We start from the raw sequence: 288,358 nt of genomic DNA, 5'->3' as shown, positions 1-288,358 counted from the left end.
ATACCAATCCATGCATCAAGATTTAATGCAGTGGATTCAATGAAGCAGTGTGAAATGCATCCAGAGTGAATGCAGTGGATACCTTGCAGTGTGGCCCAATGGATCCCGATTGAATGCAGTGGATTCCATGAAGCATGATTGAATGCACTGGATCCGATGCAGCGTTGTGAAATGCATCCCGAGTGAACGCAGTGGATTGCATGCAGCGTGGGGCAATGTATCCAGGTTGGATGCAGTGGAATCCATGCAGCATGCTGCAATGGATACTGAGTGAATGCTGTGTATTCCATGCAGTGTGGCCCAACGGATCCCGATTGAATGCAGGGGATTCCATGAAGCATGATTGAATGCAGTGGATTCTATGCAGAGTGGTGCATTGTATCTCGATTTAATGCAGTGGCCTCCATGCAGCATGGCCCAATGGATCCTGATTGAATGCACTGGATTCCATGCGGAATGATTGAATGCAGTCGATTCCATGCTGCGTTGTGAAATGCATCACGCGTGAATGCAGTGGATTGCATGCAGCCTGGGGCAGTGTATCCAGGTTGGATGCAGTGGAATCCATGCAGCATGCGGCAATGGATACCGATTGAATGCATTGGATTCCCTGCAGCATTGTGTAATTTATACCAATTGGAAGAAGTGGATTCCATGCATCAAGAATCAATGCTGTGGATTCAATGCAGCGTTGTGAAATGGATCCCGAGTGAATGCAGTGGATTCAATGCAGTGTGGCCCAATGGATCCCGATTGAATGGAGTGGATTCCATGAAGCATGATTGAATGTAGTGGATTCAATGCAGAGTGGTGCATTGTATCTAGATTGAATGAAGTGGATTCCATGCAGCTTGGTGTAATTGATATCGATTGAATGCATGGATTCCATGCAGTGTGATTGAATGCACTGTATTCTATGCAGCATTGCGAAATTCATCCAGAGTGAATGCAGTGGATTACATGCAGCTTGGCCAAATGGATCCCGATGGAATGCAGTGGATTCATTGCAGCGTAGCACAATGGATCCAGATTGAATGCACTGGATTGCATGCAGCAGGGGGTAATGTATCCAGGTTGCATGCAGTGGAATCCATGCAGCATGCTGCAATGGATACCAGGTTGCATGCAGTGGAATCCATGCAGCATTGTGTAATTGATAACAATTTAAGGCCGTGGATTCCATGCATCAAGATTCAATGCAGTGGTTTCCATCCAGCGTTGTGAAATGGATCCCGAGTGAATGCAGTGGAGTCCATGCAGTGTGGCCCAATGGATCCCGATTGAATGGAGTGGATTCCATGCAGTGTGATTGAATGCAGTGGATTCTATGCAGAGTGGTGCAATGTATCTCGATTGAATGAAGTGGATTCCATGCAGCTTGGTGTAATTGATACCGATTGAATGCAGTGGATTCCATGCAGTGTGATTGAATGCACTGGACTCCATGCAGCAGTGTGAAATGCATCCGGAGTGAATGCAGTGGATTGCATGCAGCTTGGCACAATGGATCCTGATTGAATGCAGTGGATTCCATGCAGTGTAGCCCAATGGATCCCGATTGAATGCAGTGGCTTCCATGCAGCATGGCGCAATGGATCCTGATTGAATGCAGTGGATTCCATGCAGCATGGCCCAATTGGTCTTGATTGATGCACTGAATTACATGCGGAATGATTGAATGCACTGGATTCCATGCAGCGTTGTGAAATACATAAAGAGAGAATGCAGTGGATTGCATGCAGCGTTGTGAAATACATCCAGATTGAATGCAGTGGATTGCATGCAGCGTGGGGCAATGTATCCAGGTTGCATGCAGTGGAATCCATGCAGCATGCTGCAACAGATACCGATTGAATGCAGTGGATTCCCTGCAGAATTGTGTAATTGATACCAATTGAGCAGTGGATTCCATGCATCAAGATTCAATGCAGTGGATTCAATGCAGCATTGTGAAATGGATCCCGATTGAATGTTGTGGATTCCATGCAGCGTGATTGAATGCAGTGGATTCTAATCAGAGTGGTGCAATGTATCTCCATTGAATGAAGCGGATTCCATGCAGCTTGGTGTAATTGATACCAATTGAATGCAGGGGATTCCATGCATCAAGATTCAATGCAGTGGATTCAATGAAGCAGTGTGAAATGCATCCAGAGTGAATGCAGTGGATTCCTTGCAGTGTGGCCCAATGGATCCCGATTGAATGCAGTGGATTCCATGCAGCATGATTGAATGCACTGGATCCGATGCAGCGTTGTGAAATGCATCCCGAGTGAATGAAGTGGAATCCATGCAGCGTGATTGAATGCAGTTGATTCCATGCAGTGTGGCGAATGTATCCCAATTGAATGCCGTATATTCCATGCAGCATTGTGCAATGGATCCCGATGGAATGCAGAGGATTCACGCAATGTGGCCCAAAGGTACCTGATTGAATGCAGGGGATCCCATGCAGCATTATTGAATGCAGTGGATTCTATGCAGAGTGGTGCAATGTATCTCGATTATTGAAATGTATTCGATGCCGCTTGATGTAATTGATACCGATTCAATGCAATGGATTCCATGCAGTGTGACTGAATGCACTGGATTCCATGCAGCAGTGTGAAATGCATCCAGAGTGAATACAGTGGATTGCATGCAGCTTGGCCCAATGGATCCTGTTTTAATGCTGTGGATTCCATGTGGCATGATTGAATGCACTGGATTCCATGCAGCGTTGTGAAATGCATCCCGAGTGAACGCAGTGGATTGCATGCAGCGTGGGGCAATGTATCCAGGTTGGATGCAGTGGAATCCATGCAGCATGCTGCAATGGATACTGAGTGAATGCCGTGTATTCCATGCAGTGTGGCCCAACGGATCCCGATTGAATGCAGTGAATTCCATGAAGCACGATTGAATGCAGTGGATTCTATGCAGAGTGCTGTAGTATATCTCAGTTGAATGAGGTGGATTCCATGCAGCTTGATGTAATTGATACCGATTGAATGCAATGGATTCCATGCAGTGTGATTGAATGCACTGGATTCCATGCAGCAGTGTGAAATGCATCCGGAGTGAATGCAGTGGATTGCATGCAGCTTGGCCCAATGGATCCAGATTGAATGCAGTGGATTCCATGCAGCGTAGTGCAATGTATCCCAATTGAATGCAGTTGCTTCCATGGAGCATGGCCCAATGGATCCTGATTGAATGCAGTGGATTCCATGCAGCATGGCCCAATTGGTCTTGATTGATGCACTGAATTACATGCGGAATGATTGAATGCACTGGATTCCATGCAGCGTTGTGAAATACATCCAGAGTGAATGCAGTGGATTGCATGCAGCGTGGGGCAATGTATCCCGGTTGCATGCAGTGCAATCCATGCAGCATGTGGCAATGGATACCGATTGAATGCAGTGGATTCCCTGCAGAATTGTGTAATTGATACCAATTGAGCAGTGGATTCCATGCATCAAGATTCAATGCAGTGGATTCCATGCAGCGTTGTGAAATGGATCCCGAGTGAATGCAGTGGATTCCATGCAGTGTGGCCCAATGGATCCCGATTGAATGCAGTGGATTCCATGCAGCATGATTGAATGCAGTTGATTCCATGCAGTGTGGCGAATGTATCCCAATTGAATGCCGTATATTCCATGCAGCATTGTGCAATGGATCCCGATGGAATGCGGAGGATTCACGCAATGTGGCCCAAAGGTACCTGATTGAATGCAGGGGATCCCATGCAGCATTATTGAATGCAGTGGATTCTATGCAGAGTGGTGCAATGTATCTCGATTATTGAAATGTATGCGATGCCGCTTGATGTAATTGATACCGATTCAATGCAATGGATTCCATGCAGTGTGATTGAAGGCACTGGATTCCATGCAGCAGTGTGAAATGCATCCGGAGTGAATGCAGTGGATTACATGCAGCTTGGCCCAATGGATCCAGATTGAATGCAGTGGATTCCATGCAGCGTAGTGCAATGTATCCCGATTGAATGCAGTTGCTTCCATGCAGCATGGCGCAATGGATCCTGATTGAATGCAGTGGATTCCATGCAGCATGGCCCAATTGGTCTTGATTGATGCACTGAATTACATGCGGAATGATTGAATGCACTGGATTCCATGCAGCGTTGTGAAATACATCCAGAGTGAATGCAGTGGATTGCATGCAGCGTGGGGCAATGTATCCAGGTTGCATGCAGTGGAATCCATGCAGCATGTGGCAATGGATACCGATTGAATGCAGTGGATTCCCTGCAGAATTGTGTAATTGATACCAATTGAGCAGTGGATTCCATGCATCAAGATTTAATGCAGTGGAGTCCATGCAGCGTTGTGAAATGGATCCCGAGTGAATGCAGTGGATTCCATGCAGTGTGGCCCAATGGATCCCGATTGAATGCAGTGGATTCTATGCAGCGTGATTGAATGCAGTGGATTCTGTGCAGAGTGGTGCAATGTATCTCCATTGAATGAAGCGGTTTCCATGCAGCTTGGTGTAATTGATACCAATCCATGCATCAAGATTTAATGCAGTGGATTCAATGAAGCAGTGTGAAATGCATCCAGAGTGAATGCAGTGGATACCTTGCAGTGTGGCCCAATGGATCCCGATTGAATGCAGTGGATTCCATGAAGCATGATTGAATGCACTGGATCCGATGCAGCGTTGTGAAATGCATCCCGAGTGAACGCAGTGGATTGCATGCAGCGTGGGGCAATGTATCCAGGTTGGATGCAGTGGAATCCATGCAGCATGCTGCAATGGATACTGAGTGAATGCTGTGTATTCCATGCAGTGTGGCCCAACGGATCCCGATTGAATGCAGGGGATTCCATGAAGCATGATTGAATGCAGTGGATTCTATGCAGAGTGGTGCATTGTATCTCGATTTAATGCAGTGGCCTCCATGCAGCATGGCCCAATGGATCCTGATTGAATGCACTGGATTCCATGCGGAATGATTGAATGCAGTCGATTCCATGCTGCGTTGTGAAATGCATCACGCGTGAATGCAGTGGATTGCATGCAGCCTGGGGCAGTGTATCCAGGTTGGATGCAGTGGAATCCATGCAGCATGCGGCAATGGATACCGATTGAATGCATTGGATTCCCTGCAGCATTGTGTAATTTATACCAATTGGAAGAAGTGGATTCCATGCATCAAGAATCAATGCTGTGGATTCAATGCAGCGTTGTGAAATGGATCCCGAGTGAATGCAGTGGATTCAATGCAGTGTGGCCCAATGGATCCCGATTGAATGGAGTGGATTCCATGAAGCATGATTGAATGTAGTGGATTCAATGCAGAGTGGTGCATTGTATCTAGATTGAATGAAGTGGATTCCATGCAGCTTGGTGTAATTGATATCGATTGAATGCATGGATTCCATGCAGTGTGATTGAATGCACTGTATTCTATGCAGCATTGCGAAATTCATCCAGAGTGAATGCAGTGGATTACATGCAGCTTGGCCAAATGGATCCCGATGGAATGCAGTGGATTCATTGCAGCGTAGCACAATGGATCCAGATTGAATGCACTGGATTGCATGCAGCAGGGGGTAATGTATCCAGGTTGCATGCAGTGGAATCCATGCAGCATGCTGCAATGGATACCAGGTTGCATGCAGTGGAATCCATGCAGCATTGTGTAATTGATAACAATTTAAGGCCGTGGATTCCATGCATCAAGATTCAATGCAGTGGTTTCCATCCAGCGTTGTGAAATGGATCCCGAGTGAATGCAGTGGAGTCCATGCAGTGTGGCCCAATGGATCCCGATTGAATGGAGTGGATTCCATGCAGTGTGATTGAATGCAGTGGATTCTATGCAGAGTGGTGCAATGTATCTCGATTGAATGAAGTGGATTCCATGCAGCTTGGTGTAATTGATACCGATTGAATGCAGTGGATTCCATGCAGTGTGATTGAATGCACTGGACTCCATGCAGCAGTGTGAAATGCATCCGGAGTGAATGCAGTGGATTGCATGCAGCTTGGCACAATGGATCCTGATTGAATGCAGTGGATTCCATGCAGTGTAGCCCAATGGATCCCGATTGAATGCAGTGGCTTCCATGCAGCATGGCGCAATGGATCCTGATTGAATGCAGTGGATTCCATGCAGCATGGCCCAATTGGTCTTGATTGATGCACTGAATTACATGCGGAATGATTGAATGCACTGGATTCCATGCAGCGTTGTGAAATACATAAAGAGAGAATGCAGTGGATTGCATGCAGCGTTGTGAAATACATCCAGATTGAATGCAGTGGATTGCATGCAGCGTGGGGCAATGTATCCAGGTTGCATGCAGTGGAATCCATGCAGCATGCTGCAACAGATACCGATTGAATGCAGTGGATTCCCTGCAGAATTGTGTAATTGATACCAATTGAGCAGTGGATTCCATGCATCAAGATTCAATGCAGTGGATTCAATGCAGCATTGTGAAATGGATCCCGATTGAATGTTGTGGATTCCATGCAGCGTGATTGAATGCAGTGGATTCTAATCAGAGTGGTGCAATGTATCTCCATTGAATGAAGCGGATTCCATGCAGCTTGGTGTAATTGATACCAATTGAATGCAGGGGATTCCATGCATCAAGATTCAATGCAGTGGATTCAATGAAGCAGTGTGAAATGCATCCAGAGTGAATGCAGTGGATTCCTTGCAGTGTGGCCCAATGGATCCCGATTGAATGCAGTGGATTCCATGCAGCATGATTGAATGCACTGGATCCGATGCAGCGTTGTGAAATGCATCCCGAGTGAATGAAGTGGAATCCATGCAGCGTGATTGAATGCAGTTGATTCCATGCAGTGTGGCGAATGTATCCCAATTGAATGCCGTATATTCCATGCAGCATTGTGCAATGGATCCCGATGGAATGCAGAGGATTCACGCAATGTGGCCCAAAGGTACCTGATTGAATGCAGGGGATCCCATGCAGCATTATTGAATGCAGTGGATTCTATGCAGAGTGGTGCAATGTATCTCGATTATTGAAATGTATTCGATGCCGCTTGATGTAATTGATACCGATTCAATGCAATGGATTCCATGCAGTGTGACTGAATGCACTGGATTCCATGCAGCAGTGTGAAATGCATCCAGAGTGAATACAGTGGATTGCATGCAGCTTGGCCCAATGGATCCTGTTTTAATGCTGTGGATTCCATGTGGCATGATTGAATGCACTGGATTCCATGCAGCGTTGTGAAATGCATCCCGAGTGAACGCAGTGGATTGCATGCAGCGTGGGGCAATGTATCCAGGTTGGATGCAGTGGAATCCATGCAGCATGCTGCAATGGATACTGAGTGAATGCCGTGTATTCCATGCAGTGTGGCCCAACGGATCCCGATTGAATGCAGTGAATTCCATGAAGCACGATTGAATGCAGTGGATTCTATGCAGAGTGCTGTAGTATATCTCAGTTGAATGAGGTGGATTCCATGCAGCTTGATGTAATTGATACCGATTGAATGCAATGGATTCCATGCAGTGTGATTGAATGCACTGGATTCCATGCAGCAGTGTGAAATGCATCCGGAGTGAATGCAGTGGATTGCATGCAGCTTGGCCCAATGGATCCAGATTGAATGCAGTGGATTCCATGCAGCGTAGTGCAATGTATCCCAATTGAATGCAGTTGCTTCCATGGAGCATGGCCCAATGGATCCTGATTGAATGCAGTGGATTCCATGCAGCATGGCCCAATTGGTCTTGATTGATGCACTGAATTACATGCGGAATGATTGAATGCACTGGATTCCATGCAGCGTTGTGAAATACATCCAGAGTGAATGCAGTGGATTGCATGCAGCGTGGGGCAATGTATCCAGGTTGCATGCAGTGGAATCCATGCAGCATGTGGCAATGGATACCGATTGAATGCAGTGGATTCCCTGCAGAATTGTGTAATTGATACCAATTGAGCAGTGGATTCCATGCATCAAGATTCAATGCAGTGGATTCCATGCAGCGTTGTGAAATGGATCCCGAGTGAATGCAGTGGATTCCATGCAGTGTGGCCCAATGGATCCCGATTGAATGCAGTGGATTCCATGCAGCATGATTGAATTCAGTTGATTCCATGCAGTGTGGCGAATGTATCCCAATTGAATGCCGTATATTCCATGCAGCATTGTGCAATGGATCCCGATGGAATGCGGAGGATTCACGCAATGTGGCCCAAAGGTACCTGATTGAATGCAGGGGATCCCATGCAGCATTATTGAATGCAGTGGATTCTATGCAGAGTGGTGCAATGTATCTCGATTATTGAAATGTATGCGATGCCGCTTGATGTAATTGATACTGTTTCAATGCAATGGATTCCATGCAGTGTGACTGAATGCACTGGATTCCATGCAGCAGTGTGAAATGCATCCAGAGTGAATACAGTGGATTGCATGCAGCTTGGCCCAATGGATCCTGTTTTAATGCTGTGGATTCCATGTGGCATGATTGAATGCACTGGATTCCATGCAGCGTTGTGAAATGCATCCCGAGTGAACGCAGTGGATTGCATGCAGCGTGGGGCAATGTATCCAGGTTGGATGCAGTGGAATCCATGCAGCATGCTGCAATGGATACTGAGTGAATGCCGTGGATTCCATGCAGTGTGGCCCAACGGATCCCGATTGAATGCAGTGAATTCCATGAAGCACGATTGAATGCAGTGGATTCTATGCAGAGTGCTGTAGTATATCTCAGTTGAATGAGGTGGATTCCATGCAGCTTGGTGTAATTGATACCGATTGAATGCAATGGATTCCATGCAGTGTGATCGAATGCACTGGACTCCATGCAGCAGTGTGAAATGCATCCGGAGTGAATGCAGTGGATTGCATGCAGATTGGCCCAATGGATCCAGATTGAATGCAGTGGATTCCATGCAGCGTAGTGCAATGGATCCCAATTGAATGCAGTTGCTTCCATGCAGCATGGCCCAATGGATCCTGATTGAATGCACTGGATTCCATGCAGCGTTGTGAAATACATCCAGAGTGAATGCAGTGGATTGCATGCAGCGTGGGGCAATATATCCAGGTTGCATGCAGTGGAATCCATGCAGCATGTGGCAATGGATACCGATTGAATGCAGTGGATTCCCTGCAGAATTGTTTAATTGATACCAATTGAGCAGTGGATTCCATGCATCAAGATTCATTGCAGTGGATTCCATGCAGCGTTGTGAAATGGATCCCGAGTGAATGCAGTGGATTCCATGCAGTGTGGCCCAATGGATCCCGATTGAATGCAGTGGATTCCATGCAGCATGATTGAATGCAGTTGATTCCATGCAGTGTGGCGAATGTATCCCAATTGAATGCCGTATATTCCATGCAACATTGTGCAATGGATCCCGATGGAATGCAGAGGATTCACGCAATGTGGCCCAAAGGTACCTGATTGAATGCAGGGGATCCCATGCAGCATTATTGAATGCAGTGGATTCTATGCAGAGTGTTGCAATGTATCTCGATTATTGAAATGTATGCGATGCCACTTGATGTAATTGATACCGATTCAATGCAATGGATTCCATGCAGTGTGACTGAATGCACTGGATTCCATGCAGCAGTGTGAAATGCATCCAGAGTGAATACAGTGGATTGCATGCAGCTTGGCCCAATGGATCCTGTTTTAATGCTGTGGATACCATGTGGCATGATTGAATGCACTGGATTCCATGCAGCGTTGTGAAATGCATCCCGAGTGAACGCAGTGGATTGCATGCAGCGTGGGGCAATGTATCCAGGTTGGATGCAGTGGAATCCATGCAGCATGCTGCAATGGATACTGAGTGAATGCCGTGGATTCCATGCAGTGTGGCCCAACGGATCCCGATTGAATGCAGGGGATTACATGAAGCATGATTTAATGCAGTGGATTCTATGCAGAGTGGTGCATTGTATCTCGATTTAATGCAGTGGCCTCCATGCAGCATGGCCCAATGGATCCTGATTGAATGCACTGGATTCCATGCGGAATGATTGAATGCAGTCGATTCCATGCTGCGTTGTGAAATGCATCACGCGTGAATGCAGTGGATTGCATGCAGCCTGGGGCAGTGTATCCAGGTTGGATGCAGTGGAATCCATGCAGCATGCGGCAATGGATACCGATTGAATACATTGGATTCCCTGCAGCATTGTGTAATTAATACCAATTGGAAGAAGTGGATTCCATGCATCAAGAATCAATGCTGTGGATTCAATGCAGCGTTGTGAAATGGATCCCGAGTGAATGCAGTGGATTCAATGCAGTGTGGCCCAATGGATCCCGATTGAATGGAGTGGATTCCATGAAGCATGATTGAATGTAGTGGATTCAATGCAGAGTGGTGCATTGTATCTAGATTGAATGAAGTGGATTCCATGCAGCTTGGTGTAATTGATATCGATTGAATGCATGGATTCCATGCAGTGTGATTGAATGCACTGTATTCTATGCAGCATTGCGAAATTCATCCAGAGTGAATGCAGTGGATTACATGCAGCTTGGCCAAATGGATCCCGATGGAATGCAGTGGATTCATTGCAGCGTAGCACAATGGATCCAGATTGAATGCACTGGATTGCATGCAGCAGGGGGTAATGTATCCAGGTTGCATGCAGTGGAATCCATGCAGCATGCTGCAATGGATACCAGGTTGCATGCAGTGGAATCCATGCAGCATTGTGTAATTGATAACAATTTAAGGCCGTGGATTCCATGCATCAAGATTCAATGCAGTGGTTTCCATCCAGCGTTGTGAAATGGATCCCGAGTGAATGCAGTGGAGTCCATGCAGTGTGGCCCAATGGATCCCGATTGAATGGAGTGGATTCCATGCAGTGTGATTGAATGCAGTGGATTCTATGCAGAGTGGTGCAATGTATCTCGATTGAATGAAGTGGATTCCATGCAGCTTGGTGTAATTGATACCGATTGAATGCAGTGGATTCCATGCAGTGTGATTGAATGCACTGGACTCCATGCAGCAGTGTGAAATGCATCCGGAGTGAATGCAGTGGGTTGCATGCAGCTTGGCACAATGGATCCTGATTGAATGCAGTGGATTCCATGCAGTGTAGCCCAATGGATCCCGATTGAATGCAGTGGCTTCCATGCAGCATGGCGCAATGGATCCTGATTGAATGCAGTGGATTCCATGCAGCATGGCCCAATTGGTCTTGATTGATGCACTGAATTACATGCGGAATGATTGAATGCACTGGATTCCATGCAGCGTTGTGAAATACATCCAGAGTGAATGCAGTGGATTGCATGCAGCGTTGTGAAATACATCCAGAGTGAATGCAGTGGATTGCATGCAGCGTGGGGCAATGTATCCAGGTTGCATGCAGTGGAATCCATGCAGCATGCTGCAACAGATACCGATTGAATGCAGTGGATTCCCTGCAGAATTGTGTAATTGATACCAATTGAGCAGTGGATTCCATGCATCAAGATTCAATGCAGTGGATTCAATGCAGCATTGTGAAATGGATCCCGATTGAATGCAGTGGATTCCATGCAGCGTGATTGAATGCAGTGGATTCGAATCAGAGTGGTGCAATGTATCTCCATTGAATGAAGCGGATTCCATGCAGCTTGGTGTAATTGATACCAATTGAATGCAGTGGATTCCATGCATCAAGATTCAATACAGTGGATTCAATGAAGCAGTGTGAAATGCATCCAGAGTGAATGCAGTGGATTCCTTGCAGTGTGGCCCAATGGATCCCGATTGAATGCAGTGGATTCCATGCAGCATGATTGAATGCACTGGATCCGATGCAGCGTTGTGAAATGCATCCCGAATGAATGAAGTGGAATCCATGCAGCGTGATTGAATGCAGTTGATTCCATGCAGTGTGGCGAATGTATCCCAATTGAATGCCGTATATTCCATGCAGCATTGTGCAATGGATCCTGATGGAATGCAGAGGATTCACGCAATGTGGCCCAAAGGTACCTGATTGAATGCAGGGGAACCCATGCAGCATTATTGAATGCAGTGGATTCTATGCAGAGTGGTGCAATGTATCTCGATTATTGAAATGTATGCGATGCCGCTTGATGTAATTGATACCGATTCAATGCAATGGATTCCATGCAGTGTGACTGAATGCACTGGATTCCATGCAGCAGTGTGAAATGCATCCAGAGTGAATACAGTGGATTGCATGCAGCTTGGCCCAATGGATCCTGTTTTAATGCTGTGGATTCCATGTGGCATGATTGAATGCACTGGATTCCATGCAGCGTTGTGAAATGCATCCCGAGTGAACGCAGTGGATTGCATGCAGCGTGGGGCAATGTATCCAGGTTGGATGCAGTGGAATCCATGCAGCATGCTGCAATGGATACTGAGTGAATGCCGTGGATTCCATGCAGTGTGGCCCAACGGATCCCGATTGAATGCAGTGAATTCCATGAAGCACGATTGAATGCAGTGGATTCTATGCAGAGTGCTGTAGTATATCTCAGTTGAATGAGGTGGATTCCATGCAGCTTGGTGTAATTGATACCGATTGAATGCAATGGATTCCATGCAGTGTGATTGAATGCACTGGATTCCATGCAGCAGTGTGAAATGCATCCGGAGTGAATGCAGTGGATTGCATGCAGCTTGGCCCAATGGATCCAGATTGAATGCAGTGGATTCGATGCAGAGTAGTGCAATGAATCCCGATTGAATGCAGTTGCTTCCATGCAGCATGGCGCAATGGATCCTGATTGAATGCAGTGGATTCCATGCAGCATGGCCCAATTGGTCTTGATTGATGCACTGAATTACATGCGGAATGATTGAATGCACTGGATTCCATGCAGCGTTGTGAAATACATCCAGAGTGAATGCAGTGGATTGCATGCAGCGTGGGGCAATGTATCCAGGTTGCATGCAGTGGAATCCATGCAGCATGTGGCAATGGATACCGATTGAATGCAGTGGATTCCCTGCAGAATTGTGTAATTGATACCAATTGAGCAGTGGATTCCATGCATCAAGATTCAATGCAGTGGATTCCATGCAGCGTTGTGAAATGGATCCCGAGTGAATGCAGTGGATTCCATGCAGTGTGATTGAATGCAGTGGATTCTAATCAGAGTGGTGCAATGTATCTCCATTGAATGAAGCGGATTCCATGCAGCTTGGTGTAATTGATACCAATCCATGCATCAAGATTCAATGCAGTGGATTCAATGAAGCAGTGTGAAATGCATCCAGAATGAATGCAGTGGATATCTTGCAGTGTGGCCCAATGGATCCCGATTGAATGCAGTGGATTCCATGAAGCATGATTGAATGCACTGGATCCGATGCAGCGTTGTGAAATGCATCCCGAGTGAACGCAGTGGATTGCATGCAGCGTGGGGCAATGTATCCAGGTTGGATGCAGTGGAATCCATGCAGCATGCTGCAATGGATACTGAGTGAATGCCGTGGATTCCATGCAGTGTGGCCCAACGGATCCCGATTGAATGCAGGGGATTCCATGAAGCATGATTTAATGCAGTGGATTCTATGCAGAGTGGTGCATTATATCTCGATTTAATGCAGTGGCCTCCATGCAGCATGGCCCAATGGATCCTGATTGAATGCACTGGATTCCATGCGGAATGATTGAATGCAGTCGATTCCATGCTGCGTTGTGAAATGCATCACGCGTGAATGCAGTGGATTGCATGCAGCCTGGGGCAGTGTATCCAGGTTGGATGCAGTGGAATCCATGCAGCATGCTGCAATGGATACCGATTGAATGCATTGGATTCCCTGCAGCATTGTGTAATTGATACCAATTGGAAGAAGTGGATTCCATGCATCAAGAATCAATGCTGTGGATTCAATGCAGCGTTGTGAAATGGATCCCGAGTGAATGCAGTGGATTCAATGCAGTGTGGCCCAATGGATCCCGATTGAATGGAGTGGATTCCATGAAGCATGATTGAATGTAGTGGATTCAATGCAGAGTGGTGCATTGTATCTCGATTGAATGAAGTGGATTCCATGCAGCTTGGTGTAATTGATATCGATTGAATGCATGGATTCCATGCAGTGTGATTGAATGCACTGTATTCTATGCAGCATTGCGAAATTCATCCAGAGTGAATGCAGTGGATTACATGCAGCTTGGCCAAATGGATCCCGATGGAATGCAGTGGATTCATTGCAGCGTAGCACAATGGATCCAGATTGAATGCACTGGATTGCATGCAGCAGGGGGTAATGTATCCAGGTTGCATGCAGTGGAATCCATGCAGCATGCTGCAATGGATACCAGGTTGCATGCAGTGGAATCCATGCAGCATTGTGTAATTGATAACAATTTAAGGCCGTGGATTCCATGCATCAAGATTCAATGCAGTGGTTTCCATCCAGCGTTGTGAAATGGATCCCGAGTGAATGCAGTGGAGTCCATGCAGTGTGGCCCAATGGATCCCGATTGAATGGAGTGGATTCCATGCAGTGTGATTGAATGCAGTGGATTCTATGCAGAGTGGTGCAATGTATCTCGATTGAATGAAGTGGATTCCATGCAGCTTGGTGTAATTGATACCGATTGAATGCAGTGGATTCCATGCAGTGTGATTGAATGCACTGGACTCCATGCAGCAGTGTGAAATGCATCCGGAGTGAATGCAGTGGATTGCATGCAGCTTGGCACAATGGATCCTGATTGAATGCAGTGGATTCCATGCAGTGTAGCCCAATGGATCCCGATTGAATGCAGTGGCTTCCATGCAGCATGGCGCAATGGATCCTGATTGAATGCAGTGGATTCCATGCAGCATGGCCCAATTGGACTTGATTGATGCACTGAATTACATGCGGAATGATTGAATGCACTGGATTCCATGCAGCGTTGTGAAATACATCCAGAGTGAATGCAGTGGATTGCATGCAGCGTTGTGAAATACATCCAGAGTGAATGCAGTGGATTGCATGCAGCGTGGGGCAATGTATCCAGGTTGCATGCAGTGGAATCCATGCAGCATGCTGCAACAGATACCGATTGAATGCAGTGGATTCCCTGCAGAATTGTGTAATTGATACCAATTGAGCAGTGGATTCCATGCATCAAGATTCAATGCAGTGGATTCAATGCAGCATTGTGAAATGGATCCCGATTGAATGCAGTGGATTCCATGCAGCGTGATTGAATGCAGTGGATTCTAATCAGAGTGGTGCAATGTATCTCCATTGAATGAAGCGGATTCCATGCAGCTTGGTGTAATTGATACCAATTGAATGCAGTGGATTCCATGCATCAAGATTCAATGCAGTGGATTCAATGAAGCAGTGTGAAATGCATCCAGAGTGAATGCAGTGGATTCCTTGCAGTGTGGCCCAATGGATCCCGATTGAATGCAGTGGATTCCATGCAGCATGATTGAATGCACTGGATCCGATGCAGCGTTGTGAAATGCATCCCGAGTGAATGAAGTGGAATCCATGCAGCGTGATTGAATTCAGTTGATTCCATGCAGTGTGGCGAATGTATCCCAATTGAATGCCGTATATTCCATGCAGCATTGTGCAATGGATCCCGATGGAATGCAGAGGATTCACGCAATGTGGCCCAAAGGTACCTGATTGAATGCAGGGGATCCCATGCAGCATTATTGAATGCAGTGGATTCTATGCAGAGTGGTGCAATGTATCTCGATTATTGAAATGTATTCGATGCCGCTTGATGTAATTGATACCGATTCAATGCAATGGATTCCATGCAGTGTGACTGAATGCACTGGATTCCATGCAGCAGTGTGAAATGCATCCAGAGTGAATACAGTGGATTGCATGCAGCTTGGCCCAATGGATCCTGTTTTAATGCTGTGGATTCCATGTGGCATGATTGAATGCACTGGATTCCATGCAGCGTTGTGCAATGCACCACGAGTGAACGCAGTGGATTGCATGCAGCGTGGGGCAATGTATCCAGGTTGGATGCAGTGGAATCCATGCAGCATGCTGCAATGGATACTGAGTGAATGCCGTGGATTCCATGCAGTGTGGCCCAACGGATCCCGATTGAATGCAGGGGATTCCATGAAGCATGATTTAATGCAGTGGAGTCTATGCAGAGTTGTGCATTGTATCTCGATTTAATGCAGTGGCCTCCATGCAGCATGGCCCAATGGATCCTGATTGAATGCACTGGATTCCATGCGGAATGATTGAATGCAGTCGATTCCATGCTGCGTTGTGAAATGCATCACGCGTGAATGCAGTGGATTGCATGCAGCCTGGGGCAGTGTATCCAGGTTGGATGCAGTGGAATCCATGCAGCATGCTGCAATGGATACCGATTGAATGCAGTGGATTCCCTGCAGAATTGTGTAATTTATACCAATTGAGCAGTGGATTCCATGCATCAAGATTCAATGCAGTGGATTCCATCCAGCGTTGTGCAATGGATCCCGAGTGAATGCAGTGGATTCCATGCAGTGTGGCCCAATGGATCCCGATTGAATGCAGTGGATTCCATGCAGCGTGATTGAATGCAGTGGATTCTAATCAGAGTGGTGCAATGTATCTCCATTGAATGAAGCGGATTCCATGCAGCTTGGTGTAATTGATACCAATTGAATGCAGTGGATTCCATGCATCAAGATTCAATGCAGTGGATTCAATGAAGCAGTGTGAAATGCATCCAGAGTGAATGCAGTGGATTCCTCGCAGTGTGGCCCAATGGATCCCGATTGAATGCAGTGGATTCCATGAAGCATGATTGAATGCACTGGATCCGATGCAGCGTTGTGAAATGCATCCCGAGTGAATGAAGTGGAATCCATGCAGCGTGATTGAATGCAGTTGATTCCATGCAGTGTGGCGAATGTATCCCAATTGAATGCCGTATATTCCATGCAGCATTGTGCAATGGATCCCGATGGAATGCAGAGGATTCATGCAATGTGGCCCAAAGGTACCTGATTGAATGCAGGGGATCCCATGCAGCATTATTGAATGCAGTGGATTCTATGCAGAGTGGTGCAATGTATCTCGATTATTGAAATGTATTCGATGCCGCTTGATGTAATTGATACCGATTCAATGCAATGGATTCCATGCAGTGTGACTGAATGCACTGGATTCCATGCAGCAGTGTGAAATGCATCCAGAGTGAATGCAGTGGATTGCATGCAGCTTGGCCCAATGGATCCTGTTTTAATGCTGTGGATTCCATGTGGCATGATTGAATGCACTGGATTCCATGCAGCGTTGTGAAATGCATCCCGAGTGAACGCAGTGGATTGCATGCAGCGTGGGGCAATATATCCAGGTTGGATGCAGTGGAATCCATGCAGCATGCTGCAATGGATACTGAGTGAATGCCGTGGATTCCATGCAGTGTGGCCCAACGGATCCCGATTGAATGCAGGGGATTCCATGAAGCACGATTGAATGCAGTGGATTCTATGCAGAGTGGTGCATTGTATCTCGATTTAATGCAGTGGCCTCCATGCAGCATGGCCCAATGGATCCTGATTGAATGCACTGGATTCCATGCGGAATGATTGAATGCAGTCGATTCCATGCTGCGTTGTGAAATGCATCACGCGTGAATGCAGTGGATTGCATGCAGCCTGGGGCAGTGTATCCAGGTTGGATGCAGTGGAATCCATGCAGCATGCTGCAATGGATACCGATTGAATGCATTGGATTCCCTGCAGCATTGTGTAATTGATACCAATTGGAAGAAGTGGATTCCATGCATCAAGAATCAATGCTGTGGATTCAATGCAGCGTTGTGAAATGGATCCCGAGTGAATGCAGTGGATTCAATGCAGTGTGGCCCAATGGATCCCGATTGAATGGAGTGGATTCCATGAAGCATGATTGAATGTAGTGGATTCAATGCAGAGTGGTGCATTGTATCTCGATTGAATGAAGTGGATTCCATGCAGCTTGGTGTAATTGATATCGATTGAATGCATGGAGTCCATGCAGTGTGATTGAATGCACTGTATTCTATGCAGCATTGCGAAATTCATCCAGAGTGAATGCAGTGGATTACATGCAGCTTGGCCAAATGGATCCCGATGGAATGCAGTGGATTCATTGCAGCGTAGCACAATGGATCCAGATGGAATGCACTGGATTGCATGCAGCAGGGGGTAATGTATCCAGGTTGCATGCAGTGGAATCCATGCAGCATGCTGCAATGGATACCAGGTTGCATGCAGTGGAATCCATGCAGCATTGTGTAATTGATAACAATTTAAGGCCGTGGATTCCATGCATCAAATTCAATGCAGTGGTTTCCATCCAGCGTTGTGAAATGGATCCCAAGTGAATGCAGTGGAGTCCATGCAGTGTGGCCCAATGGATCCCGATTGAATGGAGTGGATTCCATGCAGTGTGATTGAATGCAGTGGATTCTATGCAGAGTGGTGCAATGTATCTGGATTGAATGAAGTGGATTCCATGCAGCTTGGTGTAATTGATACCGATTGAATGCAGTGGATTCCATGCAGTGTGATTGAATGCACTGGACTCCATGCAGCAGTGTGAAATGCATCCGGAGTGAATGCAGTGGATTGCATGCAGCTTGGCACAATGGATCCTGATTGAATGCAGTGGATTCCATGCAGTGTAGCCCAATGGATCCCGATTGAATGCAGTGGCTTCCATGCAGCATGGCGCAATGGATCCTGATTGAATGCAGTGGATTCCATGCAGCATGGCCCAATTGGTCTTGATTGATGCACTGAATTACATGCGGAATGATTGAATGCACTGGATTCCATGCAGCGTTGTGAAATACATCCAGAGTGAATGCAGTGGATTGCATGCAGCGTTGTGAAATACATCCAGAGTGAATGCAGTGGATTGCATGCAGCGTGGGGCAATGTATCCAGGTTGCATGCAGTGGAATCCATGCAGCATGCTGCAACAGATACCGATTGAATGCAGTGGATTCCCTGCAGAATTGTGTAATTGATACCAATTGAGCAGTGGATTCCATGCATCAAGATTCAATGCAGTGGATTCAATGCAGCATTGTGAAATGGATCCCGATTGAATGCAGTGGATTCCATGCAGCGTGATTGAATGCAGTGGATTCTAATCAGAGTGGTGCAATGTATCTCCATTGAATGAAGCGGATTCCATGCAGCTTGGTGTAATTGATACCAATTGAATGCAGTGGATTCCATGCATCAAGATTCAATGCAGTGGATTCAATGAAGCAGTGTGAAATGCATCCAGAGTAAATGCAGTGGATTCCTTGCAGTGTGGCCCAATGGATCCCGATTGAATGCAGTGGATTCCATGCAGCATGATTGAATGCACTGGATCTGATGCAGCGTTGTGAAATGCATCCCGAGTGAATGAAGTGGAATCCATGCAGCGTGATTGAATGCAGTTGATTCCATGCAGTGTGGCGAATGTATCCCAATTGAATGCCGTATATTCCATGCAGCATTGTGCAATGGATCCCGATGGAATGCAGAGGATTCACGCAATGTGGCCCAAAGGTACCTGATTGAATGCAGGGGATCCCATGCAGCATTATTGAATGCAGTGGATTCTATGCAGAGTGGTGCAATGTATCTCGATTATTGAAATGTATTCGATGCCGCTTGATGTAATTGATACCGATTCAATGCAATGGATTCCATGCAGTGTGACTGAATGCACTGGATTCCATGCAGCAGTGTGAAATGCATCCAGAGTGAATACAGTGGATTGCATGCAGCTTGGCCCAATGGATCCTGTTTTAATGCTGTGGATTCCATGTGGCATGGTTGAATGCACTGGATTCCATGCAGCGTTGTGCAATGCACCACGAGTGAACGCAGTGGATTGCATGCAGCGTGGGGCAATGTATCCAGGTTGGATGCAGTGGAATCCATGCAGCATGCTGCAATGGATACTGAGTGAATGCCGTGGATTCCATGCAGTGTGGCCCAACGGATCCCGATTGAATGCAGTGAATTCCATGAAGCACGATTGAATGCAGTGGATTCTATGAAGAGTGCTGTAGTATATCTCAGTTGAATGAGGTGGATTCCATGCAGCTTGGTGTAATTGATACCGATTGAATGCAATGGATTCCATGCAGTGTGATTGAATGCACTGGATTCCATGCAGCAGTGTGAAATGCATCCGGAGTGAATGCAGTGGATTGCATGCAGCTTGGCCCAATGGATCCAGATTGAATGAAGTGGATTCCATGCAGCGTAGTGCAATGTATCACGATTGAATGCAGTTGCTTCCATGCAGCATGGCCCAATGGATCCAGATTGAATGCAGTGGATTCCATGCAGCATGGCCCAATTGGTCTTGATTGATGCACTGAATTACATGCGGAATGATTGAATGCACTGGATTCCATGCAGCGTTGTGAAATACATCCAGAGTGAATGCAGTGGATTGCATGCAGCGTGGGGCAATGTATCCAGGTTGCATGCAGTGGAATCCATGCAGCCTGTGGCAATGGATACCGATTGAATGCAGTGGATTCCCTGCAGAATTGTGTAATTGATACCAATTGAATGCAGTGGATTCCATGCATCAAGATTCAATGCAGTGGATTCCATGCAGCGTTGTGAAATGGATCCCGAGTGAATGCAGTGGATTCCATGCAGTGTGGCCCAATGGATCCCGATTGAATGCAGTGGATTCCATGCAGCGTGATTGAATGCAGTGGATTCTAATCAGAGTGGTGCAATGTATCTCCATTGAATGAAGCGGATTCCATGCAGCTTGGTGTAATTGATACCAATCCATGCATCAAGATTCAATGCAGTGGATTCACTGAAGCAGTGTGTAATGCATCCAGAGTGAATGCAGTGGATTGCATGAGGCGTGGGGTAATAGATCCCGATTGAATGCAGTGGATTCAATGCAGTGATGTGAAATGCATCTCGAGTGAATGTAGTGGATTCCATGAATTTTGGCAAATGTATCCGTCTTGAATGGGGTATATTCCATGCAGCATGGTGCAATGGATCCCAATGGAATGCTGTGGGTTCCATGCAACGTGGCCCAATGGTACCTGATTGAATGCAGTGGATCCCATGCAGTGTGGCCCAATGGAACCAGATTGAATTCAGTGGATTCCATGCTGCGTGTTTCAATGCAGTGGATTCAATGCAGAGTGGTGCATTGTATCTCGATTGAATGAAGTGGATTAATGCAGCTTGGTGTAATTGATACCAATTGAATGCAGTGGGATCCATGCAGTATGATTGAATGCACTGGATTCAATTCAGCAGTGTGAAATGCATCCAGAGTGACTGCAGTGGATTGCATGCAGCTTGGCCCAATAGATCCCCATTGAATGCAGTGGAATCCATGCAGCGTACCACAATGGACACGATTGAATGCAGTGGCTTCCATGCAGCATGGCCTAATAGATCCTGATTGAATGCAGTGGATTCCATGCAGCATGGCCCAATGGATCCTGATTGAAAGCACTGGATTCCATGTGGCATGATTGAATGCACTCGATTCCATGCAGCGTTGTGAAATGCATCCCGAGTGAATGCAGTGGATTACATGCAGCGTGGGGCAGTGTATCCAGGTTGGATGCAGGGGAATCCATGCAGCATGCTGCAACGGATACCGATTGAATGCAGTGGATTCCCTGCAGCCTTATATAATTGATACCAATTGAATGCAGTGGATTCCATGCATCAAGATTCAATGCAGTGGATTCAATGCAGCATTGTGAAATGGATCCAGAGTGAATGCAGTGGATTCCATGCAGTGTGGCCCATGGATCGCGATTGAATGCAGTGGATTCCAAGCAGCGTGATTGAATGCAGTGGATTCTATGCAGAGTGGTGCAATGTATCTCGATGGAATGAAGTGGATTCTATGCAGCTTGGTGTAACTGATACCGATTGAATGCAGTGGATTCCATGCAGTGTGATTGAGTGCACTGGATTCCATGGAGCAGTGTGAAATGCATCCAGAGTGAATGTAGTGGATTGCATGCAGCCTGGGGCAATGTATCCAGGTTGGATGCAGTGGAATCCATGCAGCATGCTGCAATGGATACCAATTGAATGCAGTGGATTCCCTGCAGCATTGTGAAATTGATACCAATTGAATGCAGTGGATTCCATGCATCAAGATTCAATGCTGTGGATTCAATGCAGCGTTGTGCAATGGATCCCGAGTGAATGCAGTGGATTCCATGCAGTGTGGCCCAATGGATCCCGATTGAATGCAGTGAATTCCATGAAGCACGAATGAATGCAGTGGATTCTATGCAGAGTGCTGTAGTATATCTCAATTGAATGAGGTGGATTCCATGCAGCTTGGTGTAATTGATACCGATTGAATGCAATGGATTCCATGCAGTGTGATTGAATGCACTGGATTCCATGCAGCAGTGTGAAATGCATCCGGAGTGAATGCAGTGGATTGCATGCAGCTTGGCCCAATGGATCCAGATTGAATGAAGTGGATTCCATGCAGCGTAGTGCAATGTATCCCGATTGAGTGCAGTGGTTTCCATGAAGCATGGCCCAATGGATCCTGATTGAATGCAGTGGATTCCATGCAGCATGGCCCAATTGGTCTTGATTGATGCACTGAGTTACATGCGGAATGATTGAATGCACTGGATTCCATGCAGCGTTGTGAAATACATCCAGAGTGAATGCAGTGGATTGCATGCAGCGTGGGGCAATGTATCCAGGTTGCATGCAGTGGAATCCATGCAGCATGCTGCAACAGATACCGATTGAATGCAGTGGATTCCCTGCAGAATTGTGTAATTGATACCAATTGAGCAGTGGATTTCATGCATCAAGATTCAATGCAGTGGATTCCATGCAGCGTTGTGAAATGGATCCCGAGTGAATGCAGTGGATTCCATGCAGTGTGGCCCAATGGATCCCGATTGAATGCAGTGGATTCCATGCAGCGTGATTGAATGCAGTGGATTCTAATCAGAGTGGTGCAATGTATCTCCATTGAATGAAGCGGATTCCATGCAGCTTGGTGTAATTGATACCAATTGAATGCAGTGGATTCCATGCATCAAGATTCAATGCAGTGGATTCAATGAAGCAGTGTGAAATGCATCCAGAGTAAATGCAGTGGATTCCTTGCAGTGTGGCCCAATGGATCCCGATTGAATGCAGTGGATTCCATGCAGCATGATTGAATGCACTGGATCTGATGCAGCGTTGTGAAATGCATCCCGAGTGAATGAAGTGGAATCCATGCAGCGTGATTGAATGCAGTTGATTCCATGCAGTGTGGCGAATGTATCCCAATTGAATGCCGTATATTCCATGCAGCATTGTGCAATGGATCCCGATGGAATGCAGAGGATTCACGCAATGTGGCCCAAAGGTACCTGATTGAATGCAGGGGATCCCATGCAGCATTATTGAATGCAGTGGATTCTATGCAGAGTGGTGCAATGTATCTCGATTATTGAAATGTATTCGATGCCGCTTGATGTAATTGATACCGATTCAATGCAATGGATTCCATGCAGTGTGACTGAATGCACTGGATTCCATGCAGCAGTGTGAAATGCATCCAGAGTGAATACAGTGGATTGCATGCAGCTTGGCCCAATGGATCCTGTTTTAATGCTGTGGATTCCATGTGGCATGATTGAATGCACTGGATTCCATGCAGCGTTGTGCAATGCACCACGAGTGAACGCAGTGGATTGCATGCAGCGTGGGGCAATGTATCCAGGTTGGATGCAGTGGAATCCATGCAGCATGCTGCAATGGATACTGAGTGAATGCCGTGGATTCCATGCAGTGTGGCCCAACGGATCCCGATTGAATGCAGTGAATTCCATGAAGCACGATTGAATGCAGTGGATTCTATGCAGAGTGCTGTAGTATATCTCAGTTGAATGAGGTGGATTCCATGCAGCTTGGTGTAATTGATACCGATTGAATGCAATGGATTCCATGCAGTGTGATTGAATGCACTGGATTCCATGCAGCAGTGTGAAATGCATCCGGAGTGAATGCAGTGGATTGCATGCAGCTTGGCCCAATGGATCCAGATTGAATGAAGTGGATTCCATGCAGCGTAGTGCAATGTATCACGATTGAATGCAGTTGCTTCCATGCAGCATGGCCCAATGGATCCAGATTGAATGCAGTGGATTCCATGCAGCATGGCCCAATTGGTCTTGATTGATGCACTGAATTACATGCGGAATGATTGAATGCACTGGATTCCATGCAGCGTTGTGAAATACATCCAGAGTGAATGCAGTGGATTGCATGCAGCGTGGGGCAATGTATCCAGGTTGCATGCAGTGGAATCCATGCAGCCTGTGGCAATGGATACCGATTGAATGCAGTGGATTCCCTGCAGAATTGTGTAATTGATACCAATTGAATGCAGTGGATTCCATGCATCAAGATTCAATGCAGTGGATTCCATGCAGCGTTGTGAAATGGATCCCGAGTGAATGCAGTGGATTCCATGCAGTGTGGCCCAATGGATCCCGATTGAATGCAGTGGATTCCATGCAGCGTGATTGAATGCAGTGGATTCTAATCAGAGTGGTGCAATGTATCTCCATTGAATGAAGCGGATTCCATGCAGCTTGGTGTAATTGATACCAATCCATGCATCAAGATTCAATGCAGTGGATTCACTGAAGCAGTGTGTAATGCATCCAGAGTGAATGCAGTTGATTGCATGAGGCGTGGGGTAATAGATCCCGATTGAATGCAGTGGATTCAATGCAGTGATGTGAAATGCATCTCGAGTGAATGTAGTGGATTCCATGAATTTTGGCAAATGTATCCGTCTTGAATGGGGTATATTCCATACAGCATGGTGCAATGGATCCCAATGGAATGCTGTGGGTTCCATGCAACGTGGCCCAATGGTACCTGATTGAATGCAGTGGATCCCATGCAGTGTGGCCCAATGGAACCAGATTGAATTCAGTGGATTCCATGCTGCGTGTTTCAATGCAGTGGATTCAATGCAGAGTGGTGCATTGTATCTCGATTGAATGAAGTGGATTAATGCAGCTTGGTGTAATTGATACCAATTGAATGCAGTGGGATCCATGCAGTATGATTGAATGCACTGGATTCAATTCAGCAGTGTGAAATGCATCCAGAGTGACTGCAGTGGATTGCATGCAGCTTGGCCCAATAGATCCCCATTGAATGCAGTGGAATCCATGCAGCGTACCACAATGGACACGATTGAATGCAGTGGCTTCCATGCAGCATGGCCTAATAGATCCTGATTGAATGCAGTGGATTCCATGCAGCATGGCCCAATGGATCCTGATTGAAAGCACTGGATTCCATGTGGCATGATTGAATGCACTCGATTCCATGCAGCGTTGTGAAATGCATCCCGAGTGAATGCAGTGGATTACATGCAGCGTGGGGCAGTGTATCCAGGTTGGATGCAGGGGAATCCATGCAGCATGCTGCAACGGATACCGATTGAATGCAGTGGATTCCCTGCAGCCTTATATAATTGATACCAATTGAATGCAGTGGATTCCATGCATCAAGATTCAATGCAGTGGATTCAATGCAGCATTGTGAAATGGATCCAGAGTGAATGCAGTGGATTCCATGCAGTGTGGCCCATGGATCGCGATTGAATGCAGTGGATTCCAAGCAGCGTGATTGAATGCAGTGGATTCTATGCAGAGTGGTGCAATGTATCTCGATGGAATGAAGTGGATTCTATGCAGCTTGGTGTAACTGATACCGATTGAATGCAGTGGATTCCATGCAGTGTGATTGAGTGCACTGGATTCCATGGAGCAGTGTGAAATGCATCCAGAGTGAATGTAGTGGATTGCATGCAGCCTGGGGCAATGTATCCAGGTTGGATGCAGTGGAATCCATGCAGCATGCTGCAATGGATACCAATTGAATGCAGTGGATTCCCTGCAGCATTGTGAAATTGATACCAATTGAATGCAGTGGATTCCATGCATCAAGATTCAATGCTGTGGATTCAATGCAGCGTTGTGCAATGGATCCCGAGTGAATGCAGTGGATTCCATGCAGTGTGGCCCAATGGATCCCGATTGAATGCAGTGAATTCCATGAAGCACGAATGAATGCAGTGGATTCTATGCAGAGTGCTGTAGTATATCTCAATTGAATGAGGTGGATTCCATGCAGCTTGGTGTAATTGATACCGATTGAATGCAATGGATTCCATGCAGTGTGATTGAATGCACTGGATTCCATGCAGCAGTGTGAAATGCATCCGGAGTGAATGCAGTGGATTGCATGCAGCTTGGCCCAATGGATCCAGATTGAATGAAGTGGATTCCATGCAGCGTAGTGCAATGTATCCCGATTGAGTGCAGTGGTTTCCATGAAGCATGGCCCAATGGATCCTGATTGAATGCAGTGGATTCCATGCAGCATGGCCCAATTGGTCTTGATTGATGCACTGAGTTACATGCGGAATGATTGAATGCACTGGATTCCATGCAGCGTTGTGAAATACATCCAGAGTGAATGCAGTGGATTGCATGCAGCGTGGGGCAATGTATCCAGGTTGCATGCAGTGGAATCCATGCAGCATGCTGCAACAGATACCGATTGAATGCAGTGGATTCCCTGCAGAATTGTGTAATTGATACCAATTGAGCAGTGGATTTCATGCATCAAGATTCAATGCAGTGGATTCCATGCAGCGTTGTGAAATGGATCCCGAGTGAATGCAGTGGATTCCATGCAGTGTGGCCCAATGGATCCCGATTGAATGCAGTGGATTCCATGCAGCGTGATTGAATGCAGTGGATTCTAATCAGAGTGGTGCAATGTATCTCCATTGAATGAAGCGGATTCCATGCAGCTTGGTGTAATTGATACCAATTGAATGCAGTGGATTCCATGCATCAAGATTCAATGCAGTGGATTCAATGAAGCAGTGTGAAATGCATCCAGAGTGAATGCAGTGGATTCCTTGCAGTGTGGCCCAATGGATCCCGATTGAATGCAGTGGATTCCATGCAGCATGATTGAATGCACTGGATCCGATGCAGCGTTGTGAAATGCATCCCGAGTGAATGAAGTGGAATCCATGCAGCGTGATTGAATGCAGTTGATTCCATGCAGTGTGGCGAATGTATCCCAATTGAATGCCGTATATTCCATGCAGCATTGTGCAATGGATCCTGATGGAATGCAGAGGATTCACGCAATGTGGCCCAAAGGTACCTGATTGAATGCAGGGGATCCCATGCAGCATTATTGAATGCAGTGGATTCTATGCAGAGTGGTGCAATGTATCTCGATTATTGAAATGTATTCGATGCCGCTTGATGTAATTGATACCGATTCAATGCAATGGATTCCATGCAGTGTGACTGAATGCACTGGATTCCATGCAGCAGTGTGAAATGCATCCAGAGTGAATGCAGTGGATTGCATGCAGCTTGGCCCAATGGATCCTGTTTTAATGCTGTGGATTCCATGTGGCATGATTGAATGCACTGGATTCCATGCAGCGTTGTGTAATGCACCACGAGTGAACGCAGTGGATTGCATGCAGCGTGGGGCAATGTATCCAGGTTGGATGCAGTGGAATCCATGCAGCATGCTGCAATGGATACTGAGTGAATGCCGTGGATTCCATGCAGTGTGGCCCAATGGATCCCGATTGAATGCAGTGGATTCCATGAAGCATGATTTAATGCAGTGGATTCTATGCAGAGTGGTGCATTGTATCTCGATTTAATGCAGTGGCCTCCATGCAGCATGGCCCAATGGATCCTGATTGAATGCACTGGATTCCATGCGGAATGATTGAATGCAGTCGATTCCATGCTGCGTTGTGAAATGCATCACGCGTGAATGCAGTGGATTGCATGCAGCCTGGGGCAGTGTATCCAGGTTGGATGCAGTGGAATCCATGCAGCATGCTGCAATGGATACCGATTGAATGCATTGGATTCCCTGCAGCATTGTGTAATTGATACCAATTGGAAGAAGTGGATTCCATGCATCAAGAATCAATGCTGTGGATTCAATGCAGCGTTGTGAAATGGATCCCGAGTGAATGCAGTGGATTCAATGCAGTGTGGCCCAATGGATCCCGATTGAATGGAGTGGATTCCATGAAGCATGATTGAATGTAGTGGATTCAATGCAGAGTGGTGCATTGTATCTCGATTGAATGAAGTGGATTCCATGCAGCTTGGTGTAATTGATATCGATTGAATGCATGGATTCCATGCAGTGTGATTGAATGCACTGTATTCTATGCAGCATTGCGAAATTCATCCAGAGTGAATGCAGTGGATTACATGCAGCTTGGCCAAATGGATCCCGATGGAATGCAGTGGATTCATTGCAGCGTAGCACAATGGATCCAGATGGAATGCACTGGATTGCATGCAGCAGGGGGTAATGTATCCAGGTTGCATGCAGTGGAATCCATGCAGCATGCTGCAATGGATACCAGGTTGCATGCAGTGGAATCCATGCAGCATTGTGTAATTGATAACAATTTATGGCCGTGGATTCCATGCATCAAGATTCAATGCAGTGGTTTCCATCCAGCGTTGTGAAATGGATCCCGAGTGAATGCAGTGGAGTCCATGCAGTGTGGCCCAATGGATCCCGATTGAATGGAGTGGATTCCATGCAGTGTGATTGAATGCAGTGGATTCTATGCAGAGTGGTGCAATGTATCTCGATTGAATGAAGTGGATTCCATGCAGCTTGGTGTAATTGATACCGATTGAATGCAGTGGATTCCATGCAGTGTGATTGAATGCACTGGACTCCATGCAGCAGTGTGAAATGCATCCGGAGTGAATGCAGTGGATTGCATGCAGCTTGGCACAATGGATCCTGATTGAATGCAGTGGATTCCATGCAGTGTAGCCCAATGGATCCCGATTGAATGCAGTGGCTTCCATGCAGCATGGCGCAATGGATCCTGATTGAATGCAGTGGATTCCATGCAGCATGGCCCAATTGGTCTTGATTGATGCACTGAATTACATGCGGAATGATTGAATGCACTGGATTCCATGCAGCGTTGTGAAATACATCCAGAGTGAATGCAGTGGATTGCATGCAGCGTTGTGAAATACATCCAGAGTGAATGCAGTGGATTGCATGCAGCGTGGGGCAATGTATCCAGGTTGCATGCAGTGGAATCCATGCAGCATGCTGCAACAGATACCGATTGAATGCAGTGGATTCCCTGCAGAATTGTGTAATTGATACCAATTGAGCAGTGGATTCCATGCATCAAGATTCAATGCAGTGGATTCAATGCAGCATTGTGAAATGGATCCCGATTGAATGCAGTGGATTCCATGCAGCGTGATTGAATGCAGTGGATTCTAATCAGAGTGGTGCAATGTATCTCCATTGAATGAAGCGGATTCCATGCAGCTTGGTGTAATTGATACCAATTGAATGCAGTGGATTCCATGCATCAAGATTCAATGCAGGGGATTCAATGAAGCAGTGTGAAATGCATCCAGAGTGAATGCAGTGGATTCCTTGCAGTGTGGCCCAATGGATCCCGATTGAATGCAGTGGATTCCATGCAGCATGATTGAATGCACTGGATCCGATGCAGCGTTGTGAAATGCATCCCGAGTTAATGAAGTGGAATCCATGCAGCGTGATTGAATGCAGTTGATTCCATGCAGTGTGGCGAATGTATCCCAATTGAATGCCGTATATTCCATGCAGCATTGTGCAATGGATCCCGATGGAATGCAGAGGATTCACGCAATGTGGCCCAAAGGTACCTGATTGAATGCAGGGGATCCCATGCAGCATTATTGAATGCAGTGGATTCTATGCAGAGTGGTGCAATGTATCTCGATTATTGAAATGTATTCGATGCCGCTTGATGTAATTGATACCGATTCAATGCAATGGATTCCATGCAGTGTGACTGAATGCACTGGATTCCATGCAGCAGTGTGAAATGCATCCAGAGTGAATGCAGTGGATTGCATGCAGCTTGGCCCAATGGATTCTGTTTTAGTGCTGTGGATTCCATGTGGCATGATTGAATGCACTGGATTCCATGCAGCGTTGTGCAATGCACCACGAGTGAACGCAGTGGATTGCATGCAGCGTGGGGCAATGTATCCAGGTTGGATGCAGTGGAATCCATGCAGCATGCTGCAATGGATACTGAGTGAATGCTGTGGAGTCCATGCAGTGTGGCCCAACAGATCCCGATTGAATGCAGGGGATTCCATGAAGCACGATTTAATGCAGTGGATTCTATGCAGAGTGGTGCATTGTATCTCGATTTAATGCAGTGGCCTCCATGCAGCATGGCCCAATGGATCCTGATTGAATGCACTGGATTCCATGCGGAATGATTGAATGCAGTCGATTCCATGCTGCGTTGTGAAATGCATCACGCCTGAATGCAGTGGATTGCATGCAGCCTGGGGCAGTGTATCCAGGTTGGATGCAGTGGAATCCATGCAGCATGCTGCAATGGATACCGATTGAATGCATTGGATTCCCTGCAGCATTGTGTAATTGATACCAATTGGAAGAAGTGGATTCCATGCATCAAGAATCAATGCTGTGGATTCAATGCAGCGTTGTGAAATGGATCCCGAGTGAATGCAGTGGAGTCCATGCAGTGTGGCCCAATGGATCCCGATTGAATGGAGTGGATTCCATGAAGCATGATTGAATGTAGTGGATTCAATGCAGAGTGGTGCATTGTATCTCGATTGAATGAAGTGGAGTCCATGCAGCTTGGTGTAATTGATATCGATTGAATGCATGGATTCCATGCATCAAGATTCAATGCAGTGGATTCAATGCAGCGTTGTGAAATGGATCCAGAGTGAATGCAGTGGATTCCAAGCAGCGTGACTGAATGCAGTGTATTCTATGCAGAGTGGTGCAATGTATCTCGATTGAATAAAGTGGATTCTATGCAGCTTGGTGTAACTGATACAGATTGAATGCAGTGGATTCCATGCAGTGTGATTGAATGCAGTGGATTCTATGCAGAGTGCTGTAGTATATCTCAGTTGAATGAGGTGGATTCCATGCAGCTTGGTGTAATTGATACCGATTGAATGCAATGGATTCCATGCAGTGTGATCGAATGCACTGGACTCCATGCAGCAGTGTGAAATGCATCCGGAGTGAATGCAGTGGATTGCATGCAGATTGGCCCAATGGATCCAGATTGAATGCAGTGGATTCCATGCAGCGTAGTGCAATGGATCCCAATTGAATGCAGTTGCTTCCATGCAGCATGGCGCAATGGATCCTGATTGAATGCAGTGGATTCCATGCAGCATGGCCCAATTGGTCTTGATTGATGCACTGAATTACATGCGGAATGATTGAATGCACTGGATTCCATGCAGCGTTGTGAAATACATCCAGAGTGAATGCAGTGGATTGCATGCAGCGTGGGGCAATATATCCAGGTTGCATGCAGTGGAATCCATGCAGCATGTGGCAATGGATACCGATTGAATGCAGTGGATTCCCTGCAGAATTGTTTAATTGATACCAATTGAGCAGTGGATTCCATGCATCAAGATTCAATGCAGTGGATTCCATGCAGCGTTGTGAAATGGATCCCGAGTGAATGCAGTGGATTCCATGCAGTGTGGCCCAATGGATCCCGATTGAATGCAGTGGATTCCATGCAGCATGATTGAATGCAGTTGATTCCATGCAGTGTGGCGAATGTATCCCAATTGAATGCCGTATATTCCATGCAACATTGTGCAATGGATCCCGATGGAATGCAGAGGATTCACGCAATGTGGCCCAAAGGTACCTGATTGAATGCAGGGGATCCCATGCAGCATTATTGAATGCAGTGGATTCTATGCAGAGTGTTGCAATGTATCTCGATTATTGAAATGTATGCGATGCCACTTGATGTAATTGATACCGATTCAATGCAATGGATTCCATGCAGTGTGACTGAATGCACTGGATTCCATGCAGCAGTGTGAAATGCATCCAGAGTGAATACAGTGGATTGCATGCAGCTTGGCCCAATGGATCCTGTTTTAATGCTGTGGATACCATGTGGCATGATTGAATGCACTGGATTCCATGCAGCGTTGTGAAATGCATCCCGAGTGAACGCAGTGGATTGCATGCAGCGTGGGGCAATGTATCCAGGTTGGATGCAGTGGAATCCATGCAGCATGCTGCAATGGATACTGAGTGAATGCCGTGGATTCCATGCAGTGTGGCCCAACGGATCCCGATTGAATGCAGGGGATTACATGAAGCATGATTTAATGCAGTGGATTCTATGCAGAGTGGTGCATTGTATCTCGATTTAATGCAGTGGCCTCCATGCAGCATGGCCCAATGGATCCTGATTGAATGCACTGGATTCCATGCGGAATGATTGAATGCAGTCGATTCCATGCTGCGTTGTGAAATGCATCACGCGTGAATGCAGTGGATTGCATGCAGCCTGGGGCAGTGTATCCAGGTTGGATGCAGTGGAATCCATGCAGCATGCGGCAATGGATACCGATTGAATACATTGGATTCCCTGCAGCATTGTGTAATTAATACCAATTGGAAGAAGTGGATTCCATGCATCAAGAATCAATGCTGTGGATTCAATGCAGCGTTGTGAAATGGATCCCGAGTGAATGCAGTGGATTCAATGCAGTGTGGCCCAATGGATCCCGATTGAATGGAGTGGATTCCATGAAGCATGATTGAATGTAGTGGATTCAATGCAGAGTGGTGCATTGTATCTAGATTGAATGAAGTGGATTCCATGCAGCTTGGTGTAATTGATATCGATTGAATGCATGGATTCCATGCAGTGTGATTGAATGCACTGTATTCTATGCAGCATTGCGAAATTCATCCAGAGTGAATGCAGTGGATTACATGCAGCTTGGCCAAATGGATCCCGATGGAATGCAGTGGATTCATTGCAGCGTAGCACAATGGATCCAGATTGAATGCACTGGATTGCATGCAGCAGGGGGTAATGTATCCAGGTTGCATGCAGTGGAATCCATGAAGCATGCTGCAATGGATACCAGGTTGCATGCAGTGGAATCCATGCAGCATTGTGTAATTGATAACAATTTAAGGCCGTGGATTCCATGCATCAAGATTCAATGCAGTGGTTTCCATCCAGCGTTGTGAAATGGATCCCGAGTGAATGCAGTGGAGTCCATGCAGTGTGGCCCAATGGATCCCGATTGAATGGAGTGGATTCCATGCAGTGTGATTGAATGCAGTGGATTCTATGCAGAGTGGTGCAATGTATCTCGATTGAATGAAGTGGATTCCATGCAGCTTGGTGTAATTGATACCGATTGAATGCAGTGGATTCCATGCAGTGTGATTGAATGCACTGGACTCCATGCAGCAGTGTGAAATGCATCCGGAGTGAATGCAGTGGATTGCATGCAGCTTGGCACAATGGATCCTGATTGAATGCAGTGGATTCCATGCAGTGTAGCCCAATGGATCCCGATTGAATGCAGTGGCTTCCATGCAGCATGGCGCAATGGATCCTGATTGAATGCAGTGGATTCCATGCAGCATGGCCCAATTGGTCTTGATTGATGCACTGAATTACATGCGGAATGATTGAATGCACTGGATTCCATGCAGCGTTGTGAAATACATAAAGAGAGAATGCAGTGGATTGCATGCAGCGTTGTGAAATACATCCAGAGTGAATGCAGTGGATTGCATGCAGCGTGGGGCAATGTATCCAGGTTGCATGCAGTGGAATCCATGCAGCATGCTGCAACAGATACCGATTGAATGCAGTGGATTCCCTGCAGAATTGTGTAATTGATACCAATTGAGCAGTGGATTCCATGCATCAAGATTCAATGCAGTGGATTCAATGCAGCATTGTGAAATGGATCCCGATTGAATGCAGTGGATTCCATGCAGCGTGATTGAATGCAGTGGATTCTAATCAGAGTGGTGCAATGTATCTCCATTGAATGAAGCGGATTCCATGCAGCTTGGTGTAATTGATACCAATTGAATGCAGTGGATTCCATGCATCAAGATTCAATACAGTGGATTCAATGAAGCAGTGTGAAATGCATCCAGAGTGAATGCAGTGGATTCCTTGCAGTGTGGCCCAATGGATCCCGATTGAATGCAGTGGATTCCATGCAGCATGATTGAATGCACTGGATCCGATGCAGCGTTGTGAAATGCATCCCGAATGAATGAAGTGGAATCCATGCAGCGTGATTGAATGCAGTTGATTCCATGCAGTGTGGCGAATGTATCCCAATTGAATGCCGTATATTCCATGCAGCATTGTGCAATGGATCCTGATGGAATGCAGAGGATTCACGCAATGTGGCCCAAAGGTACCTGATTGAATGCAGGGGAACCCATGCAGCATTATTGAATGCAGTGGATTCTATGCAGAGTGGTGCAATGTATCTCGATTATTGAAATGTATGCGATGCCGCTTGATGTAATTGATACCGATTCAATGCAATGGATTCCATGCAGTGTGACTGAATGCACTGGATTCCATGCAGCAGTGTGAAATGCATCCAGAGTGAATACAGTGGATTGCATGCAGCTTGGCCCAATGGATCCTGTTTTAATGCTGTGGATTCCATGTGGCATGATTGAATGCACTGGATTCCATGCAGCGTTGTGAAATGCATCCCGAGTGAACGCAGTGGATTGCATGCAGCGTGGGGCAATGTATCCAGGTTGGATGCAGTGGAATCCATGCAGCATGCTGCAATGGATACTGAGTGAATGCCGTGGATTCCATGCAGTGTGGCCCAACGGATCCCGATTGAATGCAGTGAATTCCATGAAGCACGATTGAATGCAGTGGATTCTATGCAGAGTGCTGTAGTATATCTCAGTTGAATGAGGTGGATTCCATGCAGCTTGGTGTAATTGATACCGATTGAATGCAATGGATTCCATGCAGTGTGATTGAATGCACTGGATTCCATGCAGCAGTGTGAAATGCATCCGGAGTGAATGCAGTGGATTGCATGCAGCTTGGCCCAATGGATCCAGATTGAATGCAGTGGATTCGATGCAGAGTAGTGCAATGAATCCCGATTGAATGCAGTTGCTTCCATGCAGCATGGCGCAATGGATCCTGATTGAATGCAGTGGATTCCATGCAGCATGGCCCAATTGGTCTTGATTGATGCACTGAATTACATGCGGAATGATTGAATGCACTGGATTCCATGCAGCGTTGTGAAATACATCCAGAGTGAATGCAGTGGATTGCATGCAGCGTGGGGCAATGTATCCAGGTTGCATGCAGTGGAATCCATGCAGCATGTGGCAATGGATACCGATTGAATGCAGTGGATTCCCTGCAGAATTGTGTAATTGATACCAATTGAGCAGTGGATTCCATGCATCAAGATTCAATGCAGTGGATTCCATGCAGCGTTGTGAAATGGATCCCGAGTGAATGCAGTGGATTCCATGCAGTGTGATTGAATGCAGTGGATTCTAATCAGAGTGGTGCAATGTATCTCCATTGAATGAAGCGGATTCCATGCAGCTTGGTGTAATTGATACCAATCCATGCATCAAGATTCAATGCAGTGGATTCAATGAAGCAGTGTGAAATGCATCCAGAATGAATGCAGTGGATATCTTGCAGTGTGGCCCAATGGATCCCGATTGAATGCAGTGGATTCCATGAAGCATGATTGAATGCACTGGATCCGATGCAGCGTTGTGAAATGCATCCCGAGTGAACGCAGTGGATTGCATGCAGCGTGGGGCAATGTATCCAGGTTGGATGCAGTGGAATCCATGCAGCATGCTGCAATGGATACTGAGTGAATGCCGTGGATTCCATGCAGTGTGGCCCAACGGATCCCGATTGAATGCAGGGGATTACATGAAGCATGATTTAATGCAGTGGATTCTATGCAGAGTGGTGCATTGTATCTCGATTTAATGCAGTGGCCTCCATGCAGCATGGCCCAATGGATCCTGATTGAATGCACTGGATTCCATGAGGAATGATTGAATGCAGTCGATTCCATGCTGCGTTGTGAAATGCATCACGCCTGAATGCAGTGGATTGCATGCAGCCTGGGGCAGTGTATCCAGGTTGGATGCAGTGGAATCCATGCAGCATGCTGCAATGGATACCGATTGAATGCATTGGATTCCCTGCAGCATTGTGTAATTGATACCAATTGGAAGAAGTGGATTCCATGCATCAAGAATCAATGCTGTGGATTCAATGCAGCGTTGTGAAATGGATCCCGAGTGAATGCAGTGGATTCAATGCAGTGTGGCCCAATGGATCCCGATTGAATGGAGTGGATTCCATGAAGCATGATTGAATGTAGTGGATTCAATGCAGAGTGGTGCATTGTATCTCGATTGAATGAAGTGGATTCCATGCAGCTTGGTGTAATTGATATCGATTGAATGCATGGATTCCATGCAGTGTGATTGAATGCACTGTATTCTATGCAGCATTGCGAAATTCATCCAGAGTGAATGCAGTGGATTACATGCAGCTTGGCCAAATGGATCCCGATGGAATGCAGTGGATTCATTGCAGCGTAGCACAATGGATCCAGATTGAATGCACTGGATTGCATGCAGCAGGGGGTAATGTATCCAGGTTGCATGCAGTGGAATCCATGCAGCATGCTGCAATGGATACCAGGTTGCATGCAGTGGAATCCATGCAGCATTGTGTAATTGATAACAATTTAAGGCCGTGGATTCCATGCATCAAGATTCAATGCAGTGGTTTCCATCCAGCGTTGTGAAATGGATCCCGAGTGAATGCAGTGGAGTCCATGCAGTGTGGCCCAATGGATCCCGATTGAATGGAGTGGATTCCATGCAGTGTGATTGAATGCAGTGGATTCTATGCAGAGTGGTGCAATGTATCTCGATTGAATGAAGTGGATTCCATGCAGCTTGGTGTAATTGATACCGATTGAATGCAGTGGATTCCATGCAGTGTGATTGAATGCACTGGACTCCATGCAGCAGTGTGAAATGCATCCGGAGTGAATGCAGTGGATTGCATGCAGCTTGGCACAATGGATCCTGATTGAATGCAGTGGATTCCATGCAGTGTAGCCCAATGGATCCCGATTGAATGCAGTGGCTTCCATGCAGCATGGCGCAATGGATCCTGATTGAATGCAGTGGATTCCATGCAGCATGGCCCAATTGGTCTTGATTGATGCACTGAATTACATGCGGAATGATTGAATGCACTGGATTCCATGCAGCGTTGTGAAATACATCCAGAGTGAATGCAGTGGATTGCATGCAGCGTTGTGAAATACATCCAGAGTGAATGCAGTGGATTGCATGCAGCGTGGGGCAATGTATCCAGGTTGCATGCAGTGGAATCCATGCAGCATGCTGCAACAGATACCGATTGAATGCAGTGAATTCCCTGCAGAATTGTGTAATTGATACCAATTGAGCAGTGGATTCCATGCATCAAGATTCAATGCAGTGGATTCAATGCAGCATTGTGAAATGGATCCCGATTGAATGCAGTGGATTCCATGCAGCGTGATTGAATGCAGTGGATTCTAATCAGAGTGGTGCAATGTATCTCCATTGAATGAAGCGGATTCCATGCAGCTTGGTGTAATTGATACCAATTGAATGCAGTGGATTCCATGCATCAAGATTCAATACAGTGGATTCAATGAAGCAGTGTGAAATGCATCCAGAGTGAATGCAGTGGATTCCTTGCAGTGTGGCCCAATGGATCCCGATTGAATGCAGTGGATTCCATGCAGCATGATTGAATGCACTGGATCCGATGCAGCGTTGTGAAATGCATCCCGAATGAATGAAGTGGAATCCATGCAGCGTGATTGAATGCAGTTGATTCCATGCAGTGTGGCGAATGTATCCCAATTGAATGCCGTATATTCCATGCAGCATTGTGCAATGGATCCTGATGGAATGCAGAGGATTCACGCAATGTGGCCCAAAGGTACCTGATTGAATGCAGGGGAACCCATGCAGCATTATTGAATGCAGTGGATTCTATGCAGAGTGGTGCAATGTATCTCGATTATTGAAATGTATGCGATGCCGCTTGATGTAATTGATACCGATTCAATGCAATGGATTCCATGCAGTGTGACTGAATGCACTGGATTCCATGCAGCAGTGTGAAATGCATCCAGAGTGAATACAGTGGATTGCATGCAGCTTGGCCCAATGGATCCTGTTTTAATGCTGTGGATTCCATGTGGCATGATTGAATGCACTGGATTCCATGCAGCGTTGTGAAATGCATCCCGAGTGAACGCAGTGGATTGCATGCAGCGTGGGGCAATGTATCCAGGTTGGATGCAGTGGAATCCATGCAGCATGCTGCAATGGATACTGAGTGAATGCCGTGGATTCCATGCAGTGTGGCCCAACGGATCCCGATTGAATGCAGTGAATTCCATGAAGCACGATTGAATGCAGTGGATTCTATGCAGAGTGCTGTAGTATATCTCAGTTGAATGAGGTGGATTCCATGCAGCTTGGTGTAATTGATACCGATTGAATGCAATGGATTCCATGCAGTGTGATTGAATGCACTGGATTCCATGCAGCAGTGTGAAATGCATCCGGAGTGAATGCAGTGGATTGCATGCAGCTTGGCCCAATGGATCCAGATTGAATGCAGTGGATTTGATGCAGAGTAGTGCAATGAATCCCGATTGAATGCAGTTGCTTCCATGCAGCATGGCGCAATGGATCCTGATTGAATGCAGTGGATTCCATGCAGCATGGCCCAATTGGTCTTGATTGATGCACTGAATTACATGCGGAATGATTGAATGCACTGGATTCCATGCAGCGTTGTGAAAGACATCCAGAGTGAATGCAGTGGATTGCATGCAGCGTGGGGCAATGTATCCAGGTTGCATGCAGTGGAATCCATGCAGCATGTGGCAATGGATACCGATTGAATGCAGTGGATTCCCTGCAGAATTGTGTAATTGATACCAATTGAGCAGTGGATTCCATGCATCAAGATTCAATGCAGTGGATTCCATGCAGCGTTGTGAAATGGATCCCGAGTGAATGCAGTGGATTCCATGCAGTGTGATTGAATGCAGTGGATTCTAATCAGAGTGGTGCAATGTATCTCCATTGAATGAAGCGGATTCCATGCAGCTTGGTGTAATTGATACCAATCCATGCATCAAGATTCAATGCAGTGGATTCAATGAAGCAGTGTGAAATGCATCCAGAATGAATGCAGTGGATATCTTGCAGTGTGGCCCAATGGATCCCGATTGAATGCAGTGGATTCCATGAAGCATGATTGAATGCACTGGATCCGATGCAGCGTTGTGAAATGCATCCCGAGTGAACGCAGTGGATTGCATGCAGCGTGGGGCAATGTATCCAGGTTGGATGCAGTGGAATCCATGCAGCATGCTGCAATGGATACTGAGTGAATGCCGTGGATTCCATGCAGTGTGGCCCAACGGATCCCGATTGAATGCAGGGGATTACATGAAGCATGATTTAATGCAGTGGATTCTATGCAGAGTGGTGCATTGTATCTCGATTTAATGCAGTGGCCTCCATGCAGCATGGCCCAATGGATCCTGATTGAATGCACTGGATTCCATGAGGAATGATTGAATGCAGTCGATTCCATGCTGCGTTGTGAAATGCATCACGCCTGAATGCAGTGGATTGCATGCAGCCTGGGGCAGTGTATCCAGGTTGGATGCAGTGGAATCCATGCAGCATGCTGCAATGGATACCGATTGAATGCATTGGATTCCCTGCAGCATTGTGTAATTGATACCAATTGGAAGAAGTGGATTCCATGCATCAAGAATCAATGCTGTGGATTCAATGCAGCGTTGTGAAATGGATCCCGAGTGAATGCAGTGGATTCAATGCAGTGTGGCCCAATGGATCCCGATTGAATGGAGTGGATTCCATGAAGCATGATTGAATGTAGTGGATTCAATGCAGAGTGGTGCATTGTATCTAGATTGAATGAAGTGGATTCCATGCCGCTTGGTGTAATTGATATCGATTGAATGCATGGAGTCCATGCAGTGTGATTGAATGCACTGTATTCTATGCAGCATTGCGAAATTCATCCAGAGTGAATGCAGTGGATTACATGCAGCTTGGCCAAATGGATCCCGATGGAATGCAGTGGATTCATTGCAGCGTAGCACAATGGATCCAGATTGAATGCACTGGATTGCATGCAGCAGGGGGTAATGTATCCAGGTTGCATGCAGTGGAATCCATGCAGCATGCTGCAATGGATACCAGGTTGCATGCAGTGGAATCCATGCAGCATTGTGTAATTGATAACAATTTAAGGCCGTGGATTCCATGCATCAAGATTCAATGCAGTGGTTTCCATCCAGCGTTGTGAAATGGATCCCGAGTGAATGCAGTGGAGTCCATGCAGTGTGGCCCAATGGATCCCGATTGAATGGAGTGGATTCCATGCAGTGTGATTGAATGCAGTGGATTCTATGCAGAGTGGTGCAATGTATCTCGATTGAATGAAGTGGATTCCATGCAGCTTGGTGTAATTGATACCGATTGAATGCAGTGGATTCCATGCAGTGTGATTGAATGCACTGGACTCCATGCAGCAGTGTGAAATGCATCCGGAGTGAATGCAGTGGATTGCATGCAGCTTGGCACAATGGATCCTGATTGAATGCAGTGGATTCCATGCAGTGTAGCCCAATGGATCCCGATTGAATGCAGTGGCTTCCATGCAGCATGGCGCAATGGATCCTGATTGAATGCAGTGGATTCCATGCAGCATGGCCCAATTGGTCTTGATTGATGCACTGAATTACATGCGGAATGATTGAATGCACTGGATTCCATGCAGCGTTGTGAAATACATCCAGAGTGAATGCAGTGGATTGCATGCAGCGTTGTGAAATACATCCAGAGTGAATGCAGTGGATTGCATGCAGCGTGGGGCAATGTATCCAGGTTGCATGCAGTGGAATCCATGCAGCATGCTGCAACAGATACCGATTGAATGCAGTGGATTCCCTGCAGAATTGTGTAATTGATACCAATTGAGCAGTGGATTCCATGCATCAAGATTCAATGCAGTGGATTCAATGCAGCATTGTGAAATGGATCCCGATTGAATGCAGTGGATTCCATGCAGCGTGATTGAATGCAGTGGATTCTAATCAGAGTGGTGCAATGTATCTCCATTGAATGAAGCGGATTCCATGCAGCTTGGTGTAATTGATACCAATTGAATGCAGTGGATTCCATGCATCAAGATTCAATACAGTGGATTCAATGAAGCAGTGTGAAATGCATCCAGAGTGAATGCAGTGGATTCCTTGCAGTGTGGCCCAATGGATCCCGATTGAATGCAGTGGATTCCATGAAGCATGATTGAATGCACTGGATCCGATGCAGCGTTGTGAAATGCATCCCGAATGAATGAAGTGGAATCCATGCAGCGTGATTGAATGCAGTTGATTCCATGCAGTGTGGCGAATGTATCCCAATTGAATGCCGTATATTCCATGCAGCATTGTGCAATGGATCCTGATGGAATGCAGAGGATTCACGCAATGTGGCCCAAAGGTACCTGATTGAATGCAGGGGAACCCATGCAGCATTATTGAATGCAGTGGATTCTATGCAGAGTGGTGCAATGTATCTCGATTATTGAAATGTATGCGATGCCGCTTGATGTAATTGATACCGATTCAATGCAATGGATTCCATGCAGTGTGACTGAATGCACTGGATTCCATGCAGCAGTGTGAAATGCATCCAGAGTGAATACAGTGGATTGCATGCAGCTTGGCCCAATGGATCCTGTTTTAATGCTGTGGATTCCATGTGGCATGATTGAATGCACTGGATTCCATGCAGCGTTGTGAAATGCATCCCGAGTGAACGCAGTGGATTGCATGCAGCGTGGGGCAATGTATCCAGGTTGGATGCAGTGGAATCCATGCAGCATGCTGCAATGGATACTGAGTGAATGCCGTGGATTCCATGCAGTGTGGCCCAACGGATCCCGATTGAATGCAGTGAATTCCATGAAGCACGATTGAATGCAGTGGATTCTATGCAGAGTGCTGTAGTATATCTCAGTTGAATGAGGTGGATTCCATGCAGCTTGGTGTAATTGATACCGATTGAATGCAATGGATTCCATGCAGTGTGATTGAATGCACTGGATTCCATGCAGCAGTGTGAAATGCATCCGGAGTGAATGCAGTGGATTGCATGCAGCTTGGCCCAATGGATCCAGATTGAATGCAGTGGATTTGATGCAGAGTAGTGCAATGAATCCCGATTGAATGCAGTTGCTTCCATGCAGCATGGCGCAATGGATCCTGATTGAATGCAGTGGATTCCATGCAGCATGGCCCAATTGGTCTTGATTGATGCACTGAATTACATGCGGAATGATTGAATGCACTGGATTCCATGCAGCGTTGTGAAATACATCCAGAGTGAATGCAGTGGATTGCATGCAGCGTGGGGCAATGTATCCAGGTTGCATGCAGTGGAATCCATGCAGCATGTGGCAATGGATACCGATTGAATGCAGTGGATTCCCTGCAGAATTGTGTAATTGATACCAATTGAGCAGTGGATTCCATGCATCAAGATTCAATGCAGTGGATTCCATGCAGCGTTGTGAAATGGATCCCGAGTGAATGCAGTGGATTCCATGCAGTGTGATTGAATGCAGTGGATTCTAATCAGAGTGGTGCAATGTATCTCCATTGAATGAAGCGGATTCCATGCAGCTTGGTGTAATTGATACCAATCCATGCATCAAGATTCAATGCAGTGGATTCAATGAAGCAGTGTGAAATGCATCCAGAATGAATGCAGTGGATATCTTGCAGTGTGGCCCAATGGATCCCGATTGAATGCAGTGGATTCCATGAAGCATGATTGAATGCACTGGATCCGATGCAGCGTTGTGAAATGCATCCCGAGTGAACGCAGTGGATTGCATGCAGCGTGGGGCAATGTATCCAGGTTGGATGCAGTGGAATCCATGCAGCATGCTGCAATGGATACTGAGTGAATGCCGTGGATTCCATGCAGTGTGGCCCAACGGATCCCGATTGAATGCAGGGGATTCCATGAAGCATGATTTAATGCAGTGGATTCTATGCAGAGTGGTGCATTTTATCTCGATTTAATGCAGTGGCCTCCATGCAGCATGGCCCAATGGATCCTGATTGAATGCACTGGATTCCATGCGGAATGATTGAATGCAGTCGATTCCATGCTGCGTTGTGAAATGCATCACGCCTGAATGCAGTGGATTGCATGCAGCCTGGGGCAGTGTATCCAGGTTGGATGCAGTGGAATCCATGCAGCATGCTGCAATGGATACCGATTGAATGCATTGGATTCCCTGCAGCATTGTGTAATTGATACCAATTGGAAGAAGTGGATTCCATGCATCAAGAATCAATGCTGTGGATTCAATGCAGCGTTGTGAAATGGATCCCGAGTGAATGCAGTGGATTCAATGCAGTGTGGCCCAATGGATCCCGATTGAATGGAGTGGATTCCATGAAGCATGATTGAATGTAGTGGATTCAATGCAGAGTGGTGCATTGTATCTAGATTGAATGAAGTGGATTCCATGCAGCTTGGTGTAATTGATATCGATTGAATGCATGGATTCCATGCAGTGTGATTGAATGCACTGTATTCTATGCAGCATTGCGAAATTCATCCAGAGTGAATGCAGTGGATTACATGCAGCTTGGCCAAATGGATCCCGATGGAATGCAGTGGATTCATTGCAGCGTAGCACAATGGATCCAGATTGAATGCACTGGATTGCATGCAGCAGGGGGTAATGTATCCAGGTTGCATGCAGTGGAATCCATGCAGCATGCTGCAATGGATACCAGGTTGCATGCAGTGGAATCCATGCAGCATTGTGTAATTGATAACAATTTAAGGCCGTGGATTCCATGCATCAAGATTCAATGCAGTGGTTTCCATCCAGCGTTGTGAAATGGATCCCGAGTGAATGCAGTGGAGTCCATGCAGTGTGGCCCAATGGATCCCGATTGAATGGAGTGGATTCCATGCAGTGTGATTGAATGCAGTGGATTCTATGCAGAGTGGTGCAATGTATCTCGATTGAATGAAGTGGATTCCATGCAGCTTGGTGTAATTGATACCGATTGAATGCAGTGGATTCCATGCAGTGTGATTGAATGCACTGGACTCCATGCAGCAGTGTGAAATGCATCCGGAGTGAATGCAGTGGATTGCATGCAGCTTGGCACAATGGATCCAGATTGAATGCAGTGGATTCGATGCAGAGTAGTGCATTGAATCCCGATTGAATGCAGTTGCTTCCATGCAGCATGGCGCAATGGATCCTGATTGAATGCAGTGGATTCCATGCAGCATGGCCCAATTGGTCTTGATTGATGCACTGAATTACATGCGGAATGATTGAATGCACTGGATTCCATGCAGCGTTGTGAAATACATCCAGAGTGAATGCAGTGGATTGCATGCAGCGTGGGGCAATGTATCCAGGTTGCATGCAGTGGAATCCATGCAGCATGTGGCAATGGATACCGATTGAATGCAGTGGATTCCCTGCAGAATTGTGTAATTGATACCAGTTGAGCAGTGGATTCCATGCATCAAGATTCAATGCAGTGGATTCCATGCAGCGTTGTGAAATGGATCCCGAGTGAATGCAGTGGATTCCATGCAGTGTGGCCCAATGGATCCCGATTGAATGCAGTGGATTCCATGCAGCGTGATTGAATGCAGTGGATTCTAATCAGAGTGGTGCAATGTATCTCCATTGAATGAAGCGGATTCCATGCAGCTTGGTGTAATTGATACCAATCCATGCATCAAGATTCAATGCAGTGGATTCAATGAAGCAGTGTGAAATGCATCCAGAATGAATGCAGTGGATACATTGCAGTGTGGCCCAATGGATCCCGATTGAATGCAGTGGATTCCATGAAGCATGATTGAATGCACTGGATCCGATGCAGCGTTGTGAAATGCATCCCGAGTGAACGCAGTGGATTGCATGCAGCGTGGGGCAATGTATCCAGGTTGGATGCAGTGGAATCCATGCAGCATGCTGCAATGGATACTGAGTGAATGCCGTGGATTCCATGCAGTGTGGCCCAACGGATCCCGATTGAATGCAGGGGATTCCATGAAGCATGATTTAATGCAGTGGATTCTATGCAGAGTGGTGCATTTTATCTCGATTTAATGCAGTGGCCTCCATGCAGCATGGCCCAATGGATCCTGATTGAATGCACTGGATTCCATGCGGAATGATTGAATGCAGTCGATTCCATGCTGCGTTGTGAAATGCATCACGCGTGAATGCAGTGGATTGCATGCAGCCTGGGGCAGTGTATCCAGGTTGGATGCAGTGGAATCCATGCAGCATGCTGCAATGGATACCGATTGAATGCATTGGATTCCCTGCAGCATTGTGTAATTGATACCAATTGGAAGAAGTGGATTCCATGCATCAAGAATCAATGCTGTGGATTCAATGCAGCGTTGTGAAATGGATCCCGAGTGAATACAGTGGATTCAATGCAGTGTGGCCCAATGGATCCCGATTGAATGGAGTGGATTCCATGAAGCATGATTGAATGTAGTGGATTCAATGCAGAGTGGTGCATTGTATCTAGATTGAATGAAGTGGATTCCATGCAGCTTGGTGTAATTGATATCGATTGAATGCATGGATTCCATGCAGTGTGATTGAATGCAATGTATTCTATGCAGCATTGCGAAATTCATCCAGAGTGAATGCAGTGGATTACATGCAGCTTGGCCAAATGGATCCCGATGGAATGCAGTGGATTCATTGCAGCGTAGCACAATGGATCCAGATTGAATGCACTGGATTGCATGCAGCAGGGGGTAATGTATCCAGGTTGCATGCAGTGGAATCCATGAAGCATGCTGCAATGGATACCAGGTTGCATGCAGTGGAATCCATGCAGCATTGTGTAATTGATAACAATTTAAGGCCGTGGATTCCATGCATCAAATTCAATGCAGTGGTTTCCATCCAGCGTTGTGAAATGGATCCCGAGTGAATGCAGTGGAGTCCATGCAGTGTGGCCCAATGGATCCCGATTGAATGGAGTGGATTCCATGCAGTGTGATTGAATGCAGTGGATTCTATGCAGAGTGGTGCAATGTATCTCGATTGAATGAAGTGGATTCCATGCAGCTTGGTGTAATTGATACCGATTGAATGCAGTGGATTCCATGCAGTGTGATTGAATGCACTGGACTACATGCAGCAGTGTGAAATGCATCCGGAGTGAATGCAGTGGATTGCATGCAGCTTGGCACAATGGATCCTGATTGAATGCAGTGGATTCCATGCAGTGTAGCCCAATGGATCCCGATTGAATGCAGTGGCTTCCATGCAGCATGGCGCAATGGATCCTGATTGAATGCAGTGGATTCCATGCAGCATGGCCCAATTGGTCTTGATTGATGCACTGAATTACATGCGGAATGATTGAATGCACTGGATTCCATGCAGCGTTGTGAAATACATCCAGAGTGAATGCAGTGGATTGCATGCAGCGTTGTGAAATACATCCAGAGTGAATGCAGTGGATTGCATGCAGCGTGGGGCAATGTATCCAGGTTGCATGCAGTGGAATCCATGCAGCATGCTGCAACAGATACCGATTGAATGCAGTGGATTCCCTGCAGAATTGTGTAATTGATACCAATTGAGCAGTGGATTCCATGCATCAAGATTCAATGCAGTGGATTCAATGCAGCATTGTGAAATGGATCCCGAGTGAATGCAGTGGATTCCATGCAGCGTGATTGAATGCAGTGGATTCTAATCAGAGTGGTGCAATGTATCTCCATTGAATGAAGCGGATTCCATGCAGCTTGGTGTAATTGATACCAATTGAATGCAGTGGATTCCATGCATCAAGATTCAATACAGTGGATTCAATGAAGCAGTGTGAAATGCATCCAGAGTGAATGCAGTGGATTCCTTGCAGTGTGGCCCAATGGATCCCGATTGAATGCAGTGGATTCCATGCAGCATGATTGAATGCACTGGATCCGATGCAGCGTTGTGAAATGCATCCCGAATGAATGAAGTGGAATCCATGCAGCGTGATTGAATGCAGTTGATTCCATGCAGTGTGGCGAATGTATCCCAATTGAATGCCGTATATTCCATGCAGCATTGTGCAATGGATCCTGATGGAATGCAGAGGATTCACGCAATGTGGCCCAAAGGTACCTGATTGAATGCAGGGGAACCCATGCAGCATTATTGAATGCAGTGGATTCTATGCAGAGTGGTGCAATGTATCTCGATTATTGAAATGTATGCGATGCCGCTTGATGTAATTGATACCGATTCAATGCAATGGATTCCATGCAGTGTGACTGAATGCACTGGATTCCATGCAGCAGTGTGAAATGCATCCAGAGTGAATACAGTGGATTGCATGCAGCTTGGCCCAATGGATCCTGTTTTAATGCTGTGGATTCCATGTGGCATGATTGAATGCACTGGATTCCATGCAGCGTTGTGAAATGCATCCCGAGTGAACGCAGTGGATTGCATGCAGCGTGGGGCAATGTATCCAGGTTGGATGCAGTGGAATCCATGCAGCATGCTGCAATGGATACTGAGTGAATGCCGTGGATTCCATGCAGTGTGGCCCAACGGATCCCGATTGAATGCAGTGAATTCCATGAAGCACGATTGAATGCAGTGGATTCTATGCAGAGTGCTGTAGTATATCTCAGTTGAATGAGGTGGATTCCATGCAGCTTGGTGTAATTGATACCGATTGAATGCAATGGATTCCATGCAGTGTGATTGAATGCACTGGATTCCATGCAGCAGTGTGAAATGCATCCGGAGTGAATGCAGTGGATTGCATGCAGCTTGGCCCAATGGATCCAGATTGAATGCAGTGGATTCGATGCAGAGTAGTGCAATGAATCCCGATTGAATGCAGTTGCTTCCATGCAGCATGGCGCAATGGATCCTGATTGAATGCAGTGGATTCCATGCAGCATGGCCCAATTGGTCTTGATTGATGCACTGAATTACATGCGGAATGATTGAATGCACTGGATTCCATGCAGCGTTGTGAAATACATCCAGAGTGAATGCAGTGGATTGCATGCAGCGTGGGGCAATGTATCCAGGTTGCATGCAGTGGAATCCATGCAGCATGTGGCAATGGATACCGATTGAATGCAGTGGATTCCCTGCAGAATTGTGTAATTGATACCAATTGAGCAGTGGATTCCATGCATCAAGATTCAATGCAGTGGATTCCATGCAGCGTTGTGAAATGGATCCCGAGTGAATGCAGTGGATTCCATGCAGTGTGATTGAATGCAGTGGATTCTAATCAGAGTGGTGCAATGTATCTCCATTGAATGAAGCGGATTCCATGCAGCTTGGTGTAATTGATACCAATCCATGCATCAAGATTCAATGCAGTGGATTCAATGAAGCAGTGTGAAATGCATCCAGAATGAATGCAGTGGATATCTTGCAGTGTGGCCCAATGGATCCCGATTGAATGCAGTGGATTCCATGAAGCATGATTGAATGCACTGGATCCGATGCAGCGTTGTGAAATGCATCCCGAGTGAACGCAGTGGATTGCATGCAGCGTGGGGCAATGTATCCAGGTTGGATGCAGTGGAATCCATGCAGCATGCTGCAATGGATACTGAGTGAATGCCGTGGATTCCATGCAGTGTGGCCCAACGGATCCCGATTGAATGCAGGGGATTCCATGAAGCATGATTTAATGCAGTGGATTCTATGCAGAGTGGTGCATTATATCTCGATTTAATGCAGTGGCCTCCATGCAGCATGGCCCAATGGATCCTGATTGAATGCACTGGATTCCATGCGGAATGATTGAATGCAGTCGATTCCATGCTGCGTTGTGAAATGCATCACGCCTGAATGCAGTGGATTGCATGCAGCCTGGGGCAGTGTATCCAGGTTGGATGCAGTGGAATCCATGCAGCATGCTGCAATGGATACCGATTGAATGCATTGGATTCCCTGCAGCATTGTGTAATTGATACCAATTGGAAGAAGTGGATTCCATGCATCAAGAATCAATGCTGTGGATTCAATGCAGCGTTGTGAAATGGATCCCGAGTGAATGCAGTGGATTCAATGCAGTGTGGCCCAATGGATCCCGATTGAATGGAGTGGATTCCATGAAGCATGATTGAATGTAGTGGATTCAATGCAGAGTGGTGCATTGTATCTAGATTGAATGAAGTGGATTCCATGCAGCTTGGTGTAATTGATATCGATTGAATGCATGGATTCCATGCAGTGTGATTGAATGCACTGTATTCTATGCAGCATTGCGAAATTCATCCAGAGTGAATGCAGTGGATTACATGCAGCTTGGCCAAATGGATCCCGATGGAATGCAGTGGATTCATTGCAGCGTAGCACAATGGATCCAGATTGAATGCACTGGATTGCATGCAGCAGGGGGTAATGTATCCAGGTTGCATGCAGTGGAATCCATGCAGCATGCTGCAATGGATACCAGGTTGCATGCAGTGGAATCCATGCAGCATTGTGTAATTGATAACAATTTAAGGCCGTGGATTCCATGCATCAAATTCAATGCAGTGGTTTCCATCCAGCGTTGTGAAATGGATCCCGAGTGAATGCAGTGGAGTCCATGCAGTGTGGCCCAATGGATCCCGATTGAATGGAGTGGATTCCATGCAGTGTGATTGAATGCAGTGGATTCTATGCAGAGTGGTGCAATGTATCTCGATTGAATGAAGTGGATTCCATGCAGCTTGGTGTAATTGATACCGATTGAATGCAGTGGATTCCATGCAGTGTGATTGAATGCACTGGACTCCATGCAGCAGTGTGAAATGCATCCGGAGTGAATGCAGTGGATTGCATGCAGCTTGGCCCAATGGATCCAGATTGAATGCAGTGGATTCGATGCAGAGTAGTGCAATGAATCCCGATTGAATGCAGTTGCTTCCATGCAGCATGGCGCAATGGATCCTGATTGAATGCAGTGGATTCCATGCAGCATGGCCCAATTGGTCTTGATTGATGCACTGAATTACATGCGGAATGATTGAATGCACTGGATTCCATGCAGCGTTGTGAAATACATCCAGAGTGAATGCAGTGGATTGCATGCAGCGTGGGGCAATGTATCCAGGTTGCATGCAGTGGAATCCATGCAGCATGTGGCAATGGATACCGATTGAATGCAGTGGATTCCCTGCAGAATTGTGTAATTGATACCAGTTGAGCAGTGGATTCCATGCATCAAGATTCAATGCAGTGGATTCCATGCAGCGTTGTGAAATGGATCCCGAGTGAATGCAGTGGATTCCATGCAGTGTGGCCCAATGGATCCCGATTGAATGCAGTGGATTCCATGCAGCGTGATTGAATGCAGTGGATTCTAATCAGAGTGGTGCAATGTATCTCCATTGAATGAAGCGGATTCCATGCAGCTTGGTGTAATTGATACCAATCCATGCATCAAGATTCAATGCAGTGGATTCAATGAAGCAGTGTGAAATGCATCCAGAATGAATGCAGTGGATACCTTGCAGTGTGGCCCAATGGATCCCGATTGAATGCAGTGGATTCCATGAAGCATGATTGAATGCACTGGATCCGATGCAGCGTTGTGAAATGCATCCCGAGTGAACGCAGTGGATTGCATGCAGCGTGGGGCAATGTATCCAGGTTGAATGCAGTGGAATCCATGCAGCATGCTGCAATGGATACTGAGTGAATGCCGTGGATTCCATGCAGTGTGGCCCAACGGATCCCGATTGAATGCAGGGGATTCCATGAAGCATGATTTAATGCAGTGGATTCTATGCAGAGTGGTGCATTGTATCTCGATTTAATGCAGTGGCCTCCATGCAGCATGGCCCAATGGATCCTGATTCAATGCACTGGATTCCATGCGGAATGATTGAATGCAGTCGATTCCATGCTGCGTTGTGAAATGCATCACGCGTGAATGCAGTGGATTGCATGCAGCCTGGGGCAGTGTATGCAGGTTGGATGCAGTGGAATCCATGCAGCATGCTGCAATGGATACCGATTGAATGCATTGGATTCCCTGCAGCATTGTGTAATTGATACCAATTGGAAGAAGTGGATTCCATGCATCAAGAATCAATGCTGTGGATTCAATGCAGCGTTGTGAAATGGATCCCGAGTGAATGCAGTGGATTCAATGCAGTGTGGCCCAATGGATCCCGATTGAATGGAGTGGATTCCATGAAGCATGATTGAATGTAGTGGATTCAATGCAGAGTGGTGCATTGTATCTAGATTGAATGAAGTGGATTCCATGCAGCTTGGTGTAATTGATATCGATTGAATGCATGGATTCCATGCAGTGTGATTGAATGCACTGTATTCTATGCAGCATTGCGAAATTCATCCAGAGTGAATGCAGTGGATTACATGCAGCTTGGCCAAATGGATCCCGATGGAATGCAGTGGATTCATTGCAGCGTAGCACAATGGATCCAGATTGAATGCACTGGATTGCATGCAGCAGGGGGTAATGTATCCAGGTTGCATGCAGTGGAATCCATGCAGCATGCTGCAATGGATACCAGGTTGCATGCAGTGGAATCCATGCAGCATTGTGTAATTGATAACAATTTAAGGCCGTGGATTCCATGCATCAAGATTCAATGCAGTGGTTTCCATCCAGCGTTGTGAAATGGATCCCGAGTGAATGCAGTGGAGTCCATGCAGTGTGGCCCAATGGATCCCGATTGAATGGAGTGGATTCCATGCAGTGTGATTGAATGCAGTGGATTCTATGCAGAGTGGTGCAATGTATCTGGATTGAATGAAGTGGATTCCATGCAGCTTGGTGTAATTGATACCGATTGAATGCAGTGGATTCCATGCAGTGTGATTGAATGCACTGGACTCCATGCAGCAGTGTGAAATGCATCCGGAGTGAATGCAGTGGATTGCATGCAGCTTGGCACAATGGATCCTGATTGAATGCAGTGGATTCCATGCAGTGTAGCCCAATGGATCCCGATTGAATGCAGTGGCTTCCATGCAGCATGGCGCAATGGATCCTGATTGAATGCAGTGGATTCCATGCAGCATGGCCCAATTGGTCTTGATTGATGCACTGAATTACATGCGGAATGATTGAATGCACTGGATTCCATGCAGCGTTGTGAAATACATCCAGAGTGAATGCAGTGGATTGCATGCAGCGTTGTGAAATACATCCAGAGTGAATGCAGTGGATTGCATGCAGCGTGGGGCAATGTATCCAGGTTGCATGCAGTGGAATCCATGCAGCATGCTGCAACAGATACTGATTGAATGCAGTGGATTCCCTGCAGAATTGTGTAATTGATACCAATTGAGCAGTGGATTCCATGCATCAAGATTCAATGCAGTGGATTCAATGCAGCATTGTGAAATGGATCCCGATTGAATGCAGTGGATTCCATGCAGCGTGATTGAATGCAGTGGATTCTAATCAGAGTGGTGCAATGTATCTCCATTGAATGAAGCGGATTCCATGCAGCTTGGTGTAATTGATACCAATTGAATGCAGTGGATTCCATGCATCAAGATTCAATACAGTGGATTCAATGAAGCAGTGTGAAATGCATCCAGAGTGAATGCAGTGGATTCCTTGCAGTGTGGCCCAATGGATCCCGATTGAATGCAGTGGATTCCATGCAGCATGATTGAATGCACTGGATCCGATGCAGCGTTGTGAAATGCATCCCGAGTGAATGAAGTGGAATCCATGCAGCGTGATTGAATGCAGTTGATTCCATGCAGTGTGGCGAATGTATCCCAATTGAATGCCGTATATTCCATGCAGCATTGTGCAATGGATCCTGATGGAATGCAGAGGATTCACGCAATGTGGCCCAAAGGTACCTGATTGAATGCAGGGGATCCCATGCAGCATTATTGAATGCAGTGGATTCTATGCAGAGTGGTGCAATGTATCTCGATTATTGAAATGTATGCGATGCCGCTTGATGTAATTGATACCGATTCAATGCAATGGATTCCATGCAGTGTGACTGAATGCACTGGATTCCATGCAGCAGTGTGAAATGCATCCAGAGTGAATACAGTGGATTGCATGCAGCTTGGCCCAATGGATCCTGTTTTAATGCTGTGGATTCCATGTGGCATGATTGAATGCACTGGATTCCATGCAGCGTTGTGAAATGCATCCCGAGTGAACGCAGTGGATTGCATGCAGCGTGGGGCAATGTATCCAGGTTGGATGCAGTGGAATCCATGCAGCATGCTGCAATGGATACTGAGTGAATGCCGTGGATTCCATGCAGTGTGGCCCAACGGATCCCGATTGAATGCAGTGAATTCCATGAAGCACGATTGAATGCAGTGGATTCTATGCAGAGTGCTGTAGTATATCTCAGTTGAATGAGGTGGATTCCATGCAGCTTGGTGTAATTGATACCGATTGAATGCAATGGATTCCATGCAGTGTGATTGAATGCACTGGATTCCATGCAGCAGTGTGAAATGCATCCGGAGTGAATGCAGTGGATTGCATGCAGCTTGGCCCAATGGATCCAGATTGAATGCAGTGGATTCGATGCAGAGTAGTGCAATGAATCCCGATTGAATGCAGTTGCTTCCATGCAGCATGGCGCAATGGATCCTGATTGAATGCAGTGGATTCCATGCAGCATGGCCCAATTGGTCTTGATTGATGCACTGAATTACATGCGGAATGATTGAATGCACTGGATTCCATGCAGCGTTGTGAAATACATCCAGAGTGAATGCAGTGGATTGCATGCAGCGTGGGGCAATGTATCCAGGTTGCATGCAGTGGAATCCATGCAGCATGTGGCAATGGATACCGATTGAATGCAGTGGATTCCCTGCAGAATTGTGTAATTGATACCAATTGAGCAGTGGATTCCATGCATCAAGATTCAATGCAGTGGATTCCATGCAGCGTTGTGAAATGGATCCCGAGTGAATGCAGTGGATTCCATGCAGTGTGGCCCAATGGATCCCGATTGAATGCAGTGGATTCCATGCAGCGTGATTGAATGCAGTGGATTCTAATCAGAGTGGTGCAATGTATCTCCATTGAATGAAGCGGATTCCATGCAGCTTGGTGTAATTGATACCAATCCATGCATCAAGATTCAATGCAGTGGATTCAATGAAGCAGTGTGAAATGCATCCAGAATGAATGCAGTGGATACCTTGCAGTGTGGCCCAATGGATCCCGATTGAATGCAGTGGATTCCATGAAGCATGATTGAATGCACTGGATCCGATGCAGCGTTGTGAAATGCATCCCGAGTGAACGCAGTGGATTGCATGCAGCGTGGGGCAATGTATCCAGGTTGGATGCAGTGGAATCCATGCAGCATGCTGCAATGGATACTGAGTGAATGCCGTGGATTCCATGCAGTGTGGCCCAACGGATCCCGATTGAATGCAGGGGATTCCATGAAGCATGATTTAATGCAGTGGATTCTATGCAGAGTGGTGCATTTTATCTCGATTTAATGCAGTGGCCTCCATGCAGCATGGCCCAATGGATCCTGATTGAATGCACTGGATTCCATGCGGAATGATTGAATGCAGTCGATTCCATGCTGCGTTGTGAAATGCATCACGCGTGAATGCAGTGGATTGCATGCAGCCTGGGGCAGTGTATCCAGGTTGGATGCAGTGGAATCCATGCAGCATGCTGCAATGGATACCGATTGAATGCATTGGATTCCCTGCAGCATTGTGTAATTGATACCAATTGGAAGAAGTGGATTCCATGCATCAAGAATCAATGCTGTGGATTCAATGCAGCGTTGTGAAATGGATCCCGAGTGAATGCAGTGGATTCAATGCAGTGTGGCCCAATGGATCCCGATTGAATGGAGTGGATTCCATGAAGCATGATTGAATGTAGTGGATTCAATGCAGAGTGGTGCATTGTATCTAGATTGAATGAAGTGGATTCCATGCAGCTTGGTGTAATTGATATCGATTGAATGCATGGATTCCATGCAGTGTGATTGAATGCACTGTATTCTATGCAGCATTGCGAAATTCATCCAGAGTGAATGCAGTGGATTACATGCAGCTTGGCCAAATGGATCCCGATGGAATGCAGTGGATTCATTGCAGCGTAGCACAATGGATCCAGATTGAATGCACTGGATTGCATGCAGCAGGGGGTAATGTATCCAGGTTGCATGCAGTGGAATCCATGCAGCATGCTGCAATGGATACCAGGTTGCATGCAGTGGAATCCATGCAGCATTGTGTAATTGATAACAATTTAAGGCCGTGGATTCCATGCATCAAGATTCAATGCAGTGGTTTCCATCCAGCGTTGTGAAATGGATCCCGAGTGAATGCAGTGGAGTCCATGCAGTGTGGCCCAATGGATCCCGATTGAATGGAGTGGATTCCATGCAGTGTGATTGAATGCAGTGGATTCTATGCAGAGTGGTGCAATGTATCCCGATTGAATGAAGTGGATTCCATGCAGCTTGGTGTAATTGATACCGATTGAATGCAGTGGATTCCATGCAGTGTGATTGAATGCACTGGACTCCATGCAGCCGTGTGAAATGCATCCGGAGTGAATGCAGTGGATTGCATGCAGCTTGGCACAATGGATCCTGATTGAATGCAGTGGATTCCATGCAGTGTAGCCCAATGGATCCCGATTGAATGCAGTGGCTTCCATGCAGCATGGCGCAATGGATCCTGATTGAATGTAGTGGATTCCATGCAGCATGGCCCAATTGGTCTTGATTGATGCACTGAATTACATGCGGAATGATTGAATGCACTGGATTCCATGCAGCGTTGTGAAATACATAAAGAGAGAATGCAGTGGATTGCATGCAGCGTTGTGAAATACATCCAGAGTGAATGCAGTGGATTGCATGCAGCGTGGGGCAATGTATCCAGGTTGCATGCAGTGGAATCCATGCAGCATGCTGCAACAGATACCGATTGAATGCAGTGGATTCCCTGCAGAATTGTGTAATTGATACCAATTGAGCAGTGGATTCCATGCATCAAGATTCAATGCAGTGGATTCAATGCAGCATTGTGAAATGGATCCCGATTGAATGCAGTGGATTCCATGCAGCGTGATTGAATGCAGTGGATTCTAATCAGAGTGGTGCAATGTATCTCCATTGAATGAAGCGGATTCCATGCAGCTTGGTGTAATTGATACCAATTGAATGCAGTGGATTCCATGCATCAAGATTCAATGCAGTGGATTCAATGAAGCAGTGTGAAATGCATCCAGAGTGAATGCAGTGGATTCCTTGCAGTGTGGCCCAATGGATCCCGATTGAATGCAGTGGATTCCATGCAGCATGATTGAATGCACTGGATCCGATGCAGCGTTGTGAAATGCATCCCGAGTGAATGAAGTGGAATCCATGCAGCGTGATTGAATGCAGTTGATTCCATGCAGTGTGGCGAATGTATCCCAATTGAATGCCGTATATTCCATGCAGCATTGTGCAATGGATCCTGATGGAATGCAGAGGATTCACGCAATGTGGCCCAAAGGTACCTGATTGAATGCAGGGGATCCCATGCAGCATTATTGAATGCAGTGGATTCTATGCAGAGTGGTGCAATGTATCTCGATTATTGAAATGTATTCGATGCCGCTTGATGTAATTGATACCGATTCAATGCAATGGATTCCATGCAGTGTGACTGAATGCACTGGATTCCATGCAGCAGTGTGAAATGCATCCAGAGTGAATACAGTGGATTGCATGCAGCTTGGCCCAATGGATCCTGTTTTAATGCTGTGGATTCCATGTGGCATGATTGAATGCACTGGATTCCATGCAGCGTTGTGAAATGCATCCCGAGTGAACGCAGTGGATTGCATGCAGCGTGGGGCAATGTATCCAGGTTGGATGCAGTGGAATCCATGCAGCATGCTGCAATGGATACTGAGTGAATGCCGTGGATTCCATGCAGTGTGGCCCAACGGATCCCGATTGAATGCAGTGAATTCCATGAAGCACGATTGAATGCAGTGGATTCTATGCAGAGTGCTGTAGTATATCTCAGTTGAATGAGGTGGATTCCATGCAGCTTGGTGTAATTGATACCGATTGAATGCAATGGATTCCATGCAGTGTGATTGAATGCACTGGATTCCATGCAGCAGTGTGAAATGCATCCGGAGTGAATGCAGTGGACTACATGCAGCTTGGCCCAATGGATCCAGATTGAATGCAGTGGATTCCATGCAGCGTAGTGCAATGTATCCCGATTGAATGCAGTTGCTTCCATGCAGCATGGTGCAATGGATCCTGATTGAATGCAGTGGATTCCATGCAGCGTGATTGAATGCAGTGGATTCTAATCAGAGTGGTGCAATGTATCTCCATTGAATGAAGCGGATTCCATGCAGCTTGGTGTAATTGATACCAATCCATGCATCAAGATTCAATGCAGTTGATTCAATGAAGCAGTGTGAAATGCATCCAGAGTGAATGCAGTGGATTGCATGAGGCGTGGGGTAATAGATCCCGATTGAATGCAGTGGATTCAATGCAGTGATGTGAAATGCATCTCGAGTGAATGTAGTGGATTCCATGAATTTTGGCAAATGTATCCGTCTTGAATGGGGTATATTCCATGCAGCATGGTGCAATGGATCCCAATGGAATGCTGTGGGTTCCATGCAACGTGGCCCAATGGTACCTGATTGAATGCAGTGGATCCCATGCAGTGTGGCCCAATGGAACCAGATTGAATTCAGTGGATTCCATGCGGCGTGTTTCAATGCAGTGGATTCAATGCAGAGTGGTGCATTGTATCTCGATTGAATGAAGTGGATTAATGCAGCTTGGTGTAATTGATACCAATTGAATGCAGTGGGATCCATGCATCAAGATTCAATGCAGTGGATTCAATGCAGCGTTGTGAAATGGATCCAGAGTGAATGCAGTGGATTCCATGCAGTGTGGCCCATGGATCGCGATTGAATGCAGTGGATTCCAAGCAGCGTGATTGAATGCAGTGGATTCTATGCAGAGTGGTGCAATGTATCTCGATGGAATGAAGTGGATTCTATGCAGCTTGGTGTAACTGATACCGATTGAATGCAGTGGATTCCATGCAGTGTGATTGAATGCACTGGATTCCATGGAGCAGTGTGAAATGCATCCAGAGGGAATGCAGTGGATTGCATGCAGCGTGGGTCAATGTATCCAGGTTGGATGCAGTGGAATCCATGCAGCATGCTGCAATGGATACCGATTGAATGCAGTGGATTCCCTGCAGCATTGTGAAATTGATACCAATTGAATGCAGTGGATTCCATGCATCAAGATTAAATGCTGTGGATTCAATGCAGCGTTGTGCAATGGATCCCGAGTGAATGCAGTGGATTCCATGCAGTGTGGCCCAATGGATCCCGATTGAATGCAGTGAATTCCATGAAGCACGAATGAATGCAGTGGATTCTATGCAGAGTGCTGTAGTATATCTCAATTTAATGAGGTGGATTCAATGCAGCTTGGTGTAATTGATACCGATTGAATGCAATGGATTCCATGCAGTGTGATTGAATGCACTGGATTCCATGCAGCAGTGTGAAATGCATCCGGAGTGAATGCAGTGGATTGCATGCAGCTTGGCCCAATGGATCCAGATTGAATGAAGTGGATTCCATGCAGCGTAGTGCAATGTATCCATATTGAGTGCAGTGGTTTCCATGAAGCATGGCCCAATGGATCCTGATTGAATGCAGTGGATTCCATGCAGCATGGCCCAATTGGTCTTGATTGATGCACTGAATTACATGCGGAATGATTGAATGCACTGGATTCCATGCAGCGTTGTGAAATACATCCAGAGTGAATGCAGTGGATTGAATGCAGCGTGGGGCAATGTATCCAGGTTGCATGCAGTGGAATCCATGCAGCATGCGGCAATGGATACCGATTGAATGCAGTGGATTCCCTGCAGAATTGTGTAATTGATACCAATTGAGGAGTGGATTCCATGCATCAAGATTCAATGCAGTGGATTCCATGCAGCGTTGTGAAATGGATCCCGAGTGAATGCAGTGGATTCCATGCAGTGTGGCCCAATGGATCCCGATTGAATGCAGTGGATTCCATGCAGCGTGATTGAATGCAGTGGATTCTGATCAGAGTGGTGCAATGTATCTCCATTGAATGAAGCGGATTCCATGCAGCTTGGTGTAATTGATACCAATTGAATGCAGTGGATTCCATGCATCAAGATTCAATGCAGTGGATTCAATGAAGCAGTGTGAAATGCATCCAGAGTGAATGCAGTGGATTCCTCGCAGTGTGGCCCAATGGATTCCGATTGAATGCAGGGGATTCCATGAAGCATGATTTAATGCAGTGGATTCTATGCAGAGTGGTGCATTGTATCTCGATTTAATGCAGTGGCCTCCATGCAGCATGGCCCAATGGATCCTGATTGAATGCACTGGATTCCATGCGGAATGATTGAATGCAGTCGATTCCATGCTGCGTTGTGAAATGCATCACGCGTGAATGCAGTGGATTGCATGCAGCCTGGGGCAGTGTATCCAGGTTGGATGCAGTGGAATCCATGCAGCATGCGGCAATGGATACCGATTGAATGCATTGGATTCCCTGCAGCATTGTGTAATTGATACCAATTGGAAGAAGTGGATTCCATGCATCAAGAATCAATGCTGTGGATTCAATGCAGCGTTGTGAAATGGATCCCGAGTGAATGCAGTGGATTCAATGCGGTGTGGCCCAATGGATCCCGATTGAATGGAGAGGATTCCATGAGGCATGATTGAATGTAGTGGATTCAATGCAGAGTGGTGCATTGTATCTAGATTGAATGAAGTGGATTCCATGCAGCTTGGTGTAATTGATATCGATTGAATGCATGGATTCCATGCAGTGTGATTGAATGCACTGTATTCTATGCAGCATTGCGAAATTCATCCAGAGTGAATGCAGTGGATTACATGCATCTTGGCCAAATGGATCCCGATGGAATGCAGTGGATTCATTGCAGCGTAGCACAATGGATCCAGATTGAATGCACTGGATTGCATGCAGCAGGGGGTAATGTATCCAGGTTGCATGCAGTGGAATCCATGCAGCATGCTGCAATGGATACCAGGTTGCATGCAGTGGAATCCATGCAGCATTGTGTAATTGATAACAATTTAAGGCCGTGGATTCCATGCATCAAGATTCAATGCAGTGGTTTCCATCCAGCGTTGTGAAATGGATCCCGAGTGAATGCAGTGGAGTCCATGCAGTGTGGCCCAATGGATCCCGATTGAATGGAGTGGATTCCATGCAGTGTGATTGAATGCAGTGGATTCTATGCAGAGTGGTGCAATGTATCTGGATTGAATGAAGTGGATTCCATGCAGCTTGGTGTAATTGATACCGATTGAATGCAGTGGATTCCATGCAGTGTGATTGAATGCACTGGACTCCATGCAGCAGTGTGAAATGCATCCGGAGTGAATGCAGTGGATTGCATGCAGCTTGGCACAATGGATCCTGATTGAATGCAGTGGATTCCATGCAGTGTAGCCCAATGGATCCCGATTGAATGCAGTGGCTTCCATGCAGCATGGCGCAATGGATCCTGATTGAATGCAGTGGATTCCATGCAGCATGGCCCAATTGGTCTTGATTGATGCACTGAATTACATGCGGAATGATTGAATGCACTGGATTCCATGCAGCGTTGTGAAATACATCCAGAGTGAATGCAGTGGATTGCATGCAGCGTTGTGAAATACATCCAGAGTGAATGCAGTGGATTGCATGCAGCGTGGGGCAATGTATCCAGGTTGCATGCAGTGGAATCCATGCAGCATGCTGCAACAGATACCGATTGAATGCAGTGGATTCCCTGCAGAATTGTGTAATTGATACCAATTGAGCAGTGGATTCCATGCATCAAGATTCAATGCAGTGGATTCAATGCAGCATTGTGAAATGGATCCCGATTGAATGCAGTGGATTCCATGCAGCGTGATTGAATGCAGTGGATTCTAATCAGAGTGGTGCAATGTATCTCCATTGAATGAAGCGGATTCCATGCAGCTTGGTGTAATTGATACCAATTGAATGCAGTGGATTCCATGCATCAAGATTCAATGCAGTGGATTCAATGAAGCAGTGTGAAATGCATCCAGAGTGAATGCAGTGGATTCCTTGCAGTGTGGCCCAATGGATCCCGATTGAATGCAGTGGATTCCATGCAGCATGATTGAATGCACTGGATCCGATGCAGCGTTGTGAAATGCATCCCGAGTGAATGAAGTGGAATCCATGCAGCGTGATTGAATGCAGTTGATTCCATGCAGTGTGGCGAATGTATCCCAATTGAATGCCGTATATTCCATGCAGCATTGTGCAATGGATCCCGATGAAATGCAGAGGATTCACGCAATGTGGCCCAAAGGTACCTGATTGAATGCAGGGGATCCCATGCAGCATTATTGAATGCAGTGGATTCTATGCAGAGTGGTGCAATGTATCTCGATTATTGAAATGTATTCAATGCCGCTTGATGTAATTGATACTGATTCAATGCAATGGATTCCATGCAGTGTGACTGAATGCACTGGATTCCATGCAGCAGTGTGAAATGCATCCAGAGTGAATACAGTGGATTGCATGCAGCTTGGCCCAATGGATCCTGTTTTAATGCTGTGGATTCCATGTGGCATGATTGAATGCACTGGATTCCATGCAGCGTTGTGAAATGCATCCCGAGTGAACGCAGTGGATTGCATGCAGCGTGGGGCAATGTATCCAGGTTGGATGCAGTGGAATCCATGCAGCATGCTGCAATGGATACTGAGTGAATGCCGTGGATTCCATGCAGTGTGGCCCAACAGATCCCGATTGAATGCAGTGAATTCCATGAAGCACGATTGAATGCAGTGGTTTCTATGCAGAGTGCTGTAGTATATCTCAGTTGAATGAGGTGGATTCCATGCAGCTTGGTGTAATTGATAGCGATTGAATGCAATGGATTTCATGCAGTGTGATTGAATGCACTGGACTCCATGCAGCAGTGTGAAATGCATCCGGAGTGAATGCAGTGGATTGTATGCAGCTTGGCCCAATGGATCCAGATTGAATGCAGTGGATTCCATGCAGCGTAGTGCAATGTATCCCGATTGAATGCAGTTGCTTCCATGCAGCATGGCCCAATGGATCCAGATTGAATGCAGTGGATTCCATGCAGCATGGCCCAATTGGTCTTGATTGATGCACTGAATTACATGCGGAATGATTGAATGCACTGGATTCGATGCAGCGTTGTGAAATACATCCAGAGTGAATGCAGTGGATTGCATGCAGCGTGGGGCAATGTATCCAGGTTGCATGCAGTGGAATCCATGCAGCATGTGGCAATGGATACCGATTGAATGCAGTGGATTCCCTGCAGAATTGTGTAATTGATACCAATTGAGCAGTGGATTCCATGCATCAAGATTCAATGCAGTGGATTCCATGCAGCGTTGTGAAATGGATCCCGAGTGAATGCAGTGGATTCCATGCAGTGTGGCCCAATGGATCCCGATTGAATGCAGTGGATTCCATGCAGCGTGATTGAATGCAGTGGATTCTAATCAGAGTGGTGCAATGTATCTCCATTGAATGAAGCGGATTCCATGCAGCTTGGTGTAATTGATACCAATCCATGCATCAAGATTCAATGCAGTGGATTCAATGAAGCAGTGTGAAATGCATCCAGAGTGAATGCAGTGGATTGCATGAGGCGTGGGGTAATAGATCCCGATTGAATGCAGTGGATTCAATGCAGTGATGTGAAATGCATCTCGAGTGAATGTAGTGGATTCCATGAATTTTGGCAAATGTATCCGTCTTGAATGGGGTATATTCCATGCAGCATGGTGCAATGGATCCCAATGGAATGCTGTGGGTTCCATGCAACGTGGCCCAATGGTACCTGATTGAATGCAGTGGATCCCATGCAGTGTGGCCCAATGGAACCAGATTGAATTCAGTGGATTCCATGCTGCGTGATTGAATGCAGTGGATTTTATGCAGAGTGGTGCAATGTATCTCCATTGAATGAAGCGGATTCCATGCAGCTTGGTGTAATTGATACCGATTGAATGCAGTGGATTCCATGCAGTGTGATTGAATGCACTGGATTCCATGCAGCAGTGTGAAATGCATCCCGAGTGAATGCAGTGGATTGCATGAGGCGTGGGGTAATAGATCCCGATTGAATGCAGTGGATTCAATGCAGTGATGTGAAATGCATCTCGAGTGAATGTAGTGGATTCCATGAATTTTGGCAAATGTATCCGTCTTGAATGGGGTATATTCCATGCAGCATGGTGCAATGGATCCCAATGGAATGCTGTGGGTTCCATGCAACGTGGCCCAATGGTACCTGATTGAATGCAGTGGATCCCATGCAGTGTGGCCCAATGGAACCAGATTGAATTCAGTGGATTCCATGCTGCGTGTTTCAATGCAGTGGATTCAATGCAGAGTGGTGCATTGTATCTCGATTGAATGAAGTGGATTAATGCAGCTTGGTGTAATTGATACCGATTGAATGCAGTGGGATCCATGCAGTATGATTGAATGCACTGGATTCCATTCAGCAGTGTGAAATGCATCCAGAGTGACTGCAGTGGATTGCATGCAGCTTGGCCCAATAGATCCCGATTGAATGCAGTGGAATCCATGCAGCGTACCACAATGGACACGATTGAATGCAGTGGCTTCCATGCAGCATGGCCTAATAGATCCTGATTGAATGCAGTGGATTCCATGCAGTGTGGCCCATGGATCGCGATTGAATGCAGTGGATTCCAAGCAGCGTGATTGAATGCAGTGGATTCTATGCAGAGTGGTGCAATGTATCTCGATGGAATGAAGTGGATTCTATGCAGCTTGGTGTAACTGATACCGATTGAATGCAGTGGATTCCATGCAGTGTGATTGAATGCACTGGAATCCATGGAGCAGTGGGAAATGCATCCAGAGTGAATGCAGTGGATTGCATGCAGCGTGGGGCAATGTATCCAGGTTGGATGCAGTGGAATCCATGCAGCATGCTGCAATGGATACCAATTGAATGCAGTGGATTCCCTGCAGCATTGTGAAATTGATACCAATTGAATGCAGTGGATTCCATGCATCAAGATTAAATGCTGTGGATTCAATGCAGCGTTGTGCAATGGATGCCGAGTGAATGCAGTGGATTCCATGCAGTGTGGCCCAATGGATCCCGATTGAATGCAGTGAATTCCATGAAGCACGAATGAATGCAGTGGATTCTATGCAGAGTGCTGTAGTATATCTCAATTGAATGAGGTGGATTCCATGCAGCTTGGTGTAATTGATACCGATTGAATGCAATGGATTACATGCAGTGTGATTGAATGCACTGGATTCCATGCAGCAGTGTGAAATGCATCCGGAGTGAATGCAGTGGAGTCCATGCAGTGTGGCCCAATGGATCCCGATTGAATGGAGTGGATTCCATGCAGTGTGATTGAATGCAGTGGATTCTATGCAGAGTGGTGCAATGTATCTCGATTGAATGAAGTGGATTCCATGCAGCTTGGTGTAATTGATACCGATTGAATGCAGTGGATTCCATGCAGTGTGATTGAATGCACTGGACTCCATGCAGCAGTGTGAAATGCATCCGGAGTGAATGCAGTGGATTGCATGCAGCTTGGCACAATGGATCCTGATTGAATGCAGTGGATTCCATGCAGTGTAGCCCAATGGATCCCGATTGAATGCAGTGGCTTCCATGCAGCATGGCGCAATGGATCCTGATTGAATGCAGTGGATTCCATGCAGCATGGCCCAATTGGTCTTGATTGATGCACTGAATTACATGCGGAATGATTGAATGCACTGGATTCCATGCAGCGTTGTGAAATACATCCAGAGTGAATGCAGTGGATTCCATGCAGCGTTGTGAAATACATCCAGAGTGAATGCAGTGGATTGCATGCAGCGTGGGGCAATGTATCCAGGTTGCATGCAGTGGAATCCATGCAGCATGCTGCAACAGATACCGATTGAATGCAGTGGATTCCCTGCAGAATTGTGTAATTGATACCAATTGAGCAGTGGATTCCATGCATCAAGATTCAATGCAGTGGATTCAATGCAGCATTGTGAAATGGATCCCGATTGAATGCAGTGGATTCCATGCAGCGTGATTGAATGCAGTGGATTCTAATCAGAGTGGTGCAATGTATCTCCATTGAATGAAGCGGATTCCATGCAGCTTGGTGTAATTGATACCAATTGAATGCAGTGGATTCCATGCATCAAGATTCAATGCAGGGGATTCAATGAAGCAGTGTGAAATGCATCCAGAGTGAATGCAGTGGATTCCTTGCAGTGTGGCCCAATGGATCCCGATTGAATGCAGTGGATTCCATGCAGCATGATTGAATGCACTGGATCCGATGCAGCGTTGTGAAATGCATCCCGAGTGAATGAAGTGGAATCCATGCAGCGTGATTGAATGCAGTTGATTCCATGCAGTGTGGCGAATGTATCCCAATTGAATGCCGTATATTCCATGCAGCATTGTGCAATGGATCCCGATGGAATGCAGAGGATTCACGCAATGTGGCCCAAAGGTACCTGATTGAATGCAGGGGATCCCATGCAGCATTATTGAATGCAGTGGATTCTATGCAGAGTGGTGCAATGTATCTCGATTATTGAAATGTATGCGATGCCGCTTGATGTAATTGATACAGATTCAATGCAATGGATTCCATGCAGTGTGACTGAATGCACTGGATTCCATGCAGCAGTGTGAAATGCATCCAGAGTGAATACAGTGGATTGCATGCAGCTTGGCCCAATGGATCCTGTTTTAATGCTGTGGATTCCATGTGGCATGATTGAATGCACTGGATTCCATGCAGCGTTGTGAAATGCATCCCGAGTGAACGCAGTGGATTGCATGCAGCGTGGGGCAATGTATCCAGGTTGGATGCAGTGGAATCCATGCAGCATGCTGCAATGGATACTGAGTGAATGCCGTGGATTCCATGCAGTGTGGCCCAACAGATCCCGATTGAATGCAGTGAATTCCATGAAGCACGATTGAATGCAGTGGATTCTATGCAGAGTGCTGTAGTATATCTCAGTTGAATGAGGTGGATTCCATGCAGCTTGGTGTAATTGATAGCGATTGAATGCATTGGATTTCATGCAGTGTGATTGAATGCACTGGACTCCATGCAGCAGTGTGAAATGCATCCGGAGTGAATGCAGTGGATTGTATGCAGCTTGGCCCAATGGATCCAGATTGAATGCAGTGGATTCCATGCAGCGTAGTGCAATGTATCCCGATTGAATGCAGTTGCTTCCATGCAGCATGGCCCAATGGATCCAGATTGAATGCAGTGGATTCCATGCAGCATGGCCCAATTGGTCTTGATTGATGCACTGAATTACATGCGGAATGATTGAATGCACTGGATTCGATGCAGCGTTGTGAAATACATCCAGAGTGAATGCAGTGGATTGCATGCAGCGTGGGGCAATGTATCCAGGTTGCATGCAGTGGAATCCATGCAGCATGTGGCAATGGATACCGATTGAATGCAGTGGATTCCCTGCAGAATTGTGTAATTGATACCAATTGAGCAGTGGATTCCATGCATCAAGATTCAATGCAGTGGATTCCATGCAGCGTTGTGAAATGGATCCCGAGTGAATGCAGTGGATTCCATGCAGTGTGGCACAATGGATCCCGATTGAATGCAGTGGATTCCATGCAGCGTGATTGAATGCAGTGGATTCTAATCAGAGTGGTGCAATGTATCTCCATTGAATGAAGCGGATTCCATGCAGCTTGGTGTAATTGATACCAATCCATGCATCAAGATTCAATGCAGTGGATTCAATGAAGCAGTGTGAAATGCATCCAGAGTGAATGCAGTGGATTGCATGAGGCGTGGGGTAATAGATCCCGATTGAATGCAGTGGATTCAATGCAGTGATGTGAAATGCATCTCGAGTGAATGTAGTGGATTCCATGAATTTTGGCAAATGTATCCGTCTTGAATGGGGTATATTCCATGCAGCATGGTGCAATGGATCCCAATGGAATGCTGTGGGTTCCATGCAACGTGGCCCAATGGTACCTGATTGAATGCAGTGGATCCCATGCAGTGTGGCCCAATGGAACCAGATTGAATTCAGTGGATTCCATGCTGCGTGATTGAATGCAGTGGATTTTATGCAGAGTGGTGCAATGTATCTCCATTGAATGAAGCGGATTCCATGCAGCTTGGTGTAATTGATACCGATTGAATGCAGTGGATTCCATGCAGTGTGATTGAATGCACTGGATTCCATGCAGCAGTGTGAAATGCATCCCGAGTGAATGCAGTGGATTGCATGAGGCGTGGGGTAATAGATCCCGATTGAATGCAGTGGATTCAATGCAGTGATGTGAAATGCATCTCGAGTGAATGTAGTGGATTCCATGAATTTTGGCAAATGTATCCGTCTTGAATGGGGTATATTCCATGCAGCATGGTGCAATGGATCCCAATGGAATGCTGTGTGTTCCATGCAACGTGGCCCAATGGTACCTGATTGAATGCAGTGGATCCCATGCAGTGTGGCCCAATGGAACCAGATTGAATTCAGTGGATTCCATGCTGCGTGTTTCAATGCAGTGGATTCAATGCAGAGTGGTGCATTGTATCTCGATTGAATGAAGTGGATTAATGCAGCTTGGTGTAATTGATACCGATTGAATGCAGTGGGATCCATGCAGTATGATTGAATGCACTGGATTCCATTCAGCAGTGTGAAATGCATCCAGAGTGACTGCAGTGGATTGCATGCAGCTTGGCCCAATAGATCCCGATTGAATGCAGTGGAATCCATGCAGCGTACCACAATGGACACGATTGAATGCAGTGGCTTCCATGCAGCATGGCCTAATAGATCCTGATTGAATGCAGTGGATTCCATGCAGTGTGGCCCATGGATCGCGATTGAATGCAGTGGATTCCAAGCAGCGTGATTGAATGCAGTGGATTCTATGCAGAGTGGTGCAATGTATCTCGATGGAATGAAGTGGATTCTATGCAGCTTGGTGTAACTGATACCGATTGAATGCAGTGGATTCCATGCAGTGTGATTGAATGCACTGGAATCCATGGAGCAGTGGGAAATGCATCCAGAGTGAATGCAGTGGATTGCATGCAGCGTGGGTCAATGTATCCAGGTTGGATGCAGTGGAATCCATGCAGCATGCTGCAATGGATACCAATTGAATGCAGTGGATTCCCTGCAGCATTGTGAAATTGATACCAATTGAATGCAGTGGATTCCATGCATCAAGATTAAATGCTGTGGATTCAATGCAGCGTTGTGCAATGGATGCCGAGTGAATGCAGTGGATTCCATGCAGTGTGGCCCAATGGATCCCGATTGAATGCAGTGAATTCCATGAAGCACGAATGAATGCAGTGGATTCTATGCAGAGTGCTGTAGTATATCTCAATTGAATGAGGTGGATTCCATGCAGCTTGGTGTAATTGATACCGATTGAATGCAATGGATTACATGCAGTGTGATTGAATGCACTGGATTCCATGCAGCAGTGTGAAATGCATCCGGAGTGAATGCAGTGGAGTCCATGCAGTGTGGCCCAATGGATCCCGATTGAATGGAGTGGATTCCATGCAGTGTGATTGAATGCAGTGGATTCTATGCAGAGTGGTGCAATGTATCTCGATTGAATGAAGTGGATTCCATGCAGCTTGGTGTAATTGATACCGATTGAATGCAGTGGATTCCATGCAGTGTGATTGAATGCACTGGACTCCATGCAGCCGTGTGAAATGCATCCGGAGTGAATGCAGTGGATTGCATGCAGCTTGGCACAATGGATCCTGATTGAATGCAGTGGATTCCATGCAGTGTAGCCCAATGGATCCCGATTGAATGCAGTGGCTTCCATGCAGCATGGCGCAATGGATCCTGATTGAATGCAGTGGATTCCATGCAGCATGGCCCAATTGGTCTTGATTGATGCACTGAATTACATGCGGAATGATTGAATGCACTGGATTCCATGCAGCGTTGTGAAATACATCCAGAGTGAATGCAGTGGATTGCATGCAGCGTTGTGAAATACATCCAGAGTGAATGCAGTGGATTGCATGCAGCGTGGGGCAATGTATCCAGGTTGCATGCAGTGGAATCCATGCAGCATGCTGCAACAGATACCGATTGAATGCAGTGGATTCCCTGCAGAATTGTGTAATTGATACCAATTGAGCAGTGGATTCCATGCATCAAGATTCAATGCAGTGGATTCAATGCAGCATTGTGAAATGGATCCCGATTGAATGCAGTGGATTCCATGCAGCGTGATTGAATGCAGTGGATTCTAATCAGAGTGGTGCAATGTATCTCCATTGAATGAAGCGGATTCCATGCAGCTTGGTGTAATTGATACCAATTGAATGCAGTGGATTCCATGCATCAAGATTCAATGCAGGGGATTCAATGAAGCAGTGTGAAATGCATCCAGAGTGAATGCAGTGGATTCCTTGCAGTGTGGCCCAATGGATCCCGATTGAATGCAGTGGATTCCATGCAGCATGATTGAATGCACTGGATCCGATGCAGCGTTGTGAAATGCATCCCGAGTGAATGAAGTGGAATCCATGCAGCGTGATTGAATGCAGTTGATTCCATGCAGTGTGGCGAATGTATCCCAATTGAATGCCGTATATTCCATGCAGCATTGTGCAATGGATCCCGATGGAATGCAGAGGATTCACGCAATGTGGCCCAAAGGTACCTGATTGAATGCAGGGGATCCCATGCAGCATTATTGAATGCAGTGGATTCTATGCAGAGTGGTGCAATGTATCTCGATTATTGAAATGTATGCGATGCCGCTTGATGTAATTGATACAGATTCAATGCAATGGATTCCATGCAGTGTGACTGAATGCACTGGATTCCATGCAGCAGTGTGAAATGCATCCAGAGTGAATACAGTGGATTGCATGCAGCTTGGCCCAATGGATCCTGTTTTAATGCTGTGGATTCCATGTGGCATGATTGAATGCACTGGATTCCATGCAGCGTTGTGAAATGCATCCCGAGTGAACGCAGTGGATTGCATGCAGCGTGGGGCAATGTATCCAGGTTGGATGCAGTGGAATCCATGCAGCATGCTGCAATGGATACTGAGTGAATGCCGTGGATTCCATGCAGTGTGGCCCAACAGATCCCGATTGAATGCAGTGAATTCCATGAAGCACGATTGAATGCAGTGGATTCTATGCAGAGTGCTGTAGTATATCTCAGTTGAATGAGGTGGATTCCATGCAGCTTGGTGTAATTGATAGCGATTGAATGCATTGGATTTCATGCAGTGTGATTGAATGCACTGGACTCCATGCAGCAGTGTGAAATGCATCCGGAGTGAATGCAGTGGATTGTATGCAGCTTGGCCCAATGGATCCAGATTGAATGCAGTGGATTCCATGCAGCGTAGTGCAATGTATCCCGATTGAATGCAGTTGCTTCCATGCAGCATGGCCCAATGGATCCAGATTGAATGCAGTGGATTCCATGCAGCATGGCCCAATTGGTCTTGATTGATGCACTGAATTACATGCGGAATGATTGAATGCACTGGATTCGATGCAGCGTTGTGAAATACATCCAGAGTGAATGCAGTGGATTGCATGCAGCGTGGGGCAATGTATCCAGGTTGCATGCAGTGGAATCCATGCAGCATGTGGCAATGGATACCGATTGAATGCAGTGGATTCCCTGCAGAATTGTGTAATTGATACCAATTGAGCAGTGGATTCCATGCATCAAGATTCAATGCAGTGGATTCCATGCAGCGTTGTGAAATGGATCCCGAGTGAATGCAGTGGATTCCATGCAGTGTGGCCCAATGGATCCCGATTGAATGCAGTGGATTCCATGCAGCGTGATTGAATGCAGTGGATTCTAATCAGAGTGGTGCAATGTATCTCCATTGAATGAAGCGGATTCCATGCAGCTTGGTGTAATTGATACCAATCCATGCATCAAGATTCAATGCAGTGGATTCAATGAAGCAGTGTGAAATGCATCCAGAGTGAATGCAGTGGATTGCATGAGGCGTGGGGTAATAGATCCCGATTGAATGCAGTGGATTCAATGCAGTGATGTGAAATGCATCTCGAGTGAATGTAGTGGATTCCATGAATTTTGGCAAATGTATCCGTCTTGAATGGGGTATATTCCATGCAGCATGGTGCAATGGATCCCAATGGAATGCTGTGGGTTCCATGCAACGTGGCCCAATGGTACCTGATTGAATGCAGTGGATCCCATGCAGTGTGGCCCAATGGAACCAGATTGAATTCAGTGGATTCCATGCTGCGTGATTGAATGCAGTGGATTTTATGCAGAGTGGTGCAATGTATCTCCATTGAATGAAGCGGATTCCATGCAGCTTGGTGTAATTGATACCGATTGAATGCAGTGGATTCCATGCAGTGTGATTGAATGCACTGGATTCCATGCAGCAGTGTGAAATGCATCCCGAGTGAATGCAGTGGATTGCATGAGGCGTGGGGTAATAGATCCCGATTGAATGCAGTGGATTCAATGCAGTGATGTGAAATGCATCTCGAGTGAATGTAGTGGATTCCATGAATTTTGGCAAATGTATCCGTCTTGAATGGGGTATATTCCATGCAGCATGGTGCAATGGATCCCAATGGAATGCTGTGTGTTCCATGCAACGTGGCCCAATGGTACCTGATTGAATGCAGTGGATCCCATGCAGTGTGGCCCAATGGAACCAGATTGAATTCAGTGGATTCCATGCTGCGTGTTTCAATGCAGTGGATTCAATGCAGAGTGGTGCATTGTATCTCGATTGAATGAAGTGGATTAATGCAGCTTGGTGTAATTGATACCGATTGAATGCAGTGGGATCCATGCAGTATGATTGAATGCACTGGATTCCATTCAGCAGTGTGAAATGCATCCAGAGTGACTGCAGTGGATTGCATGCAGCTTGGCCCAATAGATCCCGATTGAATGCAGTGGAATCCATGCAGCGTACCACAATGGACACGATTGAATGCAGTGGCTTCCATGCAGCATGGCCTAATAGATCCTGATTGAATGCAGTGGATTCCATGCAGTGTGGCCCATGGATCGCGATTGAATGCAGTGGATTCCAAGCAGCGTGATTGAATGCAGTGGATTCTATGCAGAGTGGTGCAATGTATCTCGATGGAATGAAGTGGATTCTATGCAGCTTGGTGTAACTGATACCGATTGAATGCAGTGGATTCCATGCAGTGTGATTGAATGCACTGGAATCCATGGAGCAGTGGGAAATGCATCCAGAGTGAATGCAGTGGATTGCATGCAGCGTGGGTCAATGTATCCAGGTTGGATGCAGTGGAATCCATGCAGCATGCTGCAATGGATACCAATTGAATGCAGTGGATTCCCTGCAGCATTGTGAAATTGATACCAATTGAATGCAGTGGATTCCATGCATCAAGATTAAATGCTGTGGATTCAATGCAGCGTTGTGCAATGGATGCCGAGTGAATGCAGTGGATTCCATGCAGTGTGGCCCAATGGATCCCGATTGAATGCAGTGAATTCCATGAAGCACGAATGAATGCAGTGGATTCTATGCAGAGTGCTGTAGTATATCTCAATTGAATGAGGTGGATTCCATGCAGCTTGGTGTAATTGATACCGATTGAATGCAATGGATTACATGCAGTGTGATTGAATGCACTGGATTCCATGCAGCAGTGTGAAATGCATCCGGAGTGAATGCAGTGGAGTCCATGCAGTGTGGCCCAATGGATCCCGATTGAATGGAGTGGATTCCATGCAGTGTGATTGAATGCAGTGGATTCTATGCAGAGTGGTGCAATGTATCTCGATTGAATGAAGTGGATTCCATGCAGCTTGGTGTAATTGATACCGATTGAATGCAGTGGATTCCATGCAGTGTGATTGAATGCACTGGACTCCATGCAGCCGTGTGAAATGCATCCGGAGTGAATGCAGTGGATTGCATGCAGCTTGGCACAATGGATCCTGATTGAATGCAGTGGATTCCATGCAGTGTAGCCCAATGGATCCCGATTGAATGCAGTGGCTTCCATGCAGCATGGCGCAATGGATCCTGATTGAATGCAGTGGATTCCATGCAGCATGGCCCAATTGGTCTTGATTGATGCACTGAATTACATGCGGAATGATTGAATGCACTGGATTCCATGCAGCGTTGTGAAATACATCCAGAGTGAATGCAGTGGATTGCATGCAGCGTTGTGAAATACATCCAGAGTGAATGCAGTGGATTGCATGCAGCGTGGGGCAATGTATCCAGGTTGCATGCAGTGGAATCCATGCAGCATGCTGCAACAGATACCGATTGAATGCAGTGGATTCCCTGCAGAATTGTGTAATTGATACCAATTGAGCAGTGGATTCCATGCATCAAGATTCAATGCAGTGGATTCAATGCAGCATTGTGAAATGGATCCCGATTGAATGCAGTGGATTCCATGCAGCGTGATTGAATGCAGTGGATTCTAATCAGAGTGGTGCAATGTATCTCCATTGAATGAAGCGGATTCCATGCAGCTTGGTGTAATTGATACCAATTGAATGCAGTGGATTCCATGCATCAAGATTCAATGCAGGGGATTCAATGAAGCAGTGTGAAATGCATCCAGAGTGAATGCAGTGGATTCCTTGCAGTGTGGCCCAATGGATCCCGATTGAATGCAGTGGATTCCATGAAGCATGATTGAATGCACTGGATCCGATGCAGCGTTGTGAAATGCATCCCGAGTGAATGAAGTGGAATCCATGCAGCGTGATTGAATGCCGTTGATTCCATGCAGTGTGGCGAATGTATCCCAATTGAATGCCGTATATTCCATGCAGCATTGTGCAATGGATCCCGATGGAATGCAGAGGATTCACGCAATGTGGCCCAAAGGTACCTGATTGAATGCAGGGGATCCCATGCAGCATTATTGAATGCAGTGGATTCTATGCAGAGTGGTGCAATGTATCTCGATTATTGAAATGTATTCAATGCCGCTTGATGTAATTGATACTGATTCAATGCAATGGATTCCATGCAGTGTGACTGAATGCACTGGATTCCATGCAGCAGTGTGAAATGCATCCAGAGTGAATACAGTGGATTGCATGCAGCTTGGCCCAATGGATCCTGTTTTAATGCTGTGGATTCCATGTGGCATGATTGAATGCACTGGATTCCATGCAGCGTTGTGAAATGCATCCCGAGTGAACGCAGTGGATTGCATGCAGCGTGGGGCAATGTATCCAGGTTGGATGCAGTGGAATCCATGCAGCATGCTGCAATGGATACTGAGTGAATGCCGTGGATTCCATGCAGTGTGGCCCAACAGATCCTGATTGAATGCAGTGAATTCCATGAAGCACGATTGAATGCAGTGGATTCTATGCAGAGTGCTGTAGTATATCTCAGTTGAATGAGGTGGATTCCATGCAGCTTGGTGTAATTGATAGCGATTGAATGCAATGGATTTCATGCAGTGTGATTGAATGCACTGGACTCCATGCAGCAGTGTGAAATGCATCCGGAGTGAATGCAGTGGATTGTATGCAGCTTGGCCCAATGGATCCAGATTGAATGCAGTGGATTCCATGCAGCGTAGTGCAATGTATCCCGATTGAATGCAGTTGCTTCCATGCAGCATGGCCCAATGGATCCAGATTGAATGCAGTGGATTCCATGCAGCATGGCCCAATTGGTCTTGATTGATGCACTGAATTACATGCGGAATGATTGAATGCACTGGATTCGATGCAGCGTTGTGAAATACATCCAGAGTGAATGCAGTGGATTGCATGCAGCGTGGGGCAATGTATCCAGGTTGCATGCAGTGGAATCCATGCAGCATGTGGCAATGGATACCGATTGAATGCAGTGGATTCCCTGCAGAATTGTGTAATTGATACCAATTGAGCAGTGGATTCCATGCATCAAGATTCAATGCAGTGGATTCCATGCAGCGTTGTGAAATGGATCCCGAGTGAATGCAGTGGATTCCATGCAGTGTGGCCCAATGGATCCCGATTGAATGCAGTGGATTCCATGCAGCGTGATTGAATGCAGTGGATTCTAATCAGAGTGGTGCAATGTATCTCCATTGAATGAAGCGGATTCCATGCAGCTTGGTGTAATTGATACCAATCCATGCATCAAGATTCAATGCAGTGGATTCAATGAAGCAGTGTGAAATGCATCCAGAGTGAATGCAGTGGATTGCATGAGGCGTGGGGTAATAGATCCCGATTGAATGCAGTGGATTCAATGCAGTGATGTGAAATGCATCTCGAGTGAATGTAGTGGATTCCATGAATTTTGGCAAATGTATCCGTCTTGAATGGGGTATATTCCATGCAGCATGGTGCAATGGATCCCAATGGAATGCTGTGGGTTCCATGCAACGTGGCCCAATGGTACCTGATTGAATGCAGTGGATCCCATGCAGTGTGGCCCAATGGAACCAGATTGAATTCAGTGGATTCCATGCTGCGTGATTGAATGCAGTGGATTTTATGCAGAGTGGTGCAATGTATCTCCATTGAATGAAGCGGATTCCATGCAGCTTGGTGTAATTGATACCGATTGAATGCAGTGGATTCCATGCAGTGTGATTGAATGCACTGGATTCCATGCAGCAGTGTGAAATGCATCCCGAGTGAATGCAGTGGATTGCATGAGGCGTGGGGTAATAGATCCCGATTGAATGCAGTGGATTCAATGCAGTGATGTGAAATGCATCTCGAGTGAATGTAGTGGATTCCATGAATTTTGGCAAATGTATCCGTCTTGAATGGGGTATATTCCATGCAGCATGGTGCAATGGATCCCAATGGAATGCTGTGTGTTCCATGCAACGTGGCCCAATGGTACCTGATTGAATGCAGTGGATCCCATGCAGTGTGGCCCAATGGAACCAGATTGAATTCAGTGGATTCCATGCTGCGTGTTTCAATGCAGTGGATTCAATGCAGAGTGGTGCATTGTATCTCGATTGAATGAAGTGGATTAATGCAGCTTGGTGTAATTGATACCGATTGAATGCAGTGGGATCCATGCAGTATGATTGAATGCACTGGATTCCATTCAGCAGTGTGAAATGCATCCAGAGTGACTGCAGTGGATTGCATGCAGCTTGGCCCAATAGATCCCGATTGAATGCAGTGGAATCCATGCAGCGTACCACAATGGACACGATTGAATGCAGTGGCTTCCATGCAGCATGGCCTAATAGATCCTGATTGAATGCAGTGGATTCCATGCAGTGTGGCCCATGGATCGCGATTGAATGCAGTGGATTCCAAGCAGCGTGATTGAATGCAGTGGATTCTATGCAGAGTGGTGCAATGTATCTCGATGGAATGAAGTGGATTCTATGCAGCTTGGTGTAACTGATGCCGATTGAATGCAGTGGATTCCATGCAGTGTGATTGAATGCACTGGAATCCATGGAGCAGTGGGAAATGCATCCAGAGTGAATGCAGTGGATTGCATGCAGCGTGGGGCAATGTATCCAGGTTGGATGCAGTGGAATCCATGCAGCATGCTGCAATGGATACCAATTGAATGCAGTGGATTCCCTGCAGCATTGTGAAATTGATACCAATTGAATGCAGTGGATTCCATGCATCAAGATTAAATGCTGTGGATTCAATGCAGCGTTGTGCAATGGATGCCGAGTGAATGCAGTGGATTCCATGCAGTGTGGCCCAATGGATCCCGATTGAATGCAGTGAATTCCATGAAGCACGAATGAATGCAGTGGATTCTATGCAGAGTGCTGTAGTATATCTCAATTGAATGAGGTGGATTCCATGCACCTTGGTGTAATTGATACCGATTGAATGCAATGGATTACATGCAGTGTGATTGAATGCAGTGGATTCTATGCAGAGTGGTGCAATGTATCTCGATTGAATGAAGTGGATTCCATGCAGCTTGGTGTAATTGATACCGATTGAATGCAGTGGATTCCATGCAGTGTGATTGAATGCACTGGACTCCATGCAGCAGTGTGAAATGCATCCGGAGTGAATGCAGTGGATTGCATGCAGCTTGGCACAATGGATCCTGATTGAATGCAGTGGATTCCATGCAGTGTAGCCCAATGGATCCCGATTGAATGCAGTGGCTTCCATGCAGCATGGCGCAATGGATCCTGATTGAATGCAGTGGATTCCATGCAGCATGGCCCAATTGGTCTTGATTGATGCACTGAATTACATGCGGAATGATTGAATGCACTGGATTCCATGCAGCGTTGTGAAATACATCCAGAGTGAATGCAGTGGATTGCATGCAGCGTTGTGAAATACATCCAGAGTGAATGCAGTGGATTGCATGCAGCGTGGGGCAATGTATCCAGGTTGCATGCAGTGGAATCCATGCAGCATGCTGCAACAGATACTGATTGAATGCAGTGGATTCCCTGCAGAATTGTGTAATTGATACCAATTGAGCAGTGGATTCCATGCATCAAGATTCAATGCAGTGGATTCAATGCAGCATTGTGAAATGGATCCCGATTGAATGCAGTGGATTCCATGCAGCGTGATTGAATGCAGTGGATTCTAATCAGAGTGGTGCAATGTATCTCCATTGAATGAAGCGGATTCCATGCAGCTTGGTGTAATTGATACCAATTGAATGCAGTGGATTCCATGCATCAAGATTCAATGCAGGGGATTCAATGAAGCAGTGTGAAATGCATCCAGAGTGAATGCAGTGGATTCCTTGCAGTGTGGCCCAATGGATCCCGATTGAATGCAGTGGATTCCATGCAGCATGATTGAATGCACTGGATCCGATGCAGCGTTGTGAAATGCATCCCGAGTGAATGAAGTGGAATCCATGCAGCGTGATTGAATGCAGTTGATTCCATGCAGTGTGGCGAATGTATCCCAATTGAATGCCGTATATTCCATGCAGCATTGTGCAATGGATCCCGATGGAATGCAGAGGATTCACGCAATGTGGCCCAAAGGTACCTGATTGAATGCAGGGGATCCCATGCAGCATTATTGAATGCAGTGGATTCTATGCAGAGTGGTGCAATGTATCTCGATTATTGAAATGTATTCAATGCCGCTTGATGTAATTGATACTGATTCAATGCAATGGATTCCATGCAGTGTGACTGAATGCACTGGATTCCATGCAGCAGTGTGAAATGCATCCAGAGTGAATACAGTGGATTGCATGCAGCTTGGCCCAATGGATCCTGTTTTAATGCTGTGGATTCCATGTGGCATGATTGAATGCACTGGATTCCATGCAGCGTTGTGAAATGCATCCCGAGTGAACGCAGTGGGTTGCATGCAGCGTGGGGCAATGTATCCAGGTTGGATGCAGTGGAATCCATGCAGCATGCTGCAATGGATACTGAGTGAATGCCGTGGATTCCATGCAGTGTGGCCCAACAGATCCCGATTGAATGCAGTGAATTCCATGAAGCACGATTGAATGCAGTGGATTCTATGCAGAGTGCTGTAGTATATCTCAGTTGAATGAGGTGGATTCCATGCAGCTTGGTGTAATTGATAGCGATTGAATGCAATGGATTTCATGCAGTGTGATTGAATGCACTGGACTCCATGCAGCAGTGTGAAATGCATCCGGAGTGAATGCAGTGGATTGTATGCAGCTTGGCCCAATGGATCCAGATTGAATGCAGTGGATTCCATGCAGCGTAGTGCAATGTATCCCGATTGAATGCAGTTGCTTCCATGCAGCATGGCCCAATGGATCCAGATTGAATGCAGTGGATTCCATGCAGCATGGCCCAATTGGTCTTGATTGATGCACTGAATTACATGCGGAATGATTGAATGCACTGTATTCGATGCAGCGTTGTGAAATACATCCAGAGTGAATGCAGTGGATTGCATGCAGCGTGGGGCAATGTATCCAGGTTGCATGCAGTGGAATCCATGCAGCATGTGGCAATGGATACCGATTGAATGCAGTGGATTCCCTGCAGAATTGTGTAATTGATACCAATTGAGCAGTGGATTCCATGCATCAAGATTCAATGCAGTGGATTCCATGCAGCGTTGTGAAATGGATCCCGAGTGAATGCAGTGGATTCCATGCAGTGTGGTCCAATGGATCCCGATTGAATGCAGTTGCTTCCATGCAGCGTGATTGAATGCAGTGGATTCTAATCAGAGTGGTGCAATGTATCTCCATTGAATGAAGCGGATTCCATGCAGCTTGGTGTAATTGATACCAATCCATGCATCAAGATTCAATGCAGTGGATTCAATGAAGCAGTGTGAAATGCATCCAGAGTGAATGCAGTGGATTGCATGAGGCGTGGGGTAATAGATCCCGATTGAATGCAGTGGATTCAATGCAGTGATGTGAAATGCATCTCGAGTGAATGTAGTGGATTCCATGAATTTTGGCAAATGTATCCGTCTTGAATGGGGTATATTCCATGCAGCATGGTGCAATGGATCCCAATGGAATGCTGTGGGTTCCATGCAACGTGGCCCAATGGTACCTGATTGAATGCAGTGGATCCCATGCAGTGTGGCCCAATGGACCCAGATTGAATTCAGTGGATTCCATGCTGCGTGATTGAATGCAGTGGATTTTATGCAGAGTGGTGCAATGTATCTCCATTGAATGAAGCGGATTCCATGCAGCTTGGTGTAATTGATACCGATTGAATGCAGTGGATTCCATGCAGTGTGATTGAATGCACTGGATTCCATGCAGCAGTGTGAAATGCATCCCGAGTGAATGCAGTGGATTGCATGAGGCGTGGGGTAATAGATCCCGATTGAATGCAGTGGATTCAATGCAGTGATGTGAAATGCATCTCGAGTGAATGTAGTGGATTCCATGAATTTTGGCAAATGTATCCGTCTTGAATGGGGTATATTCCATGCAGCATGGTGCAATGGATCCCAATGGAATGCTGTGTGTTCCATGCAACGTGGCCCAATGGTACCTGATTGAATGCAGTGGATCCCATGCAGTGTGGCCCAATGGAACCAGATTGAATTCAGTGGATTCCATGCTGCGTGTTTCAATGCAGTGGATTCAATGCAGAGTGGTGCATTGTATCTCGATTGAATGAAGTGGATTAATGCAGCTTGGTGTAATTGATACCGATTGAATGCAGTGGGATCCATGCAGTATGATTGAATGCACTGGATTCCATTCAGCAGTGTGAAATGCATCCAGAGTGACTGCAGTGGATTGCATGCAGCTTGGCCCAATAGATCCCGATTGAATGCAGTGGAATCCATGCAGCGTACCACAATGGACACGATTGAATGCAGTGGCTTCCATGCAGCATGGCCTAATAGATCCTGATTGAATGCAGTGGATTCCATGCAGTGTGGCCCATGGATCGCGATTGAATGCAGTGGATTCCAAGCAGCGTGATTGAATGCAGTGGATTCTATGCAGAGTGGTGCAATGTATCTCGATGGAATGAAGTGGATTCTATGCAGCTTGGTGTAACTGATACCGATTGAATGCAGTGGATTCCATGCAGTGTGATTGAATGCACTGGAATCCATGGAGCAGTGGGAAATGCATCCAGAGTGAATGCAGTGGATTGCATGCAGCGTGGGGCAATGTATCCAGGTTGGATGCAGTGGAATCCATGCAGCATGCTGCAATGGATACCAATTGAATGCAGTGGATTCCCTGCAGCATTGTGAAATTGATACCAATTGAATGCAGTGGATTCCATGCATCAAGATTCAATGCTGTGGATTCAATGCAGCGTTGTGCAATGGAAGCCGAGTGAATGCAGTGGATTCCATGCAGTGTGGCCCAATGGATCCCGATTGAATGCAGTGAATTCCATGAAGCACGAATGAATGCAGTGGATTCTATGCAGAGTGCTGTAGTATATCTCAATTGAATGAGGTGGATTCCATGCAGCTTGGTGTAATTGATACCGATTGAATGCAATGGATTACATGCAGTGTGATTGAATGCACTGGATTCCATGCAGCAGTGTGAAATGCATCCGGAGTGAATGCAGTGGATTGCATGCAGCTTGGCCCAATGGATCCAGATTGAATGAAGTGGATTCCATGCAGCGTAGTGCAATGGATCCCGATTAAGTGCAGTGGTTTCAATGAAGCATGGCCCAATGGATCCTGATTGAATGCAGTGGATTCCATGCAGCATGGCCCAATTGGTCTTGATTGATGCACTGAATTACATGCGGAATGATTGAATGCACTGGATTCCATGCAGCGTTGTGAAATACATCCAGAATGAATGCAGTGGATTGCATGCAGCGTGGGGCAATGTATCCAGGTTGCATGCAGTGGAATCCATGCCGCATGCTGCAATGGATACCGATTGAATGCGGTGGATTCCCTGCAGAATTGTGTAATTGATACCAATTGAGCGGTGGATTCCATGCATCAAGATTCAATGCAGTGGATTCCATGCAGCGTTGTGAAATGCATTCCGAGTGAACGCAGTGGATTGCATGCAGCGTGGGGCAATGTATCCAGGTTGGATGCAGTGGAATCCATGCAGCATGCTGCAATGGATACTGAGTGAATGCCGTGGATTCCATGCAGTGTGGCCCAACGGATCCCGATTGAATGCAGGGGATTCCATGAAGCATGATTTAATGCAGTGGATTCTATGCAGAGTGGTGCATTGTATCTCGATTTAATGCAGTGGCCTCCATGCAGCATGGCCCAATGGATCCTGATTGAATGCACTGGATTCCATGCGGAATGATTGAATGCACAGGATTCCATGCTGCGTTGTGAAATGCATCACGCGTGAATGCAGTGGATTGCATGCAGCCTGGGGCAGTGTATCCAGGTTGGATGCAGTGGAATCCATGCAGCATGCTGCAATGGATACCGATTGAATGCATTGGATTCCCTGCAGCATTGTGTAATTGATACCAATTGGAAGAAGTGGATTCCATGCATCAAGAATCAATGCTGTGGATTCAATGCAGCGTTGTGAAATGGATCCCGAGTGAATGCAGTGGAGTCCATGCAGTGTGGCCCAATGGATCCCGATTGAATGGAGTGGATTCCATGAAGCATGATTGAATGTAGTGGATTCAATGCAGAGTGGTGCATTGTATCTCGATTGAATGAAGTGGATTCCATGCAGCTTGGTGTAATTGATATCGATTGAATGCATGGATTCCATGCAGTGTGATTGAATGCACTGGATTCCATGCAGCGTTGCAAAATGCATCCAGAGTGAATGCAGTGGATTACATGCAGCTTGGCCAAATGGATCCCGATGGAATGCAGTGGATTCATTGCAGCGTAGCACAATGGATCCAGATTGAATGCACTGGATTGCATGCAGCAGGGGGTAATGTATCCAGGTTGCATGCAGTGGAATCCATGCAGCATGCTGCAATGGATACCAGGTTGCATGCAGTGGAATCCATGCAGCATTGTGTAATTGATAACAATTTAAGGCCGTGGATTCCATGCATCAAGATTCAATGCAGTGGTTTCCATCCAGCGTTGTGAAATGGACCCCGAGTGAATGCAGTGGAGTCCATGCAGTGTGGCCCAATGGATCCCGATTGAATGGAGTGGATTCCATGCAGTGTGATTGAATGCAGTGGATTCTATGCAGAGTGGTGCAATGTATCTCGATTGAATGAAGTGGATTCCATGCAGCTTGGTGTAACTGATACCGATTGAATGCAGTGGATTCCATGCAGTGTGATTGAATGCACTGGACTCCATGCAGCAGTGTGAAATGCATCCGGAGTGAATGCAGTGGCTTCCATGCAGCATGGCGCAATGGATCCTGATTGAATGCAGTGGATTCCATGCAGCATGGCCCAATTGGTCTTGATTGATGCACTGAATTACATGCGGAATGATTGAATGCACTGGATTCCATGCAGCGTTGTGAAATACATCCAGAGTGAATGCAGTGGATTGCATGCAGCGTTGTGAAATACATCCAGAGTGAATGCAGTGGATTGCATGCAGCGTGGGGCAATGTATCCAGGTTGCATGCAGTGGAATCCATGCAGCATGCTGCAACAGATACCGATTGAATGCAGTGGATTCCCTGCAGAATTGTGTAATTGATACCAATTGAGCAGTGGATTCCATGCATCAAGATTCAATGCAGTGGATTCAATGCAGCATTGTGAAATGGATCCCGATTGAATGCAGTGGATTCCATGCAGCGTGATTGAATGCAGTGGATTCGAATCAGAGTGGTGCAATGTATCTCCATTGAATGAAGCGGATTCCATGCAGCTTGGTGTAATTGATACCAATTGAATGCAGTGGATTCCATGCATCAAGATTCAATGCAGTGGATTCAATGAAGCAGTGTGAAATGCATCCAGAGTGAATGCAGTGGATTCCTTGCAGTGTGGCCCAATGGATCCCGATTGAATGCAGTGGATTCCATGCAGCATGATTGAATGCACTGGATCCGATGCAGCGTTGTGAAATGCATCCCGAGTGAATGAAGTGGAATCCATGCAGGGTGATTGAATGCAGTTGATTCCATGCAGTGTGGCGAATGTATCCCAATTGAATGCCGTATATTCCATGCAGCATTGTGCAATGGATCCCGATGGAATGCAGAGGATTCACGCAATGTGGCCCAAAGGTACCTGATTGAATGCAGGGGATCCCATGCAGCATTATTGAATGCAGTGGATTCTATGCAGAGTGGTGCAATGTATCTCGATTATTGAAATGTATGCGATGCCGCTTGATGTAATTGATACCGATTCAATGCAATGGATTCCATGCAGTGTGACTGAATGCACTGGATTCCATGCAGCAGTGTGAAATGCATCCAGAGTGAATACAGTGGATTGCATGCAGCTTGGCCCAATGGATCCTGTTTTAATGCTGTGGATTCCATGTGGCATGATTGAATGCACTGGATTCCATGCAGCGTTGTGAAATGCATCCCGAGTGAACGCAGTGGGTTGCATGCAGCGTGGGGCAATGTATCCAGGTTGGATGCAGTGGAATCCATGCAGCATGCTGCAATGGATACTGAGTGAATGCCGTGGATTCCATGCAGTGTGGCCCAACGGATCCCGATTGAATGCAGTGGATTCCATGAAGCATGATTTAATGCAGTGGATTCTATGCAGAGTGGTGCATTGTATCTCGATTTAATGCAGTGGCCTCCATGCAGCATGGCCCAATGGATCCTGATTGAATGCACTGGATTCCATGCGGAATGATTGAATGCACAGGATTCCATGCTGCGTTGTGAAATGCATCACGCGTGAATGCAGTGGATTGCATGCAGCCTGGGGCAGTGTATCCAGGTTGGATGCAGTGGAATCCATGCAGCATGCTGCAATGGATACCGATTGAATGCATTGGATTCCCTGCAGCATTGTGTAATTGATACCAATTGGAAGAAGTGGATTCCATGCATCAAGAATCAATGCTGTGGATTCAATGCAGCGTTGTGAAATGGATCCCGAGTGAATGCAGTGGATTCAATGCAGTGTGGCCCAATGGATCCCGATTGAATGGAGTGGATTCCATGAAGCATGATTGAATGTAGTGGATTCAATGCAGAGTGGTGCATTGTATCTCGATTGAATGAAGTGGATTCCATGCAGCTTGGTGTAATTGATATCGATTGAATGCATGGATTCCATGCAGTGTGATTGAATGCACTGTATTCTATGCAGCATTGCGAAATTCATCCAGAGTGAATGCAGTGGATTACATGCAGCTTGGCCAAATGGATCCCGATGGAATGCAGTGGATTCATTGCAGCGTAGCACAACGGATCCAGATTTAATGCACTGATTTGCATGCAGCAGGGGGTAATGTATCCAGGTTGCATGCAGTGGAATCCATGCAGCATGCTGCAATGGATACCAGGTTGCATGCAGTGGAATCCATGCAGCATTGTGTAATTGATAACAATTTAAGGCCGTGGATTCCATGCATCAAGATTCAATGCAGTGGTTTCCATCCAGCGTTGTGAAATGGATCCCGAGTGAATGCAGTGGAGTCCATGCAGTGTGGCCCAATGGATCCCGATTGAATGGAGTGGATTCCATGCAGTGTGATTGAATGCAGTGGATTCTATGCAGAGTGGTGCAATGTATCTCGATTGAATGAAGTGGATTCCATGCAGCTTGGTGTAATTGATACCGATTGAATGCAGTGGATTCCATGCAGTGTGATTGAATGCACTGGACTCCATGCAGCAGTGTGAAATGCATCCGGAGTGAATGCAGTGGATTGCATGCAGCTTGGCACAATGGATCCTGATTGAATGCAGTGGATTCCGTGCAGTGTAGCCCAATGGATCCCGATTGAATGCAGTGGCTTCCATGCAGCATGGCGCAATGGATCCTGATTGAATGCAGTGGATTCCATGCAGCATGGCCCAATTGGTCTTGATTGATGACTGAATTACATGCGGAATGATTGAATGCACTGGATTGCATGCAGCGTTGTGAAATACATCCAGAGTGAATGCAGTGGATTGCATGCAGCGTGGGGCAATGTATCCAGGTTGCATGCAGTGGAATCCATGCAGCATGCTGCAACAGATACCGATTGAATGCAGTGGATTCCCTGCAGAATTGTGTAATTGATACCAATTGAGCAGTGGATTCCATGCATCAAGATTCAATGCAGTGGATTCAATGCAGCATTGTGAAATGGATCCCGAGTGAATGCAGTGGATTCCATGCAGCGTGATTGAATGCAGTGGATTCGAATCAGAGTGGTGCAATGTATCTCCATTGAATGAAGCGGATTCCATGCAGCTTGGTGTAATTGATACCAATTGAATGCAGTGGATTCCATGCATCAAGATTCAATGCAGTGGATTCAATGAAGCAGTGTGAAATGCATCCAGAGTGAATGCAGTGGATTCCTTGCAGTGTGGCCCAATGGATCCCGATTGAATGCAGTGGATTCCATGCAGCATGATTGAATGCACTGGATCCGATGCAGCGTTGTGAAATGCATCCCGAGTGAATGAAGTGGAATCCATGCAGCGTGATTGAATGCAGTTGATTCCATGCAGTGTGGCGAATGTATCCCAATTGAATGCCGTATATTCCATGCAGCATGGTGCAATGGATCCTGATGGAATGCAGAGGATTCACGCAATGTGGCCCAAAGGTTCCTGATTGAATGCAGGGGATCCCATGCAGCATTATTGAATGCAGTGGATTCTATGCAGAGTGGTGCAATGTATCTCGATTATTGAAATGTATGCGATGCCGCTTGATGTAATTGATACCGATTCAATGCAATGGATTCCATGCAGTGTGACTGAATGCACTGGATTCCATGCAGCAGTGTGAAATGCATCCAGAGTGAATACAGTGGATTGCATGCAGCTTGGCCCAATGGATCCTGTTTTAATGCTGTGGATTCCATGTGGCATGATTGAATGCACTGGATTCCATGCAGCGTTGTGAAATGCATTCCGAGTGAACGCAGTGGATTGCATGCAGCGTGGGGCAATGTATCCAGGTTGGATGCAGTGGAATCCATGCAGCATGCTGCAATGGATACTGAGTGAATGCCGTGGATTCCATGCAGTGTGGCCCAACGGATCCCGATTGAATGCAGGGGATTCCATGAAGCATGATTTAATGCAGTGGATTCTATGCAGAGTGGTGCATTGTATCTCGATTTAATGCAGTGGCCTCCATGCAGCATGGCCCAATGGATCCTGATTGAATGCACTGGATTCCATGCGGAATGATTGAATGCACAGGATTCCATGCTGCGTTGTGAAATGCATCACGCGTGAATGCAGTGGATTGCATGCAGCCTGGGGCAGTGTATCCAGGTTGGATGCAGTGGAATCCATGCAGCATGCTGCAATGGATACCGATTGAATGCATTGGATTCCCTGCAGCATTGTGTAATTGATACCAATTGGAAGAAGTGGATTCCATGCATCAAGAATCAATGCTGTGGATTCAATGCAGCGTTGTGAAATGGATCCCGAGTGAATGCAGTGGAGTCCATGCAGTGTGGCCCAATGGATCCCGATTGAATGGAGTGGATTCCATGAAGCATGATTGAATGTAGTGGATTCAATGCAGAGTGGTGCATTGTATCTCGATTGAATGAAGTGGATTCCATGCAGCTTGGTGTAATTGATATCGATTGAATGCATGGATTCCATGCAGTGTGATTGAATGCACTGGATTACATGCAGCGTTGCAAAATGCATCCAGAGTGAATGCAGTGGATTACATGCAGCTTGGCCAAATGGATCCCGATGGAATGCAGTGGATTCATTGCAGCGTAGCACAATGGATCCAGATTGAAGGCACTGGATTGCATGCAGCAGGGGGTAATGTATCCAGGTTGCATGCAGTGGAATCCATGCAGCATGCTGCAATGGATACCAGGTTGCATGCAGTGGAATCCATGCAGCATTGTGTAATTGATAACAATTTAAGGCCGTGGATTCCATGCATCAAGATTCAATGCAGTGGCTTCCATCCAGCGTTGTGAAATGGACCCCGAGTGAATGCAGTGGAGTCCATGCAGTGTGGCCCAATGGATCCCGATTGAATGGAGTGGATTCCATGCAGTGTGATTGAATGCAGTGGATTCTATGCAGAGTGGTGCAATGTATCTCGATTGAATGAAGTGGATTCCATGCAGCTTGGTGTAATTGATACCGATTGAATGCAGTGGATTCCATGCAGTGTGATTGAATGCACTGGACTCCATGCAGCAGTGTGAAATGCATCCGGAGTGAATGCAGTGGATTGCATGCAGCTTGGCACAATGGATCCTGATTGAATGCAGTGGATTCCATGCAGTGTAGCCCAATGGATCCCGATTGAATGCAGTGGCTTCCATGCAGCATGGCGCAATGGATCCTGATTGAATGCAGTGGATTCCATGCAGCATGGCCCAATTGGTCTTGATTGATGCACTGAATTACATGCGGAATGATTGAATGCACTGGATTCCATGCAGCGTTGTGAAATACATCCAGAGTGAATGCAGTGGATTGCATGCAGCGTTGTGAAATACATCCAGAGTGAATGCAGTGGATTGCATGCAGCGTGGGGCAATGTATCCAGGTTGCATGCAGTGGAATCCATGCAGCATGCTGCAACAGATACCGATTGAATGCAGTGGATTCCCTGCAGAATTGTGTAATTGATACCAATTGAGCAGTGGATTCCATGCATCAAGATTCAATGCAGTGGATTCAATGCAGCATTGTGAAATGGATCCCGAGTGAATGCAGTGGATTCCATGCAGCGTGATTGAATGCAGTGGATTCGAATCAGAGTGGTGCAATGTATCTCCATTGAATGAAGCGGATTCCATGCAGCTTGGTGTAATTGATACCAATTGAATGCAGTGGATTCCATGCATCAAGATTCAATGCAGTGGATTCAATGAAGCAGTGTGAAATGCATCCAGAGTGAATGCAGTGGATTCCTTGCAGTGTGGCCCAATGGATCCCGATTGAATGCAGTGGATTCCATGCAGCATGATTGAATGCACTGGATCCGATGCAGCGTTGTGAAATGCATCCCGAGTGAATGAAGTGGAATCCATGCAGCGTGATTGAATGCAGTTGATTCCATGCAGTGTGGCGAATGTATCCCAATTGAATGCCGTATATTCCATGCAGCATTGTGCAATGGATCCTGATGGAATGCAGAGGATTCACGCAATGTGGCCCAAAGGTACCTGATTGAATGCAGGGGATCCCATGCAGCATTATTGAATGCAGTGGATTCGATGCAGAGTGGTGCAATGTATCTCGATTATTGAAATGTATTCGATGCCGCTTGATGTAATTGATACCGATTCAATGCAATGGATTCCATGCAGTGTGACTGAATGCACTGGATTCCATGCAGCAGTGTGAAATGCATCCAGAGTGAATACAGTGGATTGCATGCAGCTTGGCCCAATGGATCCTGTTTTAATGCTGTGGATTCCATGTGGCATGATTGAATGCACTGGATTCCATGCAGCGTTGTGCAATGCATCCCGAGTGAACGCAGTGGATTGCATGCAGCGTGGGGCAATATATCCAGGTTGGATGCAGTGGAATCCATGCAGCATGCTGCAACAGATACCGATTGAATGCAGTGGATTCCCTGCAGAATTGTGTAATTGATACCAATTGAGCAGTGGATTCCATGCATCAAGATTCAATGCAGTGGATTCAATGCAGCATTGTGAAATGGATCCCGATTGAATGCAGTGGATTCCATGCAGCGTGACTGAATGCAGTGGATTCTAATCAGAGTGGTGCAATGTATCTCCATTGAATGAAGCGGATTCCATGCAGCTTGGTGTAATTGATACCAATCCATGCATCAAGATTCAATGCAGTGGATTCAATGAAGCAGTGTGAAATGCATCCAGAGTGAATGCAGTGGATACCTTGCAGTGTGGCCCAATGGATCCCGATTGAATGCAGTGGATTCCATGAAGCATGATTGAATGCACTGGATCCGATGCAGCGTTGTGAAATGCATCCCGAGTGAACGCAGTGGATTGCATGCAGCGTGGGGCAATGTATCCAGGTTGGATGCAGTGGAATCCATGCAGCATGCTGCAATGGATACTGAGTGAATGCCGTGGATTCCATGCAGTGTGGCCCAACGGATCCCGATTGAATGCAGGGGATTCCATGAAGCATGATTTAATGCAGTGGATTCTATGCAGAGTGGTGCATTGTATCTCGATTTAATGCAGTGGCCTCCATGCAGCATGGCCCAATGGATCCTGATTGAATGCACTGGATTCCATGCGGAATGATTGAATGCAGTCGATTCCATGCTGCGTTGTGAAATGCATCACGCGTGAATGCAGTGGATTGCATGCAGCCTGGGGCAGTGTATCCAGGTTGGATGCAGTGGAATCCATGCAGCTTGGTGTAATTGATATCGATTGAATGCATGGATTCCATGCAGTGTGATTGAATGCACTGTATTCTATGCAGCATTGCGAAATTCATCCAGAGTGAATGCAGTGGATTACATGCAGCTTGGCCAAATGGATCCCGATGGAATGCAGTGGATTCATTGCAGCGTAGCACAATGGATCCAGATTGAATGCACTGGATTGCATGCAGCAGGGGGTAATGTATCCAGGTTGCATGCAGTGGAATCCATGCAGCATGCTGCAATGGATACCAGGTTGCATGCAGTGGAATCCATGCAGCATTGTGTAATTGATAACAATTTAAGGCCGTGGATTCCATGCATCAAGATTCAATGCAGTGGTTTCCATCCAGCGTTGTGAAATGGACCCCGAGTGAATGCAGTGGAGTCCATGCAGTGTGGCCCAATGGATCCCGATTGAATGGAGTGGATTCCATGCAGTGTGATTGAATGCAGTGGATTCTATGCAGAGTGGTGCAATGTATCTCGATTGAATGAAGTGGATTCCATGCAGCTTGGTGTAATTGATACCGATTGAATGCAGTGGATTCCATGCAGTGTGATTGAATGCACTGGACTCCATGCAGCAGTGTGAAATGCATCCGGAGTGAATGCAGTGGATTGCATGCAGCTTGGCACAATGGATCCTGATTGAATGCAGTGGATTCCATGCAGTGTAGCCCAATGGATCCCGATTGAATGCAGTGGCTTCCATGCAGCATGGCGCAATGGATCCTGATTGAATGCAGTGGATTCCATGCAGCATGGCCCAATTGGTCTTGATTGATGCACTGAATTACATGCGGAATGATTGAATGCACTGGATTCCATGCAGCGTTGTGAAATACATAAAGAGAGAATGCAGTGGATTGCATGCAGCGTTGTGAAATACATCCAGAGTGAATGCAGTGGATTGCATGCAGCGTGGGGCAATGTATCCAGGTTGCATGCAGTGGAATCCATGCAGCATGCTGCAACAGATACCGATTGAATGCAGTGGATTCCCTGCAGAATTGTGTAATTGATACCAATTGAGCAGTGGATTCCATGCATCAAGATTCAATGCAGTGGATTCAATGCAGCATTGTGAAATGGATCCCGAGTGAATGCAGTGGATTCCATGCAGCGTGATTGAATGCAGTGGATTCTAATCAGAGTGGTGCAATGTATCTCCATTGAATGAAGCGGATTCCATGCAGCTTGGTGTAATTGATACCAATTGAATGCAGTGGATTCCATGCATCAAGATTCAATGCAGTGGATTCAATGAAGCAGTGTGAAATGCATCCAGAGTGAATGCAGTGGATTCCTTGCAGTGTGGCCCAATGGATCCCGATTGAATGCAGTGGATTCCATGCAGCATGATTGAATGCACTGGATCCGATGCAGCGTTGTGAAATGCATCCCGAGTGAATGAAGTGGAATCCATGCAGCGTGATTGAATGCAGTTGATTCCATGCAGTGTGGCGAATGTATCCCAATTGAATGCCGTATATTCCATGCAGCATGGTGCAATGGATCCTGATGGAATGCAGAGGATTCACGCAATGTGGCCCAAAGGTTCCTGATTGAATGCAGGGGATCCCATGCAGCATTATTGAATGCAGTGGATTCTATGCAGAGTGGTGCAATGTATCTCGATTATTGAAATGTATGCGATGCCGCTTGATGTAATTGATACCGATTCAATGCAATGGATTCCATGCAGTGTGACTGAATGCACTGGATTCCATGCAGCAGTGTGAAATGCATCCAGAGTGAATACAGTGGATTGCATGCAGCTTGGCCCAATGGATCCTGTTTTAATGCTGTGGATTCCATGTGGCAAGATTGAATGCACTGGATTCCATGCAGCGTTGTGAAATGCATTCCGAGTGAACGCAGTGGATTGCATGCAGCGTGGGGCAATGTATCCAGGTTGGATGCAGTGGAATCCATGCAGCATGCTGCAATGGATACTGAGTGAATGCCGTGGATTCCATGCAGTGTGGCCCAACGGATCCCGATTGAATGCAGGGGATTCCATGAAGCATGATTTAATGCAGTGGATTCTATGCAGAGTGGTGCATTGTATCTCGATTTAATGCAGTGGCCTCCATGCAGCATGGCCCAATGGATCCTGATTGAATGCACTGGATTCCATGCGGAATGATTGAATGCACTGGATTCGATGCAGCGTTGTGAAATACATCCAGAGTGAATGCAGTGGATTGCATGCAGCGTGGGGCAATGTATCCAGGTTGCATGCAGTGGAATCCATGCAGCATGTGGCAATGGATACCGATTGAATGCAGTGGATTCCCTGCAGAATTGTGTAATTGATACCAATTGAGCAGTGGATTCCATGCATCAAGATTCAATGCAGTGGATTCCATGCAGCGTTGTGAAATGGATCCCGAGTGAATGCAGTGGATTCCATGCAGTGTGGCCCAATGGATCCCGATTGAATGCAGTGGATTCCATGCAGCGTGATTGAATGCAGTGGATTCTAATCAGAGTGGTGCAATGTATCTCCATTGAATGAAGCGGATTCCATGCAGCTTGGTGTAATTGATACCAATCCATGCATCAAGATTCAATGCAGTGGATTCAATGAAGCAGTGTGAAATGCATCCAGAGTGAATGCAGTGGATTGCATGAGGCGTGGGGTAATAGATCCCGATTGAATGCAGTGGATTCAATGCAGTGATGTGAAATGCATCTCGAGTGAATGTAGTGGATTCCATGAATTTTGGCAAATGTATCCGTCTTGAATGGGGTATATTCCATGCAGCATGGTGCAATGGATCCCAATGGAATGCTGTGGGTTCCATGCAACGTGGCCCAATGGTACCTGATTGAATGCAGTGGATCCCATGCAGTGTGGCCCAATGGACCCAGATTGAATTCAGTGGATTCCATGCTGCGTGATTGAATGCAGTGGATTTTATGCAGAGTGGTGCAATGTATCTCCATTGAATGAAGCGGATTCCATGCAGCTTGGTGTAATTGATACCGATTGAATGCAGTGGATTCCATGCAGTGTGATTGAATGCACTGGATTCCATGCAGCAGTGTGAAATGCATCCCGAGTGAATGCAGTGGATTGCATGAGGCGTGGGGTAATAGATCCCGATTGAATGCAGTGGATTCAATGCAGTGATGTGAAATGCATCTCGAGTGAATGTAGTGGATTCCATGAATTTTGGCAAATGTATCCGTCTTGAATGGGGTATATTCCATGCAGCATGGTGCAATGGATCCCAATGGAATGCTGTGTGTTCCATGCAACGTGGCCCAATGGTACCTGATTGAATGCAGTGGATCCCATGCAGTGTGGCCCAATGGAACCAGATTGAATTCAGTGGATTCCATGCTGCGTGTTTCAATGCAGTGGATTCAATGCAGAGTGGTGCATTGTATCTCGATTGAATGAAGTGGATTAATGCAGCTTGGTGTAATTGATACCGATTGAATGCAGTGGGATCCATGCAGTATGATTGAATGCACTGGATTCCATTCAGCAGTGTGAAATGCATCCAGAGTGACTGCAGTGGATTGCATGCAGCTTGGCCCAATAGATCCCGATTGAATGCAGTGGAATCCATGCAGCGTACCACAATGGACACGATTGAATGCAGTGGCTTCCATGCAGCATGGCCTAATAGATCCTGATTGAATGCAGTGGATTCCATGCAGTGTGGCCCATGGATCGCGATTGAATGCAGTGGATTCCAAGCAGCGTGATTGAATGCAGTGGATTCTATGCAGAGTGGTGCAATGTATCTCGATGGAATGAAGTGGATTCTATGCAGCTTGGTGTAACTGATGCCGATTGAATGCAGTGGATTCCATGCAGCATGGCCCAATTGGTCTTGATTGATGCACTGAATTACATGCGGAATGATTGAATGCACTGGATTCCATGCAGCGTTGTGAAATACATCCAGAGTGAATGCAGTGGATTGCATGCAGCGTTGTGAAATACATCCAGAGTGAATGCAGTGGATTGCATGCAGCGTGGGGCAATGTATCCAGGTTGCATGCAGTGGAATCCATGCAGCATGCTGCAACAGATACTGATTGAATGCAGTGGATTCCCTGCAGAATTGTGTAATTGATACCAATTGAGCAGTGGATTCCATGCATCAAGATTCAATGCAGTGGATTCAATGCAGCATTGTGAAATGGATCCCGATTGAATGCAGTGGATTCCATGCAGCGTGATTGAATGCAGTGGATTCTAATCAGAGTGGTGCAATGTATCTCCATTGAATGAAGCGGATTCCATGCAGCTTGGTGTAATTGATACCAATTGAATGCAGTGGATTCCATGCATCAAGATTCAATGCAGGGGATTCAATGAAGCAGTGTGAAATGCATCCAGAGTGAATGCAGTGGATTCCTTGCAGTGTGGCCCAATGGATCCCGATTGAATGCAGTGGATTCCATGCAGCATGATTGAATGCACTGGATCCGATGCAGCGTTGTGAAATGCATCCCGAGTGAATGAAGTGGAATCCATGCAGCGTGATTGAATGCAGTTGATTCCATGCAGTGTGGCGAATGTATCCCAATTGAATGCCGTATATTCCATGCAGCATTGTGCAATGGATCCCGATGGAATGCAGAGGATTCACGCAATGTGGCCCAAAGGTACCTGATTGAATGCAGGGGATCCCATGCAGCATTATTGAATGCAGTGGATTCTATGCAGAGTGGTGCAATGTATCTCGATTATTGAAATGTATTCAATGCCGCTTGATGTAATTGATACTGATTCAATGCAATGGATTCCATGCAGTGTGACTGAATGCACTGGATTCCATGCAGCAGTGTGAAATGCATCCAGAGTGAATACAGTGGATTGCATGCAGCTTGGCCCAATGGATCCTGTTTTAATGCTGTGGATTCCATGTGGCATGATTGAATGCACTGGATTCCATGCAGCGTTGTGAAATGCATCCCGAGTGAACGCAGTGGGTTGCATGCAGCGTGGGGCAATGTATCCAGGTTGGATGCAGTGGAATCCATGCAGCATGCTGCAATGGATACTGAGTGAATGCCGTGGATTCCATGCAGTGTGGCCCAACAGATCCCGATTGAATGCAGTGAATTCCATGAAGCACGATTGAATGCAGTGGATTCTATGCAGAGTGCTGTAGTATATCTCAGTTGAATGAGGTGGATTCCATGCAGCTTGGTGTAATTGATAGCGATTGAATGCAATGGATTTCATGCAGTGTGATTGAATGCACTGGACTCCATGCAGCAGTGTGAAATGCATCCGGAGTGAATGCAGTGGATTGTATGCAGCTTGGCCCAATGGATCCAGATTGAATGCAGTGGATTCCATGCAGCGTAGTGCAATGTATCCCGATTGAATGCAGTTGCTTCCATGCAGCATGGCCCAATGGATCCAGATTGAATGCAGTGGATTCCATGCAGCATGGCCCAATTGGTCTTGATTGATGCACTGAATTACATGCGGAATGATTGAATGCACTGTATTCGATGCAGCGTTGTGAAATACATCCAGAGTGAATGCAGTGGATTGCATGCAGCGTGGGGCAATGTATCCAGGTTGCATGCAGTGGAATCCATGCAGCATGTGGCAATGGATACCGATTGAATGCAGTGGATTCCCTGCAGAATTGTGTAATTGATACCAATTGAGCAGTGGATTCCATGCATCAAGATTCAATGCAGTGGATTCCATGCAGCGTTGTGAAATGGATCCCGAGTGAATGCAGTGGATTCCATGCAGTGTGGTCCAATGGATCCCGATTGAATGCAGTTGCTTCCATGCAGCGTGATTGAATGCAGTGGATTCTAATCAGAGTGGTGCAATGTATCTCCATTGAATGAAGCGGATTCCATGCAGCTTGGTGTAATTGATACCAATCCATGCATCAAGATTCAATGCAGTGGATTCAATGAAGCAGTGTGAAATGCATCCAGAGTGAATGCAGTGGATTGCATGAGGCGTGGGGTAATAGATCCCGATTGAATGCAGTGGATTCAATGCAGTGATGTGAAATGCATCTCGAGTGAATGTAGTGGATTCCATGAATTTTGGCAAATGTATCCGTCTTGAATGGGGTATATTCCATGCAGCATGGTGCAATGGATCCCAATGGAATGCTGTGGGTTCCATGCAACGTGGCCCAATGGTACCTGATTGAATGCAGTGGATCCCATGCAGTGTGGCCCAATGGACCCAGATTGAATTCAGTGGATTCCATGCTGCGTGATTGAATGCAGTGGATTTTATGCAGAGTGGTGCAATGTATCTCCATTGAATGAAGCGGATTCCATGCAGCTTGGTGTAATTGATACCGATTGAATGCAGTGGATTCCATGCAGTGTGATTGAATGCACTGGATTCCATGCAGCAGTGTGAAATGCATCCCGAGTGAATGCAGTGGATTGCATGAGGCGTGGGGTAATAGATCCCGATTGAATGCAGTGGATTCAATGCAGTGATGTGAAATGCATCTCGAGTGAATGTAGTGGATTCCATGAATTTTGGCAAATGTATCCGTCTTGAATGGGGTATATTCCATGCAGCATGGTGCAATGGATCCCAATGGAATGCTGTGTGTTCCATGCAACGTGGCCCAATGGTACCTGATTGAATGCAGTGGATCCCATGCAGTGTGGCCCAATGGAACACGATTGAATTCAGTGGATTCCATGCTGCGTGTTTCAATGCAGTGGATTCAATGCAGAGTGGTGCATTGTATCTCGATTGAATGAAGTGGATTAATGCAGCTTGGTGTAATTGATACCGATTGAATGCAGTGGGATCCATGCAGTATGATTGAATGCACTGGATTCCATTCAGCAGTGTGAAATGCATCCAGAGTGACTGCAGTGGATTGCATGCAGCTTGGCCCAATAGATCCCGATTGAATGCAGTGGAATCCATGCAGCGTACCACAATGGACACGATTGAATGCAGTGGCTTCCATGCAGCATGGCCTAATAGATCCTGATTGAATGCAGTGGATTCCATGCAGTGTGGCCCATGGATCGCGATTGAATGCAGTGGATTCCAAGCAGCGTGATTGAATGCAGTGGATTCTATGCAGAGTGGTGCAATGTATCTCGATGGAATGAAGTGGATTCTATGCAGCTTGGTGTAACTGATACCGATTGAATGCAGTGGATTCCATGCAGTGTGATTGAATGCACTGGAATCCATGGAGCAGTGGGAAATGCATCCAGAGTGAATGCAGTGGATTGCATGCAGCGTGGGGCAATGTATCCAGGTTGGATGCAGTGGAATCCATGCAGCATGCTGCAATGGATACCAATTGAATGCAGTGGATTCCCTGCAGCATTGTGAAATTGATACCAATTGAATGCAGTGGATTCCATGCATCAAGATTCAATGCTGTGGATTCAATGCAGCGTTGTGCAATGGAAGCCGAGTGAATGCAGTGGATTCCATGCAGTGTGGCCCAATGGATCCCGATTGAATGCAGTGAATTCCATGAAGCACGAATGAATGCAGTGGATTCTATGCAGAGTGCTGTAGTATATCTCAATTGAATGAGGTGGATTCCATGCAGCTTGGTGTAATTGATACCGATTGAATGCAATGGATTACATGCAGTGTGATTGAATGCACTGGATTCCATGCAGCAGTGTGAAATGCATCCGGAGTGAATGCAGTGGATTGCATGCAGCTTGGCCCAATGGATCCAGATTGAATGAAGTGGATTCCATGCAGCGTAGTGCAATGGATCCCGATTAAGTGCAGTGGTTTCAATGAAGCATGGCCCAATGGATCCTGATTGAATGCAGTGGATTCCATGCAGCATGGCCCAATTGGTCTTGATTGATGCACTGAATTACATGCGGAATGATTGAATGCACTGGATTCCATGCAGCGTTGTGAAATACATCCAGAATGAATGCAGTGGATTGCATGCAGCGTGGGGCAATGTATCCAGGTTGCATGCAGTGGAATCCATGCCGCATGCTGCAATGGATACCGATTGAATGCGGTGGATTCCCTGCAGAATTGTGTAATTGATACCAATTGAGCGGTGGATTCCATGCATCAAGATTCAATGCAGTGGATTCCATGCAGCGTTGTGAAATGCATTCCGAGTGAACGCAGTGGATTGCATGCAGCGTGGGGCAATGTATCCAGGTTGGATGCAGTGGAATCCATGCAGCATGCTGCAATGGATACTGAGTGAATGCCGTGGATTCCATGCAGTGTGGCCCAACGGATCCCGATTGAATGCAGGGGATTCCATGAAGCATGATTTAATGCAGTGGATTCTATGCAGAGTGGTGCATTGTATCTCGATTTAATGCAGTGGCCTCCATGCAGCATGGCCCAATGGATCCTGATTGAATGCACTGGATTCCATGCGGAATGATTGAATGCACAGGATTCCATGCTGCGTTGTGAAATGCATCACGCGTGAATGCAGTGGATTGCATGCAGCCTGGGGCAGTGTATCCAGGTTGGATGCAGTGGAATCCATGCAGCATGCTGCAATGGATACCGATTGAATGCATTGGATTCCCTGCAGCATTGTGTAATTGATACCAATTGGAAGAAGTGGATTCCATGCATCAAGAATCAATGCTGTGGATTCAATGCAGCGTTGTGAAATGGATCCCGAGTGAATGCAGTGGAGTCCATGCAGTGTGGCCCAATGGATCCCGATTGAATGGAGTGGATTCCATGAAGCATGATTGAATGTAGTGGATTCAATGCAGAGTGGTGCATTGTATCTCGATTGAATGAAGTGGATTCCATGCAGCTTGGTGTAATTGATATCGATTGAATGCATGGATTCCATGCAGTGTGATTGAATGCACTGGATTCCATGCAGCGTTGCAAAATGCATCCAGAGTGAATGCAGTGGATTACATGCAGCTTGGCCAAATGGATCCCGATGGAATGCAGTGGATTCATTGCAGCGTAGCACAATGGATCCAGATTGAATGCACTGGATTGCATGCAGCAGGGGGTAATGTATCCAGGTTGCATGCAGTGGAATCCATGCAGCATGCTGCAATGGATACCAGGTTGCATGCAGTGGAATCCATGCAGCATTGTGTAATTGATAACAATTTAAGGCCGTGGATTCCATGCATCAAGATTCAATGCAGTGGTTTCCATCCAGCGTTGTGAAATGGACCCCGAGTGAATGCAGTGGAGTCCATGCAGTGTGGCCCAATGGATCCCGATTGAATGGAGTGGATTCCATGCAGTGTGATTGAATGCAGTGGATTCTATGCAGAGTGGTGCAATGTATCTCGATTGAATGAAGTGGATTCCATGCAGCTTGGTGTAACTGATACCGATTGAATGCAGTGGATTCCATGCAGTGTGATTGAATGCACTGGACTCCATGCAGCAGTGTGAAATGCATCCGGAGTGAATGCAGTGGCTTCCATGCAGCATGGCGCAATGGATCCTGATTGAATGCAGTGGATTCCATGCAGCATGGCCCAATTGGTCTTGATTGATGCACTGAATTACATGCGGAATGATTGAATGCACTGGATTCCATGCAGCGTTGTGAAATACATCCAGAGTGAATGCAGTGGATTGCATGCAGCGTTGTGAAATACATCCAGAGTGAATGCAGTGGATTGCATGCAGCGTGGGGCAATGTATCCAGGTTGCATGCAGTGGAATCCATGCAGCATGCTGCAACAGATACCGATTGAATGCAGTGGATTCCCTGCAGAATTGTGTAATTGATACCAATTGAGCAGTGGATTCCATGCATCAAGATTCAATGCAGTGGATTCAATGCAGCATTGTGAAATGGATCCCGAGTGAATGCAGTGGATTCCATGCAGCGTGATTGAATGCAGTGGATTCGAATCAGAGTGGTGCAATGTATCTCCATTGAATGAAGCGGATTCCATGCAGCTTGGTGTAATTGATACCAATTGAATGCAGTGGATTCCATGCATCAAGATTCAATGCAGTGGATTCAATGAAGCAGTGTGAAATGCATCCAGAGTGAATGCAGTGGATTCCTTGCAGTGTGGCCCAATGGATCCCGATTGAATGCAGTGGATTCCATGCAGCATGATTGAATGCACTGGATCCGATGCAGCGTTGTGAAATGCATCCCGAGTGAATGAAGTGGAATCCATGCAGGGTGATTGAATGCAGTTGATTCCATGCAGTGTGGCGAATGTATCCCAATTGAATGCCGTATATTCCATGCAGCATTGTGCAATGGATCCCGATGGAATGCAGAGGATTCACGCAATGTGGCCCAAAGGTACCTGATTGAATGCAGGGGATCCCATGCAGCATTATTGAATGCAGTGGATTCTATGCAGAGTGGTGCAATGTATCTCGATTATTGAAATGTATGCGATGCCGCTTGATGTAATTGATACCGATTCAATGCAATGGATTCCATGCAGTGTGACTGAATGCACTGGATTCCATGCAGCAGTGTGAAATGCATCCAGAGTGAATACAGTGGATTGCATGCAGCTTGGCCCAATGGATCCTGTTTTAATGCTGTGGATTCCATGTGGCATGATTGAATGCACTGGATTCCATGCAGCGTTGTGAAATGCATCCCGAGTGAACGCAGTGGGTTGCATGCAGCGTGGGGCAATGTATCCAGGTTGGATGCAGTGGAATCCATGCAGCATGCTGCAATGGATACTGAGTGAATGCCGTGGATTCCATGCAGTGTGGCCCAACGGATCCCGATTGAATGCAGTGGATTCCATGAAGCATGATTTAATGCAGTGGATTCTATGCAGAGTGGTGCATTGTATCTCGATTTAATGCAGTGGCCTCCATGCAGCATGGCCCAATGGATCCTGATTGAATGCACTGGATTCCATGCGGAATGATTGAATGCAGTCGATTCCATGCTGCGTTGTGAAATGCATCACGCCTGAATGCAGTGGATTGCATGCAGCCTGGGGCAGTGTATCCAGGTTGGATGCAGTTGAATCCATGCAGCATGCTGCAATGGATACCGATTGAATGCATTGGATTCCCTGCAGCATTGTGTAATTGATACCAATTGGAAGAAGTGGATTCCATGCATCAAGAATCAATGCTGTGGATTCAATGCAGCGTTGTGAAATGGATCCCGAGTGAATGCAGTGGATTCAATGCAGTGTGGCCCAATGGATCCCGATTGAATGGAGTGGATTCCATGAAGCATGATTGAATGTAGTGGATTCAATGCAGAGTGGTGCATTGTATCTCGATTGAATGAAGTGGATTCCATGCAGCTTGGTGTAATTGATATCGATTGAATGCATGGATTCCATGCAGTGTGATTGAATGCACTGTATTCTATGCAGCATTGCGAAATTCATCCAGAGTGAATGCAGTGGATTACATGCAGCTTGGCCAAATGGATCCCGATGGAATGCAGTGGATTCATTGCAGCGTAGCACAACGGATCCAGATTTAATGCACTGATTTGCATGCAGCAGGGGGTAATGTATCCAGGTTGCATGCAGTGGAATCCATGCAGCATGCTGCAATGGATACCAGGTTGCATGCAGTGGAATCCATGCAGCATTGTGTAATTGATAACAATTTAAGGCCGTGGATTCCATGCATCAAGATTCAATGCAGTGGTTTCCATCCAGCGTTGTGAAATGGATCCCGAGTGAATGCAGTGGAGTCCATGCAGTGTGGCCCAATGGATCCCGATTGAATGGAGTGGATTCCATGCAGTGTGATTGAATGCAGTGGATTCTATGCAGAGTGGTGCAATGTATCTCGATTGAATGAAGTGGATTCCATGCAGCTTGGTGTAATTGATACCGATTGAATGCAGTGGATTCCATGCAGTGTGATTGAATGCACTGGACTCCATGCAGCAGTGTGAAATGCATCCGGAGTGAATGCAGTGGATTGCATGCAGCTTGGCACAATGGATCCTGATTGAATGCAGTGGATTCCGTGCAGTGTAGCCCAATGGATCCCGATTGAATGCAGTGGCTTCCATGCAGCATGGCGCAATGGATCCTGATTGAATGCAGTGGATTCCATGCAGCATGGCCCAATTGGTCTTGATTGATGACTGAATTACATGCGGAATGATTGAATGCACTGGATTGCATGCAGCGTTGTGAAATACATCCAGAGTGAATGCAGTGGATTGCATGCAGCGTGGGGCAATGTATCCAGGTTGCATGCAGTGGAATCCATGCAGCATGCTGCAACAGATACCGATTGAATGCAGTGGATTCCCTGCAGAATTGTGTAATTGATACCAATTGAGCAGTGGATTCCATGCATCAAGATTCAATGCAGTGGATTCAATGCAGCATTGTGAAATGGATCCCGAGTGAATGCAGTGGATTCCATGCAGCGTGATTGAATGCAGTGGATTCGAATCAGAGTGGTGCAATGTATCTCCATTGAATGAAGCGGATTCCATGCAGCTTGGTGTAATTGATACCAATTGAATGCAGTGGATTCCATGCATCAAGATTCAATGCAGTGGATTCAATGAAGCAGTGTGAAATGCATCCAGAGTGAATGCAGTGGATTCCTTGCAGTGTGGCCCAATGGATCCCGATTGAATGCAGTGGATTCCATGCAGCATGATTGAATGCACTGGATCCGATGCAGCGTTGTGAAATGCATCCCGAGTGAATGAAGTGGAATCCATGCAGCGTGATTGAATGCAGTTGATTCCATGCAGTGTGGCGAATGTATCCCAATTGAATGCCGTATATTCCATGCAGCATGGTGCAATGGATCCTGATGGAATGCAGAGGATTCACGCAATGTGGCCCAAAGGTACCTGATTGAATGCAGGGGATCCCATGCAGCATTATTGAATGCAGTGGATTCTATGCAGAGTGGTGCAATGTATCTCGATTATTGAAATGTATGCGATGCCGCTTGATGTAATTGATACCGATTCAATGCAATGGATTCCATGCAGTGTGACTGAATGCACTGGATTCCATGCAGCAGTGTGAAATGCATCCAGAGTGAATACAGTGGATTGCATGCAGCTTGGCCCAATGGATCCTGTTTTAATGCTGTGGATTCCATGTGGCATGATTGAATGCACTGGATTCCATGCAGCGTTGTGAAATGCATTCCGAGTGAACGCAGTGGATTGCATGCAGCGTGGGGCAATGTATCCAGGTTGGATGCAGTGGAATCCATGCAGCATGCTGCAATGGATACTGAGTGAATGCCGTGGATTCCATGCAGTGTGGCCCAACGGATCCCGATTGAATGCAGGGGATTCCATGAAGCATGATTTAATGCAGTGGATTCTATGCAGAGTGGTGCATTGTATCTCGATTTAATGCAGTGGCCTCCATGCAGCATGGCCCAATGGATCCTGATTGAATGCACTGGATTCCATGCGGAATGATTGAATGCACAGGATTCCATGCTGCGTTGTGAAATGCATCACGCGTGAATGCAGTGGATTGCATGCAGCCTGGGGCAGTGTATCCAGGTTGGATGCAGTGGAATCCATGCAGCATGCTGCAATGGATACCGATTGAATGCATTGGATTCCCTGCAGCATTGTGTAATTGATACCAATTGGAAGAAGTGGATTCCATGCATCAAGAATCAATGCTGTGGATTCAATGCAGCGTTGTGAAATGGATCCCGAGTGAATGCAGTGGAGTCCATGCAGTGTGGCCCAATGGATCCCGATTGAATGGAGTGGATTCCATGAAGCATGATTGAATGTAGTGGATTCAATGCAGAGTGGTGCATTGTATCTCGATTGAATGAAGTGGATTCCATGCAGCTTGGTGTAATTGATATCGATTGAATGCATGGATTCCATGCAGTGTGATTGAATGCACTGGATTCCATGCAGCGTTGCAAAATGCATCCAGAGTGAATGCAGTGGATTACATGCAGCTTGGCCAAATGGATCCCGATGGAATGCAGTGGATTCATTGCAGCGTAGCACAATGGATCCAGATTGAATGCACTGGATTGCATGCAGCAGGGGGTAATGTATCCAGGTTGCATGCAGTGGAATCCATGCAGCATGCTGCAATGGATACCAGGTTGCATGCAGTGGAATCCATGCAGCATTGTGTAATTGATAACAATTTAAGGCCGTGGATTCCATGCATCAAGATTCAATGCAGTGGCTTCCATCCAGCGTTGTGAAATGGACCCCGAGTGAATGCAGTGGAGTCCATGCAGTGTGGCCCAATGGATCCCGATTGAATGGAGTGGATTCCATGCAGTGTGATTGAATGCAGTGGATTCTATGCAGAGTGGTGCAATGTATCTCGATTGAATGAAGTGGATTCCATGCAGCTTGGTGTAATTGATACCGATTGAATGCAGTGGATTCCATGCAGTGTGATTGAATGCACTGGACTCCATGCAGCAGTGTGAAATGCATCCGGAGTGAATGCAGTGGATTGCATGCAGCTTGGCACAATGGATCCTGATTGAATGCAGTGGATTCCATGCAGTGTAGCCCAATGGATCCCGATTGAATGCAGTGGCTTCCATGCAGCATGGCGCAATGGATCCTGATTGAATGCAGTGGATTCCATGCAGCATGGCCCAATTGGTCTTGATTGATGCACTGAATTACATGCGGAATGATTGAATGCACTGGATTCCATGCAGCGTTGTGAAATACATCCAGAGTGAATGCAGTGGATTGCATGCAGCGTTGTGAAATACATCCAGAGTGAATGCAGTGGATTGCATGCAGCGTGGGGCAATGTATCCAGGTTGCATGCAGTGGAATCCATGCAGCATGCTGCAACAGATACCGATTGAATGCAGTGGATTCCCTGCAGAATTGTGTAATTGATACCAATTGAGCAGTGGATTCCATGCATCAAGATTCAATGCAGTGGATTCAATGCAGCATTGTGAAATGGATCCCGAGTGAATGCAGTGGATTCCATGCAGCGTGATTGAATGCAGTGGATTCGAATCAGAGTGGTGCAATGTATCTCCATTGAATGAAGCGGATTCCATGCAGCTTGGTGTAATTGATACCAATTGAATGCAGTGGATTCCATGCATCAAGATTCAATGCAGTGGATTCAATGAAGCAGTGTGAAATGCATCCAGAGTGAATGCAGTGGATTCCTTGCAGTGTGGCCCAATGGATCCCGATTGAATGCAGTGGATTCCATGCAGCATGATTGAATGCACTGGATCCGATGCAGCGTTGTGAAATGCATCCCGAGTGAATGAAGTGGAATCCATGCAGCGTGATTGAATGCAGTTGATTCCATGCAGTGTGGCGAATGTATCCCAATTGAATGCCGTATATTCCATGCAGCATTGTGCAATGGATCCTGATGGAATGCAGAGGATTCACGCAATGTGGCCCAAAGGTACCTGATTGAATGCAGGGGATCCCATGCAGCATTATTGAATGCAGTGGATTCGATGCAGAGTGGTGCAATGTATCTCGATTATTGAAATGTATTCGATGCCGCTTGATGTAATTGATACCGATTCAATGCAATGGATTCCATGCAGTGTGACTGAATGCACTGGATTCCATGCAGCAGTGTGAAATGCATCCAGAGTGAATACAGTGGATTGCATGCAGCTTGGCCCAATGGATCCTGTTTTAATGCTGTGGATTCCATGTGGCATGATTGAATGCACTGGATTCCATGCAGCGTTGTGCAATGCATCCCGAGTGAACGCAGTGGATTGCATGCAGCGTGGGGCAATATATCCAGGTTGGATGCAGTGGAATCCATGCAGCATGCTGCAACAGATACCGATTGAATGCAGTGGATTCCCTGCAGAATTGTGTAATTGATACCAATTGAGCAGTGGATTCCATGCATCAAGATTCAATGCAGTGGATTCAATGCAGCATTGTGAAATGGATCCCGATTGAATGCAGTGGATTCCATGCAGCGTGACTGAATGCAGTGGATTCTAATCAGAGTGGTGCAATGTATCTCCATTGAATGAAGCGGATTCCATGCAGCTTGGTGTAATTGATACCAATCCATGCATCAAGATTCAATGCAGTGGATTCAATGAAGCAGTGTGAAATGCATCCAGAGTGAATGCAGTGGATACCTTGCAGTGTGGCCCAATGGATCCCGATTGAATGCAGTGGATTCCATGAAGCATGATTGAATGCACTGGATCCGATGCAGCGTTGTGAAATGCATCCCGAGTGAACGCAGTGGATTGCATGCAGCGTGGGGCAATGTATCCAGGTTGGATGCAGTGGAATCCATGCAGCATGCTGCAATGGATACTGAGTGAATGCCGTGGATTCCATGCAGTGTGGCCCAACGGATCCCGATTGAATGCAGGGGATTCCATGAAGCATGATTTAATGCAGTGGATTCTATGCAGAGTGGTGCATTGTATCTCGATTTAATGCAGTGGCCTCCATGCAGCATGGCCCAATGGATCCTGATTGAATGCACTGGATTCCATGCGGAATGATTGAATGCAGTCGATTCCATGCTGCGTTGTGAAATGCATCACGCGTGAATGCAGTGGATTGCATGCAGCCTGGGGCAGTGTATCCAGGTTGGATGCAGTGGAATCCATGCAGCTTGGTGTAATTGATATCGATTGAATGCATGGATTCCATGCAGTGTGATTGAATGCACTGTATTCTATGCAGCATTGCGAAATTCATCCAGAGTGAATGCAGTGGATTACATGCAGCTTGGCCAAATGGATCCCGATGGAATGCAGTGGATTCATTGCAGCGTAGCACAATGGATCCAGATTGAATGCACTGGATTGCATGCAGCAGGGGGTAATGTATCCAGGTTGCATGCAGTGGAATCCATGCAGCATGCTGCAATGGATACCAGGTTGCATGCAGTGGAATCCATGCAGCATTGTGTAATTGATAACAATTTAAGGCCGTGGATTCCATGCATCAAGATTCAATGCAGTGGTTTCCATCCAGCGTTGTGAAATGGACCCCGAGTGAATGCAGTGGAGTCCATGCAGTGTGGCCCAATGGATCCCGATTGAATGGAGTGGATTCCATGCAGTGTGATTGAATGCAGTGGATTCTATGCAGAGTGGTGCAATGTATCTCGATTGAATGAAGTGGATTCCATGCAGCTTGGTGTAATTGATACCGATTGAATGCAGTGGATTCCATGCAGTGTGATTGAATGCACTGGACTCCATGCAGCAGTGTGAAATGCATCCGGAGTGAATGCAGTGGATTGCATGCAGCTTGGCACAATGGATCCTGATTGAATGCAGTGGATTCCATGCAGTGTAGCCCAATGGATCCCGATTGAATGCAGTGGCTTCCATGCAGCATGGCGCAATGGATCCTGATTGAATGCAGTGGATTCCATGCAGCATGGCCCAATTGGTCTTGATTGATGCACTGAATTACATGCGGAATGATTGAATGCACTGGATTCCATGCAGCGTTGTGAAATACATAAAGAGAGAATGCAGTGGATTGCATGCAGCGTTGTGAAATACATCCAGAGTGAATGCAGTGGATTGCATGCAGCGTGGGGCAATGTATCCAGGTTGCATGCAGTGGAATCCATGCAGCATGCTGCAACAGATACCGATTGAATGCAGTGGATTCCCTGCAGAATTGTGTAATTGATACCAATTGAGCAGTGGATTCCATGCATCAAGATTCAATGCAGTGGATTCAATGCAGCATTGTGAAATGGATCCCGAGTGAATGCAGTGGATTCCATGCAGCGTGATTGAATGCAGTGGATTCTAATCAGAGTGGTGCAATGTATCTCCATTGAATGAAGCGGATTCCATGCAGCTTGGTGTAATTGATACCAATTGAATGCAGTGGATTCCATGCATCAAGATTCAATGCAGTGGATTCAATGAAGCAGTGTGAAATGCATCCAGAGTGAATGCAGTGGATTCCTTGCAGTGTGGCCCAATGGATCCCGATTGAATGCAGTGGATTCCATGCAGCATGATTGAATGCACTGGATCCGATGCAGCGTTGTGAAATGCATCCCGAGTGAATGAAGTGGAATCCATGCAGCGTGATTGAATGCAGTTGATTCCATGCAGTGTGGCGAATGTATCCCAATTGAATGCCGTATATTCCATGCAGCATGGTGCAATGGATCCTGATGGAATGCAGAGGATTCACGCAATGTGGCCCAAAGGTTCCTGATTGAATGCAGGGGATCCCATGCAGCATTATTGAATGCAGTGGATTCTATGCAGAGTGGTGCAATGTATCTCGATTATTGAAATGTATGCGATGCCGCTTGATGTAATTGATACCGATTCAATGCAATGGATTCCATGCAGTGTGACTGAATGCACTGGATTCCATGCAGCAGTGTGAAATGCATCCAGAGTGAATACAGTGGATTGCATGCAGCTTGGCCCAATGGATCCTGTTTTAATGCTGTGGATTCCATGTGGCAAGATTGAATGCACTGGATTCCATGCAGCGTTGTGAAATGCATTCCGAGTGAACGCAGTGGATTGCATGCAGCGTGGGGCAATGTATCCAGGTTGGATGCAGTGGAATCCATGCAGCATGCTGCAATGGATACTGAGTGAATGCCGTGGATTCCATGCAGTGTGGCCCAACGGATCCCGATTGAATGCAGGGGATTCCATGAAGCATGATTTAATGCAGTGGATTCTATGCAGAGTGGTGCATTGTATCTCGATTTAATGCAGTGGCCTCCATGCAGCATGGCCCAATGGATCCTGATTGAATGCACTGGATTCCATGCGGAATGATTGAATGCACAGGATTCCATGCTGCGTTGTGAAATGCATCACGCGTGAATTCAGTGGATTGCATGCAGCCTGGGGCAGTGTATTCAGGTTGGATGCAGTGGAATCCATGCAGCATGCTGCAATGGATACCGATTGAATGCATTGGATTCCCTGCAGCATTGTGTAATTGATACCAATTGGAAGAAGTGGATTCCATGCATCAAGAATCAATGCTGTGGATTCAATGCAGCGTTGTGAAATGGATCCCGAGTGAATGCAGTGGAGTCCATGCAGTGTGGCCCAATGGATCCCGATTGAATGGAGTGGATTCCATGAAGCATGATTGAATGTAGTGGATTCAATGCAGAGTGGTGCATTGTATTTCGATTGAATGAAGTGGATTCCATGCAGCTTGGTGTAATTGATATCGATTGAATGCATGGATTCCATGCAGTGTGATTGAATGCACTGGATTCCATGCAGCGTTGCAAAATGCATCCAGAGTGAATGCAGTGGATTACATGCAGCTTGGCCAAATGGATCCCGATGGAATGCAGTGGATTCATTGCAGCGTAGCACAATGGATCCAGATTGAAGGCACTGGATTGCCTGCAGCAGGGGGTAATGTATCCAGGTTGCATGCAGTGGAATCCATGCAGCATGCTGCAATGGATACCAGGTTGCATGCAGTGGAATCCATGCAGCATTGTGTAATTGATAACAATTTAAGGCCGTGGATTCCATGCATCAAGATTCAATGCAGTGGTTTCCATCCAGCGTTGTGAAATGGACCCCGAGTGAATGCAGTGGAGTCCATGCAGTGTGGCCCAATGGATCCCGATTGAATGGAGTGGATTCCATGCAGTGTGATTGAATGCAGTGGATTCTATGCAGAGTGGTGCAATGTATCTCGATTGAATGAAGTGGATTCCATGCAGCTTGGTGTAATTGATACCGATTGAATGCAGTGGATTCCATGCAGTGTGATTGAATGCACTGGACTCCATGCAGCAGTGTGAAATGCATCCGGAGTGAATGCAGTGGATTGCATGCAGCTTGGCACAATGGATCCTGATTGAATGCAGTGGATTCCATGCAGTGTAGCCCAATGGATCCCGATTGAATGCAGTGGCTTCCATGCAGCATGGCGCAATGGATCCTGATTGAATGCAGTGGATTCCATGCAGCATGGCCCAATTGGTCTTGATTGATGCACTGAATTACATGCGGAATGATTGAATGCACTGGATTCCATGCAGCGTTGTGAAATACATCCAGAGTGAATGCAGTGGATTGCATGCAGCGTTGTGAAATACATCCAGAGTGAATGCAGTGGATTGCATGCAGCGTGGGGCAATGTATCCAGGTTGCATGCAGTGGAATCCATGCAGCATGCTGCAACAGATACCGATTGAATGCAGTGGATTCCCTGCAGAATTGTGTAATTGATACCAATTGAGCAGTGGATTCCATGCATCAAGATTCAATGCAGTGGATTCAATGCAGCATTGTGAAATGGATCCCGAGTGAATGCAGTGGATTCCATGCAGCGTGATTGAATGCAGTGGATTCGAATCAGAGTGGTGCAATGTATCTCCATTGAATGAAGCGGATTCCATGCAGCTTGGTGTAATTGATACCAATTGAATGCAGTGGATTCCATGCATCAAGATTCAATGCAGTGGATTCAATGAAGCAGTGTGAAATGCATCCAGAGTGAATGCAGTGGATTCCTTGCAGTGTGGCCCAATGGATCCCGATTGAATGCAGTGGATTCCATGCAGCATGATTGAATGCACTGGATCCGATGCAGCGTTGTGAAATGCATCCCGAGTGAATGAAGTGGAATCCATGCAGCGTGATTGAATGCAGTTGATTCCATGCAGTGTGGCGAATGTATCCCAATTGAATGCCGTATATTCCATGCAGCATTGTGCAATGGATCCTGATGGAATGCAGAGGATTCACGCAATGTGGCCCAAAGGTACCTGATTGAATGCAGGGGATCCCATGCAGCATTATTGAATGCAGTGGATTCGATGCAGAGTGGTGCAATGTATCTCGATTATTGAAATGTATGCGATGCCGCTTGATGTAATTGATACCGATTCAATGCAATGGATTCCATGCAGTGTGACTGAATGCACTGGATTCCATGCAGCAGTGTGAAATGCATCCAGAGTGAATACAGTGGATTGCATGCAGCTTGGCCCAATGGATCCTGTTTTAATGCTGTGGATTCCATGTGGCATGATTGAATGCACTGGATTCCATGCAGCGTTGTGCAATGCATCCCGAGTGAACGCAGTGGATTGCATGCAGCGTGGGGCAATATATCCAGGTTGGATGCAGTGGAATCCATGCAGCATGCTGCAATGGATACTGAGTGAATGCCGTGGATTCCATGCAGTGTGGCCCAATGGATCCCGATTGAATGGAGTGGATTCCATGAAGCATGATTGAATGTAGTGGATTCAATGCAGAGTGGTGCATTGTATCTCGATTGAATGAAGTGGATTCCATGCAGCTTGGTGTAATTGATATCGATTGAATGCATGGATTCCATGCAGTGTGATTGAATGCACTGTATTCTATGCAGCATTGCGAAATTCATCCAGAGTGAATGCAGTGGATTACATGCAGCTTGGCCAAATGGATCCCGATGGAATGCAGTGGATTCATTGCAGCGTAGCACAACGGATCCAGATTGAATGCACTGATTTGCATGCAGCAGGGGGTAATGTATCCAGGTTGCATGCAGTGGAATCCATGCAGCATGCTGCAATGGATACCAGGTTGCATGCAGTGGAATCCATGCAGCATTGTGTAATTGATAACAATTTAAGGCCGTGGATTCCATGCATCAAGATTCAATGCAGTGGTTTCCATCCAGCGTTGTGAAATGGATCCCGAGTGAATGCAGTGGAGTCCATGCAGTGTGGCCCAATGGATCCCGATTGAATGGAGTGGATTCCATGCAGTGTGATTGAATGCAGTGGATTCTATGCAGAGTGGTGCAATGTATCTGGATTGAATGAAGTGGATTCCATGCAGCTTGGTGTAATTGATACCGATTGAATGCAGTGGATTCCATGCAGTGTGATTGAATGCACTGGACTCCATGCAGCAGTGTGAAATGCATCCGGAGTGAATGCAGTGGATTGCATGCAGCTTGGCACAATGGATCCTGATTGAATGCAGTGGATTCCGTGCAGTGTAGCCCAATGGATCCCGATTGAATGCAGTGGCTTCCATGCAGCATGGCGCAATGGATCCTGATTGAATGCAGTGGATTCCATGCAGCATGGCCCAATTGGTCTTGATTGATGCACTGAATTACATGCGGAATGATTGAATGCACTGGATTCCATGCAGCGTTGTGAAATACATCCAGAGTGAATGCAGTGGATTGCATGCAGCGTGGGGCAATGTATCCAGGTTGCATGCAGTGGAATCCATGCAGCATGCTGCAACAGATACCGATTGAATGCAGTGGATTCCCTGCAGAATTGTGTAATTGATACCAATTGAGCAGTGGATTCCATGCATCAAGATTCAATGCAGTGGATTCAATGCAGCATTGTGAAATGGATCCCGATTGAATGCAGTGGATTCCATGCAGCGTGACTGAATGCAGTGGATTCTAATCAGAGTGGTGCAATGTATCTCCATTGAATGAAGCGGATTCCATGCAGCTTGGTGTAATTGATACCAATCCATGCATCAAGATTCAATGCAGTGGATTCAATGAAGCAGTGTGAAATGCATCCAGAGTGAATGCAGTGGATACCTTGCAGTGTGGCCCAATGGATCCCGATTGAATGCAGTGGATTCCATGAAGCATGATTGAATGCACTGGATCCGATGCAGCGTTGTGAAATGCATCCCGAGTGAACGCAGTGGATTGCATGCAGCGTGGGGCAATGTATCCAGGTTGGATGCAGTGGAATCCATGCAGCATGCTGCAATGGATACTGAGTGAATGCCGTGGATTCCATGCAGTGTGGCCCAACGGATCCCGATTGAATGCAGGGGATTCCATGAAGCATGATTTAATGCAGTGGATTCTATGCAGAGTGGTGCATTGTATCTCGATTTAATGCAGTGGCCTCCATGCAGCATGGCCCAATGGATCCTGATTGAATGCACTGGATTCCATGCGGAATGGTTGAATGCAGTCGATTCCATGCTGCGTTGTGAAATGCATCACGCGTGAATGCAGTGGATTGCATGCAGCCTGGGGCAGTGTATCCAGGTTGGATGCAGTGGAATCCATGCAGCTTGGTGTAATTGATATCGATTGAATGCATGGATTCCATGCAGTGTGATTGAATGCACTGTATTCTATGCAGCATTGCGAAATTCATCCAGAGTGAATGCAGTGGATTACATGCAGCTTGGCCAAATGGATCCCGATGGAATGCAGTGGATTCATTGCAGCGTAGCACAATGGATCCAGATGGAATGCACTGGATTGCATGCAGCAGGGGGTAATGTATCCAGGTTGCATGCAGTGGAATCCATGCAGCATGCTGCAATGGATACCAGGTTGCATGCAGTGGAATCCATGCAGCATTGTGTAATTGATAACAATTTAAGGCCGTGGATTCCATGCATCAAGATTCAATGCAGTGGTTTCCATCCAGCGTTGTGAAATGGACCCCGAGTGAATGCAGTGGAGTCCATGCAGTGTGGCCCTATGGATCCCGATTGAATGGAGTGGATTCCATGCAGTGTGATTGAATGCAGTGGATTCTATGCAGAGTGGTGCAATGTATCTCGATTGAATGAAGTGGATTCCATGCAGCTTGGTGTAATTGATACCGATTGAATGCAGTGGATTCCATGCAGTGTGATTGAATGCACTGGACTCCATGCAGCAGTGTGAAATGCATCCGGAGTGAATGCAGTGGATTGCATGCAGCTTGGCACAATGGATCCTGATTGAATGCAGTGGATTCCATGCAGTGTAGCCCAATGGATCCCGATTGAATGCAGTGGCTTCCATGCAGCATGGCGCAATGGATCCTGATTGAATGCAGTGGATTCCATGCAGCATGGCCCAATTGGTCTTGATTGATGCACTGAATTACATGCGGAATGATTGAATGCACTGGATTCCATGCAGCGTTGTGAAATACATAAAGAGAGAATGCAGTGGATTGCATGCAGCGTTGTGAAATACATCCAGAGTGAATGCAGTGGATTGCATGCAGCGTGGGGCAATGTATCCAGGTTGCATGCAGTGGAATCCATGCAGCATGCTGCAACAGATACCGATTGAATGCAGTGGATTCCCTGCAGAATTGTGTAATTGATACCAATTGAGCAGTGGATTCCATGCATCAAGATTCAATGCAGTGGATTCAATGCAGCATTGTGAAATGGATCCCGAGTGAATGCAGTGGATTCCATGCAGCGTGATTGAATGCAGTGGATTCTAATCAGAGTGGTGCAATGTATCTCCATTGAATGAAGCGGATTCCATGCAGTTTGGTGTAATTGATACCAATTGAATGCAGTGGATTCCATGCATCAAGATTCAATGCAGTGGATTCAATGAAGCAGTGTGAAATGCATCCAGAGTGAATGCAGTGGATTCCTTGCAGTGTGGCCCAATGGATCCCGATTGAATGCAGTGGATTCCATGCAGCATGATTGAATGCACTGGATCCGATGCAGCGTTGTGAAATGCATCCCGAGTGAATGAAGTGGAATCCATGCAGCGTGATTGAATGCAGTTGATTCCATGCAGTGTGGCGAATGTATCCCAATTGAATGCCGTATATTCCATGCAGCATGGTGCAATGGATCCTGATGGAATGCAGAGGATTCACGCAATGTGGCCCAAAGGTTCCTGATTGAATGCAGGGGATCCCATGCAGCATTATTGAATGCAGTGGATTCTATGCAGAGTGGTGCAATGTATCTCGATTATTGAAATGTATTCGATGCCGCTTGATGTAATTGATACAGATTCAATGCAATGGATTCCATGCAGTGTGACTGAATGCACTGGATTCCATGCAGCAGTGTGAAATGCATCCAGAGTGAATACAGTGGATTGCATGCAGCTTGGCCCAATGGATCCTGTCTTAATGCTGTGGATTCCATGTGGCATGATTGAATGCTGTCGATTCCATGCTGCGTTGTGAAATGCATCACGCGTGAATGCAGTGGATTGCATGCAGCCTGGGGCAGTGTATCCAGGTTGGATGCAGTGGAATCCATGCAGCATGCTGCAATGGATACCGATTGAATGCATTGGATTCCCTGCAGCATTGTGTAATTGATATCAATTGGAAGAAGTGGATTCCATGCATCAAGAATCAATGCTGTGGATTCAATGCAGCGTTGTGAAATGGATCCCGAGTGAATGCAGTGGATTCAATGCAGTGTGGCCCAATGGATCCCGATTGAATGCAGTGGATTCCATGAAGCATGATTGAATGTAGAGGATTCAATGCAGAGTGGTGCATTTTATCTATTTGAATGAAGTGGATTCCATGCAGCTTGGTGTAATTGATATCGATTGAATGCATGGATTCCATGCAGTGTGATTGAATGCACTGTATTCTATGCAGCATTGCGAAATTCATCCAGAGTGAATGCAGTGGATTACATGCAGCTTGGCCAAATGGATCCCGATGGAATGCAGTGGATTCATTGCAGCGTAGCACAATGGATCCAGATTGAATGCACTGGATTGCATGCAGCAGGGGGTAATGTATCCAGGTTGCATGCAGTGGAATCCATGCAGCATGCTGCAATGGATACCAGGTTGCATGCAGTGGAATCCATGCAGCATTGTGTAATTGATAACAATTTAAGGCCGTGGATTCCATGCATCAAGATTCAATGCAGTGGTTTCCATCCAGCGTTGTGCAATGGATCCCGAGTGAATGCAGTGGAGTCCATGCAGTGTGGCCCAATGGATCCCGATTGAATGCAGTGGATTCCATGCAGCGTGACTGAATGCAGTGGATTCTAATCAGAGTGGTGCAATGTATCTCCATTGAATGAAGCGGATTCCATGCAGCTTGGTGTAATTGATACCAATCCATGCATCAAGATTCAATGCAGTGGATTCAATGAAGCAGTGTGAAATGCATCCCGAGTGAATGCAGTGGATTGCATGAGGCGTGGGGTAATAGATCCCGATTGAATGCAGTGGATTCAATGCAGTGATGTGAAATGCATCTCGAGTGAATGTAGTGGATTCCATTAATTTTGGCAAATGTATCCGTCTTGAATGGGGTATATTCCATGCAGCATGGTGCAATGGATCCCAATGGAATGCTGTGGGTTCCATGCAACGTGGCCCAATGGTACCTGATTGAATGCAGTGGATCCCATGCAGTGTGGCCCAATGGAACCAGATTGAATTCAGTGGATTCCATGCTGCGTGTTTCAATGCAGTGGATTCAATGCAGAGTGGTGCATTGTATCTCGATTGAATGAAGTGGATTAATGCAGCTTGGTGTAATTGATACCGATTGAATGCAGTGGGATCCATGCAGTATGATTGAATGCACTGGATTCCATTCAGCAGTGTGAAATGCATCCAGAGTGACTGCAGTGGATTGCATGCAGCTTGGCCCAATAGATCCCGATTGAATGCAGTGGAATCCATGCAGCGTACCACAATGGACACGATTGAATGCAGTGGCTTCCATGCAGCATGGCCTAATAGATCCTGATTGAATGCAGTGGATTCCATGCAGCATGGCCCAATGGATCCTGATTGAATGCACTGGATTCCATGTGGCATGATTGAATGCACTCGATTCCATGCAGCGTTGTGAAATGCATCCCGAGTGAATGCAGTGGATTACATGCAGCGTGGGGCAGTGTATCCAGGTTGGATGCAGGGGAATCCATGCAGCATGCTGCAACGGATACCGATTGAATGCAGTGGATTCCCTGCAGCCTTATGTAATTGATACCAATTGAATGCAGTGGATTCCATGCATCAAGATTCAATGCAGTGGATTCAATGCAGCGTTGTGAAATGGATCCAGAGTGAATGCAGTGGATTCCATGCAGTATGGCCCATGGATCGCGATTGAATGCAGTGGATTCCAAGCAGCGTGATTGAATGCAGTGGATTCTATGCAGAGTGGTGCAATGTATCTCGATGGAATGAAGTGGATTCTATGCAGCCTGGTGTAACTGATACCGATTGAATGCAGTGGATTCCATGCAGTGTGATTGAATGCACTGGATTCCATGGAGCAGTGTGAAATGCATCCAGAGTGAATGCAGTGGATTGCATGCAGCGTGGGGCAATGTATCCAGGTTGGATGCAGGGGAATCCATGCAGCATGCTGCAATGGATACCAATTGAATGCAGTGGATTCCCTGCAGCATTGTGAAATTGATACCAATTGAATGCAGTGGATTCCATGCATCAAGATTCAATGCTGTGGATTCAATGCAGCGTTGTGCAATGGATCCCGAGTGAATGCAGTGGATTCCATGCAGTGTGGCCCAATGGATCCCGATTGAATGCAGTGAATTCCATGAAGCACGAATGAATGCAGTGGATTCTCTGCAGAGTGCTGTAGTATATCTCAATTGAATGAGGTGGATTCGATGCAGCTTGGTGTAATTGATACCGATTGAATGCAATGGATTCCATGCAGTGTGATTGAATGCACTGGATTCCATGCAGCAGTGTGAAATGCATCCGGAGTGAATGCAGTGGATTGCATGCAGCTTGGCCCAATGGATCCAGATTGAATGAAGTGGATTCCATGCAGCGTAGTGCAATGTATCCCGATTAAGTGCAGTGGTTTCCATGAAGCATGGCCCAATGGATCCTGATTGAATGCAGTGGATTCCATGCAGCATGGCCCAATTGGTCTTGATTGATGCACTGAATTACATGCGGAATGATTGAATGCACTGGATTCCATGCAGTGTTGTGAAAGACATCCAGAGTGAATGCAGTGGATTGCATGCAGCGTGGGGCAATGTATCCAGGTTGCATGCAGTGGAATCCATGCAGCATGCTGCAATGGATACCGATTGAATGCAGTGGATTCCCTGCAGAATTGTGTAATTGATACCAATTGAGCGGTGGAATCCATGCATCAAGATTCAATGCAGTGGATTCCATGCAGCGTTGTGAAATGGATCCCGAGTGAATGCAGTGGATTCCATGCAGTGTGGCCCAATGGATCCCGATTGAATGGAGTGGATTCCATGCAGTGTGATTGAATGCAGTGGATTCTATGCAGAGTGGTGCAATGTATCTCCATTGAATGAAGCGGATTCCATGCAGCTTGGTGTAATTGATACCAATTGAATGCAGTGGATTCCATGCATCAAGATTCAATGCAGTGGATTCAATGAAGCAGTGTGAAATGCATCCAGAGTGAATGCAGTGGATTCCTCGCAGTGTGGCCCAATGGATTCCGATTGAATGCAGTGGATTCCATGAAGCATGATTGAATGCACTGGATCCGATGCAGCGTTGTGAAATGCATCCCGAGTGAATGAAGTGGAATCCATGCAGCGTGATTGAATGCAGTTGATTCCATGCAGTGTGGCGAATGTATCCCAATTGAATGCCGTATATTCCATGCAGCATTGTGCAATGGATCCCGATGGAATGCAGAGGATTCATGCAATGTGGCCCAAAGGTACCTGATTGAATGCAGGGGATCCCATGCAGCATTATTGAATGCAGTGGATTCTATGCAGAGTGGTGCAATGTATCTCGATTATTGAAATGTATGCGATGCCGCTTGATGTAATTGATACCGATTCAATGCAATGGATTCCATGCAGTGTGACTGAATGCACTGGATTCCATGCAGCAGTGTGAAATGCATCCAGAGTGAATGCAGTGGATTGCATGCAGCTTGGCCCAATGGATCCTGTTTTAATGCTGTGGATTCCATGTGGCATGGTTGAATGCACTGGATTCCATGCAGCGTTCTGAAATGCATCCCGAGTGAACGCAGTGGATTGCATGCAGCGTGGGGCAATATATCCAGGTTGGATGCAGTGGAATCCATGCAGCATGCTGCAATGGATACTGAGTGAATGCCGTGGATTCCATGCAGTGTGGCCCAACGGATCCCGATTGAATGCAGGGGATTCCATGAAGCACGATTGAATGCAGTGGATTCTATGCAGAGTGGTGCATTTTATCTCGATTTAATGCAGTGGCCTCCATGCAGCATGGCCCAATGGATCCTGATTGAATGCACTGGATTCCATGCGGAATGATTGAATGCAGTCGATTCCATGCTGCGTTGTGAAATGCATCACGCGTGAATGCAGTGGATTGCATGCAGCCTGGGGCAGTGTATCCAGGTTGGATGCAGTGGAATCCATGCAGCATGCTGCAATGGATACCGATTGAATGCATTGGATTCCCTGCAGCATTGTGTAATTGATACCAATTGGAAGAAGTGGATTCCATGCATCAAGAATCAATGCTGTGGATTCAATGCAGCGTTGTGAAATAGATCCCGAGTGAATGCAGTGGATTCAATGCAGTGTGGCCCAATGGATCCCGATTGAATGCAGTGGATTCATTGCAGCGTAGCACAATGGATCCAGATGGAATGCACTGGATTGCATGCAGCAGGGGGTAATGTATCCAGGTTGCATGCAGTGGAATCCATGCAGCATGCTGCAATGGATACCAGGTTGCATGCAGTGGAATCCATGCAGCATTGTGTAATTGATAACAATTTAAGGCCGTGGATTCCATGCATCAAATTCAATGCAGTGGTTTCCATCCAGCGTTGTGAAATGGATCCCAAGTGAATGCAGTGGAGTCCATGCAGTGTGGCCCAATGGATCCCGATTGAATGGAGTGGATTCCATGCAGTGTGATTGAATGCAGTGGATTCTATGCAGAGTGGTGCAATGTATCTCGATTGAATGAAGTGGATTCCATGCAGCTTGGTGTAATTGATACCGATTGAATGCAGTGGATTCCATGCAGTGTGATTGAATGCACTGGACTCCATGCAGCAGTGTGAAATGCATCCGGAGTGAATGCAGTGGATTGCATGCAGCTTGGCACAATGGATCCTGATTGAATGCAGTGGATTCCATGCAGTGTAGCACAATGGATCCCGATTGAATGCAGTGGCTTCCATGCAGCATGGCGCAATGGATCCTGATTGAATGCAGTGGATTCCATGCAGCATGGCCCAATTGGTCTTGATTGATGCACTGAATTACATGCGGAATGATTGAATGCACTGGATTCCATGCAGCGTTGTGAAATACATCCAGAGTGAATGCAGTGGATTGCATGCAGCGTTGTGAAATACATCCAGAGTGAATGCAGTGGATTGCATGCAGCGTGGGGCAATGTATCCAGGTTGCATGCAGTGGAATCAATGCAGCATGCTGCAACAGATACCGATTGAATGCAGTGGATTCCCTGCAGAATTGTGTAATTGATACCAATTGAGCAGTGGATTCCATGCATCAAGATTCAATGCAGTGGATTCCATGCAGTGTGGCCCAATGGATCCCGATTGAATGCAGTGGATTCCATGCAGCGTGATTGAATGCAGTGGATTCTAATCAGAGTGGTGCAATGTATCTCCATTGAATGAAGCGGATTCCATGCAGCTTGGTGTAATTGATACCAATTGAATGCAGTGGATTCCATGCATCAAGATTCAATGCAGTGGATTCAATGAAGCAGTGTGAAATGCATCCAGAGTGAATGCAGTGGATTCCTCGCAGTGTGGCCCAATGGATCCCGATTGAATGCAGTGGATTCCATGCAGCATGATTGAATGCACTGGATCCGATGCAGCGTTGTGAAATGCATCCCGAGTGAATGAAGTGGAATCCATGCAGCGTGATTGAATGCAGTTGATTCCATGCAGTGTGGCGAATGTATCCCAATTGAATGCCGTATATTCCATGCAGCATTGTGCAATGGATCCTGATGGAATGCAGAGGATTCACGCAATGTGGCCCAAAGGTACCTGATTGAATGCAGGGGATCCCATGCAGCATTATTGAATGCAGTGGATTCTATGCAGAGTGGTGCAATGTATCTCGATTATTGAAATGTATGCGATGCCGCTTGATGTAATTGATACAGATTCAATGCAATGGATTCCATGCAGTGTGACTGAATGCACTGGATTCCATGCAGCAGTGTGAAATGCATCCAGAGTGAATACAGTGGATTGCATGCAGCTTGGCCCAATGGATCCTGTTTTAATGCTGTGGATTCCATGTGGCATGATTGAATGCACTGGATTCCATGCAGAGTTGTGAAATGCATCCCGAGTGAACGCAGTGGATTGCATGCAGCGTGGGGCAATGTATCCAGGTTGGATGCAGTGGAATCCATGCAGCATGCTGCAATGGATACTGAGTGAATGCCGTGGATTCCATGCAGTGTGGCCCAACGGATCCCGATTGAATGCAGTGGATTCCATGAAGCACGATTGAATGCAGTGGATTCTATGCAGAGTGCTGTAGTATATCTCAGTTGAATGAGGTGGATTCCATGCAGCTTGGTGTAATTGATACCGATTGAATGCAGTGGATTCCATGCAGTGTGATTGAATGCACTGGATTCCATGCAGCAGTGTGAAATGCATCCGGAGTGAATGCAGTGGATTACATGCAGCTTGGCCCAATGGATCCAGATTGAATGCATTGGATTCCATGCAGCGTAGTGCAATGTATCCCGATTGAATGCAGTTGCTTCCATGCAGCATGGCGCAATGGATCCTGATTGAATGCAGTGGATTCCATGCAGCATGGCCCAATTGGTCTTGATTGATGCACTGAATTACATGCGGAATGATTGAATGCACTGGATTCCATGCAGCGTTGTGAAATACATCCAGAGTGAATGCAGTGGATTGCATGCAGCGTGGGGCAATGTATCCAGGTTGCATGCAGTGGAATCCATGCAGCATGTGGCAATGGATACCGATTGAATGCAGTGGATTCCCTGCAGAATTGTGTAATTGATACCAATTGAGCAGTGGATTCCATGCATCAAGATTTAATGCAGTGGATTCCATGCAGCGTTGTGAAATGGATCCCGAGTGAATGCAGTGGATTCCATGCAGTGTGGCCCAATGGATCCCGATTGAATGCAGTGGATTCCATGCAGCGTGATTGAATGCAGTGGATTCTAATCAGAGTGGTGCAATGTATCTCCATTGAATGAAGCGGATTCCATGCAGCTTGGTGTAATTGATACCAATCCATGCATCAAGATTCAATGCAGTGGATTCAATGAAGCAGTGTGAAATGCATCCAGAGTGAATGCAGTGGATACCTTGCAGTGTGGCCCAATGGATCCCGATTGAATGCAGTGGATTCCATGAAGCATGATTGAATGCACTGGATCCGATGCAGCGTTGTGAAATGCATCCCGAGTGAACGCAGTGGATTGCATGCAGCGTGGGGCAATGTATCCAGGTTGGATGCAGTGGAATCCATGCAGCATGCTGCAATGGATACTGAGTGAATGCTGTGGATTCCATGCAGTGTGGCCCAACGGATCCCGATTGAATGCAGGGGATTCCATGAAGCATGATTGAATGCAGTGGATTCTATGCAGAGTGGTGCATTGTATCTCGATTTAATGCAGTGGCCTCCATGCAGCATGGCCCAATGGATCCTGATTGAATGCACTGGATTCCATGCGGAATGATTGAATGCAGTCGATTCCATGCTGCGTTGTGAAATGCATCACGCGTGAATGCAGTGGATTGCATGCAGCCTGGGGCAGTGTATCCAGGTTGGATGCAGTGGAATCCATGCAGCATGCTGCAATGGATACCGATTGAATGCATTGGATTCCCTGCAGCATTGTGTAATTGATACCAATTGGAAGAAGTGGATTCCATGCATCAAGAATCAATGCTGTGGATTCAATGCAGCGTTGTGAAATGGATCCCGAGTGAATGCAGTGGATTCAATGCAGTGTGGCCCAATGGATCCCGATTGAATGGAGTGGATTCCATGAAGCATGATTGAATGTAGTGGATTCAATGCAGAGTGGTGCATTGTATCTCGATTGAATGAAGTGGATTCCATGCAGCTTGGTGTAATTGATATCGATTGAATGCATGGATTCCATGCAGTGTGATTGAATGCACTGTATTCTATGCAGCATTGCGAAATTCATCCAGAGTGAATGCAGTGGATTACATGCAGCTTGGCCAAATGTATCCCGATGGAATGCAGTGGATTCATTGCAGCGTAGCACAATGGATCCAGATTGAATGCACTGGATTGCATGCAGCAGGGGGTAATGTATCCAGGTTGCATGCAGTGGAATCCATGCAGCATGCTGCAATGGATACCAGGTTGCATGCAGTGGAATCCATGCAGCATTGTGTAATTGATAACAATTTAAGGCCGTGGATTCCATGCATCAAGATTCAATGCAGTGGTTTCCATCCAGCTTTGTGAAATGGATCCCGAGTGAATGCAGTGGAGTCCATGCAGTGTGGCCCAATGGATCCCGATTGAATGGAGTGGATTCCATGCAGTGTGATTGAATGCAGTGGATTCTATGCAGAGTGGTGCAATGTATCTCGATTGAATGAAGTGGATTCCATGCAGCTTGGTGTAATTGATACCGATTGAATGCAGTGGATTCCATGCAGTGTGATTGAATGCACTGGACTCCATGAAGCAGTGTGAAATGCATCCGGAGTGAATGCAGTGGATTGCATGCAGCTTGGCACAATGGATCCTGATTGAATGCAGTGGATTCCATGCAGTGTAGCCCAATGGATCCCGATTGAATGCAGTGGCTTCCATGCAGCATGGCGCAATGGATCCTGATTGAATGCAGTGGATTCCATGCAGCATGGCCCAATTGGTCTTGATTGATGCACTGAATTACATGCGGAATGATTGAATGCACTGGATTCCATGCAGCGTTGTGAAATACATCCAGAGTGAATGCAGTGGATTGCATGCAGCGTTGTGAAATACATCCAGAGTGAATGCAGTGGATTGCATGCAGCGTGGGGCAATGTATCCAGGTTGCATGCAGTGGAATCCATGCAGCATGCTGCAACAGATACCGATTGAATGCAGTGGATTCCCTGCAGAATTGTGTAATTGATACCAATTGAGCAGTGGATTCCATGCATCAAGATTCAATGCAGTGGATTCAATGCAGCATTGTGAAATGGATCCCGATTGAATGCAGTGGATTCCATGCAGCGTGATTGAATGCAGTGGATTCTAATCAGAGTGGTGCAATGTATCTCCATTGAATGAAGCGGATTCCATGCAGCTTGGTGTAATTGATACCAATTGAATGCAGTGGATTCCATGCATCAAGATTCAATGCAGTGGATTCAATGAAGCAGTGTGAAATGCATCCAGAGTGAATGCAGTGGATTCCTTGCAGTGTGGCCCAATGGATCCCGATTGAATGCAGTGGATTCCATGCAGCATGATTGAATGCACTGGATCCGATGCAGCGTTGTGAAATGCATCCCGAGTGAATGAAGTGGAATCCATGCAGCGTGATTGAATGCAGTTGATTCCATGCAGTGTGGCGAATGTATCCCAATTGAATGCCGTATATTCCATGCAGCATTGTGCAATGGATCCTGATGGAATGCAGAGGATTCACGCAATGTGGCCCAAAGGTACCTGATTGAATGCAGGGGATCCCATGCAGCATTATTGAATGCAGTGGATTCTATGCAGAGTGGTGCAATGTATCTCGATTATTGAAATGTATGCGATGCCGCTTGATGTAATTGATACAGATTCAATGCAATGGATTCCATGCAGTGTGACTGAATGCACTGGATTCCATGCAGCAGTGTGAAATGCATCCAGAGTGAATACAGTGGATTGCATGCAGCTTGGCCCAATGGATCCTGTTTTAATGCTGTGGATTCCATGTGGCATGATTGAATGCACTGGATTCCATGCAGCGTTGTGAAATGCATCCCGAGTGAACGCAGTGGATTGCATGCAGCGTGGGGCAATGTATCCAGGTTGGGTGCAGTGGAATCCATGCAGCATGCTGCAATGGATACTGAGTGAATGCCGTGGATTCCATGCAGTGTGGCCCAACGGATCCCGATTGAATGCAGTGGATTCCATGAAGCACGATTGAATGCAGTGGATTCTATGCAGAGTGCTGTAGTATATCTCAGTTGAATGAGGTGGATTCCATGCAGCTTGGTGTAATTGATACCGATTGAATGCAATGGATTCCATGCAGTGTGATTGAATGCACTGGATTCCATGCAGCAGTGTGAAATGCATCCGGAGTGAATGCAGTGGATTACATGCAGCTTGGCCCAATGGATCCAGATTGAATGCAGTGGATTCCATGCAGCGTAGTGCAATGTATCCCGATTGAATGCAGTTGCTTCCATGCAGCATGGCGCAATGGATTCTGATTGAATGCAGTGGATTCCATGCAGTGTGGCCCAATTGGTCTTGATTGATGCACTGAATTACATGCGGAATGATTGAATGCACTGGATTCCATGCAGCGTTGTGCAATGCATCCCGAGTGAACGCAGTGGATTGCATGCAGCATGGGGCAATATATCCAGGTTGGATGCAGTGGAATCCATGCAGCATGCTGCAATGGATACTGAGTGAATGCCGTGGATTCCATGCAGTGTGGCCCAACGGATCCCGATTGAATGCAGGGGATTCCATGAAGCATGATTTAATGCAGTGGATTCTATGCAGAGTGGTGCATTGTATCTCGATTTAATGCAGTGGCCTCCATGCAGCATGGCCCAATGGATCCTGATTGAATGCACTGGATTCCATGCGGAATGATTGAATGCAGTCGATTCCATGCTGCGTTGTGAAATGCATCACGGGTGAATGCAGTGGATTGCATGCAGCCTGGGGCAGTGTATCCAGGTTGGATGCAGTGGAATCCATGCAGCATGCTGCAATGGATACCGATTGAATGCATTGGATTCCCTGCAGCATTGTGTAATTGATACCAATTGGAAGAAGTGGATTCCATGCATCAAGAATCAATGCTGTGGATTCAATGCAGCGTTGTGAAATGGATTCCGAGTGAATGCAGTGGATTCAATGCAGTGTGGCCCAATGGATCCCGATTGAATGGAGTGGATTCCATGAAGCATGATTGAATGTAGTGGATTCAATGCAGAGTGGTGCATTTTATCTAGATTGAATGAAGTGGATTCCATGCAGCTTGGTGTAATTGATATCGATTGAATGCATGGATTCCATGCAGTGTGATTGAATGCACTGTATTCTATGCATCATTGCGAAATTCATCCAGAGTGAATGCAGTGGATTACATGCAGCTTGGCCAAATAAATCCCGATGGAATGCAGTGGATTCATTGCAGCGTAGCACAATGGATCCAGATGGAATGCACTGGATTGCATGCAGCAGGGGGTAATGTATCCAGGTTGCATGCAGTGGAATCCATGCAGCATGCTGCAATGGATACCAGGTTGCATGCAGTGGAATCCATGCAGCATTGTGTAATTGATAACAATTTAAGGCCGTGGATTCCATGCATCAAGATTCAATGCAGTGGTTTCCATCCAGCGTTGTGAAATGGATCCCGAGTGAATGCAGTGGAGTCCATGCAGTGTGGCCCAATGGATCCCGATTGAATGGAGTGGATTCCATGCAGTGTGATTGAATGCAGTGGATTCTATGCAGAGTGGTGCAATGTATCTGGATTGAATGAAGTGGATTCCATGCAGCTTGGTGTAATTGATACCGATTGAATGCAGTGGATTCCATGCAGTGTGATTGAATGCACTGGACTCCATGCAGCAGTGTGAAATGCATCCGGAGTGAATGCAGTGGATTGCATGCAGCTTGGCACAATGGATCCTGATTGAATGCAGTGGATTCCATGCAGCATGGCCCAATTGGTCTTGATTGATGCACTGAATTACATGCGGAATGATTGAATGCACTGGATTCCATGCAGCGTTGTGAAATACATCCAGAGTGAATGCAGTGGATTGCATGCAGCGTTGTGAAATACATCCAGAGTGAATGCAGTGGATTGCATGCAGCGTGGGGCAATGTATCCAGGTTGCATGCAGTGGAATCCATGCAGCATGCTGCAACAGATACCGATTGAATGCAGTGGATTCCCTGCAGAATTGTGTAATAGATACCAATTGAGCAGTGGATTCCATGCATCAAGATTCAATGCAGTGGATTCAATGCAGCATTGTGAAATGGATCCCGATTGAATGCAGTGGATTCCATGCAGCGTGATTGAATGCAGTGGATTCTAATCAGAGTGGTGCAATGTATCTCCATTGAATGAAGCGGATTCCATGCAGCTTGGTGTAATTGATACCAATTGAATGCAGTGGATTCCATGCATCAAGATTCAATGCAGTGGATTCAATGAAGCAGTGTGAAATGCATCCAGAGTGAATGCAGTGGATTCCTTGCAGTGTGGCCCAATGGATCCCGATTGAATGCAGTGGATTCCATGCAGCATGATTGAATGCACTGGATCCGATGCAGCGTTGTGAAATGCATCCCGAGTGAATGAAGTGGAATCCATGCAGCGTGATTGAATGCAGTTGATTCCATGCAGTGTGGCGAATGTATCCCAATTGAATGCCGTATATTCCATGCAGCATTGTGCAATGGATCCCGATGGAATGCAGAGGATTCACGCAATGTGGCCCAAAGGTACCTGATTGAATGCAGGGGATCCCATGCAGCATTATTGAATGCAGTGGATTCTATGCAGAGTGGTGCAATGTATCTCGATTATTGAAATGTATGCGATGCCGCTTGATGTAATTGATACAGATTCAATGCAATGGATTCCATGCAGTGTGACTGAATGCACTGGATTCCATGCAGCAGTGTGAAATGCATCCAGAGTGAATACAGTGGATTGCATGCAGCTTGGCCCAATGGATCCTGTTTTAATGCTGTGGATTCCATGTGGCATGATTGAATGCACTGGATTCCATGCAGCGTTCTGAAATGCATCCCGAGTGAACGCAGTGGATTGCATGCAGCGTGGGGCAATGTATCCAGGTTGGATGCAGTGGAATCCATGCAGCATGCTGCAATGGATACTGAGTGAATGCCGTGGATTCCATGCAGTGTGGCCCAACAGATCCCGATGGAATGCAGTGAATTCCATGAAGCACGATTGAATGCAGTGGATTCTATGCAGAGTGCTGTAGTATATCTCAGTTGAATGAGGTGGATTCCATGCAGCTTGGTGTAATTGATACCGATTGAATGCAATGGATTCCATGCAGTGTGATTGAATGCACTGGATTCCATGCAGCAGTGTGAAATGCATCCGGAGTGAATGCAGTGGATTGCATGCAGCTTGGCCCAATGGATCCAGATTGAATGCAGTGGATTCCATGCAGCGTAGTGCAATGTATCCCGATTGAATGCAGTTGCTTCCATGCAGCATGGCCCAATGGATCCAGATTGAATGCAGTGGATTCCATGCAGCATGGCCCAATTGGTCTTGATTGATGCACTGAATTACATGCGGAATGATTGATTGCACTGGATTCCATGCAGCGTTGTGAAATACATCCAGAGTGAATGCAGTGGATTGCATGCAGCGTGGGGCAATGTATCCAGGTTGCATGCAGTGGAATCCATGCAGCATGCGGCAATGGATACCGATTGAATGCAGTGGATTCCCTGCAGAATTGTGTAATTGATACCAATTGAGCAGTGGATTCCATGCATCAAGATTCAATGCAGTGGATTCCATGCAGCGTTGTGAAATGGATCCCGAGTGAATGCAGTGGATTCCATGCAGTGTGGCCCAATGGATCCCGATTGAATGCAGTGGATTCCATGCAGCGTGATTGAATGCAGTGGATTCTAATCAGAGTGGTGCAATGTATCTCCATTGAATGAAGCGGATTCCATGCAGCTTGGTGTAATTGATACCAATCCATGCATCAAGATTCAATGCAGTGGATTCAATGAAGCAGTGTGAAATGCATCCAGAGTGAATGCAGTGGATTGCATGAGGCGTGGGGTAATAGATCCCGATTGAATGCAGTGGATTCAATGCAGTGATGTGAAATGCATCTCGAGTGAATGTAGTGGATTCCATGAATTTTGGCAAATGTATCCGTCTTGAATGGGGTATATTCCATGCAGCATGGTGCAATGAATCCCAATGGAATGCTGTGGGGTCCATGCAACGTGGCCCAATGGTACCTGATTGAATGCAGTGGATCCCATGCAGTGTGGCCCAATGGAACCAGATTGAATTCAGTGGATTCCATGCTGCGTGTTTCAATGCAGTGGATTCAATGCAGAGTGGTGCATTGTATCTCGATTGAATGAAGTGGATTAATGCAGCTTGGTGTAATTGATACCAATTGAATGCAGTGGGATCCATGCAGTATGATTGAATGCACTGGATTCCATTCAGCAGTGTGAAATGCATCCAGAGTGACTGCAGTGGATTGCATGCAGCTTGGCCCAATAGATCCCGATTGAATGCAGTGGAATCCATGCAGCGTACCACAATGGACACGATTGAATGCAGTGGCTTCCATGCAGCATGGCCTAATAGATCCTGATTGAATGCAGTGGATTCCATGCAGCATGGCCCAATGGATCCTGATTGAATGCACTGGATTCCATGTGGCATGATTGAATGCACTCGATTCCATGCAGCGTTGTGAAATGCATCCCGAGTGAATGCAGTGGATTACATGCAGCGTGGGGCAGTGTATCCAGGTTGGATGCAGGGGAATCCATGCAGCATGCTGCAACGGATACCGATTGAATGCAGTGGATTCCCTGCAGCCTTATGTAATTGATACCAATTGAATGCAGTGGATTCCATGCATCAAGATTCAATGCAGTGGATTCAATGCAGCGTTGTGAAATGGATCCAGAGTGAATGCAGTGGATTCCATGCAGTGTGGCCCATGGATCGCGATTGAATGCAGTGGATTCCAAGCAGCGTGATTGAATGCAGTGGATTCTATGCAGAGTGGTGCAATGTATCTCGATGGAATGAAGTGGATTCTATGCAGCTTGGTGTAACTGATACCGATTGAACGCAATGGATTCCATGCAGTGTGATTGAATGCACTGGATTCCATGGAGCAGTGTCAAATGCATCCAGAGTGAATGCAGTGGATTGCATGCAGCGTGGGGCAATGTATCCAGGTTGGATGCAGTGGAATCCATGCAGCATGCTGCAATGGATACCAATTGAATGCAGTGGATTCACTGCAGCATTGTGAAATTGATACCAATTGAATGCAGTGGATTCCATGCATCAAGATTCAATGCAGTGGATTCAATGCAGCGTTGTGCAATGGATCCCGAGTGAATGCAGTGGATTCCATGCAGTGTGGCCCAATGGATCCCGATTGAATGCAGTGAATTCCATGAAGCACGAATGAATGCAGTGGATTCTATGCAGAGTGCTGTAGTATATCTCAATTGAATGAGGTGGATTGGATGCAGCTTGGTGTAATTGATACCGATTGAATGCAATGGATTCCATGCAGTGTGATTGAATGCACTGGATTCCATGCAGCAGTGTGAAATGCATCCGGAGTGAATGCAGTGGATTGCATGCAGCTTGGCCCAATGGATCCAGATTGAATGACGTGGATTCCATGCAGCGTAGTGCAATGTATCCAGATTGAGTGCAGTGGTTTCCATGAAGCATGGCCCAATGGATCCTGATTGAATGCAGTGGATTCCATGCAGCATGGCCCAATTGGTCTTGATTGATGCACTGAATTACATGCGGAATGATTGAATGCACTGGATTCCATGCAGCGTTGTGAAATACGTCCAGAGTGAATGCAGTGGATTGAATGCAGCGTGGGGCAATGTATCCAGGTTGCATGCAGTGGAATCCATGCAGCATGCTGCAACAGATACCGATTGAATGCAGTGGATTCCCTGCAGAATTGTGTAATTTATACCAATTGAGCAGTGGATTCCATGCATCAAGATTCAATGCAGTGGATTCCATCCAGCGTTGTGCAATGGATCCCGAGTGAATGCAGTGGATTCCATGCAGTGTGGCCCAATGGATCCCGATTGAATGCAGTGGATTCCATGCAGCGTGATTGAATGCAGTGGATTCTAATCAGAGTGGTGCAATGTATCTCCATTGAATGAAGCGGATTCCATGCAGCTTGGTGTAATTGATACCAATTGAATGCAGTGGATTCCATGCATCAAGATTCAATGCAGTGGATTCAATGAAGCAGTGTGAAATGCATCCAGAGTGAATGCAGTGGATTCCTCGCAGTGTGGCCCAATGGATTCCGATTGAATGCAGTGGATTCCATGAAGCATGATTGAATGCACTGGATCCGATGCAGCGTTGTGAAATGCATCCCGAGTGAATGAAGTGGAATCCATGCAGCGTGATTGAATGCAGTTGATTCCATGCAGTGTGGCGAATGTATCCCAATTGAATGCCGTATATTCCATGCAGCATTGTGCAATGGATCCCGATGGAATGCAGAGGATTCATGCAATGTGGCCCAAAGGTACCTGATTGAATGCAGGGGATCCCATGCAGCATTATTGAATGCAGTGGATTCTATGCAGAGTGGTGCAATGTATCTCGATTATTGAAATGTATGCGATGCCGCTTGATGTAATTGATACCGATTCAATGCAATGGATTCCATGCAGTGTGACTGAATGCACTGGATTCCATGCAGCAGTGTGAAATGCATCCAGAGTGAATGCAGTGGATTGCATGCAGCTTGGCCCAATGGATCCTGTTTTAATGCTGTGGATTCCATGTGGCATGGTTGAATGCACTGGATTCCATGCAGCGTTCTGAAATGCATCCCGAGTGAACGCAGTGGATTGCATGCAGCGTGGGGCAATATATCCAGGTTGGATGCAGTGGAATCCATGCAGCATGCTGCAATGGATACTGAGTGAATGCCGTGGATTCCATGCAGTGTGGCCCAACGGATCCCGATTGAATGCAGGGGATTCCATGAAGCACGATTGAATGCAGTGGATTCTATGCAGAGTGGTGCATTTTATCTCGATTTAATGCAGTGGCCTCCATGCAGCATGGCCCAATGGATCCTGATTGAATGCACTGGATTCCATGCGGAATGATTGAATGCAGTCGATTCCATGCTGCGTTGTGAAATGCATCACGCGTGAATGCAGTGGATTGCATGCAGCCTGGGGCAGTGTATCCAGGTTGGATGCAGTGGACTCCATGCAGCATGCTGCAATGGATACCGATTGAATGCATTGGATTCCCTGCAGCATTGTGTAATTGATACCAATTGGAAGAAGTGGATTCCATGCATCAAGAATCAATGCTGTGGATTCAATGCAGCGTTGTGAAATGGATCCCGAGTGAATGCAGTGGATTCAATGCAGTGTGGCCCAATGGATCCCGATTGAATGCAGTGGATTCATTGCAGCGTAGCACAATGGATCCAGATGGAATGCACTGGATTGCATGCAGCAGGGGGTAATGTATCCAGGTTGCATGCAGTGGAATCCATGCAGCATGCTGCAATGGATACCAGGTTGCATGCAGTGGAATCCATGCAGCATTGTGTAATTGATAACAATTTAAGGCCGTGGATTCCATGCATCAAATTCAATGCAGTGGTTTCCATCCAGCGTTGTGAAATGGATCCCAAGTGAATGCAGTGGAGTCCATGCAGTGTGGCCCAATGGATCCCGATTGAATGGAGTGGATTCCATGCAGTGTGATTGAATGCAGTGGATTCTATGCAGAGTGGTGCAATGTATCTCGATTGAATGAAGTGGATTCCATGCAGCTTGGTGTAATTGATACCGATTGAATGCAGTGGATTCCATGCAGTGTGATTGAATGCACTGGACTCCATGCAGCAGTGTGAAATGCATCCAGAGTGAATGCAGTGGATTGCATGCAGCTTGGCACAATGGATCCTGATTGAATGCAGTGGATTCCATGCAGTGTAGCACAATGGATCCCGATTGAATGCAGTGGCTTCCATGCAGCATGGCGCAATGGATCCTGATTGAATGCAGTGGATTCCATGCAGCATGGCCCAATTGGTCTTGATTGATGCACTGAATTACATGCGGAATGATTGAATGCACTGGATTCCATGCAGCGTTGTGAAATACATCCAGAGTGAATGCAGTGGATTGCATGCAGCGTTGTGAAATACATCCAGAGTGAATGCAGTGGATTGCATGCAGCGTGGGGCAATGTATCCAGGTTGCATGCAGTGGAATCAATGCAGCATGCTGCAACAGATACCGATTGAATGCAGTGGATTCCCTGCAGAATTGTGTAATTGATACCAATTGAGCAGTGGATTCCATGCATCAAGATTCAATGCAGTGGATTCAATGCAGCATTGTGAAATGGATCCCGATTGAATGCAGTGGATTCCATGCAGCGTGATTGAATGCAGTGGATTCTAATCAGAGTGGTGCAATGTATCTCCATTGAATGAAGCGGATTCCATGCAGCTTGGTGTAATTGATACCAATTGAATGCAGTGGATTCCATGCATCAAGATTCAATGCAGTGGATTCAATGAAGCAGTGTGAAATGCATCCAGAGTGAATGCAGTGGATTCCTTGCAGTGTGGCCCAATGGATCCCGATTGAATGCAGTGGATTCCATGCAGCATGATTGAATGCACTGGATCCGATGCAGCGTTGTGAAATGCATCCCGAGTGAATGAAGTGGAATCCATGCAGCGTGATTGAATGCAGTTGATTCCATGCAGTGTGGCGAATGTATCCCAATTGAATGCCGTATATTCCATGCAGCATTGTGCAATGGATCCTGATGGAATGCAGAGGATTCACGCAATGTGGCCCAAAGGTACCTGATTGAATGCAGGGGATCCCATGCAGCATTATTGAATGCAGTGGATTCTATGCAGAGTGGTGCAATGTATCTCGATTATTGAAATGTATGCGATGCCGCTTGATGTAATTGATACAGATTCAATGCAATGGATTCCATGCAGTGTGACTGAATGCACTGGATTCCATGCAGCAGTGTGAAATGCATCCAGAGTGAATACAGTGGATTGCATGCAGCTTGGCCCAATGGATCCTGTTTTAATGCTGTGGATTCCATGTGGCATGATTGAATGCACTGGATTCCATGCAGAGTTGTGAAATGCATCCCGAGTGAACGCAGTGGATTGCATGCAGCGTGGGGCAATGTATCCAGGTTGGATGCAGTGGAATCCATGCAGCATGCTGCAATGGATACTGAGTGAATGCCGTGGATTCCATGCAGTGTGGCCCAACGGATCCCGATTGAATGCAGTGGATTCCATGAAGCACGATTGAATGCAGTGGATTCTATGCAGAGTGCTGTAGTATATCTCAGTTGAATGAGGTGGATTCCATGCAGCTTGGTGTAATTGATACCGATTGAATGCAATGGATTCCATGCAGTGTGATTGAATGCACTGGATTCCATGCATCAGTGTGAAATGCATCCGGAGTGAATGCAGTGGATTGCATGCAGCTTGGCCCAATGGATCCAGATTGAATGCAGTGGATTCCATGCAGCGTAGTGCAATGTATCCCGATTGAATGCAGTTGCTTCCATGCAGCATGGCCCAATGGATCCAGATTGAATGCAGTGGATTCCATGCAGCATGGCCCAATTGGTCTTGATTGATGCACTGAATTACATGCGGAATGATTGATTGCACTGGATTCCATGCAGCGTTGTGAAATACATCCAGAGTGAATGCAGTGGATTGCATGCAGCGTGGGGCAATGTATCCAGGTTGCATGCAGTGGAATCCATGCAGCATGCGGCAATGGATACCGATTGAATGCAGTGGATTCCCTGCAGAATTGTGTAATTGATACCAATTGAGCAGTGGATTCCATGCATCAAGATTCAATGCAGTGGATTCCATGCAGCGTTGTGAAATGGATCCCGAGTGAATGCAGTGGATTCCATGCAGTGTGGCCCAATGGATCCCGATTGAATGCAGTGGATTCCATGCAGCGTGATTGAATGCAGTGGATTCTAATCAGAGTGGTGCAATGTATCTCCATTGAATGAAGCGGATTCCATGCAGCTTGGTGTAATTGATACCAATCCATGCATCAAGATTCAATGCAGTGGATTCAATGAAGCAGTGTGAAATGCATCCAGAGTGAATGCAGTGGATTGCATGAGGCGTGGGGTAATAGATCCCGATTGAATGCAGTGGATTCAATGCAGTGATGTGAAATGCATCTCGAGTGAATGTAGTGGATTCCATGAATTTTGGCAAATGTATCCGTCTTGAATGGGGTATATTCCATGCAGCATGGTGCAATGAATCCCAATGGAATGCTGTGGGGTCCATGCAACGTGGCCCAATGGTACCTGATTGAATGCAGTGGATCCCATGCAGTGTGGCCCAATGGAACCAGATTGAATTCAGTGGATTCCATGCTGCGTGTTTCAATGCAGTGGATTCAATGCAGAGTGGTGCATTGTATCTCGATTGAATGAAGTGGATTAATGCAGCTTGGTGTAATTGATACCAATTGAATGCAGTGGGATCCATGCAGTATGATTGAATGCACTGGATTCCATTCAGCAGTGTGAAATGCATCCAGAGTGACTGCAGTGGATTGCATGCAGCTTGGCCCAATAGATCCCGATTGAATGCAGTGGAATCCATGCAGCGTACCACAATGGACACGATTGAATGCAGTGGCTTCCATGCAGCATGGCCTAATAGATCCTGATTGAATGCAGTGGATTCCATGCAGCATGGCCCAATGGATCCTGATTGAATGCACTGGATTCCATGTGGCATGATTGAATGCACTCGATTCCATGCAGCGTTGTGAAATGCATCCCGAGTGAATGCAGTGGATTACATGCAGCGTGGGGCAGTGTATCCAGGTTGGATGCAGGGGAATCCATGCAGCATGCTGCAACGGATACCGATTGAATGCAGTGGATTCCCTGCAGCCTTATGTAATTGATACCAATTGAATGCAGTGGATTCCATGCATCAAGATTCAATGCAGTGGATTCAATGCAGCGTTGTGAAATGGATCCAGAGTGAATGCAGTGGATTCCATGCAGTGTGGCCCATGGATCGCGATTGAATGCAGTGGATTCCAAGCAGCGTGATTGAATGCAGTGGATTCTATGCAGAGTGGTGCAATGTATCTCGATGGAATGAAGTGGATTCTATGCAGCTTGGTGTAACTGATACCGATTGAACGCAATGGATTCCATGCAGTGTGATTGAATGCACTGGATTCCATGGAGCAGTGTCAAATGCATCCAGAGTGAATGCAGTGGATTGCATGCAGCGTGGGGCAATGTATCCAGGTTGGATGCAGTGGAATCCATGCAGCATGCTGCAATGGATACCAATTGAATGCAGTGGATTCACTGCAGCATTGTGAAATTGATACCAATTGAATGCAGTGGATTCCATGCATCAAGATTCAATGCAGTGGATTCAATGCAGCGTTGTGCAATGGATCCCGAGTGAATGCAGTGGATTCCATGCAGTGTGGCCCAATGGATCCCGATTGAATGCAGTGAATTCCATGAAGCACGAATGAATGCAGTGGATTCTATGCAGAGTGCTGTAGTATATCTCAATTGAATGAGGTGGATTGGATGCAGCTTGGTGTAATTGATACCGATTGAATGCAATGGATTCCATGCAGTGTGATTGAATGCACTGGATTCCATGCAGCAGTGTGAAATGCATCCGGAGTGAATGCAGTGGATTGCATGCAGCTTGGCCCAATGGATCCAGATTGAATGACGTGGATTCCATGCAGCGTAGTGCAATGTATCCAGATTGAGTGCAGTGGTTTCCATGAAGCATGGCCCAATGGATCCTGATTGAATGCAGTGGATTCCATGCAGCATGGCCCAATTGGTCTTGATTGATGCACTGAATTACATGCGGAATGATTGAATGCACTGGATTCCATGCAGCGTTGTGAAATACGTCCAGAGTGAATGCAGTGGATTGAATGCAGCGTGGGGCAATGTATCCAGGTTGCATGCAGTGGAATCCATGCAGCATGCTGCAACAGATACCGATTGAATGCAGTGGATTCCCTGCAGAATTGTGTAATTTATACCAATTGAGCAGTGGATTCCATGCATCAAGATTCAATGCAGTGGATTCCATCCAGCGTTGTGCAATGGATCCCGAGTGAATGCAGTGGATTCCATGCAGTGTGGCCCAATGGATCCCGATTGAATGCAGTGGATTCCATGCAGCGTGATTGAATGCAGTGGATTCTAATCAGAGTGGTGCAATGTATCTCCATTGAATGAAGCGGATTCCATGCAGCTTGGTGTAATTGATACCAATTGAATGCAGTGGATTCCATGCATCAAGATTCAATGCAGTGGATTCAATGAAGCAGTGTGAAATGCATCCAGAGTGAATGCAGTGGATTCCTCGCAGTGTGGCCCAATGGATTCCGATTGAATGCAGTGGATTCCATGAAGCATGATTGAATGCACTGGATCCGATGCAGCGTTGTGAAATGCATCCCGAGTGAATGAAGTGGAATCCATGCAGCGTGATTGAATGCAGTTGATTCCATGCAGTGTGGCGAATGTATCCCAATTGAATGCCGTATATTCCATGCAGCATTGTGCAATGGATCCCGATGGAATGCAGAGGATTCATGCAATGTGGCCCAAAGCTACCTGATTGAATGCAGGGGATCCCATGCAGCATTATTGAATGCAGTGGATTCTATGCAGAGTGGTGCAATGTATCTCGATTATTGAAATGTATGCGATGCCGCTTGATGTAATTGATACCGATTCAATGCAATGGATTCCATGCAGTGTGACTGAATGCACTGGATTCCATGCAGCAGTGTGAAATGCATCCAGAGTGAATGCAGTGGATTGCATGCAGCTTGGCCCAATGGATCCTGTTTTAATGCTGTGGATTCCATGTGGCATGGTTGAATGCACTGGATTCCATGCAGCGTTCTGAAATGCATCCCGAGTGAACGCAGTGGATTGCATGCAGCGTGGGGCAATATATCCAGGTTGGATGCAGTGGAATCCATGCAGCATGCTGCAATGGATACTGAGTGAATGCCGTGGATTCCATGCAGTGTGGCCCAACGGATCCCGATTGAATGCAGGGGATTCCATGAAGCACGATTGAATGCAGTGGATTCTATGCAGAGTGGTGCATTTTATCTCGATTTAATGCAGTGGCCTCCATGCAGCATGGCCCAATGGATCCTGATTGAATGCACTGGATTCCATGCGGAATGATTGAATGCAGTCGATTCCATGCTGCGTTGTGAAATGCATCACGCGTGAATGCAGTGGATTGCATGCAGCCTGGGGCAGTGTATCCAGGTTGGATGCAGTGGACTCCATGCAGCATGCTGCAATGGATACCGATTGAATGCATTGGATTCCCTGCAGCATTGTGTAATTGATACCAATTGGAAGAAGTGGATTCCATGCATCAAGAATCAATGCTGTGGATTCAATGCAGCGTTGTGAAATGGATCCCGAGTGAATGCAGTGGATTCAATGCAGTGTGGCCCAATGGATCCTGATTGAATGCAGTGGATTCCATGCAGCATGGCCCAATTGGTCTTGATTGATGCACTGAATTACATGCGGAATGATTGAATGCACTGGATTCCATGCAGCGTTGTAAAATACATCCAGAGTGAATGCAGTGGATTGCATGCAGCGTGGGGCAATGTATCCAGGTTGCATGCAGTGGACTCCATGCAGCATGTGGCAATGGATACCGATTGAATGCAGTGGATTCCCTGCAGAATTGTGTAATTGATACCAATTGAGCAGTGGATTCCATGCATCAAGATTTAATGCAGTGGATTCCATGCAGCGTTGTGAAATGGATCCCGAGTGAATGCAGTGGATTCCATGCAGTGTGGCCCAATGGATCCCGATTGAATGCAGTGGATTCCATGCAGCGTGATTGAATGCAGTGGATTCTAATCAGAGTGGTGCAATGTATCTCCATTGAATGAAGCGGATTCCATGCAGCTTGGTGTAATTGATACCAATCCATGCATCAAGATTCAATGCAGTGGATTCAATGAAGCAGTGTGAAATGCATCCAGAGTGAATGCAGTGGATACCTTGCAGTGTGGCCCAATGGATCCCGATTGAATGCAGTGGATTCCATGAAGCATGATTGAATGCACTGGATCCGATGCAGCGTTGTGAAATGCATCCCGAGTGAACGCAGTGGATTGCATGCAGCGTGGGGCAATGTATCCAGGTTGGATGCAGTGGAATCCATGCAGCATGCTGCAATGGATACTGAGTGAATGCTGTGGATTCCATGCAGTGTGGCCCAACGGATCCCGATTGAATGCAGGGGATTCCATGAAGCATGATTGAATGCAGTGGATTCTATGCAGAGTGGTGCATTGTATCTCGATTTAATGCAGTGGCCTCCATGCAGCATGGCCCAATGGATCCTGATTGAATGCACTGGATTCCATGCGGAATGATTGAATGCAGTCGATTCCATGCTGCGTTGTGAAATGCATCACGCGTGAATGCAGTGGATTGCATGCAGCCTGGGGCAGTGTATCCAGGTTGGATGCAGTGGACTCCATGCAGCATGCTGCAATGGATACCGATTGAATGCATTGGATTCCCTGCAGCATTGTGTAATTGATACCAATTGGAAGAAGTGGATTCCATGCATCAAGAATCAATGCTGTGGATTCAATGCAGCGTTGTGAAATGGATCCCGAGTGAATGCAGTGGATTCAATGCAGTGTGGCCCAATGGATCCCGATTGAATGGAGTGGATTCCATGAAGCATGATTGAATGTAGTGGATTCAATGCAGAGTGGTGCATTGTATCTCGATTGAATGAAGTGGATTCCATGCAGCTTGGTGTAATTGATATCGATTGAATGCATGGATTCCATGCAGTGTGATTGAATGCACTGTATTCTATGCAGCATTGCGAAATTCATCCAGAGTGAATGCAGTGGATTACATGCAGCTTGGCCAAATGTATCCCGATGGAATGCAGTGGATTCATTGCAGCGTAGCGCAATGGATCCAGATGGAATGCACTGGATTGCATGCAGCAGGGGGTAATGTATCCAGGTTGCATGCAGTGGAATCCATGCAGCATGCTGCAATGGATACCAGGTTGCATGCAGTGGAATCCATGCAGCATTGTGTAATTGATAACAATTTAAGGCCGTGGATTCCATGCATCAAGATTCAATGCAGTGGTTTCCATCCAGCTTTGTGAAATGGATCCCGAGTGAATGCAGTGGAGTCCATGCAGTGTGGCCCAATGGATCCCGATTGAATGGAGTGGATTCCATGCAGTGTGATTGAATGCAGTGGATTCTATGCAGAGTGGTGCAATGTATCTCGATTGAATGAAGTGGATTCCATGCAGCTTGGTGTAATTGATACCGATTGAATGCAGTGGATTCCATGCAGTGTGATTGAATGCACTGGACTCCATGAAGCAGTGTGAAATGCATCCGGAGTGAATGCAGTGGATTGCATGCAGCTTGGCACAATGGATCCTGATTGAATGCAGTGGATTCCATGCAGTGTAGCCCAATGGATCCCGATTGAATGCAGTGGCTTCCATGCAGCATGGCGCAATGGATCCTGATTGAATGCAGTGGATTCCATGCAGCATGGCCCAATTGGTCTTGATTGATGCACTGAATTACATGCGGAATGATTGAATGCACTGGATTCCATGCAGCGTTGTGAAATACATCCAGAGTGAATGCAGTGGATTGCATGCAGCGTTGTGAAATACATCCAGAGTGAATGCAGTGGATTGCATGCAGCGTGGGGCAATGTATCCAGGTTGCATGCAGTGGAATCCATGCAGCATGCTGCAACAGATACCGATTGAATGCAGTGGATTCCCTGCAGAATTGTGTAATTGATACCAATTGAGCAGTGGATTCCATGCATCAAGATTCAATGCAGTGGATTCAATGCAGCATTGTGAAATGGATCCCGATTGAATGCAGTGGATTCCATGCAGCGTGATTGAATGCAGTGGATTCTAATCAGAGTGGTGCAATGTATCTCCATTGAATGAAGCGGATTCCATGCAGCTTGGTGTAATTGATACCAATTGAATGCAGTGGATTCCATGCATCAAGATTCAATGCAGTGGATTCAATGAAGCAGTGTGAAATGCATCCAGAGTGAATGCAGTGGATTCCTTGCAGTGTGGCCCAATGGATCCCGATTGAATGCAGTGGATTCCATGCAGCATGATTGAATGCACTGGATCCGATGCAGCGTTGTGAAATGCATCCCGAGTGAATGAAGTGGAATCCATGCAGCGTGATTGAATGCAGTTGATTCCATGCAGTGTGGCGAATGTATCCCAATTGAATGCCGTATATTCCATGCAGCATTGTGCAATGGATCCTGATGGAATGCAGAGGATTCACGCAATGTGGCCCAAAGGTACCTGATTGAATGCAGGGGATCCCATGCAGCATTATTGAATGCAGTGGATTCTATGCAGAGTGGTGCAATGTATCTCGATTATTGAAATGTATGCGATGCCGCTTGATGTAATTGATACAGATTCAATGCAATGGATTCCATGCAGTGTGACTGAATGCACTGGATTCCATGCAGCAGTGTGAAATGCATCCAGAGTGAATACAGTGGATTGCATGCAGCTTGGCCCAATGGATCCTGTTTTAATGCTGTGGATTCCATGTGGCATGATTGAATGCACTGGATTCCATGCAGCGTTGTGAAATGCATCCCGAGTGAACGCAGTGGATTGCATGCAGCGTGGGGCAATGTATCCAGGTTGGGTGCAGTGGAATCCATGCAGCATGCTGCAATGGATACTGAGTGAATGCCGTGGATTCCATGCAGTGTGGCCCAACGGATCCCGATTGAATGCAGTGGATTCCATGAAGCACGATTGAATGCAGTGGATTCTATGCAGAGTGCTGTAGTATATCTCAGTTGAATGAGGTGGATTCCATGCAGCTTGGTGTAATTGATACCGATTGAATGCAATGGATTCCATGCAGTGTGATTGAATGCACTGGATTCCATGCAGCAGTGTGAAATGCATCCGGAGTGAATGCAGTGGATTACATGCAGCTTGGCCCAATGGATCCAGATTGAATGCAGTGGATTCCATGCAGCGTAGTGCAATGTATCCCGATTGAATGCAGTTGCTTCCATGCAGCATGGCGCAATGGATTCTGATTGAATGCAGTGGATTCCATGCAGTGTGGCCCAATTGGTCTTGATTGATGCACTGAATTACATGCGGAATGATTGAATGCACTGGATTCCATGCAGCGTTGTGCAATGCATCCCGAGTGAACGCAGTGGATTGCATGCAGCATGGGGCAATATATCCAGGTTGGATGCAGTGGAATCCATGCAGCATGCTGCAATGGATACTGAGTGAATGCCGTGGATTCCATGCAGTGTGGACCAACGGATCCCGATTGAATGCAGGGGATTCCATGAAGCATGATTTAATGCAGTGGATTCTATGCAGAGTGGTGCATTGTATCTCGATTTAATGCAGTGGCCTCCATGCAGCATGGCCCAATGGATCCTGATTGAATGCACTGGATTCCATGCGGAATGATTGAATGCAGTCGATTCCATGCTGCGTTGTGAAATGCATCACGGGTGAATGCAGTGGATTGCATGCAGCCTGGGGCAGTGTATCCAGGTTGGATGCAGTGGAATCCATGCAGCATGCTGCAATGGATACCGATTGAATGCATTGGATTCCCTGCAGCATTGTGTAATTGATACCAATTGGAAGAAGTGGATTCCATGCATCAAGAATCAATGCTGTGGATTCAATGCAGCGTTGTGAAATGGATCCCGAGTGAATGCAGTGGATTCAATGCAGTGTGGCCCAATGGATCCCGATTGAATGGAGTGGATTCCATGAAGCATGATTGAATGTAGTGGATTCAATACAGAGTGGTGCATTTTATCTAGATTGAATGAAGTGGATTCCATGCAGCTTGGTGTAATTGATATCGATTGAATGCATGGATTCCATGCAGTGTGATTGAATGCACTGTATTCTATGCATCATTGCGAAATTCATCCAGAGTGAATGCAGTGGATTACATGCAGCTTGGCCAAATAAATCCCGATGGAATGCAGTGGATTCATTGCAGCGTAGCACAATGGATCCAGATGGAATGCACTGGATTGCATGCAGCAGGGGGTAATGTATCCAGGTTGCATGCAGTGGAATCCATGCAGCATGCTGCAATGGATACCAGGTTGCATGCAGTGGAATCCATGCAGCATTGTGTAATTGATAACAATTTAAGGCCGTGGATTCCATGCATCAAGATTCAATGCAGTGGTTTCCATCCAGCGTTGTGAAATGGATCCCGAGTGAATGCAGTGGAGTCCATGCAGTGTGGCCCAATGGATCCCGATTGAATGGAGTGGATTCCATGCAGTGTGATTGAATGCAGTGGATTCTATGCAGAGTGGTGCAATGTATCTGGATTGAATGAAGTGGATTCCATGCAGCTTGGTGTAATTGATACCGATTGAATGCAGTGGATTCCATGCAGTGTGATTGAATGCACTGGACTCCATGCAGCAGTGTGAAATGCATCCGGAGTGAATGCAGTGGATTGCATGCAGCTTGGCACAATGGATCCTGATTGAATGCAGTGGATTCCATGCAGCATGGCCCAATTGGTCTTGATTGATGCACTGAATTACATGCGGAATGATTGAATGCACTGGATTCCATGCAGCGTTGTGAAATACATCCAGAGTGAATGCAGTGGATTGCATGCAGCGTTGTGAAATACATCCAGAGTGAATGCAGTGGATTGCATGCAGCGTGGGGCAATGTATCCAGGTTGCATGCAGTGGAATCCATGCAGCATGCTGCAACAGATACCGATTGAATGCAGTGGATTCCCTGCAGAATTGTGTAATAGATACCAATTGAGCAGTGGATTCCATGCATCAAGATTCAATGCAGTGGATTCAATGCAGCATTGTGAAATGGATCCCGATGGAATGCAGTGGATTCCATGCAGCGTGATTGAATGCAGTGGATTCTAATCAGAGTGGTGCAATGTATCTCCATTGAATGAAGCGGATTCCATGCAGCTTGGTGTAATTGATACCAATTGAATGCAGTGGATTCCATGCATCAAGATTCAATGCAGTGGATTCAATGAAGCAGTGTGAAATGCATCCAGAGTGAATGCAGTGGATTCCTTGCAGTGTGGCCCAATGGATCCCGATTGAATGCAGTGGATTCCATGCAGCATGATTGAATGCACTGGATCCGATGCAGCGTTGTGAAATGCATCCCGAGTGAATGAAGTGGAATCCATGCAGCGTGATTGAATGCAGTTGATTCCATGCAGTGTGGCGAATGTATCCCAATTGAATGCCGTATATTCCATGCAGCATTGTGCAATGGATCCCGATGGAATGCAGAGGATTCACGCAATGTGGCCCAAAAGTACCTGATTGAATGCAGGGGATCCCATGCAGCATTATTGAATGCAGTGGATTCTATGCAGAGTGGTGCAATGTATCTCGATTATTGAAATGTATGCGATGCCGCTTGATGTAATTGATACAGATTCAATGCAATGGATTCCATGCAGTGTGACTGAATGCACTGGATTCCATGCAGCAGTGTGAAATGCATCCAGAGTGAATACAGTGGATTGCATGCAGCTTGGCCCAATGGATCCTGTTTTAATGCTGTGGATTCCATGTGGCATGATTGAATGCACTGGATTCCATGCAGCGTTCTGAAATGCATCCCGAGTGAACGCAGTGGATTGCATGCAGCGTGGGGCAATGTATCCAGGTTGGATGCAGTGGAATCCATGCAGCATGCTGCAATGGATACTGAGTGAATGCCGTGGATTCCATGCAGTGTGGCCCAACGGATCCCGATTGAATGCAGTGAATTCCATGAAGCACGATTGAATGCAGTGGATTCTATGCAGAGTGCTGTAGTATATCTCAGTTGAATGAGGTGGATTCCATGCAGCTTGGTGTAATTGATACCGATTGAATGCAATGGATTCCATGCAGTGTGATTGAATGCACTGGATTCCATGCAGCAGTGTGAAATGCATCCGGAGTGAATGCAGTGGATTGCATGCAGCTTGGCCCAATGGATCCAGATTGAATGCAGTGGATTCCATGCAGCGTAGTGCAATGTATCCCGATTGAATGCAGTTGCTTCCATGCAGCATGGCCCAATGGATCCAGATTGAATGCAGTGGATTCCATGCAGCATGGCCCAATTGGTCTTGATTGATGCACTGAATTACATGCGGAATGATTGATTGCACTGGATTCCATGCAGCGTTGTGAAATACATCCAGAGTGAATGCAGTGGATTGCATGCAGCGTGGGGCAATGTATCCAGGTTGCATGCAGTGGAATCCATGCAGCATGTGGCAATGGATACCGATTGAATGCAGTGGATTCCCTGCAGAATTGTGTAATTGATACCAATTGAGCAGTGGATTCCATGCATCAAGATTCAATGCAGTGGATTCCATGCAGCGTTGTGAAATGGATCCCGAGTGAATGCAGTGGATTCCATGCAGTGTGGCCCAATGGATCCCGATTGAATGCAGTGGATTCCATGCAGCGTGATTGAATGCAGTGGATTCTAATCAGAGTGGTGCAATGTATCTCCATTGAATGAAGCGGATTCCATGCAGCTTGGTGTAATTGATACCAATCCATGCATCAAGATTCAATGCAGTGGATTCAATGAAGCAGTGTGAAATGCATCCAGAGTGAATGCAGTGGATTGCATGAGGCGTGGGGTAATAGATCCCGATTGAATGCAGTGGATTCAATGCAGTGATGTGAAATGCATCTCGAGTGAATGTAGTGGATTCCATGAATTTTGGCAAATGTATCCGTCTTGAATGGGGTATATTCCATGCAGCATGGTGCAATGAATCCCAATGGAATGCTGTGGGGTCCATGCAACGTGGCCCAATGGTACCTGATTGAATGCAGTGGATCCCATGCAGTGTGGCCCAATGGAACCAGATTGAATTCAGTGGATTCCATGCTGCGTGTTTCAATGCAGTGGATTCAATGCAGAGTGGTGCATTGTATCTCGATTGAATGAAGTGGATTAATGCAGCTTGGTGTAATTGATACCAATTGAATGCAGTGGGATCCATGCAGTTTGATTGAATGCACTGGATTCCATTCAGCAGTGTGAAATGCATCCAGAGTGACTGCAGTGGATTGCATTCAGCTTGGCCCAATAGATCCCGATTGAATGCAGTGGAATCCATGCAGCGTACCACAATGGACACGATTGAATGCAGTGGCTTCCATGCAGCATGGCCTAATAGATCCTGATTGAATGCAGTGGATTCCATGCAGCATGGCCCAATGGATCCTGATTGAATGCACTGGATTCCATGTGGCATGATTGAATGCACTCGATTCCATGCAGCGTTGTGAAATGCATCCCGAGTGAATGCAGTGGATTACATGCAGCGTGGGGCAGTGTATCCAGGTTGGATGCAGGGGAATCCATGCAGCATGCTGCAACGGATACCGATTGAATGCAGTGGATTCCCTGCAGCCTTATGTAATTGATACCAATTGAATGCAGTGGATTCCATGCATCAAGATTCAATGCAGTGGATTCAATGCAGCGTTGTGAAATGGATCCAGAGTGAATGCAGTGGATTCCATGCAGTGTGGCCCATGGATCGCGATTGAATGCAGTGGATTCCAAGCAGCGTGATTGAATGCAGTGGATTCTATGCAGAGTGGTGCAATGTATCTCGATGGAATGAAGTGGATTCTATGCAGCTTGGTGTAACTGATACCGATTGAACGCAATGGATTCCATGCAGTGTGATTGAATGCACTGGATTCCATGGAGCAGTGTCAAATGCATCCAGAGTGAATGCAGTGGATTGCATGCAGCGTGGGGCAATGTATCCAGGTTGGATGCAGTGGAATCCATGCAGCATGCTGCAATGGATACCAATTGAATGCAGTGGATTCACTGCAGCATTGTGAAATTGATACCAATTGAATGCAGTGGATTCCATGCATCAAGATTCAATGCAGTGGATTCAATGCAGCGTTGTGCAATGGATCCCGAGTGAATGCAGTGGATTCCATGCAGTGTGGCCCAATGGATCCCGATTGAATGCAGTGAATTCCATGAAGCACGAATGAATGCAGTGGATTCTATGCAGAGTGCTGTAGTATATCTCAATTGAATGAGGTGGATTGGATGCAGCTTGGTGTAATTGATACCGATTGAATGCAATGGATTCCATGCAGTGTGATTGAATGCACTGGATTCCATGCAGCAGTGTGAAATGCATCCGGAGTGAATGCAGTGGATTGCATGCAGCTTGGCCCAATGGATCCAGATTGAATGACGTGGATTCCATGCAGCGTAGTGCAATGTATCCAGATTGAGTGCAGTGGTTTCCATGAAGCATGGCCCAATGGATCCTGATTGAATGCAGTGGATTCCATGCAGCATGGCCCAATTGGTCTTGATTGATGCACTGAATTACATGCGGAATGATTGAATGCACTGGATTCCATGCAGCGTTGTGAAATACGTCCAGAGTGAATGCAGTGGATTGAATGCAGCGTGGGGCAATGTATCCAGGTTGCATGCAGTGGAATCCATGCAGCATGCTGCAACAGATACCGATTGAATGCAGTGGATTCCCTGCAGAATTGTGTAATTTATACCAATTGAGCAGTGGATTCCATGCATCAAGATTCAATGCAGTGGATTCCATCCAGCGTTGTGCAATGGATCCCGAGTGAATGCAGTGGATTCCATGCAGTGTGGCCCAATGGATCCCGATTGAATGCAGTGGATTCCATGCAGCGTGATTGAATGCAGTGGATTCTAATCAGAGTGGTGCAATGTATCTCCATTGAATGAAGCGGATTCCATGCAGCTTGGTGTAATTGATACCAATTGAATGCAGTGGATTCCATGCATCAAGATTCAATGCAGTGGATTCAATGAAGCAGTGTGAAATGCATCCAGAGTGAATGCAGTGGATTCCTCGCAGTGTGGCCCAATGGATTCCGATTGAATGCAGTGGATTCCATGAAGCATGATTGAATGCACTGGATCCGATGCAGCGTTGTGAAATGCATCCCGAGTGAATGAAGTGGAATCCATGCAGCGTGATTGAATGCAGTTGATTCCATGCAGTGTGGCGAATGTATCCCAATTGAATGCCGTATATTCCATGCAGCATTGTGCAATGGATCCCGATGGAATGCAGAGGATTCATGCAATGTGGCCCAAAGGTACCTGATTGAATGCAGGGGATCCCATGCAGCATTATTGAATGCAGTGGATTCTATGCAGAGTGGTGCAATGTATCTCGATTATTGAAATGTATGCGATGCCGCTTGATGTAATTGATACCGATTCAATGCAATGGATTCCATGCAGTGTGACTGAATGCACTGGATTCCATGCAGCAGTGTGAAATGCATCCAGAGTGAATGCAGTGGATTGCATGCAGCTTGGCCCAATGGATCCTGTTTTAATGCTGTGGATTCCATGTGGCATGGTTGAATGCACTGGATTCCATGCAGCGTTGTGAAATGCATCCCGAGTGAACGCAGTGGATTGCATGCAGCGTGGGGCAATATATCCAGGTTGGATGCAGTGGAATCCATGCAGCATGCTGCAATGGATACTGAGTGAATGCCGTGGATTCCATGCAGTGTGGCCCAACGGATCCCAATTGAATGCAGGGGATTCCATGAAGCACGATTGAATGCAGTGGATTCTATGCAGAGTGGTGCATTTTATCTCGATTTAATGCAGTGGCCTCCATGCAGCATGGCCCAATGGATCCTGATTGAATGCACTGGATTCCATGCGGAATGATTGAATGCAGTCGATTCCATGCTGCGTTGTGAAATGCATCACGCGTGAATGCAGTGGATTGCATGCAGCCTGGGGCAGTGTATCCAGGTTGGATGCAGTGGAATCCATGCAGCATGCTGCAATGGATACCGATTGAATGCATTGGATTCCCTGCAGCATTGTGTAATTGATACCAATTGGAAGAAGTGGATTCCATGCATCAAGAATCAATGCTGTGGATTCAATGCAGCGTTGTGAAATGGATCCCGAGTGAATGCAGTGGATTCAATGCAGTGTGGCCCAATGGATCCCGATTGAATGCAGTGGATTCATTGCAGCGTAGCACAATGGATCCAGATGGAATGCACTGGATTGCATGCAGCAGGGGGTAATGTATCCAGGTTGCATGCAGTGGAATCCATGCAGCATGCTGCAATGGATACCAGGTTGCATGCAGTGGAATCCATGCAGCATTGTGTAATTGATAACAATTTAAGGCCGTGGATTCCATGCATCAAATTCAATGCAGTGGTTTCCATCCAGCGTTGTGAAATGGATCCCAAGTGAATGCTGTGGAGTCCATGCAGTGTGGCCCAATGGATCCCGATTGAATGGAGTGGATTCCATGCAGTGTGATTGAATGCAGTGGATTCTATGCAGAGTGGTGCAATGTATCTCGATTGAATGAAGTGGATTCCATGCAGCTTGGTGTAATTGATACCGATTGAATGCAGTGGATTCCATGCAGTGTGATTGAATGCACTGGACTCCATGCAGCAGTGTGAAATGCATCCGGAGTGAATGCAGTGGATTGCATGCAGCTTGGCACAATGGATCCTGATTGAATGCAGTGGATTCCATGCAGTGTAGCCCAATGGATCCCGATTGAATGCAGTGGCTTCCATGCAGCATGGCGCAATGGATCCTGATTGAATGCAGTGGATTCCATGCAGCATGGCCCAATTGGTCTTGATTGATGCACTGAATTACATGCGGAATGATTGAATGCACTGGATTCCATGCAGCGTTGTGAAATACATCCAGAGTGAATGCAGTGGATTGCATGCAGCGTTGTGAAATACATCCAGAGTGAATGCAGTGGATTGCATGCAGCGTGGGGCAATGTATCCAGGTTGCATGCAGTGGAATCCATGCAGCATGCTGCAACAGATACCGATTGAATGCAGTGGATTCCCTGCAGAATTGTGTAATTGATACCAATTGAGCAGTGGATTCCATGCATCAAGATTCAATGCAGTGGATTCAATGCAGCATTGTGAAATGGATCCCGATTGAATGCAGTGGATTCCATGCAGCGTGATTGAATGCAGTGGATTCTAATCAGAGTGGTGCAATGTATCTCCATTGAATGAAGCGGATTCCATGCAGCTTGGTGTAATTGATACCAATTGAATGCAGTGGATTCCATGCATCAAGATTCAATGCAGTGGATTCAATGAAGCAGTGTGAAATGCATCCAGAGTGAATGCAGTGGATTCCTTGCAGTGTGGCCCAATGGATCCCGATTGAATGCAGTGGATTCCATGCAGCATGATTGAATGCACTGGATCCGATGCAGCGTTGTGAAATGCATCCCGAGTGAATGAAGTGGAATCCATGCAGCGTGATTGAATGCAGTTGATTCCATGCAGTGTGGCGAATGTATCCCAATTGAATGCCGTATATTCCATGCAGCATTGTGCAATGGATCCTGATGGAATGCAGAGGATTCACGCAATGTGGCCCAAAGGTACCTGATTGAATGCAGGGGATCCCATGCAGCATTATTGAATGCAGTGGATTCTATGCAGAGTGGTGCAATGTATCTCGATTATTGAAATGTATGCGATGCCGCTTGATGTAATTGATACAGATTCAATGCAATGGATTCCATGCAGTGTGACTGAATGCACTGGATTCCATGCAGCAGTGTGAAATGCATCCAGAGTGAATGCAGTGGATTGCATGCAGCTTGGCCCAATGGATCCTGTTTTAATGCTGTGGATTCCATGTGGCATGATTGAATGCACTGGATTCCATGCAGCGTTCTGAAATGCATCCCGAGTGAACGCAGTGGATTGCATGCAGCGTGGGGCAATGTATCCAGGTTGGATGCAGTGGAATCCATGCAGCATGCTGCAATGGATACTGAGTGAATGCCGTGGATTCCATGCAGTGTGGCCCAACGGATCCCGATTGAATGCAGTGGATTCCATGAAGCACGATTGAATGCAGTGGATTCTATGCAGAGTGCTGTAGTATATCTCAGTTGAATGAGGTGGATTCCATGCAGCTTGGTGTAATTGATACCGATTGAATGCAATGGATTCCATGCAGTGTGATTGAATGCACTGGATTCCATGCAGCAGTGTGAAATGCATCCGGAGTGAATGCAGTGGATTACATGCAGCTTGGCCCAATGGATCCAGATTGAATGCATTGGATTCCATGCAGCGTAGTGCAATGTATCCCGATTGAATGCAGTTGCTTCCATGCAGCATGGCGCAATGGATCCTGATTGAATGCAGTGGATTCCATGCAGCATGGCCCAATTGGTCTTGATTGATGCACTGAATTACATGCGGAATGATTGAATGCACTGGATTCCATGCAGCGTTTTGAAATACATCCAGAGTGAATGCAGTGGATTGCATGCAGCGTGGGGCAATGTATCCAGGTTGCATGCAGTGGAATCCATGCAGCATGTGGCAATGGATACCGATTGAATGCAGTGGATTCCCTGCAGAATTGTGTAATTGATACCAATTGAGCAGTGGATTCCATGCATCAAGATTTAATGCAGTGGATTCCATGCAGCGTTGTGAATTGGATCCCGAGTGAATGCAGTGGATTCCATGCAGTGTGGCCCAATGGATCCCGATTGAATGCAGTGGATTCCATGCAGCGTGATTGAATGCAGTGGATTCTAATCAGAGTGGTGCAATGTATCTCCATTGAATGAAGCGGATTCCATGCAGCTTGGTGTAATTGATACCAATCCATGCATCAAGATTCAATGCAGTGGATTCAATGAAGCAGTGTGAAATGCATCCAGAGTGAATGCAGTGGATACCTTGCAGTGTGGCCCAATGGATCCCGATTGAATGCAGTGGATTCCATGAAGCATGATTGAATGCACTGGATCCGATGCAGCGTTGTGAAATGCATCCCGAGTGAACGCAGTGGATTGCATGCAGCGTGGGGCAATGTATCCAGGTTGGATGCAGTGGAATCCATGCAGCATGCTGCAATGGATACTGAGTGAATGCTGTGGATTCCATGCAGTGTGGCCCAACGGATCACGATTGAATGCAGGGGATTCCATGAAGCATGATTGAATGCAGTGGATTCTATGCAGAGTGGTGCATTGTATCTCGATTTAATGCAGTGGCCTCCATGCAGCATGGCCCAATGGATCCTGATTGAATGCACTGGATTCCATGCGGAATGATTGAATGCAGTCGATTCCATGCTGCGTTGTGAAATGCATCACGCGTGAATGCAGTGGATTGCATGCAGCCTGGGGCAGTGTATCCAGGTTGGATGCAGTGGAATCCATGCAGCATGCTGCAATGGATACCGATTGAATGCATTGGATTCCATGCAGTGTGGCCCAATTGGTCTTGATTGATGCACTGAATTACATGCGGAATGATTGAATGCACTGGATTCCATGCAGCGTTGTGCAATGCATCCCGAGTGAACGCAGTGGATTGCATGCAGCATGGGGCAATATATCCAGGTTGGATGCAGTGGAATCCATGCAGCATGCTGCAATGGATACTGAGTGAATGCCGTGGATTCCATGCAGTGTGGCCCAACGGATCCCGATTGAATGCAGGGGATTCCATGAAGCATGATTTAATGCAGTGGATTCTATGCAGAGTGGTGCATTGTATCTCGATTTAATGCAGTGGCCTCCATGCAGCATGGCCCAATGGATCCTGATTGAATGCACTGGATTCCATGCGGAATGATTGAATGCAGTCAATTCCATGCTGCGTTGTGAAATGCATCACGGGTGAATGCAGTGGATTGCATGCAGCCTGGGGCAGTGTATCCAGGTTGGATGCAGTGGAATCCATGCAGCATGCTGCAATGGATACCGATTGAATGCATTGGATTCCCTGCAGCATTGTGTAATTGATACCAATTGGAAGAAGTGGATTCCATGCATCAAGAATCAATGCTGTGGATTCAATGCAGCGTTGTGAAATGGATTCCGAGTGAATGCAGTGGATTCAATGCAGTGTGGCCCAATGGATCCCGATTGAATGGAGTGGATTCCATGAAGCATGATTGAATGTAGTGGATTCAATGCAGAGTGGTGCATTTTATCTAGATTGAATGAAGTGGATTCCATGCAGCTTGGTGTAATTGATATCGATTGAATGCATGGATTCCATGCAGTGTGATTGAATGCACTGTATTCTATGCATCATTGCGAAATTCATCCAGAGTGAATGCAGTGGATTACATGCAGCTTGGCCAAATAAATCCCGATGGAATGCAGTGGATTCATTGCAGCGTAGCACAATGGATCCAGATGGAATGCACTGGATTGCATGCAGCAGGGGGTAATGTATCCAGGTTGCATGCAGTGGAATCCATGCAGCATGCTGCAATGGATACCAGGTTGCATGCAGTGGAATCCATGCAGCATTGTGTAATTGATAACAATTTAAGGCCGTGGATTCCATGCATCAAGATTCAATGCAGTGGTTTCCATCCAGCGTTGTGAAATGGATCCCGAGTGAATGCAGTGGAGTCCATGCAGTGTGGCCCAATGGATCCCGATTGAATGGAGTGGATTCCATGCAGTGTGATTGAATGCAGTGGATTCTATGCAGAGTGGTGCAATGTATCTGGATTGAATGAAGTGGATTCCATGCAGCTTGGTGTAATTGATACCGATTGAATGCAGTGGATTCCATGCAGTGTGATTGAATGCACTGGACTCCATGCAGCAGTGTGAAATGCATCCGGAGTGAATGCAGTGGATTGCATGCAGCTTGGCACAATGGATCCTGATTGAATGCAGTGGATTCCATGCAGCATGGCCCAATTGGTCTTGATTGATGCACTGAATTACATGCGGAATGATTGAATGCACTGGATTCCATGCAGCGTTGTGAAATACATCCAGAGTGAATGCAGTGGATTGCATGCAGCGTTGTGAAATACATCCAGAGTGAATGCAGTGGATTGCATGCAGCGTGGGGCAATGTATCCAGGTTGCATGCAGTGGAATCCATGCAGCATGCTGCAACAGATACCGATTGAATGCAGTGGATTCCCTGCAGAATTGTGTAATAGATACCAATTGAGCAGTGGATTCCATGCATCAAGATTCAATGCAGTGGATTCAATGCAGCATTGTGAAATGGATCCCGATGGAATGCAGTGGATTCCATGCAGCGTGATTGAATGCAGTGGATTCTAATCAGAGTGGTGCAATGTATCTCCATTGAATGAAGCGGATTCCATGCAGCTTGGTGTAATTGATACCAATTGAATGCAGTGGATTCCATGCATCAAGATTCAATGCAGTGGATTCAATGAAGCAGTGTGAAATGCATCCAGAGTGAATGCAGTGGATTCCTTGCAGTGTGGCCCAATGGATCCCGATTGAATGCAGTGGATTCCATGCAGCATGATTGAATGCACTGGATCCGATGCAGCGTTGTGAAATGCATCCCGAGTGAATGAAGTGGAATCCATGCAGCGTGATTGAATGCAGTTGATTCCATGCAGTGTGGCGAATGTATCCCAATTGAATGCCGTATATTCCATGCAGCATTGTGCAATGGATCCCGATGGAATGCAGAGGATTCACGCAATGTGGCCCAAAAGTACCTGATTGAATGCAGGGGATCCCATGCAGCATTATTGAATGCAGTGGATTCTATGCAGAGTGGTGCAATGTATCTCGATTATTGAAATGTATGCGATGCCGCTTGATGTAATTGATACAGATTCAATGCAATGGATTCCATGCAGTGTGACTGAATGCACTGGATTCCATGCAGCAGTGTGAAATGCATCCAGAGTGAATACAGTGGATTGCATGCAGCTTGGCCCAATGGATCCTGTTTTAATGCTGTGGATTCCATGTGGCATGATTGAATGCACTGGATTCCATGCAGCGTTCTGAAATGCATCCCGAGTGAACGCAGTGGATTGCATGCAGCGTGGGGCAATGTATCCAGGTTGGATGCAGTGGAATCCATGCAGCATGCTGCAATGGATACTGAGTGAATGCCGTGGATTCCATGCAGTGTGGCCCAACGGATCCCGATTGAATGCAGTGAATTCCATGAAGCACGATTGAATGCAGTGGATTCTATGCAGAGTGCTGTAGTATATCTCAGTTGAATGAGGTGGATTCCATGCAGCTTGGTGTAATTGATACCGATTGAATGCAATGGATTCCATGCAGTGTGATTGAATGCACTGGATTCCATGCAGCAGTGTGAAATGCATCCGGAGTGAATGCAGTGGATTGCATGCAGCTTGGCCCAATGGATCCAGATTGAATGCAGTGGATTCCATGCAGCGTAGTGCAATGTATCCCGATTGAATGCAGTTGCTTCCATGCAGCATGGCCCAATGGATCCAGATTGAATGCAGTGGATTCCATGCAGCATGGCCCAATTGGTCTTGATTGATGCACTGAATTACATGCGGAATGATTGATTGCACTGGATTCCATGCAGCGTTGTGAAATACATCCAGAGTGAATGCAGTGGATTGCATGCAGCGTGGGGCAATGTATCCAGGTTGCATGCAGTGGAATCCATGCAGCATGTGGCAATGGATACCGATTGAATGCAGTGGATTCCCTGCAGAATTGTGTAATTGATACCAATTGAGCAGTGGATTCCATGCATCAAGATTCAATGCAGTGGATTCCATGCAGCGTTGTGAAATGGACCCCGAGTGAATGCAGTGGATTCCATGCAGTGTGGCCCAATGGATCCCGATTGAATGCAGTGGATTCCATGCAGCGTGATTGAATGCCGTGGATTCTAATCAGAGTGGTGCAATGTATCTCCATTGAATGAAGCGGATTCCATGCAGCTTGGTGTAATTGATACCAATCCATGCATCAAGATTCAATGCAGTGGATTCAATGAAGCAGTGTGAAATGCATCCAGAGTGAATGCAGTGGATTGCATGAGGCGTGGGGTAATAGATCCCGATTGAATGCAGTGGATTCAATGCAGTGATGTGAAATGCATCTCGAGTGAATGTAGTGGATTCCATGAATTTTGGCAAATGTATCCGTCTTGAATGGGGTATATTCCATGCAGCATGGTGCAATGTATCCCAATGGAATGCTGTGTGTTCCATGCAACGTGGCCCAATGGTACCTGATTGAATGCAGTGGATCCCATGCAGTGTGGCCCAATGGAACCAGATTGAATTCAGTGGATTCCATGCTGCGTGTTTCAATGCAGTGGATTCAATGCAGAGTGGTGCATTGTATCTCGATTGAATGAAGTGGATTAATGCAGCTTGGTGTAATTGATACCAATTGAATGCAGTGGGATCCATGCAGTATGATTGAATGCACTGGATTCCATTCAGCAGTGTGAAATGCATCCAGAGTGACTGCAGTGGATTGCATGCAGCTTGGCCCAATAGATCCCGATTGAATGCAGTGGAATCCATGCAGCGTACCACAATGGACACGATTGAATGCAGTGGCTTCCATGCAGCATGGCCTAATAGATCCTGATTGAATGCAGTGGATTCCATGCAGCATGGCCCAATGGATCCTGATTGAATGCACTGGATTCCATGTGGCATGATTGAATGCACTCGATTCCATGCAGCGTTGTGAAATGCATCCCGAGTGAATGCAGTGGATTACATGCAGCGTGGGGCAGTGTATCCAGGTTGGATGCAGGGGAATCCATGCAGCATGCTGCAACGGATACCGATTGAATGCAGTGGATTCCCTGCAGCCTTATGTAATTGATACCAATTGAATGCAGTGGATTCCATGCATCAAGATTCAATGCAGTGGATTCAATGCAGCGTTGTGAAATGGATCCAGAGTGAATGCAGTGGATTCCATGCAGTGTGGCCCATGGATCGCGATTGAATGCAGTGGATTCCAAGCAGCGTGATTGAATGCAGTGGATTCTATGCAGAGTGGTGCAATGTATCTCGATGGACTGAAGTGGATTCTATGCAGCTTGGTGTAACTGATACCGATTGAATGCAGTGGATTCCATGCAGTGTGATTGAATGCACTGGATTCCATGGAGCAGTGTGAAATGCATCCAGAGGGAATGCAGTGGATTGCATGCAGCGTGGGGCAATGTATCCAGGTTGGATGCAGTGGAATCCATGCAGCATGCTGCAATGGATACCAATTGAATGCAGTGGATTCACTGCAGCATTGTGAAATTGATACCAATTGAATGCAGTGGATTCCATGCATCAAGATTCAATGCAGTGGATTCAATGCAGCGTTGTGCAATGGATCCCGAGTGAATGCAGTGGATTCCATGCAGTGTGGCCCAATGGATCCCGATTGAATGCAGTGAATTCCATGAAGCACGAATGAATGCAGTGGATTCTATGCAGAGTGCTGTAGTATATCTCAGTTGAATGAGGTGGATTCCATGCAGCTTGGTGTAATTGATACCGATTGAATGCAATGGATTCCATGCAGTGTGATTGAATGCACTGGATTCCATGCAGCAGTGTGAAATGCATCCGGAGTGAATGCAGTGGATTGCATGCAGCTTGGCCCAATGGATCCAGATTGAATGCAGTGGATTCCATGCCGCGTAGTGCAATGTATCCAGATTGAGTGCAGTGGTTTCCATGAAGCATGGCCCAATGGATCCTGATTGAATGCAGTGGATTCCATGCAGCATGGCCCAATTGGTCTTGATTGATGCACTGAATTACATGCGGAATGATTGAATGCACTGGATTCCATGCAGCGTTGTGAAATACGTCCAGAGTGAATGCAGTGGATTGAATGCAGCGTGGGGCAATGTATCCAGGTTGCATGCAGTGGAATCCATGCAGCATGCGGCAATGGATACCGATTGAATGCAGTGGATTCCCTGCAGAATTGTGTAATTTATACCAATTGAGCAGTGGATTCCATGCATCAAGATTCAATGCAGTGGATTCCATGCAACGTTGTGAAATGGATCCCGAGTGAATGCAGTGGATTCCATGCAGTGTGGCCCAATGGATCCCGATTGAATGGAGTGGATTCCATGCAGTGTGATTGAATGCAGTGGATTCTAATCAGAGTGGTGCAATGTATCTCCATTGAATGAAGCGGATTCCATGCAGCTTGGTGTAATTGATACCAATTGAATGCAGTGGATTCCATGCATCAAGATTCAATGCAGTGGATTCAATGAAGCAGTGTGAAATGCATCCAGAGTGAATGCAGTGGATTCCTCGCAGTGTGGCCCAATGGATTCCGATTGAATGCAGTGGATTCCATGAAGCATGATTGAATGCACTGGATCCGACGCAGCGTTGTGAAATGCATCCCGAGTGAATGAAGTGGAATCCATGCAGCGTGATTGAATGCAGTTGATTCCATGCAGTGTGGCGAATGTATCCCAATTGAATGCCGTATATTCCATGCAGCATTGTGCAATGGATCCCGATGGAATGCAGAGGATTCACGCAATGTGGCCCAAAGGTACCTGATTGAATGCAGGGGATCCCATGCAGCATTATTGAATGCAGTGGATTCTATGCAGAGTGGTGCAATGTATCTCGATTATTGAAATGTATGCGATGCCGCTTGATGTAATTGATACCGATTCAATGCAATGGATTCCATGCAGTGTGACTGAATGCACTGGATTCCATGCAGCAGTGTGAAATGCATCCAGAGTGAATGCAGTGGATTGCATGCAGCTTGGCCCAATGGATCCTGTTTTAATGCTGTGGATTACATGTGGCATGATTGAATGCACTGGATTCCATGCAGCATTGTGAAATGCATCCCGAGTGAACGCAGTGGATTGCATGCAGCGTGGGGCAATATATCCAGGTTGGATGCAGTGGAATCCATGCAGCATGCTGCAATGGATACTGAGTGAATGCCGTGGATTCCATGCAGTGTGGCCCAACGGATCCCGATTGAATGCAGGTGATTCCATGAAGCACGATTGAATGCAGTGGATTCTATGCAGAGTGGTGCATTGTATCTCGATTTAATGCAGTGGCCTCCATGCAGCATGGCCCAATGGATCCTGATTGAATGCACTGGATTCCATGCGGAATGATTGAATGCAGTCGATTCCATGCTGCGTTGTGAAATGCATCACGTGTGAATGCAGTGGATTGCATGCAGCCTGGGGCAGAGTATCCAGGTTGGATGCAGTGGAATCCATGCAGCATGCTGCAATGGATACCGATTGAATGCATTGGATTCCCTGCAGCATTGTGTAATTGATACCAATTGGAAGAAGTGGATTCCATGCATCAAGAATCAATGCTGTGGATTCAATGCAGCGTTGTGAAATGGATCCCGAGTGAATGCAGTGGATTCAATGCAGTGTGGCCCAATGGATCCCGATTGAATGGAGTGGATTCCATGAAGCATGATTGAATGTAGTGGATTCAATGCAGAGTGGTGCATTGTATCTAGATTGAATGAAGTGGATTCCATGCAGCTTGGTGTAATTGATATCGATTGAATGCATGGATTCCATGCAGTGTGATTGAATGCACTGTATTCTATGCAGCATTGCGAAATTCATCCAGAGTGAATGCAGTGGATTACATGCAGCTTGGCCAAATGGATCCCGATGGAATGCAGTGGATTCATTGCAGCGTAGCACAATGGATCCAGATGGAATGCACTGGATTGCAGGCAGCAGGGGGTAATGTATCCAGGTTGCATGCAGTGGAATCCATGCAGCATGCTGCAATGGATACCAGGTTGCATGCAGTGGAATCCATGCAGCATTGTGTAATTGATAACAATTTAAGGCCGTGGATTCCATGCATCAAGATTCAATGCAGTGGTTTCCATCAAGCGTTGTGAAATGGATCCCAAGTGAATGCAGTGGAGTCCATGCAGTGTGGCCCAATGGATCCCGATTGAATGGAGTGGATTCCATGCAGTGTGATTGAATGCAGTGGATTCTATGCAGAGTGGTGCAATGTATCTCGATTGAATGAAGTGGATTCCATGCAGCTTGGTGTAATTGATACCGATTGAATGCAGTGGATTCCATGCAGTGTGATTGAATGCACTGGACTCCATGCAGCAGTGTGAAATGCATCCGGAGTGAATGCAGTGGATTGCATGCAGCTTGGCACAATGGATCCTGATTGAATGCAGTGGATTCCATGCAGTGTAGCCCAATGGATCCCGATTGAATGCAGTGGCTTCCATGCAGCATGGCGCAATGGATCCTGATTGAATGCAGTGGATTCCATGCAGCATGGCCCAATTGGTCTTGATTGATGCACTGAATTACATGCGGAATGATTGAATGCACTGGATTCCATGCAGCGTTGTGAAATACATAAAGAGAGAATGCAGTGGATTGCATGCAGCGTTGTGAAATACATCCAGACTGAATGCAGTGGATTGCATGCAGCGTGGGGCAATGTATCCAGGTTGCATGCAGTGGAATCCATGCAGCATGCTGCAACAGATACCGATTGAATGCAGTGGATTCCCTGCAGAATTGTGTAATTGATACCAATTGAGCAGTGGATTCCATGCATCAAGATTCAATGCAGTGGATTCAATGCAGCATTGTGAAATGGATCCCGATTGAATGCAGTGGATTCCATGCAGCGTGATTGAATGCAGTGGATTCTAATCAGAGTGGTGCAATGTATCTCCATTGAATGAAGCGGATTCCATGCAGCTTGGTGTAATTGATACCAATTGAATGCAGTGGATTCCATGCATCAAGATTCAATGCAGGGGATTCAATGAAGCAGTGTGAAATGCATCCAGAGTGAATGCTGTGGATACCTTGCAGTGTGGCCCAATGGATCCCGATTGAATGCAGTGGATTCCATGAAGCATGATTGAATGCACTGGATCCGATGCAGCGTTGTGAAATGCATCCCGAGTGAACGCAGTGGATTGCATGCAGCGTGGGGCAATGTATCCAGGTTGGATGCAGTGGAATCCATGCAGCATGCTGCAATGGATACTGAGTGAATGCCGTGGATTCCATGCAGTGTGGCCCAACGGATCCCGATTGAATGCAGGGGATTCCATGAAGCATGATTTAATGCAGTGGATTCAATGAAGCAGTGTGAAATGCATCCAGAGTGAATGCAGTGGATTCCTCGCAGTGTGGCCCAATGGATTCCGATTGAATGCAGGGGATTCCATGAAGCATGATTTAATGCAGTGGATTCTATGCAGAGTGGTGCATTGTATCTCGATTTAATGCAGTGGCCTCCATGCAGCATGGCCCAATGGATCCTGATTGAATGCACTGGATTCCATGCGGAATGATTGAATGCAGTCGATTCCATGCTGCGTTGTGAAATGCATCACGCGTGAATGCAGTGGATTGCATGCAGCCTGGGGCAGTGTATCCAGGTTGGATGCAGTGGACTCCATGCAGCATGCTGCAATGGATACCGATTGAATGCATTGGATTCCCTGCAGCATTGTGTAATTGATACCAATTGGAAGAAGTGGATTCCATGCATCAAGAATCAATGCTGTGGATTCAATGCAGCGTTGTGAAATGGATCCCGAGTGAATGCAGTGGATTCAATGCAGTGTGGCCCAATGGATCCCGATTGAATGGAGTGGATTCCATGAAGCATGATTGAATGTAGTGGATTCAATGCAGAGTGGTGCATTGTATCTCGATTGAATGAAGTGGATTCCATGCAGCTTGGTGTAATTGATATCGATTGAATGCATGGATTCCATGCAGTGTGATTGAATGCACTGTATTCTATGCAGCATTGCGAAATTCATCCAGAGTGAATGCAGTGGATTACATGCAGCTTGGCCAAATGGATCCCGATGGAATGCAGTGGATTCATTGCAGCGTAGCACAATGGATCCAGATTGAATGCACTGGATTGCATGCAGCAGGGGGTAATGTATCCAGGTTGCATGCAGTGGAATCCATGCAGCATGCTGCAATGGATACCAGGTTGCATGCAGTGGAATCCATGCAGCATTGTGTAATTGATAACAATTTAAGGCCGTGGATTCCATGCATCAAGATTCAATGCAGTGGTTTCCATCCAGCGTTGTGAAATGGATCCCGAGTGAATGCACTGGAGTCCATGCAGTGTGGCCCAATGGATCCCGATTGAATGGAGTGGATTCCATGCAGTGTGATTGAATGCAGTGGATTCTATGCAGAGTGGTGCAATGTATCTCGATTGAATGAAGTGGATTCCATGCAGCTTGGTGTAATTGATACCGATTGAATGCAGTGGATTCCATGCAGTTTGATTGAATGCACTGGACTCCATGCAGCAGTGTGAAATGCATCCAGAGTGAATAGAGTGGATTGCATGCAGCTTGGCCCAATGGATCCTGTTTTAATGCTGTGGATTCCATGTGGCATGATTGAATGCACTGGATTCCATGCAGCGTTGTGCAATGCATCCGGAGTGAATGCAGTGGATTGCATGCAGCGTGGGGCAATGTATCCAGGTTGGATGCAGTGGAATCCATGCAGCATGCTGCAATGGATACTGAGTGAATGCCGTGGATTCCATGCAGCGTGGCCCAACGTATCCCGATTGAATGCAGTGGATTCCATGAAGCATGATTTAATGCAGTGGATTCTATGCAGAGTGGTGCATTGTATCTCGATTGAATGCAGTGGATTCCATGCAGTGTGGCCCATGGAACCCGATTGAATGCAGTGGATTGCATGCAGTGTGATTGAATGCAGTGGATTCTAATCAGAGTGGTGCAATGTATCTGGATTGAATGAAGTGGATTCCATGCAGCTTGGTGTAATTGATACTGATTGAATGCAATGGATTCCATGCAGTGTGATTGAATGCACTGGATTCCATGCAGCAGTGTGAAATGCATCCGGAGTGAATGCAGTGGATTGCATGCAGCTTGGCCCAATGGATCCAGATTGAATGCAGTGGATTCCATGCAGCATGGCCCAATTGGTCTTGATTGATGCACTGAATTACATGCGGAATGATTGAATGCACTGGATTCCATGCAGCGTTGTGAAATACATCCAGAGTGAATGCAGTGGATTGCATGCAGCGTTGTGAAATACATCCAGAGTGAATGCAGTGGATTGCATGCAGCGTGGGGCAATGTATCCAGGTTGCATGCAGTGGAATCCATGCAGCATGCTGCAACAGATACCGATTGAATGCAGTGGATTCCCTGCAGAATTGTGTAATTGATACCAATTGAGCAGTGGATTCCATGCATCAAGATTCAATGCAGTGGATTCAATGCAGCATTGTGAAATGGATCCCGATGGAATGCAGTGGATTCCATGCAGCGTGATTGAATGCAGTGGATTCTAATCAGAGTGGTGCAATGTATCTCCATTGAATGAAGCGGATTCCATGCAGCTTGGTGTAATTGATACCAATTGAATGCAGTGGATTCCATGCATCAAGATTCAATGCAGGGGATTCAATGAAGCAGTGTGAAATGCATCCAGAGTGAATGCAGTGGATTCCTTGCAGTGTGGCCCAATGGATCCCGATTGAATGCAGTGGATTCCATGAAGTATGATTGAATGCACTGGATCCGATGCAGCGTTGTGAAATGCATCCCGAGTGAATGAAGTGGAATCCATGCAGCGTGATTGAATGCAGTTGATTCCATGCAGTGTGGCGAATGTATCCCAATTGAATGCCGTATATTCCATGCAGCATTGTGCAATGGATCCCGATGGAATGCAGAGGATTCACGCAATGTGGCCCAAAGGTACCTGATTGAATGCAGGGGATCCCATGCAGCATTATTGAATGCAGTGGATTCTATGCAGAGTGGTGCAATGTATCTCGATTATTGAAATGTATTCAATGCCGCTTGATGTAATTGATACTGATTCAATGCAATGGATTCCATGCAGTGTGACTGAATGCACTGGATTCCATGCAGCAGTGTGAAATGCATCCAGAGTGAATACAGTGGATTGCATGCAGCTTGGCCCAATGGATCCTGATTGAATGCACTGGATTCCATGTGGCATGATTGAATGCACTGGATTCCATGCAGCGTTGTGAAATGCATCCCGAGTGAACGCAGTGGATTGCATGCAGCGTGGGGCAATGTATCCAGGTTGGATGCAGTGGAATCCATGCAGCATGCTGCAATGGATACTGAGTGAATGCCGTGGATTCCATGCAGTGTGGCCCAACAGATCCCGATTGAATGCAGTGAATTCCATGAAGCACGATTGAATGCAGTGGATTCTATGCAGAGTGCTGTAGTATATCTCAGTTGAATGAGGTGGATTCCATGCAGCTTGGTGTAATTGATACCGATTGAATGCAATGGATTCCATGCAGTGTGATTGAATGCACTGGATTCCATGCAGCAGTGTGAAATGCATCCGGAGTGAATGCAGTGGATTGCATGCAGCTTGGCCCAATGGATCCAGATGGAATGCAGTGGATTCATTGCAGCGTAGCACAATGGATCCAGATTGAATGCACTGGATTGCATGCAGCAGGGGGTAATGTATCCAGGTTGCATGCAGTGGAATCCATGCAGCATGCTGCAATGGATACCAGGTTGCATGCAGTGGAATCCATGCAGCATTGTGTAATTGATAACAATTTAAGGCCGTGGATTCCATGCATCAAGATTCAATGCAGTGGTTTCCATCCAGCGTTGTGAAATGGATCCCGAGTGAATGCAGTGGAGTCCATGCAGTGTGGCCCAATGGATCCCGATTGAATGCAGTGGATTCCATGCAGTGTGATTGAATGCAGTGGATTCTATGCAGAGTGGTGCAATGTATCTCGATTGAATGAAGTGGATTCCATGCAGCTTGGTGTAATTGATACCGATTGAATGCAGTGGATTCCATGCAGTGTGATTGAATGCACTGGACTCCATGCAGCAGTGTGAAATGCATCCGGAGTGAATGCAGTGGATTGCATGCAGCTTGGCACAATGGATCCTGATTGAATGCAGTGGATTCCATGCAGTGTAGCCCAATGGATCCCGATTGAATGCAGTTGCTTCCATGCAGCATGGCGCAATGGATCCTGATTGAATGCAGTGGATTCCATGCAGCATGGCCCAATTGGTCTTGATTGATGCACTGAATTACATGCGGAATGATTGAATGCACTGGATTCCATGCAGCGTTGTGAAATACATCCAGAGTGAATGCAGTGGATTCAATGCAGTGTGGCCCAATGGATCCCGATTGAATGCAGTGGATTCCATGCAGCGTGATTGAATGCAGTGGATTCTAATCAGAGTGGTGCAATGTATCTCCATTGAATGAAGCGGATTCCATGCAGCTTGGTGTAATTGATACCAATCCATGCATCAAGATTCAATGCAGTGGATTCAATGAAGCAGTGTGAAATGCATCCAGAGTGAATGCAGTGGATTGCATGAGGCGTGGGGTAATAGATCCCGATTGAATGCAGTGGATTCAATGCAGTGATGTGAAATGCATCTCGAGTGAATGTAGTGGATTCCATGAATTTTGGCAAATGTATCCGTCTTGAATGGGGTATATTCCATGCAGCATGGTGCAATGGATCCCAATGGAATGCTGTGGGTTCCATGCAACGTGGCCCAATGGTACCTGATTGAATGCAGTGGATCCCATGCAGTGTGGCCCAATGGAACCAGATTGAATTCAGTGGATTCCATGCTGCGTGTTTCAATGCAGTGGATTCAATGCAGAGTGGTGCATTGTATCTCGATTGAATGAAGTGGATTAATGCAGCTTGGTGTAATTGATACCAATTGAATGCAGTGGGATACATGCATCAAGATTCAATGCAGTGGATTCAATGCAGCATTGTGAAATGGATCCAGAGTGAATGCAGTGGATTCCATGCAGTGTGGCCCATGGATCGCGATTGAATGCAGTGGATTCCAAGCAGCGTGATTGAATGCAGTGGATTCTATGCAGAGTGGTGCAATGTATCTCGATGGAATGAAGTGGATTCCATGCAGCTTGGTGTAACTGATACCGATTGAATGCAGTGGATTCCATGCAGTGTGATTGAATGCACTGGATTCCATGGAGCAGTGTGAAATGCATCCGGAGTGAATGCAGTGGATTGCATGCAACTTGGCCCAATGGATCCAGATTGAATGCAGTGGATTCCATGCAGCGTAGTGCAATGTATCCCGATTGAATGCAGTTGCTTCCATGCAGCATGGCCCAATGGATCCAGATTGAATGCAGTGGATTCCATGCAGCATGGCTCAATTGGTCTTGATTGATGCACTGTATTACATGCGGAATGATTGAATGCACTGGATTCCATGCAGCGTTGTGAAATACATCCAGAGTGAATGCAGTGGATTGCATGCAGCGTGGGGCAATGTATCCAGGTTGCATGCAGTGGAATCCATGCAGCATGTGGCAATGGATACCGATTGAATGCAGTGGATTCCCTGCAGAATTGTGTAATTGATACCAATTGAGCAGTGGATTCCATGCATCAAGATTCAATGCAGTGGATTCCATGCAGCGTTGTGAAATGGATCCCGAGTGAATGCAGTGGATTCCATGCAGTGTGGCCCAATGGATCCCGATTGAATGCAGTGGATTCCATGCAGCGTGATTGAATGCAGTGGATTCTAATCAGAGTGGTGCAATGTATCTCCATTGAATGAAGCGGATTCCATGCAGCTTGGTGTAATTGATACCAATCCATGCATCAAGATTCAATGCAGTGGATTCAGTGAAGCAGTGTGAAATGCATCCCGAGTGAATGCAGTGGATTGCATGAGGCGTGGGGTAATAGATCCCGATTGAATGCAGTGGATTCAATGCAGTGATGTGAAATGCATCTCGAGTGAATGTAGTGGATTCCATGAATTTTGGCAAATGTATCCGTCTTGAATGGGGTATATTCCATGCAGCATGGTGCAATGGATCCCAATGGAATGCTGTGGGTTCCATGCAACGTGGCCCAATGGTACCTGATTGAATGCAGTGGATCCCATGCAGTGTGGCCCAATGGAACCAGATTGAATTCAGTGGATTCCATGCTGCGTGTTTCAATGCAGTGGATTCAATGCAGAGTGGTGCATTGTATCTCGATTGAATGAAGTGGATTAATGCAGCTTGGTGTAATTGATACCAATTGAATGCAGTGGGATCCATGCATCAAGATTCAATGCAGTGGATTCAATGCAGCGTTGTGAAATGGATCCAGAGTGAATGCAGTGGATTCCATGCAGTGTGGCCCATGGATCGCGATTGAATGCAGTGGATTCCAAGCAGCGTGATTGAATGCAGTGGATTCTATGCAGAGTGGTGCAATGTATCTCGATGGAATGAAGTGGATTCTATGCAGCTTGGTGTAACTGATACAGATTGAATGCAGTGGATTCCATGCAGTGTGATTGAATGCATGGACTCCATGCAGCGTTGTGAAATACATCCAGAGTGAATGAAGTGGATTGCATGCAGCGTGGGGCAATGTATCCAGGTTGGATGCAGTGGAATCCATACAGCATGCGGCAATGGATACAGATTGAATGCAGGGGATTCCCTGCAGAATTGTGTAATTTATACCAATTGAGGAGTGGATTCCATGCATCAAGATTCAATGCAGTGGATTCCATGCAGCATTGTGAAATGGATCCCGAGTGAATGCCGTGGATTCCATGCAGTGTGGCCCAACGGATCCCGATTGAATGCAGTGAATTCCATGAAGCACGATTGAATGCAGTGGATTCTATGCAGAGTGCTGTAGTATATCTCAGTTGAATGAGGTGGATTCCATGCAGCTTGGTGTAATTGATACCGATTGAATGCAATGGAATACATGCAGTGTGATTGAATGCACTGGATTCCATGCAGCAGTGTGAAATGCATCCGGAGTGAATGCAGTGGATTGCATGCAGCTTGGCCCAATGGAACCAGATTGAATGGAGTGGATTCCATGCAGCGTAGTGCAATGTATCCCGATTGAATGCAGTTGCTTCCATGCAGCATGGCCCAATTGGTCTTGATTGATGCACTGAATTACATGCGGAATGATTGAATGCACTGGATTCCATGCAGCGTTGTGAAATACATCCAGAGTGAATGCAGTGGATTGCATGCAGCGTGGGGCAATGTATCCAGGTTGCATGCAGTGGAATCCATGCAGCATGTGGCAATGGATACCGATTGAATGCAGTGGATTCCCTGCAGAATTGTGTAATTGATACCAATTGAGCAGTGGATTCCATGCATCAAGAATCAATGCTGTGGATTCAATGTAGCGTTGTGAAATGGATCCCGAGTGAATGCAGTGGATTCCATGCAGTGTGGCCCAATGGATCCCGATTGAATGGAGTGGATTCCATGAAGCATGATTGAATGTAGTGGATTCAATGCAGAGTGGTGCATTGTATCTCGATTGAATGAAGTGGATTCCATGCAGCTTGGTGTAATTGATATTGATTGAATGCATGGATTCCATGCAGTGTGATTGAATGCACTGTATTCTATGCAGCATTGCGAAATTCATCCAGAGTGAATGCAGTAGATTACATGCAGCTTGGCCAAATGTATCCCGATGGAATGCAGTGGATTCATTGCAGCGTAGCACAATAGATCCAGATTGAATGCACTGGATTGCATGCAGCAGGGGGTAATGTATCCAGGTTGCATGCAGTGGAATCCATGCAGCATGCTGCAACGGATACCGATTGAATGCAGTGGATTCCCTGCAGCCTTATGTAATTGATACCAATTGAATGCAGTGGATTCCATGCATCAAGATTCAATGCAGTGGATTCAATGCAGCGTTGTGAAATGGATCCCGATTGAATGCAGTGGATTCCAAGCAGCGTGACTGAATGCAGTGTATTCTATGCGGAGTGGTGCAATGTATCTCGATTGAATGAAGTGGATTCCATGCAGCTTGGTGTAACTGATACCGATTGAATGCAGTGGATTCCATGCAGTGTGATTGAATGCATGGACTCCATGCAGCGTTGTGAAATACATCCAGAGTGAATGCAGTGGATTGCATGCAGCGTGGGGCAATGTATCCAGGTTGGATGCAGTGGAATCCATGCAGCATGCGGCAATGGATACCGATTGAATGCAGTGGATTCCCTGCAGAATTGTGTAATTTATACCAATTGAGGAGTGGATTCCATGCATCAAGATTCAATGCAGTGGATTCCATGCAGCGTTGTGAAATGGATCCCGAGTGAATGCAGTGGATTCCATGCAGTGTGGCCCAATGGATCCCGATTGAATGCAGTGGATTCCATGCAGTGTGATTGAATGCAGTGGATTCTAATCAGAGTGGTGCAATGTATCTCCATTGAATGAAGCGGATTCCATGCAGCTTGGTGTAATTGATACCAATTGAATGCAGTGGATTCCATGCATCAAGATTCAATGCAGTGGATTCAATGAAGCAGTGTGAAATGCATCCAGAGTGAATGCAGTGGATTCCTCGCAGTGTTGCCCAATGGATCCCGATTGAATGCAGTGGATTCCATGAAGCATGATTGAATGCACTGGATCCGATGCAGCGTTGTGAAATGCATCCCGAGTGAATGAAGTGGAATCCATGCAGCGTGATTGAATGCAGTTGATTCCATGCAGTGTGGCGAATGTATCCCAATTGAATGCCGTATATTCCATGCAGCATTGTGCAATGGATCCCGATGGAATGCAGAGGATTCACGCAATGTGGCCCAAAGGTACCTGATTGAATGCAGGGGATCCCATGCAGCATTATTGAATGCAGTGGATTCTATGCAGAGTGGTGCAATGTATCTCGATTATTGAAATGTATTCGATGCCGCTTGATGTAATTGATACCGATTCAATGCAATGGATTCCATGCAGTGTGACTGAATGCACTGGATTCCATGCAGCAGTGTGAAATGCATCCAGAGTGAATACAGTGGATTGCATGCAGCTTGGCCCAATGGATCCTGATTGAATGCACTGGATTCCATGTGGCATGATTGAATGCACTGGATTCCATGCAGCGTTGTGAAATGCATCCCGAGTGAACGCAGTGGATTGCATGCAGCGTGGGGCAATGTATCCAGGTTGGATGCAGTGGAATCCATGCAGCATGCTGCAATGGATACTGAGTGAATGCCGTGGATTCCATGCAGTGTGGCCCAATGGATCCCAATTGAATGCAGTGGATTCCATGAAGCATGATTTAATGCAGTGGATTCTATGCAGAGTGGTGCATTGTATCTCGATTTAATGCAGTGGCCTCCATGCAGCATGGCCAATGGATCCTGATTGAATGCAGTGGATTACATGCGGCATGATTGAATGCACAGTATTCCATGCAGCGTTGTGAAATGCATCACGCGTGAAAGCAGTGGATTGCATGCAGCCTGGGGCAGTGTATCCAGGTTGGATGCAGTGGAATCCATGCAGCATGCTGCAATGGATACCGATTGAATGCAGTGGATTCCCTGCAGCCTTATGTAATTGATACCAATTCAATGCAGTGGATTCCATGCAGCGTTGTGAAATGGATCCCGAGTGAATGCAGTGGATTGCATGCAGCCTGGGGCAGTGTATCCAGGTTGCATGCAGTGGAATCCATGCAGCATGCTGCAATGGATACCAGGTTGCATGCAGTGGAATCCATGCAGCATTGTGTAATTGATAACAATTTAAGGCCGTGGATTCCATGCATCAAGATTCAATGCAGTGGTTTCCATCCAGCGTTGTGAAATGGATCCCGAGTGAATGCAGTGGAGTCCATGCAGTGTGGCCCAATGGATCCCGATTGAATGGAGTGGATTCCATGCAGTGTGATTGAATGCAGTGGATTCTATGCAGAGTGGTCGAATGTATCTGGATTGAATGAAGTGGATTCCATGCAGCTTGGTTTAATTGATACCGATTGAATGCAGTGGATTCCATGCAGTGTGATTGAATGCACTGGACTCCATGCAGCAGTGTGAAATGCATCCGGAGTGAATGCAGTGGATTGCATGCAGCTTGGCACAATGGATCCTGATTGAATGCAGTGGATTCCATGCAGTGTAGCCCAATGGATCCCGATTGAATGCAGTGGCTTCCATGCAGCATGGCGCAATGGATCCTGATTGAATGCAGTGGATTCCATGCAGCATGGCCCAATTGGTCTTGATTGATGCACTGAATTACATGCGGAATGATTGAATGCACTGGATTCCATGCAGCGTTGTGAAATACATAAAGAGAGAATGCAGTGGATTGCATGCAGCGTTGTGAAATACATCCAGAGTGAATGCAGTGGATTGCATGCAGCGTGGGGCAATGTATCCAGGTTGCATGCAGTGGAATCCATGCAGCATGCTGCAACAGATACCGATTGAATGCAGTGGATTCCCTGCAGAATTGTGTAATTGATACCAATTGAGCAGTGGATTCCATGCATCAAGATTCAATGCAGTGGATTCAATGCAGCATTGTGAAATGGATCCCGATTGAATGCAGTGGATTCCATGCAGCGTGATTGAATGCAGTGGATTCGAATCAGAGTGGTGCAATGTATCTCCATTGAATGAAGCGGATTCCATGCAGCTTGGTGTAATTGATACCAATTGAATGCAGTGGATTCCATGCATCAAGATTCAATGCAGTGGATTCAATGAAGCAGTGTGAAATGCATCCAGAGTGAATGCAGTGGATTCCTTGCAGTGTGGCCCAATGGATCCCGATTGAATGCAGTGGATTCCATGCAGCATGATTGAATGCACTGGATCCGATGCAGCGTTGTGAAATGCATCCCGAGTGAATGAAGTGGAATCCATGCAGCGTGATTGAATGCAGTTGATTCCATGCAGTGTGGCGAATGTATCCCAATTGAATGCCGTATATTCCATGCAGCATTGTGCAATGGATCCCGATGGAATGCAGAGGATTCACGCAATGTGGCCCAAAGGTACCTGATTGAATGCAGGGGATCCCATGCAGCATTATTGAATGCAGTGGATTCTATGCAGAGTGGTGCAATGTATCTCGATTATTGAAATGTATTCGATGCCGCTTGATGTAATTGACACCGATTCAATGCAATGGATTCCATGCAGTGTGACTGAATGCACTGGATTCCATGCAGCAGTGTGAAATGCATCCAGAGTGAATACAGTGGATTGCATGCAGCTTGGCCCAATGGATCCTGTTTTAATGCTGTGGATTCCATGTGGCATGATTGAATGCACTGGATTCCATGCAGCGTTGTGAAATGCATCCCGAGTGAACGCAGTGCATTGCATGCAGCGTGGGGCAATGTATCCAGGTTGGATGCAGTGGAATCCATGCAGCATGCTGCAATGGATACTGAGTGAATGCCGTGGATTCCATGCAGTGTGGCCCAACAGATCCCGATTGAATGCAGTGAATTCCATGAAGCACGATTGAATGCAGTGGATTCTATGCAGAGTGCTGTAGTATATCTCAGTTGAATGAGGTGGATTCCATGCAGCTTGGTGTAATTGATACCGATTGAATGCAATGGATTCCATGCAGTGTGATTGAATGCACTGGATTCCATGCAGCAGTGTGAAATGAATCCGGAGTGAATGCAGTGGATTGCATGCAGCTTGGCCCAATGGAACCAGATTGAATGGAGTGGATTCCATGCAGCGTAGTGCAATGTATCCCGATTGAATGCAGTTGCTTCCATGCAGCATGGCCCAATTGGTCTTGATTGATGCACTGAATTACATGCGGAATGATTGAATGCACTGGATTCCATGCAGCGTTGTGAAATACATCCAGAGTGAATGCAGTGGATTGCATGCAGCGTGGGGCAATGTATCCAGGTTGCATGCAGTGGAATCCATGCAGCATGTGGCAATGGATACCGATTGAATGCAGTGGATTCCCTGCAGAATTGTGTAATTGATACCAATTGAGCAGTGGATTCCATGCATCAAGAATCAATGCTGTGGATTCAATGCAGCGTTGTGAAATGGATCCCGAGTGAATGCAGTGGATTCAATGCAGTGTGGCCCAATGGATCCCGATTGAATGGAGTGGATTCCATGAAGCAAGATTGAATGTAGTGGATTCAATGCAGAGTGGTGCATTGTATCTCGATTGAATGAAGTGGATTCCATGCAGCTTGGTGTAATTGATATCGATTGAATGCATGGATTCCATGCAGTGTGATTGAATGCACTGTATTCTATGCAGCATTGCGAAATTCATCCAGAGTGAATGCAGTAGATTACATGCAGCTTGGCCAAATGTATCCCGATTGAATGCAGTGGATTCATTGCAGCGTAGCACAATAGATCCAGATTGAATGCACTGGATTGCATGCAGCAGGGGGTAATGTATCCAGGTTGCATGCAGTTGAATCCATGCAGCATGCTGCAACGGATACCGATTGAATGCAGTGGATTCCCTGCAGCCTTATGTAATTGATACCAATTGAATGCAGTGGATTCCATGCATCAAGATTCAATGCAGTGGATTCAATGCAGCGTTGTGAAATGGATCCCGATTGAATGCAGTGGATTCCAAGCAGCGTGACTGAATGCAGTGTATTCTATGCAGAGTGGTGCAATGTATCTCGATTGAATGAAGTGGATTCCATGGAGCTTGGTGTAACTGATACAGATTGAATGCAGTGGATTCCATGCAGTGTGATTGAATGCATGGACTCCATGCAGCGTTGTGAAATACATCCAGAGTGAATGAAGTGGATTGCATGCAGCGTGGGGCAATGTATCCAGGTTGGATGCAGTGGAATCCATGCAGCATGCGGCAATGGATACCGATTGAATGCAGTGGATTCCCTGCAGAATTGTGTAATTTATACCAATTGAGGAGTGGATTCCATGCATCAAGATTCAATGCAGTGGATTCCATGCAGCATTGTGAAATGGATCCCGAGTGAATGCCGTGGATTCCATGCAGTGTGGCCCAACGGATCCCGATTGAATGCAGTGAATTCCATGAAGCACGATTGAATGCAGTGGATTCTATGCAGAGTGCTGTAGTATATCTCAGTTGAATGAGGTGGATTCCATGCAGCTTGGTGTAATTGATACCGATTGAATGCAATGGATTCCATGCAGTGTGATTGAATGCACTGGATTCCATGCAGCAGTGTGAAATGCATCCGGAGTGAATGCAGTGGATTGCATGCAGCTTGGCCCAATGGAACCAGATTGAATGGAGTGGATTCGATGCAGCGTAGTGCAATGTATCCCGATTGAATGCAGTTGCGTCCATGCAGCATGGCCCAATTGGTCTTGATTGATGCACTGAATTACATGCGGAATGATTGAATGCACTGGATTCCATGCAGCGTTGTGAAATACATCCAGAGTGAATGCAGTGGATTGCATGCAGCGTGGGGCAATGTATCCAGGTTGCATGCAGTGGAATCCATGCAGCATGTGGCAATGGATACCGATTGAATGCAGTGGATTCCCTGCAGCCTTATGTAATTGATACCAATTGAATGCAGTGGATTCCATGCATCAAGATTCAATGCAGTGGATTCAATGCAGCGTTGTGAAATGGATCCCGATTGAATGCAGTGGATTCCAAGCAGCATGACTGAATGCAGTGTATTCTATGCAGAGTGGTGCAATGTATCTCGATTGAATGAAGTGGATTCCATGCAGCTTGGTGTAACTGATACCGATTGAATGCAGTGGATTACATGCAGTGTGATTGAATGCATGGACTCCATGCAGCGTTGTGAAATACATCCAGAGTGAATGCAGTGGATTGCATGCAGCGTGGGGCAATGTATCCAGGTTGCATGCAGTGGAATCCATGCAGCATGCTGCAACGGATACCGATTGAATGCAGTGGATTCCCTGCAGCCTTATGTAATTGATACCAATTGAATGCAGTGGATTCCATGCATCAAGATTCAATGCAGTGGATTCAATGCAGCGTTGTGAAATGGATCCCGATTGAATGCAGTGGATTCCAAGCAGCGTGACTGAATGCAGTGTATTCTATGCAGAGTGGTGCAATGTATCTCGATTGAATGAAGTGGATTCCATGCAGCTAGGTGTAACTGATACCGATTGAATGCAGTGGATTACATGCAGTGTGATTGAATGCATGGACTCCATGCAGCGTTGTGAAATACATCCAGAGTGAATGCAGTGGATTGCATGCAGCGTGGGGCAATGTATCCAGGTTGGATGCAGTGGAATCCATGCAGCATGCGGCAATGGATACCGATTGAATGCAGTGGATTCCCTGCAGAATTGTGTAATTGATACCAATTGAGCAGTGGATTCCATGCATCAAGATTCAATGCAGTGGATTCCATGCAGCATTGTGAAATGGATCCCGAGTGAATGCAGTGGATTCCATGCAGTGTGGCCCAATGGATCCCGATTGAATGCAGTGGATTCCATGCAGTGTGATTGAATGCAGTGGATTCTAATCAGAGTGGTGCAATGTATCTCCATTGAATGAAGCGGATTCCATGCAGCTTGGTGTAATTGATACCAATTGAATGCAGTGGATTCCATGCATCAAGATTCAATGCAGTGGATTCAATGAAGCAGTGTGAAATGCATCCAGAGTGAATGCAGTGGATTCCTCGCAGTGTTGCCCAATGGATCCCGATTGAATGCAGTGGATTCCATGAAGCATGATTGAATGCACTGGATCCGATGCAGCGTTGTGAAATGCATCCCGAGTGAATGAAGTGGAATCCATGCAGCGTGATTGAATGCAGTTGATTCCATGCAGTGTGGCGAATGTATCCCAATTGAATGCCGTATATTCCATGCAGCATTGTGCAATGGATCCCGATGGAATGCAGAGGATTCACGCAATGTGGCCCAAAGGTACCTGATTGAATGCAGGGGATCCCATGCAGCATTATTGAATGCAGTGGATTCTATGCAGAGTGGTGCAATGTATCTCGATTATTGAAATGTATTCGATGCCGCTTGATGTAATTGACACCGATTCAATGCAATGGATTCCATGCAGTGTGACTGAATGCACTGGATTCCATGCAGCAGTGTGAAATGCATCCAGAGTGAATACAGTGGATTGCATGCAGCTTGGCCCAATGGATCCTGTTTTAATGCTGTGGATTCCATGTGGCATGATTGAATGCACTGGATTCCATGCAGCGTTGTGAAATGCATCCCGAGTGAACGCAGTGGATTGCATGCAGCGTGGGGCAATGTATCCAGGTTGGATGCAGTGGAATCCATGCAGCATGCTGCAATGGATACTGAGTGAATGCCGTGGATTCCATGCAGTGTGGCCCAACAGATCCCGATTGAATGCAGTGAATTCCATGAAGCAGGATTGAATGCAGTGGATTCTATGCAGAGTGCTGTAGTATATCTCAGTTGAATGAGGTGGATTCCATGCAGCTTGGTGTAATTGATACCGATTGAATGCAATGGATTCCATGCAGTGTGATTGAATGCACTGGATTCCATGCAGCAGTGTGAAATGCATCCGGAGTGAATACAGTGGATTGCATGCAGCTTGGCCCAATGGATCCTGATTGAATGCACTGGATTCCATGTGGCATGATTGAATGCACTGGATTCCATGCAGCGTTGTGAAATGCATCCCGAGTGAACGCAGTGGATTGCATGCAGCGTGGGGCAATGTATCCAGGTTGGATGCAGTGGAATCCATGCAGCATGCTGCAATGGATACTGAGTGAATGCTGTGGATTCCATGCAGTGTGGCCCAAAGGATCCCGATTGAATGCAGGGGATTCCATGAAGCATGATTTAATGCAGTGGATTCTATGCAGAGTGGTGCATTGTATCTCGATTTAATGCAGTGGCCTCCATGCAGCATGGCCCAATGGATCCTGATTGAATGCACTGGATTCCATGCGGCATGATTGAATGCACAGTATTCCATGCTGCGTTGTGAAATGCATCACGCGTGAAAGCAGTGGACTGCATGCAGCCTGGGGCAGTGTATCCAGGTTGGATGCAGTGGAATCCATGCAGCATGCTGCAATGGATACCGATTGAATGCAGTGGATTCCCTGCAGCCTTATGTATTTGATACCAATTTAATGCAGTGGATTACATGCATCTAGATTCAATGCAGTGGATTCCATGCAGCGTTGTGAAAAGGATCCCGAGTGAATGCAGTGGATTGCATTCAGCCTGGGGCAGTGTATCCAGGTTGCATGCAGTGGAATCCATGCAGCATGCTGCAATGGATACCAGGTTGCATGCAGTGGAATCCATGCAGCATTGTGTAATTGATAACAATTTAAGGCCGTGGATTCCATGCATCAATATTCAATGCAGTGGTTTCCATCCAGCGTTGTGAAATGGATCCCGAGTGAATGCAGTGGAGTCCATGCAGTGTGGCCCAATGGATCCCGATTGAATGGAGTGGATTCCATGCAGTGTGATTGAATGCAGTGGATTCTATGCAGAGTGGTGGAATGTATCTGGATTGAATGAAGTGGATTCCATGCAGCTTGGTGTAATTGATACCGATTGAATGCAGTGGATTCCATGCAGTGTGATTGAATGCACTGGACTCCATGCAGCAGTGTGAAATGCATCCGGAGTGAATGCAGTGGATTGCATGCAGCTTGGCACAATGGATCCTGATTGAATGCAGTGGATTCCATGCAGTGTAGCCCAATGGATCCCGATTGAATGCAGTGGCTTCCATGCAGCATGGCGCAATGGATCCTGATTGAATGCAGTGGATTCCATGCAGCATGGCCCAATTGGTCTTGATTGATGCACTGAATTACATGCGGAATGATTGAATGCACTGGATTCCATGCAGCGTTGTGAAATACATCCAGAGTGAATGCAGTGGATTGCATGCAGCGTTGTGAAATACATCCAGAGTGAATGCAGTGGATTGCATGCAGCGTGGGGCAATGTATCCAGGTTGCATGCAGTGGAATCCATGCAGCATGCTGCAACAGATACCGATTGAATGCAGTGGATTCCCTGCAGAATTGTGTAATTGATACCAATTGAGCAGTGGATTCCATGCATCAAGATTCAATGCAGTGGATTCAATGCAGCATTGTGAAATGGATCCCGATTGAATGCAGTGGATTCCATGCAGCGTGATTGAATGCAGTGGATTCTAATCAGAGTGGTGCAATGTATCTCCATTGAATGAAGCGGATTCCATGCAGCTTGGTGTAATTGATACCAATTGAATGCAGTGGATTCCATGCATCAAGATTCAATGCAGTGGATTCAATGAAGCAGTGTGAAATGCATCCAGAGTGAATGCAGTGGATTCCTCGCAGTGTGGCCCAATGGATCCCGATTGAATGCAGTGGATTCCATGAAGCATGATTGAATGCACTGGATCCGATGCAGCGTTGTGAAATGCATCCCGAGTGAATGAAGTGCAATCCATGCAGCGTGATTGAATGCAGTTGATTCCATGCAGTGTGGCGAATGTATCCCAATTGAATGCCGTATATTCCATGCAGCATTGTGCAATGGATCCCGATGGAATGCAGAGGATTCACGCAATGTGGCCCAAAGGTACCTGATTGAATGCAGGGGATCCCATGCAGCATTATTGAATGCAGTGGATTCTATGCAGAGTGGTGCAATGTATCTCGATTGAATGAAGTGGATTCCATGGAGCTTGGTGTAACTGATACAGATTGAATGCAGTGGATTCCATGCAGTGTGATTGAATGCATGGACTCCATGCAGCGTTGTGAAATACATCCAGAGTGAATGAAGTGGATTGCATGCAGCGTGGGGCAATGTATCCAGGTTGGATGCAGTGGAATCCATGCAGCATGCGGCAATGGATACCGATTGAATGCAGTGGATTCCCTGCAGAATTGTGTAATTTATACCAATTGAGGAGTGGATTCCATGCATCAAGATTCAATGCAGTGGATTCCATGCAGCATTGTGAAATGGATCCCGAGTGAATGCCGTGGATTCCATGCAGTGTGGCCCAACGGATCCCGATTGAATGCAGTGAATTCCATGAAGCACGATTGAATGCAGTGGATTCTATGCAGAGTGCTGTAGTATATCTCAGTTGAATGAGGTGGATTCCATGCAGCTTGGTGTAATTGATACCGATTGAATGCAATGGATTCCATGCAGTGTGATTGAATGCACTGGATTCCATGCAGCAGTGTGAAATGCATCCGGAGTGAATGCAGTGGATTGCATGCAGCTTGGCCCAATGGAACCAGATTGAATGGAGTGGATTCGATGCAGCGTAGTGCAATGTATCCCGATTGAATGCAGTTGCGTCCATGCAGCATGGCCCAATTGGTCTTGATTGATGCACTGAATTACATGCGGAATGATTGAATGCACTGGATTCCATGCAGCGTTGTGAAATACATCCAGAGTGAATGCAGTGGATTGCATGCAGCGTGGGGCAATGTATCCAGGTTGCATGCAGTGGAATCCATGCAGCATGTGGCAATGGATACCGATTGAATGCAGTGGATTCCCTGCAGCCTTATGTAATTGATACCAATTGAATGCAGTGGATTCCATGCATCAAGATTCAATGCAGTGGATTCAATGCAGCGTTGTGAAATGGATCCCGATTGAATGCAGTGGATTCCAAGCAGCGTGACTGAATGCAGTGTATTCTATGCAGAGTGGTGCAATGTATCTCGATTGAATGAAGTGGATTCCATGCAGCTTGGTGTAACTGATACCGATTGAATGCAGTGGATTACATGCAGTGTGATTGAATGCATGGACTCCATGCAGCGTTGTGAAATACATCCAGAGTGAATGCAGTGGATTGCATGCAGCGTGGGGCAATGTATCCAGGTTGCATGCAGTGGAATCCATGCAGCATGCTGCAACAGATACCGATTGAATGCAGTGGATTCCCTGCAGCCTTATGTAATTGATACCAATTGAATGCAGTGGATTCCATGCATCAAGATTCAATGCAGTGGATTCAATGCAGCGTTGTGAAATGGATCCCGATTGAATGCAGTGGATTCCAAGCAGCGTGACTGAATGCAGTGTATTCTATGCAGAGTGGTGCAATGTATCTCGATTGAATGAAGTGGATTCCATGCAGCTAGGTGTAACTGATACCGATTGAATGCAGTGGATTACATGCAGTGTGATTGAATGCATGGACTCCATGCAGCGTTGTGAAATACATCCAGAGTGAATGCAGTGGATTGCATGCAGCGTGGGGCAATGTATCCAGGTTGGATGCAGTGGAATCCATGCAGCATGCGGCAATGGATACCGATTGAATGCAGTGGATTCCCTGCAGAATTGTGTAATTGATACCAATTGAGCAGTGGATTCCATGCATCAAGATTCAATGCAGTGGATTCCATGCAGCATTGTGAAATGGATCCCGAGTGAATGCAGTGGATTCCATGCAGTGTGGCCCAATGGATCCCGATTGAATGCAGTGGATTCCATGCAGTGTGATTGAATGCAGTGGATTCTAATCAGAGTGGTGCAATGTATCTCCATTGAATGAAGCGGATTCCATGCAGCTTGGTGTAATTGATACCAATTGAATGCAGTGGATTCCATGCATCAAGATTCAATGCAGTGGATTCAATGAAGCAGTGTGAAATGCATCCAGAGTGAATGCAGTGGATTCCTCGCAGTGTTGCCCAATGGATCCCGATTGAATGCAGTGGATTCCATGAAGCATGATTGAATGCACTGGATCCGATGCAGCGTTGTGAAATGCATCCCGAGTGAATGAAGTGGAATCCATGCAGCGTGATTGAATGCAGTTGATTCCATGCAGTGTGGCGAATGTATCCCAATTGAATGCCGTATATTCCATGCAGCATTGTGCAATGGATCCCGATGGAATGCAGAGGATTCACGCAATGTGGCCCAAAGGTACCTGATTGAATGCAGGGGATCCCATGCAGCATTATTGAATGCAGTGGATTCTATGCAGAGTGGTGCAATGTATCTCGATTATTGAAATGTATTCGATGCCGCTTGATGTAATTGACACCGATTCAATGCAATGGATTCCATGCAGTGTGACTGAATGCACTGGATTCCATGCAGCAGTGTGAAATGCATCCAGAGTGAATACAGTGGATTGCATGCAGCTTGGCCCAATGGATCCTGTTTTAATGCTGTGGATTCCATGTGGCATGATTGAATGCACTGGATTCCATGCAGCGTTGTGAAATGCATCCCGAGTGAACGCAGTGGATTGCATGCAGCGTGGGGCAATGTATCCAGGTTGGATGCAGTGGAATCCATGCAGCATGCTGCAATGGATACTGAGTGAATGCCGTGGATTCCATGCAGTGTGGCCCAACAGATCCCGATTGAATGCAGTGAATTCCATGAAGCAGGATTGAATGCAGTGGATTCTATGCAGAGTGCTGTAGTATATCTCAGTTGAATGAGGTGGATTCCATGCAGCTTGGTGTAATTGATACCGATTGAATGCAATGGATTCCATGCAGTGTGATTGAATGCACTGGATTCCATGCAGCAGTGTGAAATGCATCCGGAGTGAATACAGTGGATTGCATGCAGCTTGGCCCAATGGATCCTGATTGAATGCACTGGATTCCATGTGGCATGATTGAATGCACTGGATTCCATGCAGCGTTGTGAAATGCATCCCGAGTGAACGCAGTGGATTGCATGCAGCGTGGGGCAATGTATCCAGGTTGGATGCAGTGGAATCCATGCAGCATGCTGCAATGGATACTGAGTGAATGCTGTGGATTCCATGCAGTGTGGCCCAACGGATCCCGATTGAATGCAGGGGATTCCATGAAGCATGATTTAATGCAGTGGATTCTATGCAGAGTGGTGCATTGTATCTCGATTTAATGCAGTGGCCTCCATGCAGCATGGCCCAATGGATCCTGATTGAATGCACTGGATTCCATGCGGCATGATTGAATGCACAGTATTCCATGCTGCGTTGTGAAATGCATCACGCGTGAAAGCAGTGGACTGCATGCAGCCTGGGGCAGTGTATCCAGGTTGGATGCAGTGGAATCCATGCAGCATGCTGCAATGGATACCGATTGAATGCAGTGGATTCCCTGCAGCCTTATGTATTTGATACCAATTTAATGCAGTGGATTACATGCATCTAGATTCAATGCAGTGGATTCCATGCAGCGTTGTGAAAAGGATCCCGAGTGAATGCAGTGGATTGCATTCAGCCTGGGGCAGTGTATCCAGGTTGCATGCAGTGGAATCCATGCAGCATGCTGCAATGGATACCAGGTTGCATGCAGTGGAATCCATGCAGCATTGTGTAATTGATAACAATTTAAGGCCGTGGATTCCATGCATCAATATTCAATGCAGTGGTTTCCATCCAGCGTTGTGAAATGGATCCCGAGTGAATGCAGTGGAGTCCATGCAGTGTGGCCCAATGGATCCCGATTGAATGGAGTGGATTCCATGCAGTGTGATTGAATGCAGTGGATTCTATGCAGAGTGGTGGAATGTATCTGGATTGAATGAAGTGGATTCCATGCAGCTTGGTGTAATTGATACCGATTGAATGCAGTGGATTCCATGCAGTGTGATTGAATGCACTGGACTCCATGCAGCAGTGTGAAATGCATCCGGAGTGAATGCAGTGGATTGCATGCAGCTTGGCACAATGGATCCTGATTGAATGCAGTGGATTCCATGCAGTGTAGCCCAATGGATCCCGATTGAATGCAGTGGCTTCCATGCAGCATGGCGCAATGGATCCTGATTGAATGCAGTGGATTCCATGCAGCATGGCCCAATTGGTCTTGATTGATGCACTGAATTACATGCGGAATGATTGAATGCACTGGATTCCATGCAGCGTTGTGAAATACATCCAGAGTGAATGCAGTGGATTGCATGCAGCGTTGTGAAATACATCCAGAGTGAATGCAGTGGATTGCATGCAGCGTGGGGCAATGTATCCAGGTTGCATGCAGTGGAATCCATGCAGCATGCTGCAACAGATACCGATTGAATGCAGTGGATTCCCTGCAGAATTGTGTAATTGATACCAATTGAGCAGTGGATTCCATGCATCAAGATTCAATGCAGTGGATTCAATGCAGCATTGTGAAATGGATCCCGATTGAATGCAGTGGATTCCATGCAGCGTGATTGAATGCAGTGGATTCTAATCAGAGTGGTGCAATGTATCTCCATTGAATGAAGCGGATTCCATGCAGCTTGGTGTAATTGATACCAATTGAATGCAGTGGATTCCATGCATCAAGATTCAATGCAGTGGATTCAATGAAGCAGTGTGAAATGCATCCAGAGTGAATGCAGTGGATTCCTCGCAGTGTGGCCCAATGGATCCCGATTGAATGCAGTGGATTCCATGAAGCATGATTGAATGCACTGGATCCGATGCAGCGTTGTGAAATGCATCCCGAGTGAATGAAGTGCAATCCATGCAGCGTGATTGAATGCAGTTGATTCCATGCAGTGTGGCGAATGTATCCCAATTGAATGCCGTATATTCCATGCAGCATTGTGCAATGGATCCCGATGGAATGCAGAGGATTCACGCAATGTGGCCCAAAGGTACCTGATTGAATGCAGGGGATCCCATGCAGCATTATTGAATGCAGTGGATTCTATGCAGAGTGGTGCAATGTATCTCGATTATTGAAATGTATTCGATGCCGCTTGATGTAATTGACACCGATTCAATGCAATGGATTCCATGCAGTGTGACTGAATGCACTGGATTCCATGCAGCAGTGTGAAATGCATCCAGAGTGAATACAGTGGATTGCATGCAGCTTGGCCCAATGGATCCTGATTGAATGCACTGGATTCCATGTGGCATGATTGAATGCACTGGATTCCATGCAGCGTTGTGAAATGCATCCCGAGTGAACGCAGTGGATTGCATGCAGCGTGGGGCAATGTATCCAGGTTGGATGCAGTGGAATCCATGCAGCATGCTGCAATGGATACTGAGTGAATGCCGTGGATTCCATGCAGTGTGGCCCAACAGATCCCGATTGAATGCAGGGGATTCCATGAAGCATGATTTAATGCAGTGGATTCTATGCAGAGTGGTGCATTGTATCTCGATTTAATGCAGTGGCCTCCATGCAGCATGGCCCAATGGATCCTGATTGAATGCACTGGATTCCATGCGGAATGATTGAATGCAGTCGATTCCATGCTGCGTTGTGAAATGCATCACGCGTGAATGCAGTGGATTGCATGCAGCCTGGGGCAGTGTATCCAGGTTGGATGCAGTGGAATCCATGCAGCATGCTGCAATGGATACCGATTGAATGCATTGGATTCCCTGCAGCATTGTGTAATTGATACCAATTGGAAGAAGTGGATTCCATGCATCAAGAATCAATGCTGTGGATTCAATGCAGCGTTGTGAAATGGATCCCGAGTGAATGCAGTGGATTCAATGCAGTGTGGCCCAATGGATCCCGATTGAATGGAGTGGATTCCATGAAGCATGATTGAATGTAGTGGATTCAATGCAGAGTGGTGCATTGTATCTCGATTGAATGAAGTGGATTCCATGCAGCTTGGTGTAATTGATATCGATTGAATGCATGGATTCCATGCAGTGTGATTGAATGCACTGTATTCTATGCAGCATTGCGAAATTCATCCAGAGTGAATGCAGTGGATTACATGCAGCTTGGCCAAATGGATCCCGATGGAATGCAGTGGATTCGTTGCAGCGTAGCACAATGGATCCAGATGGAATGCACTGGATTGCATGCAGCAGGGGGTAATGTATCCAGGTTGCATGCAGTGGAATCCATGCAGCATGCTGCAATGGATACCAGGTTGCATGCAGTGGAATCCATGCAGCATTGTGTAATTGATAACAATTTAAGGCCGTGGATTCCATGCATCAAGATTCAATGCAGTGGTTTCCATCCAGCGTTGTGAAATGGATCCCGAGTGAATGCAGTGGAGTCCATGCAGTGTGGCCCAATGGATCCCGATTGAATGGAGTGGATTCCATGCAGTGTGATTGAATGCAGTGGATTCTATGCAGAGTGGTGCAATGTATCTGGATTGAATGAAGTGGATTCCATGCAGCTTGGTGTAATTGATACCGATTGAATGCAGTGATTCCAGGCAGTGTGATTGAATGCACTGGACTCCATGCAGCAGTGTGAAATGCATCCGGAGTGAATGCAGTGGATTGCATGCAGCTTGGCACAATGGATCCTGATTGAATGCAGTGGATTCCATGCAGTGTAGCCCAATGGATCCCGATTGAATGCAGTGGCTTCCATGCAGCATGGCGCAATGGATCCTGATTGAATGCAGTGGATTCCATGCAGCATGGCCCAATTGGTCTTGATTGATGCACTGAATTACATGCGGAATGATTGAATGCACTGGATTCCATGCAGCGTTGTGAAATACATCCAGAGTGAATGCAGTGGATTGCATGCAGCGTTGTGAAATACATCCAGAGTGAATGCAGTGGATTGCATGCAGCGTGGGGCAATGTATCCAGGTTGCATGCAGTGGAATCCATGCAGCATGCTGCAACAGATACCGATTGAATGCAGTGGATTCCCTGCAGAATTGTGTAATTGATACCAATTGAGCAGTGGATTCCATGCATCAAGATTCAATGCAGTGGATTCAATGCAGCATTGTGAAATGGATCCCGATTGAATGCAGTGGATTCCATGCAGCGTGATTGAATGCAGTGGATTCTAATCAGAGTGGTGCAATGTATCTCCATTGAATGAAGCGGATTCCATGCAGCTTGGTGTAATTGATACCAATTGAATGCAGTGGATTCCATGCATCAAGATTCAATGCAGGGGATTCAATGAAGCAGTGTGAAATGCATCCAGAGTGAATGCAGTGGATTCCTTGCAGTGTGGCCCAATGGATCCCGATTGAATGCAGTGGATTCCATGCAGCATGATTGAATGCACTGGATCCGATGCAGCGTTGTGAAATGCATCCCGAGTGAATGAAGTGGAATCCATGCAGCGTGATTGAATGCAGTTGATTCCATGCAGTGTGGCGAATGTATCCCAATTGAATGCCGTATATTCCATGCAGCATTGTGCAATGGATCCTGATGGAATGCAGAGGATTCACGCAATGTGGCCCAAAGGTACCTGATTGAATGCAGGGGATCCCATGCAGCATTATTGAATGCAGTGGATTCTATGCAGAGTGGTGCAATGTATCTCGATTATTGAAATGTATTCGATGCCGCTTGATGTAATTGACACCGATTCAATGCAATGGATTCCATGCAGTGTGACTGAATGCACTGGATTCCATGCAGCAGTGTGAAATGCATCCAGAGTGAATACAGTGGATTGCATGCAGCTTGGCCCAATGGATCCTGATTGAATGCACTGGATTCCATGTGGCATGATTGAATGCACTGGATTCCATGCAGCGTTGTGAAATGCATCCCGAGTGAACGCAGTGGATTGCATGCAGCGTGGGGCAATGTATCCAGGTTGGATGCAGTGGAATCCATGCAGCATGCTGCAATGGATACTGAGTGAATGCCGTGGATTCCATGCAGTGTGGCCCAACAGATCCCGATTGAATGCAGGGGATTCCATGAAGCATGATTTAATGCAGTGGATTCTATGCAGAGTGGTGCATTGTATCTCGATTTAATGCAGTGGCCTCCATGCAGCATGGCCCAATGGATCCTGATTGAATGCACTGGATTCCATGCGGAATGATTGAATGCAGTCGATTCCATGCTGCGTTGTGAAATGCATCACGCGTGAATGCAGTGGATTGCATGCAGCCTGGGGCAGTGTATCCAGGTTGGATGCAGTGGAATCCATGCAGCATGCGGCAATGGATACCGATTGAATGCATTGGATTCCCTGCAGCATTGTGTAATTGATACCAATTGGAAGAAGTGGATTCCATGCATCAAGAATCAATGCTGTGGATTCAATGCAGCGTTGTGAAATGGATCCCGAGTGAATGCAGTGGATTCAATGCAGTGTGGCCCAATGGATCCCGATTGAATGGAGTGGATTCCATGAAGCATGATTGAATGTAGTGGATTCAATGCAGAGTGGTGCATTGTATCTCGATTGAATGAAGTGGATTCCATGCAGCTTGGTGTAATTGATATCGATTGAATGCATGGATTCCATGCAGTGTGATTGAATGCACTGTATTCTATGCAGCATTGCGAAATTCATCCAGAGTGAATGCAGTGGATTACATGCAGCTTGGCCAAATGGATCCCGATGGAATGCAGTGGATTCGTTGCAGCGTAGCACAATGGATCCAGATGGAATGCACTGGATTGCATGCAGCAGGGGGTAATGTATCCAGGTTGCATGCAGTGGAATCCATGCAGCATGCTGCAATGGATACCAGGTTGCATGCAGTGGAATCCATGCAGCATTGTGTATTTGATAACAATTTAAGGCCGTGGATTCCATGCATCAAGATTCAATGCAGTGGTTTCCATCCAGCGTTGTGAAATGGATCCCGAGTGAATGCAGTGGAGTCCATGCAGTGTGGCCCAATGGATCCCGATTGAATGGAGTGGATTCCATGCAGTGTGATTGAATGCAGTGGATTCTATGCAGAGTGGTGCAATGTATCTGGATTGAATGAAGTGGATTCCATGCAGCTTGGTGTAATTGATACCGATTGAATGCAGTGATTCCATGCAGTGTGATTGAATGCACTGGACTCCATGCAGCAGTGTGAAATGCATCCGGAGTGAATGCAGTGGATTGCATGCAGCTTGGCACAATGGATCCTGATTGAATGCAGTGGATTCCATGCAGTGTAGCCCAATGGATCCCGATTGAATGCAGTGGCTTCCATGCAGCATGGCGCAATGGATCCTGATTGAATGCAGTGGATTCCATGCAGCATGGCCCAATTGGTCTTGATTGATGCACTGAATTACATGCGGAATGATTGAATGCACTGGATTCCATGCAGCGTTGTGAAATACATCCAGAGTGAATGCAGTGGATTGCATGCAGCGTTGTGAAATACATCCAGAGTGAATGCAGTGGATTGCATGCAGCGTGGGGCAATGTATCCAGGTTGCATGCAGTGGAATCCATGCAGCATGCTGCAACAGATACCGATTGAATGCAGTGGATTCCCTGCAGAATTGTGTAATTGATACCAATTGAGCAGTGGATTCCATGCATCAAGATTCAATGCAGTGGATTCAATGCAGCATTGTGAAATGGATCCCGATTGAATGCAGTGGATTCCATGCAGCGTGATTGAATGCAGTGGATTCTAATCAGAGTGGTGCAATGTATCTCCATTGAATGAAGCGGATTCCATGCAGCTTGGTGTAATTGATACCAATTGAATGCAGTGGATTCCATGCATCAAGATTCAATGCAGGGGATTCAATGAAGCAGTGTGAAATGCATCCAGAGTGAATGCAGTGGATTCCTTGCAGTGTGGCCCAATGGATCCCGATTGAATGCAGTGGATTCCATGCAGCATGATTGAATGCACTGGATCCGATGCAGCGTTGTGAAATGCATCCCGAGTGAATGAAGTGGAATCCATGCAGCGTGATTGAATGCAGTTGATTCCATGCAGTGTGGCGAATGTATCCCAATTGAATGCCGTATATTCCATGCAGCATTGTGCAATGGATCCTGATGGAATGCAGAGGATTCACGCAATGTGGCCCAAAGGTACCTGATTGAATGCAGGGGATCCCATGCAGCATTATTGAATGCAGTGGATTCTATGCAGAGTGGTGCAATATATCTCGATTATTGAAATGTATTCGATGCCGCTTGATGTAATTGACACCGATTCAATGCAATGGATTCCATGCAGTGTGACTGAATGCACTGGATTCCATGCAGCAGTGTGAAATGCATCCAGAGTGAATACAGTGGATTGCATGCAGCTTGGCCCAATGGATCCTGTTTTAATGCTGTGGATTCCATGTGGCATGATTGAATGCACTGGATTCCATGCAGCGTTGTGAAATGCATCCCGAGTGAACGCAGTGGATTGCATGCAGCGTGGGGCAATGTATCCAGGTTGGATGCAGTGGAATCCATGCAGCATGCTGCAATGGATACTGAGTGAATGCCGTGGATTCCATGCAGTGTGGCCCAACAGATCCCGATTGAATGCAGGGGATTCCATGAAGCATGATTTAATGCAGTGGATTCTATGCAGAGTGTTGCATTGTATCTCGATTTAATGCAGTGGCCTCCATGCAGCATGGCCCAATCGATCCTGATTGAATGCACTGGATTCCATGCGGAATGATTGAATGCAGTCGATTCCATGCTGCGTTGTGAAATGCATCACGCGTGAATGCAGTGGATTGCATGCAGCCTGGGGCAGTGTATCCAGGTTGGATGCAGTGGAATCCATGCAGCATGCTGCAATGGATACCGATTGAATGCATTGGATTCCCTGCAGCATTGTGTAATTGATACCAATTGGAAGAAGTGGATTCCATGCATCAAGAATCAATGCTGTGGATTCAATGCAGCGTTGTGAAATGGATCCCGAGTGAATGCAGTGGATTCAATGCAGTGTGGCCCAATGGATCCCGATTGAATGGAGTGGATTCCATGAAGCATGATTGAATGTAGTGGATTCAATGCAGAGTGGTGCATTGTATCTCGATTGAATGAAGTGGATTCCATGCAGCTTGGTGTAATTGATATCGATTGAATGCATGGATTCCATGCAGTGTGATTGAATGCACTGTATTCTATGCAGCATTGCGAAATTCATCCAGAGTGAATGCAGTGGATTACATGCAGCTTGGCCAAATGGATCCCGATGGAATGCAGTGGATTCGTTGCAGCGTAGCACAATGGATCCAGATGGAATGCACTGGATTGCATGCAGCAGGGGGTAATGTATCCAGGTTGCATGCAGTGGAATCCATGCAGCATGCTGCAATGGATACCAGGTTGCATGCAGTGGAATCCATGCAGCATTGTGTAATTGATAACAATTTAAGGCCGTGGATTCCATGCATCAAGATTCAATGCAGTGGTTTCCATCCAGCGTTGTGAAATGGATCCCGAGTGAATGCAGTGGAGTCCATGCAGTGTGGCCCAATGGATCCCGATTGAATGGAGTGGATTCCATGCAGTGTGATTGAATGCAGTGGATTCTATGCAGAGTGGTGCAATGTATCTCGATTGAATGAAGTGGATTCCATGCAGCTTGGTGTAATTGATACCGATTGAATGCAGTGATTCCATGCAGTGTGATTGAATGCACTGGACTCCATGCAGCAGTGTGAAATGCATCCGGAGTGAATGCAGTGGATTGCATGCAGCTTGGCACAATGGATCCTGATTGAATGCAGTGGATTCCATGCAGTGTAGCCCAATGGATCCCGATTGAATGCAGTGGCTTCCATGCAGCATGGCGCAATGGATCCTGATTGAATGCAGTGGATTCCATGCAGCATGGCCCAATTGGTCTTGATTGATGCACTGAATTACATGCGGAATGATTGAATGCACTGGATTCCATGCAGCGTTGTGAAATACATCCAGAGTGAATGCAGTGGATTGCATGCAGCGTTGTGAAATACATCCAGAGTGAATGCAGTGGATTGCATGCAGCGTGGGGCAATGTATCCAGGTTGCATGCAGTGGAATCCATGCAGCATGCTGCAACAGATACCGATTGAATGCAGTGGATTCCCTGCAGAATTGTGTAATTGATACCAATTGAGCAGTGGATTCCATGCATCAAGATTCAATGCAGTGGATTCAATGCAGCATTGTGAAATGGATCCCGATTGAATGCAGTGGATTCCATGCAGCGTGATTGAATGCAGTGGATTCTAATCAGAGTGGTGCAATGTATCTCCATTGAATGAAGCGGATTCCATGCAGCTTGGTGTAATTGATACCAATTGAATGCAGTGGATTCCATGCATCAAGATTCAATGCAGTGGATTCAATGAAGCAGTGTGAAATGCATCCAGAGTGAATGCAGTGGATTCCTTGCAGTGTGGCCCAATGGATCCCGATTGAATGCAGTGGATTCCATGCAGCATGATTGAATGCACTGGATCCGATGCAGCGTTGTGAAATGCATCCCGAGTGAATGAAGTGGAATCCATGCAGCGTGATTGAATGCAGTTGATTCCATGCAGTGTGGCGAATGTATCCCAATTGAATGCCGTATATTCCATGCAGCATTGTGCAATGGATCCTGATGGAATGCAGAGGATTCACGCAATGTGGCCCAAAGGTACCTGATTGAATGCAGGGGATCCCATGCAGCATTATTGAATGCAGTGGATTCTATGCAGAGTGGTGCAATGTATCTCGATTATTGAAATGTATTCGATGCCGCTTGATGTAATTGATACCGATTCAATGCAATGGATTCCATGCAGTGTGACTGAATGCACTGGATTCCATGCAGCAGTGTGAAATGCATCCAGAGTGAATACAGAGGATTGCATGCAGCTTGGCCCAATGGATCCTGTTTTAATGCTGTGGATTCCATGTGGCATGATTGAATGCACTGGATTCCATGCAGCGTTGTGAAATGCATCCCGAGTGAACGCAGTGGATTGCATGCAGCGTGGGGCAATGTATCCAGGTTGGATGCAGTGGAATCCATGCAGCATGCTGCAATGGATACTGAGTGAATGCCGTGGATTCCATGCAGTGTGGCCCAACAGATCCCGATTGAATGCAGTGAATTCCATGAAGCACGATTGAATGCAGTGGATTCTATGCAGAGTGCTGTAGTATATCTCAGTTGAATGAGGTGGATTCCATGCAGCTTGGTGTAATTGATACCGATTGAATGCACTGGATTCCATGCAGTGTGATTGAATGCACTGGATTCCATGCAGCAGTGTGAAATGCATCCGGAGTGAATGCAGTGGATTGCATGCAGCTTGGCCCAATGGATCCAGATTGAATGCAGTGGATTCCATGCAGCGTAGTGCAATGTATCCCGATTGAATGCAGTTGCTTCCATGCAGCATGGCCCAATGGATCCAGATTGAATGCAGTGGATTCCATGCAGCATGGCCCAATTGGTCTTGATTGATGCACTGAATTACATGCGGAATGATTGAATGCACTGGATTCCATGCAGCGTTGTGAAATACATCCAGAGTGAATGCAGTGGATTGCATGCAGCGTGGGGCAATGTATCCAGGTTGCATGCAGTGGAATCCATGCAGCATGTGGCAATGGATACCGATTGAATGCAGTGGATTCCCTGCAGAATTGTGTAATTGATACCAATTGAGCAGTGGATTCCATGCATCAAGATTCAATGCAGTGGATTCCATGCAGCGTTGTGAAATGGATCCCGAGTGAATGCAGTGGATTCCATGCAGTGTGGCCCAATGGATCCCGATTGAATGCAGTGGATTCCATGCAGCGTGATTGAATGCAGTGGATTCTAATCAGAGTGGTGCAATGTATCTCCATTGAATGAAGCGGATTCCATGCAGCTTGGTGTAATTGATACCAATCCATGCATCAAGATTCAATGCAGTGGATTCAATGAAGCAGTGTGAAATGCATCCAGAGTGAATTTAGTGGATTGCATGAGGCGTGGGGTAATAGATCCCGATTGAATGCAGTGGATTCAATGCAGTGATGTGAAATGCATCTCGAGTGAATGTAGTGGATTCCATGAATTTTGGCAAATGTATCCGTCTTGAATGGGGTATATTCCATGCAGCATGGTGCAATGGATCCGAATGGAATGCTGTGGGTTCCATGCAACGTGGCCCAATGGTACCTGATTGAATGCAGTGGATCCCATGCAGTGTGGCCCAATGGAACCAGATTGAATTCAGTGGATTCCATGCTGCGTGTTTCAATGCAGTGGATTCAATGCAGAGTGGTGCATTGTATCTCGATTGAATGAAGTGGATTAATGCAGCTTGGTGTAATTGATACCGATTGAATGCAGTGGGATCCATGCAGTATGATTGAATGCACTGGATTCCATTCAGCAGTGTGAAATGCATCCAGAGTGACTGCAGTGGATTCCATGCAGCTTGGCCCAATAGATCCCGATTGAATGCAGTGGAATCCATGCAGCATGGCCCAATGGATCCTGATTGAATGCACTGGATTCCATGTGGCATGATTGAATGCACTCGATTCCATGCAGCGTTGTGAAATGCATCCCGAGTGAATGCAGTGGATTACATGCAGCGTGGGGCAGTGTATCCAGGTTGGATGCAGGGGAATCCATGCAGCATGCTGCAACGGATACCGATTGAATGCAGTGGATTCCCTGCAGCCTTATGTAATTGATACCAATTGAATGCAGTGGATTCCATGCATCAAGATTCAATGCAGTGGATTCAATGCAGCGTTGTGAAATGGATCCAGAGTGAATGCAGTGGATTCCATGCAGTGTTGCCCATGGATCGCGATTGAATGCAGTGGATTCCAAGCAGCGTGATTGAATGCAGTGGATTCTATGCAGAGTGGTGCAATGTATCTCGATGGAATGAAGTGGATTCTATGCAGCTTGGTGTAACTGATACCGATTGAATGCAGTGGATTCCATGCAGTGTGATTGAGTGCACTGGATTCCATGGAGCAGTGTGAAATGCATCCAGAGTGAATGCAGTGGATTGCATGCAGCGTGGGGCAATGTATCCAGGTTGGATGCAGTGGAATCCATGCAGCATGCTGCAATGGATACCATTTGAATGCAGTGGATTCCCTGCAGCATTGTGAAATTGATACCAATTGAATGCAGTGGATTCCATGCATCAAGAATCAATGCTGTGGATTCAATGCAGCGTTGTGCAATGGATCCCGAGTGAATGCAGTGGATTCCATGCAGTGTGGCCCAATGGATCCCGATTGAATGGAGTGAATTCCATGAAGCAGGAATGAATGCAGTGGATTCTATGCAGAGTGCTGTAGTATATCTCAATTGAATGAGGTTGATTCCATGCAGCTTTGTGTAATTGCTACCGATTGAATGCAATGGATTCCATGCAGTGTGATTGAATGCACTGGATTCCATGCAGCAGTGTGAAATGCATCCGGAGTGAATGCAGTGGATTGCATGCAGCTTGGCCCAATGGATCCAGATTGAATGAAGTGGATTCCATGCAGCGTAGTGCAATGTATCCCGAATGAGTGCAGTGGTTTCCATGCAGCATGGCCCAATGGATCCTGATTGAATGCAGTGGATTCCATGCAGCATGGCCCAATTGGTCTTGATTGATGCACTGAATTACATGCGGAATGATTGAATGCACTGGATTCCATGCAGTGTTGTGAAATACATCCAGAGTGAATGCAGTGGATTGAATGCAGCGTGGGGCAATGTATCCAGGTTGCATGCAGTGGAATCCATGCAGCATGCTGCAACAGATACCGATTGAATGCAGTGGATTCCCTGCAGAATTGTGTAATTGATACCAATTGAGCAGTGGATTCCATGCATCAAGATTCAATGCAGTGGATTCCATGCAGCGTTGTGAAATGGATCCCGAGTGAATGCAGTGGATTCCATGCAGTGTGGCCCAATGGATCCCGATTGAATGCAGTGGATTCCATGCAGCGTGATTGAATGCAGTGGATTCTAATCAGAGTGGTGCAATGTATCTCCATTGAATGAAGCGGATTCCATGCAGCTTGGTGTAATTGATACCAATTGAATGCAGTGGATTCCATGCATCAAGATTCAATGCAGTGGATTCAATGAAGCAGTGTGAAATGCATCCAGAGTGAATGCAGTGGATTCCTTGCAGTGTGGCCCAATGGATTCCGATTGAATGCAGTGGATTCCATGAAGCATGATTGAATGCACTGGATCCGATGCAGCGTTGTGAAATGCATCCTGAGTGAATGAAGTGGAATCCATGCAGCGTGATTGAATGCAGTTGATTCCATGCAGTGTGGCGAATGTATCCCAATTGAATGCCGTATATTCCATGCAGCATTGTGCAATGGATCCTGATGGAATGCAGAGGATTCACGCAATGTGGCCCAAAGGTACCTGATTGAATGCAGGGGATCCCATGCAGCATTATTGAATGCAGTGGATTCTATGCAGTGTGGTGCAATGTATCTCGATTATTGAAATGTATGCGATGCCGCTTGATGTAATTGATACCGATTCAATGCAATTTATTCCATGCAGTGTGACTCAATGCACTGGATTCCATGCAGCAGTGTGAAATGCATCCAGAGTGAATGCAGTGGATTGCATGCAGCGTGGCCCAATGGATCCTGTTTTAATGCTGTGGATTCCATGTGGCATGATTGAATGCACTTGATCCGATGCAGCGTTGTGAAATGCATCCCGAGTGAACGCAGTGGATTGCATGCAGCGTGGGGCAATGTATCCAGGTTGGATGCAGTGGAATCCATGCAGCATGCTGCAATGGATACTGAGTGAATGCCATGGATTCCATGCAGTGTGGCCCAACGGATCCCGATTGAATGCAGGGGATTCCATGAAGCATGATTTAATGCAGTGGATTCTATGCAGAGTGGTGCATTGTATCTCGATTTAATGCAGTGGCCTCCATGCAGCATGGCCCAATGGATCCTGATTGAATGCACTGGATTCCATGCGGAATGATTGAATGCAGTCGATTCCATGCTGCGTTGTGAAATGCATCACGCGTGAATGCAGTGGATTGCATGCAGCCTGGGGCAGTGTATCCAGGTTGGATGCAGTGGAATCCATGCAGCATGCTGCAATGGATACCGATTGAATGCATTGGATTCCCTGCAGCATTGTGTAATTGATACCAATTGGAAGAAGTGGATTCCATGCATCAAGAATCAATGCTGTGGATTCAATGCAGCGTTGTGAAATGGATCCCGAGTGAATGCAGTGGATTCAATGCAGTGTGGCCCAATGGATCCCGATTGAATGGAGTGGATTCCATGAAGCATGATTGAATGTAGTGGATTCAATGCAGAGTGGTGCATTGTATCTAGATTGAATGAAGTGGATTCCATGCAGCTTGGTGTAATTGATATCGATTGAATGCATGGATTCCATGCAGTGTGATTGAATGCACTGTATTCTATGCAGCATTGCGAAATTCATCCAGAGTGAATGCAGTGGATTACATGCAGCTTGGCCAAATGGATCCCGATGGAATGCAGTGGATTCATTGCAGCGTAGCACAATGGATCCACATTGAATGCACTGGATTGCATGCAGCAGGGGGTAATGTATCCAGGTTGCATGCAGTGGAATCCATGCAGCATGCTGCAATGGATACCAGGTTGCATGCAGTGGAATCCATGCAGCATTGTGTAATTGATAACAATTTAAGGCCGTGGATTCCATGCATCAAGATTCAATGCAGTGGTTTCCATCCAGCGTTGTGAAATGGATCCCGAGTGAATGCAGTGGAGTCCATGCAGTGTGGCCCAATGGATCCCGATTGAATGGAGTGGATTCCATGCAGTGTGATTGAATGCAGTGGATTCTATGCAGAGTGGTGCAATGTATCTCGATTGAATGAAGTGGATTCCATGCAGCTTGGTGTAATTGATACCGATTGAATGCAGTGGATTCCATGCAGTGTGATTGAATGCACTGGACTCCATGCAGCAGTGTGAAATGCATCCGGAGTGAATGCAGTGGATTGCATGCAGCTTGGCACAATGGATCCTGATTGAATGCAGTGGATTCCATGCAGTGTAGCCCAATGGATCCCGATTGAATGCAGTGGCTTCCATGCAGCATGGCGCAATGGATCCTGATTGAATGCAGTGGATTCCATGCAGCATGGCCCAATTGGTCTTGATTGATGCACTGAATTACATGCGGAATGATTGAATGCACTGGATTCCATGCAGCGTTGTGAAATACATCCAGAGTGAATGCAGTGGATTGCATGCAGCGTTGTGAAATACATCCAGAGTGAATGCAGTGGATTGCATGCAGCGTGGGGCAATGTATCCAGGTTGCATGCAGTGGAATCCATGCAGCATGCTGCAACAGATACCGATTGAATGCAGTGGATTCCCTGCAGAATTGTGTAATTGATACCAATTGAGCAGTGGATTCCATGCATCAAGATTCAATGCAGTGGATTCAATGCAGCATTGTGAAATGGATCCCGATTGAATGCAGTGGATTCCATGCAGCGTGATTGAATGCAGTGGATTCTAATCAGAGTGGTGCAATGTATCTCCATTGAATGAAGCGGATTCCATGCAGCTTGGTGTAATTGATACCAATTGAATGCAGTGGATTCCATGCATCAAGATTCAATGCAGGGGATTCAATGAAGCAGTGTGAAATGCATCCAGAGTGAATGCAGTGGATTCCTTGCAGTGTGGCCCAATGGATCCCGATTGAATGCAGTGGATTCCATGCAGCATGATTGAATGCACTGGATCCGATGCAGCGTTGTGAAATGCATCCCGAGTGAATGAAGTGGAATCCATGCAGCGTGATTGAATGCAGTTGATTCCATGCAGTGTGGCGAATGTATCCCAATTGAATGCCGTATATTCCATGCAGCATTGTGCAATGGATCCCGATGGAATGCAGAGGATTCACGCAATGTGGCCCAAAGGTACCTGATTGAATGCAGGGGATCCCATGCAGCATTATTGAATGCAGTGGATTCTATGCAGAGTGGTGCAATGTATCTCGATTATTGAAATGTATTCGATGCCGCTTGATGTAATTGATACCGATTCAATGCAATGGATTCCATGCAGTGTGACTGAATGCACTGGATTCCATGCAGCAGTGTGAAATGCATCCAGAGTGAATACAGTGGATTGCATGCAGCTTGGCCCAATGGATCCTGTTTTAATGCTGTGGATTCCATGTGGCATGATTGAATGCACTGGATTCCATGCAGCGTTGTGAAATGCATCCCGAGTGAACGCAGTGGATAGCATGCAGCGTGGGGCAATGTATCCAGGTTGGATGCAGTGGAATCCATGCAGCATGCTGCAATGGATACTGAGTGAATGCCGTGGATTCCATGCAGTGTGGCCCAACGGATCCCGATTGAATGCAGTGAATTCCATGAAGCACGATTGAATGCAGTGGATTCTATGCAGAGTGCTGTAGTATATCTCAGTTGAATGAGGTGGATTCCATGCAGCTTGGTGTAATTGATACCGATTGAATGCAATGGATTCCATGCAGTGTGATTGAATGCACTGGATTCCATGCAGCAGTGTGAAATGCATCCGGAGTGAATGCAGTGGATTACCTGCAGCTTGGCCCAATGGATCCAGATTGAATGCAGTGGATTCCATGCAGCATAGTGCAATGTATCCCGATTGAATGCAGTTGCTTCCATGCAGCATGGCGCAATGGATCCTGATTGAATGCAGTGGATTCCATGCAGCATGGCCCATTGGTCTTGATTGATGCACTGAATTACATGCGGAATGATTGAATGCACTGGATTCCATGCAGCGTTGTGAAATACATCCAGAGTGAATGCAGTGGATTGCATGCAGCGTGGGGCAATGTATCCAGGTTGCATGCAGTGGAATCCATGCAGCATGTGGCAATGGATACCGATTGAATGCAGTGGATTCCCTGCAGAATTGTGTAATTGATACCAATTGAGCAGTGGATTCCATGCATCAAGATTCAATGCAGTGGATTCCATGCAGCGTTGTGAAATGGATCCCGAGTGAATGCAGTGGATTCCATGCAGTGTGGCCCAATGGATCCCGATTGAATGCAGTGGATTCCATGCAGCGTGATTGAATGCAGTGGATTCTAATCAGAGTGGTGCAATGTATCTCCATTGAATGAAGCGGATTCCATGAAGCTTGGTGTAATTGATACCAATCCATGCATCAAGATTCAATGCAGTGGATTCAATGAAGCAGTGTGAAATGCATCCAGAGTGAATGCAGTGGATACCTTGCAGTGTGGCCCAATGGATCCCGATTGAATGCGGTGGATTCCATGAAGCATGATTGAATGCACTGGATCCGATGCAGCGTTGTGAAATGCATCCCGAGTGAACGCAGTGGATTGCATGCAGCGTGGGGCAATATATCCAGGTTGGATGCAGTGGAATCCATGCAGCATGCTGCAATGGATACTGAGTGAATGCCGTGGATTCCATGCAGTGTGGCCCAACGGATCCCGATTGAATGCAGGGGATTCCATGAAGCATGATTGAATGCAGTGGATTCTATGCAGAGTGGTGCATTGTATCTCGATTTAATGCAGTGGCCTCCATGCAGCATGGCCCAATGGATCCTGATTGAATGCACTGGATTCCATGCGGAATGATTGAATGCAGTCGATTCCATGCTGCGTTGTGAAATGCATCACGCGTGAATGCAGTGGATTGCATGCAGCCTGGGGCAGTGTATCCAGGTTGGATGCAGTGGAATCCATGCAGCATGCTGCAATGGATACCGATTGAATGCATTGGATTCCCTGCAGCATTGTGTAATTGATACCAATTGGAAGAAGTGGATTCCATGCATCAAGAATCAATGCTGTGGATTCAATGCAGCGTTGTGAAATGGATCCCGAGTGAATGCCGTGGATTCAATGCAGTGTGGCCCAATGGATCCCGATTGAATGGAGTGGATTCCATGAAGCATGATTGAATGTAGTGGATTCAATGCAGAGTGGTGCATTGTATCTCGATTGAATGAAGTGGATTCCATGCAGCTTGGTGTAATTGATATCGATTGAATGCATGGATTCCATGCAGTGTGATTGAATGCACTGTATTCTATGCATCATTGCGAAATTCATCCAGAGTGAATGCAGTGGATTACATGCAGCTTGGCCAAATGGATCCCGATGGAATGCAGTGGATTCATTGCAGCGTAGCACAATGGATCCAGATTGAATGCACTGGATTGCATGCAGCAGGGGGTAATGTATCCAGGTTGCATGCAGTGGAATCCATGCAGCATGCTGCAATGGATACCAGGTTGCATGCAGTGGAATCCATGCAGCATTGTGTAATTGATAACAATTTAAGGCCGTGGATTCCATGCATCAAGATTCAATGCAGTGGTTTCCATCCAGCGTTGTGAAATGGATCCCGAGTGAATGCAGTGGAGTCCATGCAGTGTGGCCCAATGGATCCCGATTGAATGGAGTGGATTCCATGCAGTGTGATTGAATGCAGTGGATTCTATGCAGAGTGGTGCAATGTATCTCGATTGAATGAAGTGGATTCCATGCAGCTTGGTGTAATTGATACCGATTGAATGCAGTGGATTCCATGCAGTGTGATTGAATGCACTGGATTCCATGCAGCAGTGTGAAATGCATCCGGAGTGAATGCAGTGGATTGCATGCAGCTTGGCACAATGGATTCTGATTGAATGCAGTGGATTCCATGCAGTGTAGCCCAATGGATCCCGATTGAATGCAGTGGCTTCCATGCAGCATGGCGCAATGGATCCTGATTGAATGCAGTGGATTCCATGCAGCATGGCCCAATTGGTCTTGATTGATGCACTGAATTACATGCGGAATGATTGAATGCACTGGATTCCATGCAGCGCTGTGAAATACATAAAGAGAGAATGCAGTGGACTGCATGCAGCGTTGTGAAATACATCCAGAGTGAATGCAGTGGATTGAATGCAGCGTGGGGCAATGTATCTAGGTTGCATGCAGTGGAATCCATGCAGCATGCTGCAACAGATACCGATTGAATGCAGTGGATTCCCTGCAGAATTGTGTAATTGATACCAATTGAGCAGTGGATTCCATGCATCAAGATTCAATGCAGTGGATTCAATGCAGCATTGTGAAATGGATCCCGATTGAATGCAGTGGATTCCATGCAGCCTGATTGAATGCAGTGGATTCTAATCAGAGTGGTGCAATGTATCTCCATTGAATGAAGCGGATTCCATGCAGCTTGGTGTAATTGATACCAATAGAATGCAGTGGATTCCATGCATCAAGATTCAATGCAGGGGATTCAATGAAGCAGTGTGAAATGCATCCAGAGTGAATGCAGTGGATTCCTTGCAGTGTGGCCCAATGGATCCCGATTGAATGCAGTGGATTCCATGAAGCATGATTGAATGCACTGGATCCGATGCAGCGTTGTGAAATGCATCCCGAGTGAATGAAGTGGAATCCATGCAGCGTGATTGAATGCAGTTGATTCCATGCAGTGTGGCGAATGTATCCCAATTGAATGCCGTATATTCCATGCAGCATTGTGCAATGGATCCTGATGGAATGCAGGGGTTCAAGCAATGTGGCCCAAAGATACCTGATTGAATGCAGGGGATCCCATGCAGCATTATTGAATGCAGTGGATTCTATGCAGAGTGGTGCAATGTATCTCGATTATTGAAATGTATTCGATGCCGCTTGATGTAATTGATACCGATTCAATGCAATGGATTCCATGCAGTGTGACTGAATGCACTGGATTCCATGCAGCAGTGTGAAATGCATCCAGAGTGAATACAGTGGATTGCATGCAGCTTGGCCCAATGGATCCTGTTTTAATGCTGTGGATTCCATGTGGCATGATTGAATGCACTGGATTCCATGCAGCGTTGTGAAATGCATCCCGAGTGAATGCAGTGGATTGCATGCAGCGTGGGGCAATGTATCCAGGTTGGATGCAGTGGAATCCATGCAGCATGCTGCAATGGATACTGAGTGAATGCCGTGGATTCCATGCAGTGTGGCCCAACGGATCCCGATTGAATGCAGGGGATTCCATGAAGCATGATTTAATGCAGTGGATTCTATGCAGAGTGGTGCATTGTATCTCGATTTAATGCAGTGGCCTCCATGCAGCATGGCCCAATGGATCCTGATTGAATGCACTGGATTCCATGCGGAATGATTGAATGCAGTCGATTCCATGCTGCGTTGTGAAATGCATCACGCGTGAATGCAGTGGATTGCATGCAGCCTGGGGCAGTGTATCCAGGTTGGATGCAGTGGAATCCATGCAGCATGCTGCAATGGATACCGATTGAATGCATTGGATTCCCTGCAGCATTGTGTAATTGATACCAATTGGAAGAAGTGGATTCCATGCATCAAGAATCAATGCTGTGGATTCACTGCAGCGTTGTGAAATGGATCCCGAGTGAATGCAGTGGATTCAATGCAGTGTGGCCCAATGGATCCCGATTGAATGGAGTGGATTCCATGAAGCATGATTGAATGTAGTGGATTCAATGCAGAGTGGTGCATTGTATCTCGATTGAATGAAGTGGATTCCATGCAGCTTGGTGTAATTGATATCGATTGAATGCATGGATTCCATGCAGTGTGATTGAATGCACTGTATTCTATGCAGCATTGCGAAATTCATCCAGAGTGAATGCAGTGGATTACATGCAGCTTGGCCAAATGGATCCCGATGGAATGCAGTGGATTCATTGCAGCGTAGCACAATGGATCCAGATTGAATGCACTGGATTGCATGCAGCAGGGGGTAATGTATCCAGGTTGCATGCAGTGGAATCCATGCAGCATGCTGCAATGGATACCAGGTTGCATGCAGTGGAATCCATGCAGCATTGTGTAATTGATAACAATTTAAGGCCGTGGATTCCATGCATCAAGATTCAATGCAGTGGTTTCCATCCAGCGTTGTGAAATGGATCCCGAGTGAATGCAGTGGAGTCCATGCAGTGTGGCCCAATGGATCCCGATTGAATGGAGTGGATTCCATGCAGTGTGATTGAATGCAGTGGATTCTATGCAGAGTGGTGCAATGTATCTGGATTGAATGAAGTGGATTCCATGCAGCTTGGTGTAATTGATACCGATTGAATGCAGTGGATTCCATGCAGTGTGATTGAATGCACTGGACTCCATGCAGCAGTGTGAAATGCATCCGGAGTGAATGCAGTGGATTGCATGCAGCTTGGCACAATGGATCCTGATTGAATGCAGTGGATTCCATGCAGTGTAGCCCAATGGATCCCGATTGAATGCAGTGGCGTCCATGCAGCATGGCGCAATGGATCCTGATTGAATGCAGTGGATTCCATGCAGTATGGCCCAATTGGACTTGATTGATGCACTGAATTACATGCGGAATGATTGAATGCACTGGATTCCATGCAGCGTTGTGAAATACATCCAGAGTGAATGCAGTGGATTGCATGCAGCGTTGTGAAATACATCCAGAGTGAATGCAGTGGATTGCATGCAGCGTGGGGCAATGTATCCAGGTTGCATGCAGTGGAATCCATGCAGCATGCTGCAACAGATACCGATTGAATGCAGTGGATTCCCTGCAGAATTGTGTAATTGATACCAATTGAGCAGTGGATTCCATGCATCAAGATTCAATGCAGTGGATTCAATGCAGCATTGTGAAATGGATCCCGATTGAATGCAGTGGATTCCATGCAGCGTGATTGAATGCAGTGGATTCTAATCAGAGTGGTGCAATGTATCTCCATTGAATGAAGCGGATTCCATGCAGCTTGGTGTAATTGATACCAATTGAATGCAGTGGATTCCATGCATCAAGATTCAATGCAGGGGATTCAATGAAGCAGTGTGAAATGCATCCAGAGTGAATGCAGTGGATTCCTTGCAGTGTGGACCAATGGATCCCGATTGAATGCAGTGGATTCCATGCAGCATGATTGAATGCACTGGATCCGATGCAGCGTTGTGAAATGCATCCCGAGTGAATGAAGTGGAATCCATGCAGCGTGATTGAATTCAGTTGATTCCATGCAGTGTGGCGAATGTATCCCAATTGAATGCCGTATATTCCATGCAGCATTGTGCAATGGATCCCGATGGAATGCAGAGGATTCACGCAATGTGGCCCAAAGGTACCTGATTGAATGCAGGGGATCCCATGCAGCATTATTGAATGCAGTGGATTCTATGCAGAGTGGTGCAATGTATCTCGATTATTGAAATGTATTCGATGCCGCTTGATGTAATTGATACCGATTCAATGCAATGGATTCCATGCAGTGTGACTGAATGCACTGGATTCCATGCAGCAGTGTGAAATGCATCCAGAGTGAATACAGTGGATTGCATGCAGCTTGGCCCAATGGATCCTGTTTTAATGCTGTGGATTCCATGTGGCATGATTGAATGCACTGGATTCCATGCAGCGTTGTGCAATGCACCACGAGTGAACGCAGTGGATTGCATGCAGCGTGGGGCAATGTATCCAGGTTGGATGCAGTGGAATCCATGCAGCATGCTGCAATGGATACTGAGTGAATGCCGTGGATTCCATGCAGTGTGGCCCAACGGATCCCGATTGAATGCAGGGGATTCCATGAAGCATGATTTAATGCAGTGGAGTCTATGCAGAGTTGTGCATTGTATCTCGATTTAATGCAGTGGCCTCCATGCAGCATGGCCCAATGGATCCTGATTGAATGCACTGGATTCCATGCGGAATGATTGAATGCAGTCGATTCCATGCTGCGTTGTGAAATGCATCACGCGTGAATGCAGTGGATTGCATGCAGCCTGGGGCAGTGTATCCAGGTTGGATGCAGTGGAATCCATGCAGCATGCTGCAATGGATACCGATTGAATGCAGTGGATTCCCTGCAGAATTGTGTAATTTATACCAATTGAGCAGTGGATTCCATGCATCAAGATTCAATGCAGTGGATTCCATCCAGCGTTGTGCAATGGATCCCGAGTGAATGCAGTGGATTCCATGCAGTGTGGCCCAATGGATCCCGATTGAATGCAGTGGATTCCATGCAGCGTGATTGAATGCAGTGGATTCTAATCAGAGTGGTGCAATGTATCTCCATTGAATGAAGCGGATTCCATGCAGCTTGGTGTAATTGATACCAATTGAATGCAGTGGATTCCATGCATCAAGATTCAATGCAGTGGATTCAATGAAGCAGTGTGAAATGCATCCAGAGTGAATGCAGTGGATTCCTCGCAGTGTGGCCCAATGGATTCCGATTGAATGCAGTGGATTCCATGAAGCATGATTGAATGCACTGGATCCGATGCAGCATTGTGAAATGCATCCCGAGTGAATGAAGTGGAATCCATGCAGCGTGATTGAATGCAGTTGATTCCATGCAGTGTGGCGAATGTATCCCAATTGAATGCCGTATATTCCATGCAGCATTGTGCAATGGATCCCGATGGAATGCAGAGGATTCATGCAATGTGGCCCAAAGGTACCTGATTGAATGCAGGGGATCCCATGCAGCATTATTGAATGCAGTGGATTCTATGCAGAGTGGTGCAATGTATCTCGATTATTGAAATGTATTCGATGCCGCTTGATGTAATTGATACCGATTCAATGCAATGGATTCCATGCAGTGTGACTGAATGCACTGGATTCCATGCAGCAGTGTGAAATGCATCCAGAGTGAATGCAGTGGATTGCATGCAGCTTGGCCCAATGGATCCTGTTTTAATGCTGTGGATTCCATGTGGCATGATTGAATGCACTGGATTCCATGCAGCGTTGTGAAATGCATCCCGAGTGAACGCAGTGGATTGCATGCAGCGTGGGGCAATATATCCAGGTTGGATGCAGTGGAATCCATGCAGCATGCTGCAATGGATACTGAGTGAATGCCGTGGATTCCATGCAGTGTGGCCCAACGGATCCCGATTGAATGCAGGGGATTCCATGAAGCACGATTGAATGCAGTGGATTCTATGCAGAGTGGTGCATTGTATCTCGATTTAATGCAGTGGCCTCCATGCAGCATGGCCCAATGGATCCTGATTGAATGCACTGGATTCCATGCGGAATGATTGAATGCAGTCGATTCCATGCTGCGTTGTGAAATGCATCACGCGTGAATGCAGTGGATTGCATGCAGCCTGGGGCAGTGTATCCAGGTTGGATGCAGTGGAATCCATGCAGCATGCTGCAATGGATACCGATTGAATGCATTGGATTCCCTGCAGCATTGTGTAATTGATACCAATTGGAAGAAGTGGATTCCATGCATCAAGAATCAATGCTGTGGATTCAATGCAGCGTTGTGAAATGGATCCCGAGTGAATGCAGTGGATTCAATGCAGTGTGGCCCAATGGATCCCGATTGAATGGAGTGGATTCCATGAAGCATGATTGAATGTAGTGGATTCAATGCAGAGTGGTGCATTGTATCTCGATTGAATGAAGTGGATTCCATGCAGCTTGGTGTAATTGATATCGATTGAATGCATGGAGTCCATGCAGTGTGATTGAATGCACTGTATTCTATGCAGCATTGCGAAATTCATCCAGAGTGAATGCAGTGGATTACATGCAGCTTGGCCAAATGGATCCCGATGGAATGCAGTGGATTCATTGCAGCGTAGCACAATGGATCCAGATGGAATGCACTGGATTGCATGCAGCAGGGGGTAATGTATCCAGGTTGCATGCAGTGGAATCCATGCAGCATGCTGCAATGGATACCAGGTTGCATGCAGTGGAATACATGCAGCATTGTGTAATTGATAACAATTTAAGGCCGTGGATTCCATGCATCAAATTCAATGCAGTGGTTTCCATCCAGCGTTGTGAAATGGATCCCAAGTGAATGCAGTGGAGTCCATGCAGTGTGGCCCAATGGATCCCGATTGAATGGAGTGGATTCCATGCAGTGTGATTGAATGCAGTGGATTCTATGCAGAGTGGTGCAATGTATCTGGATTGAATGAAGTGGATTCCATGCAGCTTGGTGTAATTGATACCGATTGAATGCAGTGGATTCCATGCAGTGTGATTGAATGCACTGGACTCCATGCAGCAGTGTGAAATGCATCCGGAGTGAATGCAGTGGATTGCATGCAGCTTGGCACAATGGATCCTGATTGAATGCAGTGGATTCCATGCAGTGTAGCCCAATGGATCCCGATTGAATGCAGTGGCTTCCATGCAGCATGGCGCAATGGATCCTGATTGAATGCAGTGGATTCCATGCAGCATGGCCCAATTGGTCTTGATTGATGCACTGAAGTACATGCGGAATGATTGAATGCACTGGATTCCATGCAGCGTTGTGAAATACATCCAGAGTGAATGCAGTGGATTGCATGCAGCGTTGTGAAATACATCCAGAGTGAATGCAGTGGATTGCATGCAGCGTGGGGCAATGTATCCAGGTTGCATGCAGTGGAATCCATGCAGCATGCTGCAACAGATACCGATTGAATGCAGTGGATTCCCTGCAGAATTGTGTAATTGATACCAATTGAGCAGTGGATTCCATGCATCAAGATTCAATGCAGTGGATTCAATGCAGCATTGTGAAATGGATCCCGATTGAATGCAGTGGATTCCATGCAGCGTGATTGAATGCAGTGGATTCTAATCAGAGTGGTGCAATGTATCTCCATTGAATGAAGCGGATTCCATGCAGCTTGGTGTAATTGATACCAATTGAATGCAGTGGATTCCATGCATCAAGATTCAATGCAGTGGATTCAATGAAGCAGTGTGAAATGCATCCAGAGTAAATGCAGTGGATTCCTTGCAGTGTGGCCCAATGGATCCCGATTGAATGCAGTGGATTCCATGCAGCATGATTGAATGCACTGGATCTGATGCAGCGTTGTGAAATGCATCCCGAGTGAATGAAGTGGAATCCATGCAGCGTGATTGAATGCAGTTGATTCCATGCAGTGTGGCGAATGTATCCCAATTGAATGCCGTATATTCCATGCAGCATTGTGCAATGGATCCCGATGGAATGCAGAGGATTCACGCAATGTGGCCCAAAGGTACCTGATTGAATGCAGGGGATCCCATGCAGCATTATTGAATGCAGTGGATTCTATGCAGAGTGGTGCAATGTATCTCGATTATTGAAATGTATTCGATGCCGCTTGATGTAATTGATACCGATTCAATGCAATGGATTCCATGCAGTGTGACTGAATGCACTGGATTCCATGCAGCAGTGTGAAATGCATCCAGAGTGAATACAGTGGATTGCATGCAGCTTGGCCCAATGGATCCTGTTTTAATGCTGTGGATTCCATGTGGCATGGTTGAATGCACTGGATTCCATGCAGCGTTGTGCAATGCACCACGAGTGAACGCAGTGGATTGCATGCAGCGTGGGGCAATGTATCCAGGTTGGATGCAGTGGAATCCATGCAGCATGCTGCAATGGATACTGAGTGAATGCCGTGGATTCCATGCAGTGTGGCCCAACGGATCCCGATTGAATGCAGTGAATTCCATGAAGCACGATTGAATGCAGTGGATTCTATGCAGAGTGCTGTAGTATATCTCAGTTGAATGAGGTGGATTCCATGCAGCTTGGTGTAATTGATACCGATTGAATGCAATGGATTCCATGCAGTGTGATTGAATGCACTGGATTCCATGCAGCAGTGTGAAATGCATCCGGAGTGAATGCAGTGGATTGCATGCAGCTTGGCCCAATGGATCCAGATTGAATGAAGTGGATTCCATGCAGCGTAGTGCAATGTATCACGATTGAATGCAGTTGCTTCCATGCAGCATGGCCCAATGGATCCAGATTGAATGCAGTGGATTCCATGCAGCATGGCCCAATTGGTCTTGATTGATGCACTGAATTACATGCGGAATGATTGAATGCACTGGATTCCATGCAGCGTTGTGAAATACATCCAGAGTGAATGCAGTGGATTGCATGCAGCGTGGGGCAATGTATCCAGGTTGCATGCAGTGGAATCCATGCAGCCTGTGGCAATGGATACCGATTGAATGCAGTGGATTCCCTGCAGAATTGTGTAATTGATACCAATTGAATGCAGTGGATTCCATGCATCAAGATTCAATGCAGTGGATTCCATGCAGCGTTGTGAAATGGATCCCGAGTGAATGCAGTGGATTCCATGCAGTGTGGCCCAATGGATCCCGATTGAATGCAGTGGATTCCATGCAGCGTGATTGAATGCAGTGGATTCTAATCAGAGTGGTGCAATGTATCTCCATTGAATGAAGCGGATTCCATGCAGCTTGGTGTAATTGATACCAATCCATGCATCAAGATTCAATGCAGTGGATTCACTGAAGCAGTGTGTAATGCATCCAGAGTGAATGCAGTGGATTGCATGAGGCGTGGGGTAATAGATCCCGATTGAATGCAGTGGATTCAATGCAGTGATGTGAAATGCATCTCGAGTGAATGTAGTGGATTCCATGAATTTTGGCAAATGTATCCGTCTTGAATGGGGTATATTCCATGCAGCATGGTGCAATGGATCCCAATGGAATGCTGTGGGTTCCATGCAACGTGGCCCAATGGTACCTGATTGAATGCAGTGGATCCCATGCAGTGTGGCCCAATGGAACCAGATTGAATTCAGTGGATTCCATGCTGCGTGTTTCAATGCAGTGGATTCAATGCAGAGTGGTGCATTGTATCTCGATTGAATGAAGTGGATTAATGCAGCTTGGTGTAATTTATACCAATTGAATGCAGTGGGATCCATGCAGTATGATTGAATGCACTGGATTCAATTCAGCAGTGTGAAATGCATCCAGAGTGACTGCAGTGGATTGCATGCAGCTTGGCCCAATAGATCCCCATTGAATGCAGTGGAATCCATGCAGCGTACCACAATGGACACGATTGAATGCAGTGGCTTCCATGCAGCATGGCCTAATAGATCCTGATTGAATGCAGTGGATTCCATGCAGCATGGCCCAATGGATCCTGATTGAAAGCACTGGATTCCATGTGGCATGATTGAATGCACTCGATTCCATGCAGCGTTGTGAAATGCATCCCGAGTGAATGCAGTGGATTACATGCAGCGTGGGGCAGTGTATCCAGGTTGGATGCAGGGGAATCCATGCAGCATGCTGCAACGGATACCGATTGAATGCAGTGGATTCCCTGCAGCCTTATATAATTGATACCAATTGAATGCAGTGGATTCCATGCATCAAGATTCAATGCAGTGGATTCAATGCAGCATTGTGAAATGGATCCAGAGTGAATGCAGTGGATTCCATGCAGTGTGGCCCATGGATCGCGATTGAATGCAGTGGATTCCAAGCAGCGTGATTGAATGCAGTGGATTCTATGCAGAGTGGTGCAATGTATCTCGATGGAATGAAGTGGATTCTATGCAGCTTGGTGTAACTGATACCGATTGAATGCAGTGGATTCCATGCAGTGTGATTGAGTGCACTGGATTCCATGGAGCAGTGTGAAATGCATCCAGAGTGAATGTAGTGGATTGCATGCAGCCTGGGGCAATGTATCCAGGTTGGATGCAGTGGAATCCATGCAGCATGCTGCAATGGATACCAATTGAATGCAGTGGATTCCCTGCAGCATTGTGAAATTGATACCAATTGAATGCAGTGGATTCCATGCATCAAGATTCAATGCTGTGGATTCAATGCAGCGTTGTGCAATGGATCCCGAGTGAATGCAGTGGATTCCATGCAGTGTGGCCCAATGGATCCCGATTGAATGCAGTGAATTCCATGAAGCACGAATGAATGCAGTGGATTCTATGCAGAGTGCTGTAGTATATCTCAATTGAATGAGGTGGATTCCATGCAGCTTGGTGTAATTGATACCGATTGAATGCAATGGATTCCATGCAGTGTGATTGAATGCACTGGATTCCATGCAGCAGTGTGAAATGCATCCGGAGTGAATGCAGTGGATTGCATGCAGCTTGGCCCAATGGATCCAGATTGAATGAAGTGGATTCCATGCAGCGTAGTGCAATGTATCCCGATTGAGTGCAGTGGTTTCCATGAAGCATGGCCCAATGGATCCTGATTGAATGCAGTGGATTCCATGCAGCATGGCCCAATTGGTCTTGATTGATGCACTGAGTTACATGCGGAATGATTGAATGCACTGGATTCCATGCAGCGTTGTGAAATACATCCAGAGTGAATGCAGTGGATTGCATGCAGCGTGGGGCAATGTATCCAGGTTGCATGCAGTGGAATCCATGCAGCATGCTGCAACAGATACCGATTGAATGCAGTGGATTCCCTGCAGAATTGTGTAATTGATACCAATTGAGCAGTGGATTTCATGCATCAAGATTCAATGCAGTGGATTCCATGCAGCGTTGTGAAATGGATCCCGAGTGAATGCAGTGGATTCCATGCAGTGTGGCCCAATGGATCCCGATTGAATGCAGTGGATTCCATGCAGCGTGATTGAATGCAGTGGATTCTAATCAGAGTGGTGCAATGTATCTCCATTGAATGAAGCGGATTCCATGCAGCTTGGTGTAATTGATACCAATTGAATGCAGTGGATTCCATGCATCAAGATTCAATGCAGTGGATTCAATGAAGCAGTGTGAAATGCATCCAGAGTGAATGCAGTGGATTCCTTGCAGTGTGGCCCAATGGATCCCGATTGAATGCAGTGGATTCCATGCAGCATGATTGAATGCACTGGATCCGATGCAGCGTTGTGAAATGCATCCCGAGTGAATGAAGTGGAATCCATGCAGCGTGATTGAATGCAGTTGATTCCATGCAGTGTGGCGAATGTATCCCAATTGAATGCCGTATATTCCATGCAGCATTGTGCAATGGATCCTGATGGAATGCAGAGGATTCACGCAATGTGGCCCAAAGGTACCTGATTGAATGCAGGGGATCCCATGCAGCATTATTGAATGCAGTGGATTCTATGCAGAGTGGTGCAATGTATCTCGATTATTGAAATGTATTCGATGCCGCTTGATGTAATTGATACCGATTCAATGCAATGGATTCCATGCAGTGTGACTGAATGCACTGGATTCCATGCAGCAGTGTGAAATGCATCCAGAGTGAATGCAGTGGATTGCATGCAGCTTGGCCCAATGGATCCTGTTTTAATGCTGTGGATTCCATGTGGCATGATTGAATGCACTGGATTCCATGCAGCGTTGTGTAATGCACCACGAGTGAACGCAGTGGATTGCATGCAGCGTGGGGCAATGTATCCAGGTTGGATGCAGTGGAATCCATGCAGCATGCTGCAATGGATACTGAGTGAATGCCGTGGATTCCATGCAGTGTGGCCCAATGGATCCCGATTGAATGCAGTGGATTCCATGAAGCATGATTTAATGCAGTGGATTCTATGCAGAGTGGTGCATTGTATCTCGATTTAATGCAGTGGCCTCCATGCAGCATGGCCCAATGGATCCTGATTGAATGCACTGGATTCCATGCGGAATGATTGAATGCAGTCGATTCCATGCTGCGTTGTGAAATGCATCACGCGTGAATGCAGTGGATTGCATGCAGCCTGGGGCAGTGTATCCAGGTTGGATGCAGTGGAATCCATGCAGCATGCTGCAATGGATACCGATTGAATGCATTGGATTCCCTGCAGCATTGTGTAATTGATACCAATTGGAAGAAGTGGATTCCATGCATCAAGAATCAATGCTGTGGATTCAATGCAGCGTTGTGAAATGGATCCCGAGTGAATGCAGTGGATTCAATGCAGTGTGGCCCAATGGATCCCGATTGAATGGAGTGGATTCCATGAAGCATGATTGAATGTAGTGGATTCAATGCAGAGTGGTGCATTGTATCTCGATTGAATGAAGTGGATTCCATGCAGCTTGGTGTAATTGATATCGATTGAATGCATGGATTCCATGCAGTGTGATTGAATGCACTGTATTCTATGCAGCATTGCGAAATTCATCCAGAGTGAATGCAGTGGATTACATGCAGCTTGGCCAAATGGATCCCGATGGAATGCAGTGGATTCATTGCAGCGTAGCACAATGGATCCAGATGGAATGCACTGGATTGCATGCAGCAGGGGGTAATGTATCCAGGTTGCATGCAGTGGAATCCATGCAGCATGCTGCAATGGATACCAGGTTGCATGCAGTGGAATCCATGCAGCATTGTGTAATTGATAACAATTTATGGCCGTGGATTCCATGCATCAAGATTCAATGCAGTGGTTTCCATCCAGCGTTGTGAAATGGATCCCGAGTGAATGCAGTGGAGTCCATGCAGTGTGGCCCAATGGATCCCGATTGAATGGAGTGGATTCCATGCAGTGTGATTGAATGCAGTGGATTCTATGCAGAGTGGTGCAATGTATCTCGATTGAATGAAGTGGATTCCATGCAGCTTGGTGTAATTGATACCGATTGAATGCAGTGGATTCCATGCAGTGTGATTGAATGCACTGGACTCCATGCAGCAGTGTGAAATGCATCCGGAGTGAATGCAGTGGATTGCATGCAGCTTGGCACAATGGATCCTGATTGAATGCAGTGGATTCCATGCAGTGTAGCCCAATGGATCCCGATTGAATGCAGTGGCTTCCATGCAGCATGGCGCAATGGATCCTGATTGAATGCAGTGGATTCCATGCAGCATGGCCCAATTGGTCTTGATTGATGCACTGAATTACATGCGGAATGATTGAATGCACTGGATTCCATGCAGCGTTGTGAAATACATCCAGAGTGAATGCAGTGGATTGCATGCAGCGTTGTGAAATACATCCAGAGTGAATGCAGTGGATTGCATGCAGCGTGGGGCAATGTATCCAGGTTGCATGCAGTGGAATCCATGCAGCATGCTGCAACAGATACCGATTGAATGCAGTGGATTCCCTGCAGAATTGTGTAATTGATACCAATTGAGCAGTGGATTCCATGCATCAAGATTCAATGCAGTGGATTCAATGCAGCATTGTGAAATGGATCCCGATTGAATGCAGTGGATTCCATGCAGCGTGATTGAATGCAGTGGATTCTAATCAGAGTGGTGCAATGTATCTCCATTGAATGAAGCGGATTCCATGCAGCTTGGTGTAATTGATACCAATTGAATGCAGTGGATTCCATGCATCAAGATTCAATGCAGGGGATTCAATGAAGCAGTGTGAAATGCATCCAGAGTGAATGCAGTGGATTCCTTGCAGTGTGGCCCAATGGATCCCGATTGAATGCAGTGGATTCCATGCAGCATGATTGAATGCACTGGATCCGATGCAGCGTTGTGAAATGCATCCCGAGTTAATGAAGTGGAATCCATGCAGCGTGATTGAATGCAGTTGATTCCATGCAGTGTGGCGAATGTATCCCAATTGAATGCCGTATATTCCATGCAGCATTGTGCAATGGATCCCGATGGAATGCAGAGGATTCACGCAATGTGGCCCAAAGGTACCTGATTGAATGCAGGGGATCCCATGCAGCATTATTGAATGCAGTGGATTCTATGCAGAGTGGTGCAATGTATCTCGATTATTGAAATGTATTCGATGCCGCTTGATGTAATTGATACCGATTCAATGCAATGGATTCCAGGCAGTGTGACTGAATGCACTGGATTCCATGCAGCAGTGTGAAATGCATCCAGAGTGAATGCAGTGGATTGCATGCAGCTTGGCCCAATGGATTCTGTTTTAGTGCTGTGGATTCCATGTGGCATGATTGAATGCACTGGATTCCATGCAGCGTTGTGCAATGCACCACGAGTGAACGCAGTGGATTGCATGCAGCGTGGGGCAATGTATCCAGGTTGGATGCAGTGGAATCCATGCAGCATGCTGCAATGGATACTGAGTGAATGCTGTGGATTCCATGCAGTGTGGCCCAACAGATCCCGATTGAATGCAGGGGATTCCATGAAGCATGATTTAATGCAGTGGATTCTATGCAGAGTGGTGCATTGTATCTCGATTTAATGCAGTGGCCTCCATGCAGCATGGCCCAATGGATCCTGATTGAATGCACTGGATTCCATGCGGAATGATTGAATGCAGTCGATTCCATGCTGCGTTGTGAAATGCATCACGCGTGAATGCAGTGGATTGCATGCAGCCTGGGGCAGTGTATCCAGGTTGGATGCAGTGGAATCCATGCAGCATGCTGCAATGGATACCGATTGAATGCATTGGATTCCCTGCAGCATTGTGTAATTGATACCAATTGGAAGAAGTGGATTCCATGCATCAAGAATCAATGCTGTGGATTCAATGCAGCGTTGTGAAATGGATCCCGAGTGAATGCAGTGGAGTCCATGCAGTGTGGCCCAATGGATCCCGATTGAATGGAGTGGATTCCATGAAGAATGATTGAATGTAGTGGATTCAATGCAGAGTGGTGCATTGTATCTCGATTGAATGAAGTGGAGTCCATGCAGCTTGGTGTAATTGATATCGATTGAATGCATGGATTCCATGCAGTGTGATTGAATGCTCTGTATTCTATGCAGCATTGCGAAATTCATCCAGAGTGAATGCAGTGGATTACATGCAGCTTGGCCAAATGGATCCCGATGGAATGCAGTGGATTCATTGCAGCGTAGCACAACGGATCCAGATTGAATGCACTGATTTGCATGCAGCAGGGGGTAATGTATCCAGGTTGCATGCAGTGGAATCCATGCAGCATGCTGCAATGGATACCAGGTTGCATGCAGTGGAATCCATGCCGCATTGTGTAATTGATAACAATTTAAGGCCGTGGATTCCATGCATCAAGATTCAATGCAGTGGTTTCCATCCAGCGTTGTGAAATGGATCCCGAGTGAATGCAGTGGAGTCCATGCAGTGTGGCCCAATGGATCCCGATTGAATGGAGTGGATTCCATGCAGTGTGATTGAATGCAGTGGATTCTATGCAGAGTGGTGCAATGTATCTCGATTCAATGAAGTGGATTCCATGCAGCTTGGTGTAATTGATACCGATTGAATGCAGTGGATTCCATGCAGTGTGATTGAATGCACTGGACTCCATGCAGCAGTGTGAAATGCATCCGGAGTGAATGCAGTGGATTGCATGCAGCTTGGCACAATGGATCCTGATTGAATGCAGTGGATTCCATGCAGTGTAGCCCAATGGATCCCGATTGAATGCAGTGGCTTCCATGCAGCATGGCGCAATGGATCCTGATTGAATGCAGTGGATTCCATGCAGCATGGCCCAATTGGTCTTGATTGATGCACTGAATTACATGCGGAATGATTGAATGCACTGGATTCCATGCAGCGTTGTGAAATACATAAAGAGAGAATGCAGTGGATTGCATGCAGCGTTGTGAAATACATCCAGAGTGAATGCAGTGGATTGCATGCAGCGTGGGGCAATGTATCCAGGTTGCATGCAGTGGAATCCATGCAGCATGCTGCAACAGATACCGATTGAATGCAGTGGATTCCCTGCAGAATTGTGTAATTGATACCAATTGAGCAGTGGATTCCATGCATCAAGATTCAATGCAGTGGATTCAATGCAGCATTGTGAAATGGATCCCGATTGAATGCAGTGGATTCCATGCAGCGTGATTGAATGCAGTGGATTCTAATCAGAGTGGTGCAATGTATCTCCATTGAATGAAGCGGATTCCATGCAGCTTGGTGTAATTGATACCAATTGAATGCAGTGGATTCCATGCATCAAGATTCAATGCAGGGGATTCAATGAAGCAGTGTGAAATGCATCCAGAGTGAATGCAGTGGATTCCTTGCAGTGTGGACCAATGGATCCCGATTGAATGCAGTGGATTCCATGCAGCATGATTGAATGCACTGGATCCGATGCAGCGTTGTGAAATGCATCCCGAGTGAATGAAGTGGAATCCATGCAGCGTGATTGAATGCAGTTGATTCCATGCAGTGTGGCGAATGTATCCCAATTGAATGCCGTATATTCCATGCAGCATTGTGCAATGGATCCCGATGGAATGCAGAGGATTCACGCAATGTGGCCCAAAGGTACCTGATTGAATGCAGGGGATCCCATGCAGCATTATTGAATGCAGTGGATTCTATGCAGAGTGGTGCAATGTATCTCGATTATTGAAATGTATTCGATGCCGCTTGATGTAATTGATACCGATTCAATGCAATGGATTCCATGCAGTGTGACTGAATGCACTGGATTCCATGCAGCAGTGTGAAATGCATCCAGAGTGAATGCAGTGGATTGCATGCAGCTTGGCCCAATGGAACCTGTTTTAGTGCTGTGGATTCCATGTGGCATGATTGAATGCACTGGATTCCTTGCAGCGTTGTGCAATGCACCACGAGTGAACGCAGTGGATTGCATGCAGCGTGGGGCAATGTATCCAGGTTGGATGCAGTGGAATCCATGCAGCATGCTGCAATGGATACTGAGTGAATGCTGTGGATTCCATGCAGTGTGGCCCAACGGATCCCGATTGAATGCAGGGGATTCCATGAAGCATGATTTAATGCAGTGGATTCTATGCAGAGTGGTGCATTGTATCTCGATTTAATGCAGTGGCCTCCATGCAGCATGGCCCAATGGATCCTGATTGAATGCACTGGATTCCATGCGGAATGATTGAATGCAGTCGATTCCATGCTGCGTTGTGAAATGCATCACGCGTGAATGCAGTGGATTGCATGCAGCCTGGGGCAGTGTATCCAGGTTGGATGCAGTGGAATCCATGCAGCATGCTGCAATGGATACCGATTGAATGCATTGGATTCCCTGCAGCATTGTGTAATTGATACCAATTGGAAGAAGTGGATTCCATGCATCAAGAATCAATGCTGTGGATTCAATGCAGCGTTGTGAAATGGATCCCGAGTGAATGCAGTGGAGTCCATGCAGTGTGGCCCAATGGATCCCGATTGAATGGAGTGGATTCCATGAAGCATGATTGAATGTAGTGGATTCAATGCAGAGTGGTGCATTGTATCTCGATTGAATGAAGTGGAGTCCATGCAGCTTGGTGTAATTGATATCGATTGAATGCATGGATTCCATGCAGTGTGATTGAATGCACTGTATTCTATGCAGCATTGCGAAATTCATCCAGAGTGAATGCAGTGGATTACATGCAGCTTGGCCAAATGGATCCCGATGGAATGCAGTGGATTCATTGCAGCGTAGCACAACGGATCCAGATTGAATGCACTGATTTGCATGCAGCAGGGGGTAATGTATCCAGGTTGCATGCAGTGGAATCCATGCAGCATGCTGCAATGGATACCAGGTTGCATGCAGTGGAATCCATGCAGCATTGTGTAATTGATAACAATTTAAGGCCGTGGATTCCATGCATCAAGATTCAATGCATTGGTTTCCATCCAGCGTTGTGAAATGGATCCCGAGTGAATGCAGTGGAGTCCGTGCAGTGTGGCCCAATGGATCCCGATTGAATGGAGTGGATTCCATGCAGTGTGATTGAATGCAGTGGATTCTATGCAGAGTGGTGCAATGTATCTGGATTGAATGAAGTGGATTCCATGCAGCTTGGTGTAATTGATACCGATTGAATGCAGTGGATTCCATGCAGTGTGATTGAATGCACTGGACTCCATGCAGCAGTGTGAAATGCATCCGGAGTGAATGCAGTGGATTGCATGCAGCTTGGCACAATGGATCCTGATTGAATGCAGTGGATTCCATGCAGTGTAGCCCAATGGATCCCGATTGAATGCAGTGGCTTCCATGCAGCATGGCGCAATGGATCCTGATTGAATGCAGTGGATTCCATGCAGCATGGCCCAATTGGTCTTGATTGATGCACTGAATTACATGCGGAATGATTGAATGCACTGGATTCCATGCAGCGTTGTGAAATACATCCAGAGTGAATGCAGTGGATTGCATGCAGCGTTGTGAAATACATCCAGAGTGAATGCAGTGGATTGCATGCAGCGTGGGGCAATGTATCCAGGTTGCATGCAGTGGAATCCATGCAGCATGCTGCAACAGATACCGATTGAATGCAGTGGATTCCCTGCAGAATTGTGTAATTGATACCAATTGAGCAGTGGATTCCATGCATCAAGATTCAATGCAGTGGATTCAATGCAGCATTGTGAAATGGATCCCGATTGAATGCAGTGGATTCCATGCAGCGTGATTGAATGCAGTGGATTCTAATCAGAGTGGTGCAATGTATCTCCATTGAATGAAGCGGATTCCATGCAGCTTGGTGTAATTGATACCAATTGAATGCAGTGGATTCCATGCATCAAGATTCAATGCAGGGGATTCAATGAAGCAGTGTGAAATGCATCCAGAGTGAATGCAGTGGATTCCTTGCAGTGTGGCCCAATGGATCCCGATTGAATGCAGTGGATTCCATGCAGCATGATTGAATGCACTGGATCCGATGCAGCGTTGTGAAATGCATCCCGAGTGAATGAAGTGGAATCCATGCAGCGTGATTGAATGCAGTTGATTCCATGCAGTGTGGCGAATGTATCCCAATTGAATGCCGTATATTCCATGCAGCATTGTGCAATGGATCCCGATGGAATGCAGAGGATTCACGCAATGTGGCCCAAAGGTACCTGATTGAATGCAGGGGATCCCATGCAGCATTATTGAATGCAGTGGATTCTATGCAGAGTGGTGCAATGTATCTCGATTATTGAAATGTATTCGATGCCGCTTGATGTAATTGATACCGATTCAATGCAATGGATTCCATGCAGTGTGACTGAATGCACTGGATTCCATGCAGCAGTGTGAAATGCATCCAGAGTGAATACAGTGGATTGCATGCAGCTTGGCCCAATGGATCCTGTTTTAATGCTGTGGATTCCATGTGGCATGATTGAATGCACTGGATTCCATGCAGCGTTGTGCAATGCAACCCGAGTGAATGCACTGGATTCCATGCAGCGTTGTGAAATGCATCCCGAGTGAATGCAGTGGATTGCATGCATCATGGAGCAATGTATCCAGGTTGGATGCAGTGGAATTCATGCAGCATGCGGCAATGGATACTGAGTGAATGCCGTGGATTCCATGCAGTGTGGCCCAACGGATCCCGATTGAATGCAGTGAATTCCATGAAGCACGATTGAATGCAGTGGATTCTATGCACAGAGCTGTAGTATATCTCAGTTGAATGAGGTGGATTCCATGCAGCTTGGTGTAATTGATACCGATTGAATGCAATGGATTTCATGCAGTGTGATTGAATGCACTGGATTCCATGCAGCAGTGTGAAATGCATCCGGAGTGAATGCAGTGGATTGCATGCAGCTTGGCCCAATGGATCCAGATTGAATGCAGTGGATTCCATGCAGCATGGCGCAATGGATCCTGATTGAATGCAGTGGATTCCATGCAGCATGGCCCAATTGGTCTTGATTGATGCACTGAATTACATGCGGAATGATTGAATGCACTGGATTCCATGCAGCGTTGTGAAATACATCCAGAGTGAATGCAGTGGATTGCATGCAGCGTGGGGCAATGTATCCAGGTTGCATGCAGTGGAATCCATGCAGCATGTGGCAATGGATACCGATTGAATGCAGTGGATTCCCTGCAGAATTGTGTAATTGATACCAATTGAGCAGTGGATTCCATGCATCAAGATTCAATGCAGTGGATTCCATGCAGCGTTGTGAAATGGATCCTGAGTGAATGCAGTGGATTCCATGCAGTGTGGCCCAATGGATCCCGATTGAATGCAGTGGATTCCATGCAGCGTGATTGAATGCAGTGGATTCTAATCAGAGTGGTGCAATGTATCTCCATTGAATGAAGCGGATTCCATGCAGCTTGGTGTAATTGATACCAATCCATGCATCAAGATTCAATGCAGTGGATTCAATGAAGCAGTGTGAAATGCATCCAGAGTGAATGCAGTGGATTGCATGAGGCGTGGGGTAATAGATCCCGATTGAATGCAGTGGATTCAATGCAGTGATGTGAAATGCATCTCGAGTGAATGTAGTGGATTCCATGAATTTTGGCAAATGTATCCGTCTTGAATGGGGTATATTCCATGCAGCATGGTGCAATGGATCCCAATGGAATGCTGTGGGTTCCATGCAACGTGGCCCAATGGTACCTGATTGAATGCAGTGGATCCCATGAAGTGTGGCCCAATGGAACCAGATTGAATTCAGTGGATTCCATGCTGCGTGTTTCAATGCAGTGGATTCAATGCAGAGTGGTGCATTGTATCTCGATTGAATGAAGTGGATTAATGCAGCTTGGTGTAATTGATACCAATTGAATGCAGTGGGATCCATGCAGTATGATTGAATGCACTGGATTCCATTCAGCAGTGTGAAATGCATCCAGAGTGACTGCAGTGGATTGCATGCAGCTTGGCCCAATAGATCCCGATTGAATGCAGTGGAATCCATGCAGCGTACCACAATGGACACGATTGAATGCAGTGGCTTCCATGCAGCATGGCCTAATAGATCCTGATTGAATGCAGTGGATTCCATGCAGCATGGCCCAATGGATCCTGATTGAATGCACTGGATTCCATGTGGCATGATTGAATGCACTCGATTCCATGCAGCGTTGTGAAATGCATCCCGAGTGAATGCAGTGGATTACATGCAGCGTGGGGCAGTGTATCCAGGTTGGATGCAGGGGAATCCATGCAGCATGCTGCAACGGATACCGATTGAATGCAGTGGATTCACTGCAGCCTTATGTAATTGATACCAATTGAATGCAGTGGATTCCATGCATCAAGATTCAATGCAGTGGATTCAATGCAGCGTTGTGAAATGGATCCAGAGTGAATGCAGTGGATTCCATGCAGTGTGGCCCATGGATCGCGATTGAATGCAGTGGATTCCAAGCAGCGTGATTGAATGCAGTGGATTCTATGCAGAGTGGTGCAATGTATCTCAATGGAATGAAGTGGATTCTATGCAGCTTGGTGTAACTGATACCGATTGAATGCAGTGGATTCCATGCAGTGTGATTGAGTGCACTGGATTCCATGGAGCAGTGTGAAATGCATCCAGAGTGAATGCAGTGGATTGCATGCAGCGTGGGGCAATGTATCCAGGTTGGATGCAGTGGAATCCATGCAGCATGCTGCAATGGATACCAATTGAATGCAGTGGATTCCCTGCAGCATTGTGAAATTGATACCAATTGAATGCAGTGGATTCCATGCATCAAGATTCAATGCTGTGGATTCAATGCAGCGTTGTGCAATGGATCCCGAGTGAATGCAGTGGATTCCATGCAGTGTGGCCCAATGGATCCCGATTGAATGCAGTGAATTCCATGAAGCACGAATGAATGCAGTGGATTCTATGCAGAGTGCTGTAGTATATCTCAATTGAATGAGGTGGATTCCATGCAGCTTGGTGTAATTGATACCGATTGAATGCAATGGATTCCATGCAGTGTGATTGAATGCACTGGATTCCATGCAGCAGTGTGAAATGCATCCGGAGTGAATGCAGTGGATTGCATGCAGCTTGGCCCAATGGATCCAGATTGAATGAAGTGGATTCCATGCAGCGTAGTGCAATGTATCCCGATTGAGTGCAGTGGTTTCCATGAAGCATGGCCCAATGGATCCTGATTGAATGCAGTGGATTCCATGCAGCATGGCCCAATTGGTCTTGATTGATGCACTGAATTACATGCGGAATGATTGACTGCACTGGATTCCATGCATGGTTGTGAAATACATCCAGTGTGAATGCAGTGGATTGCATGCAGCGTGGGGCAATGTATCCAGGTTGCATGCAGTGGAATCCATGCAGCATGCTGCAACAGATACCGATTGAATGCAGTGGATTCCCTGCAGAATTGTGTAATTGATACCAATAGAGCAGTGGATTTCATGCATCAAGATTCAATGCAGTGGATTCCATGCAGCGTTGTGAAAAGGATCCCGAGTGAATGCAGTGGATTCCATGCAGTGTGGCCCAATGGATCCCGATTGAATGCAGTGGATTCCATGCAGCGTGATTGAATGCAGTGGATTCTAATCAGAGTGGTGCAATGTATCTCCATTGAATGAAGCGGATTCCATGCAGCTTGGTGTAATTGATACCAATTGAATGCAGTGGATTCCATGCATCAAGATTCAATGCAGTGGATTCAATGAAGCAGTGTGAAATGCATCCAGAGTGAATGCAGTGGATTCCTTGCAGTGTGGCCCAATGGATCCCGATTGAATGCAGTGGATTCCATGCAGCGTGATTGAATGCAGTGGATCCGATGCAGCGTTGTGAAATGCATCCCGAGTGAATGAAGTGGAATCCATGCAGCGTGATTGAATGCAGTTGATTCCATGCAGTGTGGCGAATGTATCCCAATTGAATGCCGTATATTCCATGCAGCATTGTGCAATGGATCCTGATGGAATGCAGAGGATTCACGCAATGTGGCCCAAAGGTACCTGATTGAATGCAGGGGATCCCATGCAGCATTATTGAATGCAGTGGATTCTATGCAGAGTGGTGCAATGTATCTCGATTATTGAAATGTATTCGATGCCGCTTGATGTAATTGATACCGATTCAATGCAATGGATTCCATGCAGTGTGACTGAATGCACTGGATTCCATGCAGCAGTGTGAAATGCATCCAGAGTGAATACAGTGGATTGCATGCAGCTTGGCCCAATGGATCCTGTTTTAATGCTGTGGATTCCATGTGGCATGATTGAATGCACTGGATTCCATGCAGCGTTGTGCAATGCATCCCGAGTGAATGCAGTGGATTGCATGCAGCTTTGGGCAATGTATCCAGGTTGGATGCAGTGGAATCCATGCAGCATGCTGCAATGGATACTGAGTGAATGCCGTGGATTCCATGCAGTGTGGCCCAACGGATCCCGATTGAATGCAGGGGATCCCATGCAGCATTATTTAATGCAGTGGATTCTATGCAGAGTGGTGCATTGTATCTCGATTTATTGCAGTGGCCTCCATGCAGCATGGCCCAACGGATCCTGATTGAATGCACTGGATTCCATGCGGAATGATTGAATGCAGTCGATTCCATGCTGCGTTGTGAAATGCATCACGCGTGAATGCAATGGATTGCATGCAGCCTGGGGCAGTGTATCCAGGTTGGATGCAGTGGAATCCATGCAGCATGCTGCAATGGATACCGATTGAATGCATTGGATTCCCTGCAGCATTGTGTAATTGATACCAATTGGAGGAAGTGGATTCCATGCATCAAGAATCAATGCTGTGGATTCACTGCAGCGTTGTGAAATGGATCCCGAGTGAATGCAGTGGATTCAATGCAGTGTGGCCCAATGGATCCCGATTGAATGGAGTGGATTCCATGAAGCATGATTGAATATAGTGGATTCAATGCAGAGTGGTGCATTGTATCTCGATTGAATGAAGTGGATTCCATGCAGCTTGGTGTAATTGATATCGATTGAATGCATGGATTCCATGCAGTGTGATTGAATGCACTGTATTCTATGCAGCATTGCGAAATTCATCCAGAGTGAATGCAGTGGATTACATGCAGCTTGGCCAAATGGATCCCGATGGAATGCAGTGGATTCATTGCAGCGTAGCACAATGGATCCAGATTGAATGCACTGGATTGCATGCAGCAGGGGGTAATGTATCCAGGTTGCATGCAGTGGAATCCATGCAGCATGCTGCAATGGATACCAGGTTGCATGCAGTGGAATCCATGCCGCATTGTGTAATTGATAACAATTTAAGGCCGTGGATTCCATGCATCAAGATTCAATGCAGTGGTTTCCATCCAGCGTTGTGAAATGGATCCCGAGTGAATGCAGTGGAGTCCATGCAGTGTGGCCCAATGGATCCCGATTGAATGGAGTGGATTCCATGCAGTGTGATTGAATGCAGTGGATTCTATGCAGAGTGGTGCAATGTATCTGGATTGAATGAAGTGGATTCCATGCAGCTTGGTGTAATTGATACCGATTGAATGCAGTGATTCCATGCAGTGTGATTGAATGCACTGGACTCCATGCAGCAGTGTGAAATACATCCGGAGTGAATGCAGTGGATTGCATGCAGCTTGGCACAATGGATCCTGATTGAATGCAGTGGATTCCATGCAGTGTAGCCCAATGGATCCCGATTGAATGCAGTGGCTTCCATGCAGCATGGCGCAATGGATCCTGATTGAATGCAGTGGATTCCATGCAGCATGGCCCAATTGGTCTTGATTGATGCACTGAATTACATGCGGAATGATTGAATGCACTTGATTCCATGCAGCGTTGTGAAATACATAAAGAGAGAATGCAGTGGATTGCATGCAGCGTTGTGAAATACATCCAGAGTGAATGCAGTGGATTGCATGCAGCGTGGGGCAATGTATCCAGGTTGCATGCAGTGGAATCCATGCAGCATGCTGCAACAGATACCGATTGAATGCAGTGGATTCCCTGCAGAATTGTGTAATTGATACCAATTGAGCAGTGGATTCCATGCATCAAGATTCAATGCAGTGGATTCAATGCAGCATTGTGAAATGGATCCCGATTGAATGCAGTGGATTCCATGCAGCGTGATTGAATGCAGTGGATTCTAATCAGAGTGGTGCAATGTATCTCCATTGAATGAAGCGGATTCCATGCAGCTTGGTGTAATTGATACCAATTGAATGCAGTGGATTCCATGCATCAAGATTCAATGCAGGGGATTCAATGAAGCAGTGTGAAATGCATCCAGAGTGAATGCAGTGGATTCCTTGCAGTGTGGCCCAATGGATCCCGATTGAATGCAGTGGATTCCATGCAGCATGATTGAATGCACTGGATCCGATGCAGCGTTGTGAAATGCATCCCGAGTGAATGAAGTGGAATCCATGCAGCGTGATTGAATGCAGTTGATTCCATGCAGTGTGGCGAATGTATCCCAATTGAATGCCGTATATTCCATGCAGCATTGTGCAATGGATCCCGATGGAATGCAGAGGATTCACGCAATGTGGCCCAAAGGTACCTGATTGAATGCAGGGGATCCCATGCAGCATTATTGAATGCAGTGGATTCTATGCAGAGTGGTGCAATGTATCTCGATTATTGAAATGTATGCGATGCCGCTTGATGTAATTGATACCGATTCAATGCAATGGATTCCATGCAGTGTGACTGAATGCACTGGATTCCATGCAGCAGTGTGAAATGCATCCAGAGTGAATGCAGTGGATTGCATGCAGCTTGGCCCAATGGATCCTGTTTTAATGCTGTGGATTCCATGTGGCATGATTGAATGCACTGGATTCCATGCAGCGTTGTGCAATGCATCCCGAGTGAACGCAGTGGATTGCATGCAGCGTGGGGCAATGTATCCAGGTTGGATGCAGTGGAATCCATGCAGCATGCTGCAATGGATACTGAGTGAATGCCGTGGATTCCATGCAGTGTGGCCCAACGGATCCCGATTGAATGCAGTGAATTCCATGAAGCACGATTGAATGCAGTGGATTCTATGCAGAGTGCTGTAGTATATCTCAGTTGAATGAGGTGGATTCCATGCAGCTTGGTGTAATTGATACCGATTGAATGCAATGGATTCCATGAAGTGTGATTGAATGCACTGGATTCCATGCAGCAGTGTGAAATGCATCCGGAGTGAATGCAGTGGATTGCATGCAGCTTGGCCCAATGGATCCAGATTGAATGTAGTGGATTCCATGCAGCGTAGTGCAATGTATCCCGATTGAATGCAGTTGCTTCCATGCAGCATGGCCCAATGGATCCAGATTGAATGCAGTGGATTCCATGCAGCATGGCCCAATTGGTCTTGATTGATGCACTGAATTACATGCGGAATGATTGATTGCACTGGATTCCATGCAGCGTTGTGAAAGACATCCAGAGTGAATGCAGTGGATTGCATGCAGCGTGGGGCAATGTATCCAGGTTGCATGCAGTGGAATCCATGCAGCATGTGGCAATGGATACCGATTGAATGCAGTGGATTCCCTGCAGAATTGTGTAATTGATACCAATTGAGCAGTGGATTCCATGCATCAAGATTCAATGCAGTGGATTCCATGCAGCGTTGTGAAATGGATCCCGAGTGAATGCAGTGGATTCCATGCAGTGTGGCCCAATGGATCCCGATTGAATGCAGTGGATTCCATGCAGCGTGATTGAATGCAGTGGATTCTAATCAGAGTGGTGCAATGTATCTCCATTGAATGAAGCGGATTCCATGCAGCTTGGTGTAATTGATACCAATCCATGCATCAAGATTCAATGCAGTGGATTCAATGAAGCAGTGTGAAATGCATCCAGAGTGAATGCAGTGGATTGCATGAGGCGTGGGGTAATAGATCCCGATTGAATGCAGTGAATTCAATGCAGTGATGTGAAATGCATCTCGAGTGAATGTAGTGGATTCCATGAATTTTGGCAAATGTATCCGTCTTGAATGGGGTATATTCCATGCAGCATGGTGCAATGGATCCCAATGGAATGCTGTGGGTTCCATGCAACGTGGCCCAATGATACCTGATTGAATGCAGTGGATCCCATGCAGTGTGGCCCAATGGAACCAGATTGAATTCAGTGGATTCCATGCTGCGTGTTTCAATGCAGTGGATTCAATGCAGAGTGGTGCATTGTATCTCGATTGAATGAAGTGGATTAATGCAGCTTGGTGTAATTGATACCAATTGAATGCAGTGGGATCCATGCAGTATGATTGAATGCACTGGATTCCATTCAGCAGTGTGAAATGCATCCAGAGTGACTGCAGTGGATTCCATGCAGCTTGGCCCAATAGATCCCGATTGAATGCAGTGGAATCCATGCAGCGTACCACAATGGACACGATTGAATGCAGTGGCTTCCATGCAGCATGGCCTAATAGATCCTGATTGAATGCAGTGGATTCCATGCAGCATGGCCCAATGGATCCTGATTGAATGCACTGGATTCCATGTGGCATGATTGAATGCACTCGATTCCATGCAGCGTTGTGAAATGCATCCCGAGTGAATGCAGTGGATTACATGCAGCGTGGGGCAGTGTATCCAGGTTGGATGCAGGGGAATCCATGCAGCATGCTGCAACGGATACCGATTGAATGCAGTGGATTCCCTGCAGCCTTATGTAATTGATACCAATTGAATGCAGTGGATTCCATGCATCAAGATTCAATGCAGTGGATTCAATGCAGCGTTGTGAAATGGATCCAGAGTGAATGCAGTGGATTCCATGCAGTGTGGCCCATGGATCGTGATTGAATGCAGTGGATTCCAAGCAGCGTGATTGAATGCAGTGGATTCTATGCAGAGTGGTGCAATGTATCTCGATGGAATGAAGTGGATTCTATGCAGCTTGGTGTAACTGATACCGATTGAATGCAATGGATTCCATGCAGTGTGATTGAATGCACTGGATTCCATGGAGCAGTGTGAAATGCATCCAGAGTGAATGCAGTGGATTGCATGCAGCGTGGGGCAATGTATCCAGGTTGGATGCAGTGGAATCCATGCAGCATGCTGCAATGGATACCAATTGAATGCAGTGGATTCACTGCAGCATTGTGAAATAGATACCAATTGAATGCAGTGGATTCCATGCATCAAGATTCAATGCTGTGGATTAAATGCAGCGTTGTGCAATGGATCCCGAGTGAATGCAGTGGATTCCATGCAGTGTGGCCCAATGGATCCCGATTGAATGCAGTGAATTCCATGAAGCACGAATGAATGCAGTGGATTCTATGCAGAGTGCTGTAGTATATCTCAATTGAATGAGGTGGATTCCATGCAGCTTGGTGTAATTGATACCGATTGAATGCAATGGATTCCATGCAGTGTGATTGAATGCACTGGATTCCATGCAGCAGTGTGAAAAGCATCCGGAGTGAATGCAGTGGATTGCATGCAGCTTGGCCCAATGGATCCAGATTGAATGCAGTGGATTCCATGCAGCGTAGTGCAATGTATCCAGATTGAGTGCAGTGGTTTCCATGAAGCATGGCCCAATGGATCCTGATTGAATGCAGTGGATTCCATGCAGCATGGCCCAATTGGTCTTGATTGATGCACTGAATTACATGCGGAATGATTGAATGCACTGGATTCCATGCAGCGTTGTGAAATACATCCAGAGTGAATGCAGTGGATTGCATGCAGCGTGGGGCAATGTATCCAGGTTGCATGCAATGGAATCCATGCAGCATGCGGCAATGGATACCGATTGAATGCAGTGGATTCCCTGCAGAATTGTGTAATTGATACCAATTGAGCAGTGGATTCCATGCATCAAGATTCAATGCAGTGGATTCCATCCAGCGTTGTGAAATGGATCCCGAGTGAATGCAGTGGATTCCATGCAGTGTGGCCCAATGGATCCCGATTGAATGCAGTGGATTCCATGCAGCGTGATTGAATGCAGTGGATTCTAATCAGAGTGGTGCAATGTATCTCCATTGAATGAAGCGGATTCCATGCAGCTTGGTGTAATTGATACCAATTGAATGCAGTGGATTCCATGCATCAAGATTCAATGCAGTGGATTCAATGAAGCAGTGTGAAATGCATCCAGAGTGAATGCAGTGGATTCCTTGCAGTGTGGCCCAATGGATCCCGATTGAATGCAGTGGATTCCATGCAGCATGATTGAATGCACTGGATCCGATGCAGCGTTGTGAAATGCATCCCGAGTGAATGAAGTGGAATCCATGCAGCGTGATTGAATGCAGTTGATTCCATGCAGTGTGGCGAATGTATCCCAATTGAATGCCGTATATTCCATGCAGCATTGTGCAATGGATCCCGATGGAATGCAGAGGATTCACGCAATGTGGCCCAAAGGTACCTGATTGAATGCAGGGGATCCCATGCAGCATTATTGAATGCAGTGGATTCTATGCAGAGTGGTGCAATGTATCTCGATTATTGAAATGTATGCGATGCCGCTTGATGTAATTGATACTGATTCAATGCAATGGATTCCATGCAGTGTGACTGAATGCACTGGATTCCATGCAGCAGTGTGAAATGCATCCAGAGTGAATGCAGTGGATTGCATGCAGCTTGGCCCAATGGATCCTGTTTTAATGCTGTGGATTCCATGTGGCATGATTGAATGCACTGGATTCCATGCAGCGTTGTGCAATGCATCCCGAGTGAACGCAGTGGATTGCATGCAGCGTGGGGCAATGTATCCAGGTTGGATGCAGTGGAATCCATGCAGCATGCTGCAATGGATACTGAGTGAATGCCGTGGATTCCATGCAGTGTGGCCCAACGGATCCCGATTGAATGCAGGGGATTCCATGAAGCACGATTGAATGCAGTGGATTCTATGCAGAGTGGTGCATTGTATCTCGATTTAATGCAGTGGCCTCCATGCAGCATGGCCCAATGGATCCTGATTGAATGCACTGGATTCCATGCGGAATGATTGAATGCAGTCGATTCCATGCTGCGTTGTGAAATGCATCACGCGTGAATGCAGTGGATTGCATGCAGCCTGGGGCAGTGTATCCAGGTTGGATGCAGTGGAATCCATGCAGCATGCTGCAATGGATACCGATTGAATGCATTGGATTCCCTGCAGCATTGTGTAATTGATACCAATTGGAAGAAGTGGATTCCATGCATCAAGAATCAATGCTGTGGATTCAATGCAGCGTTGTGAAATGGATCCCGAGTGAATGCAGTGGATTCAATGCAGTGTGGCCCAATGGATCCCGATTGAATGGAGTGGATTCCATGAAGCATGATTGAATGTAGTGGATTCAATGCAGAGTGGTGCATTGTATCTCGATTGAATGAAGTGGATTCCATGCAGCTTGGTGTAATTGATATCGATTGAATGCATGGATTCCATGCAGTGTGATTGAATGCACTGTATTCTATGCAGCATTGCGAAATTCATCCAGAGTGAATGCAGTGGATTACATGCAGCTTGGCCAAATGGATCCCGATGGAATGCAGTGGATTCATTGCAGCGTAGCACAATGGATCCAGATTGAATGCACTGGATTGCATGCAGCAGGGGGTAATGTATCCAGGTTGCATGCAGTGGAATCCATGCAGCATGCTGCAACGGATACCAGGTTGCATGCAGTGGAATCCATGCAGCATTGTGTAATTGATAACAATTTAAGGCCGTGGATTCCATGCATCAAGATTCAATGCAGTGGTTTCCATCCAGCATTGTGAAATGGATCCCGAGTGAATGCAGTGGAGTCCATGCAGTGTGGCCCAATGGATCCCGATTGAATGGAGTGGATTCCATGCAGTGTGATTGAATGCAGTGGATTCTATGCAGAGTGGTGCAATGTATCTCGATTGAATGAACTGGATTCCATGCAGCTTGGTGTAATTGATACCGATTGAATGCAGTGGATTCCATGCAGTGTGATTGAATGCACTGGACTCCATGCAGCAGTGTGAAATGCATCCGGAGTGAATGCAGTGGATTGCATGCAGCTTGGCACAATGGATCCTGATTGAATGCAGTGGATTCCATGCAGTGTAGCCCAATGGATCCCGATTGAATGCAGTGGCTTCCATGCAGCATGGCGCAATGGATCCTGATTGAATGCAGTGGATTCCATGCAGCATGGCCCAATTGGTCTTGATTGATGCACTGAATTACATGCGGAATGATTGAATGCACTGGATTACATGCAGCGTTGTAAAATACATCCAGAGTGAATGCAGTGGATTGCATGCAGCGTTGTGAAATACATCCAGAGTGAATGCAGTGGATTGCATGCAGCGTGGGGCAATGTATCCAGGTTGCATGCAGTGGAATCCATGCAGCATGCTGCAACAGATACCGATTGAATGCAGTGGATTCCCTGCAGAATTGTGTAATAGATACCAATTGAGCAGTGGATTCCATGCATCAAGATTCAATGCAGTGGATTCAATGCAGCATTGTGAAATGGATCCCAATTGAATGCAGTGGATTCCATGCAGCGTGATTGAATGCAGTGGATTCTAATCAGAGTGGTGCAATGTATCTCCATTGAATGAAGCGGATTCCATGCAGCTTGGTGTAATTGATACCAATTGAATGCAGTGGATTCCATGCATCAAGATTCAATGCAGTGGATTCAATGAAGCAGTGTGAAATGCATCCAGAGTGAATGCAGTGGATTCCTTGCAGTGTGGCCCAATGGATCCCGATTGAATGCAGTGGATTCCATGCAGCATGATTGAATGCACTGGATCCGTTGCAGCGTTGTGAAATGCATCCCGAGTGAATGAAGTGGAATCCATGCAGCGTGATTGAATGCAGTTGATTCCATGCAGTGTGGCGAATGTATCCCAATTGAATGCCGTATATTCCATGCAGCATTGTGCAATGGATCCCGATGGAATGCAGAGGATTCACGCAATGTGGCCCAAAGGTACCTGATTGAATGCAGGGGATCCCATGCAGCATTATTGAATGCAGTGGATTCTATGCAGAGTGGTGCAATGTATCTCGATTATTGAAATGTATGCGATGCCGCTTGATGTAATTGATACCGATTCAATGCAATGGATTCCATGCAGTGTGACTGAATGCACTGGATTCCATGCAGCAGTGTGAAATGCATCCAGAGTGAATACAGTGGATTGCATGCAGCTTGGCCCAATGGATCCTGTTTTAATGCTGTGGATTCCATGTGGCATGATTGAATGCACTGGATTCCATGCAGCGTTGTGCAATGCATCCCGAGTGAACGCAGTGGATTGCATGCAGCGTGGGGCAATGTATCCAGGTTGGATGCAGTGGAATCCATGCAGCATGCTGCAATGGATACTGAGTGAATGCCGTGGATTCCATGCAGTGTGGCCAAACGGATCCCGATTGAATGCAGTGAATTCCATGAAGCACGATTGAATGCAGTGGATTCTATGCAGAGTGCTGTAGTATATCTCAGTTGAATGAGGTGGATTCCATGCAGCTTGGTGTAATTGATACCGATTGAATCCTATGGATTCCATGCAGTGTGATTGAATGCACTGGCTTCCATGCAGCAGTGTGAAATGCATCCGGAGTGAATGCAGTGGATTGCATGCAGCGTGGGGCAATGTATCCAGGTTGCATGCAGTGGAATCCATGCAGCATGCGGCAATGGATACCGATTGAATGCAGTGGATTCCCTGCAGAATTGTGTAATTGATACCAATTGAGCGGTGGATTCCATGCATCAAGATTCAATGCAGTGGATTCCATGCAGCGTTGTGAAATGGATCCCGAGTGAATGCAGTGGATTCCATGCAGTGTAGCCCAATGGATCCCGATTGAATGCAGTGGATTCCATGCAGCGTGATTGAATGCAGTGGATTCTAATCAGAGTGGTGCAATGTATCTCCATTGAATGAAGCGGATTCCATGCAGCTTGGTGTAATTGATACCAATCCATGCATCAAGATTCAATGCAGTGGATTCCATGCAGCGTTGTGAAATGCATCCCGAGTGAATGCAGTGGATTCCTTGAAGTGTGGCCCAATGGATCCCGATTGAATGCAGTGGATTCCATGAAGCATGATTGAATGCACTGGATCCGATGCAGCGTTGTGAAATGCATCCCGAGTGAACGCAGTGGATTGCATGCAGCGTGGGGCAATGTATCCAGGTTGGATGCAGTGGAATCCATGCAGCATGCTGCAATGGATACTGAGTGAATGCCGTGGATTCCATGCAGTGTGGCCCAACGGATCCCGATTGAATGCAGGGGATTCCATGAAGCATGATTTAATGCAGTGGATTCTATGCAGAGTGGTGCATTGTATCTCGATTTAATGCAGTGGCCTCCATGCAGCATGGCCCAATGGATCCTGATTGAATGCACTGGATTCCATGCGGAATGATTGAATGCAGTCGATTCCATGCTGCGTTGTGAAATGCATCACGCGTGAATGCAGTGGATTGCATGCAGCCTGGGGCAGTGTATCCAGGTTGGATGCAGTGGAATCCATGCAGCATGCTGCAATGGATACCGATTGAATGCATTGGATTCCCTGCAGCATTGTGTAATTGATACCAATTGGAAGAAGTGGATTCCATGCATCAAGAATCAATGCTGTGGATTCAATGCAGCGTTGTGAAATGGATCCCGAGTGAATGCAGTGGATTCAATGCAGTGTGGCCCAATGGATCCCGATTGAATGGAGTGGATTCCATGAAGCATGATTGAATGTAGTGGATTCAATGCAGAGTGGTGCATTGTATCTCGATTGAATGAAGTGGATTCCATGCAGCTTGGTGTAATTGATATCGATTGAATGCATGGATTCCATGCAGTGTGATTGAATGCACTGTATTCTATGCAGCATTGCGAAATTCATCCAGAGTGAATGCAGTGGATTACATGCAGCTTGGCCAAATGGATCCCGATGGAATGCAGTGGATTCATTGCAGCGTAGCACAATGGATCCAGATTGAATGCACTGGATTGCATGCAGCAGGGGGTAATGTATCCAGGTTGCATGCAGTGGAATCCATGCAGCATGCTGCAATGGATACCAGGTTGCATGCAGTGGAATCCATGCAGCATTGTGTAATTGATAACAATTTAAGGCCGTGGATTCCATGCATCAAGATTCAATGCAGTGGTTTCCATCCAGCGTTGTGAAATGGATCCCGAGTGAATGCAGTGGAGTCCATGCAGTGTGGCCCAATGGATCCCGATTGAATGGAGTGGATTCCATGCAGTGTGATTGAATGCAGTGGATTCTATGCAGAGTGGTGCAATGTATCTCGATTGAATGAAGTGGATTCCATGCAGCTTGGTGTAATTGATACCGATTGAATGCAGTGGATTCCATGCAGTGTGATTGAATGCACTGGACTCCATGCAGCAGTGTGAAATGCATCCGGAGTGAATGCAGTGGATTGCATGCAGCTTGGCACAATGGATCCTGATTGAATGCAGTGGATTCCATGCAGTGTAGCCCAATGGATCCCGATTGAATGCAGTGGCTTCCATGCAGCATGGCGCAATGGAACCTGAGTGAATGCAGTGGATTCCATGCAGCATGGCCCAATTGGTCTTGATTGATGCACTGAATTACATGCGGAATGATTGAATGCACTGGATTCCATGCAGCGTTGTGAAATACATCTAGAGTGAATGCAGTGGATTGCATGCAGCGTTGTGAAATACATCCAGAGTGAATGCAGTGGATTGCATGCAGCGTGGGGCAATGTATCCAGGTTGCATGCAGTGGAATCCATGCAGCATGCTGCAACAGATACCGATTGAATGCAGTGGATTCCCTGCAGAATTTTGTAATAGATACCAATTGAGCAGTGGATTCCATGCATCAAGATTCAATGCAGTGGATTCAATGCAGCATTGTGAAATGGATCCCGATTGAATGCAGTGGATTCCATGCAGCGTGATTGAATGCAGTGGATTCTAATCAGAGTGGTGCAATGTATCTCCATTGAATGAAGCGGATTCCATGCAGCTTGGTGTAATTGATACCAATTGAATGCAGTGGATTCCATGCATCAAGATTCAATGCAGTGGATTCAATGAAGCAGTGTGAAATGCATCCAGAGTGAATGCAGTGGATTCCTTGCAGTGTGGCCCAATGGATCCCGATTGAATGCAGTGGATTCCATGCAGCATGATTGAATGCACTGGATCCGATGCAGCGTTGTGAAATGCATCCCGAGTGAATGAAGTGGAATCCATGCAGCGTGATTGAATGCAGTTGATTCCATGCAGTGTGGCGAATGTATCCCAATTGAATGCCGTATATTCCATGCAGCATTGTGCAATGGATCCCGATGGAATGCAGAGGATTCACGCAATGTGGCCCAAAGGTACCTGATTGAATGCAGGGGATCCCATGCAGCATTATTGAATGCAGTGGATTCTATGCAGAGTGGTGCAATGTATCTCGATTATTGAAATGTATGCGATGCCGCTTGATGTAATTGATACCGATTCAATGCAATGGATTCCATGCAGTGTGACTGAATGCACTGGATTCCATGCAGCAGTGTGAAATGCATCCAGAGTGAATACAGTGGATTGCATGCAGCTTGGCCCAATGGATCCTGTTTTAATGCTGTGGATTCCATGTGGCATGATTGAATGCACTGGATTCCATGCAGCGTTGTGCAATGCATCCCGAGTGAACGCAGTGGATTGCATGCAGCGTGGGGCAATGTATCCAGGTTGGATGCAGTGGAATCCATGCAGCATGCTGCAATGGATACTGAGTGAATGCCGTGGATTCCATGCAGTGTGGCCCAACGGATCCCGATTGAATGCAGTGAATTCCATGAAGCACGATTGAATGCAGTGGATTCTATGCAGAGTGCTGTAGTATATCTCAGTTGAATGAGGTGGATTCCATGCAGCTTGGTGTAATTGATACCGATTGAATCCTATGGATTCCATGCAGTGTGATTGAATGCACTGGCTTCCATGCAGCAGTGTGAAATGCATCCGGAGTGAATGCAGTGGATTGCATGCAGCGTGGGGCAATGTATCCAGGTTGCATGCAGTGGAATCCATGCAGCATGCGGCAATGGATACCGATTGAATGCAGTGGATTCCCTGCAGAATTGTGTAATTGATACCAATTGAGCGGTGGATTCCATGCATCAAGATTCAATGCAGTGGATTCCATGCAGCGTTGTGAAATGGATCCCGAGTGAATGCAGTGGATTCCATGCAGTGTAGCCCAATGGATCCCGATTGAATGCAGTGGATTACATGCAGCGTGATTGAATGCAGTGGATTCTAATCAGAGTGGTGCAATGTATCTCCATTGAATGAAGCGGATTCCATGCAGCTTGGTGTAATTGATACCAATCCATGCATCAAGATTCAATGCAGTGGATTCCATGCAGCGTTGTGAAATGCATCCCGAGTGAATGCAGTGGATTCCTTGAAGTGTGGCCCAATGGATCCCGATTGAATGCAGTGGATTCCATGAAGCATGATTGAATGCACTGGATCCGATGCAGCGTTGTGAAATGCATCCCGAGTGAACGCAGTGGATTGCATGCAGCGTGGGGCAATGTATCCAGGTTGGATGCAGTGGAATCCATGCAGCATGCTGCAATGGATACTGAGTGAATGCCGTGGATTCCATTCAGTGTGGCCCAACGGATCCCGATTGAATGCAGGGGATTCCATGAAGCATGATTTAATGCAGTGGATTCTATGCAGAGTGGTGCATTGTATCTCGATTTAATGCAGTGGCCTCCATGCAGCATGGCCCAATGGATCCTGATTGAATGCACTGGATTCCATGCGGAATGATTGAATGCAGTCGATTCCATGCTGCGTTGTGAAATGCATCACGCGTGAATGCAGTGGATTGCATGCAGCCTGGGGCAGTGTATCCAGGTTGGATGCAGTGGAATCCATGCAGCATGCTGCAATGGATACCGATTGAATGCATTGGATTCCCTGCAGCATTGTGTAATTGATACCAATTGGAAGAAGTGGATTCCATGCATCAAGAATCAATGCTGTGGATTCAATGCAGCGTTGTGAAATGGATCCCGAGTGAATGCAGTGGATTCAATGCAGTGTGGCCCAATGGATCCCGATTGAATGGAGTGGATTCCATGAAGCATGATTGAATGTAGTGGATTCAATGCAGAGTGGTGCATTGTATCTAGATTGAATGAAGTGGATTCCATGCAGCTTGGTGTAATTGATATCGATTGAATGCATGGATTCCATGCAGTGTGATTGAATGCACTGTATTCTATGCAGCATTGCGAAATTCATCCAGAGTGAATGCAGTGGATTACATGCAGCTTGGCCAAATGGATCCCGATGGAATGCAGTGGATTCATTGCAGCGTAGCACAATGGATCCAGATTGAATGCACTGGATTGCATGCAGCAGGGGGTAATGTATCCAGGTTGCATGCAGTGGAATCCATGCAGCATGCTGCAATGGATACCAGGTTGCATGCAGTGGAATCCATGCAGCATTGTGTAATTGATAACAATTTAAGGCCGTGGATTCCATGCATCAAGATTCAATGCAGTGGTTTCCATCCAGCGTTGTGAAATGGATCCCGAGTGAATGCAGTGGAGTCCATGCAGTGTGGCCCAATGGATCCCGATTGAATGGAGTGGATTCCATGCAGTGTGATTGAATGCAGTGGATTCTATGCAGAGTGGTGCAATGTATCTGGATTGAATGAAGTGGATTCCATGCAGCTTGGTGTAATTGATACCGATTGAATGCAGTGGATTCCATGCAGTGTGATTGAATGCACTGGACTCCATGCAGCAGTGTGAAATGCATCCGGAGTGAATGCAGTGGATTGCATGCAGCTTGGCACAATGGATCCTGATTGAATGCAGTGGATTCCATGCAGTGTAGCCCAATGGATCCCGATTGAATGCAGTGGCTTCCATGCAGCATGGCGCAATGGAACCTGATTGAATGCAGTGGATTCCATGCAGCATGGCCCAATTGGTCTTGATTGATGCACTGAATTACATGCGGAATGATTGAATGCACTGGATTCCATGCAGCGTTGTGAAATACATCCAGAGTGAATGCAGTGGATTGCATGCAGCGTTGTGAAATACATCCAGAGTGAATGCAGTGGATTGCATGCAGCGTGGGGCAATGTATCCAGGTTGCATGCAGTGGAATCCATGCAGCATGCTGCAACAGATACCGATTGAATGCAGTGGATTCCCTGCAGAATTGTGTAATAGATACCAATTGAGCAGTGGATTCCATGCATCAAGATTCAATGCAGTGGATTCAATGCAGCATTGTGAAATGGATCCCGATTGAATGCAGTGGATTCCATGCAGTGTGATTGAATGCAGTGGATTCTAATCAGAGTGGTGCAATGTATCTCCATTGAATGAAGCGGATTCCATGCAGCTTGGTGTAATTGATACCAATTGAATGCAGTGGATTCCATGCATCAAGATTCAATGCAGTGGATTCAATGAAGCAGTGTGAAATGCATCCAGAGTGAATGCAGTGGATTCCTTGCAGTGTGGCCCAATGGATCCCGATTGAATGCAGTGGATTCCATGCAGCATGATTGAATGCACTGGATCCGATGCAGCGTTGTGAAATGCATCCCGAGTGAATGAAGTGGAATCCATGCAGCGTGATTGAATGCAGTTGATTCCATGCAGTGTGGCGAATGTATCCCAATTGAATGCCGTATATTCCATGCAGCATTGTGCAATGGATCCCGATGGAATGCAGAGGATTCACGCAATGTGGCCCAAAGGTACCTGATTGAATGCAGGGGATCCCATGCAGCATTATTGAATGCAGTGGATTCTATGCAGAGTGGTGCAATGTATCTCGATTATTGAAATGTATGCGATGCCGCTTGATGTAATTGATACCGATTCAATGCAATGGATTCCATGCAGTGTGACTGAATGCACTGGATTCCATGCAGCAGTGTGAAATGCATCCAGAGTGAATGCAGTGGATTGCATGCAGCTTGGCCCAATGGATCCTGTTTTAATGCTGTGGATTCCATGTGGCATGATTGAATGCACTGGATTCCATGCAGCGTTGTGCAATGCATCCCGAGTGAACGCAGTGGATTGCATGCAGCGTGGGGCAATGTATCCAGGTTGGATGCAGTGGAATCCATGCAGCATGCTGCAATGGATACTGAGTGAATGCCGTGGATTCCATGCAGTGTGGCCCAACGGATCCCGATTGAATGCAGGGGATTCCATGAAGCATGATTTAATGCAGTGGATTCTATGCAGAGTGGTGCATTGTATCTCGATTTAATGCAGTGGCCTCCATGCAGCATGGCCCAATGGATCCTGATTGAATGCACTGGATTCCATGCGGAATGATTGAATGCAGTCGATTCCATGCTGCGTTGTGAAATGCATCACGCGTGAATGCAGTGGATTGCATGCAGCCTGGGGCAGTGTATCCAGGTTGGATGCAGTGGAATCCATGCAGCATGCTGCAATGGATACCGATTGAATGCATTGGATTCCCTGCAGCATTGTGTAATTGATACCAATTGGAAGAAGTGGATTCCATGCATCAAGAATCAATGCTGTGGATTCAATGCAGCGTTGTGAAATGGATCCCGAGTGAATGCAGTGGAGTCCATGCAGTGTGGCCCAATGGATCCCGATTGAATGGAGTGGATTCCATGCAGTGTGGCCCAATGGATCCCGATTGAATGGAGTGGATTCCATGAAGCATGATTGAATGTAGTGGATTCAATGCAGAGTGGTGCATTGTATCTCGATTGAATGAAGTGGATTCCATGCAGCTTGGTGTAATTGATATCGATTGAATGCATGGATTCCATGCAGTGTGATTGAATGCACTGTATTCTATGCAGCATTGCGAAATTCATCCAGAGTGAATGCAGTGGATTACATGCAGCTTGGCCAAATGGATCCCGATGGAATGCAGTGGATTCATTGCAGCGTAGCACAATGGATCCAGATTGAATGCACTGGATTGCATGCAGCAGGGGGTAATGTATCCAGGTTGCATGCAGTGGAATCCATGCAGCATGCTGCAATGGATAGCAGGTTGCATGCAGTGGAATCCATGCAGCATTGTGTAATTGATAACAATTTAAGGCCGTGGATTCCATGCATCAAGATTCAATGCAGTGGTTTCCATCCAGCGTTGTGAAATGGATCCCGAGTGAATGCAGTGGAGTCCATGCAGTGTGGCCCAATGGATCCCGATTGAATGGAGTGGATTCCATGCAGTGTGATTGAATGCAGTGGATTCTATGCAGAGTGGTGCAATGTATCTCGATTGAATGAAGTGGATTCCATGCAGCTTGGTGTAATTGATACCAATTGAATGCAGTGGATTCCATGCATCAAGATTCAATACAGTGGATTCAATGAAGCAGTGTGAAATGCATCCAGAGTGAATGCAGTGGATTCCTTGCAGTGTGGCCCAATGGATCCCGATTGAATGCAGTGGATTCCATGCAGCATGATTGAATGCACTGGATCCGATGCAGCGTTGTGAAATGCATCCCGAGTGAATGAAGTGGAATCCATGCAGCGTGATTGAATGCAGTTGATTCCATGCAGTGTGGCGAATGTATCCCAATTGAATGCCGTATATTCCATGCAGCATTGTGCAATGGATCCTGATGGAATGCAGAGGATTCACGCAATGTGGCCCAAAGGTACCTGATTGAATGCAGGGGATCCCATGCAGCATTATTGAATGCAGTGGATTCTATGCAGAGTGGTGCAATGTATCTCGATTATTGAAATGTATTCGATGCCGCTTGATGTAATTGATACCGATTCAATGCAATGGATTCCATGCAGTGTGACTGAATGCACTGGATTCCATGCAGCAGTGTGAAATGCATCCAGAGTGAATACAGAGGATTGCATGCAGCTTGGCCCAATGGATCCTGTTTTAATGCTGTGGATTCCATGTGGCATGATTGAATGCACTGGATTCCATGCAGCGTTGTGAAATGCATCCCGAGTGAACGCAGTGGATTGCATGCAGCGTGGGGCAATGTATCCAGGTTGGATGCAGTGGAATCCATGCAGCATGCTGCAACAGATACCGATTGAATGCAGTGGATTCCCTGCAGAATTGTGTAATTGATACCAATTGAGCAGTGGATTCCATGCATCAAGATTCAATGCAGTGGATTCAATGCAGCATTGTGAAATGGATCCCGATTGAATGCAGTGGATTCCATGCAGCGTGATTGAATGCAGTGGATTCTAATCAGAGTGGTGCAATGTATCTCCATTGAATGAAGCGGATTCCATGCAGCTTGGTGTAATTGATACCAATTGAATGCAGTGGATTCCATGCATCAAGATTCAATGCAGGGGATTCAATGAAGCAGTGTGAAATGCATCCAGAGTGAATGCAGTGGATTCCTTGCAGTGTGGCCCAATGGATCCCGATTGAATGCAGTGGATTCCATGCAGCATGATTGAATGCACTGGATCCGATGCAGCGTTGTGAAATGCATCCCGAGTGAATGAAGTGGAATCCATGCAGCGTGATTGAATGCAGTTGATTCCATGCAGTGTGGCGAATGTATCCCAATTGAATGCCGTATATTCCATGCAGCATTGTGCAATGGATCCTGATGGAATGCAGAGGATTCACGCAATGTGGCCCAAAGGTACCTGATTGAATGCAGGGGATCCCATGCAGCATTATTGAATGCAGTGGATTCTATGCAGAGTGGTGCAATGTATCTCGATTATTGAAATGTATTCGATGCCGCTTGATGTAATTGATACCGATTCAATGCAATGGATTCCATGCAGTGTGACTGAATGCACTGGATTCCATGCAGCAGTGTGAAATGCATCCAGAGTGAATACAGTGGATTGCATGCAGCTTGGCCCAATGGATCCTGTTTTAATGCTGTGGATTCCATGTGGCATGATTGAATGCACTGGATTCCATGCAGCGTTGTGAAATGCATCCCGAGTGAACGCAGTGGATTGCATGCAGCTTGGGGCAATGTATCCAGGTTGGATGCAGTGGAATCCATGCAGCATGCTGCAATGGATACTGAGTGAATGCCGTGGATTCCATGCAGTGTGGCCCAACGGATCCCGATGGAATGCAGTGAATTCCATGAAGCACGATTGAATGCAGTGGATTCTATGCAGAGTGCTGTAGTATATCTCAGTTGAATGAGGTGGATTCCATGCAGCTTGGTGTAATTGATACCGATTGAATGCAATGGATTCCATGCAGTGTGATTGAATGCACTGGATTCCATGCAGCTGTGTGAAATGCATCCGGAGTGAATGCAGTGGATTGCATGCAGCTTGGCACAATGGATCCTGATTGAATGCAGTGGATTCCATGCAGTGTAGCCCAATGGATCCCGATTGAATGCAGTGGCTTCCATGCAGCATGGCGCAATGGATCCTGATTGAATGCAGTGGATTCCATGCAGCATGGCCCAATTGGTCTTGATTGATGCACTGAATTACATGCGGAATGATTGAATGCACTGGATTCCATGCAGCGTTGTGAAATACATAAAGAGAGAATGCAGTGGATTGCATGCACCGTTGTGAAATACATCCAGAGTGAATGCAGTGGATTGCATGCAGCGTGGGGCAATGTATCCAGGTTGCATGCAGTGGAATCCATGCAGCATGCTGCAACAGATACCGATTGAATGCAGTGGATTCCCTGCAGAATTGTGTAATTGATACCAATTGAGCAGTGGATTCCATGCATCAAGATTCAATGCAGTGGATTCAATGCAGCATTGTGAAATGGATCCCGATTGAATGCAGTGGATTCCATGCAGTGTGATTGAATGCAGTGGATTCTAATCAGAGTGGTGCAATGTATCTCCATTGAATGAAGCGGATTCCATGCAGCTTGGTGTAATTGATACCAATTGAATGCAGTGGATTCCATGCATCAAGATTCAATACAGTGGATTCAATGAAGCAGTGTGAAATGCATCCAGAGTGAATGCAGTGGATTCCTCGCAGTGTGGCCCAATGGATCCCGATTGAATGCGGTGGATTCCATGCAGCATGATTGAATGCACTGGATCCGATGCAGCGTTGTGAAATGCATCCCGAGTGAATGAAGTGGAATCCATGCAGCGTGATTGAATGCAGTTGATTCCATGCAGTGTGGCGAATGTATCCCAATTGAATGCCGTATATTCCATGCAGCATTGTGCAATGGATCCTGATGGAATGCAGAGGATTCACGCAATGTGGCCCAAAGGTACCTGATTGAATGCAGGGGATCCCATGCAGCATTATTGAATGCAGTGGATTCTATGCAGAGTGGTGCAATGTATCTCGATTATTGAAATGTATTCGATGCCGCTTGATGTAATTGATACCGATTCAATGCAATGGATTCCATGCAGTGTGACTGAATGCACTGGATTCCATGCAGCAGTGTGAAATGCATCCAGAGTGAATACAGTGGATTGCATGCAGCTTGGCCCAATGGATCCTGTTTTAATGCTGTGGATTCCATGTGGCATGATTGAATGCACTGGATTCCATGCAGCGTTGTGAAATGCATCCCGAGTGAACGCAGTGGATTGCATGCAGCGTGGGGCAATGTATCCAGGTTGGATGCAGTGGAATCCATGCAGCATGCTGCAATGGATACTGAGTGAATGCCGTGGATTCCATGCAGTGTGGCCCAACGGATCCCGATTGAATGCAGTGAATTCCATGAAGCACGATTGAATGCAGTGGATTCTATGCAGAGTGCTGTAGTATATCTCAGTTGAATGAGGTGGATTCCATGCAGCTTGGTGTAATTGATACCGATTGAATGCAATGGATTCCATGCAGTGTGATTGAATGCACTGGAGTCCATGCAGCAGTGTGAAATGCATCCGGAGTGAATGCAGTGGATTACATGCAGCTTGGCCCAATGGATCCAGATTGAATGCAGTGGATTCCATGCAGCGTAGTGCAATGTATCCCGATTGAATGCAGTTGCTTCCATGCAGCATGGCCCAATAGATCCTGATTGAATGCAGTGGATTCCATGCAGCATGGCCCAATTGGTCTTGATTGAATGCACTGGATTCCATGCAGCGTTGTGAAATACATCCAGAGTGAATGCAGTGGATTGCATGCAGCGTGGGGCAATGTATCCAGGTTGCATGCAGTGGAATCCATGCAGCATGTGGCAATGGATACCGATTGAATGCAGTGGATTCCCTGCAGAATTGTGTAATTGATACCAATTGAGCAGTGGATTCCATGCATCAAGATTCAATGCAGTGGATTCCATGCAGCGTTGTGAAATGGATCCCGAGTGAATGCAGTGGATTCCATGCAGTGTGGCCCAATGGATCCCGATTGAATGCAGTGGATTCCATGCAGCGTGATTGAATGTAGTGGATTCTAATCAGAGTGGTGCAATATATCTCCATTGAATGAAGCGGATTCCATGCAGCTTGGTGTAATTGATACCAATCCATGCATCAAGATTCAATGCAGTGGATTCAATGAAGCAGTGTGAAATGCATCCAGAGTGAATGCAGTGGATACCTTGCAGTGTGGCCCAATGGATCCCGATTGAATGCAGTGGATTCCATGAAGCATGATTGAATGCACTGGATCCGATGCAGCGTTGTGAAATGCATCCCGAGTGAACGCAGTGGATTGCATGCAGCGTGGGGCAATGTATCCAGGTTGGATGCAGTGGAATCCATGCAGCATGCTGCAATGGATACTGAGTGAATGCCGTGGATTCCATGCAGTGTGGCCCAACGGATCCCGATTGAATGCAGGGGATTCCATGAAGCATGATTGAATGCAGTGGATTCTATGCAGAGTGGTGCATTGTATCTCGATTTAATGCAGTGGCCTCCATGCAGCATGGCCCAATGGATCCTGATTGAATGCACTGGATTCCATGCGGAATGATTGAATGCAGTCGATTCCATGCTGCGTTGTGAAATGCATCACGCGTGAATGCAGTGGATTGCATGCAGCCTGGGGCAGTGTATCCAGGTTGGATGCAGTGGAATCCATGCAGCATGCTGCAATGGATACCGATTGAATGCATTGGATTCCCTGCAGCATTGTGTAATTGATACCAATTGGAAGAAGTGGATTCCATGCATCAAGAATCAATGCTGTGGATTCAATGCAGCGTTGTGAAATGGATCCCGAGTGAATGCAGTGGATTCAATGCAGTGTGGCCCAATGGATCCCGATTGAATGGAGTGGATTCCATGAAGCATGATTGAATGTAGTGGATTCAATGCAGAGTGGTGCATTGTATCTCGATTGAATGAAGTGGATTCCATGCAGCTTGGTGTAATTGATATCGATTGAATGCATGGATTCCATGCAGTGTGATTGAATGCACTGTATTCTATGCAGCATTGCGAAATTCATCCAGAGTGAATGCAGTGGATTACATGCAGCTTGGCCAAATGGATCCCGATGGAATGCAGTGGATTCATTGCAGCGTAGCACAATGGATCCAGATTGAATGCACTGGATTGCATGCAGCAGGGGGTAATGTATCCAGGTTGCATGCAGTGGAATCCATGCAGCATGCTGCAATGGATAGCAGGTTGCATGCAGTGGAATCCATGCAGCATTGTGTAATTGATAACAATTTAAGGCCGTGGATTCCATGCATCAAGATTCAATGCAGTGGTTTCCATCCAGCGTTGTGAAATGGATCCCGAGTGAATGCAGTGGAGTCCATGCAGTGTGGCCCAATGGATCCCGATTGAATGGAGTGGATTCCATGCAGTGTGATTGAATGCAGTGGATTCTATGCAGAGTGGTGCAATGTATCTGGATTGAATGAAGTGGATTCCATGCAGCTTGGTGTAATTGATACCGATTGAATGCAGTGGATTCCATGCAGTGTGATTGAATGCACTGGACTCCATGCAGCAGTGTGAAATGCATCCGGAGTGAATGCAGTGGATTGCATGCAGCTTGGCACAATGCATCCTGATTGAATGCAGTGGATTCCATGCAGTGTAGCCCAATGGATCCCGATTGAATGCAGTGGCTTCCATGCAGCATGGCGCAATGGATCCTGATTGAATGCAGTGGATTCCATGCAGCATGGCCCAATTGGTCTTGATTGATGCACTGAATTACATGCGGAATGATTGAATGCACTGGATTCCATGCAGCGTTGTGAAATACATAAAGAGAGAATGCAGTGGATTGCATGCAGCGTTGTGAAATACATCCAGAGTGAATGCAGTGGATTGCATGCAGCGTGGGGCAATGTATCCAGGTTGCATGCAGTGGAATCCATGCAGCATGCTGCAACAGATACCGATTGAATGCAGTGGATTCCCTGCAGAATTGTGTAATAGATACCAATTGAGCAGTGGATTCCATGCATCAAGATTCAATGCAGTGGATTCAATGCAGCATTGTGAAATGGATCCCGATTGAATGCAGTGGATTCCATGCAGCATGATTGAATGCACTGGATCCGATGCAGCGTTGTGAAATGCATCCCTAGTGAATGAAGTGGAATCCATGCAGCGTGATTGAATGCAGTTGATTCCATGCAGTGTGGCGAATGTATCCCAATTGAATGCCGTATATTCCATGCAGCATTGTGCAATGGATCCCGATGGAATGCAGAGGATTCACGCAATGTGGCCCAAAGGTACCTGATTGAATGCAGGGGATCCCATGCAGCATTATTGAATGCAGTGGATTCTATGCAGAGTGGTGCAATGTATCTCGATTATTGAAATGTATTCGATGCCGCTTGATGTAATTGATACCGATTCAATGCAATGGATTCCATGCAGTGTGACTGAATGCACTGGATTCCATGCAGCAGTGTGAAATGCATCCAGAGTGAATACAGTGGATTGCATGCAGCTTGGCCCAATGGAACCTGTTTTAATGCTGTGGATTCCATGTGGCATGATTGAATGCACTGGATTCCATGCAGCGTTGTGCAATGCATCCCGAGTGAACGCAGTGGATTGCATGCAGCGTGGGGCAATGTATCCAGGTTGGATGCAGTGGAATCCATGCAGCATGCTGCAATGGATACTGAGTGAATGCCGTGGATTCCATGCAGTGTGGCCCAACGGATCCCGATTGAATGCAGTGAATTCCATGAAGCACGATTGAATGCAGTGGATTCTATGCAGAGTGCTGTAGTATATCTCAGTTGAATGAGGTGGATTCCATGCAGCTTGGTGTAATTGATACCGATTGAATGCAATGGATTCCATGCAGTGTGATTGAATGCACTGGATTCCATGCAGCAGTGTGAAATGCATCCGGAGTGAATGCAGTGGATTACATGCAGCTTGGCCCAATGGATCCAGATTGAATGCAGTGGATTCCATGCAGCGTAGTGCAATGTATCCCGATTGAATGCAGTTGCTTCCATGCAGCATGGCCCAATGGATCCTGATTGAATGCAGTGGATTCCATGCAGCATGGCCCAATTGGTCTTGATTGATGCACTGAATTACATGCGGAAAGATTGAATGCACTGGATTCCATGCAGCGTTGTGAAATACATCCAGAGTGAATGCAGTGGATTGCATGCAGCGTGGGGCAATGTATCCAGGTTGCATGCAGTGGAATCCATGCAGCATGTGGCAATGGATACCGATTGAATGCAGTGGATTCCCTGCAGAATTGTGTAATTGATACCAATTGAGCAGTGGATTCCATGCATCAAGATTCAATGCAGTGGATTCCATGCAGCGTTGTGAAATGGATCCCGAGTGAATGCAGTGGATTCCATGCAGTGTGGCCCAATGGATCCCGATTGAATGCAGTGGATTCCATGCAGCGTGATTGAATGCAGTGGATTCTAATCAGAGTGGTGCAATGTATCTCCATTGAATGAAGCGGATTCCATGCAGCTTGGTGTAATTGATACCAATCAATGCATCAAGATTCAATGCAGTGGATTCAATGAAGCAGTGTGAAATGCATCCAGAGTGAATGCAGTGGATACCTTGCAGTGTGGCCCAATGGATCCCGATTGAATGCGGTGGATTCCATGAAGCATGATTGAATGCACTGGATCCGATGCAGCGTTGTGAAATGCATCCCGAGTGAACGCAGTGGATTGCATGCAGCGTGGGGCAATGTATCCAGGTTGGATGCAGTGGAATCCATGCAGCATGCTGCAATGGATACTGAGTGAATGCCGTGGATTCCATGCAGTGTGGCCCAACAGATCCCGATTGAATGCAGGGGATTCCATGAAGCATGATTGAATGCAGTGGATTCTATGCAGAGTGGTGCATTGTATCTCGATTTAATGCAGTGGCCTCCATGCAGCATGGCCCAATGGATCCTGATTGAATGCACTGGATTCCATGCGGAATGATTGAATGCAGTCGATTCCATGCTGCGTTGTGAAATGCATCACGCGTGAATGCAGTGGATTGCATGCAGCCTGGGGCAGTGTATCCAGGTTGGATGCAGTGGAATCCATGCAGCATGCTGCAATGGATACCGATTGAATGCATTGGATTCCCTGCAGCATTGTGTAATTGATACCAATTGGAAGAAGTGGATTCCATGCATCAAGAATCAATGCTGTGGATTCATTGCAGCGTTGTGAAATGGATCCCAAGTGAATGCAGTGGATTCAATGCAGTGTGACCCAATGGATCCCGATTGAATGGAGTGGATTCCATGAAGCATGATTGAATGTAGTGGATTCAATGCAGAGTGGTGCATTGTATCTAGATTGAATGAAGTGGATTCCATGCAGCTTGGTGTAATTGATATCGATTGAATGCATGGATTCCATGCAGTGTGATTGAATGCACTGTATTCTATGCAGCATTGCGAAATTCATCCAGAGTGAATGCAGTGGATTACATGCAGCTTGGCCAAATGGATCCCGATGGAATGCAGTGGATTCATTGCAGCGTAGCACAATGGATCCAGATTGAATGCACTGGATTGCATGCAGCGGGGGGTAATGTATCCAGGTTGCATGCAGTGGAATCCATGCAGCATGCTGCAATGGATACCAGGTTGCATGCAGTGGAATCCATGCAGCATTGTGTAATTGATAACAATTTAAGGCCGTGGATTCCATGCATCAAGATTCAATGCAGTGGTTTCCATCCAGCGTTGTGAAATGGATCCCGAGTGAATGCAGTGGAGTCCATGCAGTGTGGCCCAATGGATCCCGATTGAATGGAGTGGATTCCATGCAGTGTGATTGAATGCAGTGGATTCTATGCAGAGTGGTGCAATGTATCTGGATTGAATGAAGTGGATTCCATGCAGCTTGGTGTAATTGATACTGATTGAATGCAGTGGATTCCATGCAGTGTGATTGAATGCACTGGACTCCATGCAGCAGTGTGAAATGCATCCGGAGTGAATGCAGTGGATTGCATGCAGCTTGGCACAATGGATCCTGATTGAATGCAGTGGATTCCATGCAGTGTAGCCCAATGGATCCCGATTGAATGCAGTGGCTTCCATGCAGCATGGCGCAATGGATCCTGATTGAATGCAGTGGATTCCATGCAGCATGGCCCAATTGGTCTTGATTGATGCACTGAATTACATGCGGAATGATTGAATGCACTGGATTCCATGCAGCGTTGTGAAATACATCCAGAGTGAATGCAGTGGATTGCATGCAGCGTGGGGCAATGTATCCAGGTTGCATGCAGTGGAATCCATGCAGCATGTGGCAATGGATACCGATTGAATGCAGTGGATTCCCTGCAGAATTGTGTAATTGATACCAATTGAGCAGTGGATTCCATGCATCAAGATTCAATGCAGTGGATTCCATGCAGCGTTGTGAAATGGATCCCGAGTGAATGCAGTGGATTCCATGCAGTGTGGCCCAATGGATCCCGATTGAATGCAGTGGATTCCATGCAGCGTGATTGAATGTAGTGGATTCTAATCAGAGTGGTGCAATGTATCTCCATTGAATGAAGTGGATTCCATGCAGCTTGGTGTAATTGATACCAATCCATGCATCAAGATTCAATGCAGTGGATTCAATGAAGCAGTGTGAAATGCATCCAGACTGAATGCAGTGGATACCTTGCAGTGCGGCCCAATGGATCCCGATTGAATGCAGTGGATTCCATGAAGCATGATTGAATGCACTGGATCCGATGCAGCGTTGTGAAATGCATCCAGAGTGAATGCAGTGGATTGCATGCAGCGTGGGGCAATGTATCCAGGTTGCATGCAGTGGAATCCATGCAGCATGTGGCAATGGATACCGATTGAATGCAGTGGATTCCCTGCAGAATTGTGTAATTGATACCAATTGAGCAGTGGATTCCATGCATCAAGATTCAATGCAGTGGATTCCATGCAGCGTTGTGAAATGGATCCCGAGTGAATGCAGTGGATTCCATGCAGTGTGGCCCAATGGATCCCGATTGAATGCAGTGGATTCCATGCAGCGTGATTGAATGCAGTGGATTCTAATCAGAGTGGTGCAATGTATCTCCATTGAATGAAGCGGATTCCATGCAGCTTGGTGTAATTGATACCAATCCATGCATCAAGATTCAATGCAGTGGATTCAATGAAGCAGTGTGAAATGCATCCAGAGTGAATGCAGTGGATACCTTGCAGTGTGGCCCAATGGATCCCGATTGAATGCGGTGGATTCCATGAAGCATGATTGAATGCACTGGATCCGATGCAGCGTTGTGAAATGCATCCCGAGTGAACGCAGTGGATTGCATGCAGTGTGGGGCAATGTATCCAGGTTGGATGCAGTGGAATCCATGCAGCATGCTGCAATGGATACTGAGTGAATGCCGTGGATTCCATGCAGTGTGGCCCAACAGATCCCGATTGAATGCAGGGGATTCCATGAAGCACGATTGAATGCAGTGGATTCTATGCAGAGTGGTGCATTGTATCTCGATTTAATGCAGTGGCCTCCATGCAGCATGGCCCAATGGATCCTGATTGAATGCACTGGATTCCATGCGGAATGATTGAATGCAGTCGATTCCATGCTGCGTTGTGAAATGCATCACGCGTGAATGCAGTGGATTGCATGCAGCCTGGGGCAGTGTATCCAGGTTGGATGCAGTGGAATCCATGCAGCATGCTGCAATGGATACCGATTGAATGCATTGGATTCCCTGCAGCATTGTGTAATTGATACCAATTGGAAGAAGTGGATCCCATGCATCAAGAATCAATGCTGTGGATTCAATGCAGCGTTGTGAAATGGATCCCAAGTGAATGCAGTGGATTCAATGCAGTGTGGCCCAATGGATCCCGATTGAATGGAGTGGATTCCATGAAGCATGATTGAATGTAGTGGATTCAATGCAGAGTGGTGCATTGTATCTCGATTGAATGAAGTGGATTCCATGCAGCTTGGTGTAATTGATATCGATTGAATGCATGGATTCCATGCAGTGTGATTGAATGCACTGTATTCTATGCAGCATTGCGAAATTCATCCAGAGTGAATGCAGTGGATTACATGCAGCTTGGCCAAATGGATCCCGATGGAATGCAGTGGATTCATTGCAGCGTAGCACAATGGATCCAGATTGAATGCACTGGATTGCATGCAGCAGGGGGTAATGTATCCAGGTTGCATGCAGTGGAATCCATGCAGCATGCTGCAATGGATAGCAGGTTGCATGCAGTGGAATCCATGCAGCATTGTGTAATTGATAACAATTTAAGGCCGTGGATTCCATGCATCAAGATTCAATGCAGTGGTTTCCATCCAGCGTTGTGAAATGGATCCCGAGTGAATGCAGTGGAGTCCATGCAGTGTGGCCCAATGGATCCCGATTGAATGGAGTGGATTCCATGCAGTGTGATTGAATGCAGTGGATTCTATGCAGAGTGGTGCAATGTATCTGGATTGAATGAAGTGGATTCCATGCAGCTTGGTGTAATTGATACCGATTGAATGCAGTGGATTCCATGCAGTGTGATTGAATGCACTGGACTCCATGAAGCAGTGTGAAATGCATCCGGAGTGAATGCAGTGGATTGCATGCAGCTTGGCACAATGGATCCTGATTGAATGCAGTGGATTCCATGCAGTGTAGCCCAATGGATCCCGATTGAATGCAGTGGCTTCCATGCAGCATGGCGCAATGGATCCTGATTGAATGCAGTGGATTCCATGCAGCATGGCCCAATTGGTCTTGATTGATGCACTGAATTACATGCGGAATGATTGAATGCACTGGATTCCATGCAGCGTTGTGAAATACATCCAGAGTGAATGCAGTGGATTGCATGCAGCGTGGGGCAATGTATCCAGGTTGCATGCAGTGGAATCCATGCAGCATGTGGCAATGGATACCGATTGAATGCAGTGGATTCCCTGCAGAATTGTGTAATTGATACCAATTGAGCAGTGGATTCCATGCATCAAGATTCAATGCAGTGGATTCCATGCAGCGTTGTGAAATGGATCCCGAGTGAATGCAGTGGATTCTTTGCAGTGTGGCCCAATGGATCCCGATTGAATGCAGTGGATTCCATGCAGCGTGATTGAATGTAGTGGATTCTAATCAGAGTGGTGCAATGTATCTCCATTGAATGAAGTGGATTCCATGCAGCTTGGTGTAATTGATACCAATCCATGCATCAAGATTCAATGCAGTGGATTCAATGAAGCAGTGTGAAATGCATCCAGACTGAATGCAGTGGATACCTTGCAGTGCGGCCCAATGGATCCCGATTGAATGCAGTGGATTCCATGAAGCATGATTGAATGCACTGGATCCGATGCAGCGTTGTGAAATGCATCCAGAGTGAATGCAGTGGATTGCATGCAGCGTGGGGCAATGTATCCAGGTTGCATGCAGTGGAATCCATGCAGCATGTGGCAATGGATACCGATTGAATGCAGTGGATTCCCTGCAGAATTGTGTAATTGATACCAATTGAGCAGTGGATTCCATGCATCAAGATTCAATGCAGTGGATTCCATGCAGCGTTGTGAAATGCATCCCGAGTGAACGCAGTGGATTGCATGCAGTGTGGGGCAATGTATCCAGGTTGGATGCAGTGGAATCCATGCAGCATGCTGCAATGGATACTGAGTGAATGCCGTGGATTCCATGCAGTGTGGCCCAACAGATCCCGATTGAATGCAGGGGATTCCATGAAGCATGATTTAATGCAGTGGATTCTATGCAGAGTGGTGCATTGTATCTCGATTTAATGCAGTGGCCTCCATGCAGCATGGCCCAATGGATCCTGATTGAATGCACTGGATTCCATGCGGAATGATTGAATGCAGTCGATTCCATGCTGCGTTGTGAAATGCATCACGCGTGAATGCAGTGGATTGCATGCAGCCTGGGGCAGTGTATCCAGGTTGGATGCAGTGGAATCCATGCAGCATGCTGCAATGGATACCGATTGAATGCATTGGATTCCCTGCAGCATTGTGTAATTGATACCAATTGGAAGAAGTGGATTCCATGCATCAAGAATCAATGCTGTGGATTCAATGCAGCGTTGTGAAATGGATCCCAAGTGAATGCAGTGGATTCAATGCAGTGTGGCCCAATGGATCCCGATTGAATGGAGTGGATTCCATGAAGCATGATTGAATGTAGTGGATTCAATGCAGAGTGGTGCATTGTATCTCGATTGAATGAAGTGGATTCCATGCAGCTTGGTGTAATTGATATCGATTGAATGCATGGATTCCATGCAGTGTGATTGAATGCACTGTATTCTATGCAGCATTGCGAAATTCATCCAGAGTGAATGCAGTGGATTACATGCAGCTTGGCCAAATGGATCCCGATGGAATGCAGTGGATTCATTGCAGCGTAGCACAATGGATCCAGATTGAATGCACTGGATTGCATGCAGCAGGGGGTAATGTATCCAGGTTGCATGCAGTGGAATCCATGCAGCATGCTGCAATGGATAGCAGGTTGCATGCAGTGGAATCCATGCAGCATTGTGTAATTGATAACAATTTAAGGCCGTGGATTCCATGCATCAAGATTCAATGCAGTGGTTTCCATCCAGCGTTGTGAAATGGATCCCGAGTGAATGCAGTGGAGTCCATGCAGTGTGGCCCAATGGATCCCGATTGAATGGAGTGGATTCCATGCAGTGTGATTGAATGCAGTGGATTCTATGCAGAGTGGTGCAATGTATCTGGATTGAATGAAGTGGATTCCATGCAGCTTGGTGTAATTGATACCGATTGAATGCAGTGGATTCCATGCAGTGTGATTGAATGCACTGGACTCCATGCAGCAGTGTGAAATGCATCCGGAGTGAATGCAGTGGATTGCATGCAGCTTGGCCCAATGGATCCAGATTGAATGCAGTGGATTCCATGCAGTGTAGCCCAATGGATCCCGATTGAATGCAGTGGCTTCCATGCAGCATGGCGCAATGGATCCTGATTGAATGCAGTGGATTCCATGCAGCATGGCCCAATTGGTCTTGATTGATGCACTGAATTACATGCGGAATGATTGAATGCACTGGATTCCATGCAGCGTTGTGAAATACATCCAGAGTGAATGCAGTGGATTGCATGCAGCGTTGTGAAATACATCCAGAGTGAATGCAGTGGATTGCATGCAGCGTGGGGCAATGTATCCAGGTTGCATGCAGTGGAATCCATGCAGCATGCTGCAACAGATACCGATTGAATGCAGTGGATTCCCTGCAGAATTGTGTAATTGATACCAATTGAGCAGTGGATTCCATGCATCAAGATTCAATGCAGTGGATTCAATGCAGCATTGTGAAATGGATCCCGATTGAATGCAGTGGATTCCATGCAGCGTGATTGAATGCAGTGGATTCTAATCAGAGTGGTGCAATGTATCTCCACTGAATGAAGCGGATTCCATGCAGCTTGGTGTAATTGATACCAATTGAATGCAGGGGATTCCATGCATCAAGATTCAATGCAGTGGATTCAATGAAGCAGTGTGAAATGCATCCAGAGTGAATGCAGTGGATTCCTTGCAGTGTGGCCCAATGGATCCCGATTGAATGCAGTGGATTCCATGCAGCATGATTGAATGCACTGGATCCGATGCAGCGTTGTGAAATGCATCCCGAGTGAATGAAGTGGAATCCATGCAGCGTGATTGAATGCAGTTGATTCCATGCAGTGTGGCGAATGTATCCCAATTGAATGCCGTATATTCCATGCAGCATTGTGCAATGGATCCTGATGGAATGCAGAGGATTCACGCAATGTGGCCCAAAGGTACCTGATTGAATGCAGGGGATCCCATGCAGCATTATTGAATGCAGTGGATTCTATGCAGAGTGGTGCAATGTATCTCGATTATTGAAATGTATGCGATGCCGCTTGATGTAATTGATACAGATTCAATGCAATGGATTCCATGCAGTGTGACTGAATGCACTGGATTTCATGCAGCAGTGTGAAATGCATCCAGAGTGAATACAGTGGATTGCATGCAGCTTGGCCCAATGGATCCTGTTTTAATGCTGTGGATTCCATGTGGCATGATTGAATGCACTGGATTCCATGCAGCGTTGTGCAATGCATCCCGAGTGAACGCAGTGGATTGCATGCAGCGTGGGGCAATGTATCCAGGTTGGATGCAGTGGAATCCATGCAGCATGCTGCAATGGATACTGAGTGAATGCCGTGGATTCCATGCAGTGTGGCCCAACGGATCCCGATTGAATGCAGTGAATTCCATGAAGCACGATTGAATGCAGTGGATTCTATGCAGAGTGCTGTAGTATATCTCAGTTGAATGAGGTGGATTCCATGCAGCTTGGTGTAATTGATACAGATTGAATGCAATGGATTCCATGCAGTGTGATTGAATGCACTGGATTCCATGCAGCAGTGTGAAATGCATCCGGAGTGAATGCAGTGGATTGCATGCAGCTTGGCCCAATGGATCCAGATTGAATGCAGTGGATTCCATGCAGCGTAGTGCAATGTATCCCAATTGAATGCAGTTGCTTCCATGCAGCATGGCCCAATGGATCCTGATTGAATGCAGTGGATTCCATGCAGCATGGCCCAATTGGTCTTGATTGATGCACTGAATTACATGCGGAATGATTGAATGCACTGTATTCCATGCAGCGTTGTGAAATACATCCAGAGTGAATGCAGTGGATTGCATGCAGCGTGGGGCAATGTATCCAGGTTGCATGCAGTGGAATCCATGCAGCATGTGGCAATGGATACCGATTGAATGCAGTGGATTCCCTGCAGAATTGTGTAATTGATACCAATTGAGCAGTGGATTCCATGCATCAAGATTCAATGCAGTGGATTCCATGCAGCGTTGTGAAATGGATCCCGAGTGAATGCAGTGGATTCCATGCAGTGTGGCCCAATGGATCCCGATTGAATGCAGTGGATTCCATGCAGCGTGATTGAATGCAGTGGATTCTAATCAGAGTGGTGCAATGTATCTCCATTGAATGAAGCGGATTCCATGCAGCTTGGTGTAATTGATACCAATCCATGCATCAAGATTCAATGCAGTGGATTCAATGAAGCAGTGTGAAATGCATCCAGAGTGAATGCAGTGGATTCCTCGCAGTGTGGCCCAATGGATCCCGATTGAATGCAGTGGATTCCATGCAGCATGATTGAATGCACTGGATCCGATGCAGCGTTGTGAAATGCATCCCGAGTGAATGAAGTGGAATCCATGCAGCGTGATTGAATGCAGTTGATTCCATGCAGTGTGGCGAATGTATCCCAATTGAATGCCGTATATTCCATGCAGCATTGTGCAATGGATCCCGATGGAATGCAGAGGATTCACGCAATGTGGCCCAAAGGTACCTGATTGAATGCAGGGGATCCCATGCAGCATTATTGAATGCAGTGGATTCTATGCAGAGTGGTGCAATGTATCTCGATTATTGAAATGTATGCGATGCCGCTTGATGTAATTGATACCGATTCAATGGAATGGATTCCATGCAGTGTGACTGAATGCACTGGATTCCATGCAGCAGTGTGAAATGCATCCAGAGTGAATACAGTGGATTGCATGCAGCTTGGCCCAATGGATCCTGTTTTAATGCTGTGGATTCCATGTGGCATGATTGAATGCACTGGATTCCATGCAGCGTTGTGCAATGCATCCCGAGTGAACGCAGTGGATTGCATGCAGCGTGGGGCAATGTATCCAGGTTGGATGCAGTGGAATCCATGCAGCATGCTGCAATGGATACTGAGTGAATGCCGTGGATTCCATGCAGTGTGGCCCAACGGATCCCGATTGAATGCAGGGGATTCCATGAAGCATGATTGAATGCAGTGGATTCTATGCAGAGTGGTGCATTGTATCTCGATTTAATGCAGTGGCCTCCATGCAGCATGGCCCAATGGATCCTGATTGAATGCACTGGATTCCATGCGGAATGATTGAATGCAGTCGATTCCATGCTGCGTTGTGAAATGCATCACGCGTGAATGCAGTGGATTGCATGCAGCCTGGGGCAGTGTATCCAGGTTGGATGCAGTGGAATCCATGCAGCATGCTGCAATGGATACCGATTGAATGCATTGGATTCCCTGCAGCATTGTGTAATTGATACCAATTGGAAGAAGTGGATTCCATGCATCAAGAATCAATGCTGTGGATTCAATGCAGCATAGTGAAATGGATCCCGAGTGAATGCAGTGGATTCAATGCAGTGTGGCCCAATGGATCCCGATTGAATGGAGTGGATTCCATGAAGCATGATTGAATGTAGTGGATTCAATGCAGAGTGGTGCATTGTATCTCGATTGAATGAAGTGGATTCCATGCAGCTTGGTGTAATTGATATCGATTGAATGCATGGATTCCATGCAGTGTGATTGAATGCACTGGATTCCATGCAGCATTGCGAAATTCATCCAGAGTGTATGCAGTGGATTACATGCAGCTTGGCCAAATGGATCCCGATGGAATGCAGTGGATTCGTTGCAGCGTAGCACAATGGATCCAGATTGAATGCACTGGATTGCATGCAGCAGGGGGTAATGTATCCAGGTTGCATGCAGTGGAATCCATGCAGCATGCTGCAATGGACACCAGGTTGCATGCAGTGGAATCCATGCAGCATTGTGTAATTGATAACAATTTAAGGCCGTGGATTCCATGCATCAAGATTCAATGCAGTGGTTTCCATCCAGCGTTGTGAAATGGATCCCGAGTGAATGCAGTGGAGTCCATGCAGTGTGGCCCAATGCATCCCGATTGAATGGAGTGGATTCCATGCAGTGTGATTGAATGCAGTGGATTCTATGCAGAGTGGTGCAATGTATCTCGATTGAATGAAGTGGATTCCATGCAGCTTGGTGTAATTGATACTGATTGAATGCAGTGGATTCCATGCAGTGTGATTGAATGCACTGGACTCCATGCAGCAGTGTGAAATGCATCCGGAGTGAATGCAGTGGATTGCATGCAGCTTGGCCCAATGGATCCAGATTGAATGCAGTGGATTCCATGCAGTGTAGCCCAATGGATCCCGATTGAATGCAGTGGCTTCCATGCAGCATGGCGCAATGGATCCTGATTGAATGCAGTGGATTCCATGCAGCATGGCCCAATTGGTCTTGATTGATGCACTGAATTACATGCGGAATGATTGAATGCACTGGATTCCATGCAGCGTTGTGAAATACATCCAGAGTGAATGCAGTGGATTGCATGCAGCGTTGTGAAATACATCCAGAGTGAATGCAGTGGATTGCATGCAGCGTGGGGCAATGTATCCAGGTTGGATGCAGTGGAATCCATGCAGCATGCTGCAATGGATACTGAGTGAATGCCGTGGATTCCATGCAGTGTGGCCCAACGGATCCCGATTGAATGCAGTGAATTCCATGAAGCACGATTGAATGCAGTGGATTCTATGCAGAGTGCTGTAGTATATCTCAGTTGAATGAGGTGGATTCCATGCAGCTTGGTGTAATTGATACCGATTGAATGCAATGGATTCCATGCAGTGTGATTGAATGCACTGGATTCCATGCAGCAGTGTGAAATGCATCCGTAGTGAATGCAGTGGATTACATGCAGCTTGGCCCAATGGATCCAGATTGAATGCAGTGGATTCCATGCAGCGTAGTGCAATGTATCCCGATTGAATGCAGTTGCTTCCATGCAGCATGGCCCAATGGATCCTGATTGAATGCAGTGGATTCCATGCAGCATGGCCCAATTGGTCTTGATTGATGCACTGAATTACATGCGGAAAGATTGAATGCACTGGATTCCATGCAGCGTTGTGAAATACATCCAGAGTGAATGCAGTGGATTGCATGCAGCGTGGGGCAATGTATCCAGGTTGCATGCAGTGGAATCCATGCAGCATGTGGCAATGGATACCGATTGAATGCAGTGGATTCCCTGCAGAATTGTGTAATTGATACCAATTGAGCAGTGGATTCCATGCATCAAGATTCAATGCAGTGGATTCCATGCAGCGTTGTGAAATGGATCCCGAGTGAATGCAGTGGATTCCATGCAGTGTGGCCCAATGGATCCCGATTGAATGCAGTGGATTCCATGCAGCGTGATTGAATGCAGTGGATTCTAATCAGAGTGGTGCAATGTATCTCCATTGAATGAAGCGGATTCCATGCAGCTTGGTGTAATTGATACCAATCAATGCATCAAGATTCAATGCAGTGGATTCAATGAAGCAGTGTGAAATGCATCCAGAGTGAATGCAGTGGATACCTTGCAGTGTGGCCCAATGGATCCCGATTGAATGCGGTGGATTCCATGAAGCATGATTGAATGCACTGGATCCGATGCAGCGTTGTGAAATGCATCCCGAGTGAACGCAGTGGATTGCATGCAGCGTGGGGCAATGTATCCAGGTTGGATGCAGTGGAATCCATGCAGCATGCTGCAATGGATACTGAGTGAATGCCGTGGATTCCATGCAGTGTGGCCCAACAGATCCCGATTGAATGCAGGGGATTCCATGAAGCATGATTGAATGCAGTGGATTCTATGCAGAGTGGTGCATTGTATCTCGATTTAATGCAGTGGCCTCCATGCAGCATGGCCCAATGGATCCTGATTGAATGCACTGGATTCCATGCGGAATGATTGAATGCAGTCGATTCCATGCTGCGTTGTGAAATGCATCACGCGTGAATGCAGTGGATTGCATGCAGCCTGGGGCAGTGTATCCAGGTTGGATGCAGTGGAATCCATGCAGCATGCTGCAATGGATACCGATTGAATGCATTGGATTCCCTGCAGCATTGTGTAATTGATACCAATTGGAAGAAGTGGATTCCATGCATCAAGAATCAATGCTGTGGATTCATTGCAGCGTTGTGAAATGGATCCCAAGTGAATGCAGTGGATTCAATGCAGTGTGACCCAATGGATCCCGATTGAATGGAGTGGATTCCATGAAGCATGATTGAATGTAGTGGATTCAATGCAGAGTGGTGCATTGTATCTAGATTGAATGAAGTGGATTCCATGCAGCTTGGTGTTATTGATATCGATTGAATGCATGGATTCCATGCAGTGTGATTGAATGCACTGTATTCTATGCAGCATTGCGAAATTCATCCAGAGTGAATGCAGTGGATTACATGCAGCTTGGCCAAATGGATCCCGATGGAATGCAGTGGATTCATTGCAGCGTAGCACAATGGATCCAGATTGAATGCACTGGATTGCATGCAGCAGGGGGTAATGTATCCAGGTTGCATGCAGTGGAATCCATGCAGCATGCTGCAATGGATACCAGGTTGCATGCAGTGGAATCCATGCAGCATTGTGTAATTGATAACAATTTAAGGCCGTGGATTCCATGCATCAAGATTCAATGCAGTGGTTTCCATCCAGCGTTGTGAAATGGATCCCGAGTGAATGCAGTGGAGTCCATGCAGTGTGGCCCAATGGATCCCGATTGAATGGAGTGGATTCCATGCAGTGTGATTGAATGCAGTGGATTCTATGCAGAGTGGTGCAATGTATCTGGATTGAATGAAGTGGATTCCATGCAGCTTGGTGTAATTGATACTGATTGAATGCAGTGGATTCCATGCAGTGTGATTGAATGCACTGGACTCCATGCAGCAGTGTGAAATGCATCCGGAGTGAATGCAGTGGATTGCATGCAGCTTGGCACAATGGATCCTGATTGAATGCAGTGGATTCCATGCAGTGTAGCCCAATGGATCCCGATTGAATGCAGTGGCTTCCATGCAGCATGGCGCAATGGATCCTGATTGAATGCAGTGGATTCCATTCAGCATGGCCCAATTGGTCTTGATTGATGCACTGAATTACATGCGGAATGATTGAATGCACTGGATTCCATGCAGCGTTGTGAAATACATCCAGAGTGAATGCAGTGGATTGCATGCAGCGTGGGGCAATGTATCCAGGTTGCATGCAGTGGAATCCATGCAGCATGTGGCAATGGATACCGATTGAATGCAGTGGAGTCCCTGCAGAATTGTGTAATTGATACCAATTGAGCAGTGGATTCCATGCATCAAGATTCAATGCAGTGGATTCCATGCAGCGTTGTGAAATGGATCCCGAGTGAATGCAGTGGATTCCATGCAGTGTGGCCCAATGGATCCCGATTGAATGCAGTGGATTCCATGCAGCGTGATTGAATGTAGTGGATTCTAATCAGAGTGGTGCAATGTATCTCCATTGAATGAAGCGGATTCCATGCAGCTTGGTGTAATTGATACCAATCCATGCATCAAGATTCAATGCAGTGGATTCAATGAAGCAGTGTGAAATGCATCCAGAGTGAATGCAGTGGATACCTTGCAGTGTGGCCCAATGGATCCCGATTGAATGCAGTGGATTCCATGAAGCATGATTGAATGCACTGGATCCGATGCAGCGTTGTGAAATGCATCCCGAGTGAACGCAGTGGATTGCATGCAGTGTGGGGCAATGTATCCAGGTTGGATGCAGTGGAATCCATGCAGCATGCTGTAATGGATACTGAGTGAATGCCGTGGATTCCATGCAGTGTGGCCCAACAGATCCCGATTGAATGCAGGGGATTCCATGAAGCATGATTTAATGCAGTGGATTCTATGCAGAGTGGTGCATTGTATCTCGATTTAATGCAGTGGCCTCCATGCAGCATGGCCCAATGGATCCTGATTGAATGCACTGGATTCCATGCGGAATGATTGAATGCAGTCGATTCCATGCTGCGTTGTGAAATGCATCACGCGTGAATGCAGTGGATTGCATGCAGCCTGGGGCAGTGTATCCAGGTTGGATGCAGTGGAATCCATGCAGCATGCTGCAATGGATACCGATTGAATGCATTGGATTCCCTGCAGCATTGTGTAATTGATACCAATTGGAAGAAGTGGATTCCATGCATCAAGAATCAATGCTGTGGATTCAATGCAGCGTTGTGAAATGGATCCCAAGTGAATGCAGTGGATTCAATGCAGTGTGGCCCAATGGATCCCGATTGAATGGAGTGGATTCCATGAAGCATGATTGAATGTAGTGGATTCAATGCAGAGTGGTGCATTGTATCTAGATTGAATGAAGTGGATTCCATGCAGCTTGGTGTAATTGATATCGATTGAATGCATGGATTCCATGCAGTGTGATTGAATGCACTGTATTCTATGCAGCATTGCGAAATTCATCCAGAGTGAATGCAGTGGATTACATGCAGCTTGGCCAAATGGATCCCGATGGAATGCAGTGGATTCATTGCAGCGTAGCACAATGGATCCAGATTGAATGCACTGGATTGCATGCAGCAGGGGGTAATGTATCCAGGTTGCATGCAGTGGAATCCATGCAGCATGCTGCAATGGATAGCAGGTTGCATGCAGTGGAATCCATGCAGCATTGTGTAATTGATAACAATTTAAGGCCGTGGATTCCATGCATCAAGATTCAATGCAGTGGTTTCCATCCAGCGTTGTGAAATGGATCCCGAGTGAATGCAGTGGAGTCCATGCAGTGTGGCCCAATGGATCCCGATTGAATGGAGTGGATTCCATGCTGTGTGATTGAATGCAGTGGATTCTATGCAGAGTGGTGCAATGTATCTCGATTGAATGAAGTGGATTCCATGCAGCTTGGTGTAATTGATACCGATTGAATGCAGTGGATTCCATGCAGTGTGATTGAATGCACTGGACTCCATGCAGCAGTGTGAAATGCATCCGGAGTGAATGCAGTGGATTGCATGCAGCTTGGCACAATGGATCCTGATTGAATGCAGTGGATTCCATGCAGTGTAGCCCAATGGATCCCGATTGAATGCAGTGGCTTCCATGCAGCATGGCGCAATGGATCCTGATTGAATGCAGTGGATTCCATGCAGCATGGCCCAATTGGTCTTGATTGATGCACTGAATTACATGCGGAATGATTGAATGCACTGGATTCCATGCAGCGTTGTGAAATACATCCAGAGTGAATGCAGTGGATTGCATGCAGCGTGGGGCAATGTATCCAGGTTGCATGCAGTGGAATCCATGCAGCATGTGGCAATGGATACCGATTGAATGCAGTGGATTCCCTGCAGAATTGTGTAATTGATACCAATTGAGCAGTGGATTCCATGCATCAAGATTCAATGCAGTGGATTCCATGCAGCGTTGTGAAATGGATCCCGAGTGAATGCAGTGGATTCCATGCAGTGTGGCCCAATGGATCCCGATTGAATGCAGTGGATTCCATGCAGCGTGATTGAATGTAGTGGATTCTAATCAGAGTGGTGCAATGTATCTCCATTGAATGAAGTGGATTCCATGCAGCTTGGTGTAATTGATACCAATCCATGCATCAAGATTCAATGCAGTGGATTCAATGAAGCAGTGTGAAATGCATCCAGACTGAATGCAGTGGATACCTTGCAGTGCGGCCCAATGGATCCCGATTGAATGCAGTGGATTCCATGAAGCATGATTGAATGCACTGGATCCGATGCAGCGTTGTGAAATGCATCCAGAGTGAATGCAGTGGATTGCATGCAGCGTGGGGCAATGTATCCAGGTTGCATGCAGTGGAATCCATGCAGCATGTGGCAATGGATACCGATTGAATGCAGTGGATTCCCTGCAGAATTGTGTAATTGATACCAATTGAGCAGTGGATTCCATGCATCAAGATTCAATGCAGTGGATTCCATGCAGCGTTGTGAAATGGATCCCGAGTGAATGCAGTGGATTCCATGCAGTGTGGCCCAATGGATCCCGATTGAATGCAGTGGATTCCATGCAGCGTGATTGAATGCAGTGGATTCTAATCAGAGTGGTGCAATGTATCTCCATTGAATGAAGCGGATTCCATGCAGCTTGGTGTAATTGATACCAATCCATGCATCAAGATTCAATGCAGTGGATTCAATGAAGCAGTGTGAAATGCATCCAGAGTGAATGCAGTGGATACCTTGCAGTGTGGCCCAATGGATCCCGATTGAATGCGGTGGATTCCATGAAGCATGATTGAATGCACTGGATCCGATGCAGCGTTGTGAAATGCATCCCGAGTGAACGCAGTGGATTGCATGCAGTGTGGGGCAATGTATCCAGGTTGGATGCAGTGGAATCCATGCAGCATGCTGCAATGGATACTGAGTGAATGCCGTGGATTCCATGCAGTGTGGCCCAACAGATCCCGATTGAATGCAGGGGATTCCATGAAGCATGATTTAATGCAGTGGATTCTATGCAGAGTGGTGCATTGTATCTCGATTTAATGCAGTGGCCTCCATGCAGCATGGCCCAATGGATCCTGATTGAATGCACTGGATTCCATGCGGAATGATTGAATGCAGTCGATTCCATGCTGCGTTGTGAAATGCATCACGCGTGAATGCAGTGGATTGCATGCAGCCTGGGGCAGTGTATCCAGGTTGGATGCAGTGGAATCCATGCAGCATGCTGCAATGGATACCGATTGAATGCATTGGATTCCCTGCAGCATTGTGTAATTGATACCAATTGGAAGAAGTGGATTCCATGCATCAAGAATCAATGCTGTGGATTCAATGCAGCGTTGTGAAATGGATCCCAAGTGAATGCAGTGGATTCAATGCAGTGTGGCCCAATGGATCCCGATTGAATGGAGTGGATTCCATGAAGCATGATTGAATGTAGTGGATTCAATGCAGAGTGGTGCATTGTATCTCGATTGAATGAAGTGGATTCCATGCAGCTTGGTGTAATTGATATCGATTGAATGCATGGATTCCATGCAGTGTGATTGAATGCACTGTATTCTATGCAGCATTGCGAAATTCATCCAGAGTGAATGCAGTGGATTACATGCAGCTTGGCCAAATGGATCCCGATGGAATGCAGTGGATTCATTGCAGCGTAGCACAATGGATCCAGATTGAATGCACTGGATTGCATGCAGCAGGGGGTAATGTATCCAGGTTGCATGCAGTGGAATCCATGCAGCATGCTGCAATGGATAGCAGGTTGCATGCAGTGGAATCCATGCAGCATTGTGTAATTGATAACAATTTAAGGCCGTGGATTCCATGCATCAAGATTCAATGCAGTGGTTTCCATCCAGCGTTGTGAAATGGATCCCGAGTGAATGCAGTGGAGTCCATGCAGTGTGGCCCAATGGATCCCGATTGAATGGAGTGGATTCCATGCAGTGTGATTGAATGCAGTGGATTCTATGCAGAGTGGTGCAATGTATCTGGATTGAATGAAGTGGATTCCATGCAGCTTGGTGTAATTGATACCGATTGAATGCAGTGGATTCCATGCAGTGTGATTGAATGCACTGGACTCCATGCAGCAGTGTGAAATGCATCCGGAGTGAATGCAGTGGATTGCATGCAGCTTGGCACAATGGATCCTGATTGAATGCAGTGGATTCCATGCAGTGTAGCCCAATGGATCCCGATTGAATGCAGTGGCTTCCATGCAGCATGGCGCAATGGATCCTGATTGAATGCAGTGGATTCCATGCAGCATGGCCCAATTGGTCTTGATTGATGCACTGAATTACATGCGGAATGATTGAATGCACTGGATTCCATGCAGCGTTGTGAAATACATCCAGAGTGAATGCAGTGGATTGCATGCAGCGTGGGGCAATGTATCCAGGTTGCATGCAGTGGAATCCATGCAGCATGTGGCAATGGATACCGATTGAATGCAGTGGATTCCCTGCAGAATTGTGTAATTGATACCAATTGAGCAGTGGATTCCATGCATCAAGATTCAATGCAGTGGATTCCATGCAGCGTTGTGAAATGGATCCCGAGTGAATGCAGTGGATTCCATGCAGTGTGGCCCAATGGATCCCGATTGAATGCAGTGGATTCCATGCAGCGTGATTGAATGTAGTGGATTCTAATCAGAGTGGTGCAATGTATCTCCATTGAATGAAGTGGATTCCATGCAGCTTGGTGTAATTGATACCAATCCATGCATCAAGATTCAATGCAGTGGATTCAATGAAGCAGTGTGAAATGCATCCAGACTGAATGCAGTGGATACCTTGCAGTGCGGCCCAATGGATCCCGATTGAATGCAGTGGATTCCATGAAGCATGATTGAATGCACTGGATCCGATGCAGCGTTGTGAAATGCATCCAGAGTGAATGCAGTGGATTGCATGCAGCGTGGGGCAATGTATCCAGGTTGCATGCAGTGGAATCCATGCAGCATGTGGCAATGGATACCGATTGAATGCAGTGGATTCCCTGCAGAATTGTGTAATTGATACCAATTGAGCAGTGGATTCCATGCATCAAGATTCAATGCAGTGGATTCCATGCAGCGTTGTGAAATGCATCCCGAGTGAACGCAGTGGATTGCATGCAGTGTGGGGCAATGTATCCAGGTTGGATGCAGTGGAATCCATGCAGCATGCTGCAATGGATACTGAGTGAATGCCGTGGATTCCATGCAGTGTGGCCCAACAGATCCCGATTGAATGCAGGGGATTCCATGAAGCATGATTTAATGCAGTGGATTCTATGCAGAGTGGTGCATTGTATCTCGATTTAATGCAGTGGCCTCCATGCAGCATGGCCCAATGGATCCTGATTGAATGCACTGGATTCCATGCGGAATGATTGAATGCAGTCGATTCCATGCTGCGTTGTGAAATGCATCACGCGTGAATGCAGTGGATTGCATGCAGCCTGGGGCAGTGTATCCAGGTTGGATGCAGTGGAATCCATGCAGCATGCTGCAATGGATACCGATTGAATGCATTGGATTCCCTGCAGCATTGTGTAATTGATACCAATTGGAAGAAGTGGATTCCATGCATCAAGAATCAATGCTGTGGATTCAATGCAGCGTTGTGAAATGGATCCCAAGTGAATGCAGTGGATTCAATGCAGTGTGGCCCAATGGATCCCGATTGAATGGAGTGGATTCCATGAAGCATGATTGAATGTAGTGGATTCAATGCAGAGTGGTGCATTGTATCTCGATTGAATGAAGTGGATTCCATGCAGCTTGGTGTAATTGATATCGATTGAATGCATGGATTCCATGCAGTGTGATTGAATGCACTGTATTCTATGCAGCATTGCGAAATTCATCCAGAGTGAATGCAGTGGATTACATGCAGCTTGGCCAAATGGATCCCGATGGAATGCAGTGGATTCATTGCAGCGTAGCACAATGGATCCAGATTGAATGCACTGGATTGCATGCAGCAGGGGGTAATGTATCCAGGTTGCATGCAGTGGAATCCATGCAGCATGCTGCAATGGATACCAGGTTGCATGCAGTGGAATCCATGCAGCATTGTGTAATTGATAACAATTTAAGGCCGTGGATTCCATGCATCAAGATTCAATGCAGTGGTTTCCATCCAGCGTTGTGAAATGGATCCCGAGTGAATGCAGTGGAGTCCATGCAGTGTGGCCCAATGGATCCCGATTGAATGGAGTGGATTCCATGCAGTGTGATTGAATGCAGTGGATTCTATGCAGAGTGGTGCAATGTATCTGGATTGAATGAAGTGGATTCCATGCAGCTTGGTGTAATTGATACCGATTGAATGCAGTGGATTCCATGCAGTGTGATTGAATGCACTGGACTCCATGCAGCAGTGTGAAATGCATCCGGAGTGAATGCAGTGGATTGCATGCAGCTTGGCACAATGGATCCTGATTGAATGCAGTGGATTCCATGCAGTGTAGCCCAATGGATCCCGATTGAATGCAGTGGCTTCCATGCAGCATGGCGCAATGGATCCTGATTGAATGCAGTGGATTCCATGCAGCATGGCCCAATTGGTCTTGATTGATGCACTGAATTACATGCGGAATGATTGAATGCACTGGATTCCATGCAGCGTTGTGAAATACATCCAGAGTGAATGCAGTGGATTGCATGCAGCGTTGTGAAATACATCCAGAGTGAATGCAGTGGATTGCATGCAGCGTGGGGCAATGTATCCAGGTTGCATGCAGTGGAATCCATGCAGCATGCTGCAACAGATACCGATTGAATGCAGTGGATTCCCTGCAGAATTGTGTAATTGATACCAATTGAGCAGTGGATTCCATGCATCAAGATTCAATGCAGTGGATTCAATGCAGCATTGTGAAATGGATCCCGATTGAATGCAGTGGATTCCATGCAGCGTGATTGAATGCAGTGGATTCTAATCAGAGTGGTGCAATGTATCTCCACTGAATGAAGCGGATTCCATGCAGCTTGGTGTAATTGATACCAATTGAATGCAGGGGATTCCATGCATCAAGATTCAATGCAGTGGATTCAATGAAGCAGTGTGAAATGCATCCAGAGTGAATGCAGTGGATTCCTTGCAGTGTGGCCCAATGGATCCCGATTGAATGCAGTGGATTCCATGCAGCATGATTGAATGCACTGGATCCGATGCAGCGTTGTGAAATGCATCCCGAGTGAATGAAGTGGAATCCATGCAGCGTGATTGAATGCAGTTGATTCCATGCAGTGTGGCGAATGTATCCCAATTGAATGCCGTATATTCCATGCAGCATTGTGCAATGGATCCTGATGGAATGCAGAGGATTCACGCAATGTGGCCCAAAGGTACCTGATTGAATGCAGGGGATCCCATGCAGCATTATTGAATGCAGTGGATTCTATGCAGAGTGGTGCAATGTATCTCGATTATTGAAATGTATGCGATGCCGCTTGATGTAATTGATACAGATTCAATGCAATGGATTCCATGCAGTGTGACTGAATGCACTGGATTCCATGCAGCAGTGTGAAATGCATCCAGAGTGAATACAGTGGATTGCATGCAGCTTGGCCCAATGGATCCTGTTTTAATGCTGTGGATTCCATGTGGCATGATTGAATGCACTGGATTCCATGCAGCGTTGTGCAATGCATCCCGAGTGAACGCAGTGGATTGCATGCAGCGTGGGGCAATGTATCCAGGTTGGATGCAGTGGAATCCATGCAGCATGCTGCAATGGATACTGAGTGAATGCCGTGGATTCCATGCAGTGTGGCCCAACGGATCCCGATTGAATGCAGTGAATTCCATGAAGCACGATTGAATGCAGTGGATTCTATGCAGAGTGCTGTAGTATATCTCAGTTGAATGAGGTGGATTCCATGCAGCTTGGTGTAATTGATACAGATTGAATGCAATGGATTCCATGCAGTGTGATTGAATGCACTGGATTCCATGCAGCAGTGTGAAATGCATCCGGAGTGAATGCAGTGGATTGCATGCAGCTTGGCCCAATGGATCCAGATTGAATGCAGTGGATTCCATGCAGCGTAGTGCAATGTATCCCAATTGAATGCAGTTGCTTCCATGCAGCATGGCCCAATGGATCCTGATTGAATGCAGTGGATTCCATGCAGCATGGCCCAATTGGTCTTGATTGATGCACTGAATTACATGCGGAATGATTGAATGCACTGTATTCCATGCAGCGTTGTGAAATACATCCAGAGTGAATGCAGTGGATTGCATGCAGCGTGGGGCAATGTATCCAGGTTGCATGCAGTGGAATCCATGCAGCATGTGGCAATGGATACCGATTGAATGCAGTGGATTCCCTGCAGAATTGTGTAATTGATACCAATTGAGCAGTGGATTCCATGCATCAAGATTCAATGCAGTGGATTCCATGCAGCGTTGTGAAATGGATCCCGAGTGAATGCAGTGGATTCCATGCAGTGTGGCCCAATGGATCCCGATTGAATGCAGTGGATTCCATGCAGCGTGATTGAATGCAGTGGATTCTAATCAGAGTGGTGCAATGTATCTCCATTGAATGAAGCGGATTCCATGCAGCTTGGTGTAATTGATACCAATCCATGCATCAAGATTCAATGCAGTGGATTCAATGAAGCAGTGTGAAATGCATCCAGAGTGAATGCAGTGGATTCCTCGCAGTGTGGCCCAATGGATCCCGATTGAATGCAGTGGATTCCATGCAGCATGATTGAATGCACTGGATCCGATGCAGCGTTGTGAAATGCATCCCGAGTGAATGAAGTGGAATCCATGCAGCGTGATTGAATGCAGTTGATTCCATGCAGTGTGGCGAATGTATCCCAATTGAATGCCGTATATTCCATGCAGCATTGTGCAATGGATCCCGATGGAATGCAGAGGATTCACGCAATGTGGCCCAAAGGTACCTGATTGAATGCAGGGGATCCCATGCAGCATTATTGAATGCAGTGGATTCTATGCAGAGTGGTGCAATGTATCTCGATTATTGAAATGTATGCGATGCCGCTTGATGTAATTGATACCGATTCAATGGAATGGATTCCATGCAGTGTGACTGAATGCACTGGATTCCATGCAGCAGTGTGAAATGCATCCAGAGTGAATACAGTGGATTGCATGCAGCTTGGCCCAATGGATCCTGTTTTAATGCTGTGGATTCCATGTGGCATGATTGAATGCACTGGATTCCATGCAGCGTTGTGCAATGCATCCCGAGTGAACGCAGTGGATTGCATGCAGCGTGGGGCAATGTATCCAGGTTGGATGCAGTGGAATCCATGCAGCATGCTGCAATGGATACTGAGTGAATGCCGTGGATTCCATGCAGTGTGGCCCAACGGATCCCGATTGAATGCAGGGGATTCCATGAAGCATGATTGAATGCAGTGGATTCTATGCAGAGTGGTGCATTGTATCTCGATTTAATGCAGTGGCCTCCATGCAGCATGGCCCAATGGATCCTGATTGAATGCACTGGATTCCATGCGGAATGATTGAATGCAGTCGATTCCATGCTGCGTTGTGAAATGCATCACGCGTGAATGCAGTGGATTGCATGCAGCCTGGGGCAGTGTATCCAGGTTGGATGCAGTGGAATCCATGCAGCATGCTGCAATGGATACCGATTGAATGCATTGGATTCCCTGCAGCATTGTGTAATTGATACCAATTGGAAGAAGTGGATTCCATGCATCAAGAATCAATGCTGTGGATTCAATGCAGCATTGTGAAATGGATCCCGAGTGAATGCAGTGGATTCAATGCAGTGTGGCCCAATGGATCCCGATTGAATGGAGTGGATTCCATGAAGCATGATTGAATGTAGTGGATTCAATGCAGAGTGGTGCATTGTATCTCGATTGAATGAAGTGGATTCCATGCAGCTTGGTGTAATTGATATCGATTGAATGCATGGATTCCATGCAGTGTGATTGAATGCACTGGATTCCATGCAGCATTGCGAAATTCATCCAGAGTGTATGCAGTGGATTACATGCAGCTTGGCCAAATGGATCCCGATGGAATGCAGTGGATTCGTTGCAGCGTAGCACAATGGATCCAGATTGAATGCACTGGATTGCATGCAGCAGGGGGTAATGTATCCAGGTTGCATGCAGTGGAATCCATGCAGCATGCTGCAATGGACACCAGGTTGCATGCAGTGGAATCCATGCAGCATTGTGTAATTGATAACAATTTAAGGCCGTGGATTCCATGCATCAAGATTCAATGCAGTGGTTTCCATCCAGCGTTGTGAAATGGATCCCGAGTGAATGCAGTGGAGTCCATGCAGTGTGGCCCAATGGATCCCGATTGAATGGAGTGGATTCCATGCAGTGTGATTGAATGCAGTGGATTCTATGCAGAGTGGTGCAATGTATCTCGATTGAATGAAGTGGATTCCATGCAGCTTGGTGTAATTGATACTGATTGAATGCAGTGGATTCCATGCAGTGTGATTGAATGCACTGGACTCCATGCAGCAGTGTGAAATGCATCCGGAGTGAATGCAGTGGATTGCATGCAGCTTGGCCCAATGGATCCAGATTGAATGCAGTGGATTCCATGCAGTGTAGCCCAATGGATCCCGATTGAATGCAGTGGCTTCCATGCAGCATGGCGCAATGGATCCTGATTGAATGCAGTGGATTCCATGCAGCATGGCCCAATTGGTCTTGATTGATGCACTGAATTACATGCGGAATGATTGAATGCACTGGATTCCATGCAGCGTTGTGAAATACATCCAGAGTGAATGCAGTGGATTGCATGCAGCGTTGTGAAATACATCCAGAGTGAATGCAGTGGATTGCATGCAGCGTGGGGCAATGTATCCAGGTTGCATGCAGTGGAATCCATGCAGCATGCTGCAACAGATACCGATTGAATGCAGTGGATTCCCTGCAGAATTGTGTAATTGATACCAATTGAGCAGTGGATTCCATGCATCAAGATTCAATGCAGTGGATTCAATGCAGCATTGTGAAATGGATCCCGATTGAATGCAGTGGATTCCATGCAGCGTGATTGAATGCAGTGGATTCTAATCAGAGTGGTGCAATGTATCTCCACTGAATGAAGCGGATTCCATGCAGCTTGGTGTAATTGATACCAATTGAATGCAGGGGATTCCATGCATCAAGATTCAATGCAGTGGATTCAATGAAGCAGTGTGAAATGCATCCAGAGTGAATGCAGTGGATTCCTTGCAGTGTGGCCCAATGGATCCCGATTGAATGCAGTGGATTCCATGCAGCATGATTGAATGCACTGGATCCGATGCAGCGTTGTGAAATGCATCCCGAGTGAATGAAGTGGAATCCATGCAGCGTGATTGAATGCAGTTGATTCCATGCAGTGTGGCGAATGTATCCCAATTGAATGCCGTATATTCCATGCAGCATTGTGCAATGGATCCTGATGGAATGCAGAGGATTCACGCAATGTGGCCCAAAGGTACCTGATTGAATGCAGGGGATCCCATGCAGCATTATTGAATGCAGTGGATTCTATGCAGAGTGGTGCATTGTATCTCGATTATTGAAATGTATGCGATGCCGCTTGATGTAATTGATACCGATTCAATGGAATGGATTCCATGCAGTGTGACTGAATGCACTGGATTCCATGCAGCAGTGTGAAATGCATCCAGAGTGAATACAGTGGATTGCATGCAGCTTGGCCCAATGGATCCTGTTTTAATGCTGTGGATTCCATGTGGCATGATTGAATGCACTGGATTCCATGCAGCGTTGTGCAATGCATCCCGAGTGAACGCAGTGGATTGCATGCAGCGTGGGGCAATGTATCCAGGTTGGATGCAGTGGAATCCATGCAGCATGCTGCAATGGATACTGAGTGAATGCCGTGGATTCCATGCAGTGTGGCCCAACGGATCCCGATTGAATGCAGTGAATTCCATGAAGCACGATTGAATGCAGTGGATTCTATGCAGAGTGCTGTAGTATATCTCAGTTGAATGAGGTGGATTCCATGCAGCTTGGTGTAATTGATACCGATTGAATGCAATGGATTCCATGCAGTGTGATTGAATGCACTGGACTCCATGCAGCAGTGTGAAATGCATCCGGAGTGAATGCAGTGGATTGCATGCAGCTTGGCCCAATGGATCCAGATTGAATGCAGTGGATTCCATGCAGCGTAGTGCAATGTATCCCAATAGAATGCAGTTGCTTCCATGCAGCATGGCCCAATGGATCCTGATTGAATGCAGTGGATTCCATGCAGCATGGCCCAATTGGTCTTGATTGATGCACTGAATTACATGCGGAATGATTGAATGCACTGTATTCCATGCAGCGTTGTGAAATACATCCAGAGTGAATGCAGTGGATTGCATGCAGCGTGGGGCAATGTATCCAGGTTGCATGCAGTGGAATCCATGCAGCATGTGGCAATGGATACCGATTGAATGCAGTGGATTCCCTGCAGAATTGTGTAATTGATACCAATTGAGCAGTGGATTCCATGCATCAAGATTCAATGCAGTGGATTCCATGCAGCGTTGTGAAATGGATCCCGAGTGAATGCAGTGGATTCCATGCAGTGTGGCCCAATGGATCCCGATTGAATGCAGTGGATTCCATGCAGCGTGATTGAATGCAGTGGATTCTAATCAGAGTGGTGCAATGTATCTCCATTGAATGAAGCGGATTCCATGCAGCTTGGTGTAATTGATACCAATCCATGCATCAAGATTCAATGCAGTGGATTCAATGAAGCAGTGTGAAATGCATCCAGAGTGAATGCAGTGGATTCCTCGCAGTGTGGCCCAATGGATCCCGATTGAATGCAGTGGATTCCATGCAGCATGATTGAATGCACTGGATCCGATGCAGCGTTGTGAAATGCATCCCGAGTGAATGAAGTGGAATCCATGCAGCGTGATTGAATGCAGTTGATTCCATGCAGTGTGGCGAATGTATCCCAATTGAATGCCGTATATTCCATGCAGCATTGTGCAATGGATCCCGATGGAATGCAGAGGATTCACGCAATGTGGCCCAAAGGTACCTGATTGAATGCAGGGGATCCCATGCAGCATTATTGAATGCAGTGGATTCTATGCAGAGTGGTGCAATGTATCTCGATTATTGAAATGTATGCGATGCCGCTTGATGTAATTGATACAGATTCAATGCAATGGATTCCATGCAGTGTGACTGAATGCACTGGATTCCATGCAGCAGTGTGAAATGCATCCAGAGTGAATACAGTGGATTGCATGCAGCTTGGCCCAATGGATCCTGTTTTAATGCTGTGGATTCCATGTGGCATGATTGAATGCACTGGATTCCATGCAGCGTTGTGCAATGCATCCCGAGTGAACGCAGTGGATTGCATGCAGCGTGGGGCAATGTATCCAGGTTGGATGCAGTGGAATCCATGCAGCATGCTGCAATGGATACTGAGTGAATGCCGTGGATTCCATGCAGTGTGGCCCAACGGATCCCGATTGAATGCAGGGGATTCCATGAAGCATGATTGAATGCAGTGGATTCTATGCAGAGTGGTGCATTGTATCTCGATTTAATGCAGTGGCCTCCATGCAGCATGGCCCAATGGATCCTGATTGAATGCACTGGATTCCATGCGGAATGATTGAATGCAGTCGATTCCATGCTGCGTTGTGAAATGCATCACGCGTGAATGCAGTGGATTGCATGCAGCCTGGGGCAGTGTATCCAGGTTGGATGCAGTGGAATCCATGCAGCATGCTGCAATGGATACCGATTGAATGCATTGGATTCCCTGCAGCATTGTGTAATTGATACCAATTGGAAGAAGTGGATTCCATGCATCAAGAATCAATGCTGTGGATTCAATGCAGCATTGTGAAATGGATCCCGAGTGAATGGAGTGGATTCCATGAAGCATGATTGAATGTAGTGGATTCAATGCAGAGTGGTGCATTGTATCTCGATTGAATGAAGTGGATTCCATGCAGCTTGGTGTAATTGATATCGATTGAATGCATGGATTCCATGCAGTGTGATTGAATGCACTGGATTCCATGCAGCATTGCGAAATTCATCCAGAGTGTATGCAGTGGATTACATGCAGCTTGGCCAAATGGATCCCGATGGAATGCAGTGGATTCGTTGCAGCGTAGCACAATGGATCCAGATTGAATGCACTGGATTGCATGCAGCGGGGGGTAATGTATCCAGGTTGCATGCAGTGGAATCCATGCAGCATGCTGCAATGGATACCAGGTTGCATGCAGTGGAATCCATGCAGCATTGTGTAATTGATACCAATTTAAGGCCGTGGATTCCATGCATCAAGATTCAATGCAGTGGTTTCCATCCAGCGTTGTGAAATGGATCCCGAGTGAATGCAGTGGAGTCCATGCAGTGTGGCCCAATGGATCCCGATTGAATGGAGTGGATTCCATGCAGTGTGATTGAATGCAGTGGATTCTATGCAGAGTGGTGCAATGTATCTCGATTGAATGAAGTGGATTCCATGCAGCTTGGTGTAATTGATACCGATTGAATGCAGTGGATTCCATGCAGTGTGATTGAATGCACTGGACTCCATGCAGCAGTGTGAAATGCATCCGGAGTGAATGCAGTGGATTGCATGCAGCTTGGCACAATGGATCCTGATTGAATGCAGTGGATTCCATTCAGTGTAGCCCAATGGATCCCCATTGAATGCAGTGGCTTCCATGCAGCATGGCGCAATGGATCCTGATTGAATGCAGTGGATTCCATGCAGCATGGCCCAATTGGTCTTGATTGATGCAGTGAATTACATGCGGAATGATTGAATGCACTGGATTCCATGCAGCGTTGTGAAATACATAAAGAGAGAATGCAGTGGATTGCATGCAGCGTTGTGAAATACATCCAGAGTGAATGCAGTGGATTGCATGCAGCGTGGGGCAATGTATCCAGGTTGCATGCAGTGGAATCCATGCAGCATGCTGCAACAGATACCGATTGAATGCAGTGGATTCCCTGCAGAATTGTGTAATTGATACCAATTGAGCAGTGGATTCCATGCATCAAGATTCAATGCAGTGGATTCAATGCAGCATTGTGAAATGGATCCCGATTGAATGCAGTGGATTCCATGCAGCGTGATTGAATGCAGTGGATTCTAATCAGAGTGGTGCAATGTATCTCCATTGAATGAAGCGGATTCCATGCAGCTTGGTGTAATTGATACCAATTGAATGCAGTGGATTCCATGCATCAAGATTCAATGCAGTGGATTCAATGAAGCAGTGTGAAATGCATCCAGAGTGAATGCAGTGGATTCCTTGCAGTGTGGCCCAATGGATCCCGATTGAATGCAGTGGATTCCATGAAGCATGATTGAATGCACTGGATCCGATGCAGCGTTGTGAAATGCATCCCGAGTGAATGAAGTGGAATCCATGCAGCGTGATTGAATGCAGTTGATTCCATGCAGTGTGGCGAATGTATCCCAATTGAATGCCGTATATTCAATGCAGCATTGTGCAATGGATCCCGATGGAATGCAGAGGATTCACGCAATGTGGCCCAAAGGTACCTGATTGAATGCAGGGGATCCCATGCAGCATTATTGAATGCAGTGGATTCTATGCAGAGTGGTGCAATGTATCTCGATTATTGAAATGTATTCGATGCCGCTTGATGTAATTGATACCGATTCAATGCAATGGATTCCATGCAGTGTGACTGAATGCACTGGATTCCATGCAGCAGTGTGAAATGCATCCAGAGTGAATACAGTGGATTGCATGCAGCTTGGCCCAATGGATCCTGTTTTAATGCTGTGGATTCCATGTGGCATGATTGAATGCACTGGATTCCATGCAGCGTTGTGCAATGCATCCCGAGTGAACGCAGTGGATTGCATGCAGCGTGGGGCAATGTATCCAGGTTGGATGCAGTGGAATCCATGCAGCATGCTGCAATGGATACTGAGTGAATGCCGTGGATTGCATGCAGTGTGGCCCAACGCATCCCGATTGAATGCAGTGAATTGCATGAAGCACGATTGAATGCAGTGGATTCTATGCAGAGTTCTGTAGTATATCTCAGTTGAATGAGGTGGATTCCATGCAGCTTGGTGTAATTGATACCGATTGAATGCAATGGATTTCATGCAGTGTGATTGAATGCACTGGATTCCATGCAGCAGTGTGAAATGCATCCGGAGTGAATGCAGTGGATTGCATGCAGCTTGGCCCAATGGATCCAGATTGAATGCAGTGGATTCCATGCAGCGTAGTGCAATGTATCCCGATTGAATGCAGTTGCTTCCATGCAGCATGGCCCAATGGATCCAGATTGAATGCAGTGGATTCCATGCAGCATGGCCCAATTGGTCTTGATTGATGCACTGAATTACATGCGGAATGATTGAATGCACTGGATTCCATGCAGCGTTGTGAAATACATCCAGAGTGAATGCAGTGGATTGCATGCAGCGTGGGGCAATGTATCCAGGTTGCATGCAGTGGAATCCATGCAGCATGTGGCAATGGATACCGATTGAATGCAGTGGATTCCCTGCAGAATTGTGTAATTGATACCAATTGAGCAGTGGATTCCATGCATCAAGATTCAATGCAGTGGATTCCATGCAGCGTTGTGAAATGGATCCCGAGTGAATGCAGTGGATTCCATGCAGTGTGGCCCAATGGATCCCGATTGAATGCAGTGGATTCCATGCAGCGTGATTGAATGCAGTGGATTCTAAGCAGAGTGGTGCAATGTATCTCCATTGAATGAAGCGGATTCCATGCAGCTTGGTGTAATTGATACCAATCCATGCATCAAGATTCAATGCAGTGGATTCAATGAAGCAGTGTGAAATGCATCCAGAGTGAATGCAGTGGATACCTTGCAGTGTGGCCCAATGGATCCCGATTGAATGCAGTGGATTCCATGAAGCATGATTGAATGCACTGGATCCGATGCAGCGTTGTGAAATGCATCCCGATTGAACGCAGTGGATTGCATGCAGCGTGGGGCAATATATCCAGGTTGGATGCAGTGGAATCCATGCAGCATGCTGCAATGGATACTGAGTGAATGCCGTGGATTCCATGCAGTGTGGCCCAACGGATCCCGATTGAATGCAGGGGATTCCATGAAGCATGATTTAATGCAGTGGATTCTATGCAGAGTGGTGCATTGTATCTCGATTTAATGCAGTGGCCTCCATGCAGCATGGCCCAATGGATCCTGATTGAATGCACTGGATTCCATGCGGAATGATTGAATGCAGTCGATTCCATGCTGCGTTGTGAAATGCATCACGCGTGAATGCAGTCGATTGCATGCAGCCTGGGGCAGTGTATCCAGGTTGGATGCAGTGGAATCCATGCAGCATGCTGCAATGGATACCGATTGAATGCATTGGATTCCCTGCAGCATTGTGTAATTGATACCAATTGGAAGAAGTGGATTCCATGCATCAAGAATCAATGCTGTGGATTCAATGCAGCGTTGTGAAATGGATCCCGAGTGAATGCAGTGGATTCAATGCAGTGTGGCCCAATGGATCCCGATTGAATGGAGTGGATTCCATGAAGCATGATTGAATGTAGTGGATTCAATGCAGAGTGGTGCATTGTATCTCGATTGAATGAAGTGGATTCCATGCAGCTTGGTGTAATTGATATCGATTGAATGCATGGATTCCATGCAGTGTGATTGAATGCACTGGATTCCATGCAGCGTTGCAAAATGCATCCAGAGTGAATGCAGTGGATTACATGCAGCTTGGCCAAATGGATCCCGATGGAATGCAGTGGATTCATTGCAGCGTAGCACAATGGATCCAGATTGAATGCACTGGATTGCATGCAGCAGGGGGTAATGTATTCAGGTTGCATGCAGTGGAATCCATGCAGCATGCTGCAATGGATACCAGGTTGCATGCAGTGGAATCCATGCAGCATTGTGTAATTGATACCAATTTAAGGCCGTGGATTCCATGCATCAAGATTCAATGCAGTGGTTTCCATCCAGCGTTGTGAAATGGATCCCGAGTGAATGCAGTGGAGTCCATGCAGTGTGGCCCAATGGATCCCGATTGAATGGAGTGGATTCCATGCAGTGTGATTGAATGCAGTGGATTCTATGCAGAGTGGTGCAATGTATCTGGATTGAATGAAGTGGATTCCATGCAGCTTGGTGTAATTGATACCGATTGAATGCAGTGGATTCCATGCAGTGTGATTGAATGCACTGGACTCCATGCAGCAGTGTGAAATGCATCCGGAGTGAATGCAGTGGGTTGCATGCAGCTTGGCACAATGGATCCTGATTGAATGCAGTGGATTCCATGCAGTGTAGCCCAATGGATCCCGATTGAATGCAGTGGCTTCCATGCAGCATGGCGCAATGGATCCTGATTGAATGCAGTGGATTCCATGCAGCATGGCCCAATTGGTCTTGATTGATGCACTGAATTACATGCGGAATGATTGAATGCACTGGATTCCATGCAGCGTTGTGAAATACATAAAGAGAGAATGCAGTGGATTGCATGCAGCGTTGTGAAATACATTCAGAGTGAATGCAGTGGATTGCATGCAGCGTGGGGCAATGTATCCAGGTTGCATGCAGTGGAATCCATGCAGCATGCTGCAACAGATACCGATTGAATGCAGTGGATTCCCTGCAGAATTGTGTAATTGATACCAATTGAGCAGTGTATTCCATGCATCAAGATTCAATGCAGTGGATTCAATGCAGCATTGTGAAATGGATCCCGATTGAATGCAGTGGATTCCATGCAGCGTGATTGAATGCAGTGGATTCTAATCAGAGTGGTGCAATGTATCTCCATTGAATGAAGCGGATTCCATGCAGCTTGGTGTAATTGATACCAATTGAATGCAGTGGATTCCATGCATCAAGATTCAATACAGTGGATTCAATGAAGCAGTGTGAAATGCATCCAGAGTGAATGCAGTGGATTCCTTGCAGTGTGGCCCAATGGATCCCGATTGAATGCAGTGGATTCCATGCAGCATGATTGAATGCACTGGATCCGATGCAGCGTTGTGAAATGCATCCCGAGTGAATGAAGTGGAATCCATGCAGCGTGATTGAATGCAGTTGATTCCATGCAGTGTGGCGAATGTATCCCAATTGAATGCCGTATATTCCATGCAGCATTGTGCAATGGATCCCGATGGAATGCAGAGGATTCACGCAATGTGGCCCAAAGGTACCTGATTGAATGCAGGGGATCCCATGCAGCATTATTGAATGCAGTGGATTCTATGCAGAGTGGTGCAATGTATCTCGATTATTGAAATGTATTCGATGCCGCTTGATGTAATTGATACCGATTCAATGCAATGGATTCCATGCAGTGTGACTGAATGCACTGGATTCCATGCAGCAGTGTGAAATGCATCCAGAGTGAATACAGTGGATTGCATGCAGCTTGGCCCAATGGATCCTGTTTTAATGCTGTGGATTCCATGTGGCATGATTGAATGCACTGGATTCCATGCAGCGTTGTGAAATGCATCCCGAGTGAACGCAGTGGATTGCATGCAGCGTGGGGCAATGTATCCAGGTTGGATGCAGTGGAATCCATGCAGCATGCTGCAATGGATACTGAGTGAATGCCGTGGATTCCATGCAGTGTGGCCCAACGGATCCCGATTGAATGCAGTGAATTCCATGAAGCACGATTGAATGCAGTGGATTCTATGCAGAGTGCTGTAGTATATCTCAGTTGAATGAGTTGGATTCCATGCAGCTCGGTGTAATTGATACCGATTGAATGCAATGGATTCCATGCAGTGTGATTGAATGCACTGGATTCCATGCAGCAGTGTGAAATGCATCCGGAGTGAATGCAGTGGATTACATGCAGGTTGGCCCAATGGATCCAGATTGAATGCAGTGGATTCCATGCAGCGTAGTGCAATGTATCCCGATTGAATGCAGTTGCTTCCATGCAGCATGGCGCAATGGATCCTGATTGAATGCAGTGGATTCCATGCAGCATGGCCCAATTGGTCTTGATTGATGCACTGAATTACATGCGGAATGATTGAATGCACTGTATTCCATGCAGCGTTGTGAAATACATCCAGAGTGAATGCAGTGGATTGCATGCAGCGTGGGGCAATGTATCCAGGTTGCATGCAGTGGAATCCATGCAGCATGTGGCAATGGATACCGATTGAATGCAGTGGATTCCCTGCAGAATTGTGTAATTGATACCAATTGAGCAGTGGATTCCATGCATCAAGATTCAATGCAGTGGATTCCATGCAGCGTTGTGAAATGGATCCCGAGTGAATGCAGTGGATTCCATGCAGTGTGGCCCAATGGATCCCGATTGAATGCAGTGGATTCCATGCAGCGTGATTGAATGCAGTGGATTCTAAGCAGAGTGGTGCAATGTATCTCCATTGAATGAAGCGGATTCCATGCAGCTTGGTGTAATTGATACCAATCCATGCATCAAGATTCAATGCAGTGGATTCAATGAAGCAGTGTGAAATGCATCCAGAGTGAATGCAGTGGATACCTTGCAGTGTGGCCCAATGGATCCCGATTGAATGCAGTGGATTCCATGAAGCATGATTGAATGCACTGGATCCGATGCAGCGTTGTGAAATGCATCCCGAGTGAACGCAGTGGATTGCATGCAGTGTGGGGCAATGTATCCAGGTTGGATGCAGTGGAATCCATGCAGCATGCTGCAATGGATACTGAGTGAATGCCGTGGATTCCATGCAGTGTGGCCCAACAGATCCCGATTGAATGCAGGGGATTCCATGAAGCATGATTTAATGCAGTGGATTCTATGCAGAGTGGGGCATTGTATCTCGATTTAATGCAGTGGCCTCCATGCAGCATGGCCCAATGGATCCTGATTGAATGCAGTGGATTCCATGCAGTGTAGCCCAATGGATCCCGATTGAATGCAGTGGCTTCCATGCAGCATGGCGCAATGGATCCTGATTGAATGCAGTGGATTCCATGCAGCATGGCCCAATTGGTCTTGATTGATGCACTGAATTACATGCGGAATGATTGAATGCACTGGATTCCATGCAGCGTTGTGAAATACATAGAGAGAGAATGCAGTGGATTGCATGCAGCGTTGTGAAATACATCCAGAGTGAATGCAGTGGATTGCATGCAGCGTGGGGCAATGTATCCAGGTTGCATGCAGTGGAATCCATGCAGCATGCTGCAACAGATACCGATTGAATGCAGTGGATTCCCTGCAGAATTGTGTAATTGATAGCAATTGAGCAGTGGATTCCATGCATCAAGATTCAATGCAGTGGATTCAATGCAGCATTGTGAAATGGATCCCGATTGAATGCAGTGGATTCCATGCAGCGTGATTGAATGCAGTGGATTCTAATCAGAGTGGTGCAATGTATCTCCATTGAATGAAGCGGATTCAATGCAGCTTGGTGTAATTGATACCAATTGAATGCAGTGGATTCCATGCATCAAGATTCAATGCAGTGGATTCAATGAAGCAGTGTGAAATGCATCCAGAGTGAATGCAGTGGATTCCTTGCAGTGTGGCCCAATGGATCCCGATTGAATGCAGTGGATTCCATGCAGCATGATTGAATGCACTGGATCCGATGCAGCGTTGTGAAATGCATCCCGAGTGAATGAAGTGGAATCCATGCAGCGTGATTGAATGCAGTTGATTCCATGCAGTGTGGCGAATGTATCCCAATTGAATGCCGTATATTCCATGCAGCATTGTGCAATGGATCCCGATGGAATGCAGAGGATTCACGCAATGTGGCCCAAAGGTACCTGATTGAATGCAGGGGATCCCATGCAGCATTATTGAATGCAGTGGATTCTATGCAGAGTGGTGCAATGTATCTCGATTATTGAAATGTATGCGATGCCGCTTGATGTAATTGATACCGATTCAATGCAATGGATTCCATGCAGTGTGACTGAATGCACTGGATTCCATGCAGCAGTGTGAAATGCATCCAGAGTGAATACAGTGGATTGCATGCAGCTTGGCCCAATGGATCCTGTTTTAATGCTGTGGATTCCATGTGGCATGATTGAATGCACTGGATTCCATGCAGCGTTGTGCAATGCATCCCGAGTGAACGCAGTGGATTGCATGCAGCGTGGGGCAATGTATCCAGGTTGGATGCAGTGGAATCCATGCAGCATGCTGCAATGGATACTGAGTGAATGCCGTGGATTCCATGCAGTGTGGCCCAACGGATCCCGATTGAATGCAGTGAATTCCATGAAGCACGATTGAATGCAGTGGATTCTATGCAGAGTGCTGTAGTATATCTCAGTTGAATGAGGTGGATTCCATGCAGCTTGGTGTAATTGATACCGATTGAATGCAATGGATTCCATGCAGTGTGATTGAATGCACTGGATTCCATGCAGCAGTGTGAAATGCATCCGGAGTGAATGCAGTGGATTACATGCAGGTTGGCCCAATGGATCCAGATTGAATGCAGTGGATTCCATGCAGCGTAGTGCAATGTATCCCGATTGAATGCAGTTGCTTCCATGCAGCATGGCGCAATGGATCCTGATTGAATGCAGTGGATTCCATGCAGCATGGCCCAATTGGTCTTGATTGATGCACTGAATTACATGCGGAATGATTGAATGCACTGGATTCCATGCAGCGTTGTGAAATTCATCCAGAGTGAATGCAGTGGATTGCATGCAGCGTGGGGCAATGTATCCAGGTTGCATGCAGTGGAATCCATGCAGCATGCTGCAACAGATACCGATTGAATGCAGTGGATTCCCTGCAGAATTGTGTAATTGATACCAATTGAGCAGTGGATTCCATGCATCAAGATTCAATGCAGTGGATTCCATGCAGCGTTGTGAAATGGATCCCGAGTGAATGCAGTGGATTCCATGCAGTGTGGCCCAATGGATCCCGATTGAATGCAGTGGATTCCATGCAGCGTGATTGAATGCAGTGGATTCTAATCAGAGTGGTGCAATATATCTCCACTGAATGATGCGGATTCCATGCAGCTTGGTGTAATTGATACCAATCCATGCATCAAGATTCAATGCAGTGGATTCAATGAAGCAGTGTGAAATGCATCCAGAGTGAATGCAGTGGATTCCTCGCAGTGTGGCCCAATGGATTCCGATTGAATGCAGTGGATTCCATGAAGCATGATTGAATGCACTGGATCCGATGCAGCGTTGTGAAATGCATCCCGAGTGAATGAAGTGGAATCCATGCAGCGTGATTGAATGCAGTTGATTCCATGCAGTGTGGCGAATGTATCCCAATTGAATGCCGTATATTCCATGCAGCATTGTGCAATGGATCCCGATGGAATGCAGAGGATTCACGCAATGTGGCCCAAAGGTACCTGATTGAATGCAGGGGATCCCATGCAGCATTATTGAATGCAGTGGATTCTATGCAGAGTGGTGCAATGTATCTCGATTATTGAAATGTATGCGATGCCGCTTGATGTAATTGATACCGATTCAATGGAATGGATTCCATGCAGTGTGACTGAATGCACTGGATTCCATGCAGCAGTGTGAAATGCATCCAGAGTGAATACAGTGGATTGCATGCAGCTTGGCCCAATGGATCCTGTTTTAATGCTGTGGATTCCATGTGGCATGATTGAATGCACTGGATTCCATGCAGCGTTGTGAAATGCATCCCGAGTGAACGCAGTGGATTGCATGCAGCGTGGGGCAATGTATCCAGGTTGGATGCAGTGGAATCCATGCAGCATGCTGCAATGGATACTGAGTGAATGCCGTGGATTCCATGCAGTGTGGCCCAACGGATCCCGATTGAATGCAGGGGATTCCATGAAGCATGATTTAATGCAGTGGATTCTATGCAGAGTGGTGCATTGTATCTCGATTTAATGCAGTAGCCTCCATGCAGCATGGCCCAATGGATCCTGATTGAATGCACTGGATTCCATGCGGAATGATTGAATGCAGTCGATTCCATGCTGCGTTGTGAAATGCATCACGCGTGAATGCAGTGGATTGCATGCAGCCTGGGGCAGTGTATCCAGGTTGGATGCAGTGGAATCCATGCAGCATGCTGCAATGGATACCGATTGAATGCATTGGATTCCCTGCAGCATTGTGTAATTGATACCAATTGGAAGAAGTGGATTCCATGCATCAAGAATCAATGCTGTGGATTCAATGCAGCGTTGTGAAATGGATCCCGAGTGAATGCAGTGGATTCAATGCAGTGTGGCCCAATGGATCCCGATTGAATGGAGTGGATTCCATGCAGCTTGGTGTAATTGATATCGATTGAATGCATGGATTCCATGCAGTGTGATTGAATGCACTGGATTCCATGCAGCGTTGCAAAATGCATCCAGAGTGAATGCAGTGGATTACATGCAGCTTGGCCAAATGGATCCCGATGGAATGCAGTGGATTCGTTGCTGCGTAGCACAATGGATCCAGATTGAATGCACTGGATTGCATGCAGCGGGGGGTAATGTATCCAGGTTGCATGCAGTGGAATCCATGCAGCATGCTGCAATGGATACCAGGTTGCATGCAGTGGAATCCATGCAGCATTGTGTAATTGATAACAATTTAAGGCCGTGGATTCCATGCATCAAGATTCAATGCAGTGGTTTCCATCCAGCGTTGTGAAATGGATCCCGAGTGAATGCAGTGGAGTCCATGCAGTGTGGCCCAATGGATCCCGATTGAATGGAGTGGATTCCATGCAGTGTGATTGAATGCAGTGGATTCTATGCAGAGTGGTGCAATGTATCTCGATTGAATGAAGTGGATTCCATGCAGCTTGGTGTAATTGATACCGATTGAATGCAGTGGATTCCATGCAGTGTGATTGAATGCACTGGACTCCATGCAGCAATGTGAAATGCATCCGGAGTGAATGCAGTGGATTGCATGCAGCTTGGCACAATGGATCCTGATTGAATGCTGTGGATTCCATGCAGTGTAGCCCAATGGATCCCGATTGAATGCAGTGGCTTCCATGCAGCATGGCGCAATGGATCCTGATTGAATGCAGTGGATTCCATGCAGCATGGCCCAATTGGTCTTGATTGATGCACTGAATTACATGCGGAATGATTGAATGCACTGGATTCCATGCAGCGTTGTGAAATACATCCAGAGTGAATGCAGTGGATTGCATGCAGCGTTGTGAAATACATCCAGAGTGAATGCAGTGGATTGCATGCAGCGTGGGGCAATGTATCCAGGTTGCATGCAGTGGAATCCATGCAGCATGCTGCAACAGATACCGATTGAATGCAGTGGATTCCCTGCAGAATTGTGTAATTGATACCAATTGAGCAGTGGATTCCATGCATCAAGATTCAATGCAGTGGAATCAATGCAGCATTGTGAAATGGATCCCGATTGAATGCAGTGGATTCCATGCAGCGTGATTGAATGCAGTGGATTCTAATCAGAGTGGTGCAATGTATCTCCACTGAATGAAGCGGATTCCATGCAGCTTGGTGTAATTGATACCAATTGAATGCAGGGGATTCCATGCATCAAGATTCAATGCAGGGGATTCAATGAAGCAGTGTGAAATGCATCCAGAGTGAATGCAGTGGATTCCTTGCAGTGTGGCCCAATGGATCCCGATTGAATGCAGTGGATTCCATGCAGCATGATTGAATGCACTGGATCCGATGCAGCGTTGTGAAATGCATCCCGAGTGAATGAAGTGGAATCCATGCAGCGTGATTGAATGCAGTTGATTCCATGCAGTGTGGCGAATGTATCCCAATTGAATGCCGTATATTCCATGCAGCATTGTGCAATGGATCCTGATGGAATGCAGAGGATTCACGCAATGTGGCCCAAAGGTACCTGATTGAATGCAGGGGATCCCATGCAGCATTATTGAATGCAGTGGATTCTATGCAGAGTGGTGCAATGTATCTCGATTATTGAAATGTATTCGATGCCGCTTGATGTAATTGATACCGATTCAATGCAATGGATTCCATGCAGTGTGACTGAATGCACTGGATTCCATGCAGCAGTGTGAAATGCATCCGGAGTGAATGCAGTAGATTACATGCAGCTTGGCCCAATGGATCCAGATTGAATGCAGTGGATTCCATGCAGCGTAGTGCAATGTATCCCAATTGAATGCAGTTGCTTCCATGCAGCATGGCCCAATGGATCCTGATTGAATGCAGTGGATTCCATGCAGCGTTGTGAAATACATCCAGAGTGAATGCAGTGGATTGCATGCAGCGTGGGGCAATGTATCCAGGTTGCATGCAGTGGAATCCATGCAGCATGTGGCAATGGATACCGATTGAATGCAGTGGATTCCCTGCAGAATTGTGTAATTGATACCAATTGAGCAGTGGATTCCATGCATCAAGATTCAATGCAGTGGATTCCATGCAGCGTTGTGAAATGGATCCCGAGTGAATGCAGTGGATTCCATGCAGTGTGGCCCAATGAATCCCGATTGAATGCAGTGGATTCCATGCAGCGTGATTGAATGCAGTGGATTCTAATCAGAGTGGTGCAATGTATCTCCATTGAATGATGCGGATTCCATGCAGCTTGGTGTAATTGATACCAATCCATGCATCAAGATTCAATGCAGTGGATTCAATGAAGCAGTGTGAAATGCATCCAGAGTGAATGCAGTGGATTCCTCGCAGTGTGGCCCAATGGATTCCGATTGAATGCAGTGGATTCCATGAAGCATGATTGAATGCACTGGATCCGATGCAGCGTTGTGAAATGCATCCCGAGTGAATGAAGTGGAATCCATGCAGCGTGATTGAATGCAGTTGATTCCATGCAGTGTGGCGAATGTATCCCAATTGAATGCCGTATATTCCATGCAGCATTGTGCAATGGATCCCGATGGAATGCAGAGGATTCACGCAATGTGGCCCAAAGGTACCTGATTGAATGCAGGGGATCCCATGCAGCATTATTGAATGCAGTGGATTCTATGCAGAGTGGTGCAATGTATCTCGATTATTGAAATGTATGCGATGCCGCTTGA

The sequence above is a fragment of the Sus scrofa genome, chromosome 13 (genome assembly GCF_054392235.1).
Source record: "Sus scrofa isolate SSC_HxYL_T2T_F1_AM1 chromosome 13, Sscrofa_HxYL_maternal_Yorkshire_Landrace_v2.0, whole genome shotgun sequence".
Classification (NCBI taxonomy): domain Eukaryota; kingdom Metazoa; phylum Chordata; class Mammalia; order Artiodactyla; family Suidae; genus Sus; species Sus scrofa.
The sequence above is the reverse complement of the archived record's forward strand: the minus strand, read 5'-3'. Positions refer to the sequence as shown.